The 288,358-nt window shown below is 34.1% G+C and overlaps 4 protein-coding genes across 11 annotated transcripts in view; 2 read left to right on the top strand and 2 right to left on the bottom strand.

Moving 5' to 3' along the window:
* Positions 1–44,424, top strand: part of LOC129940987 (carcinine transporter) — a 72,976-nt gene extending 28,552 nt beyond the window's left edge. The window contains exons 1-11 of one of the 2 annotated variants that reach the window (XM_056049522.1): positions 3,669–3,978; positions 14,920–15,354; positions 15,417–15,535; positions 24,768–24,930; positions 31,763–31,939; positions 32,357–32,506; positions 42,420–42,644; positions 43,216–43,343; positions 43,431–43,517; positions 43,590–43,924; positions 43,989–44,424. In XM_056049522.1, the coding sequence (XP_055905497.1) occupies positions 15,092–15,354; positions 15,417–15,535; positions 24,768–24,930; positions 31,763–31,939; positions 32,357–32,506; positions 42,420–42,644; positions 43,216–43,343; positions 43,431–43,517; positions 43,590–43,924; positions 43,989–44,078 (1,737 nt within the window). In that variant the 5' untranslated portion in view covers positions 3,669–3,978; positions 14,920–15,091 and the 3' untranslated portion in view covers positions 44,079–44,424. Of the gene's footprint in view, positions 1–3,668; positions 3,979–14,919; positions 15,355–15,416; positions 15,536–24,767; positions 24,931–31,762; positions 31,940–32,356; positions 32,507–42,419; positions 42,645–43,215; positions 43,344–43,430; positions 43,518–43,589; positions 43,925–43,988 lie in introns of those variants that run through there. The other variant, XM_056049523.1, reaches the window with a different exon arrangement.
* A 6,429-nt stretch (positions 44,425–50,853) lies between these two features.
* Positions 50,854–70,080, top strand: LOC129942574 (carcinine transporter-like). Of its 7 annotated transcripts, none has more exons than XM_056051575.1 (11): positions 50,854–51,048; positions 57,000–57,373; positions 57,438–57,550; positions 57,635–57,797; positions 62,219–62,395; positions 62,474–62,623; positions 68,482–68,706; positions 68,990–69,117; positions 69,286–69,372; positions 69,432–69,766; positions 69,842–70,080. In XM_056051575.1, exons 2-11 carry the CDS (start codon positions 57,114–57,116, stop codon positions 69,920–69,922), a joined length of 1,719 nt encoding a protein of 572 aa, XP_055907550.1. In that variant the 5' UTR covers positions 50,854–51,048; positions 57,000–57,113; the 3' UTR covers positions 69,923–70,080. The 7 variants fall into 7 exon arrangements, with proteins under 7 accessions (XP_055907550.1, XP_055907547.1, XP_055907548.1 ...); XM_056051572.1 differs by lacking the exon at positions 50,854–51,048 and adding an exon at positions 56,420–56,534; XM_056051573.1 differs by lacking the exon at positions 50,854–51,048 and adding an exon at positions 56,485–56,632.
* A 38,651-nt stretch (positions 70,081–108,731) lies between these two features.
* Positions 108,732–183,086, bottom strand: LOC129939803 (uncharacterized). The gene is made up of 7 exons (XM_056047962.1): positions 182,712–183,086; positions 121,752–121,988; positions 121,421–121,598; positions 121,062–121,165; positions 109,123–109,194; positions 108,964–109,024; positions 108,732–108,891 (listed from the first exon to the last, which is right to left on the bottom strand). Exons 1-7 carry the CDS (start codon positions 183,084–183,086, stop codon positions 108,839–108,841), a joined length of 1,080 nt encoding a protein of 359 aa, XP_055903937.1. The 3' UTR covers positions 108,732–108,838.
* A 1,897-nt stretch (positions 183,087–184,983) lies between these two features.
* On the bottom strand, positions 184,984–240,889 carry LOC129939795 (uncharacterized). The gene is made up of 4 exons (XM_056047949.1): positions 240,031–240,889; positions 239,834–239,899; positions 239,372–239,686; positions 184,984–185,184 (listed from the first exon to the last, which is right to left on the bottom strand). Exons 1-4 carry the CDS (start codon positions 240,196–240,198, stop codon positions 184,984–184,986), a joined length of 750 nt encoding a protein of 249 aa, XP_055903924.1. The 5' UTR covers positions 240,199–240,889.
* Between the last annotated feature and the right edge of the window lie 47,469 nt (positions 240,890–288,358).

The following is a 288,358-nucleotide window of genomic DNA, read 5'->3' as shown; positions in this document are numbered from 1 at the left end:
TCATTCCATAAGAGGTTATCTGTAAAACACATACCGAGTACTAATAGTTGATTGGTTTCCTGGATGCAAGTGCCACTCATAGATAGTGGCATCGGTAGTGCGTTACGCTTTAACGACAGGAGACAATATTGAGTTTTCAAAGCATTAAATTCTACACGGTTTTTGATTCCCCATTGGCCAAGATCAGAATTTAATGAGCTAATCATACGCTGCCGTTTAAGTTCCACATCCGGAATACACAGATGTGAATCTAGAAAGGAATATGAAAAGCTGAGGATACTGTCGTCGGCGAAACAGTTTAATGGATTAGAAGTGACAGACAAAATATCGTTTATGAATATTAGGAAGAGAGTCGGAGACAAAACGGAGCCCTGGGGAACACCAGCATTTATTTTATGAATTTAAGACTTGAAACGATCTAATAAAACGTGTATTAAGGTAATTTCTAATCCAACGAAAAAGAGATTCATCAATACCAAAAGCACGTATTTTCGATAAGAGAGCTTGGTGCCAAACACTATCAAATGCTTTTGAAATATCAAGTGCAATAATCTTATTTACTCCAAAACGATGTAAAGATTTGTTCCATTGTTCGGTGGAACGAAAAATGAGATCGCCCGGGGACCTATTGCTACGAAAGCCATACTGTCGGTTATTAAGAAGCTTTCGTTCTTCAAGATATTTCTTAAGCTGAAAATTAAGCGAAAAACGGCCGTACGTCCGTACGTTCGTGACGTTTTTTTCGTCCTCCATAGCTCAAGAACCAGAAGAGATATCAACTTCAAATAAATTTTGTTATACAGATAATAAGACAGAGAGATGGAGAAAGTACTCTCAAGTAAAATGTGTTTTTTTTACCATAGCAGTTTGAAAAAAAGGTGAAAATTTTGGCTTACTCTAAATATCTTACGAAACAAAAACGCTAGAGTCTTGAATTAAATTTACCAAACAGGTATGTTTTTTGAAAAAAATTAATATAACTGTTTTTTTTTATAAATCAATAAAACTGAAAAAAAAATTTGTCACCTCCAAAATTTTACGACTGAAATATGATTTCATCTCTAAAACAAGTTTGTGCAACGAAAAATAATGTTTTTGACATCTGATAAAAATTTTAAGAAAAATCTAATTGACAGTTTTTTTTTATAAAAAATAAAAATAAAAAAAAACCATTACTCAAAGTTCGTCAAAATTGAATATCGATTCAAATATCTTTTCAAAAACTTGAAATTTATACTTCAAGCTTATTTTATCTCATAAGAAATATTGTTTTCTAAATTTTAAAGAATGTTGAGCAAAATCGAATTGACAGTTTTTTTACAAAAAATAAAAACCTAAAAAAAAATTAACAAAAGTTGGTAAAAATTGATTTTCGACTCAAATATCTTTTTAAAACTTTGGAATATTGGCTTTAATTTTTATCTTTCAAAAAATCTTGTTGTCAACATTCAGTTAAAGTTTAAAAAAAATCGAATTGACAGTTTTTTTTACAAAAAATTAAAAACCGAAAAAAAAATTAACAAAAGTTGGTAAAAAATGATTTTCGACTCAAATATCTTTTAAAAACTTTAAGATTTTAGCTTTTTACTAACTTTTTCTTAAAAGAAATATTGTTTTTAACATTAGGACAAATTTTGAGAAAAATCGAATTGACAGTTTTTTTACAAAAAAAAAAACCTAAAAGAAAACGTATAAAAGTTGGTAAAAATTGATTTTCGACTCAAATATCTCTTCAAAAGTTAGAAATATTGGCTTTAAGCTAATTTTTTTTTATAAGAAATATTGTTTTCAACATTTGGTAAAATTTTTAAAAAATTCGAATAAACAGTTTTTTTACAAAAAATAAAACTCTAAAAAAAAAAACAATACTAAAACTTGGTAAAAATTTACTTTCGGCTCTAATAGCATTTCAAAAATTAAAAATATTGGCTTCAAACTTATTTTATTTCACAGAAATTATTGTTTTCTATATTCAATAATTTTTTTATAAAAATCCAACAGTCCGTTTTTTCATAAAAAAATAAAATCTACAAAAAATAGTACGCAAATTTGGTAAAAATTGATACTAGTACATATAGACAAATTTTTAAGCAAGACAAATCGACAGACGGGATGGGAAGTTATCAGTGTGGGTCGCATCCCAGGCTCTTTTTAATTTATTTATTAATATTTTATCATACGCAAACACAAATAAGTGCCATTTTAAGTTTTGAAAAGAACATTCAACATTTGACGTCCATCTTGTTCGTAGCACGAAGAAAGTTGGTACAATAAATTTGAGTGAATGCGTTGAAGCTAGTATTCGTCTATTTACGATAGTTCTGTTTTTATTTCATTAAGTTCGTCTCCTGTACGTGGTTTTCAGTTGAAAATACTTGACTTCAGATAACCCAAAGGAAAAAATCGTACACCGTCAAGTTAGGTGGTCTAGGAGACCAACACATATCTCCAAAACGTGAAATGAGGCGGCTGGGAAACATCTCGATTACGACGTTCATTGTGGCGATCGCAGTATGAGGAGGTGCTTCATCTTGTTGAAACCAGCAATTTGAAGGTTTAGTAATGCGCCTTCTTCTACACAACTCTGATTTAAAAAAGTTATTAAGCATATCAATGCAACTATTAAATGTCACCGTGTTTCCTTGTTCCCCCAAAAAAGCAAGGACTGCTCACACAAGCAATCACTCTAGGGCTGTGCAGCGGTGATTTGTGGAGGCTTTGAGGGTTTTCTTTACCATAATAAAGAAATGTTGCTTATTTACAAAACTGCATTGTCGTGGACTTTGCGAAACAGTGGCTCTTACCCTTTCCGTATTTTCGGATATTGTTACAGTACCGTGACAGCCAATGTTAGCATTAATTCTGAATGCATGCCTTACATTCACTAAAGATTCGTTTTTGTTTAGGCAAATGGGTCTTACGCAAACACACGGTGAAGTACACTCGACTGCTTCATTGTGGAAAGTAAATGAAATTATCTAACGAATCTAATGAGACCTTTCCGACTTACTCACATTCAGCCTACCTTAAAAAAAGCAATTTATTTTTACCCCTATTAACGTGACCAAACCTGTCTATCAGAAAAATTAAGTTTCTCAATTCATATCAAATATTTGTTTTTTCTTTTATCACATAACAATTAATATTTCATCATTAAATAGAAGTCAGGATTATTTAAGACATGGGAACTTGATCACTCAATTACTACAATATTATTTAAAGAACTAAAACTAAACTATCAATCGATATTGAAATATATTCGCGTTTGATCAATTTCGTAAAAACATGACATTATTGCAAATATTTGTCTTAATTCTATAATCACAAATTTCGAATAACTCTATATGTACTTATGTCTACGTACCTTCCTATAAGAATTTTGAATTTTATTTCCCTAAAATATGATTTAATCTCACCCAATTATATTATTTTAATTTGATGAGGTTATTAACGTTATTGTTATCAATAACAATTAATAACATTTAAACAGAAAAAGAAGAAACAAAAAAAAAACAAAAATATAACCATAATAACTCTCTTGATATAATTTTTCCACCACGATTAAGAAATACGTACCCACATTTTTTGTTTTATCTATAAATTCATAAATTTACTCCAAGTGGTCTAAAAATCATTAATTCAATTTCAAACGATTAGTTAATTTGTGTTAACCGTTCTAGACGCTATACTTTCGTTAATAATTAGGAATGAAGGAAACCATTGAGAAAGGTCGTACTAAATTCTTTTGGAAACCAAAACTAAGATATCCTTAATATACCCAAAAACCGGTGAATGAATTTTAAAATACTGAATTAAATTAATCAACATTATTAGAGGCATTAAGTGTGGAAAAAAGTTATGTGTTATGCGTAAAGTGTTATAGTTATTGATAATTTAATACAAAACAAGAGTTTATCGATTTGATCTTAACGAAATTAAGCTTTGCACTCGAAAGAGCTTTTATCTGGAACGTGGTTGGTAAGTGTTTTCATATTAATTTTCAAAACGATTTAGAATGAAAGATATAATTCAGGCCAAATAACCGTAAACAATAAACAATTGTATGATTTCATTGATTAAATTAGATTTGTTTTATAGAAATACCCAATTTGAAAGTAGATATTATTAAGCTGAGTCGGGTCTGAACTTTTGGTCAATGTGTGTGCATTTTTTAAAGCGATTTCAAACTAATTAAAACTCTCCGGAATATGACAGTGTTCAAACATCGAAGTTAAATTTTGTAAAAATATCTCATACAAATATAAAAAAGTGCGTATACGCCCGAGTGCACCTTCATTTACTTTTAGTATAAAGTTTTTGGGTTATTAAATATGAATTAATTTGAAGTGATTAATTCATTTTTAATTTATTTAAGTGATGAGTTTGTAAGAAATTTGTTCTTTGTTATATGACTAGGTTTGCAAAAGCTTCAGAACTTCAAGTTATAATATAAGACACAAATAACCTAACATAATCCTAAGAAAAAGTAATCGAGTGGTGTGGACTGTGGGCCATTCAACACTTCTGCAAATTTAGCTGTAACACATTCGTTTTGAAAAAATTGGTAGCTAAGCGGTCTTTATGACAAGTTTTGAAGGTGTGTCGCTTTGAAACCAAATGTCACGACGTTTTACTGATAAAGTTTTCCAAAAATAAGTAAGCACAACTGTATAGCGCTTGTCCTCGACGGGAGAGGCAGTTTCTTACTCATTATAAAATAACTTCCCATTCTTGCGCGTCTACCAATATTTTTAGAAGTCTTGCAAAAGTATTACTTAATTTGGTATCACGTCATAATGTAATATACGATTTAATTAAAGTTTTTCTGGTTCGAGAGATGTCTGCGGTTAACCAAATTGTTCACTTTTGTTTAACATATTTGTATGTTGTTATTTGTAAAGCTTTATATATTTAAAGGTCGAAAAATCCGGCCAATGGAGGTTGAGTTAAACAAATTGTCTCTGTCTCCTATCAATCAATAAGTTCGAAATATTCAGCGCCTTCAAAATTGAAATTTTGGACTTAAGACTGCCTTGGATTTCTAAAATTATCGGTTTTTGCGCTTGTTTCAAAAATGCACCGAGCAGCAAGTTTGCAAACGGTTTTGTTCGTCTAGCAGCATGGCAACTAAAATATTTTTGCAATGCCTGAAGTATCCGTCGCGAGCAAAAACCAGGTCTACTACTGTTTTCAGGTATTCTGAAAAATATCTTGAAAGTTGAATAGTTTTATGAAAATGTTTTGCATAGTTAACAAATGAAGATTTATTTTGAAACCACATCACAGCAAAAACTAGACAAATAGAATCAAATAGATGTTCCAATAGCTCTTCTGAGTCTTGTGTAGAAACATAAAGTCTTAAAACGCGGTTAGCTGTCATCAACTATCTTGAATAGACCACTGATATGGGATTCCTCGAAAAAATTGATCCTTCTTTGACACTATTACTTTTGGTCTGAACTCAGGTCTTGTAAAGGTGTATCCTGCAAGCTTACTTTGATGAAATTGTAATCAGCCACCTGTAAGTTTTGAAAGTTCTTAAGATCCTTGCCAATATCACCATATGCGTTTGGAATAGATGTTTTTGCATACAATTTTTCAAAAAGGTAATAGTAGATCGTTGGCATGGAGTGATTACATTTCTTTTTCCAGTGTTAAAGTTAGTCTCATCACAGCAAATAACCTTTGATTTATTTGTTGGAACTGCAGATTCTTAAAGAAAATTAAATATTGAATAAGCCTATTATCATTCGCTCTTAAGACCTTGGAAAGATTGATTTATATCCATTTAAGGGCAAGTATTGATATAAGACTTCTGTCTTCGTCTCAACATGCCTACTGTAAAGGTAAATTAGTGGAAACAGCGTTACACACCTTAGTACGAACCTTCTAATATTCCCTCCATCATAAAGAGTTCACTATGGTTGCTTTTCTCGACATTGAAGGTGCCTTTAACAACGTGGTTACATCTGCAATCACATCGGCACTAACATTTATAAATGTAGAGAGTTCGCTTCGGGAGTTAATTCATTTAATGCTGACTAGCACAATAATTAACTCAAAAACTGGGCAAATCTTCTGGCAGACGATTTGTTAGTAGAGAAACACCGCAAGGTGGTGTTCCATCCCCTTTCCTGTGGAACCTAGTGGTAAATGCTCTCCTATTCGTCTCAAAGCTTCGTAGCAGTGGACTAACAACAACATTGGCTTTTCCGTTATTCTAAGGTATTTAGAATCAATTCCAAAGCATACAGACTACACCATCACCCAACTGCAATTCGACAGAAATTTCAAGATTTCTATGCCTCCCAGATCTTTCCTTTAAGATGTTTCGATCCATTTTTATACAGATGGTAAAAAAAAAAGAAGGTTGGTTGGTGGAGGTGTGTACTTTGAAAAACTGAAATTAAGTTTCTCATTCCACCTTCCCAATCATTGTAGCGTGTTCCAGTCGGAACTTTTGACGATAAGAAATGTCTTGTCCTGGCCTAAAGAAAACGTGATATCTGATATCTGTATTCTCTCAGGCCGCTATAAAATCTCTGGACTCTGTCTCTACAAACTCTATAACATTCCATAACTGGCGATCATTTCTAATGGAGATGGGACAACAATTAATATTCATATTTATTCCAGGTTACTGTAAGGCAGATGAACGTTTTTCAGACACTGGCACGGTGCTTGCTATCTCTAAACAGATCGCATATAAGCTCGATAATTGGTGGCATAACCGGTCACTATAATAGGAAAGCTAGCCACACGACTATGCGTATTCTCAAATAACTTTTGCAGAAGCTGTATAGACGAGGAAGAAACAATTCTTCATCTACTCTGTACATGCCCTGCTCTGGCTCAGTAACGAAAGAATTAGCTATTAGAATTCTTTTTAACGATCTAAATCATATCAGCATAATCAGCCTCTTAAGTTTCGTAAGGGACTCAAACTGGTTACATTAAGCTTAGGAGGAAGCCTCAAGATTCATGTGGTTCACAATGGGCCATTAAACTGGCCTGGTGTGTCCGTTTCCATCTTGGACAGCCACTTTAAACCTAACCTAACCTATTGATCATATTTTCTGATTTCCTATTTGGTGGTGTTACATGGCTTATGTATCGTGAGTCAGGTTTTGCTATCAAGACAATAATTTCTCCGGTAGAAAAGTTTCCAGCATTTTGCGTAACTTCCTAACAGCCTTCAATAAAAAGACCGAAAAATCTAAGTTCATACGCACCTGTTTGCTGAGATCTTGATTTTGTCCTTTCTCCTCGAGTCTTACTTCTATCGATAACGTTTGACTGATCTGTATCATTTATCAGAATCTAAACTTGCAAAACCACTTTTACAAGTGTTGCATTAACTCTGTCTGATATTTTTAATCTTTCTGCCACCTTTGCAACATTAAAAAGAGATTTTGAAGTCATGCCAAGTAATTTTTGGTAATCTTGTTAAAACTTCAGTTTTCAGTTCTGTTTCATTGTCATCTGTTTGTGCGTCAGCGGGTATTTCAAATGTGCTTGAAGTTAGGAGGCATGGGTTTTTCGATTAACTTTTTTATTTCCCAGAAAAGTTAGATGAAGAGCAATTTTTTTGTAATTCCTCCAGAAACGCGTCAGCATCGTTAATCCTACTCTAAAAACTTGACATTCTTTTTTTTGGGAACGCATTTCCATTTTCACTTTGGCTTATTAATAAAAAAATACAAATAAAATTAATCAATGAAGTTTATTTGACTGTCTCTTATTTTTCATTCTTTTCAAACAACGTCAGATTTCCAAATTTATTTTCCATCTTCTTTAAGTAACTTATTTTATTAGAAACAAAATAGGAACGACTGCAATAAAACACTAGACAAAAACGTTAAAGAGCAAAATACAGACAATACAATTATTTGACAGTTATCTTGGGTTCAAAAATCAACTCAAAAGTCAAGGCGTGCTAAGAAACTAACCTTTATATCTAAATTCATTAACGGTCAATTTCAAAGTTTTGCATTTAATATAGATAAATATGAGAAGGCACGAGAAGAAACCGCTTTTTTTATTCTGTGTTACACGACCTCTAGTAGTGGAAACAAAAAATTTAAATACTCTTTAAACTAATTTTGAGAAAATATGCAATTTTTGCGGAGGGTATAATTTTGATTTACCAAAATTTTGAAAATCGTTCCGGTCTAAGCCTACGATAAAAGGTATCCCAAGTTTACTTAAACTTTCTATCTGAAGTTTAAAAAATGTAAGATGTTCCTTTCAAACTTAAGCGGTTGGAGATATGTAGATGGAATTGTGAGACCTTATTTTGTGTTTTTGTTTTTAAGAATAATATTAAAAATGTTCATGACCTTATAAGCATTTATGTTGTCAATGTCAATATTTAAAATCAAATGCCTTATAATGTTTTACAATAAATTTTGACCACTTTCATCATTTTTTAAAAATTGTTATTCTTCATTAGTCACAAAACAAGGTTTTTGTTTAGATAATCTTTAATCAATAATTTGTGGTTATTACTCGTTTGCTTATTAAATGTTTAAGTTTTTTATTACACTTTTTTACTGATAAAAATAATTAAATGTTAAACATTTGGTCTGACTTATTAAAGACTGTAGGTTAAACAAATTAATTTAAAACGTGGACCACCCGAATTATGATTTATTATTTTGCTTTAGATGTGTGCAAAAGATTATGGATAAGTTATTAGGAACTTTATTGAAAGACTCATGTGGACAAACGTATTTCAAATTTTTGAGATAGAACACATGCAAAAAATTTATATTAATCTTATTTGAATTTACAGTTTTTTTTAAATTTGACTTCTACAATTTTTGTTCATTAATGTTAGTATAAGAAACTAATTTCATAAATAACATCGTAGATTTTGATTATTCGGTGATGTTTTCATCTTAATAACTAAAATGTTAAGCATAGCAGATTAATTAAATTATTATTTTTAACTGACATCAAAATTTAAATATGATTTCTGGCATATGACCGCTAAGGTTAGATCTTCTATCGTTTAATAATATACAATTATTTGAAGTCAATATCATTAATTTTCTTGAATTTAACATAAGAGCAATAACCTAGGTCATGAATATCTTGTTGATTTTAGGGAACATACTAGGGTCACTCGAATTAACTGACCGGATATTGCGGTCCCAGTACTTGTTAATTGATAGCTTGTAGTTCTCTTTAATCAAAAGATTGACAATTTTTTTGACGACTTCAGTGTCCTAACCTCCAAGTCATGTGGGTCTGTAAGTCGTCTGTACAAGTTTTTGAGTCTTGTCAATAAGCCACTCTTGTGCCTTCGCATTGCGTAAATAGTCGCGTTTCGTAAGCGTCCATTTTGTCCCGTTCTTTGCACTTTGGTATTGTCCGTTCCATCGGTCGTTTTATTGTTTCGTCTATCTGTTGTAAATGTTGGTCCATTTCTGTATTTGTCAGGTTTCTGTTGTTTGGTGGGTTGAACGAAGTTCTCTCGCTAGGGCGTTGGTAAAACGATGCAAACGCATCTTACTGTAATTGTAAGAGTGCGTTGCAACGTATTCTTCCAATTCCACGCGTTCGTTCGGAATCTGCATTACAGCAGCCAGTCCGCAGTGATCACTGTCGTACTCGACTGTCTGTAAGCAGTTCGAGCTTAATTACCCACTTTGTCTGTTACTGTCAGTCTGGTGTCGTACAGCAAAAGATCCAGAAAGGAGCCGCTTCTTGGATACGATGGCTTTTCAATAGCCAGAAAGTCGGCGCCATATTCAGCACTGTAAAGATTCATCAAATTAAAAAGATGATTACCTCTGGGACTACTATGTTGATTTGCCCAATCTTCATGTTTTGCGTTCAAATCACCAGCCAAGATGAAATAGTTTTCTTCCAAGCTCAGTTTAAGTTCTCTAAAAACAATCTCAAGTTCTGATGCAAAGTAATTGACCTGAGCTCTAGCCGCATAAGCCGCAATCATATACATCCGCTTCCCTTGAGAGAGAAAGAGATGCATACAACGCAAACGCGTTGCGTCTTGAGCTTTCGCAATTTATTGTTGTATATGACTAGACTAGGTATACAATTTATGCCTTTTCGTATCAAGAGATCGACACAACCCCTTTGAGTGGAGTCGGGCCGGTCTCTTCTTACAATATTGTAATTTTTATGATTCAATTTGTGTTTGTGGTTAAGCTTAGTTTCGCTAGCCATAAACACATCGGGCCTGGAGTCTGTCAACAATTGGAACATATTGGCTCTTCGTTCAATCCTAATCAGTGAATTTACATTCACAGCTAGGACTTTAAGGCGCGTCTTAGGCAGCGCGCCCATTATGGTCTAATAGTGCCAGGCCAGGCAACAAAGAGTAGAGATGATCTAACCTTTTGCCTTGCTCCTTTATCTGACTTTGCATCCCTGTTAGTTGACCTTGAATGCTCAACAACACGGCTACAATCAATGTCAGGCTGCACCTTTGGTGCCTTAGGCACAGGAGCCTTTGGGGCAACCGTTGGTGGAGCCCGTCTCGTGTTCCCATTCCCTGACACCATTTTGGTCGTAAGAGAATTTAGGATCCAGGAATTTTTGTGTTGGAGCCTGTCGAACTGTTCTACTTCCTTCGGCTTTTTGACTGGCCTGTTTTTGTTTTATTTGTTGGACCTTAGGGCAACCCCTGTCAACAATTGGAACCCCCGTACACGGGGGTCTCCGAATCGTCTGCACCCTCAGAGACTTCACTCTCTGACGTAATCCCTATATTATTTAGTGGCAACGGCAGCGGCACCTTTCCTTTCAAGGCTGCTCGCTTAGCTGCATTGGGTAGCTTTATTAGGTTAGGCGTCTGTCTTTTCCTTTTAACAGATGGTTGCGAATCCGATGTGTAACCTGATATTACAGTCATTTGCGATACCGCTGCTTTAACTGTTCTAGCATCATCCGATGTGTCAGCAAAGGTATCTTTCGATACCCCTGCTCTATTCTCCTTCACCATTTGTTTCTCTTCCTTATAAAATCCACAACTTCTCGGTTGTGAAAAAACGCTATTAATTTTTTGGTAGACTCCGACTGGAACTCGAACACACAACCCTTCGATCTGCCTTCGGACGCCACCTCCACTGGGCTATCGATTGGTAATTTGTATGGTGGCAAACTGCCAACTTTACTTTTTAATAAAACTTGCACTAATTTAACTTTGAAATAAAAATAAAATACACTTCTTCACACTTTGGAAGTCAAAGAACGACGCACAGTCCATCGCACTAACCATCATGCCACGGGTACTATTTAATTATATTAATCTTAAATAACACTAATCATTGATCTATATTTGTTCACTCCAATCAGACAATCAGTGAAATATCAAAATCTCAAATGCCCCTGATTAGAAGTGGCAAATACAAATGGATGCTATTTCTTATTTTGGAGAAAAATGATTTATCGTCGTTCGTACTTTGTTGTGGTCATTCTCTGATATTAGTGGGAAGGGCTCTTGTCCATCGGCTGTTCAATTCTTTGATTTCGTGCAGAATTTATACACATTTTACACAGCCAGTACAGAGTGTCACCGAATTCTGATTAAGAAATTATCGGAGAAGAAAAGCGGCCAGTTTAAAAGTTTTGAAAAAGTTCAGTGACACTCGTTCGTGTTGTAGAGCTGAAGCTACGAAAATCTTAGTCAACGGCTATTTGGAAATCAAAGAAGCTCTAACCAGCATATCTTCCAATAAAGAGCAAACGGAAATCGTGAGGGATGAAGCAACGCACCTCCTACAGAAAATTAGTGGTTCGAAACCGGACAATAAGAACTCTTAATGATTCATCTGTGCAGGAAATGTTGTCAAGGATGGAGAGGGTATATTGTTTTAGGTCGAATTTCAAAACGCAATTTGACAAGAATTACTTCCCCGTGAAAAAGACTTTAGATGGCCTAAGCAGGGATCGCATCAAATACATCTGGCATAGCAGTCCTACGCACTAACCATCACGCCACGGGTACTTCCGAAGCGGACAATATGAACCATTTAAATTGTGATAAAAATGTATAGAAACTATGAACCAGACCCGATCAGACCAGCTCCTATTTTATTTTCCAATTAGATAATTTTTAATCAAAATAAATATCCATACACTTTTTGATACCTACAATTATAATATTTAATTTATAATTTTTCAAATTATGACAATATTATAAAATTGTTTAAAAGAAAATTACTTAATGATTGTTTTATTGGTGCAACTTTAACTTTATTATGGCGTTAAGGTCGTGAACATCAAAAATGTTTATTTAACATAAATTATAATAATCTTAAAATAGAAATCAATTCCATAAAGGGATTGAATTATATTTCTAAAAATGTTTATATTTTATTAGTTTAATTCAACATCACTTCAACAACAATAAAAACAAATTATGTACCCATATAGGAAGAATCAAACCTTATCAAATTATATACTCATAACAATAAAACATTTGTTTAACCTGGCTCATGATAACAAGCATGATTAATGACCTACTTGATCTTTGAATTACTAGAAACTTCTGTCGAAATTTTTCTTTGCTTATTTCGGAGCACTAAACGTGATTGAAACAATATAATGATTATTGAAAAACTCGATGTCTCGTCCCCCTATAAAAGTTGGTTTGATTGTACACCAAAAAAAGTTTAGAACTGTGCCCCTTAACTTTGCCAACTATGCCCTAGGCGAAATCCAACTACGAACAATATTCTTCAGCTCAAAAGCATTAGTTTTGTATTTTAAGCCACCTTAAACATCTTATTGCAATATAAAATGATTGTGCAACTTACTATTTTAATATTTTCTAAAGCATCAGATTTCTACTTTGTTTATATACATTTTCGTACATGTAATAACAACAAGCTTATCAGTGAAAAGCGAAAATTCTTGTTTATCTTTTTCGAGTGCAATCAATCAGTGTTCGCAAACTTAATTAAATACAAATTTGTCAGTCCAACCAAATGTGTTATAATCTGCGTTATCAAAGATTATTATTGTAGTAAAATATTGTTATCTCCATCAGCGCTTTTGCTGCCAATCACCGCAACCTCACAACAGTGAATGTAACTATTGTTTTATTTTATATGCACACACCATGCAATTATTACAACTGATATTCTTATACAATTAATTTTATAAGACGAAATTTGTTTGATTTTAAAAGAGTGTTCCTGAAAAACTTATTGAACAGTTAACTTAAACTTAAACTTAAACTTAAACTTAAACTTAAACTTAAACTTAAACTTAAACTTAAACTTAAACTTAAACTTAAACTTAAACTTAAACTTAAACTTAAACTTAAACTTAAACTTAAACTTAAACTTAAACTTAAACTTAAACTTAAACTTAAACTTAAACTTAAACTTAAACTTAAACTTAAACTTAAACTTAAACTTAAACTTAAACTTAAACTTAAACTTAAACTTAAACTTAAACTTAAACTTAAACTTAAACTTAAACTTAAACTTAAACTTAAACTTAAACTTAAACTTAAACTTAAACTTAAACTTAAACTTAAACTTAAACTTAAACTTAAACTTAAACTTAAACTTAAACTTAAACTTAAACTTAAACTTAAACTTAAACTTAAACTTAAACTTAAACTTAAACTTAAACTTAAACTTAAACTTAAACTTAAACTTAAACTTAAACTTAAACTTAAACTTAAACTTAAACTTAAACTTATACTTATACTTATACTTATACTTATACTTATACTTATACTTATACTTATACTTATACTTATACTTATACTTATACTTATACTTATACTTATACTTATACTTATACTTATACTTATACTTATACTTATACTTATACTTATACTTATACTTATACTTATACTTATACTTATACTTATACTTATACTTATACTTATACTTATACTTATACTTATACTTATACTTATACTTATACTTATACTTATACTTATACTTATACTTATACTTATACTTATACTTATACTTATACTTATACTTATACTTATACTTATACTTATACTTATACTTATACTTATACTTATACTTATACTTATACTTATACTTATACTTATCTAGCAATTTTTTTGCGAAGGTCATATAAATAAATAAATTGGGTGTCGCAACAGTTCGTTGAGAACTATGGCCTAGTGACTTGCAACTCTCAACCATTCCTGCGTGCGAGTAATTGCAGGGATGGAGGGGACCTACAGTTTTAAACAGAATCCGATCGGCTTATTTGAGAAAGTACTTTTCATGACAAGAATTCCTCGCAAGAGGCAGTAGCCGTGAAAAAAAACTTTAGATGGCGCAGGCATAAGACCTCTAGCATGACAGTCCAACGTACTAACCACCATGCCACGGGTATTACACGAAAGTAATATTAAAAGGTCTTTATTAGATGAAAATTTTTACTTTTGATTTCACCTCAAAAATAACCGAAATATAAAATACACAGGTACTCGCACGTTTAGGGTAAGGCCCGACTTATTTTGTATTCAAATACCCACAGGGGATATGCGTTATCGGGTGCTTAAAACACGTCATAATGTACCCCATATCGTATCTGGTACCCTGGTTTTAATACAATTATTGGCTTATAGGGTATAATGAGCTCGTGTTAAAAATGAATAACTACAGGGGTATGATTTACTCAAACAACTTTTTTACATACCCACTAAGGTGACGAGTTTTAAAGCAAGTAAATGTTACCCGGGTATTAAGAGCTATAATTTTGCTAATACCAAAAATTTGATAGATTCTCTTCACATTAGGAATACCCTTTTTAGTTTAAACAATAACGATGGATGCTCAAGCTTATTGCCATTTAAATTACAAACAAAAACTTATTTTATATTTGTTGATATTTAATAATGATTACATATTATAAGATATAAAATACCAACAAAATTGTTTACAATCGTAATCTTTTTACCTTCATCAGAAGACGCAAAAGTCAAACTGTTTCGAGCTTGTTCCGCAGCCGCTGATGTTCATATCCCCACACCACAGAGTGTGCAAGTGCAACCCTAAGGGAAAAAAAGGAATTCAAGAAATCGACGACGACGACGTGCTGATCAAGTGACATTGTCATCAGTCCTAGTGACAGCTTAAGGATGAAAAATGAAAACTCTACCAGTGACAATGACCACAGCGTTCACGAGGACCCATTTTGTAAGATTATGGAAAAGGCCGGATCCAGTGGGCATTTTCAAAATATGTACAATGGCATATTCATAGTGGGATTATCGTGTTTCGGTGCCATGATTTATATGAACATTATATTGGCTTTGAATGTGCCAGAGCATTGGTGTAATGTGCCAGGACGAGAAAGGACCAATTTGACATTGAACGAATGGAGGGATCTCACATTGCCAAGGTTAAATTATTTAATCATTAAATAATTATAAAAAAACACATAATTTTTGTTTAAATTTTTAGAGAAAGGAATAACAGAAAAGTGGAAACTTTTAGCAAGTGTAAAATGTACGATAGAAATTACTCAGATATTTCATGGGCGGTCAACAGCGAGCTTGATGCTTCTCCATTGAATATAAAAGGTGAGTAAATATTTTGACGATTATCATTGAACTCAAGATTGGTTTTATCTATTAAGGTTAATAATTGTATAATGATCGGTTGAGATAAAAATATGGATATTCTATATACACTCAATAAATAATTTTAGTTAAAGTTTGAAATGCGTTTCATCAATCAAATTTCGTTGGCTAAAGGAATATAATATATACCTACGTCAAAGGCTTCATCTCTTTATGAAAACGCTCCATAGAAGATTCGACTTTTTTAGTTGACTTTTAATAGTTGGTAAAACTATTTTATTTAAGAGTTTCATCACTTAATGCAAACAAAACTTGGTAAATTCATGAAAACAAGTTTATTCAACGTAAAATATTTATAAAATTCCTTTCAATAGTTTAAATTTCCTTCATTTGACTAAATCCCTTTTTATTGTTATTATTTTTGAAAATAAAGAAACGTCTCATAAAAATCTGTTTTACTGATTTTTTGTTTGTAGAGATTAAATACTTAACTACTTATATTTCTGTAAATCTCTCTAGAGGGTCTTAGAAGTCTACGCTCTAGACCCTTAAGTTGAGTGGCTAAACTCATAATTAAAATGAGTAAAATGAATTTTCGGCCTTTAAAATAAAGCACGGATTTCCAGTACAAAGTTTCATGTAAAATGAAACAGAGTCAAGAGTTCAGGGTTCATGTTGTCAAATGGAAAAAAAATAAGTGTAACGCACTCTGTCAATTAAAATTAAATATTAACTATAATTAAATTATTCTTTAACTATTAACACTATTTATAGCAAAATAAAAAAACAAACAAAATAAATGTGGAAATTTTTGTAAGGTTTTTTCTAAATAATAATTTCAAAGAGCATGTTTGCATTTTTTGGGCGAATTAATTTGCCATATCATTAACCATCTTCAGTTTATATCATGAAGGTACTTAAGGTACTTTTTTTCGAATTTTAAATAAGTCTTAGAAACCTATGTGATCATATTCGTGTGTATCGGTCACTTTGACAAACCCTTTATTTTGGGCGACGGCCATATTTTACTAAATATAAAGAAAATTAAATGAAAACAATGATTAATTATTACAATATTAAAGCGCCTTTATATATACCGGGTTTGGTATTTTTAAAATAACGTCTCTAATAAATAAAACACAAAACAAAACATTCTAGATTTCGAATAAGGAATTTCCAAGAATTTTTAGGAATGTTGAATCACTTGATTTTGTCGAGGCCCTAAAACCTTAGAAGGAGCGGGACAGAAAACATTCGACACAATATACTTCGCTGTTAAATTCGTCACTTGCATTCACACTAATTCATGATGAAATTCTTCAGAAATATTGCCAATCACTAATTAAACATCATTGTAAGTTGTTTTCTAAAATAAACTCGTTTGTTTCACATAATAAATATGCATCAAAATATGGTATAAATTGTTTATAAACGAGGTTTCGATTGAAACCAGATATTAGTTTATTATTTATATTTTTGGTATTATGTTCTAGTAACCAGAGTAAATTGTACACCAATAGCACAATTTATGTGCCGAAGATATTGTATATTGGAACTTTCAAGAGGAGTTAATAATTTCTTTATTCATAATATCAATTTCATTTTTCTGTAAAAACTTTAAAAAGCTGTTTGTATATAAAAAAACTTCACCGAATAAATAAAGTTCCAGATTTAAAAAGAAAACAGCATGATTTTCAAGAAAAAAACGTTTTTAAAAAGGGGGGCAAAATTGAGTTAACAAAAAACTGTAAGCATGATTCTTAGGATTTTGTTCTTTTAAATTGTTGATTCCTACATTAAATTTAAGATTTATAATGACAAAACACATGATCTCTTTCTTTTTATGTAAAAAAGTTAACATTGAAATTCGTGATTATTTTCTATAATGTCATGCATTTGTTTATTCAATGCTACTTTTGTATGAACTTCTGACATAAATCTAATGTAATGAAGTAAAAAATCATAAAAAATCAAAGGTTTATCCTTTTGGGGTCCCTGGGCATTTTTTGAAAACGGAACCCCTGCGTTACATGCAAATGTTAAAATGTTAAGATATAAAAATTATAAATTTTTAATTGATACTTATTCTTTTCATTTTTTAACAAATGATATTTTTTAATTCATTAAAAGGATACACAATTATTGCAGCATTTAAAACATAAACATAATAATTATGATAAATGTAACTTTCTTAATGTCTAAAATTTTTGGAATAGGGTTGATTGGTTCTCTATGTTTGAAAATGTTGACGTGGAGGAATCGTTTACTCTTTTAATGTGAGACAATCGATTTATATACTCCTTAATATTTGAAGAAATCTCAAACTAAGCCCTGCTGGGTCAATAAAAAGATTATTAATTTGAATAATCCAAAAAATAAAGCTTTCAATCTTTATCGTGATTCTAGGGATGATAATAGTCTATACATCAACTATCTTCGGTGTAATCGTGAATTCAATTTTCTCAATAAATTATTATACAACCAATATATTTTAAGTATTGAATCTAAAGTAAAAAGAAATAGTAAATGTTTTTTAAGTTTATAAATGACAAAAATAGTTCCACCGGAATTCCGAATTCTATACGTTATAATGGTCAAACATCTAGTGATCCGGCCACAATCTGTAATTTTTTTGCTGATTTTTTTCAATCCATCTTTAATCCTTCTTTTAATCAAACGAGGCCTTGATTGATGTCTTCATCTCAATTGGTTAATATAAACCAATTATCAGTTGATAAAGAAGATATTATCTGTGAACTTTTAAAGTTACATGAAGATAAACACTATGGGTAAGATGGAATTGCTCCTATTGTTTTAAAAAAATGCTCTATTTCCCTAGCAATCCCCCTTGAAATCTTTTTCAACCAATCTCTCCGTGAAGGTTGCTTTTTAAACCAATGGAAGAGTTGCTTTATTTATCCCGTTTTCAAATCAGGATCTAAAAATGATGTAACCAACTATCGTTGCAAAATATCTGTGATCCCTAAGCTATTCGAAAAAATTATTTATAAAAAAATACTTTTTTCTGTGAAAGAAATAATATCGCCTTTGCAGCATGGTTTTATCAGTGGAAGATCAACTACAACTAATCTTATAATTTTTAGTAATTATATTCTCAAAGCTCTAGAACAAGGAAACCAATGTGACGTGGTGTATACTGATTTCGCGACAGAGTTGATCACTCAATATTAATTTCCAAATTGCATATCATCGGTTTTCATTCCAATTTATTGACATGGTTTAAATCTTACCTTACTAGCAGAATTTAATATGTTCGTATTAATAATGTTACTTTCGACCCTGTTTTTGTTACTTCCGGTGTCCCACAAGGAAGTCATTTGGGTCCTCTCCTCTTTCTCTTGTTTATCAATGATATTCCCAGTTGTCTTAAAAATTGTTCTTGTTTGATGTATGCTGACGACCTTAAATTATTCCTGCGCATTAATTCTATTTCCGATTGTATAAAGCTGCGGAATGATCTTAATAATATTTCCGTTTGGTGTTCTAACAACGATCTTCATTTAAATGTTTCTAAATGTCATAGTATATTATTCTATCGCGGCACCTCTCCAATTATGTTTTCATACAGTTTACTTGGGTCAACCTTAACACTAGTCACTGAGAAAAAAGATTTGGGTGTAATCTTTGATTTAAAATTCGAATTCGCTAATCACATTGACTATATTATTTCTAAGGCCAGTTCTATACTTGGATTTATTTCCAGGAACGCTTAAGACTTTTCTGATAAATATACTTTTAGAGCATTATATTTTTCATATGTTCTCTCAATTTTATAATACTGCTCATCTACCTGGAATCCTATGTATAAAACTTATTCGGCGAGAATTGAACGAATTCCGAAACGCTTTACTAGAATTGCAATTCGGATATTGCGTTGGAACACGGATATGCCTTCATATAACACCAGGTGTTTGTTGTTGGGTATTCTATCCCTAGAATCACGACGTATTTATTTCGATGTAATGCTTGCAACAGATTTAATAAATTATAATATCAATTGCCTCGCTTGCTTTCATGTTCCTTGTCGTGAATTATGTAATAATCGTTTATTTTGTGTACCCTTTTATAGGGTCAATTATGGAATCAATGAACCCTTAACTCGCTGTTTAAGACAAGCTAATTCTGTTTGTAATGCTATCGATTTTAATTTATATTTAAGTAGGGACTGTTTTAAAAAAAATTGTTAAATAAAATTCGGTATTTAATGTTAATTGTACATTCTTTTATTGTTTGTTTTATTTATTATTATTTATATAAACTTACTATTGTTCTAAGTAGTCTTTAAGAGCTGTGTCTCTGCTTGATGAATAAATAAATAAATAAATAAATAAATAAATAAATAAATAAATATATAAATAAATAAATAAATAAATAAATAAATAAATAATAAATATTATTACAATATCAATTCATTCTGTCTCTAAATAGTTATTATATTATTATAAGAACTTTACTGAACAACCTTTTTCATTGAAAACGGGCAAAGAAGAGTTTTTGAATCCTTAATTTAGTTAATGATTGGTAGTCACAACACATATTTCGTTTGAAGTAAAAAAATTACCGTCAAGATTCTTGAATATGTGCTTTTATTTACTCATAATATTTTGTATTTATCTTATGAACTTCTGAAACAAGTTCAAAAACACACTCATCAAATGCAAATCATAAAAATCATGTAAATAAATGCAAAAATTAATGGAACCGATGATATTTGTCTTTCAAGTTATTAAATCGTCCTTAACTTTTGGGGGCACTGGACACTTATCCAAAATGTAACGCAGTATAATTATTTTAAAATTAGTGGTGTTATGGCCTTTTCAGTATTAAAGATCAATCTTAAGAAATATTAGTTATTTTTATTTGATCTCTCAGTTTTCGAATTAATCTTAAAATTAAAATTATACATGACAAACTTAGCTTATAAAGGGTGTCCCAAAATTAACGCAAGATTGGAATTAAATAGAAAACGCTGTTTTTAGTCTTTTGATAGTTATATTTTTATTGACTCGTAAAGTACATAGGATAGGGTTATGTATGGAATAGCACATCGGACAAATGGCCTCCATTGCTTTGCATGCACATGCGCACTCTTTTGTTGAAATTTTCCATGACCATTCTGCATAAATGTGGCTAAATTTCGTTGATGTAGCGTTGAATCTCCTCCTTTAAGGCACGGGTGGTTGTGGGCTTGTTGACATAGACTTGTGATTTCAATTTTGATCACCAAAACGAGAGAGTACACGACTTGGAAATGTCTCATGCAGTAATTGAATTGTTTCACGGGCTGTATGACATGTGGCACCGTCTTGTTTTCCAATTTTGGCAGAAAGAACTGTGTAATCATGTCGCGATATCGAGCACCAGTAACAGTCACTGCTTGACCAGCATCATTTTCAAAAAAATATGGCCCAATTATGCCTCCAGCCCAAAATCCACACCATACAGTCACGCGTTGTGGATGCATTTGTTTTTCGACAATCACATGTGGGTTCTCCGAACCCCAAATGCGGCAATTTTGGCGATTGACAAAGCCATCAAGATGAAAATGTGCTTCATCGCTTAGGATGATTTTGCTCGAAAAATCAGGGTCCATTTGTTGATGTTCAATAATCCATTCAACGAACTCTTCTCTTCTCTGTCCATGGTCATTAAGCTTCAATTGTTGTGTTAATTGAATTTTGTAAGCATTTAGACACAGATCTTTGGTGAGTATACGCTGTAGAGAGGTTCTTGAAATTTGCAATTCTTGTCCACGACGTCGAATTGAGGTTCCTGGATTGTCAGCAACACTCTCATGCACTGCTTCGACATTCACATTTGAACGGCTTGTTGTGTTTTACGTCTCCAACGGATCCAGTCTCCATGAATTTTTCAATTAATCTCTTCACAGTTGACGAAGTTAAAACACTATTCCGACCATATTTTGTATGAAATTTTCGAACTGCAGCTGCCAAGCTTTCACTATTTTTGAAATATTCTTTAATAATGAAGACACGTTGTTCTATCGTGTAACGCTCCATTTTTAATAACCCTATACTGTTAGCTGTGAAATTGCTTTTTTTCAGGGTTGCCAACACTTCACTCACAAATGGCGGCAAATTCAAATCTTGCGTTAATGTTGGGACACCCTTTATATAACAAATAAAAAGTATTATTGAATTAAAGTAAATTTAAAACAGATTCTCTTACAGTTGTATAATAATTGTATACAGAAAAAATGACATGACTATGATTTATTATTGATTTAATTCTTTTAATTTTGTTAATGCATTAAAAAGATAAATCATTATTGCAACATTTCAAACATAAACATAAACAATGTTAAAATAGAAACAAAACAAACATTCAAAAATAAACAAATGTAAATAACAAAATTTTAAAAAAAGTTGTTCAGAATGTAATTTAAAACACAATATATTGATAAGAAAAAAGTGACACAGGCTACATTTATGTGAGGTTAAATAGAGAAATGTTTATTAAAGGAGTCTTTTTCTTGATTTGAGATAAGAAAAATCATTGATCACATTTTAAAAATCAATTTTAGATCTTTAAATCTTCGCTTTTGATTGAAATCAGTTACAAACATGTCAAACTTTTTTGAATCATCTAAAGAAAATTATTAGTGTCATTTAAAAAGTTTCTTTTTAAAATAATTATTAAGTTCTACAATGTTGTCAGTTTTGTCACTTTCGTGTCGACAAATTTTCAAGTGTTTTTTTAAAATTCCAGTATTCAACATGTAATGTTTCTCCGTTAACATCGTTAGGGTATAATTTGACAAAAGGTTATCAGTTTTCTGATTTCAGATTTTTTTATCGAAAAAAAGTCAAAACGTTAGCCAATCTTCGTATACGAACCTAGTTGATGATTTAAATTAATACTTAGAGTATGGACAGTTTGAAAAAAGGTTTCAAGGTCAGAATTACTGAGGGTCCAAAGCCGCCAAAAAAAAATCTGTCGTGATCTTCTACACTTTGCCCTTTCAGAAAAGTCCTAATATTCGCAATACGTTTTTATTGTCTGGCTGATGAATAAAAGTTATCAAAATTGTCAATGACCACAATTATAAAATAATCGATTGCAGTCAGAAATCCACGGTTATACTTTATGTTTGAAGTAAAGTATTTGTTTTATTAATTCTTTGCAATACAGATTTCTAAGGACACTATTTTGCAAAGTCCTTAGTTATTGGCGATAGACATCAATGCGTCTTCAAATTCTTAATGCTCTTTATTATAAAAGCTTAGTGAGTAAATTTACAGTTGCAGTCCATAGATTCCATCGATAAAAAGATACCGAAAAAAGTTCTACAATTTTTTAATAATGTCAAGAAATTTGGTGACTTCTAAGACTTTCACAGATAACTATAAATCTTTTTACTAAGTATATGCAAGAAATTATAAAGGGTGATTAAATTATTTAGAAAATTATTGTCATGTTTTAAAACTTTCATAATATTAGTATGGTTCAATTCTGTTTGAAACAAAAAATCGTCGGCACATTTCAATCCGATGGTCTTGAATTGTGGCTGGCTTATCAACATACACATTTTCTTTTAAATAGTTTCAAAGAAAGAATTCCCACGGTGTCAAATCACATGATCTTGGTGCCCAATTCGGACCATAAAAAGTTCGTTGTCATCTTTGATGGTGAACACCATTAACAGTTACTGCCTGACCAGCCTCATTTTGGGAAAAATACGTCCTGATAAAAACTTCTAACGCGAATCGCCTTATTCTCAAATTTGCAATCAATCGACCTAATCGTTTGAATTGTAGGGGCGAGTACAGACAGACCACAGACAGACGGAATTGGGGACCCACTTTTTTCGACTTCTCTGTTATCGTAATATCATGTTCTCGTGCTTGAAATTTTGTACGGATGAAAATTTGCCATATATTTCCCATTTGTCGCAAGTAAATGTATATGAAATTGTTTCTATTATCCTTTATCCTGTTTTTAATTTTGACCACTCCTATTCCATTTTCAAGCTAAGTTCTTTCGACCATATTATTTCCACACCACACTTAAGAAAGATATAAGTCCAACGTCCAGCCCAGAATAGTACCATCTATGGCTTATACCATAAACGACCCTATTACACTATAGGCAGGATTCCATATCAAATGATGCGTATGTCCTTATTAAAAACAATTTTCTCCGGTAAACCGTAACCGAGTCCATGTAAAATTAAAATTACTACCCATTTAATAATAAAACTCTCCCATTGTCATTAACTTTTTTCAATCCACTGCTCACTTAACCGACCGCTAACCTTTTCCGCTCGTATAAAAAAGTACTAATACCTAACCATGATTCGTATATTGTTGTTAATAAAAACAATTTCTTTCCATTTCTGATGGGCAACGAGGACGCAACGCGTGGCCTGATCATAAAAACCTGCCCACATTTTAAGATAAAATCAAACTTTTATCCAGTTTTCCGATAATATACCTACGAAAAAAAAAATAAAAATAAAGAACGCGCATTAAGTCCTAAAATATCCGCTCCATTGAATTGTGTAAAATCCTGCATAAATTGGCATTTTTCTAAAACTTCTTTATCCTTCTATAGCCTTAGGTTGGTATGAAAATATGTGAGCTAGTCGCGCCTTCAGATGGCTGGAAAAGTAGGTAACCCGTAGCCGTAATTATTACAACCGATTGCCATAAAATCTTACGACATTAATAATTTAATCGATTCAATTGTGTAACTCTGGCAACAGTTCAACCAAGTAGGACTTAACCTGTTGTATATAGAAAATAAGTCCTTAAAGTAAATACAGAAAGCAACTGTGGCATAAAAGCACAGATAAAAAAGAGAGAAAAAAGCAAATAAAGAAAACCTGAGAGGAAACTTATGGCCAGGCTTATCATTAAAAATCCGAGTAAAATGGGAGAAATCAAAAAGGGAAATCCCTGAAGTTGATCGTCGTCATTCGAGTTGTTCTCCTGTGTGATGTGGGCCATTGTGAATTGGTGGTGGTTCTGGTGGTGTACTATTCCCAAGCCCTAGCCATCGCATCGCATCGGGACATCGGGGTGGCATTTATCGTCAGTCGGTGTATCCGGCAATCGGATTCTTTTTTTTTTCCTTTTCAATCTTCTTGTTCTTCTTTTATTTTATGTTTATTTCTGATTTCTTCTATGTTTTCTATTTTATTTTTCTTATTTTCATTTATTTTGGTTTTTTTCTTTGTATATCCTTGCAGAGTGTCCTTATGGCTACAGTTACGATAAGACATGGTACGAGCGGACGATTCCGACCCAAGAGCATTGGGTCTGTGACAAGGATATGTACGTTACCAATACGTTTGTGGTTAGCCGAGTGACCGAAGTGATTGGTTCATTTGTCCTTGGCCAAATGGGTGACACGTAAGTGTAGTGCGGTTTTGGTATTCTTTTTTCTTTATAGATACAGTATCTAATATCAAATTAGATACATTTTTCGTTCCTATGATTTTTATTTTATATTATTTTATTTTTTTGTTATTTCTTACTCGCATTCACATGCAATCAAATAAATTCAATTGGGCTAACATCCTTTGGGGAATATATATTCAGGACATATTCTTTCTTTTCTATTGTGAATGTTTAGTTTGCGAGTGGAATCGGGTTTGAGTGTTTTCAAAACATTCTACATAATAACACTTTAGATAGTTTTGGGTTTCTCGAAGGAAGTTGCTTCAGATATAAATGAGATTTCTTGTAAATTTAAATTTGTGTTCAGTTTTCAAAACAAATTTTCAATTGCATTCGGTTGGAAATGACAAAATTTTAGATAAAATGAAAGTTATCCTAAATTGAATTTATTATTTTTATGAATTATAAATTATTTCGTTGTCTTTAATTTATTGACCCGTGTTTTTTTCTGAAATCATGAAAGTTCCAAAATGTTATACATCTGTTTTCATTTATCACCATTTAAATAAATTTTACCTAGAGTTGGAATCGAAATGACGTGGAGGTAATAATAGTAAAATTACATATTTCACAATTGTATGTGGACAAAATTATGAAAATAGGTTAAAAGGGAAAATCTGAATTATATTTCTTTTAAACTTATTAACAGCATACTCGAGTATATATTTTATATAACAGAATTTTTTTGAAGATGAAGCATCGTTACAATTTTTCATTGATCGTACAATCTTAATTTTTGGAGAATTTGAAAAATTATGATACATGCAAATCAATTAAAGGGAAAAGTATAATTTTGTTTTTCAATTATATTTTAATTTTTCTATATACTCGTATTTTGTATATTTCTTTTACGATGTGATTGCTGCATAACTGAGACAAAAATTTTCAATAAAAATGTTGAATTTTTGTTTTTTTTTCCCTGCCACTCTTGTTTTAAAGAAAACTACGCAAAAGTTTTTTTTACAGATTTTTCAAGTTAATGTAATGATTTTTAAGGAATTTATTCAAGTTTTTGAAAGAAACCTATTTTCTATGCAATTAGTTTTCGCTTTTCATATAAATACCAATATTTCACGAATAGATCAAGATCAATTTTTTGAGCTCAAATCCAAATCTAGAAACTTGGAGTTCTTGAAGTTACAACCAGTTCCTCAATTTTTCCATTTTATTGAAAAAAAAAAATGATTTTGTAACAAACTTTAAGCAAATTGGTTATTAGTATAGTCTTTAAATCAAATTGCGCAAATGCACTTGTGTACTTGAGCGTATATGTGTTTTATTTTTAATAAATATTAATTTGTTTTCTAAGTTTTAAGGTCCCTAGAATATTTAAATAAAAGATCTTAAAAGAGATGTCTGTGTGTGCGTGCTCAAATTCGTATGTCCGTACGTTTCGTAAAGACAAAATATTTTGGTTGATCTCAAATATCTCACAAACCAATACTCGAAGCGACTTTAATTACATTTAATATTATAAATGTAATGTGACGTAATACTAATTAAATATAGTTTTGAAAAATGTCATTCAACGATTATTAAAAAAATTGAAAATTTTGACATTTCTCGACGTTTCAAAGTCCCTAGAGTCAAAATAAAAGATTTTAAGAAAGATGTCTGTCCGTGCGTGTATTCGTACCGTACGTCCGTATGTCCGTACGTCTGTATGTCCCTACCTCCTTACGTTCGCGACGTTTTTTTCGTCGTCCATAACTCAAGAACCAGAAGAGATATCGATTTTTTTTTATACAGATAATAAGGCAGAAAGATGCAGAAAGGGCTCTCAAGAAGATTGCGTGGGTGGTTTTTTTACCATAGCATTTTGAAAAAAAAATTGAAAATTTTGGTTAACCCTAAATATCTTACGAACCAAAAACGCCAGACTTCAATTAAATTGTACAAAATATTTTGTAGCGTGATATCAAAGAAGTACATTTTTTGAAAAAACAAAATCCATTTAACGGGTTTTTTATTAATCAAAAAAACTGAAAAAAAAATTAGTTACCTCCAAAATTTACGACTAAAATATGATTTGATCTCCAAATCAATTTTGTGCAACGAAGAATAATGTTTTTGACATCTGATAAAATTTTAGAGAAAAATCGAATTGACAGTTTTTTTATAGGAAATAAAAATCTAAAAAAACATAACATAAAAATTGAATATCAATTCAAATATCTTTTCTAAAGCTTGAAATTTAGGCTTTAAACTTATTTTATCTTATTAGAAATATTGTTTACAATATTAGGACAAATTTTGAATTGACAGTTTTTTTTACAAAAAATTAAACCTAAAAAAAATGTATAAAAGTGGTATAAATTGATTTCGACTCAATTATCTTTTCAAAAATTGTACTTTTATCTTTCAAAAACTATTGTTGTTAACACTCAGTACAATTTTGAAAAATATTAAATTCACAGTTTTTGTAAAAAAATTAAAAATATAAAAAAAAATTAACAAAAGTTGGTAAAAATTGATTTTCGACTCTAATATCTTTTCAAAAATTTTAAATATTGGCTTCAAACTAACTTTTTCTTATAAGAAATATTGTTTTCAACATTCGGTAAGATTTTGAAAAAAATCGAATTTGACAGTTTTTTCACAAAAAAAGAAAATCTAAAAAAAAAACAATACTAAAACTTGGTAAAAATTTACTTTCGACTTAAAAAGCTTTTCAAAAATTAAAAATATTGGCTTCAAACTTATTTTATTTCGCAAAAAATATTGTTTTCGATATTCAGTAATTTTTATATAAAAATCCAACAGTCCGTTTTTTCATAAAAAATAAAATCTACAAAAAATTATACGCAAATTTGGTAAAAATTGATACGAGTACTTATAGACAAACTTTTATGCAAGACAAATCGACAGACGGAATGGAAAGTTATCAGTGTGGGTCGCATCCCAGCCTCTTTTTAATAATGGAATAAGACAAGCTGTGTGTGAGGTACTAATAAAATAATTGTTTTATTGGAAAGGCTCTTGTATGCCATTAAGTGTGGAATTTAAAATCATTATAATGCCCACCTCGTCTTTTTACGGTCGCTGTCGGTGCCACGAATCTGAGTGGTCCAATTTTAAAAGACTCTTCTACATAGATCCGGCTGAATTTGAGCGATGGCCTACTTTATGTTCACTCTTGGGACATCGGTCGATTGTAGTGTATTTGCATAGATCTAGAACTTCAAGAAACCCCCACAGGAAAAAGTCTAACGGAATGAATTCACATCACCACTGCGAGAGATAACCTTATCCTCAAATCGTTCATAAAAAATTTCAATCGTGGCGTTTGCTGTGTGGCACGTAGCGCCACAACGTCGTTTTCAAAAAAGTACGGGCCAACTACGCCACTGAATCAAAATCCACACCAAACCGTTACTTTTTATGGTTGCATTGGTGATCACCTGGTGATCCCAATTTTGCTCGTGAACACAGCCATTCACCATATGCGCCTCGTCAATAAAAATTATTTTTCGTCCAAAATTGGGGTCCACTTCCAAACGATTCGAAACCTAGTCAGCGAACAAACGGTGTTGTCTATGGTCATGAACTTTGAGGTCCCGGGTCAGCTGGATCTTGTACGGGTGTAGGCTCAAGTCCCGACTCAATGTCGAGTTTTAGTGCACGGCGAGAAATAGACTGCCTCGGGTTCTGCTGTACACTGTCACTGATCTTGCATTCCTTGAACGTACTGGTGTTAGCTAATTGTTTACTGAACCGAACGTCTCAAATTTGGCCACCAAGAGTTGACTGTGAAGGCCACCACATCTACCGCAATATGGGCGCAATGCGGGCAACGTTTGCGTTAACGAACTGTCATTTTCATAATAAAGTTTTATCATTGGAACGTGTTATTCAATCCTGTAACTTGCCATGATGATTAGGCATAAGCAACTGTATAATGTAATTGCATCGTTCTGCCTTATTATCTGTATACATACGCACGCACATACATTTTTCTTAAAATCTTTTATTTTGACTCTAGGGACCTTGAAACGTCGAGAAATGTCAAACTTTTCAATTTGACAAATCGGACCCATTACAAATTACAAATAATGTCTTGTTCGTATTCTAAACCAAAATATTGTTTTTACTTTTTGATAAATTAAAATTAATCTATCATTCATGTTTTTTTAATGTCAAAAAAGTTGCCTAATTCTGTACCTTAAAGCTTATATTAACCAAGTTATTCAAAATAAGAAATTACCTTCGAAGCCACCACTTCTTTACTCTTACCATCAAACTATATCGAGGTTATGATTTTGTCCACAACATTGACAAATTGACAGCTCAAAGCATACGAGTAGCTTTATATAGATTCAAAAAAAAGTGTAGCTTAAGATTGAAACGCTTCATTTGGTGTCTTTATTTAAGTGCTTTCTTGCAATATGCATACAACTTTGTGACATCCATTTCCTCTAGCAGTCTGTTTATTTCAGTATTCGAAAAAAATTCACTACCTTGAATAAGTAATAATATTTCTCTCAATAACGCACATCGTCCAATAAAATAAAAAACATCCTCGGGCTCTTTCAAGTTGCACGGACTGCATAAAATCAGTAAATCCTCGCGGTGAGGAATGTAGTTCAAATTATGGGGTTCTCCTCTTAGCCGGAACATGCACGAAAATTGTTCGATAGTATATTTGTCGTGGAAGTAGTTTTTTTCCGCAGATTGTAGTACAGTCTTCTGTTAATCATACGGTGCAGTGCATTTTCATTTTGCTTTGTTTGCTGTTATCTTAAGACTTCATCCAGACGAGCTATTAAGCGATATAAAGTTTGTTTCCATGAGATAAGGTTACTATAGTTCAGATCAACATCCACCTGCTCGGCTAGTTGTATCCAGTCTTAAAACCATCTACTTCAAGATTTGATTGTTTGAAGAACTACTTTCTTTGGAAGGCGATATACAGAGGATATGCTGAGTAATCGTATTGAGTGAGTATTGAGGATCTAATCGACCTGCTTGAATGATTTTATGAATAAAGGTGATAAACCCCTTTCCAACATGATCATGAAGTTTGGCGTACTCGAAGGAAGATGAAAATCTGACCAGTTTTTTAACTTGTTCATATTTCCGAGCTCCGAAGTTTTCTTATTATTAAAGCATTGCTTCCATGAAATGTTTAAAGCAATTTTTGCCTTAAGTGAGATGTTTTTACATGCTCATGCTCAAATTATTTGTAAAGAAGACTCCAAGTTATATGTATTCTCTAACCAACTTTACTCTTTCACCATTATAGTGAAACTGCTCACTTGCACACGATCTTCCTCCGCCATTCTTAAAATCCATAACTTTGGATTTATTTAAACTAACCACACTTTTTACAATATTCAGCAAGCTTATTTATCATTAGCTGTCATGTCGTCAGCGAAAAAAAGAACTTCATGCTTCGACTATATTATCTTCAATGAATAGTGCAACCAAACTTAGACTGAGTGCACAGCCCTGTCTAAATCCCGATTTCGTTTGGAACCACTCTGATAAGCATTGTTCAATTCACATTGATGATTTGGTAGTCTTTTACAAATAGTTCCTTATTTCTCTATAGTAACGAGTCATCAAATCGAGGGAAGTACCAAAATGTGATCGACGGTGGAGTATCCCGATCTGAAGCCAGCTTGGAACTCACTGAGCAGATCATTAGAACTTATACATTCATTTAAAAATTGTTATATATATTGATAACTTTATATTCATACCCGTCTGTCAATATTTGTATAAGTCTTAAAAATATTACTAACAGCATTTTTTGTAAGATAAAATAGGGTTTGATATCAAAACCGCTCATTGTTCCAAAAAACAATACAAGTTGCAAATCAAGTTTTGCCAACATTTAGTAGTATCTTCACTGGGTTTGTTTATTTTTTGTAAGCAAATTGTCATTTAAATTTTTCTACAAATTTCAGCAGATTTGATATATAAAATTATTTTGAAAGGAAAAAACTGTTTAGTACTCAAAACATTCGAGGTGATAAATAATTATATTAAGGGGTAGAATCGGCTAAGGTGATTGTTGATAAATGACAATCAAAATGATCGAATTTGATCTACATAAGGTGATGGTCAAATTGATACCTACAAAGCTATCACAAAAAAATGTGATAGTCGTTTTCAAACAAATTTGTTTATTCCGAATAGAGCTACCAGACGCTTACACAAACGACTGGAAAATTTTTTTAGTTCACTTTGTTTCTTTTAAAAAAACACATTCCTGTGACCGACAAAGCTTACGACATTTGAAAAAAGCAAGAAAAGTAAGAATTTTATTCAAAATCAGCCAATTTGAAACTTTTATTTAGATATTTTATAAAAATCAATTTAAAATTTCACCAAGGCAACAACGAATTTTGACAATTTGAATCTGAAATTGTTCAATCGAACTGAATTGAGTTGAATCATCTTAGACAGACGGAATTAAAATGGTAGTCAATTTGACTATCTTTCTGCATCTTTTGATGTTATTCTCCGTTAAAAAGTGCATTCGAAGTCGTGGTTCTCGAAATATGGCTGACAAAGAAAAAGAAAGGTTTCCGGAAAGCTCGATCAAGTGGACATAACAAGTTACATGAAAGTTTGTTAAAAAATTACATAAGTAATAAGCATTTTCGTAAATCCGAAATATTAATTAAAAAAAAAAGAATACTTTTTAATCTTTTAATTCTTTTTTCTTTATTTGTTTGCATTAAACAAATTAAAAGATATATTTAATATATTTGCTAGAAATCATTTATGTTATTGCAATTTTTGAAATGGTCTTTGATGACTTACATTTTGTTTACAGGTTCGGTCGTCGAGTGGTCTACTACATCAGTGTTGTATTGGCAACAATTGGACGATCTTTTTCAATATTTTCTACCTCATCATTCACAATGTTCCTGATTACGTCTAGTTTGGTAGCACTTACTGTCAATAGTCTCTTCCAGTCACCTCTCATTGTCGGAATGGAAATCTCAGGCGAGTAAGTGTAACATACGTCTCCTTTGAAACAGAACAAAACTAACACACACAGAAATAATCACATTCATTTTCTTTCACTGACCATAAAATAAAATAAACAAATATTTATATCTGTACCTCCCTATTTGAATCGTAAAAGGCCCACCCAAGGGAGTCAAATAAATAGATATATGTTTGTAACAGTACCCATTGTATATTCTTTTCCTGACATTAAACCGCATAGCCATTTATCACCGAAAAATAACATTAAAGCGGAAACCATTCCATTCATAGCCCAAAATGCACCAACAAACGAGTTTAATCCTTCCATATTTTACTTCTATTTCCTTTCCTTCCGTTTTTCTTTTTCTTTTCATTTTCCTTTTTATTTTGTATCTATTTTTTTTCTACTGCACAAACCACAAACAAAACAAAACAGAGACGATAGAACCAACATTGCAATGTATCAGAGCTTTGGATGGTCCATTGGGACCACATTGATGCCGTTGCTCTTCTGGGGGCTGCGAGACTGGGTTCCCTTCATGTGGCTAACAACTTTACCAACTGCATTGGTCCTCGTTTTTTACAAGTACGTATCCTTTATCTATATCTATTTGTACATTATACCAGCTTTTCGTGAATCCTTCTTCTTTTTACGGATATTCCTTGCGGTCCTTACCTCAATTTACAGGTGAATTTTTCCAGTTGAAGGATGTTAATGGAAGGACATTTTTTAAAGTCAAAATTGGGTGTAGATGATTATACATATTTTACATCTTTAATCTCAAAGTTTAAAGCTAGAATAGACAATACAAATCTACCCAGAAAACTGATTCGAACAAACTGACCAAATTTTGAATTTAACTTTTAGAATAAAACAAAACTGTGATTTTTTAAAGTTTTACATAATTGTTTTGCCTTGTCTTGTTTGTGATATCTTTAATTGTAAGGCGTTATTCATGAAGGTAAATCATATCTTAAGGGTTTTTTAATAAAGACGGGTAGATGGGCAAAATGTTGTTTGTGTGTAATTTGGGCCATAAGAAATTAGTTATCATTTTTATGTTGTGCTCGCTGTTGATGATGACAGCCCACTAACGTCGTTTTAAAAAAATAACAGACCAACCCAAATCCACACCAAACGGTATCTTTTCGAGGATGCATTATCACCCGGTAAACCTCGTTTGGGTCGGTGTAGTTTCATATCCGAAAATTTTGCTTGTTAGCACAGCCATTCATCCAAAAAAAGTGCCTCCTCATTAAGGATGATTTTTCGGCAAGAACTGGGGTCCTCTTCCAAAAGATTCGAAGCCCAGTTAGCTAACTAACGGCGTTTTCGATGGTCATTCCATGAGCTTTGAGCTCACTGCACTTTGATCTTAAAGTTTTATCATTTGTACGGGCTGTTTAATCATGTAACTTAAAATGATAATTTTCCATAAACAACTTAATAATAAACAAAAGATTTGACTAATGTCACCAAAACAAAATGGCCGCTATGGCGGGCGTCAAAATCAACACGCGCCAATTAAAAAAAATGTGTATTATAATTTCACAACTATTAAGAAGATAGTACATTCGTTTTTATTGATTGTGTGCCATTTTGATAAAACTTTTTTAATTTATTAAATTCTACGTACAGTTACTTTTGATAAATTATGTTAAATCCGAAAAACTTATTAAAATCAGAAACTGTGCAATAAGGAAATATCTTTTAAAGAGTGGTTAAGTTTTATGGACCGATGTCGAATGTGAATTTCTTCTAAATGTCAAGCTTTTTTCTGCATTTTATTACACGTTTCTTAATTTCAAATTTATTCAATTTGAGTCATGGAAAATATATAATCGAGCAATGTGTCAAAATTATTTAACCTAGTTATGAAAATGGGCGTTCTAATCAAAATTCATATCGTATATTTCGTGATTTTTTCGGTAAATCTAACCGTCCAAATGTGCGTAAAATCAGAAAAATCGTGCACAAATTTTAACAAACGGGGATGTAAAAGTTGTGAAAACTGTAGTGCAAGCTCGTACAGCTCGAACTGTGAAAAATATTACTGATGTTAGCGATAATTTGGGTGAAGAGACATTCATATCAATTCGGTTGTGCCCAACAATTGCATCTCACACGTTCGTTGTTGATCAATATTTTGCATAAGGACTTTACACGCTTAATAGGTTCAATTCAATGCTCTCAACCCTCTCGATTATTTTAAGCGTTGCGTCAGTGATCAGAATGGTTGCAAGAAAAATGGCAACAATTGATGATCAACTTTCGAAGAAAATCATCTTTAAGGATGAGGTACATTTTCACCTCAGTGGACTCGACAATAAGCAGAACTGCAACATTTGGGGAATGATCCACAACGAGTGACTGTTTGGCGCGGTTTAAGGGCTGGCGGCATCATCGTTCCGTATCTTTTCCAAAATGAGGCCAATCAGGAAAATACTGTGAATGGTGTTCGCTACCGTGAAATGATAAGGAACTTTTTATGGCCCGAAATAGAAGATATGGATGTGGACAATATGTGGTTTTAACCCGACGCGACTCGGTCCCACTTATTACAATGCTAACGAAACAATGGTTCTTTTGAGCGACAAATTTAATGGCCGTGTTATCTCACGTGGTGGTGATATCAATTGGGCACCAAGACCATACACGGTAAGGCTGCTTTCATTGAGGTTATTCTTAAGAAGTACGGCGATAATCCAGCAACAATTGAAAAGCTAGGGGATGAGATAATTCGGGAAGCATTAACGGCAAAGAACCTAAATTATGCTTCAGCGTCTTTTAAAATTTGAACCCTTTTATGGAGGTGTACCGCCGGGGTTGTGGCCCCCATTGCGTCCATATTTTGTTCTATCCAAAATCGATACCAATTTTATAACAATAAAACGAAATTACAGAGATTTCTTAATCAATATGTTTTTTTTTTCAAAATTAACATCGACATTTAAAATTAAACCACCCTATAGAAGAGTTTTAAGTAAATTAAAAACAGATCTCAGTAGATAAATTTTTTAATCAGGTATTTTGATCCTTTGGTTTACATTTATCAGAATTGTATTTTTAAAATTTTAAGGGTTATTTACGATTTTGTTCTGCTTCTTAAAGAGTATATAAAGAAAGAATACTCGTATAAAAACATATGTTCGTCACACAAGTAACAATTCCAAACTGATTTTTTTTCTTAAAAATTTAAAATTTCATTTTTAACCTTTTATTTCTAATTAGAAATGTTTAAAAATGTGACAATGTTCTTAAAAAGATAAATTAGTATCAAACGTAACAATTTCTTGTCAAATTGTTAACAAGTGAACCTTTAACTGGTTTTATTTCATTTTAAATTGATCAAAAAGTCAAAGTTACAGATGTGGTTATGCTTCGATTTTGTTCACTTCAGTAACAATTCAACTTCAAATAAAAATTGTTGTGTGGTTTTTTTTATAAAGTTTTAACATTTTATAATTTACTGGTGGTTCCTAAGTTACACACCAGCGAATACTTTATCAATTAAAAGCTTTAATATGTTTGCTTTAAATTTGTAGCAGGTAACAATGTTAGCAGTATTGTTATGCTTATGAAATTATTTTCTTAGTAATATTCGTAACATTATCTGTTATGGTATCAACTTAATATTCAAAATTTGAACAATTTCTTTGTATGTTCCTATTTTATAGAAGTTAATTTGAAGAAAAAAACAGAAAACATAACTCGTGAATCTGTGAGTCTGAGTAGACATTTAATTTGTGGCACAGCCGCTAAAATTTAATATTTAAGGTTTAAGCTTAATAGTGTACAATCAAATATTAAAGATTGATTTTTCTCACTTGTAACAACTTTAAACATCCCTAACTTTTACAAACCCTTGTGACTTTTTTTGTAGCAATTAAAATATTTTCTTTTTCCTATTGGAAATGGAGTGATAAAATGGATATACTCGTACTTACTCAAAAAACACACATCGTAAAAATACTTTGTCACACTATTGGAACAACAATAATAAATTAAAATCTTGGACACTTTATATATAAATTTTAAAAATTAATACATAATGACGTTTAAAACTATACTTAAAAAATGTCCTGTCAAATTCGTAACATATTTCAATTTCGTTTTGTTTAATTCGGCAAATTAACTGATTTTTAAATTGAACTGCAATTGTGTATCAATAATAAAGATAAATTTGCTTTAAGTTTAAAATATTAACTCATGTGACTAGTAAGCTCGTAAATTTGTCTGTTTATTTATCTCTTTACATAGTTTTGGCGAAAGTAAGATTATTGCACTTGATATTTCAAAAGCATTTGATAGTGTTTGGCATCAGGCTCTCTTATCGAAAATGCGTGCTTTTGGTTTTCATGAATCCCTCCTTCATTGGATTTGTAATTACCTTTCGAATCGTTCAATACAAGTTGTATTGGATGGATGGATCCAACACTCTTTCTTATTTTTATTATTGATCTCTTGTCTGCAACATCTAATCCATTACATTGTTCCGCTGACGATAGTACCTACTCTTAGCTTTTCATATTCGTTTTCAGATTCACACCCCTCTTCTTCGGATGTGGAACTGCAACGACAAAATATGATAAGCTCATTAAATTCCGACCTAAACAGCATTGTACAATGGGGAATAAGAAACCGCTTCTAATTTCATGCTTCGAAAACGCAATGCTGCCTAGTATCGTTAAAGCTAAATATACCCCCCTGCCATTATCCATAAACTAAACATCTCGATATTCTCGGTATGTGTATCACCAACCACCTTTTGTGGAACGATCACATACGCGATAACTGTCTTTCCCAGATGTTCCAATATTCAGGAATTCAAAACCAATGTGCACCGACATCTCCTTTCAAACCCTCTCTCTCTTTCCTAGTGCTCACACTGTGTCTACATAATAAGGATAATATTAAATCTATGTTATGGCATATAAGACAATTGTCTTGATCTAATATATCTTTGAGGAACATACAATTTTATAGATTAAGTCAATCGGAGCATTTTCTGTGGTAAAACAATATATCATAAACAATTAACAATTCGCCAATTTTCTTAAGAGTTTAGACCAATAAAAGCACATCTTGTAGAATAATAAGGCATTGAATCTAAATTCCATTTAAGTTGTAGAACTACAAATTTTGTAAAAGACTTTTGAACTTTCTCAATACGATTTTTTGAAACTGTAGAATAAGGATCCCATACAACTGAAGCTTATTCCAAATGAGGACGTACAAGAGACGTATACACGGATTTTATTGCGTATGGATTCGAAAATTCGGCAAAATTTCTTTTAAGAAAGCCCAACATTGAATTCGCTTTAGCAATAACATAATCCATAAGCCCAGAGAAATTTAATTTGTCATTAAATACTACACCGAGGTCCTTAATCTCCGAAACATTTAACATTAGAAAGATTAACATTAGAAACATTTTATTCATTCATTTTTTCATTTCCAACTTAAAACTAGTACAATAGCAAGTGTAAAAAAAAGGAATAAATAATAGCTATCATTCTTTAACTTGAAAGTTAGTATTGAATGATTGTGATTTAATTTTAATTTTACAATAACTAGAAACTGTTGTGGGGTGACAATCAGCAATACAAATAATAAAACAATGGTTCAATGAGTTAAGTAAATCAATAAATATTTTAAAGATAATATAACTGAATGTAAAAAGAGTAGGTATATACATACATTCATACTAGGTCAGGCAAAAATAACAACAACATGGTACATTTTTTATGATTATAAAACTATGATACAAAATTCAATAATAGTTATCAATAGAATTTAAATCAATTGTAAAAAGCCAGTCTTTTACTTTTTTTAAGAAATAGTTTAAGTTTTGAATTGTTCTGATAGACAAATTTATTAAATGACTGCGGCAGTATAAAATTTAGAGAAATGAGTCTTATGGGTTCATTGACAAGGTGCATGTTGTTTATTCTTAGATTATATAACTGCGAGTTTCTACTAGGAATATTACCGCTTTGCTTGAACAATTCTTTAAGTACTTTGAAAATATACAGATGTCTTAAGGGTAGAATCCGCAATTCCTTGTATAAAGGCCAACTTTCAGTATAACGATTTTTGTTGCAAATAATTCTAATAAGATGTTTTTGGCCAATCAATGACGGCCTAAATGTATTTGCATAGGAACCACCCCAGCTAGATAACCCATATTGTAATTTAAAGCGCGCAAGAACATAATATATTGAAGTTAGAACCTTTTTAGAGCAGAATGGTTTTAAAAGATAGATTTTTCGCGTTATGAGCATCAAATCATTCTTGATGTTGTAACTATGATCTTTCCAATTAAGGTTTGAATCAATTGTTACACCTAAATATTTAAATTATTCACAGAATCAATTTTGAAACAAGAATTGGAACAGGAATATCTATGTTGAAAATTAGGTTTACCACAGTTGTGAATTGGAAAGCTAAATTGCCTACAACTCGAAGCACGAAGCAGATGTTTTAAAAGTCATGAATTTAGTTTTTTCACTAATTATTAACTTATGATTAGAAAACCAAGTTCTTAGAACTTCGAGATCTTCTTCAATTAGTAAAACACAATTAAAATCCGAATTAGACTGGTAGGTAAATGATATATCATCAGCAAATACCGTCGAAAGGCCATTTAATCGAAGCTTAAAAATAGAGTTAATATATATTAGGAAAAATAAAGGGCCGAGTACAGATCCATGTGGTACTCCATTTTTTAAAAAACTTTGTGTACCGTTGATAATAACTTTTTGAACGCTTCCCTTTAAGTATGATTTTAACCACTGAAAAATTACTCCCCTAAATCCTGCATTATACAACTTACCTAAAAGTAAACCGCGGTCAACCATATCAAAAGCTTTTGTCATATCAATAAAGAGAGCCATTGTAGATTTATTGTTATTCAAACTGCCATAAAGCTGACTGCATAGCCTAAGAATTGCATCTTCGGTTGATTTTCCTGAATGAAAACCAAATTGATTTTCACTAAAAAACTTATTTTGATTCATGAAAGAAGTAATTATATTAATCATAAGTTTTTCAAAAATTTTAGAAAAAGTAGGAAGGATAGAAATAGGTCTGTAGTTAACCATATTTTTCTTAGCTCCCTTTTTAAAGAGGGGTATAACCTCAGCGCATTTAAATTGTTCAGGAAAACAGCCCTATTCAACTCTTAAGTTAAATATGTAACTCAAAACATCTGAAACATAGAATGCAATTTTTTTAAGTACATTACTAGATATTCCATCTGAAGTGCAAGAATTTTTATTTTTTAAAGTTAGAATTGTTTTGTAGATTTCAAAAGAGGTTATAGAATTAAACGCAAAGCTATTTGATTGTATGAATTCAGCATCTGGACAATGTTGATTATAACAATCACAATCATCACCGGTATTACTAGATGGCTTCAATATTTCAGATATTTCAGTAAAACATTCATTAAATTTATTTGATATACAGTTAACATCAGTTAGAGGAACATTATTAACTACAATAGTTTATATTACGTTTGGATTTTTTGTTTTACCTAAAATGCTGTCAACAGCCTTCCATTCATCTTTTCTATTGCCTTTTTATTTTTCAAATAAGTTACAATAATACTTTTCGCGAGCCAATTCAACATTTGTACTAACAGCTTTACAAAGTGTGAGGTGATACTTTTTTAGCTTTACATTCTTTGGATGTTTTTTTTTAGCTTAATACTAATTGTGTTCTTTTTTTTAATCTGCCTAAGGGGACTCTTATTCATCCAAGGCTTTAGAAATTTTTTTTTATAAGAATTTTGTATCGACACAGAAGTACATGACTCTATATGTTTTTGCAAGATTGTGATAAAAATAGCAAACGAAGTTGATGGGTCCGTTTCCGAATAAACCTGATCCCAAAATTCATGTTTCAAAATATTCCGCAATAATATGTAATCGGTGGTATAATGCTCTGTTCTTTGTGTTACTGAAGTAGAATTCAGATTATTTTGTAACTCATTAAATAAAATGATCGATTTATGATCAGTAATATTTAGCTCAAGAACATTTCCAAAAAATTTGGATTTATTGCTGACTTTAAAACGAGTAAAAATGTGGTCAATGCAAGTACTTGAAGATTTAGTTACGCGAGTTGGTTCATTAATAATTCCCTTTAGACCATAAGAAGCCATTAGGAACAAATAATTATCACTGTCTTTGTCGGATACGTTTAAGATATCAATGTTAATATCCCCAATCAAAATTAAATTACAAGTCTTATTTATGCAAAGAATTTGACTGAGTTCCTCTATAAACAAACTTTTACTAAACGCGTGCAATCTGTAGAAACATAACATTGTATAGTTTTCGTTTTGATAACAAAACGACAACTTTACAACATCCGCGCTGCAAATGTTGATTTTTGAGAATTGGTGAACAAAATTTTCATCAATGTAAACTGCAACACCACCTGACGAATAAGATTAATTGCAACAACTAAAAATCGCATAACCCGGTATATTATAAAGGCTTATTTCACTCTCATAAACCCAAAAATCTCGGTAAGAACTATTATAGCTGGCAAATTTTTAAATGACTCAATGTGAGCTAGGAAATTAGAAATTTTTTTTTGAGACTACGGATGTTTTGTTGTATACAAAAGCAATCATCAAAAAACTACTAAAAACTGGCACTTCACAAATACTTTGAACTGAATAAGGAATAAGGAATAGGATTAACAATGCTCATATTTTATCAAAATCAGAAATATAATTAATTCTTACAGAATTGTCACCCTCACTCCTCCTCATAAAAATATTTCCATTCCTAGTCCAAACGTATTTGACTCCTTTCGTAGTTTTTAGGGCTAGCGCAGTATTTAGAAGTAGACGCCTTACTTTTACACCATTACATCGCTTATAGTATCAATATCAATCTGTATTAATATACAATACTTTTATCCGCAAATAATAGACCTTTTGTAAAATTCAAGTGTAATGGTAATTCATTTATGAAAATCAAAAACAACAATGGGCCAAGATGGCTCAATTGTGGAACACCAGATGGTACATATATTGTTTTTGTTGACAGTGAGTTCAAAATTTTCACAACTTGTTTTTCATTAACCAAATAGCTTGAAATCCACTTGAGAAAAGTTGAATGAAAACTGAATCTATTGAGATTTTGAACAAGAAGTGGTATACAAATACTAAACGCTTTTCGAAAATCAGTATAAATTACATTAACCTGAACACCAGATTCCGAGGCATTTGACAAATGTTGAGTAAAAAGTGACAAATCAGTTGTAGTAGATCTACGAGTACCACTCACAAATCCATGTTGACATTGAGAAATAAATTCTTTAACACGAAAATAAGTTTTATTTTTTACAATTAACCGAAAAAATTTAACTCAAACGGAAATTGTTACGAATGTGTCAAGATTATGTGATGTGTAAAGTCAAGCCTCATAATTCTATTAGAAACACATTTTACTGATAACTTCCCATCCCGTCTGTTGATTTGTCTTGCTTAAAAGTTTGTCTATATGTACTCGTATCAATTTTTAAGAAATTTGCTACCATTTTTTTGTAGATTTTATTTTTTATGAAAAAACGGATTTGGATTTTTATATAAACATTACTGAATATCAAAAACAATATTTTCTGTGAAATAAAATAAGTTTGAAGCCAATATTTTAAATTTTTGAAAAGATATTTGAGTCGAAAATCAATTTTTACCAACTTTTATAAATTTTTTTTACGTTTTTATTTTTTGTAAAAAAAACTGTCAATTCAATTTTTCTCAACATTTTATCGCATGTTAATAACATTATTCTTCGTTGCACAAAATTGTTTTGGAGATGAAATCATATTTTAGTCTTGAAATTTTAAAGGTGACAATTTTTTTTTTCAGATTTTTGGTTTTTAAAAAGAACCGTTTAATAGATTTTTTTTTTCAAAAAATATACTTCTTTGATATCACGTCCCAATATATTATACAAAATTTAATTCAAGTCTCTAGCGTTTTTGGTTCGTAAGATATTTAGGGTTAACCAAAATGTTCACCTTTTTTCAAACTGCTATGGTAAAAAAACACCCACGCAATTTTCTTGAGAGCCCTTTCTGCATCTTTCTGCCTTATTATCTGTATAAAAAAATTTATTTGAAGTCGATATCTCTTCTGGTTCTTGAGCTATGGACGACGAAAAAAACGTCGCAAACGTACGGATGTACGAACACACACAGGCACAGACATCTTTCTAAAAATCTTTTATTTCGACTCTAGGGACCTTGAAACGTCGAGAAATGTCAAAATTTTCAATTTGACAAATTGGATCCATTACAATAACTTCCTATTGGAAGTTAACAATGGGCAGGGTAGGTTAAGGAATTTTAAAAATTCTATTAAACATCGCATCGTGTTAAACTTTCAACTGGATAAATTCACCTTGATCGCGCACCGTACCATTATTTGATTTCTATTTCTATTTCTTTTTTGTCGTTACGTGTATGTGTACATTAGATATGTCATCGAATCACCGAGATGGTTGATTAGTAAGAGACGCTACGCCGAAGCCCTAGTGCAGTTCAAAACAATCGCAAACTTCAATGGCAGGACCTTTACAATTACCGAAAAGGAGTTAGCTGAGCTGTATGGCAATTTAGAAGAGGAGAAGGTGTTTGGTGTGGCGTCCTTGTTCAATGGCTGGCGGATAGCAAAGAACACAATGATCATGGGCTTCAGTTGGTAAGTATAAACCTATACGAGTATATATATATGTATAAACCGTACCTACAGCCAAAAGTCGATTGTAACATGGCAAATTGTTCAACGGAATGGAAAAGGCTTAACTAAAGTTTTATGTTTATGTTTTTTCTGTTTTTATTTTTACGTTACGTTTCTGTGCGGCCTTAATGTTTGTAGGCGTACATTTTCTTCTTTTTTTTTTAAATTTTTTGTTGGACCGGATTTTTGCCTCGAATTTCGTTTGTTCTAGGAACACAAACCTTCCATTGCGGCATACGCTTTGTCCTTGAAACAATTTTCCATGTCAGAGGGTTTAAGTTCTTCAAGTGCAATGAATTTTAACACTTATTCGTTTCTTTTTTTTTGAAAACATATATTTTCTGTAGATACTCTCTCGTAGAATTATATTTATTTTTCTCCTTGTAAATATTTTCATTGTTTCGGGTTTTATTATTTTGTTGAGAACGAGAAAAAAAAGGAATGGTCCTTTGGTCCTTTTTCGTGTATTTATTTTTTTCATTTTTTCTTTTCATGCTAAATTTGTGCTGTTGTTCAATTTTTGGATGAGAAGGTGTGTGGTAGCTGTATCGTATTTTACCCTGGTCCTTTTTAGCTCGCGAATGGGTGGAAATCCCTTCTTGAACTTTTTGCTACAAAGTGTTGTTGAAATTCCAGCTTATCTTGTTGGAAAATATTTGGGTATGTGAATTGGTCTTGAATGTGACGATGAACCATTTTTTTTGTTTTCAATTGAAATATTTAATCCTTGTTTTTATTTTGCATCAGGTGACAAATACGGCCGACGACTTACCAATAGCGTATCATTTTTAATTTGCTTCATGTCGTGTATTCCAGTTGTAATGTTTTCCCAAAGTAAGTTTAAAGTCTTTGGAAAATTGTTTAGAAAAAATTTAAAATTTCTCTGGGTGTTCTTTTTTTTAACAGATCCGCGTTATGAACATTTGACAACTTTCATCGCAGCCTTTATCAAGTTCCTCAACGCAGTTACATTTTTCCTAGTCAGTCTGCAAGCCATGGAAATATATCCAACTTGCTTGCGACAAACTGGAATCGCATTGGGCACAATTCTGTGCAATGCCATCGGAGTATTAGCGCCATATTTGGTGCATTTAGGAACGAAATATGACATCCGGTACCCGTATTTCATATTGGGGATCATATTTCTAATCGGTGGTTGCAGCGGATTGTTCCTTCCGGAGACATTACACAACAAGCTTCCAGATTCCCTCGAAGAAGCTAAATCTTTTGGAAAAAATCAGGTAAGCTTTTATTATAGTTAAAATCTTGGGATTTTTGTATCTAATTTTTGTATTTTTTTTTTAGAAATTCTTTAGCTTACCTAAGCCGCACCATCAAAGCGCCGAGGAACTATCTGCCAAGGAAAAACTCAATCAACCGAAATTTGTCCCATAACACCTCATTTCAAATAATGTAGTTTTCAAATTAGGACTATTTCTTTTGTTTTTATTTTCTTTTTATTTTGCATTAGAATCTAGAAGTTGGATAAGTTAAAAACAATAACTGAGAGAGAGTGTGATACAATTTTAAATGTAGGTAGAAGTGCTGCATGTTTGATAAATGTAAATTTAGATTAAGTTATAGTTTATATAGATTAATTGAATTTTGTATAAAAAATAAAACTCAAACATATTTTTGTATTTCGTTCAGAGCGCAACAACTATAAAACTGGCGGAAATTTAAAGCTTTTATAAAGCAATTTTTTATATGAAAAATAAAATATATAAATTGTTTTCATTAAAAAACATGTTCATAGTTTTTAATTAATGACTAATCTTATCTTTAGCATTGGATTTTCTATAATAAAACAAAGTGCACAAGTTGAATGGTTCTTAAAAGGTTTCTTTGACTAAAGAAATAAATTTATAGAAATGTTCATACCTAGAGCATTTATTTTAACATATTTATAATGTGCGAATTTTATTAGGATTTTAAAAATATGACTTGGTATTATTTAATTTAAAAGCAGTCAGCTAATTTGAAATATTAAATTTTCCAGGAAAAATAATCTTTTTTTTTTAAACAAGACCAATACTTTGCTGTTATTTTTGATTCCAAGATTTAATTAAAGCAAATTTTTTATTGGATATTGGAGGTTTAAAAATTTAAAAACAAATATTTTATTCAAATCAAACTTATTATATTCAAATCAAACTTATGTTATTAACTTCAAACAAATTTGTTCTTCAAAAAATTTAGTGGGTGTTTTTTTTCCAATAGCAATTTAAAAGGAAAATGAACAATGTGGTTGACTTCAAATATCTCACGAACCAATAACGTCTGCGACTTCAATTTAATTTTCAATAACATATCTAACGTTACGTGATATGAAAAAAGTATAAATTAAAAAAAAATAACCTTTTTTTAAATCAAAACACTATTATAAAAAACAGGTTGTCACCTCGAGCATTTTACTAAAAAAAATGACATTGCCTCCAAAATAATTTTTCCAACGAAAAACTAAGTTTTTGACATCTGGTAAAATTTTCTGAAAACTTGAACAGTTATTTTGCAAAAAATAAAAACCTACAAAAATACATCGAAAAGTTGAGAAAGTTACTTACAATTTTTGACGATGGAAAACTATGGATGGGGTCACATCTCAGCCTGTTTTTTTTTAATCCAATTAACAACTGGTAACTTCAATATGTAAATTATTAACACAATATACAATTTTAAAATGTGCTTCGGTATTGAAGAACATTTTGTTCGTATAATCGCCGTCCATCGCCTGTAGATCAAGCACCCATTCGTCGTATCTACGACGTCGTGAATGGTAAGGTGGCTTCAGTTATTGTGTGAGCTGGTGGATTCAAATATGGAAACAAATGCGAAATACGCCATAATTCCGACGTTAGTTTCTAAAACCGACGAGGAATCACACATTCATTCCTTTAGCACCACTTTCAGCAGCGATATTTTCAGTGGTACGAGCGAAACGATGATGCACGGAACTTGCGATATCTGTAACCAATCCAGTCTCTTAAAATTTTTTCACAATTGTTTCAATTGATTGCGAAGTTGGACGGTTATGTATGGGTGTGGCAGAATCACCATTTTAACAGTAGGTTTTAACAATTTGTTTGGGTTGTGCTATAGTTAAGCTATCTTTTTTCGTAAATGTAAGAGCTTCAACTGAAAATAAAAGGTTAAACAACTTAGTTTGACAAATGTCGAGTTATAGCCCTATACTTTGGAAACCGCAAAATGTGTAACGGAGTGTGCTGAAAATGTAGTTTAAATTTATCGAAATATTGACGTGATTTGAAATATTTAATCAATTAGGAAGCAGAATAAGACTGTTTGTTTAAAAAGTGTTTGGTACGAAACAAAAATCTGGGAACAAATTTTGGAAATTATGCTGTTAAATGCTTTTATATTTTGTGAAAGAAATTGTCACGCATTTTGTCCAGTTGATTGGACAATGATATATACAAATTCGCGCATGTCAGTAGTGTAACGTCTTCGCTTTGCAAAACCTTACTGACTTTTTGAAAACTTTTAAAAATTCTAGTTTATTGATTTTGTTTAGTAGACCACCGCTTCCCTTCTAGCATCTCATTTTAATGTATTATCTTCAGAAATGCCGTTTAAAGTATCTAATTATTAGTTATATAAATTAATGATGGCAAAAGTTGCTGCAGAATAAGCTTCCCACCGTGTATCTGAGAGTTGTTTTTTCACATTATCATTTTGAAAAGCAGATTTTAAAGTTTGACATCTACTAGTTGATGAGACAGCGACCAACAAGATTTAAAGAGTGTGATGCACATGGTAAGATATGTTATGTCCATTTAGATGTTTTAATACTTGATCAGCAATACCGGATCCAGTATGAGAATGCATCTCCAAAAATGTTAAGAAGCGTGACAAATCTGGCGTGGAATCTACAGACAAGCTAAAATACCCAGGAATTTTTATTTGTTTAATGATTTCCACGCGAATTCTTTGATCCATTATTTCAATCAATTATTCATTTATAGTTTTTGATAGATATGAAGTAGATAACAAATTTTATCCAGTTGCACATTTTTCACAATGTACAACTGCTTCTGAGTCTCGATTTCACTGTTTTAAATTGGAAACCCTAGCAATAATGTATTCGTCACGAAAGTTTCGTGTGTATTTAGAGGGTATTCTATTTAAGATTATAACGGACTGTAACTCTCTTACGATGATATTAAACCGTAAAAGTGTTAATGCTCGAATAGCTCGTTGGGCACTTGAACTTGAGAACTATGATTACAGTATTCAACACAAAAGTGGACTTTTAATGGGTCATGTTTATGCTTTGAGTCGCTATCCTTCAGCTTGTGTTCAAACTTCCAAAAAACTCAAACAAGTTATTTCGGTAATTAATCCGGAAAATATAGACGTGCAACTGCAATTAACTGAAAACAGAGACGATGATAATGTTCGAATACGCGATCGGTTACGAAAGAAAGCTTGCGATAGTATAGAGTTGCATCAACAAAAAATGTCTGAATACTATGAAAATGTACATAAACAGACATAACATTTTCAGATATAGATTTTGTAATGATTTAAAACATTAATACAACAGCTGGTAGTTATAAGAAACTTATCCCTAAATTCTGCGTCCCATACAAAGTGCATAAAGCCCTCCCAAATGATCGATACGTAATCAGAGATATTGAAAATTGTCAGTTAACTCAAATTACTTATGACGGTGTAATTGAAGTCTTACGTATACGTTCCTGGGTTGATTGGAGGGATTCACATGGTTTGAATTCTAGTTCAGAAAGGTAATACATTTAGATTAGGTATATAACATTCTTTTAAAATAATTTTATTTTTTTTTAATAATTTTCAAATTTGATTGTAAAATTCTAACATTTACAACTTTATCGAGTCGATCAAAATGGTCAGAATGGCCGAGTTGTAAGAGAACCTGTTTTAAATGTACATTAATTCAGTTAAACTTGTCATATATAATTTTAATTTTAAGATGTATTCGAAAACTGAGAGATCAAATAAAAACAACTAATAATTCTAAAGATTGATTTTTAATTCTGAAAAGGCCATAACAAATTTTAGTTAACCCGAAATATATCACGAACCAAAAGCGCTAGAGACTTGAATTAAATTTTATATTACATATTGTAACGCAATACCAAAAAAACAATATTTTTCGAAAAAAAAATCCAATTTTTATAAATAAAAAAAAATGTAAGAAAAATGTTTGTCACCTCGAAAATTTTACGAACGATACAATGATTTTTATCTCTAAAATATTTTCGTGTAACGAAAGATAACGTTTGAAAAAAATTTAAAAGCTAAAAAAAATTACTCAATGTTGGTTAAAATTGATTTTCGACTCAAATATCTTTTCAAAACTTTGAGATATTGGCTTTAAACTACTTTTATCTTTAATAAAAATATTTGTTTTCAACATTCTGTACACTTTTGAGAAAAATCGAATTGACAGTTTTTTTTACAAAAAAATAAAAGCCAAAAAAATACAATACTTAAACTTGGCAATCATTAATTTTTGACTCAAACATCTTTTAAAAAATCAAAAAAAAAAATTTGTAAGAATCCAACAGTCCGTTTTTTCATACAAAATAAAATCTAAAAAAAAAGTACTCAAATTTGGTAAAAAATGATGTTCGGTTCTCGATATATAATTCAATTTTATTTATCTAATTTTTATTTGTTTATGTAAGAAATAAAAGGTTTTGTAGGGACGATCGGTACGTCCCTAAAAATTGTGTCATATGCGGCCTTGAAATCGATAAAATGATAGTGGGTGGCAATATGGTGCTTTTGGGTTTTTTCCAGGAGCTGATTTAAAATTGAATTGATAAGCTTAATTTTTCTGCTGACATTTCTTCTTCATACGAAAAGGTTAAATTTATACTTAGTAATATAATTATATTATGTTGGCAACAGTTAAGCCATTTCATAACATGTATCTTTTAATAACATTTCTATTATTATGTTGTGATGCATAATTTAATAAATTGGGTGGCGCAACAGAGAACTAGGGCCTAGTGACTGACAACGCTCAACCAATCCCGTGTGCGAATACTGTTGTCAGCAATGGAAAAGAGCTACAGTTTTAAGCCGAATCCGAACGGCAAATTTGAGAAAGCACTTTTCAAGAAAAGAATTACTCTTGGAGAATTTGTAAATTCCTCGCAAGAGGCAGAATTCGTGAATAAAACTTGAAGTGGCATAGTTAGGAATCGAACCCAAGACCTCTCGCATGACAGTCCAACGCACTTTTTTTTTAATTCATTTTTATTAATTCATTCTTAAAGCTAGACAAAAATTCATAAAACTAGCCTGATTATCCATAACTTACAACTTACTTAATGGTCCCAAACGGACACTATAAGTTAAACTATACCACTAACTACTTATGCCTTTCGGCCCTAAGATCTATTTTAACTTCAATTCAATTTTATTTATTTTTGTATTAATTAGAAAATTTAAAAATCTAATATCAATATCCTTTTTATTTTTGCCTCAAACTACTTAAAATAAGGTCCCTAATATAAAACTTAAAACTAACTTAAACTACCTATATCCTACCTATAAACTACTTAAAACTAGAACAACCACAGCAGCAAATCTAACGTTTTTTGTTTTTATATTTAATTGTCTTTTTTTGTTTGTTTGTTTTTATTTTTTTTGTGTACCACCATGTCTATTCTACTTAAAACTAAACCCTAAAACTATAAAACAAGTATGTAAGCCGGCCAAGGCTTAAAAGCCCATCCCGACTACCCACTATCAAGTGCAGATTGAAGCCACCAAAACTGGTTCTCCTGCTTCACCCTATCAGTTCGGTCCCGTTCGGACACAGCCCTACTGAACCGAAGGAGCTCTGCTCCGCCTTGTGCCATGACGTCCCGATTGTACAGGAGTCGCATATCCACGGTTCTTCGTCTGACGTGGTAGATTAAAGGAACTGCCAATCTATCCTGTATCAGACCGCATTTGTCTAAAAAGAGGAATGCCTCTGGTGGATTGAAGCCGCTCAAGCGTGCACTATCAAAGTACCCGTCGTTCGGAAAGAACGCCTCTAAAATTAAATTGTTGGTCGAAGACATAGCTCTTGCAATGTGACCTTGAACGAGTTTTATCACGAAATTGTCAATTCTGTTGATTCGAGCCCCGTTGTATAGGACCTCGTTGGAAAAGTAGTGCACATAAGAAGATTCGGCTGTTCAATATAAGCCGGTACAGCGTCGTAAATACTGCCACTCGAACACCCGAAACTTCTCCATCTAGGAAGGGGCAACGTTGAACCACAAAGGACAACCATAAGCGATCATTGGCCGTATGAGGGCCATGTAGCAAATCACTTTAACTCTGCGGTCAAGCCGACTGCTAAAAAACAGCCGTTCCGTCAGAGCGAAGGCTCCTCTGGCCCTTGTCAGAGCAGAATTTATATGTCTGTCGAAATATAAATACTGATCTAACCAGATGCCGAGGTACTTCACTACACTTTTGCTTGGTAATGGCTGCCCGTGAAGATCAACGATGACCATCTTGCGCTAATTCTTGGACGTATCCTTCGTGGCCCCAGCCAACGGAGTTCGGAACAGTCCAACGCACTAACCATCATGCCACGGGTACTACTACTGTGAAGTTTGCATAGAAAAAAAATATGTTCCCTTTCAATTTTGAAACTTTTCTTATATCTGGTGAAATGAAAACTGTTGTAATCGAATATTATAATTTTGCAACTTTTTATTAATATTTTACTTATTTCTCTCTTCCCCTTTCCTTACTCTGAAGCCTGGCGGTTAATAATTAAAACATTGTTTTAATCAATTCCCCCTGAACTGAACATAGTTTTAATTCCAAGACAAAATTACTTGCCTAGTACATTTTGTATGTCTAGTATTCTATCAGCTGGCCCTGATGCAATCTGAGCAGAAATCTATTAAATATTTTTTGTTTTAATTTTTGTTGGACCCCTAAAACTTAGACTAGGGGGTTTCCCACTATCAATTTGTAAAATACGTAAAAAGGTAGACATTAATACAGTATTTATATATTTATGTACTGAACTTTTTTTGATTAAGAACTATCTTTCAATATCTTTCCATATCGACAACAAAACAATGAAAATAATTTTTAGCGGTATAGAAGCCGTTTAATAAATTCGAACTGATTAGTTTACCTGTAGATATAGTCTTGAGTATATGGCTAACGTATAATCGCGTTAAAAATGATAGTGAACAGTTCTTAGACAAAAATATGTTGTAAAAAATCAAAAAGAACAATTTATTTGATATTATACATTCTTATATTAAAAACCGTCAATCAGTGAAATTTGGATAACAATAATTTCAACTCACAAAATCAAACAAGGGTTGTTCTTTTGTTGGTAAGACTTTAATAATAACAACTAGCTACACAATATTCCAACTATGGGTTACATTATAATTCTCTTCAAATTGACAGCAAACACATACATTTTTCCTATTTTATTAAAATTATATTTCAAAAAACATCTTCTAGTACCAACAAATGACATTCGTAGACATGTTAATCAAGCATTAAGAACTTTTTGCAAACTAAAAAATCAGGTACAAAACATAAGGAAAGTATTTCTTATAGCAAATAAAAACACTACTGTTCTTATAATTTAATCTCCAAGGTTTAACTACATGTGTATGTACATTGATAAAATATTTTTTGATTAGTTAATATTTGTTCGAAAATAAATATCGTCGAATATCCAAACAAATAGAAACGAAAGATTGTTGTTAATTTTGACATTCTAAATAAAAGAGTTCAACAAACTCTTATTACAAATTATATCAGCTCATAAGCATATGTAATTAATGAAATTTCTATTCAAAATAAAATCTTAGAAAAACAAAGTTAATATTAATTTTTTAATGAAAATTAAACAAAATTGTCCTTTTCAAGGTTTAACACTTCTTTAAATTCAATTTTTTGTTTGATTTTTTTTTTAAAGATTTTTAATAGTCTTTTTTTCTTTAAGAAAGTCCATGCTAATCCTTTTGTCAAATTAAATTATGAACTAAAATCAATAACTTAATATCTGCAGCAAAGTTTGTCTGTTAGGAATTTAGCTTTGTTTTAGCAAAAAGTGCTTTAGAGATCAAGTACGTACGACCTAATTATTCATTTAATTCTCTTATAGCTAAAAATATTGCATTTGATTTATTGATAAATAAAATTTAAAATCTATAAATCAGCAATACAATCAAATGAAATATTTATTTATTTTAACTATGCCTATGGACGATTAGGCCCAGAAACAGTTATCTTTGTGATTTGAACCACCTAATAATCATCAATATGGACAAATAATCAAGCAATTTTAGCACTCAAGATTTAAAGTATGTTACAATTAGTAAAATTAAGCATGTTTTAAGATTAAAAACTGAATCTCACACCACAGTCCAAAAGTCAAAAAAGTTTTCCACTCCAAATAAAATAAATCTCATTGTTATCTTGCTATCAGAGCACACTATCATCTATATAACACATTATTATGTAGCACGTTTTATCACTAATTTTTGTATTGCCTCATTGCAATAAACAAAGTATAAACATAAAACTAATAAGTATCATACAATTGAGGAATCATTCTACCGGCTGGTTAGCTGAAATAAAACAATAAAATATGATCGTTCTATGACAGAGCAAACATAGATATGTTGAGCATTAAGATGGTACACTAAATGATTTATTATTTATAAGCTATAATATGCATAGTTTATTTGTTTATTATTACGACGATGTGCTCGCTTATGCTGTCAACCTTTGTTGATAAAACTTTTGCTATGAGAACTTTATATTCAATGAATGGAATCGACTGAAGTGAAGTTCAAATTATTTGTGAAATAAGAGCGCAAGAATATGCACAAGTGGGTTTCGTGAATTTGCTTTTAAAGTTAAATGTAAAACTTTTAGCATCTGGTTTTATATAAAACGAAATCCAGCATCAAAAAATTCTGAATCCGGAAATTCCCACATTTAATAACTTAATCAACAGTAACAATCTATACCATAGTAATACTGCTACCAAATGATGAGAATCACGGAGAGCAAAGTTTCCTACTACTATTACTTAAATATTCAATGTAAAGAAGACCGCGATGATTCCTTTAATTTTTAAAAGGATCTGTTTGTATAAAGGCTAAGTTAAATTTCACCGAACACAAAATGTTTATTTTAAAATGATTTCATGCTTTTAAGAACTAAGTATAAAATATAAAGCTCTTGAAACAAAAAAAATTCAAATACTTTTTAGTTAAAAAATGTTCTCTTCGAAAAAACAATTTCTGTTTCATACCCTTAACAAATTAAAATATATGACCATATAAAATCGAACCCTAGCTAGATGTCTCTAGTTGCGGAGAGACCTAGCCAAGCCATCTTAGTCGTTAGGCTTTTATCCTTATTGCTAAAAATACGTTAGTGTACAGCTCGTCATCCCCTCTTTTAATCTACTCAACTTCTATGCATACCGGACCGTAGATCATGCGAAGGACTGTTTTCTCGAAACGACCCAAGGTTCTTTCATCCTCTTCTGTCATAGTCCATGCTTCTGCAACGTATAGAAGGACGGGATGATGAAGGTTTTATATAGCGACGCTTTGGCTGCTCAAGAGAGGGCTTAAATACCCTATTGCAAACTTAGCCGAAAGAAACAGAGGTTTGCAGGAGTTTTTCTTTGTTTGATCTCAGCGCTGGTGTTGTTAGTAGCGGAAAGTCGTAGGTAGACAAAGTCCTTAACTAAATCAAAGTTACGTACTGTTCTCTCAAGTGCGATGTTAAAAAAATCGCATGATAGCGCGATGTCAAAATCTTTTTTGACATTGAAAGTTTCTGTTGAATTCTGCATGGTCATTCTGCACAAACGGACAAGAGCAGGGATGCCAAAACTAAACATGGTTGTATACAGCTCGCCACCGTAGATGCTGTTATATGTGGATTTGAAATCGATGAAAAGATGGAGGGTGTCGATTTAATGTTCTTGGGTTTAATCGACTATGGACTTTTCTGGTTTTAAACCAAACTTATAATGACCAATCAAGTTGTTGACTATTGGCTTAAGACGTTCACATAATACGGCAGAGAAGATTTTGTAAGCAATGTTTTATTTGAAGCAGTTTAGAGGTTCTCATTTTTTCAGAATTGGGCAAACAATACTGAAGTTATATCCATTGGGCATGCTTTATTACGACCATATCTTATACAGATAAGTTGGTGCATGCTCCTAACCAAATTATCCCCAGCTGCTTTGAAGAGCTCAGTGCCATCGGCTCCAGAGGCTTTGTTAGACTTTATCTTAGATTTGACAATCTTTACTTTGTCTAAGTCGGAAGGACGAGATTATTGGTATTCGTCGTCAAGTTAAATGGATCATTCTGCCTGACAGTGAAATGATATTCAATTCATCGTCACCGTTACACAGTTTGCAGAAGAGGTCCTTCGATATCCTTAGCATTGACTGCGGTTTCACTATGGTGTTTCAACTTTCTAATTTGCAACTTTCAGTTCTAAGTGTATGTTCTTGTTCCTGTTTCCTTATGGGAAGTCGGTGTTTCTCTCGTCTCTTCTGCGCATAGAGCTCGTGAGCAGTTCTCGTCCTTCTATGCAGCGTTGCTTTGCATGCCTGGTGTTTGGGTGCATTTGCCTTCCGACATTCCTAATCAAACCAAAGGTTCCTTATTGGTAGTTGCTTGAAACCCAGAAAGTCAGAGGCAACTTCTCTAATTGCATCTTGGCAATGTCCCCACTTGTAAATCGGTTGGAGAAGGATTTTTCGATCTCTTCCAATTGTAGCCTTTCGACGTTGTATCTTCTCTTAGCTTCTCCCTGTTTTGCCTTGGGTCTGGAAACCCGAAGTGATGCCCTGGTACAACAAGGTAATGGTCGGATTCGATGTAAGCTCCTTGGAAAGTTTAGACATAAGACAGGCTGGAAGCGTGTCTAGCATCGATCGCAATATGGTCAATCTGGTTGACGGAAGATTGATCTAGAGAACTCCAAGTTACTTTGTGAAGGTTGGTTCGTTGTCGTGCAGACTGTTTTTCCTGATTATTCCACCAAATATGTCTTCCCTTCCTAGCTTGGCATTAAAATCGCCCGGGACAATTTTCAGTTTGTAGCTAGGACACTTCTAATATGTTTTGTCAAAGAGCCTGAAGAACATATCCTTAGTGTTGTCATCCTTCTCTTTTGTAGGGCCGAGTGCGGATATTATGCTAACATTGCCGAATTTGGCATTGATGCGGATGGTCATGAGACGCTCGTTGATGCACCTATAGCTCAAGACTTGTTGTATAGGTCTGGCTCCAATGACAAAGCTGGATCCGAATAAGCGCTGTTGGTTTTCTCCGTAGCAGTCACTATACTAAATACTGCAGTTTTTCATCCTCTTTTTGCCCGGCCCATCAAATCGTATATCCTGGATGGCGGTGATGGCTGATGCTTTGTAGCAGTCTATCGCCTCCGCGAATTATTAGGTTGCACGTGGTTTGTTACGGGACCTAACATTCCATGTGCATATCTGAAGTTCGTTGCCCTTTATTCATTTGGGTGGGTTGTCAAGAGTAAATTCGTCCGTTTCCAAGGCTTGATGGTGCTTCGCAACTGGGTTTTCTTTATGCGGTCAGGAAATCACCCTGACTCACGACCATCAACCTGAAGGACCAGGTCCTTGATTTAACTCCAAGTGCGAGAGCTGGCATAACCTCCAGTCATAGGCTGCAAATATGTCGTAGTAGCCCTATAAGGTGTTCTTGAAGTACGTCAACCTAATCGGAACTGTATAGAAACAACCGTTGATTTCATCTTGGGAGTTCCTCTTGGCATTCAAGTCAAAAGTGCAGACGAAAATGTGGATATTTTAATATTGGTTGCTTATATCAAACATTTTTTTGTTCTTAAACTACATACATTTCTTAAAAAGATTTAATTTGTTTCACTGTATTTTAATTTCGATTCGTATTTAGAGACATTAAGTTTCTTTCGCCAAAAGATGGCTCCGTTTTGCTATAAGACCACAATCTTTAACGATTCTGCAAAGTTCTTGAAGAAATATTTTGTCTGCGGACTAAAACTCAAAAAGTATTTTAAAAACAGCCTTTACTGTGAATTAACAGTTCTGAAAGGCTATGGCCTTGTTTATGACTATATACATTTTACCATAATTTACGGTACACCCTGTGTGCGAACACTTTTCATACTGAATTTCTAAACAATAGTGTCTATAAATTTTTATAAATTCACTTCAGCAGTTGGTAAGGTTGTAAAAAGACAGGCAGGAGCTTCATAACTCACCATTTAATATCTAAATATTTCGCAAATCTGATTTAAATATTTAATGGCATTATTTCTTCTTAAAAGATAAACACACGTGTCTATGAAGTAGCTAGATAATTTTATATTATTTGGGCAATTAAAGGGATTACGGCACTTATATGGGTCCTTAGTTTGTTGCTGTTTTTAAAGTTTTGTTTACATGTACATCTTAAGCCTCAAGTATTCAAACCCTTTTGTTAGTGTTTTTTTTTTAATATCTCACCGGCTTTAATTCTAGTACTTTGCATTCTAGAAAATTTAACAATGAACTTGCACTTCAAATCAAATCATTCAACTCATTCCCGCGTATATCAATTAATTAAAATTTAAAATCACTTAAATGCATTATCAGTAACTTATCAGCTGGACCCTGCAGTTACACCAACAAAAACAACAACTTATCATTTTCTATACAATAAATTATTTTCTGTTCCAACACCAGAAATAATTTTGTAAAATCAAATGATAGGAAACAGTAAAGATTGTGCAGCGTTACAGGCTTGAATTGCAATCAATGGAAAATGTGTGAGTAAATAAAAAAAAGAAAAACAATTCGCACGAACCTTTGATTGTGGCCATGATCGTCGAAACATGCGTCTGAACTCTGAGTTATATTATTGCAAGTGCTTTATTTTGATACTTAAATTCAAAATTAGTATTGTTACAAATAAAAACACGAACTAAAATAGCAACAACATAAAAGTTATAAACAATCAGTGAAAAGGCGAAGCATTTATAAACAAAGAAAGAATTTTGTGGTTAGAACTGATTACAAAATTGAATACTGAGAGATGGGAACGAAATGAATATAAAACAAATTCTCAACAAAAACATTAAACAATAAAAAAATTAATATTATTAAATTTTGGTAGGTACATCAAGAGAAACTGTGCAAACGAAAGAAACATGAAACATTTTTATTTATTGTTCGTTAGAAATAAAACATAGGTAACTTGATTTTTATTACAATTATAAATTTTCTTTTTTCAGAAGATTCACAGTGAATTGTTGAATATCGTGCAGCATTTCAAAGAATTGCCGGAATCTCAAAACTCACTTACAGACTCCAAGGTGATCACATATAAACCTTAAAACAGCTGCACAATGAAAACAGAAAAATCCAACAACCATGAAACACAAATCATTAAAGATCCATTTCTCAAAATCATGGAACAAGCTGGATGTGATGGAAAGTTTTACACAGTCTACAAATGGGTTTTCATATTGGGCTTGTCCGCCTTTGGAGCAATGATTTATATGAATATATTTCTGGCCTTGGATGAACCCGACCATTGGTGTAATGTTCCAGGAAGGGATCAAACCAATTTGACATTGGACCAATGGAGAGATCTAACATTGCCAAAGTAAACCAGTAAGAAATTCTATAGAAATGGTGGAATTAAAAGAAACTATAATTTGTCTTTATAGAGAACTAGATAATAGAAATGTGATGACATTCAGCAAATGTCAGATGTACGATAAAAATTTCACGACATTGGAGAATTATAGTGGATTCAATGATACTAATCTGGCAACCAAGGGTTTGTACTGAAAATTTTGATTGATTTTGCACAAAGTAAGAAAATTTAAATATTGATTCAAAATGTTTCTTTCTTTTTCTGCAGATTGTTCTAATGGTTATATTTACGATAAAACATGGTACGAGACTACGATAACAACCCAGGAAGACTGGGTCTGCGAAAAGGAGCTGTATGTTACAAATACGTTTGTATTCAATCGCATTTCCGAGGTTGTTGGTGCATTGTTCCTGGGCCAGTTGGGTGACGCGTAAGTATGGTGAATGAAAAAGTTACTTTATGATTGATAATTAAACACTTCACCTTAGAATACTTAGGTTTCAACTGACTTTTTAAAAACTATTACACTCGTCGACAAAATTACGTTTTTTTGTCTGTTACACAAAAGATTGTGTTGTCGAAAATCTGAAACACGACCTAAGCATTTTTCTATCGCATCAGAACCTTTTCAGCTTAAATTGTTCTTTGTTTCCTTAATTTTTATGTAAGACAGGTGAAATCTTATAGGTTATGAAGATTTGAGTATTTCAACTGAATTATTAAGACATGGATTATAAGTTTTAAAAACAATCCTTCAAGACTTTTGACAGCCTAAAAATTCATATTTTTTTATTTTAAAAAACCACATTTTAAAAATCTGAGGTGATAGAGTAATCGGATTTGAATTAAGAGCTATCAAAACCTATCGGAATAGCTTAATTTTATAACCATTAACAAAACTTTATCAACCAGTGTTATTTATTATTTATCAGAGTTTACTTGCGTTTAATAGTAAATTTTCAATAACATGGTTTAAGTATTTAAATTGCTCCAGGAAATGGTGAATAATTAAAAGTTTTAAGTTTTACCAAATATCAAATGATAGTTGACACTCACAATTAAATGCAATATTTTCGAATGTAATCTCTTATAACTTAGTTACTAACTTAAGGTGGAGCTACATTTCAGGGTGGACCTGGGCCTCAACCAACATGCTTCTCCAGCCAGCTCGGTTCCTAGCTAGCTGTCTCCAGTTTCAAACGCCAAGTTGGTTGATGTCTTCACCCACATGCGTGAGCCACCTGAGTAGCGGTCTTTCTCTACTGTGCCGTCCCTGGGGATTGCATTCGAAGACCTTCCGAGCTGGAGCGTTGATGTCCATTCACTCTACATGACCAAGCCATCTAAGCCGTTGGATTTTAATTCTGTTAACTAGGTTAGTGGTAGTGTAGTGTATGATGGTTAGTGCGTTGGACTATCATGCGAAAGGTCTTCTGTTCGATTCCTGCCTATGCCATCTAAAGTTTTTTTCACTGTAGGTCCCTTCCATCCCTGACATTAGTACTCTCACACAGGAATGGTTGTAAGTTGTCAGTCACTAGGCCCTAGTTCTCAACGGACTGTTGCGCCATCCAATTTATTTATTTGACAGTTCGTCGTTATATCTTCTCCTTCATTCTCCACCTATGCATACAGGACGAAAAATCATCATTCTATTGAAGCATCCCAAGACGCTCTCATCTTTCTTTGATAGGGTCCAGGTCTCAACGCCATAAATGAAAACGGAGATGATGAGTGTCTTAAAGATGCTGATTGTGAATGCCCGAGAGAGGATTTTACTACTCATTTGCTTTCTAAGTCCAAAAAAGCAGCGATTTGCAAGAGTTTGAATTTAGCGCTAGTGTCGTTTTCTAAATTAAAAGCGGTAGACAAAGTCCTTACCTACTTTAAAGTTCTAACTGTCCATGTTGATATTTTGTCAGTCGTAAATGTCCTTTTTTGATGACAGCATTTACTTGGTTTTGCTCCTTTATGGACAATGCAATGCTCAAAAATGCTCCACTGAAATCACGCTTTTATCTAGAAGATTGTACCTCTTGTGTTGACGGTTGAGTTTTGCCAAACTCTTTCCAGAAGCATTACAGTGCATAGTCTTGTCTAAAACCTTTTTTGACATCAAATGCATCGGTGAGATCTTCTCCGACCTTGATAGAGCAGCATGCATTCTCCATCGTCATTCTGAACAAACGGATAAGTTTGACAGGGATGAAAAAACTAGACATTGCCCTGTAGAGTTCTTCCTTATGGATGCTGTCATACGCGGCTTTAAAATCGATAAACAGATGATGGGTATCGATTTGAAGCTCCTGGGTTTTTTCCAAGATCTGCCGTAGTTTGAATATTTGGTCGATAGTGGGCTTTCCTGGTCTGAAGCCACTCTGATAAGGACCTATCAGGTTTTTGACAAACGGCTTCAGACAATACGGCAGAGAGGATCTTATATGCAATGTCAAGGAGACTGATGCCTCTGTAGTTGGCGCAATTTAGAGGGTCTCCTTTTTTATGTATCTGCTTTATTACGACCAGTTTTTGCAGATGAGTTGATGCATGCTCCGTACCATGTCATCCCCTGCTGCTTCAAAAAGTTCGGCAGCAATGCCGTCAGCTCCAGCATAGCTTTGTTAGATATAGCCATCTTCACTTCGTCGAGGTCGGGTAAGCGGAATTGTTGATCTGCGTTGCCTAGGCTGAGTGGTTTTATCTCCCTTACAGCGGAATTCGGTTAGTCAACGCCGTTAAATAATTCGGAGAAGTGGTCTTTCCATATTCTCAACGTAGACTGCGGCGTTCTCCTGATCGTCCTTACAGGCTTTGGTTCGTAGCTGGTACCCTTGGGAGGTCAATATTTTGCTGTTCATTAAAACGGTGGTCAGCTGCTTTTTTGTTCAATTCAAACAAATTCCAAATAAATACAATTTAATTCTCAAGTAAAAACCTAAGAAATAAAGTAAACTATGTCCAATGCGACTCGGTTAAAAACCCTAATTTCCAAACATGAAGTCAATCGACCCAATGGCTTGGGCTGTGGGGGCGAGAACAAATAGACATGGCACTGTATTCGTCTTCTCTACCAACATAATGTTATGTACGATCTCAAGTTCGAATTTGTTTACGAATATAAAACTTGGCTTTATGTATGTCACCAATAAAAATGTATAAGTCTTTTTAAGCTTAAGTGATTCGTGATTGAAAATTGTTAAGTCACAATCTTAAAGTGAATTCAGTGAATGTAATCATTAAATTAAACTAAATTAATTAAATATAATGATTGTGTTCCCAATAGATTAGATTCTTTTATAAGCCTGCAACTAGATCGTTTATCTAATAAGTTTATTCACAAATAAGTTTAATATAATTTTAAATTCACAAGTTCTTAACCCAGAAATTTAAAGAAAGTAGTTCTATCAGCGTTTTTTGCTCTTTGACGTTTGTCTATCGGAATCAAAAGAAATGTCAATGTTTTTGCTATTTTTAGCTGTTACTTATTATGTTTTCTTGCTTTATTTTTTAATGTATGACAAATGTTCAATGGAACACTATTTTTTTCCAATTACACATTACATTTAAAAATTTTGACTTTATTGAATTAATTTATATTAACAGCTTGAAGTTTATTGAAAAATTGCGTTCACAAACTAAATTAAAATTTCCTAAGTCAATATTCAAAAAACGATATTTCAATTTAAGCTCGTAATCCAAAAATAATAAAATCTATGATTTAAATTTGTTTCATTCTTAATGTACATTTTCAATTTTCCATGACCATTTATTTTCATTGTGACTTTCATTTGGAAGTCTTCGTTTATATTTCTAAAATTGTTCGTTGATCCTCAACTATTAAAAAAAAATGAATTGACTTTTCTTTTTCAATTTAGTTTAAGCCTAATGCCCAGTGCACATTGCACAAAGGTAATAATAAATTAAAATCCATTAAATCAATTCTATTTTTCCAAGAATTTAACAACAGTAAAAATAAAATTAACTTTTCAAACTAAATTATAGTTTTATATCATTAGAATTCTGAAAAGTAAAGGTTCCATAGCCCATTATTTTTTACTTGCGACATATAGGAACTATATGGCAAGCTTTGCATTCGTGCAAAATTTCGAACTCGAGATTTTAATCAAACATGATATTACGATGGTAGAGAAGCCGAAAAAAGTGGGTCCCGCGATTCCGTCCGGTCGGTTTTGTCTGTCTGTCCACGCTCCTACAGCCTAAACCATTGGGTCGATTGACTTCAAACTTGGAAGTTAAGGTTTTCAGCAGATTCGCGTTAGGCGTTTTTTTTAGTTTCGATTCGATACGAGATACGTCCCGCGATTCCGTCCGGTCGGTTTTGTCTGTCTGTCCACGCTCCTACAGCCTAAACCATTGGGTCGATTGACTTCAAACTTGGAAGTTAAGGTTTTCAGCAGATTCGCGTTAGGCGTTTTTTTTAGTTTCGATTCGATACGAGATACGTTTGAGAATTAAAAAAACAACAAGTCGTTGATGGAAATTAATTCTTTATAATATTGACTCAAAATTCATATTATTTTTAAAGAGATTTAAAATGGCAAGCAACATAATAAATAGCAAGCTTCGATATCTTGTTAAAAATGAAAACTGACGAACTTATTTGGTGCTGTATTTTTTCTTTCTTGCATTCTCTACTTTTAAATTATTAAACATAAAAATTGTTCAATTCAAGGAATCTAAAATGTTTTCTATAAGTCTGAGAAATCTAGTAATTTAGTACTTTATTTATTATATCTGATTTTGACCAAAACACAAAATAAATGTGTTTATAAATTAATACCTTTTTTATCATGATGTTTTAATATGATTTATACATGTTTTGTTTTTTAGATATGGTCGTCGTTTTGTTTACTACATTGGCGTTGTGTTATCAACAGTTGGAAGATTCGTGTGCATATTTACTCCTTCTTCATTTACGATGTTTGTGCTAACATCCAGTTTGGCAGCACTCACTGTAAATAGTTTATTTCAGTCTCCTGCAGTGATTGCAATGGAAATTTCAGGCGAGTAAGTATAACATTTATGATTGAAACATTCCACTAAATATTCATAAAACTAAAAATATTTATTTTTTTAACACAAAAGAGATGAAAGATCAAATATTGCAATGTATCAAAGTGTTGGATGGTTCCTGGGGACAACATTCATGCCCTTTTTCTACTGGTGGCTTAGAGATTGGATTCCATTCCTTTGTATAACAACTCTACCAACTGCATTAGTGCTATTTTTTTACAAGTACGTATATTGAGCAAATTAACTCTTAATTCATATTTTTTTTTTAAATCCCTAAACTTAAGACTCAAAACCCATTATCCTAGATATTTTTATAAAATCTTATAACAAATATAATGAGATAGAACATTATTAGTTTACTTTTTTCGTTAAAATGTGTGGCCACAAAAAATAATTTAAAAAAAATGAAGAACCTGCATCGGCTCTGTAAATGTCCGAATTTCAGTATCGGTAGAAAATTTTTCAATTAACATGAAAGAACCAAATACTAAGTACCACAAATATAGGAATGTAATTATCGATTAGCACCCGTAAAACATATGTAATTTCCAGCTCGTTGTTGTTCTAGTATTAAAACCCTAGAAATAGCCACAGTTTTAAATTTTTAAATTTGAATCAAATATTTCTTCAAAAGAGTTTATTATTTTTCAATTCCCATATGAGAAGGTCCATTAAATCTAAGATTTAAATGAGATGTCTGTATGTGTGAAGTGTGAGTGTACCTTTTTCGTCGGTCATATCGAAATAATCGACAGAAATATTGACTTCATTGTTACTATAATAATAAATAAATTCAAAATTTGGTTGACTTCAAATATCTCTGCTATAACGCTAGCGACTTCAATTAAACTTAACATTTTGCAAACTGATACAAATTGGTCTTAGGTTAAAATATCTTGGGAATATATTGAAATTAATCTTATATTCTTCCTAAAATTTAGGTTTAGGTAGCATCGCAGCCACTTTTTACTTCACACGTATAGGGACTATAAATTTTAATTAAACGTGGCATTATGATGGTGAGGAAGTCGAAAGCAGTGTGCCCCACGATTCTCCGACTGTCTGTCTGTCTAGCTCTTCTCGCCCCTAAAACCCAAACCATGGCTTCACATTTATTTATTTATTTGTTCATCTATCGAGTTTCCTCTCACAGATTGTAAACGGTGATTTTTTAAGAGCTTGAGAACTTCCTAAAAAAACAAAAACGCATAAAATTTGCAAAATCTCATCGATTCTTTATTTGAAACGTTAGATTGGTCCATGACATTTACTTTTTGAAGATAATTTCATTTAAATGTTGACCGCGGCTGCGTTTTAGGTGGTCCATTCGGAAAGTCCAATTTTGGCTAACTTTTTCGAACATTTCGGCCGGAATAGCCCGAATTTCTTTGAAAATGTTGTCTTCCAAAGCTGGAATAGTTGCTGGCTTATTTGTGTAGACTTAAGACCTGACGTAGCCCCACAAAAAATAGTCTAAAGGCGTCAAATCGCATGATCTTGGTGGCCAACTTACCGGTCCATTCCTTGAGATTAATTGTTCTCCGAAGTTTTCCCTCAAAATGGCCATAGAATCGCGAGCTGTGTGGCATGTAGCGCCATCTTGTTGAAACCACATGTCAACCAAGTTCAGTTCTTCCATTTTTGGCAACAAAAAGTTTTTAGCATTGAACGATAGCGATTGCAATTCACCGTAACGTTGCGTCCAACAGCATCTTTGAAAAAATACGGTCCAATGATTCCACCAGCGTACAAACCACACCAAACAGTGCATTTTTCGAGATGCATGGGCAGTTCTTGAACGGCTTCTGGTTGCTCTTCACTCTAAATGCGGCAATTTTGCTTATTTACGTAGCCATTCAACCAGAAATGAGCCTCATCGCTGAACAAAATTTGTCGATAAAAAAACGGATTTTCTGCCAACTTTTCTAGGGCCCAGTCACTGAAATTTGCAAGCGTTGCTCGTTAGTAAGTCTATTCATGATGAAATGTCAAAGCATACTGAGCATCTTTCTCTTTGACACCATGTCTGAAATCCCGCGTGATCTGTCAAATACTAATGCATGAAAATCCTAACCTCAAAAAAATCACCCTTTATTATATGAACCAATATTTAAATTTTAAATTAATTGTAGTTTACATACATTTATTTCAAGACTTATATCTAAATTAAATTTTAATATTAAATAATTTCCAACATCTTGAAAATATTTAATTTGAACCATAATTATTTCTGTGCAAAGGAATATGAAACAATTGTCTGCGTCGAATATTTCGTAAATTCCAATTTTATTGTCTAACTCAAAATCTGGTAAAAGCTTTTTGATCTTTTTCTATTCGATTTTTTGAAACTCTACAATACAATAGTCTATTTATGGTTTTATTTAAAATACATTATTTATGTAGAATAAAGCTTAAGATCGATGAACATACTACTTCAATAGAACACTTAGCAAAACCGATGTCAAAAATATAAACAAAATTGTCGCAGCAGCCTCAACAGAAAGTTAAAGAAAGCTGAATTCAGAGGCTTTATGCTTAATTAATTTTGTTCTTATCTTAAAAATAGAAAACAGATTGTCAAAATAGGTGGCAACGTATTAACATTTTTTCTTAATTTAAAAAGTAAAATAGTTGGCTTTGCTGATGATATAGCGTATTTAATCTAGCCCCACTTTGCTTGATTTTGTTTTCAGACATTAATCATGTCTTAGAGTTATTAAGACATTGATTTGGCATACATAAACTAGTTATTAGTGAGAACACAAGAATTATGTTTTTCAAATCAGTTGCTGTAAATTTGAGTCTTTCTCTTCTTGTTTCTTTTTTTTTTTTAAATTCATTTTTATTAATTCAATCTTAAACCTATCTTAAAGCTAGACAAAAATTCATAAAACTAGCCTAGTTATCCATAACTTACAACTAACTTAATGGTCCCATACGGACACTCTAAATTAAACTATAACACTTAAAACTAATGCCTTTCGGCCCTAAGATCTTTTTAACTTCATTTAAATTTTATTTATTTTGTATTTATTAGAAATGTTGAAAAAAAACTAATATCAATATCCTTTTTTATTTTTACTTACAAACTACTTAAAATAAAGTCCTTAAATAAAACTGAAAACTAACTTAAACTGCCTATTCTACCTATAAACTACTTAAAACTAGAACAACCACAGCAGCAAATCTAACTATCTAACATTTTTGTGTTTTCATATTTTGTTGTCTTTTTTTTTTGTTTTTTTTTTTTTTTTTTCGTGTCACCATGCCTATTCAACATAAAACTAAACCCTAATACTATTAAACAGTATGTAAGCCGGCCAAAGCTTAAAACCCCACCCCAACTACCCACTATCAAGTGCCGATTGAAGCCACCAAAACTGGTTCTCCTGCTTCACCCTATCGATTCGGCTGTTCGATATAATCCGGTACAGCGTCGTAAACACTGCAGCTCGAACACCCAAAACTTCTCCATCTGGGAAGGGGCAACGTTGAACCACACAGGACAACCATACACGATCATTGGCCGTATGAGGGCCATGTAGCAAATTACCTTCACTCTGGGGTCAAGCCGACTGCTAAAAAACAGTCGTTTCGTCAGAGCGAAGGCTCCTCTGGCCCTGGTCAGAGCAGCATTTATATGTCTATCGAAATATTAATACTGATCTAACCAGATACCGAGGTACTTCACTACACTTTTGCTCGCTAATGGCTGCCCGTGAAGATCAACGATGACCATCTTGCGCCAATTCTTACACGTATCCCTCGTGGCCCTAGCCAACGGAGTCCGGAACAGAATTGTCTCTGACTTCTGGTCGAAATCACGCTGCAAGAGAATTCTAATAACCTCAACCTTTCGGGCCGTTCTGTACGCAATTAGATCGTCGGCGTACGCAATTGCTTTTGTAAGACTACCTATCAGATCGCTAGTGTAAATGCTGAAGAGAATCGGCGAATTCACCGCTCCCTATTGAAGACCATTTTTAATTGAGAATGTTGTGGTAGAAGTTACATTGCCACTTTTGACAACAAACTTTCTACCGTTAAGCATATCATAAAGTATATACAACAGTGGCTTGCTTATGCCAAGCCTGCTCAGTCTTAGGTAAAGACCCTCTAACCATACGGTGTCAAAGGCCTTTTCCAAATCAACCAGAACAGCACCTGTGCATTGTTGTTTTGATTTATTCCATTGGATATCAGAAACGAGTTTCGACGCAGCATGAATTGTGTTATGATCATGACCCGCCTTGAACCCGAACTGTTTATCCGGAATTATTTTGTTGTCCGCAGCCCACTTACTCAGAGCCCTATTAATGATCTTTTAGAAAACTTTGCTGATGCTCGGAAGAAGACTTATCGAACGAAGATTTGACACTTTGGAGTTGTTCTTTCCCTTTTTCGGGAGAGGATGAACCACAGCGGTCTTCCAATGCACTGGAAAATATGCATTATTCAGTGCATTATTGAAGAGCGTGGTGTAAATGTCAATTGCTTCCATCGGTAAATGTCTTAGTACCACGTTGGATATACCATCGACACCTGCTGACTTTTTATTTTTTTTTGAATTGAAGATGAGTTGAAGCTCAACCTTCGTCAATAACAAGGGATTACCTTCTGACGCCACCTCCACTGGGCTATCGATTGTTAATTCCTATGGTGGCAAACTGCGAACTTTGATTTTTACTTATCACTTGCACTTGCACTATTTTAACTTTGAGATAAATCTGTAAACACTTCTGCACACTTTGGAAGTCAAAGAACGACTCCTCTTCTTGTTCAGAATAGTTATGACTGCAAAAAGATCCCACTAAGTAGTATCTCTTGTCTTACCTCCGCAGATATAGAAGCTAATGCGTTGCTAAATATTTGCTCTCCAAACTGTTTTCTTATTGATTTATTTACTGACCATAAATACTATCAAAAGGATTTTGAAAGTCTGTATACTCGTAAATGACATCCATTCTAAAGCATCAGACACATGTTTTCTAAAAAAGGACACATTTGAAATAAATAGAAATAAATGTTCTCTTTAATAATAAGCTCTTAATGTTTTGATATGGCAGAAAGTTTTTTAATGTAGTTTAACATTTTTTCCCTTGGACTTGCTTTAAAAATTGGAGTTTTTACGATAATTTCTAATAGTTAAAAAAATGTCCTTATACATATAATATTATTTGAAAAGGTTCAACTTACGAAAAGCATTTTTCAATCAAAAAAGACATAATATCATCTGGGCCAGCCATTTAACTTGAATTAAATATTCCGGATCCGAGTGGTCCAATGGCCTGTGCTTTGTACACCTTAAAGGCATCGGTTGATTGTGGTTTATTTGCTTAGAATTGCGACTTCCAGAAAGCTCACATTAAGAAGTGTAGCTAAAAGTCAATCGTGGCGTTTGTTGTGTGGCACATAACGCCACCGTCCTGCTGGAACCACATGAAGTGTAAGTCCATATGGTTCAATTTGGGACACAAGAAATTAGTTACCATTGTTATGTAGCACTCGTTTTTGACGGTGATCATTTCACTAACGTCGTTTTCAAAAAAGTACTAATTACGACCCCACCCCAAAATCCACACCAAACGGCAACTTTTTGAGGATGCATTATCACCTGGTGAACTCGTGTGTTAGACTTGTCCCATATACTGCAATTTTACTTGTCAACACAGCCATTCATCCAAAAATGCACCCCGTCACTAGAGATGATTATTCGGCCAAAATTAGGGTTCACTTCCAAACGATTCGAAGCCCAGTCAGCGAACAAACAGAGCGACCGGCGTTGTCTATGGTCATGAACTTTGAGCACCTGGGTGATTCCGATCGTTTACGGGCCCATTTTTTCTTCAAATTCCATATCTCGAAAATGGGTCACCATTTTTTTACAAAATTCAAATGTTAAACGTATATTAAAAACTCTAAGAGAATTTCGTAAGCTTTACCAAAAAGTAAATTTGAATGGATGTAACAATGATTCGATTGATGGCTTTAATATGCATTGAACTAAAATCTTAAACCCACTTTTGGTTTAAAAAGTGGCAAAAAACATTAATTTAATTAATTTCTAACTTATCCTATAGGTACGCTATAGAATCACCTAGATGGCTGATTAGCAAACGACGCTTCGCAGACGCTTTGGTACAGCTCAAAAGAATTGCATATTTGAATAGAAGAAGCATCACAATCACCGAAAAAGAATTAGTTGAGCTATATGGAAATTTAGAGGAGGAGAAGGTCATTGGTGTGGCATCCCTATTCAGTGGGTGGCGTATAGCCAAAAATACAATCATCATGGGATTCAGTTGGTAAGTTCTACAATTCCAGAAATATATTTTATTATCAGCTAAAAGCTAAATTTTGTTTGAAAAATATTGAATCAAATAATTTTATTTGCTTAAACACGCATATTCAATGTTTATAAATACATAATTGTGTGTTTGTATTTAAAATCATATGCATTTTCAATATTTTGCATTCTAAAACATTGCAAATAGTTTACCTTTAAATAAAATCAATATTACTGTTTATTTTATTTTGTTGTTTCAAATACCACTAACCTATTTATTTATTTTTTATTTCTATTAAAAGGTGCGTGCTAGCAATTTCGTACTTTACGTTGGTATTATTTAGCTCACGTATGGGAGGAAATCCGTTTTTGAATTTTTCACTACAAAATTTTGTGGAACTTCCTGCGTGTATTGTTGGCAAATATTTGGGTGAGTTGATTTAGATTTTTTCGAAAAAAAGCAAAAAGTTAAGAAAATAACGAAATCTCATTTACAGCGTTTATACAACTTTTAAAACTTTTATAATATTTTTAGATTAATTTAGTAAAAATTTGTATTGAAAATCTAGCCTAACCCTTCTTCTTTTTTGTTCTTCAGGTGACAGATATGGTCGTCGACTCACTAACAGCATTTCATATTTGATATGTTTCTTTGCCTGTTTTCCAGTCATAGTCTTGTTTCAAGGTAAATTAAAAAACAAATCTATGCTTTATTTTGTTGATGACCTCTAATATTTGTTACAGATTCAGAATACAAATACTTGATGACGCTAATAGCTGCCTTCATAAAATTCCTCACTGCTGTTGTATATTTTCTGCTAAGTTTACAATCTGTAGAAATCTATCCAACATGTTTGCGTCAAACAGGCATTGCTTTAGGTACAATTTTGTACAATTCCGTGGGAGTATTAGCTCCATATTTAGTGCATTTAGGTACAAAATATGATATACGATACCCGTATTTGATATTGGGCTTAATGTTTTTGGTTGCTGGAGTAAGTGGGTTCTTTTTACCTGAGACGTTACACAATAGGCTTCCAGATACGCTGGAAGAAGCAAAAGCATTTGGAAAGAATCAGGTACGCACCGATTTTTTTGACTCTTTTGAAAATGTAAAACTAATTTTCTTTTTCTTTTTTTTTTCTAATTTTTAGAAATTCTTTAGCTTACCAAAGCCGCGTTGCCATCATAGCTCTGAGGACGAAAAACTTAATCAAACCAAATACGCGCCATAAAATACTTTGTTTGTAAATAAACAAAAATGCATTGGTTTCTGAGTTAAGAATTTATTTTTTGTAACAAAAAAAAACAGGATTTTGAAATTGAAATTTTTCTTTAAGAAAAAATTAAATTAATGTAAATAAAATGCATGACTAGGTCAAAAACGTTCAAACTAAGACTTTTCTTTAAAATTTTTAAAGTTTTTTTTTTCAAGAGAAGGAATGACGAAGAAATAATGATTTAGAAATAGAATAAATAAAATCTTCTTTAATTCATTAGAATCGAATTAAGTTCAAATGCGGTAAAAAGAATCCTATTATTTAAAAAATATAAAGGAAATTCAAAACCAAACATCATTTTACAATAGTTCATTAGTTACTGAGACTTTATATTGAAGTAAAATTTTAAATGAACAAACTTTCGTTACCAGAAACCGATTGAAAATACGATAAATAACTCTTATTTCTCTGAACATTTATAAAGCCTTTTTAAACTTGAAAGTATCAAGAGACCATTATTTTGATGACTACAGGAACATTCCATTTAAAAAAAGGAGGCTGGGATGCGAGCCACACTGATAACTTCCAATCCCGTCTGTCGATTTGTCTTGCTTAAAAGTTTGAAGGTTTTCATGTTGGGTTAAAAAAGTTGTAAATTGAATTATTCTTAAAAATTTTAAAATTACCAACATTTATTTTCATATAAAAAAAATGTTGGTTTGAAAATCTTGTTTTGTTAAATAGATTTTAAGTCGAAAACAAATTTTTACCAATTTAAGTAGCGTTTGTTAATTTATTATTAATTATATTAATAATCGAACATGAACTTTTGCGTTCCATTTTTTGTAGATTTTATTTTTTTTATGAAAAAACGTTGTTGGATTTTTATAAATTAAATTTTTAAAAGTTATTTGGGTCAAATGTAAATTTTTACCAATTTTTATTAATTTTTTTGTTTATGATTTTATTTTTTGTAAACAAAACTGTCAATTCAATTTTTCTCAAAATTTTTCAGAATGTTGAAAAAAATATTTCTTATAAGATAAAATTATTAAAAGCCAATATCTCAAGGTTTTGAAAAGATATTTGAGTCGAAATTCAATTTTTGACTTTGAGTAATGTTTTTTTGAGGATTTTATTTAAAAAAAAACTATCTGTTCGATTTTTCTCAAAATCTTACCAGATGTTAAAAACGTTATTTTTCGTTGCACAAAATTGTTTTGGAGATAAAATCATTTTAAGTTCGTAAAATTTCCGAAGTGACAACATTTTTTTCAGTTTTGTTTTGATTTATAAAAAAAGCATTAGTTGAATTTTTTTCAAAAAATGTACTTGTTTGGTATCACGTTAAAATATTATTAACTGCCCATAGGAAGTTATTGTAATGGGTCCGATTTGTAAAATTGAAAATTTTGACATTTAGAGTCGAAATAAAATATTTTTAGAAAGATGTCTGTGCGTGCGTGTGTGCGTACGTTCGTACGTCCGTACGTTATGTTGAAAAAAATCGAATTGACAGTTTTTTTTACAAAAAAATTAAAACTGAAAAAAAATTAACAAAAATTGGTAAAAAATGATTTTCGACTCAAATGTCTTTTGAGATAATAGCTTCTTACTAATTTTTACTTATAAGAAATATTGTTTTCAACATTCGGTAAAATTTTGAAAAAAAAAATCGAATTGACAGTTTTTTAAAAAAAAATAAAACTCTAAAAAAAAAATACTAAAACTTGGTAAAAATTTACATTCGACTCAAATAGCTTTTTAAAAATTAAAAATATTGGCTTCAAACTCATTTTATTTCACAGAAAATATTGTTTTTGATATTCAGTAATTTTTATATAAAAAGCCAACAGTCCAGTACAAAAAAAATACTTAAATTTGGTAAAAATTGATACGAGTACATATAGACAAATTTTTAAGCAAGACAAATCGACAGACGGGATAGGAAGTTATCAGTGTGGGTCGCATCCCAGCCTTTTTTTTTTAAATTTAATTCAAATCTCTATCGTTTTTGGGTCATGAGATATTAAGATTTAATTAAATGTTCACCTTTTTTTCAACTGCAGTGGTAAAAAAAAAACACCACCGCAATTTTCTTGAGAACCCTTTCTGCATCTTTCTTTCTTATTATTTGTATAACAAAATTTAATTAAAATCGATATCTTTTCTGGTTCTTGAGCTGTGGACGACGAAAAAAACGTCACGAACGAACGAATGTACGTAGACACGCACTCGCAGATATCTTTCTAAAAATCTTTTATTTTGGCTCTAGGGACCTTGAAACGTCGAGAAATGTCAAAATTTTCATTTCGACCAATCGGACCCATTACAATAACTTCCTATAGGAATTAATAATAGACGAACCTTCAAGCCATTAATCCTTTTATAACCTGCAAAAAACGTCAGACTTTCCAAAACTAACAATTAGGGTTAATCACACCTGAACTATATTGTAAGCCCTCAAGTATTGAGGATCCTTACATAGTCATTTGCTTCATATTGGCCCTCAACAAATCTCTTTAAAATTCTTGTCTTTCCATATACATGAGACATTAAAAGCGCACTCGTGATACTCAGATCTAGATCGATTTAGAAAAGATTGCAGGGAACTCTTTAAGTGAGCAAAATAATAAATAATAACAGAGGAGAACCACACGGATTTCTACGACACACAAGGTTACGTAAAATCCTTTCCAAAAATCCATGTATACCAAGTTGCTTAGAAAAACTCTGACAGGTTCTGTACAAGTTTAAACAAAGACTCACTCAACCTACTCATTGATGTATTTGTACACTTTTCACATAGCTCTCGTTCTGACCCAAACAGGTTTGTCGTCAACTTAACTCCCCAGCAAGATTTGATTTCAAAGAAAACACTTAAATGGACAATTAGCAGCTTTGATCCATAAATCCAATTTTCGCCAAAATCGTCGGATTATTGTTCAAAACTTATCATTGCGATGAATCTGACCCCCTCTTATATTTTTAAATATTGATTTGTTATATTAAAAAATTTAAATTTGTATCTTACTGCTTTAAACTGAGCCATAAAGCTTATACAATTAAGTTGTAAATTTTCAGTGAATGGGCCCTAGAAAAGTTGGCAGAAAATCCGCTTTTTTATGACAAATTTTGTTCAGCGATGAGGCTCATTTCTGATTGAATGGCTACGTAAATAAGCAAAATTGCCGCATTTGGAGTGAAGAGCAACCAGAAGCCGTTCAAGAACTGCCCATGCATCCCGAAAAATGCACTGTTTGGTGTGGTTTGTACGCTGGTGGAATCATTGGACCGTATTTTTTCAAAGATGCTGTTGGACGCAACGTTACGGTGAATGGCGATCGTTATCGTTCAATGCTAACAAACTTTTTGTTGCCAAAAATGGAAGAACTGAACTTGGTTGACATGTGGTTTCAACAAGATGGCGCTACATGCCACACAGCTCGCGATTCTATGGCCATTTTGAGGGAAAACTTCGGAGAACAACTCATCTCAAGGAATGGACCGGTAAGTTGGCCACGAAGATCATGCGATTTGACGCCTTTAGACTATTTTTTGTGGGGCTACGTCAAGTCTAAAGTCTACACAAATAAGCCAGCAACTATTCCAGCTTTGGAAGACAACATTTCCGAAGAAATTCGGGCTATTCCGGCCGAAATGCTCGAAAAAGTTACCCAAAATTGGACTTTCCGAATGGACCACCTAAGACGCAGCCGCGGTCAACATTTAAATGAAATTATCTTCAAAAAGTAAATGTCATGGACCAATCTAACGTTTCAAATAAAGAATCGATGAGATTTTGCAAATTGTATGCGTTTTTTTTTAAAAGTTCTCAGGCTCTTAAAAAATCACCGTTTACTTTCTCTATCATATCTCGAGGTCGAAATATCTTACGGATGCATTGCTTACCATGTTGTATGAACGAATATGAAACTAAACTGTCTTCGAATCTCAGATATAAAAATATCAAAATTTGACTGCTTTTAGGTTTAAAATTAAATAAAAACATTAAATATTGGAACAAAGTAATAAAAAAAGGATTATTTTAAATTAACTCATTGTATTTTCAATTTTAAATCGCAACATATTTTGGGTAAATCGGTAAAGAAAATACCGATTTCCGGAATTTTTTAATCAATTTTATTAATTTGTTATCATCCTTCAATGGTTTAATGTATTTAAATTTTTAAAACTGTAATAAATTTAAAACATCAGAACGTGACACTTAGTCCTGCATTTTATTTATTTTTGTCGTGCATTTTAGATTTATTTAAGTTAAATCCCAACTCAAAGACAACAAAAATCAACATATCTAATTTTTCTTGCTGATGATAAAAAAGGTTTCACTGTTTTTTAATGTATTTACCCGAATAAAACGATGTTTTCAATAAACATAAAAGTGCATAATTTGAATATCCTTCGTGACAGAATTATTTTAACCCTTTTGTTTGAACAGATTCAAACAAACCGTTGTAACATCAATATGTTTAGGTCGTAACCTATTCGAATGTCTGTTAATTTGTATAAAGTTTATTGTAGATTTTATTTAAATTTCTTTTCACGTTCATGAAATTTTTATGTTTTATGAGGATTGTCATTTGTAATGCGATAGAAATTATTCAAATGGCATTTATGGTTGTTAAACGTAAGTTACCAAAATAACATGTCAGAAATGAATTATAATCCTCGTCATGTGATTTATTTAATAAAAATAAGTTATGGACTATTAAATATACCTTAGTTATCCGCATTGCATTCATTTACGTGCATTTATTTGAGTTAACGTGTGAACCTTCATGAAAAGTATTTTTTAGTGCTTTTTGTGACCTCATAAATAGTTTTCTAGAACTAGACAAGACGAGTTTCAAGGAATAATAAAAAACAACCCATTACTGAAATCTTTTGTTTTTACAAATTAAGACTTTCGTCTTTACGTCCATGTAAATGGTCCAAACCCGATTCGAAACATTAAAAAAGGGATAACAGCCGCAAAAGTGCAAATTGTTCATTATTGGAGGACATTTAACTGATATACGAGTACATATATAGTTTTTAAAGTCTTAGCTTGAATGCATGCGACTATTCATTCCTTTTACTCACGAGACAAGGCTGAAAAACTTTTTTTTTGTCCTTTAGGTACATAAAATAAAATAAATACATTAGGTGGTGCAACAGTCCGTAAGGAACCAGGACCTAGTGACTTACAACTCTTAACCGTTACTGTGTGCGAGTAATGGAGGCTGGAGGGGACTACAGTTTATATGCCATATCCGAACCCCTAATTTGAGAAAGCACTTTTTCATGACAAGAATTACTCTTGGAGAATTTGTCAATTCCTCGCAAGAGGCAAAACCCGTGAATAAAACTTTTGGTGGCACAGGCAGGCATCGAACTCAAGACCTCTCGCATGACAGTTCAACGCACTAACAATCATTCCACGGGTACTTTTAGGTAGATACTCGTTTATAAAGTAAACTGCCCAATTGTTGGCATCTTTAAAATTAAAATATTGTTAGGAAATTCACTTTGAAAGTGCCTACCATATTCTATGTGATACTTGTGAAAATCATAAGGAATGTGATTAGTACAGTTATCCCTACTTCATACTAATATTATAAATGCGAATGTAAGTTTGTTTGTTACGCTTTCACGCAAAAACTACTTAACCGATCATCATGAAACTTTGCACATACACTCTTGAAGGTATTAGAAGTAACAAAGGATACTTTTAATTAAAAAAAATAACGAAAAATAAGAAAATTGTTTGTCAAAATATCGTCAAATTTACCTACTTTAACGCCATCTAGCATCATCTAGCATCATAGTAATGAAGTTTCAACCCTGAATGCTGTAATACCAACCCACTGTATTACCGACGGTGACGACAATATCTAATTCAATATCTAACTCAATTGAATGTAGTTTCAACTGTTTCTAATTTTTCTATAGTTATTGTTATTTTCTTCTGTCTTTACATGCAGTATAATACTATTCACATTTTTGAGGTTATCCATGATTTTTGTGGTTAGCTGTTACTTTATTATTTTAGATCTTACTCGCTGATTTTAATTCTTACTGTGCTTTTATTTGAAGAAATGCCTGGGAAGCGGAAATCTGGTCTATCCAAAAATTCATTGCGGGCCCGTGCCGCAAAAATGTTCCACGAAATCAAGAAACTTCGGCTTACGCAGAGCTGAGGCGACAAGAACAAGCTGAGCGACAAAGAGTTTTGAGAGCAGCTCAAATGCCTCTTCAGGCACGAGTTCGTTTAGAAAAACAAGCTGCATTGCAGACAACTAGAAGAGCGATAGAAAAACCAGAACAATCGCAGGCGATAAGAATTCATGATGCAGACATGCAGACCACGCGCCGCCGAAATTTCATGTGTAATGATTGGGCTGTGTTTAATGGTATTGGATTTCAATATGATCCTTCAATTGAATATCATAATAATCCATTGATTGTTATTGGCTCAATGAATAAAAAATGTCAGTACTGCGATGCTTTTAAGTGGAAAGATGAAATTGCTGGAATGTGCTGTTCCCCTGGTAAAGTTTCACTTCCATTACTTGGTGAACCAGAAGAGCCTTTAAAAACTTTATTATTTAATGTGACAAATGAGTCAAAGCAATTTCGAAGCAAAATAAGAAAGGATAACTCTTGCTTTCAATTGACATCCTTTGGAGTTGATAAAGTGATAAGAATGCCCTGGTTTTCACCAACTTTTACTGTACAAGGAAAGATATATCATCAAATTGGATCACTATTTCCAGAAGATGATGATCAGCATAAATTTCTGCAGCTCTACTTTATAGGTGATGAACAAAATGGAGTAAATCGTCGTTGCTATTATATTGAAGAAGTAGAAAGAGAAACGGAGAAAGAGAATAATGGGAGGCATGGTAGTTTTATTGGCTGGTGATTTCCGTCAAACCCTCAAAGGGGTTCAAAGGGAGACACCAGCAGATGAAATTCAAGCGTGCATTAAATCATCAAGCTTATGGCCGACAGTTGAAAAACTCCGCCTGAAAACGAATATGAGAGTACATCTTCATAATGACGTGGATTCAGGACTTTACGCAGAAATGTTGTTGAAAATTGGTGATGGTTGTTTAGACGTTGACGTTGAAGGCTACATATCACTGTCAAGAGAATTTTGTAATTTAGTAGAAAGTGATGTGGATCTCATTGCTAATGTTTTTCCGGAATTGCAACAAAATTTGTGTAGTGATCAGTGGTTGTGTGCAAGAGCAATATTAGCAACAAGAAATGAAATTGTAAATAGGATCAACATTGACATTTTAAACGAGGTTCAAGGAGAAATGAAGGAATATTTGTCAATGGATACAATTATGGATACGGAACTAAGTACTTCATATCCCGTGGAGTTTTTAAAATCACTTGAAGTATCGGGTGTACCGTCACATAAACTTCAATTGAAACTAAATGTACCAGTAATGCTTATGCGAAATCTAGATGCTCCTCGGCTATGTAATGGAACAAAGATTTGGATAACAAAATTGGGACAGAACATACTTGGTGCTACTATTTTAACAGGTGTCGGTAAGGGAAATAGTGTTATAATACCTCGGATACCAATTATTCCCGCTGACCTCCCATTCCAATTTAAAAGAGTTAAGTTCCCGTCAAGCTTAGCTTTACATTACAGGTAGCAGAAGTGCATTTAGAAAACCCATGCTTCTCTCATGGTCAACTTTATGTAGCCTGTTCACGTGTATCTAATGCCCGGAATTTACACATATTTCCACCCGACGGGAAAACTTATAACATTGTCTATAAAAATATCGTTAATGCTTTGTATTTAATTTTTTTAAATTGTTAGAATTCAGAATTATTTATTTTTGTTACGGTGAAATATATTTTAACATTTGTTGTTGCATTTCAATAAGCATATATTAAGGTGTTGAAACTTCATTGTCTGTAGTAATTTTTAAAAATTGTTGATCTCAGCCAAGCAATAAAATTTAGTTATAATATTGACTCATTTCTATTATTATACCCTTACCCGCGAAGCTGCGGGTATAAAGCTAGTATACTATTTGTTATTGGTTTGTAGATATATCTGGTAAACCAACATTTTTCTGTGTTACTATCTGCACAGCAAAATTAATTTGAAGTCGATATCTATACTTGTTCTTCAGATATAGACGACGAGAAAAGGTTATCGGACGTACAATCTGATACGTCTTCAAAAATCTTTGATTTAGATGCTAGTTACCTTGAAGCGTCGATAAATGTCAACATTTTCTATTCAATGGACTTAAACGAGATTAGGTTTAAATCGTTGTCCGGAATGCTGTAGAAAACACTTAAGCTTAATTGGTAGCCCATTATGATACCATATAAATTTTGAGAACTCAATAAAATCAATTGAAATTTCCTACGAAACGTAAAAGGATAATGCAGCAAGTACGTCTGATATTATTTAGATCTTCATAGAGGAATTTTCCTACATCATACGTCTTACAGTTTTTAACTAGAGCAGCTCAGGTACATAAGAGTTAAAGACCTGTTTCGTCCTCTTTATCGTCAATTGAAAAAGTCATTTGAGAATGTGTATTCTCAAATGACTTTTTCAATATCAGTGTTGTTTCTAGATTCCAAACCGCAAATAAAAGATTTTTTCAACATAAATATAACTTGGAACTCAAGTCAGTATTTAAAAATTTTTAACCTAAAAGAAAAGGCCAAGATTATTTGCAAACAATTTACCTGGTAAAAAATGATTTAATTATATTGAAAGTTGAAATGTTTCTGAAAAGAATATCAGATCCTAGTTTTTGAAAATGGCAAGAGTTCTTAATGAAGATGGATATTTTGAAATTTTACATCGAGATTTCAGAGCGTAAAGAGGATTATAAAATCTCTTGTGTGCTGGTGTCACGGTAAAAATATACCGTCTTTTTTTCATTTATCCCGATCCTTGTTCCTTCTTTGCCATTTCTTCTTTTCTCTTCAGATGTTTCTGTCAATGTACTGAGAAAGAATGGCAGCCATGGTCCATCAGCCATTGGACCACTCTCTCAGTATTTTGATGAGACAATAATCATCGATATCAATCTTGATATCGAACGTGGATAAATGATTGTGACGGACAGACGGAGGGTCTGATCCAGCAGAGTGAGAGAGTGGGTGACAGTTGGTCCCCGGCAGCTAGATGTAACTCATTTTGAGAATGGCCGAGAGCTCAGCATACATATTCATTAGCTAACACTTTCCAAACCTATAATTTTTACTTCTCACCATTGAACAAAATGGAACGCAATTTGCTTATCCCTCACCTCCCCCCCCCCAAGACCTAACCCACCACGTACTTTTATTTTATAACTGCCAACTTTTCCATGGAAATTCTATACATATTCCTTAATCAAGGTTTCTTCTATCATTTTCGATATCTTCTCGATTCTTTTTGTTACATTATTGTATCCTAGATTCGGAGTAATGTACGAGTATTCATTTATTCCAATTAGAATTCTTGAATCCTTGTATTTAACTTTCTGCTTAGCTTTCTCAAAAGAAATAGTGGGAAAATGTCTGAACACGTTCATTGGGTTCGCAGTCCCTGGAAGTGACACCAGCCAGCAGTCGGCGCATTCAAAGATGACTGTGCATAAGCCGGGGAGTGATGTGTGAGTAGGTAGGATCCCTGGATCTCAAGAGTGTCGACTCACATCAGTAAAAAAGCTGTATGATGCTGAATTATGAAGTGACCGAAGCCCGTGCGTTTTGATTGGCCTAAAGCATTGGAGGATGAGTAAAGAAGAGGTTTGGGCAGACATCGAAAACCCTTTAAAGTTCACTTCTTTACTGACAACAAGAAGATCGACATCATTTTAAAGAAAGAAAACAAATCAGAGAGAAAAGTGCCAAAGTTTAAGAATTTTATTTCGAGTCATAAAAGAGAAAAAAGGGAAAAAATGCGGATGAAGGGAGGAAAGTTGGAAAAAAAAGGAAAAACAAAAAGAGGAAGTTAAGTATTGTAGATTTTATTATTTTACATTCAAATCGTTTTGGTATTACTGTGGAAAATTTTTTGAAAAGATCAGGGAATTGGTTGACTTGTGTACCGTTAAAATTTTCTCGAAATTGCAAGACGCGTGTCCCGTTAATTTTTTCTTTTGTCCGTTCGGGACAAAGCAATAGTGGTCCATTTTACGTTTATTTCTATTTCTAGTTCTATTTTTTCAGTAAAAGATCTTGGGTTTTAATCCTATTTAAAAGGTTTCCCAAGCAAAACGAATACAAAGATTTAAAATCCCATTTCGGGAATATAAATATATTCTTCTTATTTAAAAGTGTTTCACAGTCGTCGGTTGCGCTCCTAAGGTTTGCAAAAAACCATACAAAATAAATTGCTGGCGCCCTTTTACTTTTCAGATCTAACACCCCTGTGGCAATCAAAAATCATATCGAACAATTTAATTGAGTGAAAATAATTAAATCGACCCATAAAATTAATTGGTGGAACCCACCTCTTTTGATCTAGCCGTGCTGGTAGCATTGAAAGTGCTACCTTTTGCACTTCGAATTCGAACACACCTTATCGTTGTTGTTTAAAAGTAATATATAATTATGTCGCGTAAAAGTGCAATACTGGAAGTTTAGGGAATAGCCTTCAAAAATCATTTTTCCTATATTACCATTATTGTTTTTATTTAATTTTTCAAGTGATCAGTATTTTCAATTCTCAAAATAGTCAAACGTACGGTTTGCGACAATTTTTGTCTCAAACATTCAGTTATTTGCTCAACCAATTCAGAAACTTTTGTACATGAAATTTTTTTAGAATAAATTGGTAGTTGAAAACATCAGTGTGTTTTGTGTTTGTTTGAAAGATGTACATCTTATAGTTCTTAAATTTTGTAAGAACTCCACATAGCAATTGTGTCAATATTTCAGACAAATACATTAAAGATGTCCTCAAAGGTAACCAATTTCAATAGCTTATAGATTAATTTGAACATCTTTTAGACTTTTATTATAATTAGTTAATAATAATTATTTTTGAATTTCTTGCGATGAACATCAATTAAATCAAATAAAAGTCTACCATAAACTGTTTTCCTGTCATATAACTATATCCTCTCAATTTTATTCATCAATCAGATTCTGTTTTTTTTTCGTCTTGTATTTTAACGACACGAACGCCACCAAAAATGTCGAAGAATAATAAATTATGCAGGAAACTATATTCCTTAAATTCCATCCCTCATCATGGTGTATCGTTTCGCGGAGTACTTTCTCTTTTATGCATCACACAAAAGTAAATAATTTATGACTTAGGAAAAGAAATATACATTTTTATAGCATTTCCACTTGTTGTCCTTTTTATTTTATCTCTGTTAAAGTGCCCCCCAAAAATCCCCCACCACATGGTCGAAAAGTGTACAAAGAGAGTTGCAACTTGTCGAGAGAGGGGTTAAGGACGATATGAAGAAAGTATTCTTCTTATTATATTGCTGTACAGTTATACGAAAAAAAAAAGACTCGAAGGGATTCCGAACCGAAATGAGTTAGTATCTGTTTCTTTGTTGGGCACAAGGCGCAACGAGATCAAAAGGCTGCAATGCTATAGACGCCCCCAACGTACATAGATTATATTCTCAAGACATTCCAAGGGTTGTTGTTTGCATCATCCTGCTATCGTAGACATTTTCGTTGGTGCGTTTCTATTGCATTAATGATGGAAACATTTTAACTTTTTTTCTGTTCGTTTGTTTGTTTGTACCACGATAATTTAATTTAAATAAGAAACGAGGAAATGACTTTTAGCTACGGGAATTCATTAAAGACGTCTAGACGAGATGCCGAAACTTTACCTTAACCTGAACCTCATCTAAGATGATGATGATAAAAAATGAGTGTCAGGGTTGGTTTGGTTTTTTGGTTGATATCTCAAAGGATCTTAGTTGTTTCCTGTTTATCTTTGAAAAGGGTTTAACAATAAATTGCTAAGAAAAGTGCAATGAGAGATAAAAACACATTAAAGGTAATTTTTCTTTGCAAGTATAATGTTTGTACCTTTTTCAAGGTTTGTATAAGGATTTAATATCAACTAGATTTTTGGAAATATTCGTTAACACGGCTTTTTGCGTAACCGCTATAGAAAACGGCGTTAAATTAAATGAACCTTAATGTGCGAATGACGTTGCAAAACAGTGAAATTAAGTGCCCAGAAAACTTTTCACACAATAAATACATACTTCAAGGCGTTATGAAGTTTTTTTTGGCTCACACTACCCATGTCATAATTGTTAGCTACCGCGGCACCTTAAATTTCTGCTAAAACCGGGAAATAATTTAGGATTAATCTAATTCATATTGGGTTTGGTTTATGGTCGTATACCATTGTATTAAAAATTTCCGTCTAAAAGATGTTTTTTTTTAAAGGTTTACAACATTGAAACGGAATAAAATAAAAATGATTTTTTAAACCAATATGTTATTTACATGTATTATCTGTTATGAACATCTACTCAGTCGTAGTCTTCTTTGGAGATCCAATTAATAAGCGCACACTTTAGGGGATATTACTATCCATTATTATGTAAAGACACACTGTGAACACTAGGAAAGGGAGAGAAGGTTTGAAAGAAGGGGTCGGTGAACATTTGTTTTGAATTCCTGAAGGTTACAATGACTAGGAAAGACAGAGTGTGGTAAGGCATTCCACATTCCCGTAGTACGGCAAAAGAATGAATCTGTGTTGGGATCGAGGATATATTAATGAGCATTCCTAGAAATGCGAGTATTACGGTTAAACTTTTTAAATAGAAGAATGCAGCTGGCTAAGAGTACTATCGTGAGTGAAACAATGTATTGGATTAGATGTTGTAGACAGAAGATCATTAATAAAAATAAGCAAGAGTATTGGAGATAGAACAGAGCCCTCGGGCAAACCAGCATTTATTTACTAATCCAATCTTTTTGCCTTTAAATAATCCTGAAAATTACTATGGAATATCTTTCAATAACACGATAGCAAACATCTTCTATTGATTCAAAAGCGGTGGTTTTGAATTTATCAGGTTACTCGAAATGGTTTTACACCGACTCTGGAGTAAAACAAGGTTCTTTTCTAAGTGCAGTGCTATTATTTTCATTATTCATAAGTACCACAGCTTCTTGGCTAGCTAATGGCGTTCAAAGTGCTGAAACAAGTGTTAATCATCTTTTGTATGCGGACGAAATAGTATTTCTAGCTGAATCACCTTAAAGTCTGCAACTAATGATAGACCTACTTTCGGATTATTGTGAAACATTTAGACCTTCTTTTAATGTTAACAAATTGAAAATTATGATTTTACATAACAGTTTACGAAATGCAGCGGCAGGTGATTGGGTTTTTTAACGAAGCACAATTAACATGACGAGGCGCAAGATTTAAAGCAGGTAAACCTAATTCAAGATGATTTGGAGAAGAAATTATGGCTGTGTTTGATAAAATGGCATAACTTCGCTATAATATAAGGGCTAAATTTTTAATGCAATTTTCAAAACGATGAACAACTTAAACAACATCTTAACACCATAATACATTCGCAAACAGATGCAGATAGAAATAATCTAGTTGTTGAAACCCGTTAATCTGAAAGCAGTATCTACTCGCAGCTATAATAAAAACGTTTTATAAACTTTCCATAGGAAGTTTTTGTAATGGGTCCGATTTGTCAAATTGAAAATTTTGACATTTCTCAACGTTTCAAGGTCCCTAGAGTCGAAATAAAAGATTTTTAGAAAGATGTCTGTGCGTGCGTGTGTACGTACGTTTGTACGTTCGCGACGTTTTTTTCGTCCTCCATAGCTCAAAAACCAGAAGAGATATCGACTTCAAATAAATTTTGTTATACCGATAATAAGGCAGAAAGATGCAGAAAGGGCTCTCAAGAAAATTGCGTGGGTGGTTTTTTTTACATAGCAGTTTAAAAAAAAGGTGAAAATTTTGGTTAACCTTAAATATCTTACGAACCAAAAACGCTATAGACTTGAATTAAATCTTATATAATATATTGTATCAAAGAAGTATATTTTTTTAAAAAAATCCATATAAGGTTTTTTTTTTTATAAATCAAAAAAAAAACTGAAAAAAAAAAATTTTCACCTCCAAAATTGTACGACTAAAATATGATCTCTCCAAACAATTTTGTGCAACGAAGAATAATGTTTTTGATATCTCATAAAATTTTGAGAAAAATCGAATTGCCAATTTTTTTTATACGAAAATAAAAATCTAAAAAAAACATTACTCAAAGTTAGTAAAAATTGAATATCGACTCAAATATCTTTCCAAAAACTTGAAATTTATTTTTCAAACTTATTTTAACTTATAAGAAATATTGTTGTTAACATTTTGAAAAATTTTGAGAAAAATCGAAATGACAGTTTTTTTTACAAAAAATAAAAACCTAAAAAAAAATTAATAAAAGTTGGTAAAAATTGATTTTCGACTGAAATATCTTTTTAAAACTTTGAGATATTGGCTTTAATTTACTTTTATCTTTCAAAAAATATTGTTGTCAACATTCAGTTACATTTTGAAAAAAAATGAATTGACAAAAAATTGAAAACCGAAAAAAATGATTTTCGACTCAAATATCTTTTCAAAAATTTGAGATATTGGCTTTAAGCTTATTTTTTTTCACAGAAAATATTGTTTTCGATATTCAGTAATTTTTATATAAAAATCCAACAGTCCGTTTTTTCATAAATAATTAAATCTACATAAAATAGTACGCTTAGTTGGTAAAAATTGATAGGAGTTCATATACACAAACTTTTAAGCAAGACAAATCGACAGAAGGGATGGGAAGTTATCAGTGTGGGTCGCATCCCAGCCTCTTTTTTAAACTGCTATGGTATGGGCTCTTGAGAGCCCTTCCTGCATCTTGTGCATTATAATGTCGTTTATGTACGCCAGAGAAGTCCAGTTTTAAAACACCAGAGACTTTTACCTCTCGGGAAAAACACAAAGAATGAGCAAAATCATCGATTTGTTGAATGAAAGAAAAAAAAAAGAAATTGGAAAAAATAATTTAAAAATTTAGAAATCTTATTGTAACTGATTATTATTAAATTTATTTGTATACAAAATAATTTATTGATAAGACATTAAAATTAAGAATACGTAACTCATAAATTTCAATGAAAATTATATCTCAATAAATAATTTACTTACTTAATTATTCTTCTTAAAAACTATAACCACATGTCATTTACAATATTTTCCATGATATAAATTTTAAGTTTGACTAGTGACTTCACTCACATATCTTACTTACTTACTAGAGGGGCGCTATAGACTTGTGTGACCGCACGTTTCTCATGTTCTCTCTTTTTCCTTCTGAAAAGTCGGAGTTCCTTACGCCTCTTCTGCTCATAGAGCTCATGAGATGCTCTTGCCCTTCATATCCTTGGTTTTGTCATCCTTCTCTTCTGTGGGGGTGTGCGGATATCAGGCTGATGTTGCCGAATTTACCTTTGATGCAAGTGGTCATGAGGCGCTCTTCGATGCTCAAGGCTTGTTGCCTAAGTCTGGCTCCAAAAGCCGCATCCAAATAAGCGCTGTTGTTTTCTTCAGTAGCAATAACCATAGTTAATATCGTAGTTTTATATCATCTTTTTGCCCTGCACATTCCATCGTATTTGAAATTAAAGAATCATTTTTTAACCATTATAATTAAATAGAAAAACAATAAAAATAATGTCTGGATGCGGGTGATATCTGCTTTATAGCAGCCTAGGCCCCCGCTAATTCTTCGGCTGCAAGTGGGCTGTTAAGTCTTCAAACATTCCATGTGCATATCCGAAGTTCGTTGTCCTTAATTCGTTTGCGTGGGTTGTCAACAGTAAATCCGTCCGTATCCAAGGCTTGTTGGTGCTTGTCAATTGGGTATTCTTTATGTGGTCACCCTGACACACGACCTTTAATATGAAAGACCAGGTACTTCATTAAATTAAAGGATTCAAAACGGCTCCTTATAGGCCTGGATTTCGAATAGGTGTGTCGCAGTAGTCCTATAAGGTGGCATTCACTTAGTAGTTCAACCTAACTAGAACTGTAGACGAACCATTTATTCCATCTTGGGAATTCCTCCGGTGCCCTCTGGATGAAAGGAGAGGTGCCTTAGGGGAAAAACCTCTTTCCCTCTTTCATTTGCTACCCCATACAAATTTCCAATGGGGTTGGAACCCAATCTCCAGCTAAGGTACTGAAAACACCCGATGTCTACCACGGAAAGTTGAGAATAGGAGTTGAAAGACAGTGTTAGGTTTTAAGAAAAACCTGTGGACGGTTGTGTCCTTATGAATGCACATGTAATGTCATTTGACTTCACATATTACAACTGTCAAAATTCAGAGCGCTGCTAGATTGCACGATCTTAGAGACCAATTCGCGGATCTGTAACAATTGTGAAAACCACAACTATTGCATATCATGCTTCTTTAATTCAACAACAAAAAAGTAAGTAATTGTTGTGAATTGGTGATGTAAAATCTTATAAAAAGGTTATAATACTCCAACTGTAACGTTTTGGACATTTGTCTGATATTATTTCTATACTTTAAGAGAATGCTCATGCCTTTGAATGAAAGATACATTGGTTTCTCTCACAAACACCATTTTATTCATATAAAAATTAAACATCTTATACATACAATCACTTTTGATTGCTCTTATTTTATAAACCTTACAAAATAAATGAATCAGTTTTTTTTGTCAGTTAATTCTGTATTCCTGAACAACAAAATTTAATAACACTTTATGTTCCTTAAAAGCTTTAAATACATCTTCTTACAGATCTAAAAGCATTTCGCAGTAAAGTTAAAATATAAATTACATACAAATCAAATTTTTGAATCTAAAATGAATGTTCCAAAAGAACTTCCATTTACCTAATGCATGGAAATCAGCTGCTGAATAATAAATTTCATTTATTCATTTTATTATTTTCTTAATATTGAAATGCTTTCAAACTTTAAGCATTCCCCTGCAACTCGTAAACTTAACCTACCAACCAATCAATATAATTTTATCGGCAAGAAGCTTCCTCGAAGGACATTCTAATAAATATTTGTTTTATTTTATTGTCGTTTTTTTCTTGTTTTTCTTTATTATGGAAAATCAAATCCCATGGCAGTTTGGTTATCGACCCACAACAAAACCAAACCAAAAACAAAAACGGAACCGATATCCTGGCAAGCATATCCACTTCATTAAACATATATCAAGCCATCTGTTAAGCAAATGAACCAAAATTCATTTTTTATTGAAATTCAAATTCGTCGGTCTACCGAACGCCATATATTCATCTCTGTCTCTATGTCCTTCTTCTTCTTCTTCCAATCACCAACATCATCATCTATAGCTAGATGGGCCACATCCGAGACACAAAACAGGAGTGAGAGAGATGCCAACGTGATGATGAGATGTGGTCTTGTGTCGTTTTGTTCCATTATGGTGTCCTGAAATATGTATAGGATGATAGTTGATGGGTTTGAATTGGGAGTTGGGTTGGTATACCACGGGATCTGAAGTGGGATGATGTCGAGTCAATGTGATGGGTACTTCTACAGAAGAGGAGTCAGATCCGGCACCTTCACTTTCCAGCACCGTCACCATTGCATGATGGCACCATCACTTCGTCTATTATCGCCATTAGTAAATTGTTTGTTCTTCTTGTTCCGATTTGTTGCCCAAGACTGAACTATAGCTACATCTACATCAGTAGTAGGTTTATGGTAGGTATACTTTATAGTAAGTATCCTAGTATCCTTGTAGGGTATAGAGCCAGAGCCTGTGCTGTAAAAGAATACCCTAGAAAATTTTAACCCTATGCTGTTGAAGCCGATGAAAAATTCATCTCGAACCCCAATGAACTATCACAGAGTGTGTGTATTTTGTGTGAAATATGTTAAGTTTCCCACCATAATTCCAAGCCTCCTGTTGCCATTAATATCATCGATATGAAAGTGAATCACGGCAAAATATTCCTAACTACGTATTTGCTTTAAAGAGAGATTTCACCAAGAGGTGTCCATTGGCCATTGATATCTTAGTATAATTTCTCTTGTTAAAAAAAACATCATATATACTAGGCCTTCATTTTTCCTTAAAATTAAATAATTCGTAAGCTGATTTAAATCCAAGCTGCAAGAGGGTCAATTTTCAGTGGCGCCAAACCCCAGTAAATTGTCTTTAAGTGAAAGTTGGGGATTGTTTGTGAGCCGGTGTAGAGTCCTGCTAAAAATAAGGTTTTACTAAACTCGGTGCCGTGACATAAGGGCAAGTGACATTTGACCAAATTTCAACGGTTGGCCTAATGTCACTTCGCAAGTGTACAAATTTCCAAAGGCTAAAGATTTAAAGAGGACACTAATAGTTTTAAATATTTTTATTTTGAGTTGTAATTTTTTTAATAAAAGCAACAAATTTGTTTCTTAAAAATGGAATGTCAAAGCTATAATGGAGGGTTTAGGAAAAATAGTAAAATAACATTTAACATATAAAAATAATATAATAATAAATAATAAAAATGGCTACAATATATTGGAAACATTTGGCAAACAAATAAAAAACTCTTATTCCACTTGAACTAAATTAGAAGCTTACTTGAAGAGGGTTCTCACAATCCCATGAACATAATTCATTGAAGACTTCGTGTATGCAGCTTCTTTTTACTGAAACATTTCCATTGTTTCTTTTTTTTCATTTATAGTTTTCATTTTATTTTGTAAACTTTCATTATGTGTATGATTATGAGCGGCACTTGATTTCGGGATCCGAACTAAGTTTTCATTGTGTAGGTCGATTACCGCTCTTGCGCTACGAGCTTAATTATAGCACACGTCTTTTGGATAGTTTACAATTTTTTCTAAATTTATATAATTGTTTAATATGAGGTATTATAACAGTTGGCTGTTTACTCTTAAGCCTTCAAAAAACTCATAATTATAAATCAAATCACTTCGAACAACCATTTTACGACTTTTTCGTACAAGAGAAGAAGAACACAAACGAGTAGCTTGGAACTTTCCTGATTACATTTAATTAATATCTGCTGTTACTCTTATCATAATTCTAAAGGTAAAGACCGCTTAAAGTTATTGAAAAAATATGAGAATAAGGTTGTTCTTAAGTCGCACAAAAAATTTGGCCTTATGACACTTTCTGAAAGCGACATAAGGCCGGACGTTGAAATTTGTCCTTATGACACGACGAGTGTCATACGACACTCCCCACCAAACCATCACTGAAGCTGGATGATGGCCTTTTTGGACTTTTCAACCTTTTTAGCAGCTTCCTGGATTTTCTGCTCCACTGTGAAAAGAATATTTTTGTTCCTTTTAGCTTGTATAACTATTTCTGAGGAAATATGAAGGCAACAATAAAAACGTATCAAAAATAATATATTTTGACATTTCTATTGATGGGAAAACGCTTCAAAAATTTAGATGCAAAAAACCAGAAAATAAGAAAGTTTGATCCACATTTTTGTATGTTTTCTCTAAATAAATAAAACAGAATTTAATATGAATAATGTTATGGCTTCTTTAAGGCGCATTCTCCTGACACAATTTTTGAAAACATGTTACCACTGAGCTGATGCAAGAAAACTTATTCTGAAAAACAGTTTTGGCTGAACTTTTAAAAAATATTTCGATCAAAGAAGGAGTCAGCAAACTAAAAAATTGAGGGAAATCAATTTATATTATCAATTTTGCATGCGTCAAAAAAATACGACCCAAGGCTAAAGAAGAAGATGCTGGGGAGAAGATACAATGTAGAACGGCTACAATCGCAAAAGATCCAAATCCCACTCCGATCAAGTCACAAGTAACCTATCTCGAAGTTCTCTGAAACCAACCAAGGGCGTCTTTAGCCTTTTGAGAGCACTGGGCCCAATAGAATTTGGGGGCCAAAAAAGTAGGTATAATATATTTTTTGTGTTTCCTTAGGTAAAACAATCATTTTATTTGTGTTTTTTTTTTACATATTTTTACTATAAAGAACTTAAAAAAAAAAACATTTTATAATTTTTTTTTAATTCACCTTCAATAGTTGGAATGTTTTAACAATTTCATCCACTGTAATTAGACTATAAAATTTTAGTAATGTAGTAAGATCTTTATTTACATCTTTATTGAATTCTTTTAAATTCTTTTCTAGGTGCAAGCAAGTTTTTTGAAAACTGTTCGCAAGAATTTTGCAACTCCACTGAAGTCAAATATTGCAATCGACAAAAAAATGCATTTATTTCTTGATAGCAATTGGATCGTATTTTTCGTGTCAACAATTGAAAAAAAAAGACTATTTTACACTTTTTTCCCAATACGCTGGACGGATGGTAGAGGATCATTAAAAAGAGGCTGGGATGCGACCCACACTGATAACTTCCCATCCCGTCTGTCGATTTGTCTTGCTTAAAAGTTTGTCTTTATGTACTCGTATCAATTTTTACCAAATTTGGGTACTCTTTTTGTAGATTTTATTTTTTATATGAAAAAACGGACTGTTGGATTTTTAAATAAAAATTACTGAATATCGAAAACAATATTTTCTGTGAAATAAAATAAATTTCAAGCCAATATTTTTAAGTTTGGAAAGCTATTTGAGTCGAAAGTAAATTTTTACGAAGTTTTAGTATTGTTTTTTTTTTTTTTTTGAGTTTTATTTTTTGTAACAAAAACTGTCAATTCGATTTTTTTTCAATTTTACCAACAATATTTCTTATGAGATAAAATTAGTTTAAAGCCAATACTTAAAAGTTTTAAAGAGATATTTGAATCAAAAATCAATTTTTACCAACTTTTATACATTTTTTTTAGGTTTTTATTTTTTGTAAAAAAAACGTCAATTCGATTTTTTTCAAACTTTAATTGAATGTTGACAGCAAGATTTTTGTGAAAGATAAAAGTAAATTAAAGCCAATATTTCAAAGTTTTGAAAAGATATTCGAGTCGAAAATCAATTTTTACCAACTTTAAAAATTTTTTTTTAGGTTTTTATTTTTTTGTAAAAAAAACTATCAATTCGATTTTTTTCAAACTTTGATTGTATGTTGACAACAAGATTTTTTGAAAGATAAAAGTAAATTAAAGCCAATATTTCAAAGTTTTGAAAAGATATTCGAGTCGAAAATCAATTTTTACCAACTTTTAAAATTTTTTTTTAGGTTTTTATTTTTTGTAAAAAAAAACTGTCAATTCGATTTTTCTCAAAATTTTTCAAAATGTTGAAAACAATATTTCTTATAAGATAAAATAAGTTTGAAGCCTAAATTTAATGTTTATGAAAAGATATTTGAATCGATATTCAATTTTTACCAACTTTGAGTAATGTTTTTTTTAGATTTTTATTTTTTATAAAAAAAACTGTCAATTCGATTTTTCTCAAAATTTTACCAGATGTCAAAAACATTATTCTTCGTTGCACAAAATTGTTTTAGAGATAAAATCATATTTCAGTCGTAAAATTTTGGAGGTGACAAATTTTTTTTTCAGTTTTATTGATTTAAAAAAAAACCGTTATATTGATTTTTTTCAAAAAATATACCTACCTGTTTGGTATCACGTTACAATCTATTATATAAAATTTAATTCAAGTCTCTACCGTTTTTGGTTCGTACGATATTTAGGGTTAACCAAAATTTTCACCTTTTTTTCAAACTGCTATGGTAAAAAAACCACCCACGCAATTTTCTAGAGCCCTTTCTGCATCTTTCTGCCTTTTTATCTGTATAACAAAATTTATTTGAAGTCGATAAATCTTCTGGTTCTTGAGCTATGGACGACGAAAAAAACGTCGCGAACGTATGGACGTATACAAACGTACGTACACACGCGCGCACAGACATCTTTCTAAAAATCTTTTATTTCGACTCTAGGGACCTTGAAACTTCGAGAAAGTTTTCAATTTGACAAATCGGACCCATTACAATAACTTCCTATGGGAAGTTAATAAGTCTTTATAATTAGCATCCGGATTATGAATTTTGGCACACGCTTCAAATTTATCAATCATCAATCAATGCTGAAAATATGAAAGGATAGCTTCTGCAGACTATATAGTGGTGACGAGGAACCGAATTCTGTTGGCAGGCAGAATGTTTAATTCAACATAGACTACGAAAGCCAACAATCCTGTCTTTTCAACTTATACAAGGTAAAGAATGCCATATATAAGCTGAATTCTAACAAAGCCGCTATAGCAGATGGCTTGAATGCCATAAGCTCTTCAAAGCAGCTCGAGATAAGTTGGTTAGGAGCATGCACCAACTTATCTGTTAAATATGGTCGGAAGAAAGCATGCCCGATGAATGGAACCTTAGTATTGTTTGCCCGATTCTGAAAAAGGAGACCCTCTTAACTGTACCAACTATAGAGCCATCAGTCTACTTAAAATCGCAACAAAAACTTCTCTTCTGTGAAAGTCTAAATAAAATCGTCAGCAGCCTGATAGGTCTTTATCAGTGTGGTTTTAGAATAGACGGCAGATCCTATAAAAAACCAAGAACATCAAATCCAAACTCACCATCTTTTCATCAATTTGAAGGCCACATATGACAGCATTTAGTGACGAGCTGTATAGAACGCTGTCTAGTTAGGGTATCCCTGCCAAACTCGTCCCTTTGTGCAGGATGCCCCTTGAGAATTCACGCTGCTCCATAAATGTTGGAAACAACTTAACAGAAGAAAGGTGATGCCCTGTCATTCGATTTTTTTACCATCGCAATTGAAGGAATAGAGCAGAGCTCCCACGCCAAAGTCTGTCCAATTACTAACATATGCTGATGAAATTGACATAATGGCTAGAAGTCAGCGTGATGTCAATAGGGTTTTTTGAGTATTGAGGTAGAGGTGGCAAAAATGGGTTTTAAGGTTAATGAGGCCAAAACAAAGCACATGCTGTCGTCAAGAAAGGACCTACAACACCGACGTCTTGGTCAAAACGTCAACATCGACAGGCGTAACTTTGAGGTAGTCAAGGACTTCGTCTACCTAGGTTCCGCTGTAAACGCAGAAAACAACACCAGCGCTGAGATCAAACGAAGAATAACTCTTGCTAACCGCAGTTTCTTTGGGCTAAGCAAGCAATTAAGTGGAAAAGTGCTGTCTCGAAGGACCAAAGTGTCACTATATAAAACTCTTATCATCCCCGTCCTGATATACGGCGCAGAATCTATGGAACAGCGCAGTAGAGGAAGAACGCAGATCAGGTGGAGCTGAGAGTGACCTCACCCAACTAAGATCTCGAAACTTAAGACATTTAGCTAGAAACCGAGCTAGATGGAGAAGTTTGTTGGGTGAGGCTCTAGTTTAGAAGAAACATTGCCTATATGACTAGTGACTAGTAACTTACAAAGCTGAACTACTTCTGTATAATTAGTAATGGTGGAAAGCTTCGAAGCAAATCAGTAGGCCAACTCCGGAAGCACAGTAGTGCTCGTAATATTTAATATGAACTGGTGAAATCAACCTTATTTGCATATGCGGACAACTACTTCTTGGATGGTCTGGTCTGGTCACCCTTGTTTCTGCAAAACATTGTTCATCATCATGAATTGTTATAATAAGAACGAAAAGCAAAGAAATGCATCAAACAACGGATCCCACTGACTATAGTCGTATACGAACAAAACAGAATAGAGGACGAGATGGGACTAAGAATGGGACTTATACGATAAAACGGAACTTCGATGACCATATGGGGAAAGTTAAGTTTCAGGAGAAAGGGCAACCCGACCAAAAATATGAACAGATATATCTCATATTTGTTGAGTTGTAATTCCCAAACCTTACCGGCTTTCCATGAGTAAACCATCCAGAGACCAGAGAGTGCCGACGACGATGACGATGAGGATCCAACATTCTGTTCTGCCAGCTCCGGAGAAATCCGAAAAAGGTACAAGAACTGCAAGGCATCATCGTATAGCAATACCGTTTACCATCAGTAGTATATCGGGGAAAAACGAGGCAAAGTGCATAACTAAAAGCAAGCTTCAGGATTTCAGGACTATATATACGATACCTACGATAAATATAAGCATTCAAAAAAAAAAAAAAAACAAAAACACAAAACGGTAAAAACAAGGATTCCTGACAGCTCACACTAGCTTCGTTTTGTACTCGTATTATGACGTGAGACTCACACGAGCTTCGATCTTATGAATAACCCATTTGAGTTCAATATTGATAGCTCCTCTTGGGGATATGATAGCCCCATAATAAATTCACCAGCCAGCCAGCGTATGGACTGACTAATAGGATTTGAAGAGCGTAAAATTGGTTCGATGTGAAACATGAAATATTTAGTTAATCCTTTCGAAAAACCATATCCGATCGATGATGGCGATAGTGCGATGGTTTGGTTATGGTTATGGGAAAGGGGATGGTTCTGTTTCAGGATATTTTTGCTGTTTTCATCTTTTTATTTTTGACTTTTTGTTGTTGTTTTGGGATTGAATGATGAGGAGGGGGGTAGGGATAATATTTGATAGATATTATTCGAGGTTGGTTATGGTTGATGTTCTTCCTTAAGCACTCTATAAACATACATATACATACTATACGTTTTTGTGATGCCAGACTCGCAAAAGGTTCCAATGGTTTCATACTTTTATAATGAAGCCAAACAAAGGAATCTCCATCAGGCAAACGGAATTGGTAAACATGAGTATTAATATGGTCGATTGATTTATGAAAGTTAATACAAATATGGGAAGGGTTCATTATCATCAAAGGATGTATGTGGTATGGATTGTATAGTACATTAAAGAAGTCAACACCTGGGACTTGTTATGTGAAAGACGGATTGAAGACAGCTATGGAGAAGTCAGCTAGAATTAATAATGAGAGGATCAGAGTTATGTGGTATGGGAAGACTTGAATTAATTTGGATTTATTTGATATTTAACATAATAATGCATACAGACATTGATATTTTCTCATACAAAATAAATTATTTTAAATGGGTGCTAAAAAAGGAAAATTTACTTAGTAAATTTTTATTTTGGATTGCATTATTACTCTATTAGATATGCTTGAGCTTTTAGACAGCTGTTAGACAAATGCTAAATAGCAATTCTAAGTTTTCTATTACTGTTTTCAGTAAGTTTTTTAGATATTATTTTTTAATCATCCATTTCGGTGTGCATCTTCCAGTGCGTCAACACCATAAGCGGAAGATATTAAAAAATTTAAACATTATATTAGCATTATATGCGTCAGAATACCGTTATCATTACTGAAGGTAAAACCCTCGTGGACCTCGTGGTTTGACCTTCACAGAAAATTCTTTGGTTGGAGTGTCGCAGCCAAAGCCAACCTCTTCCAAAACTCCATCAACTTTAGGTATTTTTCTATCAAGTTCTAATTTTATTTACATAATTCCAGATATCAGCAACATCCCCTGTACAACTGTACCAAGCAATTTTGACCACGAGCAACATTTGGTACTTCCTCCTGCCAACAGAAATCGCCAGAATGATAAAATTGATGGTGCCTTCGAGTTTCTGTAAATGACAATCTGCAACACACTTGACGTCTAAAAGCTACCGATGACAGCTAAAGATAGATACCAACACCTCCCGGAGTATTTGCAGAACTTGTATTCGCATCGACAAAGGTTAGGGTAAAGGCTACAGAGAATTCACCAGAAGGAACTCAACACAGTGAGTCAGGAATACCAGTCACTAAAATGCAAACTTGAATGTGTTAACATCATGTTCCGAAACTCCATCCGACACCACAATGACAAAGCTCAAAAGAAGATATTACGAGAAATCAAACCTGGGCCAGACGCTTTCAAGGAAATAAACCGCTTTATAGGAAGAAATAAACCACTACTCGAGGTCATGATAAGCAACAACACTGACATTACATCAATGATTGACAAGAATCTTTTGCCAACCACTTCGAAGGGAACTTTACCCTCAACCCACTTTTCATTGCCGACGTGAAAGATTCCATCCAACTAATGCTGGCTTCCGCTCCGGAGAGAAGGATATTCAACGAGAACAACTTGGCAAATGAAATAAATGTCAACCCATATTTGAGCACTACAGACTAAATATATGAAACAATAAACAACTCCAAGCATATGAAGTCGACAGGGCCGGATGGGGTATCTAATTTCATCCGAAAGAGGCTTCCGCAAGCAGTGTTTGTATTCCTGACAAATGTATTCAACAACTGCCTCAACAATGACTATTTTCACAAAAATGAAAAGCTGCAAAGATCGTGGTAGTTCTCTATAAAGAAGCTCGGAATAACATCTCTAACTATAGGCCCGTATCTCCCCTAAGCCATATCAGCAAACTCTTGTTGGAAACTAAAAAAATTTCTGGCATGCAATTTGCTGAAATTTAAGCACGACCGTTGGATGCCGTCTGTATATTGTGAAAGTATTTCATAGCTTATATGGATTGAAGGCCTTATCCTTATCCATAAACACATGCTTTCCAATTGCACTAATAAGAATTATTTTTTTTTCTTCCAGAAAACTCTATGTACGATTGCTCGGCCCTTTTCTATTCAGCATCCTAACATCTGACGAATCTAACCCCGTCAACTGCGAGAACCTTCTATGTGCCGATGATTCCTTAACCTACTTTTCCTAAATGTCACAATCAATGCTGCAAAATAAGAACTCATTAGCTTTATAAGGCCGTCAACTATCGCCCAGAAAGCGACAATAAACAGAAACATGAGATTGAAACTCCCAGATGGATCGTCACTTTCAGCCAAGAGTACTGTCCCGTACCTGAGAATTTATTTCCACGAGGTACTTAAGTTGAACCCGGACTCAGGAAACTCAGGAAAGCCAGCTGGGCCTTTCATCGTGTCCATTCCTTAATAAAGAATACCAATGGATTAAATTTACAGACCAAGGTACTGATGTACAAACAACTGCTGAGACCAGTCATTTGTTACAGCTTTCCCGTTTGGTATAAAATCTCCAAAACGGCCATGAAACAGCTGAAAACTTTGAAAAGAAAGACACCAAAATTTGCACTGGGCTCGTCTTGGACTGGGAATGTCAAAAGTACTTCAAAAACGGTCGCATTCTGAAGCTAGAGTAACAACACTGGATACAATTCTATTCTGACCCCGTGTCCGCCTACCGACTTGGCTAAGCAAGCCAAGAAACCTTAAACTAATCTACCAACCCAACGATCAAATTGTTTATATAAAAGTTCAATAAACATATCTTGAATATCGAAATTTTTAAACCATTCAAAATCTGCAGATATTCTTGATTTCAGATTCAACTCTACAACACTCACATCTCAAAAGAAGCATCTACATGAGTCATTTCAAGACCTTAAGCTAATGATAATGGAATTGGAATACTACCAAATGATTACCATAAAATGTTTCTGCTAGGAAATTGGCTTCTTTATGCGCTTTCTACGATCGGGGGTCGAAATTGAGACGAACGTCTTTGTAAATTATTTCAGATACGTTCCGAAATTGTTTAAAATAATATGAAACACAATTCCTTATCAGAACCATCAAAGAAAGTACATAAATTAAAATTAAAATTGATTTGAATGCCTTAAAAATTAAAAATTGTTTTAAATATGAACTTTAATGATTCATAAAGTAACTTATATAGATAATCTCATTTATTTGTAAATACTTTAAAATAACTACATATTTTATTTACTTAAATTACATTATTTCTAAATTATTGCTTATATAAAATTTATATTTAAAATTAACAATATATTGCTTTTTTTGTTGGTATATTGAACGAATACTTCAATGTACTGTTTTAAAACATAAAACATTCAAATTTTCATTGTGAAAAAAAATTAATTTTAAGTCTTTTAACAATTTTTTTATAAAATAAAGTAATATCTTAAAACATTAGATTATTTAATTTTTTAAGTTTCTTAACAAATTTTAATTAATTTCAAGTCTTATACGAACACAATTTTAAATTGCTTGCAGAATCTGAAAACATTTTCAAGAAATTAGCAAAAAATGTCACGAAACATTCAACATTTAAATCTTACCTTTCATATTAGTTTTTTTCTGTTTTAAGAATTTAAATTCGTACAAATGTTATAATTTCAAAATTGAATATTGTATTAATTTTATAATTAATATATTTTTAATAAGTTGTTATTATCTGTTTTATTGGTTTTGATTTTAATTTTCAAAAACACTACAGGTAACAAATTGGCAGTGAAACTATTTCAACTTTTTCTTGTATAACTATAACTATTTATTTAAAATTAACTTTTAAGCCTATAATGAATATATAGTTTATATGTAAATAAATAAATATATGAATAAGAGTTTTTATATAATATAAATTTTGGATGTATACATAGATTTTTTGTTTAATAATAAATTCGTTTTGGTTACAATTCTTATATAGTAAATATGTTATATTTTTAATATAGTAATAATAACTTAATGTGTAAAAATTTAATGCTACTTTTATGTATAATTTCTTATAGTAAACTAGTTTATTTCGTTTTATTTTTTGGTTGATGTTACGCATTTATTTCATATAAATATTATCTTTTCGGCAGTAGTTTGAAAATAAAAATTTTAGTTAAAATTAAGTTTATTTTAAAACTCACCAAAAAGTGTGAAAAGATTTTAGTCTGGCACATAATGGGCATTCTTTGAAGGGTCTAAAGTCCGCCAGTTTCGGTACTACTAGAAAATGACTTCTATATTTTAAAGCTCGTATTAGTATCAAAATTGAATGCTTGTAAATTTAATCATTTCTGAAGATATTAAGACACATCAGTGGGGCCTTTCATTGGTTGGATGACAATAGTTTGATTATATTACCCTTTTCGAGTTCAGTTCTTGGTATTTAGAAACTCTACATTTTTTTTGGCACTAGAAAGCAACATGTCATTTAAACACTATATAAAAATTGATGTTACTATCAATAAAAGCTGCATTTGACTCGTGATAGTGGTCCAATACCAACCGAAGTGATTTTGTAGAAAAAAATGGGAAAAATCAGTTCATGTTGTTGTTGATGTTGATCAGCAACATAAAACCAATATTTTGTGTCTGTCGCGTCTCAATTTGACATCACGTGAAATTTATAGAAGACTGAATATTTCTCTACAAACTTTGGCATGGAATTTAAAAAAATATAGCGAGTCCGGGACTACCAGTAAGAAAAAAGGCTCAGGGAGGCCAAAAAAAACGACCACAGTGTAAGATCGTTTGTTGGTGTTGTAGAGTCACCGGCATCGATTCAGGACTTCAGTGGACCTACAGGCAAACTAATTTTAAAGAAAAACGATTGCTATGGGCTCAGGAGCACCTAAATTGGACTGGAGACATGTGGAACAATGTCATCTTATCAGACGAATCAAAATTCGAATTCCATGTTGGGGATGGGAGGATCCTTGCGCGAAAAGAATCGAAGGGAAAACTAAGCTCTTATTGCATTTTGCGGATGCCCCCCTAAACTAAAGGTTTGATGGTGTGGGGAGCGTCTCAGGAGATAAAAAAGGTAGAATAAATATTATAGAATCCAAAGTCATTGTAAAAGTTTATCTTTGAGTTCTTGAAAACTACTGGAGCCCAGGGTTCTAGTGCTTTTTGGGACCCTTGCAGTATCATTTTTCAACAAGGCGGAGTTCCTTGTCATACAGCCAAAATTGTAAGTATAAACTTGTTTTTATTTTCACCATGATTGACTAATCTAATACATAAAATTCTTCTGTCACAGTGTTAGTGGCCATACACCTCCGAAACGGCTTAACCAATTTCAATGAAGTTTTGCTTATGCATTCGGTAGGTCTGAGAATAGGTTTTTATTTTTTTTTATATTCCTAAGTGCAATTATTTTATTGCATCAACATCGGATATGGTGCAACGATCTTACGATAGTATTCAGTGACGCTGTGTACAATTAAGCATTGATTGCTTTTGAGGATCTTTGCATTATCACTACCAACTTACCACTCAGTATTTTCACCAAATCGAAATGCATCTTATTTAATACCACTGAATTGAATCATGAACTATAATACAATGCTGTAGGAATGGCAGTGATTGTTATTCGCAATGTCCCATTAATAAATGAAGAACAAAGAACCATTTATGACAACATCATGCTCTCAGTTCAGCAAGGTGTATTCTTTTTTCGGATGTACCAGGTGGAACTTGAAAACATTCCTTATTTCAATAGTTTTTGCTAAAATACGATCAAATCATGGTATTGAATTGGCTGTTGCATCTTGTGAGATTGCGGCAACTTTATTGGATGGAAGCAGAACAGTTCATTCAGCATTTAAACTGCCACTAAATATTCAAAATAACCCAGACGTGGTGTGCAATAAAAAAAAACAATCATTCATGACCACAATGCTGAAACAGTGTAAAATTATCATCTGGAGTTGAAAACACGCTTGAGGCGTTGAACAGGACATTGAAAGATATAAAAAAACAACGTCTGACTATTTGGCGGCACTCTTTTCAGGTAATTTCAGACAAACAATTCCCGCAATTCCGCGTTCAACGTACGATGATGAGATCAATGATTTTTAATTAAAATCATCGCCAATACAACTGCAAGTAAATATAAGTGTTTCTGTGCTTCAAGATTCATCCGCTGAAACATTCTCAAAATAACTGTTAGATAAAGGCTACGGAAAAGTTACCACAGATGAAACTGCATGCATGAAATTACCGGTCGATTTCTGCACGATTATTGATTTACAAGATGCTCTCATTGACTAGATATGTCTTGATGTACACAGACAATGTGCAATATCATGAGTGGCCGGCAGAAAGAACAATTTTAGCAACTAAAAATGTGGATGTCAACGAATTAAATCTCAAGGTCAACATTTGTTACCAGGGGACTTGGTGTCATAGAAACTTTTTGAACTCATTGAATTAAACAGGCATACCACCGCACAATTTACAACTGACGGTTGGATCTACAGTAATTTTGTTTCGCTATTTGAGCCCACCACGGTTGGGCACGCGATAAAATTAGTAATACTAAATGGCAAATTCCAAGGTGAAAATATATTATAACCGCGAATCCCTATTATTCCCACAGATGTGCCGATTCAATTCAAAAGCCTTCAATTTCCAATTTGCAATGGCTATCAATAAGTCTCAAGGCAAAACGATGTCTGTCTGTTCGGTTATTTGTTATTTTAATAATTTGACACCGCTTACAGTGCTCTATACCTCTCCCACTTATATACCACATCCTTACACACTTACAATAAGTTATAAGTTATGAAGTTATTTATTTCTTGCAAAATATTCTCTTGAAATTATTTATATGACAAAACAACGTTTGTCGGGTCAGCTAGTATTAAGGTATAAAAAAATCAAACGTTTATGATTAAAAACAATATTTGGATTTTTTTTTCTAAGGTTAAAAAGTACTTCGGAGAAAATAAAATCGATGTACTAAGTTGGCCTCCCTACAGTCCAGATCTCAATGCAATTGATAATTTTTGGTCCATAATGAAGCTTATGGTTGCGAATTAGCGCCCAGAGTAAGTTGACGAATTAAAAAAAAACTAATAACTCCGACCTGGAGCACGATACCTGTATCCACATGGAAAAACCTATTTGACTTAATATCTCGCCGATGTGCAGCCGTAATAAAACAAGAGGAGGTCCAACAAAGTACTAATTAGATACTATATGATTCTGAGAAGCAATACAAAAAAAAAAAAAAACTGCACAAATAAAGTATTTTTCTTTAATCTTTAAAAATGAGACAGGTATCTAAAAAACTCAATTTTCGGTATAAACAATTTTTGCTCCTGATCTCAAAATTCTTATTGTATCATAAAACGAAACAAATAATAAAACAAAACCTCATTAAAAATATGTAGCTTTTTAAACACATTTGGCAAAATTCGAAATAAAATCGAAAAAAATGTTTGTCCAACATTTTTCGAACGGCACTGTATAGCAACAATATTAGATTTACAAAAACATATGGTTTTATTTTGCGAAATAATAATATGCACCCTTTTGGAAATTAAAACAAAGCAAGTTCCAAAACTGCACCCCAAAAATTTAATCGAATTTATTTTTGGATGATTATATTTCTAAGGATCCATTCACACTGGAATTTGAGATGTCCCAAAAAAGCGTTTCGAAGGATTCTCATTGGATTTTACTAGATAACAGAACTAATCATATAACAAGGTACCTAAATAACACTCTCCATGAAACTTTCTATTCGAATAAATAAACCAAATAAGTGTTCTATTGATTGTATCTAATTTCAGTATTGGTGTCCCTTTTTTATTGCATCAACGTAATATCCTTTTTGCGAATGCCAACAAACAAAAATCCTTGCCTAAGTTTTGTGTCGATGACATGCGTTCCCAATTTATCTTCTTATCTTAAAAGGATATCCAAAATCGAAAAATACGTTTTTTTGTTTGTCTTTTTTCAGGAAAATCCTTTCATTTATCCTTTCCCTCAAAAAATATTTAGATACGTAATGTTTTTGGCCAATATTCCCTTTGTCATATACAACTTGAAAGTATGTACAAGTATTTATCTTGAATCCATTAGATTTTCACACACAATTTTAATTACAAAACCCAAAGGATATTTTCATGACTATAAACTCTAACTAAAAGGTAAAGGATGTTCCTATTTATGTTTTCACATAATGTATATGGAAATAATGAATATAACGCTGTTGTCGCTACAGTTACACCCACCGCTACCGAATCGCCGGATATAGGCATAGAGATAATTCATAAGGTTGTTGTGTTGTTTCAGAACCAAATTACATGCTTAGTGTTCTACATATATAAAATATGTCAGGAAGGTTAGAAATTTTATAAAATTATGTTGCCCTACATTATTTTCGGGGTGTGAATTACTATCACCGGAGCAATAGAATAACTATATACGAGCCTTATTCACTTTTAATGTATGTCTAATAAAAGATTGCCAACATTTAAGGGTGTTTTTGCCTTATTTTATGTGTACACCTACAATTTACATTATGTACGATAGATTCAAAAGATTCTAAAAGTCAAAAAACGACCAAGTTAAGGGAAGGGGACAAACCGACGTAGAAGGTAATATTTTGGGAAAGCACTATAAAAGATATAAGTCGGAAGAGGAAATAAATGATCTCATGAAACAATTTTAATTGCTTTCATTAAAATAGGAATTTGAATAAATTGGTATAAGTATTTTTATGTTTAAAGTTTATGTTCGAAATACCACTTTCAAGCTGGGAATATAGTAAATGTTCAAGAGTTATAGTGGCGTGAAATAGGGAATATTCTTGAAGTCAAATGTTTCTTTTATGAAAATTCCAGGTTAAAGCTTGAGATAGATACGAACTCACCCAGAAAGTAGGAGGTGTTTATTTTAACACAAAAGAATAAAAGAGTGATAGGTCGATCTGATGTCTAGCAGAAACTGACCGTTCAATGTGTTTGCGTTCTAGAAATAATTAAAAATTCGATAGATTTTGAAAAGAAATTAAGAAAACTTTCCGTTTCTGGAGCAACCTTTCATGTCAATATGAATTAAATTCTGTACCTCGAGGGAGCCACCTTGGTCCATTGCTGTTTTTTTTTTTTTAAGATTTAACATCTCTTTTGAATATTCTGTATCGATAATGTAACAGGTGATTTAAAAAAATGTTCGAATTATTAACTTCGAAAAGAAGCTACAGGAAGATTTTAATCAAGTAATTAATTATTCGTCATGTTCGAATAGCGATTCATTGGTGTACTGTACTCAAAATTTACTGATCACTAAAATTATATTATAAAATAAGCTAACAAAATACTTGGTTCCCGACCGTTTCTTTGGAAAAATGTCCATCTACAGGGGTTAAACCTCCAAAAGATCCATGGAATACCTGGAATATAGATTTTGAGAAACTCCTCGAAAGCAGTACTTTTTTGGTCATCGTAAACTTTATGAACCATTTCTGATAATAGAACAGCTTTTATATCGGCAGAAATGCAGACATTTTTATAATTTAAACGGTTGTAAAAACAATTCAACGACTCCATATTACCTATCCAGCAATGTTCAAGTGCAACTTGTGGCTAATATCTAAAGACCACTCCAAATTGCAACGTGTTTTGTTTGAGAAGTAAAAAAACCCTTAGGTGACAGCTGGTAAAACACCAGCAGAGCTTTTAATGAGACAAAAGCTTTGTACTCCTCAAATTGGATTGTCAAATCCAGCGAGTTCCATATCAAACGATCAGCCAAGATAATTTCAAATCTAGAATTCCATATATTTCCGAAACAATGGTAATAGTAGTGGTAGTAGGGATACGCTATTATTGTAAGGGTCCTGTGTCCTATGTACGCGTCACATTGATCAAATTAAACACCGTCTATCTCAAAGCAAACATTCGAGATTTCCTTCAAAAGTAATGAAATTGAGAAATGGCAGTAAAGAGATCTTTTTCCATCTAAAAGAAGAGCTTCGGGACAACGAGCATGCTTTTAAAATGCATGATGCTATCTTAACCCAAGAAATTGTTCCTGCAAGGTGCTGAAAAATACGTCGAAAAGAGTTTTATCCAATTTGTCAAAGAAAATTATTAGAAATCATCTTATTCCCTGTATCATGAATATCGGACTTAATTCTTTAAAACTACTGAACCGCTAATAAGTATGAGGAGAGTGGAGATATTTGAAACTTGACGATACTTTTATACTTGATATTCACAACATAAATCTCATTTTAAAGGTTATTTAAGAGCTTACAAAAATATTATACGTACATAAACAAACCAAAAGATTTTAATACATCACATAAAAAGTCCAAGCCACCTTTTTGAAGCACTATCGTAAGGATTAATGTGAAGACCCTGTTAATATATAATTTAAAAAAAGACCGGATTTTTAATTTGCTTATTTTCAAATTTAAGCTAAGTTTAAACAAGTGTTTAGGTGGAATAAATGGAGCTCAAAGTTTGTCGGATTTTTCTTATATTAAGTTTCAGGATAATGGAAGTTATTTCAAGTCAAAAGACTGAAAAAAAAGAAAATCTTTAATTGAATGGAAACAAATGAAATGAATAAATTCTCAAATGATTTCAACCAATTGATTGCAATCAAATGATTGGATACAAAATGATTGCAGTCCTTTAAAGGACGAATTTTTGTTGATTGCATAATCTGAAGTCCCAATTTCCAGATGAACTCAATTAGAATGTCATATATAAGTTGAATTGTATCTTGAAAATTCTATTAATTAAAAAAAATAAATAAAAATGATTAGATTTACGAAAGAAGAGTGGACTCAAATAATGGGTGAGAGTAGGAGTTATGCGTTCATTAAGGAAATGATCTTCAAACATTTTTTTACAGTCAGCGTTAGATGAGGTATGGACATATTTTGTAACTATTTGAATATGGTTTCAGAAACAAATTAAAAGAATAGGACATAAATGGCTGCCTTGGGGACCACCTTAAAAGTAGATCTGAATAGCTTGTCCGAAGTCACTCAGAAATCGGAATTTGTATGTTACTTTTTTTACGTATAATGAAATTAAAATTGATGCTACAGAAAAATGTCCAAAAATGACGGTTTTAGAAAGATAGTAACAATTACTTATGTTGATAACAAAACATAAGTTGCAGGGTGGCTCGATTGGGAAAAAATGTATAGACGATCTCGTGTTCGGGCGGTGTAGGAAAATTGTCAAACAGGTCTGTCATAAGAATCAACAAAATATTGAAAAAAATCCAAATGTAAATACTGTCCCAAGGACCCGAAAGATTTGCAAAAGAAACAAATCCAGACCTAGCTTTTATAGTATATATAAAAAACAATGTTTAAATAAGAAAGACAAATGTATTTAAAATGTGAGGACTTTAATTTGTCAAAGTGAAAAACAATTCAAAGTACCAGTTGATGGACCAACGAACCAAACAAAAATTATCATAAGCTATATCGACAAAGTGACAAAGCAGATTACAGAAAGCCTTCGGAAAAAAAGAAGATACGAGGCTCCGAAATTAATACCTTTTCAGCATTGCAACATAGGCCTTTAACTACTAGAAAGGAATCAACATTTGGAGTTCAAGATGTTGAAATGCTACCGCTTCCAGATCAAACAACAAATCTTACTTTGACACCAAGATCAGAATCGAAAATTGCAATCTGTCCAGAAAATTTAAACACACAGAAAGTTGAAAACTTTTTAGCAGTTGCAAAAACTCTTGACTTGCAACTCTTCAAGATGTTGGAATGATTTCAAGAGACAATTTTACTTATGAAGATAGGCACAATCAAAAGTGCTCGTGAAAAAAGAGCTCATTTCTTTTTTCCTTGTCGATGTCTTTCCAAAAGCTGCAGTTTGGAATTTATTTCGACGCATGAAGAGATAAAACTTTCAACCCCAGTGTTATTATGGTGTTCTGCCTGAAAGTTTAAAATAAGTAGTTGATCCTGTTATTCACAGAAACAGCTACTTTGGACACTCGGCGAAAAAGATGCAATACGAGCTTTAGCTTTGAGAAGAGTTAAAAAGCACGAGAGCAGCAGAGTGGAGTTTCCCCAAATTTGGTGCGTTCTTTCGTTTTTCCAAAATTCAATTTTAACGCTAAGGGTTACATCGACCTAATCAAGGAAAAAAATTACTTTCGAAGTCATTAATGATTGTATCCTAAATTGGTTGAAACTCTTATTCTTTCTTAAATAAAGGGTTATCCTTGCCACACTCAAGCGACAGAACGGTACGTTGAGATTGTAACTGAAGCTTCTGATGGTGTTTGTAACGAGACGTAACGGATTTATATAACACGGGATTTGAATCTCATAAAAGAATGCCTTTTTTTTTAATTCTAAAAAGACTTCAAAATATTGTAACATTTAGTTTAACTTGTAGTTTTTGATGTTCTGAACTTTATTTAAGCTTTTGTTTGTCTTAATATTTGTCGATTAATTTTCGTTCCTTATTGTTCTTTATAGCCTAACTAAACTACTCTTGTAATAGGATCTTCAGTAGAAACTAGGGACCGAATCTAAAAATTATATTGTGGACGTACAAATATACTCATCTGCATTGCAGAGCTAACATTTCCTGGTTCACAGCATATTAATAGACTCTGTTGGGTACCTGGTCTCAGGTATGAGCCTGGGAACGAGAGGGCTGATGAGCTGTCGAGGATAAGTACAACACTAAACCAATCCTTTATAGACTGAATTAGAAACACCACATCCTGTGAAATTAAACATGTCTTAGGTAACAAAATATTACAAAAAACCAATGAGAGATGAAAATGCCTCAAAAATATTGTCACGGCCAGGAAATCATGCCCCAAATTTGACTAAACTATGGATCCCCTACAATTATCCATCTAGACAAAAAATCTCTTCGATTGCTTGTGGGTGTAATAACCTGCTAGGTTAACATAACAAAAATCGACTTACTACCGATTATATGTGCAAGGGCTGTAGTGATAAGGTAGAGCAAGAAAACACTGCCCATTTCTTATGTCACTGCCCAGCACTATGTCACATTAGAAACAAACACTTAAGCAAACACCCTTTCAATAATCTTGAAGAACTCTCAGACATCCGAGGATACGCCTTATTAGGCTTTATCGAAGCCTCTTAAAGACATTAGCAAGACAATTCATAGATACATAGGTTCTAAATATTTCTATTTATTTGAAGAATTTCAATGTTTCAGTCTATCCCGATGGATCATAATAGATTGATCTTAGTGTTTAGCAAATAAATAATTGCTAAATTGATTCTTTGAAATGTAAACATTATAAATTTATTCTTTACAAAAACAGAATTTCAAAATACAAAAAACTGTAGATTTCTATAAGCTTTCAACACTCTTGACAGTAGTACTATAAATGAGCTATACAAAATCAAACTTTTTGAATGTCTTTTAACTGCCAAATTTATCCATATGTTCGTTTTTCAATTTTGCACGCGTAGCTGAATTTAAAATAAAATCCTAGAGTCTTTCCCGACTCAATTTAAATTAAACCCCATTTCGAAAGCCTCAATTGCTTCACACAGATTTCTATAGCCCGATTTTACTAAATGTGTGCCACATGCAACCATCGAAAATATAGCCCCAAATCATTGTTATCCAAATATTTGCTTCAGGAAATCAAAAACCAATCGTAAAAAGGACGAGAAAAACAAAAACTGATGAACAAAAAAAATAAAATCCTTTCACACTATGATTACAAAATAACAGTTAAATATCCTTTTGTTAGCCTGCGTGGCATGGTGTGGCGTGGAGTATTATAAAAGCCTCTTCGAAAATGCAAATAAGTTTTTGTTCGTTGTTTGCGAAAGTGAAAAACTTTTGGCCACGCGGCGCTGCGGATGCGGATCTGGACGCGGATGCATCCATTTTAAGTTCATTGTCTGAGTATATTGATTTCGTTTCAACATTGTTTCTAAAAGTGGTCTTTATTCTATATATAAGAATTTATGTACGCTGTGTTTTTCTGTTCTGAATGTTTATTCCCAAAGCCTATTACAACTATCGCCGCCTCACTAGAACTTTGTATTTCGATCCTGAATGGATGATTGTTGGTGACGATGTTTCTGGGAATCTAGATAATAATAGTGCTTCGGTGGGCTTGGTGTTGCTGGCCACTCAAATATACAGAAATACGTACTTTGTAGTTAATCTAGGTTTTTGGTTTTCGTTTAAATCACATTCTGCTTACAATTGTTACCCCTATTGTGGCTTTCTAAAAAAGAGAGAAACAAACCAAAATTAGAATTGAGCTTAATCTTTTGGCGCTATAGCTGTTAAGGATTATTTGAAAGTAGATTTTGAAAATACTCACATTTTGAAAATTTGATTTTAAATTCAATATTGTCATTTTATATGTAAATGATCGTATTTATTGAATAGAAGATCCGATGACACGCAGGATAGCTGTGCGTCGTCTTTAATACCTTTATGGATGTTTTGTGTAGTTATTTAGAGGCATTTCTGTGACAATTGTCACTTCTTTAGGTCGCTGCTCATGATGTTGAATACCAACACTACTACCGCATCCTCCACCTCCTACTACACCACCACCGCCACCACCAGTATTGCCGCCCTTTTCGCCTTTCTTACGTGCAGCTTTCTGCGTTTTTAGCTAAATTAATATTTTAGAAAAAAAGAAAGACACATTTTTACAATTTCAATACCAATATTAGTTTTCATATCAATTGTCAAGATTTGAACTATATTTACACGGTGTATTGTCTCTTCGAAATTCTGATGCGGTTCCCGTTTGATTGTCCCACATTTCATTTTTTCCGTTGACTGAAAAAAAAAATTTTAATTTGTAAACTATTTATTTATTTATTTGAAGATTGTATTTGAAAGTGAAGAAAATCAATAAAACTTAAAAATGTCTTATCGAAAACTTAAAACCAGCCTTGCGTGATTAAATGTATTGTACTTATAAAAACCATTTCAATAAGATCATTTCTGGTACTTTATATAAGAAATAAAATAGCGACCTTATTTTTTATTTAACTAGTTACTGTTTTTTTTTATAAAGCAAACTATTTAAAGTAATAGAAATTTCAACTCATTCTCAAGTTCTTTTTTATTTAAAAAGCATGAATAATTTTTGGAATAAAATAACCAATTATTAAACTTTTAAAATTGTATAAGTATTTCGATTTCTGTAATTAAAAAAATATTACGTAGGACTAAAAATCTTTTCAAAACTTTTTAAAAAGGTAGTAAATCAGTTTGAAAATGATTTTAAAACAAGGTTGGTTATTTTTAATAAAACGTTAAATAATTGTATTTTACGAGTTCAAGAAAAAAATGTCTGATTTGTTGGACAATAAATTATAAAAGTACATTTGTTGAATTACAGATAGAATCCCAAAAATCGCAACGAAGAAAACCCAAAAGTCTTAAAATAATTAGTGGAATAGAAATTAAGATTTGACCCACACTGAAAACCCATCGGAGCTCAACTGTAGATATTTCTTACTTTAGTCGAAAACAATTGATTGAACAAATTTTAGTTGACTTCGTATTATTATATTTTGTACAAAATAACTGTTACAGAAAAAAAATTTCAAAGGGACAAATATTTGTTTTATTTTTTTATAAAAAAAAAGTGTGTGAAGTTTCTTAAAAGTCATACCAAATTTATTTTACGTCACAACATATTAACTACATTTAGGTTGGAGTTCTTGACTATATTGATTTTTGAGATGATATTTGCGGTCAACAAAATGTTTCCTTTTTTTCTTCTAAAGTGGTATGGGTGGCTTTGTTTATTTTTGGGATTCCATAATTTAAATAGTACAGTGGAATTCCAAAAAAACGATCAGCAGACTTCCCACAACGGATTCAGGCTCATAGACTTAGCTGCAGGGCGAAACGTCATGGATGTCTGAACTTTCGGAGGAGCCAACATCGACTCGGACCACTACCTCGTTGTAGCCAAGCTAGCATTTCGGGTTTCTAGACCCAAGGCAAAACAGGAAGATGCTGAGAGAAGGTACAATGTCGAACGGCTACAATCGCAAGAGATCGCCAAATCCTTTTCTGACCGAGTTACAAGTAACTTCTCTCGAAGTTCTCTTCTGCCAACACAGTGTATCGAATACCAAAGAAGCAGGCTATGATGTTCTGGGTTTGATGAGGAATGTCGGCAGGTAAATGCAGCCAAACAACAGGCACGCAAAATGGAACTGCATTGATGGAAGAGAGCTGCTCATGAGCTCTACGAGCAGAAGAGGCGAGAGGAACACCGACTTCTCAGAAGGTAAAAGAGGGGGCATGAGAAGCGTACGGTCAAAGATGTTGAGAGGTTTAAAAGCAGGAATAAAGTTTGAAAGTTTTATGAGCATGTGAAACGGAATTCACAAGACGAAAGTAGAAACATCATACCGCAGTCAATGCTGAAGATATGGAAGAACCACTTCTGCAGACTGCAGAATCCAAAATCCGCTGTCAGACAGGATGATCCATTCAATATATATGAAGAAAGCCACCAATCCCGTGCTTTGGACTTAGACGAAGTAAAGATTGCCATCTCTAAGCTGAAGTCTAACAAAGCCGCTGGAGCGGATGGCTTGAATGCCGAGCTCTTTAAAGAAGCTGGAGATAAGTGGGTTAGAAGCATTCACCAACTTATCTGTAAGATATGGTCGGAAGGAAGCATACCCGATGAATGGATCCTTAGTATTGTTTGCCCGATTCTGAAAAAAAAGTCCCTCTAAACTGAACCAACTATAGAGGCATCACTCTACTTAACATCGTTTACAAAATCTTCTCTGCCGTAATATATGAACGTCTGATGCCCATCATCAACAACCTAATAGGTCCTTATTAGTGTAGTTTTAGATCAGGAAAGTCCACTTTCTATCAAATATTCACATTATGGCAGATCCTGGAAAAAGCCAAGAACAGCAAATCGACACACACCATCTTTTCATTGATTTCAAGGCCGCATATGACAGCATCTACAGAGACGAGCTGTAAACATCCATGTCTAGTTTTGGCATCCGTGCCATACTCGTCGGTTTCTGCAGAAAAATTCATGCTGCCCCCGTTAAGGATGGGAACAACTTAACAGAACATTACGATGTCAAAAAAGGTTTTAGACAAGGTGATGCGCCGTCATGTGATTTTTTTAACATTGTGCATTGTGAAAGAATAGTGCAGAGCTCAAATGTCAACACTAGAGGCACTATCTTTCAAAAGTCTGTCCAATTACTAGCATATGCTGAGATGACATTAACATAATCGGAAGAACTTTTGTGAGTATTGAGGCAGAGGCGGCAAAAATGGGTTTAGCGGATAATGACTGCAAAACAAAGTACATGCTGTCATTAAGAAAGGACATACAACACCGAAGTCTTGGTCATAACGTCACCATCGAAAGACGTAACTTTGAGCTAGTGAAGGACTTCGTCTACCTAGGCTCCCCTGTAAACGCAGAAAACAGCACCCTCGCTGAGATCAAACGAAGAATAACTCATGCTTACCGCTTTGTCCTCTCTCGAGGGACCAAAGTGTCGCTATATAAGACCCTTTCATTATCATCCCCGTCCTGCTATACAGTACAGAAGCATGGACTATGACAAAAGCGGATGAAAGCACCTTGGGTCAGTTCGAGAGAAAAGTTCTTATTGTGATCTACAGTCCCGTATGCATCGAAGGGGTGTGGAGGAAAAGATGGAACTACGAGCTGAACGGGCTGTATAGCGACGTAGACCAAGCCAGAAGAGTAAAAGTCCAACGACTTAGATAGCTGGGTCACGTAGAGCGCATGGAAACCAATGCTCCGACCCGGAAAGTCTTCGAATCTACACCCATAGGACAGCCGCAGATCAGATGGCGCGAACAAGTGGAAAGTAACCTCACCCAACTTGAAGCGCGAAACTGGAGACATCCAGCTAGGGACCGAGCTAGATGGAGAAGTTTATTGGGTGATGCCCTAGTTGACTAAGGACTATAGAGCCACCTTAAGTAAGTAAGTAATTAAAATCAGGTATAAATTAAATAAAATCCAACGTTCAGCTAGCCTATGTATAAGCGGATCGCTTCGAACGACCCCATCGTCGGCACTGAACACCATACTCTACCTGACACCTCTTGAAATTTTTAGCAAACAAATAGCTGCAAGCTTTGCTATTCACCTGAAAGCTTCTTTGCAGTGGACTAACAACAACATTAGCCACTCCGTAATTCTTAGGTATATAGGAATCAATTCCAAAGCACACACACACCATTCCCCAACTGAAATTCGACAGAAACTTCCAGATTTCTATTACCTTCTAGATCTTTCTGGAAGGATAGAACATTCTTGGAGGATGAGTCAATCCATTTTTACACAGATGTATTTAAAAACAAAAGAAGTGGTTGGTGGAGGTGTGTAGTCTGAACGACTGAAATTAAGTCTCTCATCCCGCCTTCCCAACCATTGTAGCGTGTTCCGGGCGGAACTATTGGCGATAAAAGAAGCCTTGTCTTGGATTAAATAAAACGTGATATCAACATCTGATATCCGTATTTTCTCAGATAGTCAGGTCGCTATAAAATCCCTGGACGCTGTCCCTACAAACTCTATAACAGTCCATAGCTGGAAACTACTCTTCACCTTCTCTGTACATGCCCTGCTCTGGCTCGAAAACGCAAGAATTACCTAGAAGAATTCTACTATTAAGAATTCTACGATCTTAACGATCTAAATCATATCAGCATTATCAGCCTCTCACGTTTCGTAAGGTACTCAAACTGGTTCCATTGAGCTTAGGAAGAAGCCTCAATATTCATGTGGTATCACAATGGGCCAATAAACTAGCCTAAGTGTGTCCGTTTCCATCATGGACAGCCACTTAAGCCTAACCTAAACTATAGCCTTGTGACCATTTCAAGCATCGTCAATGGTCAGAATAGTGACAAGTAATGGTTATACTGGATGATCAATTTTCATCGATGGGGTACATTTTCACCTGAGTGGATTCGTCAATAAGCAGAATTTCCGGATGAGGGCGAATGATAATCCAAGAGTGATTGTTAAAAAAACAATGCATCCACAATGAGAGACTGTTTGGTGAGGTTTAGGTGCTGTTGGCATCATCAAGCCGTATTTTTTCCAAAATGAGTTTGGTCAGGCAGTAACTTTGAATAGTGTTCGGTATCGTGAGATGATAACAAACTTAACTTAACAACTAACGAAACAATAGCTCTTTTTTGCAATAAGGCCATGTGATTTGACATTGTTGGACTCCTTTCTTTTTGGTTATTTGAAAGAAAAGGTGTACGTCAATAAGCCAGCAACAATTCAAGAGCTAAATGATGAGATAATTTAGTACATTAACGGCATAAAATCTCAATTTTGCCTTAGAGTCATCCTAAATTTGGATCATGAATGTAGGTTGCCACCGAAGTCTCGACTGGCGATGTTATCATAATGACAATAAATTCTTCAGACTTTAAATTTTATTTTATTTTCTTATTCTCTATAACCCAACAAATTTCAAAACTCATATATTTCTAATATTTACTACCTTATGTGAAATAAATATTCATCTAATATGAACTGATCCACAAACTCTTGTAACCAAAATAAATTTTAATATTCTTTTCTTCTAAGATAATTGTTATAAAAAATAAATCAATAAATTACTGATTTTTTTTGTTAGGAAAGAAATCACAAAGAGCAACAATTATTTCACAAAAAAGATTTGTTGTTCTATTTTACAAAAAGAACAAACATTCCTTTTTTCATTTAATAATTGATTTTTAATCATAAAATCAAACCATTCGCGTCCTTTCTTTAGCCAGATTTGTTTTGACTTTTTTTTACATCCACAGTGAACAAGGATATTAGTAGTGAAAATAAGAGAAATTGGAAATTTCGTGCCTCATTAAAATTTAAACGAATCTTTTATTGCAATATTCTCTCCAAAAAAGACCACTGTACTATACATATAGAACCAAATCATTAAAAAAAAGGACATAAAAATGAATATCCGTACTCATATTCACCTTTTTTAGATAAAATTCCACTCTTCTCATATTCTCCTTCATATAAAGGACTCTTGAGCAAGATTGTGGTCTAGTCTAAGCTAAAGTGCACAACATTTCCGCATTGGACCGTGTATTATGTACAAATTGCAATTTTCACCCAAAGGACATGTTTTCATTTTTGTGTTTTTGTTTTTTGTGTTATTTGGTGTAACCAAAAATATAAAGGACTCAACAAATTGACCAGAGTCCTTTGGTGACATTCTATAAGGACAACCAAAACAAAAAACTCATTTCAACCAAGTGGACTTAAAATGTTGTCGCGTCGCGCTAAAGTAATAAGCAGTTAGCACTTCAAAACAAAAAACCTTAAAGGACATTACCCACACTGGTAAAAGAAGAAAAAATTCAAAAAGAAAAAAACATCCCCCAAACGTCAATAATGTAACAGAGTATGGCAGAGCACCAGCACTAGTAACGTCGTCGTCTTCAAAAAGGACTTAAATCGAGAGGAAACAAATTTAATCTTTTTTTTCGTCCTTTTAGATGTTTTTTTTTATTTTTATTTGGTGAAGGAATTTTAAAGAAAATTCACCTGAGTGATTTCGAATATTTACGTAACGAGTACTTAAGAAGAATTTTTGATCTACTAAAGGAACAAGTTGAATTTCTTGTTTCAAATTGTTCGTTAATTTCAAAAGTTTTGAGTTTTCATGGTAAATATAAAATTAATTAAGTATGAAAATAATTCCAAAAATACTTAAAAATTGAAATATACATTAACATTTTTAGAAACATAAAGTTAACGACACTTTTTAGTAAAATTTCAAATATAAATGAATAATTTAAAAAATGATGTTCAAATGGCGGGCATGTGCATTCAAGAGGACATAAGCGTCCACAGGTTTTTCTCAAAACCCACCTCTGTCTATCAACTCCTACTCTCACCTCCCCGTGGTGGACATCGGGTCCTAGTACCTCAACTCTAGATTTGGTTCCAACCCTAGTGGAAAGTTGTTGTTGGCAGCAAACAAGAGAGGATGGAGAGTTGTTTCTACTAAGGCACCTCTCCTTATCCAGGCGGCAGGTTAGGGGTTGTGCCATATCGGGGTGACTTCCTGGCCAGGTACAAAATATATTTAGTTGCGAAGCACCAACAAGCCTCAAAAACGGACGAATTCACTGTTGACAACCCACGCAAACGAAATAAGGACAATGAACTTCAAATCTGAACGTGGAATGTAAGGTCCCTTAACAGACCACGTGCAGCCGAATAATTAGCGGAAGCCCTAAACTGCGATATATACAACGGCGACTGCTACCGAGAACAAAGACAGCGTCTATTTGGGTGTGGAGAAAGATGAAGACACCAAAGACATATTCTTCGAGTTCTTAGACAAGACAAATGAGCAGTGCCCTGGCTATGACATTAAAATTGTCTTATGAGATTTTAATGCCATGCTAGGAAGAGAAGACATCTTTGGTGCCATAATCGGGTGGAACAGCCTGCATGACACTACCTCCGACAACGGATTCAGGCTGATCGATTTCACTGCGGGGTGAGACAATCTGGTAGGTAGTACGTAGTTCACACAGTTCACACATCTCAATGTCCACAAGGGGACATGGAAATCTGCTGATCAATCAACCGTTAACCAGATTGACCACATTGCGATCGACACACGACGTTTCTCCAGTATCCAGGATATCGGAACATTTCGAGAGGCCAACATTGACTCGGACCACTACCTCGCTGTAGCCAAGGTACGGCTACGGATATCCCGATCCAAGCCAAAACAAGGAAGTGAGAAGATTCGACGTTAGACGGCTACAATCGCAAGAGACTTTCATGTCCTTTTCCGATCGAGTCTCTAATAACCTCTTAAGGAGTCCTATGCTTCCTGCATTATGCATTGAAAACCAGAAGCAAAATTGCCTTGCAGCCATCAGAGATGCCGCCTCTGAAGTGCTAGGTTTCACACGGGAACACAGCGAAACCCCTGGTTTGACGACGAATGCCGGCAAGCGCACGCAGCGAAACAAGAGGCATACAAAACGGCGCTGCACAAAAGGACTACAGCTGCTCACGACCTCTACGAGAGAGGAACACCGGCTTCTTAGATAGAAAAAAGAGAGCATGAGAAGCGCGCGATCGAAGAGATAGAGGGATGTCACAACGGGAATGAGGAACGTAAATTTTACCAAAAGGTAAAAAAAACCTCCCATGGGTACCAGCCACATAGTGTTCCCGATACATAAAAAAGGAGACCCTATAAATTGTGCCAACTGCAGAGGCATCAGTCTCCTTAACATTGCGTATAAGATCCTCTCTGCCGTATTATGTGAACGTCTGAAGCCATTCGTCAACAACCTGATTGCTCCTCATCAGTGTGGTTTAGACCAGGAAAGTCCACTATCGACCATATATTCACACTACGGCAGATCTTGGAAAAAACCCAGGAGCTTCAAATCGATACCCACCATCTCTTTATCGATTTTAAAGCCGCGTATGACAGCATCTATAGGGAAGAGCTCTACCGAGCAATGTCTAGTTTTGGCATCCCTGTCAAACTTATCCGTTTGTGCAGAATGACGATATAGAATGTACACTTGTCTATCAAGGTCGAAAAAGATCTTACCGATGCATTTGATGTCAAAAAAAATTTTAGACAAGGCGATGCACTGTCATGCGACTCCTTCAACATCGTTCTGGAAAGAATTATGCAAAACTCAACCGTTAAGACTAGAGGCACTATCTTCCAAAGGTCAATCCAATTACTCGGATACGCAGATGATATTGACATAATTGGAAGATTAAGGCGTGATGTCAGTGGATCGTTTTTGAGCATTGCTACGGAAGCGAAGAAGATGGGTTTAGTGGTCAATGAGGGCAAGACCAAGTATATGCTGTCATCAAAAAAGGAACGAAGACTTCTTGGACAAAACGTCACCATGGACAGCTACAACTTTGAGGTAGTTAAGGACTTTGTCTAGCTAGGCACCGCTATTAATACAGACAAAGACACCAGCGCTGAAACGAAACGAAGAATAACTCTTGCAAATCGCTGCTTCTTTGGACTTAGAAGGCAATTGAGAAGTAAAGTCCTCTCTCGAGCATGTAAAATCACCATCTATAAGACACTCATCATCCCGGTTCTCATTTATGGCGCTGAGGCCTGGACCTGGATGAGAACGTCTTAGGATGCTTCGAGAGAAAAATTCTTCGGGTGATTTTTGGTCCCGTACGCATAGATGGAGAATGGAGGAGAAGATATAAGGACGAACTGTACGGGCTGTACAGCGACACTGACCTAGTTAGCAGAATTAAAGTCCAACGGCTTAGATGGCTAGGTCATGTAGAGCGGATGGACATCAATGCTCCAGCCCGGAAGGTCTTCGAATCCAATCCCGAGGGACGGCGCAGTAGAGGAAGGCCGCGACTCAGGTGGCGCACGCAGGTGGGAGAGGACCTCAACCAACTTGGCGTGCGAGACTGGAGACAGCTAGCTAGGGACCTAGCTGGCTGAAGACGCATGTTGGTTGAGGCCCAGGTCCACCCGGACTGTAGCGCCACCTTAAGTAAGTAAGTAAGTAAGTAAAAATTAAAGATTTTTTTTTAAATTTTGAAAATATAAACTGCAATATTGTTTCATGCAAACAAAGGATATTTTTAAACATTTTGGAATAGAGTTCATCTAAGTATTAAGGGAAGCTGCTACCTTAAAAATGTTTATATATTTACTTTTAACCATTTTTTAGAAGAAAATGTCTGTTTTTGGAAAGTTTTAAATCTCAATCTTACTCGTTTTTGAGTTGATCAGCTTTTCATCTTAAACAAATATATGGTACTCGGTATACTCTCAGAATAGGAAAACTCCCGAAACGTGTCTTCTACACAAATTCTATATTTTAAAAGTTTGAAAATTTAGTTGCTAAACTGATAAAATTCGAAAAATATAGGGTTATCCATTTTGCAGTTTCAATTTATATTTTTTATTTTTAAAACCAGCTTCATTTGGAATTTCACCTACATCCACATAAAGGCCAACTCATACAACAACTGAAGCCAGCTGACCACTCACAATGTCGTAGATAAGTTGAATGGGTGCTTGAACACCCATTAAATCCCCAAAAAGTCACTATTTGGTGGCCTCTTTGGTCCGGAGGTGTGATTGGACCTTTTTTTTTCGAAACAACTGTCACCATCAATTCGGAGCGTTATGGCCATAGGATAACCGATTTTTTTTGCCTGCTATTGAAGAATACGACTTTGAGTTTAGTGTGCACAAGATGGTGCCATATGCCACATGGCTTTATTGCAAAAGACATTTCCTGGCCGCGTAATTTATCGTCGTAGTAATATCAACTGGCCACCAAGATCATGTGGTTTGACACCGCTGGAATTTTTTTGTGGGGCTACACGAAAGACCGTGTTTATGCTGATAAACCTTCAACTCTTGAGCATTTAAAAACCAACATTCGTCAATTTATGGCTAATAAGCCACCCAATATGCATCGAAAAGTCGAAAATTACTTTAAAATAATCGATGCTTCCAACAAATCGCATGGTGGTCATTTAAATAATGTAGTGTTACACACATAATGTCAATCTCAAACTTTATAATATAAAAGAAATATCCTTAAAAAAATATTGTATAAAGGGTGGTTTTTTCGAGGTTAGGATTTTCATGCATTAGTATTTGACAGATCACGCGGGATTTCAGACATGGTGTCAAAGAGAAAGATGCTCAGTATGCTTTGACATTTCATCATGAATAGACTAACTAACGAGCAACGCTTGCAAATCATTGAATTTTATTACCAAAATCAGTGTTCGGTTCGAAATGTGTTTCGCGCTTTACGTCCGATTTATGGTCTACATAATCGACCAAGTGAGCAAACAATTTATGCGATTGTGACCAAGTTTCGCACTCAGTTTACTTTATTGGACATTAAACCAACCACACGAATGCGTACAGTGCGTACAGAAGAGAATATTGCGTCTGTTTCTGAGAGTGTTGCTGAAGACCGTGAAATGTCGATTCGTCGCCGTTCGCAGCAATTGGGTTTGTGTTATTCGACCACATGGAAGATTTTACGCAAAGATCTTGGTGTAAAACCGTATAAAATACAGCTCGTGCAAGAACTGAAGCCGAACGATCTGCCACAACGTCGAATTTTCAGTGAATGAGCCCTAGAAAAGTTGGCAGAAAATCCACTTTTTTATCGACAAATTTTGTTCAGCGATGAGGCTCATTGCTGGTTGAATGGCTACGTAAATAAGCAAAATTGCCGCATTTGGAGTGAAGAGCAACCAGAAGCCGTTCAAGAACTGCCCATGCATCCCGAAAAATGCACTGTTTAAAAATAAATTGGTGTGGTTTGTACGCTGGTGGAATCATTGGACCGTATTTTTTCAAAGATGCTGTTGGACGCAACGTTGCCAAAAATGGAAGAACTGAACTTGGTTGACATGTGGTTTCAACAAGATGGCGCTACATGCCACACAGCTCGCGATTCTATGGCCATTTTGAGGGAAAACTTGGGAGAACAATTCATATCAAGGAATGGACCGGTAAGTTGGCCACCAAGATCATGCGATTTGACGCCTTTAGACTATTTTTTGTGGGGCTACGTCAAGTCTAAAGTTTACACAAATAAGCCAGCAACTATTCCAGCTTTGGAAGACAACATTTCCGAAGAAATTCGGGCTATTCCGGCCGAAATGCTCGAAAAAGTTACCCAAAATTGGACTTTCCGAATGGACCACCTAAGACGCAGCCGCGGTCAACATTTAAATGAAATTATCTTCAAAAAGTAAATGTCATGGACCAATCTAACGTTTCAAATAAAGAATCGATGAGATTTTGCAAATTTTATGCGTTTTTTTTTTTTAAGTTTTCAAGCTCTTAAAAAATCACCGTTTATGTGTTTTAGTTACGTTTAATTTTAAACCTGCAAAATAGATAACCCTTTTTTAAATACTAATTTGTATTTTAATTTTCGTATTATGTTTAAAAACTAACTAACTAAGCCAACTTTGAAAATATGCTACTGATTTTTTAACTATTTTTCTTTTGGTGAAATTCACCTCATTAACCAATTTTGACCAAGTAGTCGTCGTCATCGTCTATAGTATTGAAAAAACAACTTTAAAAAAAAGAACTTAATTTCTATTTAATACGGAACGACAGCTGTGAACAAATGGAATCCCGTGCAACCTATACCTAGACCAACACACCCCCCTCCACCCCTTCTGATAAACTGCCCACACCACCCCACGCTAGGGCAACCTTTCATTTCGATTGCGATTGCGGTGCTAAGAAGCCAAATATATGTAAAAAAATGTCCTGATGACTTGGCAGGAAAAAAGAAATCGGAAAACAAGAAGGTCCTGCAGTCGGTAAAAAGGGACATCATTATAATGATTCTGTTTGAAATTTTTATTGAATGGAAAATCACAAAAAAATAAATAAAATAAAAATCACAAAATAAAAGACTCGGGGACAGTCGTTCTCGTCGTTGTCGTCATCGTCAAGTTGAGGGTGAGAGACAACAAAAACTGAAAAACTGAAAAAAAAAAAAAGAAAACGTCTTTTGCCCCAAGGACAGATTCAGATCCTGTCGTCTTTATTAATACGAAAATATCTGAGCAGGAGGATAGCTCTCTCAATGTTACTTACTTTTAATTGCATTCCTTCCGTCTGATTGAGCTCATCGCCGCTCTGTCGTAGCCCATTGAGGAAACGAGCAAAAACTGTCCGTCTTTTGGCCTTGTTGCGTCCCTCTGGCAATGGCAATGTGATGCGATGCAATGCAATGGGATGATGATGATGGGGGTCGTTACGGTTCGTGATGAAGGTACATTTATATAGAGATAAAGTCCAGATGGTATGATGGTAGAATATTATCAAGACCGGCAGCGGGCACAGACAGGAAGACAAACATTAAAGTGAACCTCTGTTTGGCAAGGCGGTTCTTTTATTTTCATATACTTCAGCCCGCGGTGGCCGCCACCCCACAGCCAAGCGATTCTACTCACCTGTTGCTGAGAAGTCGTAGAAAAAGTTCGTCCTGTTGGTTGAGTAACTATGTTGCATGCCATTCAAATTGGCAGCGGATTTCGAGTCAATTGCACTGCGAGCCATTCGGGCGGCTAGATCGCTCTGGGCAAAGCTGTAGATTTCGTTCTCTTCACGATTCGAGAGACAACTGGAAGGCTGTGTGATTGCAACGAAAAAAGGATAAAACAAGGAAGATTAAAAAAGTTTTGTCACCGTCATCACACAGAATGCTGCAAACACTCTTTTTAAAGTAGCATCATCAGCTGTGCGGGATGATGGTTGCATGGTTGTTGCTCATTATCATCTTACCAAATATTTTCCGGGAACATAAAGTGGTTGACTGTGACTGTTGGGCAGGTTTGCTTGATTACCAATGCCTCCACGATGTGGGCGGGTTGTTGTGAGGCCAGCTGCTATTCGGACGTGTCGTTCTTTCCACTTGGATAAGCGGACTTTTTCGATCGCATCCAAAATGTCTTCGTATGGCAGTGATATGTGTTTTGTATAATGAGACGCTAATCCTTCGAGATATCCTCGTTTACCTTCCTGGAAAAAAAATTACAAAGTCATTGCAGCAAAGGTGTTTCTTATATCATTATGTTTTTTTTTTTGTAAGTTGTATTTTAATTATGGATAAAAAATAATTACGGTATAATGAAGTCAACTCCAAAAAAAGCATACAAAATTCAGAATTCGTGAGCCGTGTTTGTTTGTGTTTAATAATAATGAACTCTAGAAAATGTTTGGATGATAACTTTTTACAACTTTAATTTTCAAAATATACAAACAAAGTCCTTTAAAATAAGCTAGGCTGGAAAATTTGGAATATATTTAAATTTCTTGATTAAAAGCATTCCATTTTTTAATGGTTGTTTGGAATCAAATTTTAAGTTACACAGTTTTGAATGGGAAAGGAAAAAAAGGATAATTTTTGATCGGTTTAGCTATTAGTGAGACTTAAGGCATTGCAAAAAATTAACTTAGATATTTGTTTCTTTTTTACAGTTTTTAACCCATCAAGTGTTAAAAAAACCAAGACATTCTTAAAATAAACCAATTTGAACAACAAACTAAACAAAAAGGCTGACAGGAGATCAAAGATATGTTCGGTTTTAAATAAGTGAGATCTTATGTACAGTGGTCGTGAAAATAGAAGTGAAAGCAATTTTAAATAAGGTAGATTCGTACTTAAAAAAAAACTTGAAAAAGGCTAAGAATTTCAGATATTCCTCCGTATTTGTCAAGGATTGACTTCGATATCACGCTTTGCGCTAAGTCTACACAGCGCCAAAAAGCTATGACCTAAATGTCATTGAGCGCGGATGTAAGAATTTGAAATAGAAGATTTCAAAAAATGTCATATGTACTGATATAATCATAAAAATCTTTAAGAGAAATAGCAGAACATCTGATGCATCTGCTGAAGTCGAAAATTAAGTTTCTTTAATGCCGAAATGATTTTAACATTTTTAGATTCTCGTCGTGGATCAACGAAATATTGATGTTTAACTATTGTAGTTAGACATTGAGTTCTAACGAAAACGCACATTTTGGTTGTAGACTTTTGTATATCTTCTTTTGAGTTTTTGCTCAATACAGGTTGAAGTTCTTAAGAAATGATGTTTTTTTTCCTGTAACGTTAAAAAAATAGACAGTGTAAACTTACCTGAACCATCAATCTTATTTACATTTGTTTCAAAGTAATAGTGGTATATATTTTTAGTGGAATCTAAGGATTGAAAAAGGATTGATTTAAAAGGAAACGTCGTTAAGACTTTCTTTGTGAATACGCCTGTACTTCTCCAGTGGAGGTAAATATTTCCGATGTAAACATTTACTATTAAAAATTTCTTGAACAGGTAGATAGATAGATAAACGGTGATTTTTTAAGAGCTTGAGAACTTTTTTTTTAAAAAAAAACGCATAAAATTTGCAAAATCTCATCGATTCTTTATTTGAAACGTTAGATTGGTCCATGACATTTACTTTTTGAAGATAATTTCATTTAAATGTTGACCGCGGCTGCGTCGTAGGTGGTCCATTCGGAAAGTCCAATTTTGGGTAACTTTTTCGAGCATTTCGGCCGGAATAGCCCGAATTTCTTCGGAAATGTTGTCTTCCAAAGCTGGAATAGTTGCTGGCTTATTTGTGTAGACTTAAGACTTGACGTAGCCCCACAAAAAATAGTCTAAAGGCGTCAAATCGCATGATCTTGGTGGCCAACTTACCGGTCCATTCCTTGAGATGAATTGTTCTCCGAAGTTTTCCCTCAAAATGGCCATAGAATCGCGAGCTGTGTGGCATTAGCGCCATCTTGTTAAGAAATACGAAAAAATACGGTCCAATGATTCCACCAGCGTACAAACCACACCAAACAGTGCATTTTTCGGGATGCATGGGCAGTTCTTGAACGGCTTCTGGTTGCTCTTCACTCCAAATGCGGCAATTTTGCTTATTTACGTAGCCATTCAACCAGAAATGAGCCTCATCACTGAACAAAATTTGTCGATAAAAAAGCGGATTTTTTGCCAACTTTTCTAGGGCCCATTCACTGACAATTCGACGTTGTGGCAGATCGTCCGGCTTCAGTTCTTGCACGAGCTGTATTTTATACGGTTTTACACCAAGATCTTTGCGTAAAATCTTCCATGTGGTCGAATAACACAAACCCAATTGCTGCGAACGGCGACGAATCGACATTTCACGGTCTTCAGCAACACTCTCAGAAACAGACGCAATATTCTCTTCTGTACGCACTGTACGCATTCGTGTGGTTGGTTCAATGTCCAATAAAGTAAACTGAGTGCGAAACTTGGTCACAATCGCATTAATTGTTTGCTCATTTGGTCGATTATGTAGACCATAAATCGGACGTAAAGCGCGAAACACATTTCGAACCGAACACTGATTTTGGTAATAAAATTCAATGATTTGCAGGCGTTGCTCGTTAGTAAGTCTATTCATGATGAAATGTCAAAGCATACTGAGCATCTTTCTCTTTGACACCATGTCTGAAATCCCGCGTGATCTGTCAAATACTAATGCATGAAAATCCTAACCTCAAAAAAATCACCCTTTATGTAATTTTATTTTAAATAATATTTTACAAAAAATAAGTATAGCTGATTTAAAATTAATTTTGACAATAACTTTAAGTTGCCTGTCAGGATAAAGAGGAAATTTAACAATATATAAGCTTTGTAAGTCGATTAAGGTAGGTAGGTTAGGTAGGTTGAAATGGCGATCTCAAGGCAACCTAGCCTGAGATCCAATTAGCGCTGTAGTGCGCCGTTTTGATACCAAAAACTCGTTTGACCTTTGATTGAAAGGGATAGATTGATAGAGAAGCTTCATATAGCGATTATGTTAGAGCCATTTTGTCGCATTGAGAAAAATGATTAGGTCTCTAATCTTTGTCTCAGATAGCTCATCGAGTTTTTGAAAGAATGCTTTTCCAAAGTATTTCATTCTAGTGTTTGTCAAAGCAGGACATTTGCAGAGGAAATGGATTATCGTTTCACTTTCTCTTTGGTCACTACAGCTACGGCAAAAGGTGTTGTAGGAGATACCCAACTTCTCTGCATGAACACCTATAGGCCACTGTCCGGTACAAACCGCAACAATCCTGGCAATGTCTTGCCTTGGCCTGCATAGAAGATCGTTTGTACGGGTTTTGTTATAGGTGGGCCATATCTTCCTAGATATAATGCAGTTGGGTAAATTGCTCCACCTTCGGTTTGATTCAGTTTTGACAGCTGCCTGACTGTCTGTAAAGATAGCCGCATTTCGGTTTTTGTTTGATTTTTGTTTAAGTATCTTACGAGTACATGCCTCCCTTATTGCCAGCAGTTCAGCCTGAAAAACGCTAGCAAAGTCAGGAAGCCTAAAGGATATGGCTAAATTTAGGGACTCAGAAATGATCCCAGAACCAACTCCGCACTCCATCTTTGAGCCGTCAGTAAAAATGGTTGTGTAGAAACCTATCGACACGATGTCATCCTCCCAATCTTCTCTCGATGGGAAAATAACCCTAAAACCCTTACTAAGGTTCAAAGTAGAAGTGCAGTAGTCAGTGTCTACCGAGGGAATCAATTTCGTAGAGTTTCTGTGACCATAAGGTTTTGACAAAAAGCTGTTTGATTCGTTCAGCCTAATAGCGCTGCAGGAAACTATGTATTTAATAAAAAGGTCGATTGGTAGAAGATCCAAAATAACGTTTAAGGCGCCCGTTGGGCAAGTACGCATGGCCCCTGTGGTGCCCACGCAAGCTGTTCTCTGAACCTTCTTTAGCTTATTAATGTTAAAGGCTTTGCTAAGAGCAGGCCACCACACAATCGAACCATATGTTAAGATAGGGCGTACTACGGCTGTGTACGTCCATAAAATCATCTGCTACTGAAGTCCCCACTTTTTGCCGAAAGTTTTGCTGCAGGCGTAGAAGGCAACACAGGCCTTCTTAACCCGTACTTCAATATTTAGTTTCCAGTTTAGTTTAGGGTCGAGTATAACTCCCAAATATTTTGCACTGGAAGACAATGATAGGATTTGACCGTTGAGCTGAGGTAGCGTGAAGGGCGGTACCTTAGTTTTGGTGGTAAAGAGCAACAGTTCAGTTTTACTTTGGTTAGCTCCTAGTCCACAACTAGTGGCCCAGTTGCTAACTTTCTTCAAAGCTAAATTCGTGATTTCACTAATCACAGAGGTGTACTTTCCTAAAACCAATAGCACCAAATCATCCGCGTAGGCTACCGCCTTCACTCCACATCTCTCTTATTTAACGAGAATTGTATTCATGACCCAGAAGCCATAGAAGAGGCGAAAAAACACCACCCTGGGGTGTTTCCCTACTCACGTGTTTTGTTGCGATTGTATTGCCTAGAGAGGCTCGAATCTTCCTAACACTGAGCATGGAAATAATCCATTCTTGAATGAAGTCTTCTACACCGAACTTTACGAACGATTCTTCTATGGATTCTGTAAGGACGTTGTTAAAAGCACCATCTATGTCTAGGAAGGTGGCAAGAGTAAATTCTTTATAATGGATTCTTTGTTCTACAGTACGAACTACCTCATGGAGGGCAGTCGCCGTAGATTTGCCCTTAAGATAAGCATGCTGAAAGCTTTCGAGAGGTCGTCCATTTAGGATTTCTCTGATATGGTAATCCAGAATGCGCTCCAAGGTTTTAAGCACAAAACATGTTAAGCTTATTGGTCTGAAATCCTTCGCGGATTCGTGACCTCGCCTACTCACTTTCGGGATAAAAACTACTTTGACCTGTCTCCACGAAATGGGCACATGTTTGAGAAGGAGACATCCTTTGAGCTGCCACATCATGCAACTTTTGAAGCATAACTGGCAGTTTGCCCTCCATGCCTGGGGATTTATATGGAGAAAAAGTATTGATGGCCCACAAAATATTTTCTCTGGTTATAACGGAATTGAATTGCTCCACATGAGCTACGTTTAGCTCTGTGGTTTCAAGCTATTCGGGGTAATCACTCTCGCAACCCGGAAAGTGTTTGTGGCAGATATTGAAAATTGTCCTCGTCATTTTCCTAAGACTCGATAGTTCTTCATTCCACCAAGAAGGAAGGGTTTTACGGCTATATTTAACTGGGCAAGAGACTCTAAAAGCTTTACTTATAGAAGTTTCAAAGGTTTTTACCTTTGATTCAAGGTCTCCTATCAATTCAGTGAGATTCGGTAAGTTGTAATAAGATTGCGTTATTTTATTGACGCTTTTAAGAAGTAATATATGTTTGAGTAGCAGTAGATATTAAGAACGTTGAGAAGTTGAGAATGAGAAAGCATGTCGCTGCCAAGAAATTTTGTTCTTCTTTTCTTGAATTGGAGTCATCAAAGTAGTTCGGTATGCCAGAATACATCATGTTTCAATATTCATCGTGAGGTTGAGACTGTGTCGCACTAACTGTTCAGTTCAGTCCAGTGTTTTTCTTTCATTTTCAGAAAGAATGTATGCTGGGCCATTTAAGAAGATGTATGTCAAAAAAAAAATCCACCGATCATCAATGAAAAAGATAGAACCATTCCATAGCCCATACGATTTTCTTGTTTATAATGGCTTTCGGTAAAATAGTGTGTAATCTTTTGTTAGGAAGATTTAGATTTCGTGTTATTAAAAAAGTTTGCTGGAGGGACGTTAAAAAATCCTACGGTAAAACTATTTCAATGTGGGGAGCATAGTAATTCGTATTATTTGGCAGTAAAAGCATCTTTTCATGAAGAAACGCTGCAACTTTTTGACTTGGTTGTATTCGCGGTATACCCAAACTTGAACACAGTACAACATAGTAGCTTTTAAAGTAGCATTGTATATTGTAAAATTTGTTGGGTGTTGACGGTATTGTCTCGCAGCAGTCTCGACCAAGTTGCATTGATGAAATTTTTAGATACTCCCAATCCGTTTGTTAGATGCTCATTCCAAGACGTGTTGTAATTTAACACTACGCCAAGATATTTGTATAGATAGACACCTTTTTTTCAGAATTATTGTAAAGCCATTTTCGCACGCTACTCCTCTTCCACCAATGCGAAATATTACTATTTCCGAATTATCAAGATTCCATTGAATGCAGTAAGTCTTAAGACCTTCAATTAGCTGTTGAGAATTAGAAGGATTATCTGACAACAGAACAATATCGTCATATAAGAGGGCTTTAAATTGAAGATCATCTAAAACCATACCGATTGGAAGTTCCGCATGAAGATCATTTAAAAACAGAACGAAAAGAAGAGAGCTTATCACTCATCCTTGACGAACACCTTTCTTAGTGGGGAAGAAGTCTGACAAACACGAACCATCCCAAACTGCTGCAGTAGTATCCTTCTAAAAAGACTTTATAGTAGCCAGTATATTCGAAGATATTCCCAGAGTCGATATATTATAAATAAGGGCATTCCTGTCAATGCTATCAAAAGCAGTCTTAAGATCGATGAAAAAAACGTAGAGTTTCTTCTTTTGGCAGAGTTGAAGTTGAATTACGCATAAAAGATTATAAACTTGGTTTTACAGGCAGCATGAAATTCATGGATGATGTTGTTTTTTTTTCTAACTAAGCTGACAGTCTGTATAAGAGAACTGTAGTAAACTGCTTATAGAGCGTATCGAGAAATGAATGTCCTCTATAGTTTGAGACAACATTTGTATCTCCTTTCTTGAACAGTGCGTGTATAAATGATTTTCTCAAAGATGACGATAGCTTTGCAGTTTTAAGAATCTCAGTGAATAACCTCTGTTTTTCTTCAATAAGAGATGGACATGCATTTTAATAAAATTCATGTGGTATTCCATCCAAACCAGTTATATTCAGATCTTTTGATGAACATATAGCAGAATATATATCGTGCACCTCAATGGGGTAATCTAACTCTCGAACGTAGAGCTTATGAGATAATGGCTGAACCTTTTGAATTAGCTTTTTAAATGCATTTTAAATTCAATTACTTTTACCATTGTGGTTTTAATGGACTGTCCGCGTATTTAGCAACCTTCCACTACTCTCTGGCTGAAGAAACAGATTCAAGAAAAACTAATGAAATAAGCTTGTTTTTAGTTTTACATAAAATCCTACATTTTTTGTTGGCATCATAGCAGTTTTAGTTAGTTTTAGTTTTTTTTTTTTTAGTTTTAGTTTTCTGAAGGATTTAAAGTGTTTCAGAGCATTTTTCCTGGCTATAAAACAATCTAAATCAAACCAAGTTTTTTTAGCTCAAACTTAACATTTCTTGACCATATTATTACAAAATCAAGTTCCTATAAATAGTTACCCTTAAATATTGTATGAAAATTAATTCTGGCTGAAATTAAAGACAAAGCTCAACTAAGCATTCAGCTTAATGATAATAGAACAATTGCATTCAAGTTGAAAACATGTATCATACTATTGTAAAAAACTATGTCAATTTGCAGGTACATATAAACAAAAACGAATTCCACATTTCAAATGCCAATTAGTTGGAGAGTAAATGGTACTATACTTCCCAAGCCATGATTTTTATTTTTTTGGAAAGCCATGCTAGAAGTCTTAGGTTCGGCAGGTACTGCCTTTTGCTTGACTGACACGGACTCAAAGAGTAATTCTTATCATGAAAAGTGCTCAAATTAGCCGTTCGGATTAGACTTAAAACTGTAGGCCCCTTTATTTCTGACAATATTACTAGGACACAGGATTGGTTGAGAGTTGGAAGTCGCTAGGCCCTACTTCTCAATGAACAGTTGCATTGTCTTATATATTTATTTTGAATCCATTTACTAAAATAAATAATAACATATTGGTTACATTTTGTCGATATTTCAGTATCATTTCAGAATTCATAAAAACAAATACCACCCTAATTAAAACATAATTACTATTTACAGAAATAAAGGTAAATAAACTAAACTAAAATAAAATAAACAACTGAAAGTAAAGGGTGATTTTTTTGAGGTTAGGATTTTCATGCATTAGTATTTGACAGTTCACGCGGGATTTCAGACATGGTGTCAAAGAGAAAGATACTCAGTATGCTTTGACATTTCATCATGAATAGACTTACTAACGAGCAACGCTTGCAAATCATTGAATTTTATTACCACCAAGATCATGCGATTTGACGCCTTTAGACTATTTTTTGTGGGGCTACGTCAAGTCTAAAGTCTACACAAATAAGCCAGCAACTATTCCAGCTTTGGAAGACAACATTTCCGAAGAAATTCGGGCTATTCCGGACGAAGTGCTCGAAAAAGTTACCCAAAATTGGACTTTCCGAATGGACTACCTAAGACGCAGCCGCGGTCAACATTTAAATGAAATTATCTTCAAAAAGTAAATGTCATGGACCAATCTAACGTTTCAAATAAAGAATCGATGAGATTTTGCAAATTTTATGCGTTTTTTTTTAAAGAAAGTTCTCAAGTTCTTAAAAAATCACCGTTTACAACAAAGGCGTAGAAGCTCTTTTATTTCTTTTATATTTTACTAAAAATACCATCAAATTGATTTTTATTTTGATGCATTTAGAAGATTGAAATACAATCTACATTTTTTCTCATTACTGCTTGAAAACGGTATTTCTGCTTTCTCCAAGAACGTTCACTATTGAATATATCGTTGATATTTTTAAGGCTTACCACAGGGCTTCCACAAATAAACGGTGATTTTTTAAGAGCTTGAGAACTTTTAAAAAAAAAACGCATAAAATTTGCAAAATCTCATCGATTCTTTATTTGAAACGTTAGATTGGTCCATGACATTTACTTTTTAAAGATAATTTCATTTAAATGTTGACCGCGGCTGCGTCTTAGGTGGTCCATTCGGAAAGTCCAATTTTGGGTAACTTTTCCGAGCATTTCGGCCGGAATAGCCCGAATTTCTTCGGAAATGTTGTCTTCCAAAGCTGGAATAGTTGCTGGCTTATTTGTGTAGACTTTAGACTTGACGTAGCCCCACAAAAAATAGTCTAAAGGCGTCAAATCGCATGATCTTGGTGGCCAACTTACCGGTCCATTCCTTGAGATGAATTGTTCTCCGAAGTTTTCCCTCAAAATGGCCATAGAATCGCGAGCTGTGTGGCATGTAGCGCCATCTTGTTGAAACCACATGTCAACCAAGTTCAGTTCTTCCATTTTTGGCAACAAAAAGTTTGTTAGCATTGAACGATAGCGATCGCCATTCACCGTTGCGTCCAACAGCATCTTTGAAAAAATACGGTCCACTGATTCCACCAGCGTACAAACCACACCAAACAGTTCATTTTTCGGGATGCATGGGCAGTTCTTAAACGGCTTCTGGTTGCTCTTCACTCCAAATGCGGCAATTTTGCTTATTTACGTAGCCATTCAACCAGAAATGAGCCTCACCGCTGAACAAAATTTGTCGATAAAAAAGCGGATTTTCTGCCAACTTTTCTAGGGCCCATTCACTGAAAATTCGACGTTGTAGCAGATCGTTCGGCTTCAGTTCTTGCACGAACTGTATTTTATACGGTTTTACATCAAGATCTTTGCGTAAAATCTTCCATGTGGTCGAATAACACAAACCCAATTGCTGCGAACGGCTACGAATCGACATTTCACGGTCTTCAGCAACACTCTCTGAAACAGACGCAATATTCTCTTCTGTACGCACTGTACGCATTCGTGTGGTTGGTTTAATGTCCAATAAAGTAAAATGAGTGCGAAACTTGGTCACAATCGCATTAATTGTTTGCTCACTTGGTCGATTATGTAGACCATAAATCGGACGTAAAGCGCGAAACACATTTCGAACCGAACACTGATTTTGGTAATAAAATTCAATAGTTTGCAAGCGTTGCTCGTTAGTAAGTCTATTCATGATGAGCATCTTTCTCTTTGACACCATGTCTGAAATCCCGCGTGATCTGTCAAATACTAACCTCAAAAAAATCACCCTCTATAAAGAAACCCTTTCGGTAGATGCATTTATCTGAAAATCTTAAAGGATTGGTGGTAGAAATATGGCAATAATCGATAGCTCCAGGAAACTTGGATTTTTCTTCTAATTTTGTATTTTCTGCTTTGGTTTCCCTATTGTTTGACAAAAATCTTCTATGAACCCTTTTCCATAATTTTCAAAAATCGGAGTTTTCTGGTTTTCTAAATCAATCTCATAAATATAGGTATGTGGATACATTTCGTTTAAAACAAAGATTGGACGTTTTTGTTTCAATATTGTCAACGAGTTGCACACCAATTAATACACAGAATCCATTTTTGGCTTTAACAAAGTTAAATCTTGATATATAAATCTAGTATATACTTCAATTCTTGAAAATTTGGGCGCATTTTACTGAACAACCTTTAAATTTCTACAGCCAAATTAATAAACGTGGAATAGGAAAGGTTAGATCGTATTGAATGGACTAAGGTACAAATATTATGAATAAAACAAAAGTCCTACTAAGTGACGTTTACTTAGTTAAACCATCGTAAGTAAAGAAATAAGATCAAAATATGTCAAATTTATTCTGACATAAAAAAATTTTGAATATTGTTTATTTTTTAGCGTTCTAACTAGTTTTAATTATTGCACAATCAGCCATCTAATAACAGAAAAAGAAAAAATATACAAAACCACGTATGATTCAGCGCAATTGCCAAGCGAGTGGGATTTCAGGAAGAGCTATAGTACCTCCAAGGAAAATATTATGAGGAAACTTATAGCGATTATGGAAGATGACCTAAATGCTGATACAAGAGGTGGAAATATTCCTGTCGGTTTGCAAGCTATGTCTTCCATCAGATACTGGGGTCGTACTGAGGTACAATTAATGATAAAGAAGGTTCGTAACGATTGTGCTGTAAAGGCTTTAATCAGTCTGTCATTAATAACTTCTGCTATTAAAGCCAAAGCGTTTGCTTCGAAAACAAGGCAGTTTATAAGAATTCCCCAATCAATTTCTGAACAGTTATCAACTATCCAATAATTTAAAAATATACGTAGATTTCTTAGCGTCATTGATGCAACAGACTGCACCCACATCTGAATACAAATAAATTATCCATTTAAACAAATAAAAACAAATTAGAAAACTGACACAACAAAAACAATTGAAAAATGATAATAGTTTTAACAGAAACATACAAACAAGAGAATTCCTAGATGTTTTTTTAAAAATTACCACAATTTGCTGTCAATTATGACAGCTGCGGAGCTTGGTGGAAGTTTCAAGTTACCAAACCGGAATAGTAAATGTCACTTTACTATTCCACGAATATTTTGGTTTTATTCGCAGTTTTCTACACAAAAGGGGATTAAGCTTTAATAATTATTGATTACCATTTGGTATTTAACAAAAATATCATTTTCTTATTCTTAAGGGCAATATAGTTTGCGGCATAATACTTTTCACATACCAATCCAGTAAATTGAATAAGATTTTAATAAAACAACTCAAGTAGTTATAATATTACATTGAAAAGTCTTAATGTATCTTTTATTATGTGTTAAATGTATGGACTCATATTTATTTCCACAATGGTCACACTTTGTTTATTATATTCTCACTGGAATTAGTCTTGTGTTGAAAATTCTATAGACTTTGGTGTATTAGGTAGGTAGGTAAAGTTACATGGATAAACGCACGTGCTTATCAGTCAGTTTCATTCAAACATGCTTAAGAATTCATCACACATGAGACACGATCTTTATATTTTGTACCTATAGTGTACATACCTCACTTATGTATAGAGGACTACAATTCATAAGGTTTATATCAGTATAAGTACATAAAATAAAACTTATGGTATCCACAACCTAAGCTATACAAGATATACGTAGCAACCTCCCTACTTAAGAAACAAAAGAAGACGATTGAAAGCCTACTAAACTGTCGTTTACTCTTACTGAAAACGTTTCAAAATAAAACTTAATATAAAAGATACAATAAAAATATTATTTTAAAAAATTGGACCTAACTTCATAAGCTTTCATAACTTACCTTTGAAAAATAAATCTTAGAATAACAAGGCTATTTTTTAGGTTAATAACAAGTTTCAATGGTTATTATCTTTGATTTGACAGTTAAAAATGCAAAACTGTTTTAAATGGCTTCATCAATGAGCTGAATTTGTGTTTAATTAGCAAAGAAATTCCTCAAGCCAGTAACGAATGTCTAACATAAATTCAATCAATCAATTCTTAATTAATATTTATATGTATATAGAAATCAGGAAGTGTCTAACGGTACTGCTATTGCCGATTGCCATGCTGATCGATTTATTGTTTCCAAGAATTTAGTTAGAATTAATTAAAAAATGACGACATTTAGTCTTAAGAAGACAGCCACAACATAACTTCTGATATTTTTAAGTTGAAATATTTGACTGTTAACAGTTGAATTGTTTGTTCCTGAACACCAATTATTTTTAATAAATATGATTTAAAATCATGCAAATAAAATTTTTATTTTTAAAATCAATAAAAATAAAAAAAAACCAGTTCAGGAACAAACAATTCGACTGTTAACAGTCAAATATTTCAACTTAAAAAGTCCCTAAGCAAGGAAAAAAAAACTCAATTGCCTTCTTGATCCAAAGAAGCAACGATTTTCAAGAGTCATTCTCCGTTTTATTTCAGTGCTGGTGACGTTTTCTGAATTCATAATAACTGCCCAGGACGTCAATGTCCTGTTTTGAAGACAGCATTTACTTGGCCTTGCCCTCATCGACCACTAAACCCATCTTCTTCGCTTCCGTCGCAATGCTCAAAAACGCTTCATTGACATTGAGATTGTTCTGTAAAGCTCTTCCCTATAAATGGGTAGTTTTTAAGTTTTTTTTTCCAAGATCTGTCGTAATGTGAAAAGACCTTTGGAAGATTGTGACCCTTGTGTTGAGGGTTGAGTTTTGCTCAATTCTTTCCAGAACGATGTTGAAGAAGTCGTATGACAGTCTAAGACCTTCTTTGACATCAAAGACCTTTTTTGACATCAAATGCATCGGTAAGATTTCTCTTCCGACCAAACGGATAAGTTTGACAGGGTTGCCAAAACTAGACATTGCTCGGTAGAGCTCTTCCCTATAGATGCTGTCATACGCGGCTTTAAAATCGATAAAGAGATGGTGGGTATCGATTTGAAGCTCCTGGGTTTTTTCCAAGATCTGCCGTAGTGTGAATATTTGGTCGATAGTGGACTTTCCTGGTCTGACGCCACACTGATAAGGACCAATCAGGTTGTTGACGAATGGCTTCAGACGTTCACATAATACGGCAGAGAGGATCTTATACGCAATGTTAAGGAGACTGATGCCTCTGCAGTTGGTACAATTTAGAGGGTCTCCTTTCTTATGTATCGGGCACACTATGTTGAGATTCCACTCATCGGAGTGTTCGGATATCCTGTATACTGGAGAAGTGTCGTGCGTCGATCGCAATGTGGTCAATCTGGTTGACGGTTGATTGATCAGGAGATTTCCATGTCCCCTTGTGGATATTAAGATGCATGAACTGCGTACTAGCTACCCGCAGCGAAATTGACCAGCCTGAATCCGTTGTCGGAGGTGGTGCCGTGCATTCTGTTTCTCCCGATTTTGCCACCAAAGATGTCTTCTCTTCCTAGCTTGGGGTTAAATTTCCTAAGACAATTTTAATGTCATAGCCAGGGCACTGCTCATATGTCTTGCCAAAGAGCTCGAACAATATATCTTTGGTTTCTTCATCTTTCTCATCTGTTATGGCTTGTCCGCATATTATCAATCAACATGCGTATATTGCGTATGCATTTAAGAGTGAACTTAAAATTTTTGTCAATGGTTAAAAGATCAATTTATGGCATTTTGCAGATTTAGCCTTATGAGAATTTGGCTCTTTAGGCTTAGCTTATTCAAGTACTCCTATATCCTTGACGCTTTTTGACTTCTAACATCGGTTTAAGTCGAACTTAGGAAGACCTTCAGTAACCATTTTTAATAAGGATACGATTTTTCGCGTCTCCAATAAGGTATGCCTTAAAATTATGTTTACGAAAATAAAGAGTAACATGAGAACATTGATGATGATGAAATTTTCTTGATGAATGAAAGACATGCCTCTATCAAATCCTTCATCAAATATACACACATTCTGTGATAAGAATGAGGAATAATGGGCGTAGAGGTGGTGGCGGCGGACGGTGATAGGCAGTGGTGGCGGTTGAGGCTCTGGCCGAGGCAGAGGCGGAGTTGGTGTCGAGGATAATGTGTGTTGTGTCTTGATGTGCGTTATTCCATATACATGTGCATGAAAAGTATCGCTTTTCACACTTCCTACTGAATGAACGACTCCTTGAATAATGTGTTTCATAAAGTACACATTGCTGGGTAAACCATTTTGTTCTTTTTTCTTCTTCCCTTTTTTATTTTTAGCGTTGATGCAAACCTATCAACGCACCTCCGGATATTGCAAAGCTTTGCATTTATTCCTTTTGGGTTTTATTTCTTAAACTTTATCCTGTGGGTTGTGTTCTTGTATGTGTTGTCGAATTTTAGCTTTTGCTTCTTTTATATAATCGTATATGCAAAGGAAATGATGTTCATCACTCATTTGCATTGTAATTGAGATTTTTGTTCATGTTGTAAGCTCTGGGATATTACTTGAGGGATAAAAGAAAACTGAAGATAGGTACTGACTACTGGAACTGTAAGGCTTGAGTTCCCATGTGGGTAAGTCATCATTTTTGTAGGAATTGCTTTTTCGCCTACGTTATGTGAAGTATTTTTCTAAGGAAGGAGGAATGAAGCTATTTCATCAGAAAATGGAACATTTATGCTTTTCTAGAAGAGTAAGAAGATTGGACAAAAATTTGAGTTTTGTGTAACTGACAAATTTGAGGAAAAACATGTGCCCTGAGGCAATTCGAGATCTTATACCATTTTAGAAGGAAATCTGAGGATTCTATATTCTTAGTGAAAAAAGGTATGACAATATTCTACAATCAGGAATTGACTGTTGTAATACGGTAACATTTTTAGCACAGAGGTCGAAAGTCGATGGAATACGAATTCAAAAGGTTATACAGGGCGGATACGTATTTTTGTTTCAATAATTAAAAGTTAATAAATTCACATTTCCTTAAAATTTATAACACTTGTTTTACAATACTAGATTGTATATTTGAGGGATAATTTCTCCAAGAATTTATGGTTATGAGAATCTTTTGTTTGTCATAAATCAAGGTTTTGCTGTTTAAAAGAGTCAAGCCATATGCAAAAGTAGAAAAAGACAATAGTTCAGGGTTGAAATATTTAAAAACTTAAAACTTTAAACAAAATTAAGTTTGAGTCCTCTTAACGAAATTGTCTGTTAAGTTCTGGAATTTGAAAACAAAAAAATTTAAATACAGTCAAGTATTAAGAAAATTAAATCCACTTCTCTTATACCTACTTGATGAAAGCTTCAGCTCAAAAAAATAGGCTTACATATAAATTTGTGTTGATGCATATTCACGCGTCTATTATTTTTATTTTCATATTTGTATAAGTGTCTGTTTATGTTGTGAATTTACGTACACACATGATATATGAAGAGCCTTTTCGTTTTGTACTCGGATCTTCTAAAGTCTCTTGATGAGTGTCTGCGACATGTCTAAGTAGGCAGTAACTTTGCCCAGTTACCGGAAGGTATTACAACACTTAAAAAGTGATGTGATTTTTTTTTCTGGCACAATGTAGTGCTTAAAAAACAGTCTCTTTCAGTCTGATGATTTTATGTTATATTTACCTATATACAGGGGGGTACGAAACACTTATTCACCTAATGTTTTCATCCACTCGTTTGTTGTTGTTGTACTAGTAGATTTTATGCAACTTAAAGTTACTTTAAAAAATGGTTAAAATTAAAAAAAACAAGACCTGAAAATATGCCCTTAAACTATGGAGAGTATAGTGTTTTAGGGTAAAATGGGGTAAAACAAAATACATAGACATTTTCATTTTCTTTTTGTAATCAAGAGTTTGATATTTGAAGTAAGGGTCTTAGAGAGCAGTTAAAATCATAGTAATGTTTCAAAAATTTCAAAACTGATCTAATATCTACAATACCTAAGGCAAGAACTTTCACTAAGGTTTTGATAAAATAATGTATGACAGATTTGGAACCCTGTAATTATTTTTAAAAAATGTGCTGAAACATATGTTTATCTTTTGAGGTTGGCTCAGTATAACTTTTTGAACATGCTAACTAAATTTGACTATAATAAAGCTTGTGAGAACTTCGTGCTGGGAGTAGCTTGTTTATAGAGTAAAGTCGGTCAAAACGAGGAAGTAAGTACAGATTGTATTTTAAGAACATTGTAAGGTTAATCATGCCATACTGGGTACAAGTATGCCTGTTTCATGGACACTACCTTTAGATATTTGAAAGTATACCTCGGGTTGAACTTATCACCCATGAAAAACTTTTATTACAAAATATGGCATAAATATTGGAAAAATGGTATTTTTATTACTCAAAGTTTAGAAATGAAATGCAAAAAATTATTATAAAATAGTGGTCACTTATAGAAACTCTTTTTCTAATTCCATTTTTGGAAAAAAATTGGCTCGTTCCTACTTGTAAACTAGTGTTAGCTAAAAAATAAATAAGGTGGCGCAACAGTCGATGAAGAACCAGGGCCTAGTGACTTACAACTCTCAAGCATTTCTGTGTGCGAGTTATATATTCTCAGAGATGGTTAGCTAAAATATACATTAAGAAAAAAATTGCATCGAAATCCTTCAAGAAATATATAGAGCGTTTTTTTTAATTCATTTTTTATACATACAATTTTACAATTTTTGTTTAAAGATATTTTTGGTATGCAGCTATTTAAAACATATTAATAAAAAATTGGCTCAACAATCACGTAGATTTAAAAAAGAACATTAAATATGTTTTTAAAACACAAGTAAAATGGGACTTTAGTCGACAGCCAAAACATAGATTTACGCAATGTCACAACTGCCAAATGTTTGGCCATGGTGAGAAGAATTACTTTTTGCGCGATTTGTTCTGAAAATCACGAAACTGGTAAGTGCAAGTCAATTAACATAAAATGTGCAAATCGACCGACCCGTCTTGCATGAGCCGCAAGAGCTTTCTGGATATGAAAGAAAAATTATCTTTGAGAAGCAAACGTCTAATGCATACAGTTGAGAAAGTGCATCAATCGTTTTTACCAAACGAAATGGACTTCCCTCCACTCCCGACAAATAGGAGAGTTCCAGCAACATCAAAGCCTATTTCTGTACACGTCTCTCGTACGTGGGCAAACAGCAAAGACTGATGGCAACAGCTCGAGTGATCTGGTTTCCTTAGAAGAGATTGCACAATTATCAATTAAATATCTATATAAACAAACACCATGAATCATACATCCATGAATATAATATGTTGGAATGCTCAAAGCATTCGATATAAAACAATAGAATTGTTTGCCTTTCTCAGAAGGCATAATGTAGATGTAGGCCTAGTTTCCGAAACTTGGCTCTCTCCTAATGAGAGATTAGGTTTAGGTAATCAAGAATATATTTGTTATCGTTTAGATAGAGAAGAGCGTGTGGGAGGCGGTGTTACCGTGTTTGTTAAAAAAAAAACAAATCTTCACGAACTTATTCCTATTTTCAACACTAAAATTATTTAAAATATTGGGATAAAAATACCTTTTTCAAGTGGTTCAGCTTTAAACATAATTTCTGTTTATTTTCCGGGTGGTGCAACTTCAAACGAAAATCGTTTCAACTTTAACAATGATCTGAGGAAGGTTATTAGTTCAAATGAGTTATTTTTAGTTGGTGGAGATTTCAATTGCAGAAATCAGACATGGGGCCAAGAGCCAATGCGTGGGACAATATCCTTGAAAATATAAACTCAAGATAATCGGTTAATGTACTTTATTCTCCCGAGCAAACATATTATCCTAGTAATAGCAGGGCAAACCCGTCTGCTTTGGATATTTTCCTAACTAACATTCCAAATCTGTTGACTCAACCCGTTGTTATGAAAGAATTAGGCTCAAACCATTTACCAGTTCTAATCCGTACTCGGGTTGCACTTTTACAACAAAGAAATTATTATTTAGATCTGAAAAATGCAAATTGGTCTATATATAAAAGAGAAATGGGATCAACGTTAAGAATAATGAATAACATTCATTTGGATGAACTTAATATTCAACAGATAGGTATGGATGTTTCAAATTTTACAACTGCTATCCTCGAAAGCGCTAATAAAGCAATTCCAAAAAAACAAGTACGATGTGATTCAGGTAATAACCTACCTTCAAACATTGTTCAAATTATCAAGATTCGTAACATCAATCGCAGATGGTGGATAAGAACTAGAGATCCGTATTATATCTCGCAGATTAAGTTTCTCAACGCGTTGATTAAAGATCAAATTCTCGCTTTCAGGAACAGAACTTGGAATCAAAAACTTCAAAGTTTAAAAACTGGAAGTAAGGTATTTTGGAACAATATAAAAATAATTAAAAAAGAAAAATTAATCTGTTCCTGCTTTAAAAATAGGAAATGCAATTGCTCTGTCTAATTTTGAAAAAGGAAACGCACTTGCACAAAGTTTTTCTAAAAATCATTCAGACAATAGAACCACAAATAAAAATAATGAGACTTTATTACATAATTCCATTAATTCTTTAGATCTTTCAGATGTTGATTCTCCAGATGATGTGGTCTCTTTAGATGATATTAAAACTACCTACTATCTCGTCTCTTAGAAACAGAAAAACAGCAGGTTTTGACAAGCTTAAGAATTTGTATGTTTAGAATCTTCCAACAGCACGATAAAAAATAATTCAGTACTTGTTTAATTCCTGTTTTAAGTTAAATTATTTTCCGGTTAGTTGGAAATTAGCTACAATTATTCCGCTCTTAAAACCAGGCAAATCTGCAGATATATCTTGCAATTACTTAGCTCATTAAGTAAATGTTTTGAACAAGTAATTAAAAAAATAACAACACATGTTGAGAGATACGATATACTTCCACTAGAGCCAAGTACATAGAATAACCAAACATATTAATAAAAATTTCAATGAAGGAAAAAGCACAGGAACGGTGTTCCTTGACATTGAAACGGCTTTTGACACCGTTTGGCACGACGCTTTGCCACATAAGCTTTTGATTCTAAACTTTCCAAAGTATCTCATAAAGATTGTACAATAATTTTTAAGAAATAGGACATTTACAGTTACTGTAAACAATAACTTTTCTGATGCTTTTGATGTAAGTGCAGGTGTACCTCAAGGCTCTGTGATTTTCCCTCCTCCCCAAACTGTGAAAAAGCAATTTTTGCCGATGATACCTGTATCTTTTTTTCAAATTCAGTTGGCTTCTTTATAGAAGCTAACTTGCAATCTGCATTAAATGAAATAAAAAGCTATTGCAATGCTTGGAAAATAAAAATAAATGCTTCAAAAACACAGGCTGTCTTTTTCACTCGAAAAAGAAAATCCTATTTTTTGCCAAGTAATAACCTAGTTACTTGCGGAATGAGTACAGGTTGGCAAACAAGTGCAAAATATCTTGTGGTATACCTCGATTAAACCCTTACTGTTGGCTTACATGTACAAGAAATAGTGAAACAAGTTAGTATCACAATAAAAGTTTTATACCCTTTTATCAACCGTAAATCTAAATTGAGCATGAAAAATAAGTTGTTGATATACAAAGTTGTATTTTAAGCAATAATATTTTACGGTTCTCCAGCATGGGGCAGATGTGCTATAAGTCACGTTCGTAGGTTACAAATCATTCAAAATAAGGTCTTGAAATTGATGTTGAATCTTCCGAGACATTTTTCGACAGAAGAACTGAACCAAATTTGTAATATTGAACTTATATCGTTAAGACTTTCAAGACTTATGAGAGATATAACATAGCATGTAATTCTTCCGACAACGGATTGATAGCAAACCTGGCTAGTTTATAAATATTTATAAAAAAAATAATGTACATATACATATATATACATTACATATTAATACTTGTTTGTAATTATTAGATTATTATTTGTATATTTATTTATTAAAAAAATGTAAACTATATAAACTCTTCCAGTATTTGTTAATTTGTCAAATTATTATTTATTCTTGTTTATTATTTATTTATTTAATTAATTTGTTTTAATTTGTTTTTAAAGTTATTTATTTATTTTGCTTTTCGTTTAGTTAATGTTCAATGTTTGAAAACTTATTATTTATGTATTTATTTATGACTTATAGTTATTTATTTATTTGTTAATTTATTTGTTTAATCATCTATTTACTTAACATTTATTTATGTATTTATCTATTTACTTATTCATTATTTATTTCCCGAGTATATTGTAAAGCTTTTAATGAAGGTTTTTAGAAGCTTTTCCTTCACTATATTTTTGTTCTACATTTTCATTTGCTTAAAATACTGTTTATTCTTATTGTCAATAGCAAGGTAGTTATATACCGTAACTCTGTAAATTGTGCAATACAGTTTTAGATATCAATGTAATATATTTTCTGCTTAAATAAATATATCCAATTTCTTATAAAATAAAATTAATTTTAAAGAAAATAACTCAAATTTTTTAAAATATATTTAAGTTGAAAATCACTTTTTAATAACTTTGACTAATGTTTTGTTTAGGTTATTATATTTAAAAAAAAAAACTGAGTATTCGTTTTTTTTTCAAAACTTTTCCAGATTTTATAATCTTATTCTTCGTTGCGAAAAATTATTTTATATTCAAAATAATTTTTGTTCGAAAAATATTCGAGGTGACAAATATTTGTTTCAGTTTTTTTATTTAAAAAAAGCCGTTACCTGGATTTTTTTCTAGAAGTATATTTGTTTGGCTCAGAAAAATTTTGAACAAGGATTAAATCACTCTAGGATCTCTCAAAAAACCTACAGGCAGCTGGACTGAATCCGGTGGCGAAACGATTGAGTTCCTTGTGATTGATCATTTTCATGGCTGCGTAGCTGATATCCAGAAACCCTAGTACCATCGGATATTATAACGGAAGAAAGGATAAAATGGGCCATTCACTCCTTTTCCCCGTACAAATTCCTTGGTCTAGACGGAATCTTCCCTATGATGCTTCAGAAGAGCATAAACCTTATCATCCCACATCTAGCTAGCATTTTCAATAATAGCCATAAATGGGGGTATGTTGCCTTATCGTGGCGTGAGGTAAAGGTAGTTATCATCCCTAAGGCTGGTTAACCTAGCCATACAAAGGCCTAAGGCTATAGACCCATTAGTCTAACATCGTTTATTTTGAAAACTTTTGAAAGGCTAATTGATATGCACATCCGAAGCATCCTGAAACCTGACTCTATATCGGAATTTCAACATGCCTATATTAAAGGAAAAAGCGTTGAAACAGCATTGCACAGTGTTGTTAGCGTCATAGAAAAATCACTGAATGACAAGGAATACACCCTTGAAACGTTCTTGGATATTGAGGGAGGATCAAACCGTAAAATTATAAGATTGATTTATTCAACAATAATTAGACCAATACTAACCTATGGTAATTTGGTATGGTGGAAACTTTAGAAAAGAGCACGAAACTTTCACAAAAATTCAAAGACTTGTGTGCACTGCCATTACGGGAACATTGAGATCCACTCCAACTACGGGACTGGAAGTTATGTTCAATCTAATTCCCCTAGACCTACTTGTTCAAGAATCTCCCGCCAAAAGTGCCCTGAGACTTCGTCAAACTAAAGTCTGGATAAACAGTTCCATATTACTAATATGTTCTTAATAAAAAAAACAATTCGTGTTTCGTTATAATTTCTGTTTAAGTTTTATTAGTAATCTTAATGTTTGCAGTACCTTGATCTAAACCTCACTGACTCACATCATTCAAACTTAAAACTCAGGTACCTACACCCGACGCTCATAGTATAACCTTAATGTAAAGGAGAGTCAGAGAGTAAAAGATCTATACATAAAATTATAAATTCAAATAAATACATAATTTACAATTACATATCAACTCCTTCCTTAATTAAATTAACCAAATTCAAATCTTAAAATATATATTATATTTATGTAATTCAAATTTCATTTTTTTTTTTTGTAATTCATTTGTATGAGGTATATAGTTAAATAAATATATATGTAGATAAAATACACATAGGTACATACATATATGTATATAATTCAATCAATCTCTAAATTTACCTTTGAACGTAATCTAGTAGATATTGGATAAGGATTGCTTGTAACACATTGCTTTTGATTTACATTCTGTTTTTTTTATGATTTATATTAAGATTCTCGCTCGGCTGGTTATAATAATTTTTGAAACTTGAAAATCTTACTCTTTTAGCATTTGACTTCCTAATTTGATTTACATGAGCTTGAATTTGTCTTCCTTCATTTTCTATTAGATATCTTACCAAACTTAATTTTTTTATAATTCTTACAGGTTTCCATTTTAAATAATTTTTATACTCACACTTATACAATACAATTTCATTTACTTTATATTCGTTCGTTTTTTGTTTAATGTTTGGTTTTATAGAATTTTGGTTTAAGTTTACATTTTCCTTTTTTTCTTTTTGTTTATTTTCGTTACATTCTTTATGGCTATTTTCACATTTCGGTTTAATTAAGTCTAAAAGTGTTCTTGGTTTATACGTAAATAATAAATCTGAAGGCGTTTTACGTGTTGTTGTTGTCGGTGTGTTTCTATAATTAAATAATGCTGAGCTAAGGACTCTCTGAAATTCACCTTTCGTACGTGGTTTTTCTACACAAAATTTTTTTAAAACAGTTTTAATCGTTTGTACACCTCTTTCCGCGAGCCCATTAGATTCCGGGTGGTAAGGTGGGCTTTTTAAAGCTCTTATGCCATTTGCTTCGCAAAAGTTTAAGAACAACCCTGAGCCAAATGGTATGGACCATTATCTGAAACCAACTGTTGTGGCAATCCATAAATTGCAAACCAGCAAGATAATTGCTCTATAACTGATTGAGCATTAGTGTTTTTCATTATTGCAGCATCTATCCATTTCGAGTAATGGTCAACCAGAATAAGAAAATCTATCCCTTCTAGTTTAAAAAAATCTATATGCACCCGCTCATATGGATAAAATGTTTTTGGCCAATCAATTTTACTTTTATCAGTTAAATTTCTTTGAGTTAAATTACATACTGAACAGGTCCTAATATAGTCTTCTATATCCTTATTTATGCTTGGCCACCACAGATGACCACGGGCAAGAATTTTAGATCGGACTATACCAGGATGTCCCGCATGCAATAGCTCAAGAATCTTTTGTCTCATTGTACAAGGTATAACTACTCGCGAGCCGTAAAATAATGTTCCATCTTCGCATGACAATGAAATTCGCTGTTTAAAATATAAACCTATTTCATCACTGTACTTTTTATTGGGCCAACCCTCCATTACATATTTCATTACTTGTACCAAATTTGTATCGTTTTTCGTTTCAGTTATAACATCAGAAAATTGTATGGGTAAATCGGACAGACAACCATGGACGTTCAAATTGCAAATCATATCAGATTCTTCACCTGTAGTCTCTACAGATGGTAATCGAGAGAGGGCATCGGCATGTCCAAGCTCTGTTCCCTTTTTGTACTTAATTTCATAAGAATATTGCCCTAGAAAAATAGCCCATCTCTGTAAGCGCGCAGCTGCTACTGCAGGCGTTTGTTTATTGTGTCCGAAAATTTCCCGTAGAGGCTTATGATCGCTTAGCAAAATGAATTTATTGCCATACAAATATCGGTGAAATTTTCGAACTGCATAAACAATTGCCAATGCTTCACGGTGAAGCTGGGAATATTTCTTTTCAGCGTCGCTAAGAGTAGACGATGCAAACAGTATTGGGCGTTCCTCGCCATCAATCATATGTGAGAGCACGGCCCCTACCCCGTATGGACTTGCGTCACATGAAACAATAATTGGTTTCTTTGCATCAAAGTGCACTAACAGCTGATTATTCATAAGTAAATCCTTACTTTTTTGAAACGCTAATTGACAATCATTTATCCAAACAAATTTTGAATTCTTACGCAGAAGATCATAAAGCGGTTTCAATTCAGACGAAAGCAGCGGCATAAATTTTCCATAGAAATTTAATAACCCTAAATAAGACTTCAAACTAGTAACATCGTGGGGTGGAGGTGCACATTTTATGGCATCCATTTTATCTTTTGTTGGTCTTATTCCTTCCTTGCATATTTCGTGTCCTAAATATTTAACTTTTTCTTGGAAGAACTTACACTTCCCTTCATTAACTTTAACCTGATACGCGTCAAGTCTATTTAAAACTTCTTCAAGTTTCTTCTCACAATCGTCTAAAGTCTCACCTCCAACGAGTATATCATCTAAGTACCCAAATACCTTCGGTATTCCTTGTAAAATTTGATCTATAATAGATTGAAAAAGAGCGGGAGCTGAGCTCAAACCAAATGGGAGTCTTGTATAGCGATACAGACCCTTATGCGTATTAATAGTGAGATATTCTTGAGATTTTTCAGATACTTTGACCTGTTGGTATGCACCTGATAAGTCAAGTACACAAAAATAAGCACAATTACTGAGGCCTGCAAATATTTCATCAATTTTAGGTAATGGGTAATGTTCGGTTTGAACAAATTTATTAACAGAAACTTTACAATCTATACATATTCGCAAATTATTGTCCATTTTCGGTACAACTACGATGGGTGATGCCCACCTACTATGGCGAACTGCCACCAAAATGCCTTCCGAAACAAGACGGTCTAGCTCTTTTTCTACAGCTTCTCGCAAACTAAACGGCATAGTGTACGGCTTAAAAAATATGGGTGTTGCATTGTCCTTTAAAATGACATCCACTTCCAAATCTTTTATAGCACAATTCAGACTTTTCGAAAATACCGAACTATATTTATTTTTGAAATAACTCAAATCTTTAACACTGTTCAATCTATTAATATTCATAAACCGTTCCCGCCAATTGGGCACAAGAATATCCAACCACGATCTTCCGAGTAATGGTGTGAAATTGGTATTTGATTTCACCACAACCAACTCTAACGAAAAATATTTATTTTCATGCAAATCTCTAACTCGAACATCACATACACCTTCAACACAAACATTGTCACCTGTAATCAAACATAATTTTTTTTCAACCGATCTCAACCCGCAATGTGAAAATAACTTATAAAAATCACAACTGCTCATGACTGAAGCAGATGCTCCAGTGTCAACTTCCATATATACTAAACTACTGTTAATTTCTATATTTAAATTGCATGCATTATTAATATTAGAAATATGATTTAAATGGCCTAACTGTAAATTTTGTATACTTATACAATTTGCTTGGTAATTTTGCATATTACTTTTTGCTCTCCCTGAGCGTGCAGTTGATGATGATCTGGGTGAACGGCAATTTCTGGCATAATGACCGTTGCGTCCACAATTAAAACATTGGAAGTTCGAATCGCTGTTGTTACTCTGCTTTGCTCTATTTACAGCTGATGGAGAACTCTTCTTTTCATCTCTCGGCTGGTAACTGTGTTTTTTTTTTCCTTTGCGGTGTACGACTTCGATGAAACTTGTTGGTGTTTTGGTAATCCATATGACATATGGAACCGGGATGGAGTAGCTGCATGTTATTTTTCGTGAGCTCCAAAGACTTTGCTACTTGACATGCTTTATCAAAATCCATCGACGATTCATTTAATAATTTTTTGTTGTATTGATTCGTCTTTAATACCAACAACAAATTGGTCTCGCAGTGATTCATCCAAGAATGTTTTAAAGTCACATTTTTCGGCCAAGTTTTTTAACTCAACAATGTAGTCCCCTATAGATTCATGGGTTTGTTGGAATCTTTTGTGAAATTGGAATCTCTCGGCAATTATGTTTGCTTTTGGCTTAAAGTGTGCCTTTAAAACTTTAATTAATTCTTTGTATCCTTTTGAGTGAGGTTCAGCAGGAGCCACTAATGACTTTACAATTTTATACGTATCGGGCCCCATAAGTGTGATTAAAAATGACCCTTGCAGAGAATCATCTACTATTTTGTTAATAGCTAGCAATTGGTCCAACCGTTCGGCATAGCTATCAAAATCATCACCCGGAGAAAAAAATTCAATTGACCCAAAGAACTGCGTCATGATGCAAGCATCCACGTGTTTCACTTGTTCTGAATCGAAATTTTCGTGAGTATCGTCGAATTGATCAGAACTACTGTCACTGTCTAGATCAATTTTTATTTTAATGTCTAATTTATCCACTTTTAATTCGTTTTACTCCTCGTCGCCAAATAATATGTTCTTAATAAAAAAAACAATTCGTGTTTCGTTATAATTTCTGTTTAAGTTTTATTAGTAATCTTAATGTTTGCAGTACCTTGATCTAAACCTCACTGACTCACATCATTCAAACTTAAAACTCAGGTACCTACACCCGACGCTCATAGTATAACCTTAATGTAAAGGAGAGTCAGAGAGTAAAAGATCTATACATAAAATTATAAATTCAAATAAATACATAATTTACAATTACATATCAATTACATGTCCAGATTCTTCATAAAGTTATGGGTCATAGTACTACAACAGACTATAAAATACACCAACTTGATTTTCATAAACCATTCCAGGCTGCCATCCTAAGCAGAGAGGAATGGATAGATATTATACCATACCCCAGTGAGTCTTCAATAGCTATATATACCGATGGCTCTAAAATGAACACTGGTGTAGGGGCAGGCTTCTATTCTGAAGCTCTCAAGTTAACCGCATCGCTTAGGCTTCAAACTACAGTAGCGTCTTCCAAGCGGAAATCCTGGCAGTGACAACAGCTGCTAAAAAGGTATCTTAATGGCGATACCACGAGCTGATATCACCTTTTACATTGATAGCCAAGCGGCAATAAAAGCGATTACTGTAACTGAGGTAAAATCAAAGCTTGTTTCATGCTGCGGCGAAGTGCTTAAGGTCCTTGGCGCACAGCACAACATTAGATTCTGCTGGGTCCCAGGCCACAGCGATATACTAGGCAACGAGAAAGCTGATGAATTAGCAAGATAAGGGTCAATGCTTGACGTAAGCCAAGCTCAGCTTGTTAGCACCGCTACCTGTTATTTAAAACAGGAAATCTCAAAAAGAATAACTATCAAGGCCGATGAAAGGTTGAACCTTCTTGACACCTGCGGAACTACAAGTTAGATCTGGCCCTGTTTTAACAAACAAAGAACGGAAAGAATTATGCAGCTGCACAAGGGATCACTTCGATCTTTTGTTTGCATAATCACCGGACATAATCTGTGGATGCGGTGACGAGGAGGTGCATGAAGACACTCCGCACTTTCTGTGTCACTTTCCCGCACTCTCCCATCAAAGGAAGAAACTGCTTATCAACTATTTTTCGTGGATTTAGAAGAACTCTCTAGTACGCCAGGTACGAACATTCTGAACTCCGTCAAAGCCTCTTAATGGCTTGACTAATTGAACACATAGGTTTTTCTTATTAGCTTGAGAAGCAATAGTCACGGGTATATCAATGGATCTGTATTGATCTAAGTGTGACGGTAAAGACATCAAATGTCAGCTCCTCAACCTAACCTTACCTTGGTATCACGTTACAATATATAAAAAATCAAATTTAAAGTAATACTTAAAGTTTAAAAACAAAAAAAATATTACTGATTTAATAATAAAAAAATGTCTTTAATATTTGTATCGTATTTTTCCTCGAATTTTAAAAAATATTGTGTCTTTATGATTACTTTTCGAAAACAAAACTTATTTATAAAAGTGCTACAAGTGACACAACAGATACCTTGGAACAACAAATCGTATTTATAAAAGTTGTAGATAGTGAAAAAATCTACAATTGCGTTTGGCCACAAACTTTTTCGATAAATAGTAACAATGTAAACATTTTTAACACCCACAAATATTTCAGCAATTTTAGAATGTCTTAAGCAAAAACTTCTGACACATTCAAATATAGTCTGACAGTGGCTGACAATAACATTTCTGTTAAAATTGTAGTTTGACCTTTCGCAAAATTCTCTTTGTAATAATAGTAGTAAACCTATGTTCTGTTGCCAAATAAAATACAAAATTAATAAAATTAATTCAATATTTTATAAACATTTTTGCATACAAATTTTACATGTTTCAGGCAATCAATCGCTATTCAAAGTATCTAATACCATTAACAAAAATAGTCTTATTCTACTTTCTGATTAAAAAAAAAACTATAAAACAGGATGAAAACCTTCAAAAAAATCAATTTAAAACAACGATTTAACTTAAAGAGCTTTTAAATTCCAAAGCAACGATTACGATTACAGACATTATTTACAATTTAAAAACGCACTTCTTGCTATGAACTGAATACAAAAACACAAACCTATTTACATAGCAAACGTTAATCCTTCAACAATTAAAAAAAAAAAAACGTAGCTCCATAAGTGTTAAAGCAAAAAGGTGCAGGAAAATCCTCATAACCACATTCACATGTTCCATCTACAATGTACATAAATGCATAAAACATTTTTAAGTCCTTTTTCTAAAGAACGCGTTAACAATTGAGTGTGTCTATGTTGACGCATCGCGCTTTTCTCGTGTCCTTTTGTGAGTTTCCATTTTTATTTATGCAAAAACTAAGCCTGTAATAATCTGTCTACATAGAATGTTTATTTATGAAATTTTGTTCAAGGTGAAAGTTGGAAAATATTAGCATACCATTCACGTGCGTTTTGTTTTAACAAAGGATAAGCTACAAACACACTTTCATTGATATGAGTATACAGGACGAGGATAGTATAGGGAGGGTTCAAAGACGTGACCTTTGTTCTAATGATTGTTTGAAATACAGATAGATAGGTAAGGTATGAATTGTCCATAGGCTTTCGGATTTATTAAAACAAGTCCTAAATTCAAATATTCAAAAAATCAATAAAAAAGATACAGATTTATAGAGTATTCTGTCTTGAACTTTTATCTTAGATTCGAAGTTACATTTTGATGAAATGTTTCGTCAAAAGTTTGGTATCTTGAAGCACTTACCTATCATATAAGTTTGTGGCTACTAACGTTTCTAGTTTATCCCATTCATTTTATGGTAACTCCATTATGGTTCTTCATAGTTACACTTAGGGGAAGCTAGGGTACTGTAACAAAGCGTGACATTTTTTTTCTATCATCCTAAACCTGATGCTTTGCATGAACGTATAAAGATGCCAATTAAATTTATATGGTATAGCTTTTTCCATTCACATGATTTCAAATCACAGATAATTATCACAGAATATTTCATACAGGGAGGTGAAATTACAACACAATATTCTTAATCTTAATTTGGGACTTTGGTATTTGGCTACGAATCCTGTGTACATTAAAAGGAAAGAATTATAGAGAACAGTTAGTTCTTTATAGCAGAACCTCCCGATTTAGGCCCTAAAATACCTTTTTCTTTCCCCAGTTTATTACGCCATCCACTTTTTCTAAGTGTATGATGGACTACTAAACTACAGTATTTCAGCAGATCACTGTTCGACACATATTGATATGAACCTTTCGGGAAATAACGTACGTTTACTACCTCTATATCTGAACTGCAATCACTGGGAAAATAATGTCACGTAAAAACACGTCAACAAGGAGAAACTTGCTCTTAATAGGTGATTTTAACGCAAGACTTGGTGAAGACAATAATCAAGTTTGAATTGTGAAGAAATTGAAAAGCATATAGAAACAAAAAAATGATTTCAACCTTTTTGAGTCGAGTGACTCATTTGGATAAACAGAATTGTATCCCATTTCCCGCACAGTGAGATGGTTGTTACGGGCGATCTCAATGTACACAATTCTTCGTGGCTGCGCTGTTCTGGTCAGACAACATCCGAAGGAAGGTATGTCAGAGTTTTTGCTGAGTAAAACCATCAGTTCAGCTCAGATTGTTGACAAGCCAACTCGGATTCCTGACGTTGCAGGTCAGCCCGCCAACACTATAGACTTGTTTCCTACCTCTGATCCTAATAAATATTCGGTTATTGTGTTATCACCTCTAGGCACATCATATTCGACGCATTAAATGTTTGCATGACCAGAAATTAAGGCCAAAAATACTACAAAGTCCCAAAGGTAGTACAAATTTCTGGTCAAATGTGCGCAACACTATTGATAAAGCAAATTTGCTTGCAGACAATGAGTGATATGACTTCTGCTGCACTTGAAAACGTAAACTATTCCACGGGACGAATCTTCTTTCGCACTCGTACAATTGCTGTAGTACTACAAAATGTTGACATTCACAAATCCACTGGACCGGATAGTATCCCCGATATTGTTCTGAAAATCTTGTTAAGATTTTCCATCTGTAATATTCTGCTGGTCTCTTTCCGAAAAGATGAAAAACTGCATTTGTCCAGCATGTCCCTAAAAAAGGCGAATCCTCCTCCCCCTCTTACTATCGTCCAATTGCACTTACATCCCTTCATTCCAAGATCATAGAAACACTGATGTGTTCCCCAGGGCTCCGTATTGTCTCCGACTCTCTTCCTCACATTCATAAATGATCTTTTGTCTGAAACTTCTAACACACTACATTATTTCGCTGATGACAGTACGCTCTGCTTTTCATATTCGTTGTGGACTTCCAAGGGCAGCGTATGATAAGCTCTTTAGATTCTGATCTTGACAGCATTGTCCAATGGGAAATCAAAAATTGTGTACAATTTAATGCTTCGAAAACTCAATGCTGTCTACTGTCACATAAACGTAACCTTCCCCCAATGCCACTTTCCATGGGTGGTACTTTCATCGAGGAGATTGAACAATTATCAGTCCTAGGTATGTGCATCACAAACAACTTGTTGTGGAGTGATAACATGTTTGACATCACTAAAAATGCTGCTATGGTTTAAGTTTTCTCCGACGATGCAAGAAGTTTCTTACCCCTTCTGATCTGGCTATAATTTACAAAAGCTTTTATTCGTCCTAAACTCGATTATAACTTTCATATTTGGGCTGAAGCCCCAATAACGTACTTGAGTCTTCAAGAAAGAATTGAAAAAAGAGCTCTTAAAATAATAACAGATCGTTCTCTCACCGAAACATTTGCTTCTATTAAGCAGCACCGCAAGGTCTCATGCCTGTCATTGTTTTATCGTTATTTTTATAAACAATGCTTTAGAGAAATATCCAGTTGCGTTTCTCCCCTTAAAAAATTCAACCGTAATACCCGTACTGCTGGGAATACTCATAAATTTACCCTTAAGGCCGATTTCAGTTAAGAGATTCTTTCTTTAGCCCACTTCACGAATGTGGAATGCTTTACCTGACTCAATATTTCTCACTCATTACAATGTGCAGACATTCAAAACCAAAGTACATCAGTTTCTAATTTCTAATCTAATTGCCCGCACTGTGTTTAATCATTATAAGGGTATTTATTGACCCTTGTTAATGTGTGTGCGCATAATATATACAAAAAAATGATAAATTACCCAAACTCCGAACATATGCCTATCGTGGTGCACTTTACAAGAATAAGGGTGGTCAACTACCAACTTGGATCTTCTACTTAAAATATTATTGAATAAAAGTAACAAACAAGACTATAAGCAGCGCTTAGATACGTTTTTACTAAATCATGAATCAACGGATTGTTAGAAGACACAATTAAACAAGCATATCCGCATAAAATAAAAAAAAAACAAGCTACAGCCTATAAAGGGTGCTGATTAAAATCAAGTTGCAAGAAAACAAGAGATGCGTCTTATGCATGCCTTAAACTTTTTCGCAAAATCAGAAGTAAAACTTATATTTGGAAGCGAATTGAAGGTTCAAGGTAATATGTGCAGAAAGTAAGAAATTATACTTTGACTCTGAAGCAAGAAAGTTTAGTCTAGCGATGAGGTCTTCATTTTGAAATCTAGAAGAGATTTTAATTGGTATTAAGTCCTGACACTTTGCGTAACCATTTTCAACAACACTTGAACCCTTCCCAAAGGAATCTTTTGAAGTTTCAATATGCTCTTTCTGGCTTTTACGAACCTGTCCTGGACCTACCTAAAGCTGAACTCAAAAATGGCAATACAATAGGTGCTGACCAAATACCATTTGAATTTTATTAGTACGGGTTAAATAACCTTATCCAAAAGCTGACTGTGTTTATGAACCAAATTTGTATAGATGGAAAAGTTCTATATCAGTTTAAGGAAGCGCTTATCAATGCTGATATACAATTTTTATTGCTGCACTCCAGAATTGTCTAAAGTCTGGATTGCTTTGAAAAATCTCTTAAGAGTGTTCCAAGCTGGTAATAGATCTCAATTTTTCACCATTGATTATGTAGTCTTTGTGTAAAGTATTGCTGAGTCATTTCTAGTAAGAAATACAAAATTGTATGTTCTTTCTGTAGACTTCAGGGCTGCTTTTGATACCGGGGATTGCGATTTACAAGCTATACAGACTTTATGTGACTTTAAAAATTGAAAAACTAATTCAAAACAAATACAAAGACACGAATGCAGCAGTTTGGAATGGAAAACATAAATCGGAGTAGTTTGCAATTCAATCAGGAGTCCTACAAAGATGATGTAGTGATGATCGCATAATCTCTGGAAGCTCCACAACTTATGATTAACAAATTAAAAAAATATAGGGATCTATGGAACTTTGTGGTCAATCTGGACAAATCCAATACTTTTAAGATACTTCATCAAATAAACTTTTCGCTTTCCGCAAACAATATGATAATTTTGGACACTGAGAAGTCTCCACTGATCTTGAACTTAATTAAACTTCAAATTCATTATACATATTCTTCGTATTATGCACATGCCGGATCACCGTCTTCCGAAAAGGATCGCGACGCATATGCTACGCAATGGAATACGATGCTTTGAGGAATGACATGAACTAGCGATATGGATCTGAATTTAAAAGCAGAGGAACCAAGTATTTGGAAGCCAGTACTGTATGAGTTGATTAGAAAAGCAGACCTCAGATATATGTAAATATGAAGAAAAAGCTAGAAACTCAACATATTTTCGTCTTGATTATACTCTTAAGAAAAATAAGTATTTTCGAGATGAGAACGGCAGACCTAAGATCTGACTTATGTTCCGACTGCGGGGGGAATTATTTTATTTAAAGAAATCCTAAATAGGGCTGTTATGCTCCCGGCTTGCCCTAACTCTAGACCTTATACACACCATCAATGATTCCCATAGAAATGTACAGAACATTGGCGGTACCTACCTACTTCCCTTGTAGATTGCTTCAAATTCGGATAAACTAATTACAATCCTTAATGCAGCCGGTATACACCTAGAGTAAGGGCTGATATACTCGCATGTATACCTAGTATACCTTTTAGCACAGCATTAACCACTAAAAATGGCAACATATCTATTCTGAGTGTCTCGAATGCTTCTACATATTTTATAGCCCAAACCACACACACTTCCTATATTTTAAGGGTAGGTAAGTATTCCATGCATTACAAAACGCATACCTTAACACACAGACGACGACGCCACACAACTTGCAATAAGAGTCTAACGCTCTTTATAGTGGTACTTTCTCACATATATCTACCCCAACCACCTCCCTAAACTACATGGCTCAATGTAGGTACTCTAACTACTATCTGACGGACGCGACGGGAAGGTATATAGGAGATCCTTGTATGCCAAAGCGCTATTACTATTGCTGCCTCCTAAATGAACTTATTTATGCCTATGCCCCAGAATCGTGGAAAATATTTACGTTGATAATACCTCTGCTGCTCTCGCCACCACACTGCACCGCACCGTGCCGACCACTCTCCTTTCAGATAGGTATGTGCAGTACTTGATGGCAGTAGCAGGAACAAAGCCCGATTTCCTGTAGCTCCAGCTACATCAGACACTGCAATTGCAATGTGCGGTATCAACTACTGCCACTACTAGGCTAGGTACTGATGGTGCCTCATAAACAAGACTCCTGTCCCGATGCAAAAGTCAGCAGACATTAGAGTCAACTATGCCATCACTATAGGTTAGGAAAGTGGTTTAGACCGGGAACGTAAACTCCTTCCTTAAAATATACAACAAAAACTAGAACCCAACCATGGAGTAAACCTCCGCGTGCCTCGTGCCTTGTGTTCATTGTGAGCGATGGCCTAGAGGTTGCCAGTAGGATTTCGTTCCATTTTTTGTTTTTTTTTTTGGAACTAGGAACGTTTGTTTGTGGAACCATCTACTCTGAGTGTGTAAATAAAGAGGAAGTATAAAATGTTTGTGCAACATACGACGACTTCGACGAGGACGACGGCGATGCTATAGCTGGACGGAAGTTAAAGCAAACTACATCTCCAACTAGGATGGTACGCTAATACCTACCACAGTGTATTTAGAATTTACAAAACAAAAAGAAAGCTCCCGTCCTCCATCAGGCTCTAAATAAGAAGAGAAGAGTAGAGATTGGGCCAAAGAAAATAAGGACATAGAAATATGTTCGTTCTTTCTGGTTCTCATTTTATGTGTTTATGTTTTTTTTTCATTTTTGTGTTTCATTTTGTTGCTTCTTTTAATTGAAATTAAACTGTGTCAGTGGCGCATCCTGCTGGCCCGGGCTATAATGAGTAAGCCGTTAGCATTAGAATAGTACAAATGTTGCACACCACCGTTTTTGTGTGGTAAAATACATTTCAGTAGTGCAATATGCTTCGGGCTACGGAACAACTTTATTTTTAAGTATCTTTTTATTTTCTTTAATTTTTCTTTTTAAATTCGAAATTCACATTAAATAAAACTGAAAAGAGGGTATTTTTATATTTGAGGTGGTTGTTGTCTTTTTATTTTGCAAAGAATAATTCGAAAACGTTTAAATTAACTGACAATAATGCAACAACTTTATCAAGTTGAATGTACAAGTCTAACTACTCGAAAAATTAAATAATTAAACTTAAATAAGATCTTATTCAATTGTAAATAAAAAAAAATAATTGTATTTTTTTAAATATATACAGTGCTGTTCGAAAAATGTTGATCAAACATTTTATTACCCTTTTCGAGATCAATTCTTGTAATTTAGGAACGCTACGGGTTTTTTTGTACTAGGTAGCAACATGTCATTTAATCACTGTATAAAAGTTGATGTTATTATCAATAAGATCTGCATTTGGCTAGTGATAACAGTCCAAAACCAACCGAAGTGATTTTGTGGGGAAAAAATTGGAAAAATTCATTTGGAACATAAAGAAAATATTTTGTGTCTATAACGTCTCAAGAGACTGAATATTCTTCAAAAAACTGTGGCATGGAATTTGAAAAAAAAATATCGTGCGACCAGGACCACTAGCAGTAAAAAAGTTTGGAGAAGGGAGGATCCTTGCGCGAAGAGAACCGAAAGGAAGACTAAGCTATGATTGCATTTTACGGATGCGCCATAAAACTGAAGATGCGATGGTGTGGAGATGCTACTGTGGATATGAAATGGGTAGAATGAGCTTTCTTAAATACAAAGGTTATGGAAGAATTTACCTTCGAGCCTTGGAAAACTTGTTGGAGCCCACGGTGCTAAAGCTTTTTGGGGACACTTGGAGTTTCATTTTTCAATAGAACAATGCTTCTTATCATACAGCCAAAATTGTAAGCATGAACTTGTTTTTATTTTCACCGTGATTTACCTATATAGAGTTTTCAAAAAAGCTTAAACGTGTATGACTAAAAACAATATTTGGATTTTTTTTATTTGTAAGGTTAAAAAGTACTTCAAAGAAAATAAAATCGATGTACCTACTTAGTTGGCCTCCTTACATTCCAGATCTAAATCCAATTGAAAATAATTCGTCTATAATGAAACTTGAGGTTGCGAAGAAGTGCCCTGAGTCAGCAGACGAATTAAAAAAAAAAACTTACCCGGTCCTGTAACACGATAGCTGCATCCCAATGAGAAAACCTATCTCACTTAATGTCTCACCGATGTGTAGCCGTTATACAAGCAAGAAGAAGTGCAACAAAATTCTGAGAAGCAATACAAAATAAAAAAAACTGTACCTACGAATAAAGCATTTTTTTTTAATCCTTAAAAATGAGGCAGGCTTTTTGTCTCCGTGACCATTTTAGAAAAATCTTAAAATTCTTATTATAATGTCAAACGATAATAAAACAAAACCTTATTAAAAAAATATGTTTTTAATTCAAGGCATTTAACAAAATTTGGAAAAAAAAGTTTAACCAACATTTTTCAAACAACACTGTTTTATAAAAACACATTTTTTGTCAAAACTTTAAAAATCATATACCTACAAAGCAATCATTTTCAATTCTGTTTTATTTGAACTACTTTTGAGCTTTAAAAATCAAGGAGGAGTAAAGAATTCCACATTCTTGATGTGCGTCTGAGAAAAGAATATCTTTACTTGACAATTTCAGCGAAACTCAGCTCAAGGGTACACTGGTTGGCACTGTCGGAAGATCCAGTGTTATGATGCAATTGCTTAAGGCGGAAAGGGAACTCAAATGACCATTGCGATAGAACATTTTATGATATGTTATAAAAACATCGATACAACAACAAAAGACACGAATTATAGCGGAGATGTTGAGCTATGGTATATTTTTGATTAAAGATTTAGCGTTTAATTTTTTCAAAATCTTTGTGTGGGTTGTATATTATAGGGTTTTTTAGATTGAATTAGAACTTTAAATTTATTTTGCAGAATACATAGAAAATAAATTGCAAGACTGATTCATAAGAACTTGACCCTCTATGCAAAGATTTTGTGTTAAAAACTAAATCCTATATTTTAAGATTCAAAAATATCCCTGCAAAGTAAGTTTAACTCCAAAACTTCAATGCAATTAAGTTTTCCAAAAAAAACTTTTATTTATTGATTGTTTTTTGTTGAAAATCCTAAGAACATTTTTCTTTAAACGATATTGTATAAAGACTATAGCAAAGGTAATTATCCATAGTAAATAAGCTGGAAGGCCAGGTCATGACCTGAAAGAACATTTTAACTTGTCTGTACCGCATCCCAACGGTTTTATAATATTAATAATACTTTTAAGGTGTTAGCGTTTAAACTCAATGCGAGTATTAGGAAAATAGGGAAGGATTTAAAAGGAGATTGTCTTAAACTTTTGAATATCAAAATGATAGTTAAAACAGAGTTCGGTAAAGCATACCACATTCTCGATGTGAGGTTAAAAAAAAATATCTATAGTTACCAGTACCTTCGTCTAAAATTGAGCTCGAGGGTAAACTGATGAGCATTCCTGGAAGTGTGAGTATTACGGCTGAGTTGTTTGAGAGGGGAATGCAACTGGCTAATGCTACAAAAAATAGTTTATAAAAATATCTGCAAAACAACGAAAGGCTGAAACGTTGCGGCAGTCTTCGAGTGACGGAAATTCTTCGGTTACAGTTCTATCGCCTATTATTGTCAAAGCTCTTCTTTAGATCCGATCTAATAGACATAAACTTGTTTTGTGCACACCCTGCATAAATATGTAAGTTATATTCAAGTTTTGAACAAATGAAGGCTTTGTAACAGCCAGATCAGAAGGGGCTAAAAAATGTCTTGCAACGTCGGAGAAAGCCTTAGCATATAGGTTGCTACTATACCATTGGACAATGCTATCTATAGATTGGAGTTTAATATGCTTATCATACACCGCCGTTGAGATTCCACATCCGAAGGACAAGGATGTGAATCTTGAATCGAATATGATATTGTTAGGCTACTGTTATCTTCAAACCGTTTAATGAATTTCAAGTAGTAAAGAACACATCGTTCATGATCATTAGAAATGGAGTCGGAGGCAAAACAGAAACGTGGGGGACTTATTTTATGATTTTCAAATTTGAAACCGACCAATATAATTTGTAATGAACGGTTCGAAAGGTAGTTTCTAATCGGAAGCAGAAGAGATTCATCAGTATCAAAAGCACGCACTTTCGATAAGAGAGATTGTTGCCAAACTCTATCAAATGCCTTCTTTTAATTGTTTTTTTTTTTTAACTTCCCATAGGAAGTTATTGTAATGGGTCCGATTTGTCAAATTGAAAATTTTGACATTTCTCGACGTTTCAAGGTCCCTAGAGTCGAAATAAAAGATTTTTAGAAAGATGTCTGTGCGTGCGTGTGTACGTACGTTTGTACGTCCGTATGTCCGTACGTTCGCGACGTTTTTTTCGTCGTCCATAGCTCAAGAACCAGAAGAGATATCGACTTCAAATAAATTTTGTTATACAGATAATAAGGCAGAAAGATGCAAAATGGGCTCTCAAAAATATTGCGTGGGTGGTTTTTTTACTATAGCAGTTTGAAAAAAAGGTGAACATTTTGGTTAACCCTAAATATCTTACGAACCAAAAACGCTAGAGACTTGAATTAAATATTATATAATATATTGTAACATGATACCAAACAGGTATATTTTTTGAAAAAAATCAATATAACGCGTTTTTTTTAAATCAATAAAACTGAAAAAAAAAAATTTGTCACCTCCAAAATTTTACGACTGAAATATAATTTCATCTCTAAAACAATTTTGTGCAACGAAGAATAATGTTTTTGACATCTGACAAAATTTTGAGAAAAATCTAATGGACAGTTTTTTTATAAAAAATAAAAATCTAAAAAAAAACATTACTCAAAGTTGGTAAAAATTGAATATCGATTCAAATATCTTTTCAAAAACTTGAAATTTAGGCTTCAAACTTATTTTATCTTATAAGAAATATTGTTTTCAACATTTTGAAGAATATTGAGAAAAATCGAATTGACAGTTTTTTTACAAAAAATAAAAACCTAACAAAATTTATAAAAGTTGGTAAAAATTGATTTTCGACTCAAATATCTTTTCAAAACTTTGAGATATTGACTTTAATTTACTTTTATCTTTCAAAACATCTTTTTGTCAACATTCAGTTAAAGTTTGAAAAAAATCGAATTGACAGTTTTTTTACAAAAAATAAAAACCTAAAAAAAAATGTATAAAAGTTGGTAAAAATTGATTTTCGACTCAAATATCTTTTAAAAAAATTTAAATATTGGCTTCAAAGTAATTTTATCTCATAAGAAATATTGTTTTCAACATTTGGTAAAATTTAAAAAAAATCGAATTGACAGTTTTTTTTACAAAAAATAAAACTCTAAAAAAAAACAATACTAAAACTTGGTAAAAATTTACTTTCGACTCAAATAGCTTTTCAAAACTTAAAAATATTGGCTTGAAACTTATTTTATTTCACAGAAAATATTGTTTTCCATATTGAGTAATTTTTATATAAAAATCCAACAGTCCGTTTTTTTCATAAAAAATAAAATCTACCAAAAATAGTACTCAAATTTGGTAAAAATTGATACGAGTACATATAGACAAACTTTTAAGCAAGACAAATCGACAGACGGGATGGGAAGTTATCAGTGTGGGTCGCATCCCAGCCTCTTTTTTTAATAACAGTATGTGAGTATTCCCATCAATCATCTCCTAGGTGTGTACTCATGCATGCTCGTTTATGAAAACTATTTAAGAAATCGACAAGAAATTAATAACGCACGTCATCGATCTTATAATGCGACATTATATGTATAACATGTTTCCAGTGGCGAGGCGTGACTTATTTATAAAGTTAAGTCGGAGAAAAATGAGGGACTAGAAAAATTATCAGAAATGTACTTGCTGAAAAAGATCTCCCTACTGAAGTAACACTATTCGGAAGTGTTGATAACAATCTACTCAAATTAAGAATTTGAGGAAATGTGTCGCGTAACATGTCTAACATGGGTTCTTAATCTTCAAGGTGACGAAGGGATGGAGTTGTATGCAAAAACTTTAAGTTCATTTTTTAAAGCCTTAAAATCGAATATTCCATTGAAAATATTTATTAAAAAAGATATTTTTTTATACGGCATTGTTGCTTCAAAAGAATCCTATTTCGATTTATTAAGAATGTTAATCTAAGAATACTAAATTAGTAAAAAATTTATATCTTGCATTAAGTTGACCTATAATATTCTCTTTAATTTGTGTACTAAAAAGCGTTTATAGCGCGCTTTTGAATCCGTTTCAAGCAATATCCTTTTTAATGGCGGTTCTCCGCAACCGTTAGCGTTTAGACTTTCGAAAATTGATTCAAATTTCTCTATGAAATCAGAGCCAAGTCAAGCCAAGGCTTAAAACATTCTATTGCTCTCCTTGCGACTTCAACGTTTGTTTATTTGGAATCAAATTGAAAAGAACACCAGAAATATTTGCTTTCTAATTTAATGGATAAGCTCAAAGGAGGGGTAGAGTGTCCTATTTCTACCACTTGTTTTTTCTTTAAGAAATTAAGTTTCTCAAAGTCATTATTTTCATCTAACAGAAAATCTCTCAAACAGCAATCTATTCCTATAAGAGCCATGGTGACTTTTAAGTTACTTAATTTTTTTAATTTAAACAAAATGCAACCACATTTCACAAATCACTTCCAATTCAAATTTTGTTCACACTTTTATTTATACACCTTGCACTGCAATCTGCCTCATTAATTTTGGCTACTTGTGCCACTCAATTAAAATTACAGTAACTTTCTGCCAAAAATAATTCCACTACGCAATTTTGCTTAAGTGGCAACTCCTACTTCTTAAACTTTATCCGCCGAGAATGAAGGAAAATATCGAATAAGTCCATAGAAGACGGGTTACGTTTGGCTTTTTTTCTATACAGAATGAATGAATTTTTGTTTGCTCTATGAATAACAAGTGTAGTGCGTCAACGTACTGCTTTGCTTAGGCTCAACCTGACATGCGCAATGCGTATTTCTCCATTTCCAACAACCTTGTTTGTTTTTGCACAAGCAAGTGAATTTTCAGATACATAAAAATTCATCGAAAGAAAGGCGGTGAACATCGGGTTATTTCTATGCTTAAGAAAGCGTTGGTTGAATAAAGAAGCACGCGCCTAGCGAGAAGTAAAAGAGGAAACGGGAGAGAAAACAAATTTTGCTCTATTCAGCGATAAATTAATAACCCGGCATACCTTTAAAGAAGAAAATACATGTTGATTAAATAATTGTAAAGTAATGTCGATGCCACAAGGGTTGCTGTTGTATGATTTGTTTATATACATGTTGCATGAAGTTTTTCTTGTTGATATTGAGATTTACAAAAGGTAAGTCGATAGGAATCGACTTATATGGTGCCTTCGCCACTGCATGTTTCTTAATCTTATGTATTTAGCTTCTAAGAAACCAACTGTCTAATTTTAAGTTCAATTCCAGTAAACCATCGGTCGACAAACGAACTATCTTGAGTTTTCTTCTATTTATCAATTTCCCATAGAAAGTTAGGTTTAGGTTAGGTTAAAGTGGTTGCGGATTCATAATCCACACACCTAGGCAAAAAGAAAAGGCTCATTGTAATACCACATGAATCTAGATAATTACTTCCCACTAGTTGAACCATTTTGAGCTTTTTATAAGCGAAGAAGATATTTGATACCCTTTTTAGCTAGTTCACTGAGATTATCAAAAGAGTATTCTCCCAGATGAAGTTTGCGTCTTAGTGAAAGAGCAGGGCAAGTGCAGAGGAAGTGAGAGATTTTTTCCTCCTCTTCCTCGTCCATACAGCTCCAGCAGAAGTCATTTGAGGCTACACCAAGTCGTATAATCGTGTCTGCCTATAAGACAGTGGACACCTATTAGGGAGCTAATATGAAGTCTGCTTTGAGATAACAATTTCTTACAACGCTTTAGGTTCAGTGAAGGCTATATGAGTTTTGTGGCTGCGCATGTTGGTAAATTGTGCCACCTAGAATTTGCTATCGCAAAAGCTGTTTCTTTTAGCATACGTTTACATGTAGCTATCGGTATACCTATCTCCTCCCTTTCAGGTGAACGAGGCATGACGGTTCCATTTTTAGAGAGTTCATCGGCTCTACAATTTCCCGTACTGTCTCTGTGGTCCGGCACCCTACATAGGTGAATGTTAAATTGCTGCGCCATCTCCATAAGAGACCGTCGACAATCCCAGTGGGGTCATGACCAATACGACCCCCCTCTGGATCCGCCATTGACTCAAGAATCGCTATAAATTCAGACAACCATACCAGCGCTGAAATCAAACGAAGAATAACTCTTGCAAATCGCTGCTTCTTTTTAAAATCACCATCTATAAGATACTCATCATTCCTGTTCTCATATATGGCTGTGAGACTTTGAACCCTGTCAAAGAAAGATAAGAGCATCTTAGGATGCTTCGAGAGACTTTAAGTCCCGTCTGCAAGGATAGAAACTGAAGGAGAAGATACAACGACGAAAAGTGGAGGCTGTGTAGCAACACTGATCTGCTCATGTAAAGCGAGTTGACATCAACCGTCAAGCCCGGAATGTCTTCAAATCGAAGTTCTAAAGACGGCGCAGAAGTGGAAGATGGTGATTTAGATGGCGCACCCAGGTGGGAGAGAACCACAACCAATTTGGAGTGCGAATCTGGAGACAGCTATTTGGGGACTGAGCTGACCGAATACGCAGTTTTTTTGAGGTCCAGATTCGTCCCGGACTGTAGCACCACCTTAAGTAAGTAAGTTAATTTTAAATAAAAAAAGTGACACATTATTACATTTTATATTATAAATATTCCCAATTTAAAACATATTTACGTGAATTCAAAAAGCATTCATTAATATTTGGTAAGGCTTTCAGAAATGCCGACCAACGGGCACGAATGAGATTGCCTTCAAGCCTCTTTTTAAGTTTTTATTTCGAAAAACTTGCTAATAGATAATGTTAGTTAATTTAATCAATAAAATATTTAAGTTTTCCGTAATTCTGATGATTATTATCGTCATTTAAAATATTTAGGACTTCTAAGAAGCTACGTGAAAATTGTAGATTCTCTTGTATCGAGAGTACATGCATCGAATAGTATTGTAAATTATACGAGATGAGAATTTCCATTTAATATGTCAAACTGATTAATTCAAATGCATATCTTAGCCAATAAATTACGTTGACCTATTTCTGTTCTGAACATACAACATAAATGAAGCTATATTAATTCAGCAGTATCCACTAAGGTATATATCCTTTATTGCCGCAATTGCAAATAATTAAATTTCCATTTGTTTGTGGCAACAAACAAACAAGCACTTTGGTGTCGACAATATTGCTTCCGATAGCGTTCATCCCATAATTGTATTGTAATTATTAAAAAAGAACATACAACAACAAAAACAACAACTGATAATTTCGAATGAGATCTCCCTTAGGGATTTTACCCAAGAATATAAGTGACTACTACTAGTATAACCGCGACCTACCAACCAAACGGCCGACCGATGCGACGCGACGGACGCACGGCAACACGACACGGACGTTCGTCGTCGTCGTCGGGCGGTGAGACAGAGACCGACAAGTACCAAGGGACATCCGCAAACAAAACCCACCGAATCACCCAATTATTTTCAGTTTTATCACAAAATTTATTCTCTTGTTGTATTTTTCTGACAATTACCCAAGAGGGTTGATATAAATAAGTCCTGCCGGATGCAGTAGGAGGCCATTTTCGTTACCGAAATGTATATAACTGCTCCTACTGTATTCGTAAGCCTACCATGGTATTCATTGATTTCATTATTTGCTTTTGTTGTTGTTTATTTCTTTGAGTTTTTATTATGCTATTTCCTCGGTTTGGTCAAAAGAAAAAAAGAACAATACGAGCCACAAGCAACCAGAAGGGACCAAATACACGAAAAGGATAAAAGGAAGAAGGTCACAATTTATGGGCATTTCACTTAACTAGGACACCAAGTGTGGCGTGTTTCCCGCTATCCGCTCTGCTCACTGCCTGCTAGCTGTTGACCGATGGCGGTTAGCATTCAGGACATTTTCCAATTTAGTCCTGGAGGGCCAGTATATTAAGACGAGTGTATATTTGAGATGTTAAAAAAGAGGAGTGCTGCAATAAATGCCTTAACTACTCGAGCACTCTCATTTAAATGAATTTGTATCCTTTCTTGTTTTCACTACATCCTGAATCCGTTTTGTTATAGTTGCTCAGTCAGTTAGTGTTCCAAGGGATACGGAAAATGCCCAACGCGTTCAATTCACTGTATCCCGAATTCCATGTCTTGTCAAGTGACTTCGTTTTAGTTTCCTTCTTTGTCCCATTTTTGGTTGTTCCCGAGTGAATGCATTCAGCAATACATGGTTTTTTTTTAATTCCTTGATGGCCTAAGGTCTCCATCAGCTTTAGCATCATGATCTATGCGAGCAAACGGAAAGTTCAAAATTCAAATGAAAGAAGAACAATTTGTGAATTTTTAGTGCAATTTCGAGACCTATTGCGAGAGTTCGTGGAAACAAACACAGCACATACGACACAACACCTCACGCTCACATAACACCAGATCCGAAGCAGAGGACTCACGTCACATTCCGTCCTTAGGTTTGGTTCTATGTAGTCTTGCTTCGATGAGACGTGATAAACATCTCCGTTTTTCGTGAATCAAGTCAAGTGGGTACCTGATGGGAATCCCGAAGCTGTTAGTTCTTTAAGCGTTCTGTTCGTGTGTTCTAGTTCGTCAATTGGGAATGCAGCTATTATATGCTTTTTTAAGTCACAGAGGAGGGGCTTTTTTTTGAGTGTGTTTATTGAGCAATAAAATTGTTTTTTATTTTTGCAGGCCAACTCGTTTTTATTTCGTTTTAGAGAAGATTAAATTGATTTTGGGGCATGACATCAATTTGGAAACATTTTTAAAATATCCTTACCTGAAATTATTTTCTTTTTAGGATAACAGGTCCTTTATCCAAGGGGCATAAAGTACAAATTGTGTTGATATTTTATGTGACACATCTGATAGAGTTGCAAAACACTTGCACTTAGGTAAAAGTTCTACTAAAATTTACTCAAAATGGGATTTTGATATCATTTTTCCGATAATGTAAAAAAAAAGAGGCTTGGATGCGACCCACACTGATAACTTCCAATCCCGTCTGTCGATTTGTCTTCCTTAAAAGTTTGTCTATATGTACTCGTATCAATTTTTACCAAATTTATTTTCTGGGAAATAAAACAAGTTTGAAGCCAATATTTCAAATTTTTGGAAAGATATTTGAGTCGAAAATTAATTTTTACCAACTTTTGTAAATTTTTTTTTAGTTTTTTAATTTTTTGTACGAAAACTGTCAATTCGATTTTTCTCAAAATTTTATCAGATGTCAAAAACATTATTCTTCGTTGCACAAAACTGAGATGACAAATTTTTGTTTTCAGTTTTTTTGATTTATAAAAAAAACCGTTAAATGAATTTTAAAAAAAATATATACTTCCTTGATATCACGTTACAATATGTTATGTAAAATTTAATTCAAGTCTCTAGCAATTTCGGTTCGTAAGATATTTAGGGTTAACCAACATTTTTTACCTTTTTTTCAAACTGCTATGGTAAAAAAACCACTCACGCAATTTTTTCGAGAGCCCTTTCTGCCTTATTATCTTTATAACAAAATTTATTTGGAATCGATATCTCTTCTGGTTCTTGAGAAATAGACGACGAAAAAAACTTCGCGAACGTACGAGCTTACGTACAAACGCACGCACAGACATCTTTCTAAAAATCTTTTATTTCGACTCTAGGGACTTTGAAACGTCGAGATATGTAAAAGCAGCGCCTGCCTTCTCCATCGTCTTTCTGCACAAACTGATTAGTTTTCACAGGGATGCCAAAACTATACATTGCTCTGTAAAGCTCTTCCCTATTGAATTTTATATGTGATGTTCAGGAGACCGATTCCTTTGTAGTGGGCACAATTTAGAGGGTTTTCTTTCTTGTATATTGGGCAAACTATGCTGAGATTCCACTCATCGGGCATGCTTTCTTCCGACCATATTTTGCAGATGAGTTGGTGAATGCTCCCTACCAAGTCATCGCCTGCTGCTTTGAATAATTCGCAAACGATGCCGTCAGCATCAGCAGCTTTGTTTGACTTCGGTTTAGATATATGTATAGCTATCTTCACTTCGTTGATGTCCGGTAGGCGGAATTGTTGATCTGCGTCGCCGAGGTTGAGTGGTTCTATATCCCTTACAGTGGAATTCGGTTCATCATCGCTGTTATATAATTTGGAAAAGTGGTTTTCCATGTTCTCAACATAGACTGCGGTTCTACTACGATGTTCCTATGATCGTCCTTACAAGCTTCGGTTTGTGGCAGGTACCCCTTTGGAGGATTTTTTGTACATGTTGGCAAAATTTAAGAACATCATCCCTTTATCTATTCGATCGCGCGCTTCTGTTGCCCACTTTTTGTAAAGATGGTGTTCCTCTCTCCACTTCTGCACGAAGAGCTCGCGAGCAGCTATGATTCTTCTGTGCCGTTTTATATGCCTGTTGATTAGCTGCGTGTGTTTGATGGTACTTGTAGTCAAACCAGGGGTTTCGGTGTGGTGGTCGTGTGAAACCTAGCACTTCAGATGCTGCAAGACAACGTTATCACTTGTTTTTAATGCTAAATGCAGGCAACATAGGACTTCTTAAGATGTTATTAGAGATTCGATCGGAAAAATGCAGGGGAATCTCTTGCGACCGTAACCTCACAATATTTCCTTATTTTGGGGTGGATTGGGTCGACTGTAGCCGTACCTTGTCTAAAACAACGTAGTGGTCCGATACAATGTTGGCCCCGTGGGATGTGTCGTGTGTCGATCGCAATGTGGTCAATTAGGCTTAAAGCTGATTGTTCTTTAGATTTCCATGTCCCCATCATGTGGATATCAAGATGTTTGAACTGTTTACTACTGTGCAGATCGTCTCGCTTCGCAGCGAAATCTATTGCCTAGATCTGTTGTCAGAGGTTATGTTTTTTTTTTTAAATTGATGTGTTTTAAAAAACACCCACTTAAATAAATGTATTTTATTTGGAGGCAATATATCTCCGGTTTTTGAGATATGTCTGATGAAAAACGGTTTACTGGATGCACACACCAGGATGTACACACGCAAACACAGACATCTATCTAAAAACCAATAATTAAGATTATATAGACCTTGAAATGTCAAATGTAAGATCAACATTGTTTACGAGATTATCCAATTGGATTTTAAGCAAGGATATATTGACTGAGTTTTAAGCAGGGTTCAGAAAAAATCACTCAACAACCGATCAAATTTTTTCTGCTATAGCTGAAATCTACAAGAAGAATGGCAGAGCAGTGTATACAAAAAAATGTGCACGAGTGTGGGATAGAAAAAAAACTTGTCGATCAGCTGCAGACGCTAATGGGAGCTAAGCAAGGATGTGTTTTAATCGCGCTACTGTTCACTGTTCAGTCTTTACATAAACGATCTAACAAACTCAGTGAAAAGCGGTGCTTAGTGGAAATTCCATTCTTGGTCTCATGTACGCTGACGATATATCTTCCTGGGCGAATCTATAGACGGAATGGAGCTGATGATGAATAGACTTCAAAGCTATTGCAAAATCTGGAATCTATCTGTTAATTAATCAAAGGCCAAAATAATGTTATTTAGTAGTGGTGGAGGCAGGTACTCTAGAATGTCTTAGAAATAGTTAAGGAGTACAAGAATTTGGGCGTATTCATTACCTCAAACCTAAATCTCGCTAGAAACCGAGCAAAAGTAGCAGAAGCTAATGTGCAACGTTTGGAGAAGCTGTTATTTGAGAAATGACGTTTCACATACCGATTGCTAAATACAAAGTTTTTCGAACAACCGGAACTGCAACTATTTTTTATTTTTAAGGCTGTTAAGGCTTCCGGGTACGACACCCTACTATATGCTGCATTTAAAAACAGGAACAGGACCCATTTTCTTGGATACTCTAAAATTACACTTTAATTATGTGGCAATAATTATGGAGATATGAAAAAACAGTATTCCGAGACTTGTGCTAAGTCACATTATTAATTCTATTGGAGCATGCGTAGGTGCGTGGTATAAAATGGCTACAATGTTTTTAATATCAACTAAAGATAACCTTTCTTCGCTTAGTTCGAAATTTGATGATTTGTTGAAGAAAAGCGGAAACAGAATGTACTATCAGTTAACCGAGGAAGCGGAATCATCATTATATAGCCAGCTCGGTCCCTAGCTAGCTGTCTCCAGTTTCGCACGCCAAGTTGGTTGAGGTCCTCTCCCACCTGCGTGCGCCACCTGAGTCGCGGTCTTCCTCTACTGCGCCGCCCCCGGGATTGGATTCTCTACATGACGCTCTACATGACCTAGCCATCTAAGCCGTTGGACTTTAATTCTGCTAACCAGGTCAGTGTCGCTGTACTGCCCGTACAGTTCGTCGTTATGTCTTCTCCTCCATTCTCCATCTATACGTACGGGACCAAAATTCACCAGAAGAATTTTTCTCTCGAAGGGTCCAGGGTCCAGGCCTCAGCGCCATAAATGAGAACCGGGATGATGAGTGTCTTATAGATGGTGATTTTAGATGCTCGAGAGAGGACTTTACTTCTCAATTGCTTTCTAAGTCCAAAGAAGCAGTGATTTGCAAGAGTTATTCTTCATTTGATTTCAGCGCTGGTGTCGTTGTCTGCAATAATAGCGGTGCCTAGGTAGACAAAGTCCTTAACTACCACAAAGTTATAGCTGTCCATGGTGACGTTTTGTCCAAGACGTCGTCGTTCAGTGTCCTTTTTTTATGACAGCATATACTTGGTCTTGCCCTCATTGACCACTAAACCCATCTTCTTCGCTTCCGTCGCAATGCTCAAAAAAGCTCCACTGACATCACGCTTTGATCTTCCAATTATGTCAATATCATTTGCGTATCCGAGTAATTGGATGGACCTTTGGAAGATTGTGCCTCTAGTGTTGACGGTTGAGTTTTGCACAATTCTTTCCAGAACGATGTTGAAGAAGTCGCATGACAGTGCATCGCCTTGTCTAAAACATTTTTTGACATCAAATGCATCGGTGAGATCTTTTCCGACCTTGATAGAGCAGCGTGCATTCTCCATCGTCATTCTGCACAGACGGATAAGTTTGACAGGGATGCCACATCTAGACATTGCTCGGTAGAGCTCTTGCCTATAGATGCTGTCATACACGGCTCTAAATCGATGAGGAGTTGGTGGGTATCAATTTAAAATTCCTGGGTTTTTTCCAAGATCTGCCGTATTGTGAACTTTTCTGGTCTAAAGCCACACTGATAAGGACCAATCGAGTTGTTAACGAACGGCTTCAGACGTTCACATAATACGGCAGAGAGGATCTTATACGCAATGTTAAGGAGACTGATCCCTCTGTAGTTGTGGCAATTTAGAGGATCTCCTTTCTTATGCATCGGGCACACTATGCTGAGATTCCACTCATCGAGCATGCTTTCTTCCGACCCTTATTTTGCAGATGAGTTGGTACATGCTCCGTACCAAGGCATCCCCTGCTGCTTTGAATAGTTCGACAGCGATGCCGTCAGCCCCAGCAGCATTATTTGACTTCAGTTTAGATATAGCTATCTTCACTTTGTCAAGGTCGGGTAGGCGGAATTGTTGATCTGCTTCGCCTAGGTTGAGTGGTTCTATCTCCCTTACAGCGGAATACGGTTCGTCATCGCGTAATATAATTTGGAGAAGTGGTCTTTACATATTGTCAGCATCAACTGCGGTTCTACTACGATGTTCCCCTGATCGTCTTTACAGGCTTGGGTTCGAGGCTGGTACATTTGGGAGGTTTTTTTTACTCTTTGGTAAAATTTACGAACCTCATTCCTGTTGTGTCGTGCGTCGATCTCAATGTGGTCTGCCTATTATGCCCGTTAGTTTGCGTGTGCCCGGTCCATCCAATCGAACTTCTTGTATAACGCTAATTGTTCGGTGCACATGGTCTGTTAAGGAAGCTAAAATTCTACGTACAGATCCGAAGTTCGTTGTCCTTATTTCGTTTGAGTGGGGTGTCAACAGTGAATCCGTCCGTAACCGAGGCTTGTTCGTCCTTCGCAACTTAGGTATTTTTGTACGTGGCCAAGAAGTCACCCCGACGGCACAACCCCTAAACTGGAGGGCCAAATCCTTAGTATAACTCCAAGACTGGGAGCTGGATAAATCGCTCCTTACAGGCCTGGGCTCCGAATGTGTCTAAGAAGCCCTATAAGGTGTTCACTAAGTAGTACAACCTTACTGGAACAGTAGACGCCACCGCTGATTCCATCTTGAGAATTCATCAGCTGCCGTCTGGAGGAGAGGTGCCTTAGAGGAAACACTTCTCCCCCTCTCTAGTTTTCTGCCCTTAACAACTTTCCACTGGGGTTAGAACCCAATCTCCAGTTGGTGTAGTAGGCACCCGATGTTCACCGCGGGGAGGTGAAAGTAGGAGTTGATAGACAGAGGTGGGTTTTGAGAAAAACCTGTGGACGCTTGCGTCCTCTCGAATGCACATGTCTACCATTTGAACATCAGAACGTGAAGATGTGGTCCTTTTTTAAGTAGTTTGTCCAATTCTGAGATACTTTGGAGGAGACCATAATACAGAACTTACAATACAGAACATGCATAATAAATAAAAGTTTTTTATTGTTTTCATAGTTATTTGCATAATTATTAAATTTAATTTTAGAAAAAGTTATATTAGATTTTTGCTAGTATTACTATTGTAAAGAGTAAAATGTGAATGTCAGTCTGGAAGACGGCCATCGGCCGAACCATTTTAAGGCTTAAGATAAAGTTACAAGGAAAATTGTGAACAGAATTTGAATTTTGTTGTCAATAAAACTAAACTTTAACTTGCCTAGATTTCTTTAATTTGTTTTAAATTATGATTTTTTTCAAAATATTTTTTTAAATTTTCTATTTCATTTTCTTAATATAATTCTATTTTTAATTTATTTTTCGGAAACTTTAAATATCAATATCACAATTCAATGGTATGTAAATAAGTTAATAAGAATTCGTTGCTGTTTTTTTTTTAATACCAACTTTAATAAGTTTTGTTACTGTTTTAGTTTCATAAGACCACACAATGCAGCTCCAATAGAGTAAAAATAGATAAGTTATAATAACTTCTCTTAGTTATTTGAGTAATTTTCAGTGCGTTCTAAAAGATTCTTTAAATTGATATTGTTGTTATTAAAAAAGGGTAACATAAGACACATTTTACCAACCACCCTTTTTTCTCCTTTAACCACCATCGGGTTTATACACCAAAGCGCTATAAAATATATACATATACATATACCTATCGCCTGCACTACATTATATAAGATACTTAATCCGTCCATCTACTATAATTTATAGTGGCACTTCGCCCACATATCAAACCCTCTTCTATAATTCTTGAGAATTTCTAAACTAGAGAATTCAAATAAACTGTTGCTTTATTGAATTACTTTTCACAGGGTGTAGAATATTTTTGTACCACTGACTCGTTGTTGTTTTGCCAGCATTCACAAGATCATCATTCTCCTCCATACACTCAGAGGTTTACCCTCTTCTGAATTCGCTAGAAAGAATTCCACAAGTATTTCGGAAATTTTATGAAGCTCCCGCACTATACGAATTGTATAAGGCTGCCTCTTGTCAAAGAGATTTATTTATTACCATACCATATACCAGTATATTCCCATACGTAACCCTTTTAGTTTTTTCTGGATTCAATGCCATCTTGTGGACGACGACGACGGCGCCGAACGACGAGAACGATTGCAGCAAGCAACACTCCGGCATCTATTCCTAACCCCCTCCTGCAACGACAACGCAACAAACACTATACACAAACAACACACATCCTTTATTAAGCAACCAAAACTTTAAGTATCAATGTTTAACTTTTTCGACAACTACTATACAGTTATTCGCCGGATCCGGATCTTGATTCGGGGTTTCTTTTGATGATGCAAGGACTATTATGTATACACTGTATCATGTACACAATACACATATAATGTTTGTATATTATAATGGTGCCAGCTGCCAACAGGGAATCAACAACACAACAAAACACATCAGCAACTTTGTTCCTAAAACACAAAATTTTAATTGAAATACCGAACATACCAACTACATTCATAAACACGTATGTATGCATACAAATACACCGACACATTAAGGATAGAAATTATCAAGGAATATAAGTTCCTTGGGAAATGAAAGAAGATGATTTGAAGGTGAATTTCTTAGAGTTTTGAAAAAAGAGAGAAAGTTTAAATAAAGAGAGAAACTCTAGAAATTATTGAATGGGATTCTACTATTCGACCTATGCTAAAGAGAATTTGTGGAGCCACGACAACTGATATTTTTTCTAGAAAATGACTTGAACGATTTCGTTTCCGTCAAAGTTTAACAAAAAGAAAAATTGTTCTCAGATCATTTTCTACTGGAAACCATTCAAACAAAGTCGTTGATATATGCACAGCGATTTAACCTTTTCTTTCGAGGTCAACAAGACGAAGACGAAGACTTTTCATGATCGTAGAGTTAACGAAGGAGAAGATCAGCCATAGTGTGATAGAGAATGCCAAACGGCTTGTAAAGTATCGTTTGCGCGGCTGAGCAATTACCGGAACTCTTTTTTCTTTCCTCTCTTTTTTTTAGAAATACACCGAGTCTAATACAAAATATAAGGAACTATGCAGAAATAAAAAGATGAATTATAGGGAACGGTCAAAGAACTCACTTGCGAATTAACAGTACACATTTTTGTATCGAAAAAGTCTAAGCACAGGTTTTTTACACTTTTTAGGCTTTGTTGGGCTCTATGACATTTTAGGATTTGGGCGTTATGGTTTTGGGTAAAAAGGCGTAACTACATTTTTAAGAAAACATAGGGAAGGGATGTAGTACCCGTGACATGATGGCTAGTGCGTTGGACTTCAGCGATATTGATAAAACTCTTTCGAGGTCATATTGCAAGAGCTATGTCTTCCAATAACAATTCAATTTTCGGGGCGTTCTATCTGAACGACAAGTGTTTGGAAAGTGCAAGCTTGAGCGGCTTCATTCCAGCAGAGGCATTCCTATTTTTAGATAGATGCGGTTTGATACAGGATTGATTGGCAGTTCCGCTAATCTACCACGTCAGACGACGAACCGTGAATAGGCAACTCCTGTACAATCGGGACGTCATGGCACAAGGCGTAGCAGAGCTCCTTGGGTTCAGTAGGGCTGTATCCGAACGAGACCGGCTTCAATCAGCACTTTACAGTGGGTAGTATGGATGAGGTTTTAAGCCTTGGCCGGCTTATATACTTGTTTTAGTTTTAGGGTTTAATTTTAAGTAGAATAGGCATGGTGGCACCAAAAAAAAAATGAAAATATCGGAAAAAAAACATGGAATAAGATGGAATAGTTTTATGAATCTTTGTCTAGCTTTATGATAGTTTTAAGAATAAATTAATACAAATTTAAAAGTTGGACTGCCATGCCAGAGATCTTGGGTCCAATCCCTGCCTGTGCCATCTAAAGTTTTTTTTTCACGGGTACTGCCTTTCGCGAGGAATTGACCAATTCTCCAAGAGTAATTGTGATGAAAAGTGCTTTCTTAATTAGCCGTTCGTATTCGGCTTAAAACTGTAGGTCCCCTCTATTTCTGAAAATATTACTCATACACGGGAATGGTGGAGAGTTGTAATTCTCAACTGACTGATGGGCCACCTAATTTATTTATTTTATTGGGAGGGGAAATTGTAGTTAATGAATTCTAGGATGCAAACATATTCCCAAATCACAAAAAATGACCAGCGTTCGAAGTTTTGAACTGCCGGGGAATTTCATTTCTTAATGCAAGATACATACTCCCAAATCGGATTGCCGAAAATAACATTCTTAAATAGTTCCAAGCTGGCCTTATTTCAGATCAGGCTATACTACATTCGAGAATATTTTTATTCTCAGAAGCTTAGCAAAGAACTTTAGCATGCAGGATAGAAAATTGAATGCAAAGTTTTTTTCAATTGGTGTGGGAAGATTTTGGCGCCCTGTATTGGCCATTTGGTTTTGATGGCACCTGTCAAATCTTTTGTTTATTATTCAGTTGTTTATGCAAAACCATCATTGCCAAATCATACTCGATTGAACAGCACGTTCAAATAATAAATCTTTATTAACAAAATGAGTGTTTGCTAAGGCCAACGATGCGCGCATTGCTCACATTTTACGGTATAAGTGGTCAACTCTTCAACGTTTGATGACCATATTTGAGACGACCGGTTCAGTAAACAATCATCTAACACCCGACTCTTAAGTTCAAGGGACGCAAGATCGGCTGAGAACAACGACGAGCTCCGTGAATCTGTACAGCAGAGTCAAAAGCAGTCTATTCCTCGTCGCGCACAAGAACTCGGCCTTTCGCAGGCTTCACCTTGGCGAATTTTGCGTCGGAGCTCAAAGTTCATGACCATAGAAAACGCCCTTTGTTCACTGACTGGGCATCGAATCGTTTGGAATAGGCCCCAATTTTTGCCGAAAAATCATCTTTGGCTGAATGGCTGTTTTTACAAGCGAAATCAGATGTTTATGGTAATGAGTTTAGTGTGGGTGATATGGATGACAACTTATTTCAAATCATTCGGGTTTTACGTTCGCGGAAAAAAGGTTTACACATATGCCATCTCAATGCGCATCCAAAACTCGACGAATTTCGGTGGTTGTTCACTAACCCTCAGGTTGACGTCATATGGAAGATTCTTTTTTATGGCTCCAGACATAGTTGTGTGTGGAGATATTAATTGCAACTTGCTAAATACTCGTTCCTCAGCTTCCTAAATTGAAAAATTTTAAAGTTTGAACCTTTTGCCTGTAAATGCGTCGACGGCAACTCACTTTGCAAATAATGAAACCCCACTCTTCTTGACGTGTTCTGTGATGGCAATGTCTAGAAAAGTCTATTTTACTTTCCGCCTCAGGTTTCTCCAAACATGACTTTATATATTTAACCTACGATCTACAATTTGATTTAGCAGAAACTATTATAAGTTATAGGGATTTTCAGGCGATTGACTATAAGAATCTGCAATATGACTTTGAGAATATAACGTGGAAACAAATTTATCAAATGCAATCTATAAACCAACAGGTAGAGTTTCTGCAGGGTCATTTGTATGAGCTTTATGGTCATCATGTATCTCTTAAGATCAGAAGGATTGGTTGTGGCTCTCCCACTTTACTGAATAGATCTATAACGGATTTAATTCGAAAACGAAATATATCTATTGTCGTTGAAGCGCTTTAAACATGATGTGTTTCATAAAAGATTTCGAATCCTGAATCCTGATAACCAATCCGGAAAAATGTATGGCAACATCTTCGAAAACTAGGAAGATATAGTAGGGGCTATTTTATCTATTAAGTCGAACGCGGTGGGAATAGATGAAGTAAATCCTAAATTTTTGAAAATTGTTCTGCCTCAAATCCTATAATTTATAACTCATTTATTCAACTCTATATTAAGTACTTGTGAGTATCCAAGACTATGGAAGAATACCAAGATACTTCCAATTCCTAAGACAAAAGACTCTGCTAACCCTGAATACCGGCTTATTGCTATATTGCCATACCTGTCAAAAGCTTTCGAAAAGTCGATTTTAAAATAAAGCCAAGCATACCTAAATACAAATTGCTTTTAAAGCTCAAACCAATCAGGTTTTCGAGAAAGCAGAAGTTGCAAAACTGCTCTTCTACTTGTTGTAGATAATATTCAAAGTCGATGGACACTAATTGTGCTACTTTTTTAACATTGTTGGACTTTTCCCAAGCGTTTGACACCGTTGATTACTTTACACTTTGTAAAAAGCTAAGACATGATTTCAGTTGTTCTTCTTATGCAGTAATACTTTTGCACTCATACTTAACAATTAATCGTCAGCAATGTGTGGCTGTTGTAAGCCAGTTGTCGTCGTATCTTGCAGTCCCTGCAGGAGTGCCACAGGGTTCCATACTTCGGCCGCTATTATTTTCACTATATGTCAATGAAATTCCTCATCTAGTTAAGTCCTGCAACGTTCATATGCTCGCTGAAGACGTCCAATTATACCTATGCAGTCCGTTAGATGGCATAAGTAATGCTATCAGCCATATAAATGAAGACCTAGAAATTATTCTGAAGTGGGCTCTAAAGCATAACCTTTTTCTTAACCCGGGGAAGTCAAAGACACTATGCATTTACAAACGCATTTTAGATACGTTAAGTTTTCCACCAGTTTGACTCGGTAGATCGACCAATGACTATGTGAATGTGTGCCAGGAACCTGGGGATAATTTTCAACGAAACTTTAACTTGGACTGATCATGCAACTACTACAATTGGTAAACTATGTAGTGCTTTGCGCCTATTATGGTCAACCCAAAAGTATGTTCCTGTCAAAACCAATATGTTGCTTTTCAAAGCACTTCTGTTACCATTTTGTTGTACGGATGTGAAGTTTTCTGTTGTGTTGAGTCCTCAACAAGGCGAAAACTTAATGTCATATACAATCATCTTGAAAGAAGCAACTTCAATATAAGATATTTCGAGCATATTTCTAGTTACTCAAAACAAAAAATGGGTCTGACTTTCGATAATCTCTTAAAGTTTAGGTCACTTATCCATTTACATGTAACTATGCAGTCTCAACCTGAGTACCTGTTCAACCGATTAGTTTTAGGAAGTTCACTTAGAACAGCGGTCCTAATTCAACCCAGACACTTTACCGACAACGATTAGAAGCATCATTAATGGCAACACATTCAAAAACCGTCTTTTTAAACAATTGGCCAGTAATACTTAAGCAAAAAGAATAAAAATGAACATTTTTAATTTCTTTTAACATAAACTTAAAATTAAATAATTATTATGTATATCTTGCTTTGTTAAACATTCTTAAATATTGTAAAGCCTCACTTATGATAAGATTGTAATCTTAATGTGAAATTGCCATTAATAAATACGAAATTCGAAACAAATACTAAATTCAGCCGGATCTATGCGGAAGAGTCATTGAAAATTGGATCACTATAAATGCCACCGTAAGAAACTAAAGCGGGCATTTAAATGCTGTCATATTGTTAATGGCATACATGCGCCTTTCAAATAAAAAAATAATTTTGTTAATACCTCACACACAGCTTGTTTTAATCCATTTCAAAATCTACCCGCCCTTATTAAAAAACCCTTTATTTCGCATCGACTTCAAAGCAGCTTTCGACACTTATATAGAAGAGCTTTATTCTGTAGAAGACGCATAGAGGAACTTAGACAGCATTGTGGAGCGGTTCTACATTTTTGTTTTTTTATTCTTCAGTAACGATCTCATCATTCGGTTGTTATCCGTATCAAAGCATTGTTTTTTACGGAAGATATTGTCATGTTCATGTATTTTCCGGAAACATGGCAAGACTTGCTAAAGAGTATATTATTATTGTTGTTTATGGCACTTGTTAATCAACACACAAACGTCTTAGATAATAATATTATATATTTAAAAAAGGCCTCGAATGAGAAATTTTGAGCCCAAAGAATTTGTTAGCGAATAAAAGCACATATGTAAGTGTTATTCTTCTGAAGATATTGAGAAATATTTAATCGAAAAACTGCACAAAAAAACTGATAATGACATCTCATTAAAACGATACTTTATTAATAGGCGAGCATTACGCATAGCAGTAATAAAAAGATATTTGAACCAGTTGCTGAAAACAACCTTCATTATGGCTCTTAAGTATTTTGAAGCAAAAAGTTCGAATAGGTAAAAAAAGTCATCATGTTAAGAAAATATTTTGTTTACTATCGAACACACTGAAATACGTGATGTTAGTTATGTTGTTACCAGTTTTCGTAAAAACCTTGAAACTGCTAGCTGATTATCTTATTAATGTCTTGAAAGTATCTGAGTCTTGCGGTATGAACGAACATTTGTTACAAGTAGTGGTCATTTCTAGCGAAAGGATATAGCCTAAAACAAATCGAACTTTAAGGCTTGCTTCCCATTCCCTGTACAGAACAACTAACAGCAGGCTAAACTATAATCTGGCAGATAGAAACTACTTGCACGGCCGGCGCGGCGTGGCGCGGCGTCCGTCACCGTGATTGCTACAATGGTCAGAATTTGCAGCGAATTACTCATTCATCACTTGAGTGCAGCCCCTGCAGTTTAGAGTAAAGGGAAGACATAATAAATTTCGTCGAATAGTGTTTAACTCTAAGATAATCACGAAGAAGCGTTCTAAACAAGTGATTTATTGTCGGTTGATGAAGTTCTTACTAAATAAAATGAGATGGACGTTAAAAAAGTGTTATTTACTTAATTTTTCTTAATGTAATTAAACGTTGATAGCCAAGTACAGTTGTGTTTATTGTCAATCTGCAATACCATAATGATTTCATTTCTAAATAACCTAAGGAGACTACTGAAAAAAGACCTTGGATTACACGTTTACAAGGTTAAATTAGTCGCACGATATCCCTCAGAGAAGCTGCAATTAAACATCGATATTGGTTGAAAAATCATCTTTTCTGAAGGTGCTCATTTTTATTGCAGCCATGTAACAATAATTGACTTTTTAGCCACGAATTTCCTAAACATTGCTATCAGTTGTGTCATTTGGTCTTAAATCTGCAATTTTACCTTTTTAGACCTACTTTTTAAATGTCCTTGAAAATCAGAGTGACAGAATACGCTTCGAGTATAAATGACTTGTTCCATACTTAAATGTGAATTGTTGCTCTTTTACCCAAGCTAAATAAAGTTATGATGTACGACAAATTTTTAAAGCACATTTAATATTATTCCACTAAGTTAGTTTTAAAAATTAAGAACTACCACAACAATTAATATCCTTGTAAAATTCTTATTTTCCAATCCTCTTATTTCCCTTAACCAATCTTCCGGTATGGCGGAGGTGGGTGGTTCTGCGTGGCGTGGGACTGCAGCATGAAGATGAGGTGTATTTTAATGGCTTAAGTAAAAGTTCAACCCGAAATAGCTAACCAAACCTCCATTTTCTTAAATCATTTATTGGAGTAAGTGAGTGTTGAGGTGTGCAAGAAGCTAATGGCAGAAGTGAAAGTTTTTCTTATTTTTTGCTTTTCTTCTTCTTCTCCCTTGAAATTCCCAGCTTTAAAAGGAGAACTCTGTTCTGTCCGATGATTTTCTATATGTGTATGTGTACTTTCGTTCATCCTGTAAATTCTCAATCTTTCAAGTTATTTGCAATGAAAGTTACCAGTTCTTAGTGAAGGAATGTATGTACGTCCATCCTGATCACAGAAAATAGTTGTGGACAAGTGGGGTGGAGAGTGAAAGGGTGTTTGAAGACTGAAGGAGTCTCTGTTTCTCTCGTCACTCGATAAGGTGGTACCTATACAGAACTATATACAACTAAGATAAGACGTGTCCAACATTCCAAGTGGAACAAAATGTTTTATTGGGCAGTAAGTTGAAATGTTAATAGGATCTCCTCTAAGCTATAGGTAGGTTTGACATATATATAGATTTCCACATACATTGGTGTCCTGCACTCTCTTCACTTGCACTCGTTCCCAATCAGGACCCATCAACCACTGTATACGGTCCGTCCTAGGTACTCTAGGATGACGGGTACGGAAAGGGTACGAGTACACTACTGTTGGTCGTCCAAACCATTTTTAAAGTTAATTAAGTTTAAGTGGTTTTCAAAAGTTTATCATTAAAATGTTTTACTCATGCACAAAAGGTAGGTACACTATACAAATGTATGAACATATTATAAACTCTCAGTGCAGAGCAGAGCAGAGGGCTAGGGAACTACCACAAAGAGAAAGTATTCGACTTTTGACGGTAGCCCGTTGGTAGATGATGGCAGCCAGTCTTCGGGTCGGGTAAAGGTTTTGGGTCGGTCGTCGTCGTCGGTCGGTGAAACCAGAGGTTTTATATTTATATTGTTTTGAGAAGAATGTTTTGCGGATTGATGGGCATTTAAACTTGAAATTAAGTGCCGACTTTGTGTGTGGTTTTTAAGGTACCTTATACCCATACCCATAGTGAAGTTTTTAAAAAATAAATTAGTTTGTATAAGCCATTATCTGTTTTGGCACTTGACAGTTTGGCTTTGATTGTTCTAGGGTTGGAATTTAATTTAGTCTATAAAGTTATAGTATAGTTATGCTGGTTCTTCTTGATAATTTGTGTAAGGAAAAGAGGGGACCCACGATTTTTAACAGAATATTAGGGAGATAATAAAATAAAAATAGGCTGTGACGTAACCCACTTCCCAGAATGCCATATCTCTTTATTGGCCCTTGAAATATGGACGACGAAAAAAATAGTGCTAGAGCTCGTAGAGAACCAAGACTCAGTGACTGAGAAATCTCTAGCATTCCTCTGTGTGCAAGTATTATCAGGGATAGAGGGCTCTTACAGTTTTTATGCCAATTACGAAAGATTATTTTAAAGGACTTAGGGCAAAGGTTATTTTTTAAGGAATTGCCAATTTCTCGTAAATAGCAGGACCCATGAAAAAACAACCTTTTTAGTGTCACAGACAGGGTCGAATCCAGACTTCTGTCATGAGTTCTACTTATAACGCCAAAGACACTATCTAAGAGAGATATTCCTAGATGATTGGTAGTATTTTTGTTATTTTTAAGGTCACCGAAGCTTTGGTCTACTGCAGGATATACCACTTGATGGACTGTTATCCAGAAAGCAGATTCAAAAAATGTGATCCTAATGAAAATCGTTAAAATATCAGGAGGTTTATATTTCCATTTAACTAGTGTCATGTATATAAAATATAGAAGAAGATGTAGCTTGAAACTCTTATTTATTTATAATTGAGCTTCCACCTACCCTAATTTCCTTAAATATAGTTAAATCTTAAATTAAAAATTGTACTTACCGGTGTAGAATATGGATGCGCTGTCAATCGTATCCCATCGGCTTCTAAATGCCTTTTCATCACAGATTCAAGTTCCTTCGGTGTAGTTGGTGTATCACATTCTGACGCTAATATCTCATTGCTATTACTTAAAGCCTTCGGATCATTTATCATAACATAAACAATTGCTGCACCTTTCTCTCTCAAATTTCGAACACTCTTTAATAGTTTACTTCGATGTTGTCCATTCTCAACACCAATTGCATCCAAATCGATTTCACCAATTTGCTTGCATATCTCCAATTCATCATAACCATTTTCCATAAAACTTTCACCATATTGACCCAATCCGAGGGCACGTAACCATTCACAAACGATATTACTGCGATATGCCATTTCGAAGAAGTCTATTAATTGTTCTTTCATTTAATACTGATGTTTGATAATACTGTTTTGGGGGTGTTCTTTTCTGGAAGGTTCCTTCTTCATAGCATGGTTATGGTGATAATGATGATGATGATAATCTTAATGATATGGTTATTGGTTAAAATATGTATATGTGTGTATGAAGATGGAGAGATACATATTATGGGGTAAGCATGTTAGATTAAAGTAAACCATTAAACTTAGAGGGGAATTTCACCAATCTTTGTAAATGAAAAGTTCCTCGAGAAGAAATAAGCTAAAATTAATTTAGTACATGAAAATAAGACACAAAACTTAAATTGCTCCGACAAGGAAACACTTTCCATTTATATGTCCTAAAAACATCTAAAAAACCCTGAATTTGAACAATACAAATCTCGCTTTTAAATTTTGCTACTACATCAGGTTTTTAAAATGTCCCCCTTAAAAATGCTAAACACAATCAAAATAGATGGTTTAAAAGTTGAACAATACAAATCTCGCTTTTAAATTTTGCTACTACATCAGGTTATTAAAATGTCCCCCTTAAAAATGCTAAACACAATCAAAATAGATGGTTTAAAAGTTAAGTTAAAATTCATTATATCCTAATATCTTAAGGAAAAAATCTTTGTCTTCTAGATAAAATTTAAAAAAGAATATTTTCTGTGAGATAATATAAGTTTGAAGTCAATATTTTTACTTTTACATTAGATATTTAAGTCGAAACTAAATTTTTACCAAATTTAAGTATAGTTTCTTTATGCTTTTATTTTTTGTAAAAAACTGTCAATTCGATTTTTCTCAAAAGTTAGCCGAACGAAAATTTTGGAAAAGGTATTTGAGTTGAAAATTAATTTTTACCAACTTTGATTAATGTTTTTTTTAGGTTTTTATTTTTTATAAAAAAAAAAGTCAATTCAATTTTTTTTCCCAAAGTCAAAAGATGATATTTTTCGCTGCAAAAAATTGTTTTGGCGATAAAATCATTTTTTGTTCTTAAATTTTTCAAGGTTAAAAATATCTTTTCTTTCAGTTTTTTTTGATTTATAAACACAACCTTTATTTGAATTTTTTTCCAAAAATATTCGTATACTTGTTTGGTATCACGTTATTATATCTTATATATAAAAATTAATCGCAAAATGTGTTGTGCATAACTCAACAACGCCTGGACAAATTTGGCTAATTCTTTTTTTAAATTGTTTGTTGAAGTTCAAGGATGGTTTTTGACGGCGAGAGAAATTCCAATACTTGCCGGAAACACATAAAAACAGCCATTTTCTTTTTCCCATACAAATGTGTTTTGAAATATAAAATATAAAATTAAAAAAAAAAAGAGTTGATGTTGATTTGCTGTTCTTTTTCTCGGATCTTCTGTTACCTTATCTACAGAGTTTGCTTTTGTCAACTGATAAACGGCTAAAACAAATCCGTGGTGTTTTGTGCAGAGTGTAAGTATTAGATTCACAAGAGACGGTTTCGTCCGTACGGTTAAAATCCATACGATTTTTTTCCGTTCGGACTTTTTTTCACACATAATGTATTTTCCCGTGAATCGTCTACGTTTGGTTATATTCTAGATATTTTTTAATTTTAACTCAAGTACAAGTGACTACAAAAACGGACGGCAGACGAATAAAAATCGTCTTTTGTGAATGTGTTCGCGTATAGTCACGTACGCCACTGGTAAGACAGCGACGGCACGGTCGCCGTATATTTCGGTCGTTGAGACGTCCAGTGTGAAAGCTTTACTTAGTTTTATTAGTTCACTACTAATGGCTCAAGGATAAAAAACGTACCGATTTTAACCTTACGGACGAAACCGTCTTGTGTTTTGTTTGAATCGAGCTGTTTTCAGTAACGATGTGTTAATGAACTACAGTAATTACCAATATGTTGTTATTGGTTCAATGAACTCGGTTTGCTCACACTGTAAGGCATTAAAATACAAAAACGAAACTAATGGATTGTGTTGCGCATATGGTAAAGTGAAATTGATACCATCGGATCCACCACCAGAGCCATTGTACCCATTGGTTTGAGGATTAGGAACAGATTCCATACACTTTTTGACACATATCCAACACTATATGGGATATCCAAATATACAAATCAGTGAAGAAATTAATAATAAAGCATTGATTTCAGTTGAGGACATGGCTTGACAATGTCAATCAAACTATTAATTCAATTAGGCCTGGCCGCTCCCAATGCTTTTAACCAAGAGTTGCATCGAGAAATACTATATTATCTCAACACTTTGAAAGAAATAATTCAAACACATCTTCCACTGTTGAATGAACAACAAAAGTATGTATTTGATATTCTTATGAAAGTAACAAATGATGAAACTGGAGGGATTTATTTCTTAGATGCACCTGGTGCTACAGGAAAAACCATTAAATATTCAAAGCAATGAAACTACAACCTGCAACATTTCGAAGAACTCTACAATGGCAAGGGTTTTGCAGCAATTTAAATTAATTGTTTGGGATGAATGTACGATGGCACATACAAAATCTTCGGAGGCTTTAGACAGAACCTTAAAAGATCTACGAATCAATAATATCATATTTAGTGGTGCAATGATTTTATTCAAAATCAAATCAAATGGGGTGGCGCAACAGTCCGTTGTGAACCAGGGCCTAGTGACTTACAACTCTCAACCATTCCTGTGTGCGAGTACTGTTGTCAGGAATGGAAGGGACCTACAATTTAAGGCCGAATCCGAACATCTAGTTTGAGAAAGCACTTTTTCATGACAAGAATTACTCTTGAAGGATTCGTCAATTCCTCGCAAGAGGCAGTACCCGCGAAAATTAATTTTTTAAATTAAGCTGGCACAGGCAGGGATTGAACCCAAGACCCCTTCCATGACAGTCCAACGCACTAACCATCATGCCACGGGTACTACTAATGATTTTATTAGAAGGAAATTTTTTTCAAACATTGCCAGTGATTTCACGACCAACGTCAGCTGATGCATGTATAAAGTCCTCCAACATGTCAAAGTGGTTCATTTAAGCAAGAATATGCGTGTCGAGTTCCAAAGTGACCGATCTGGACAAATATTCTCTAAACAACTCATATACATTGATAATAGCAAATTTCCTATAGACATGTTGACTGGCTGCATTATCTTTCCTCAAAGTTTTTGTCAGTTAACGCAATGAAAAGACGAACTTATTCAGAATGTGTTTCCAGATGTTTCTCAAAATTACAGAAATCATGATTGGTTGAGCGAACGAGCTATATTGGCTGCAAAAGACATTGATGTAAATGAATTGAATTTCAAAATTCAAGAACAAATTACAGGAGAGCCGAGGATATAAGTTAACGACAACGATTTAAAAACGAAGATGAAAACTAACACCTCACATGAGTCGTCTGAAAATGCCAACACAAACAAACAAGTCGGAAAACCAACTCCGTTCGTGGGAACAACATTGCCGACATAGCCAAATTCCATCTCGATGCGATGTTACCTGTAAGAACCATCAGCAGGGAAAATAGTATTTAAGCTCTAGATTGAAGAACGAAATTGTCAATTGTATTTTAACCAGCGGAAGCGTAGTTCAAATGAAAAATAAAGTTTTTTTTTTTTAAATAATTAAATACATGGATGAATAGTAATAGTGTTGCGAAATATCAACCAGTCGCATTTTCGCAACGGTACACGGTCAGCGATAAAACAATTACTAAACAACTATATTCAAAGGAAAGTATAAAGGAGATGATGTTCTTATACCGCTCATCAAAATGATTCCGAGTGATGTGCCATTCGAGTTTAAACGACTAAAGTTTCCAGAGCGGCTTGGTTTTGCTATGACCATAAGCAAGTCCCAGGGACGATCATTAAGTGTTTGTGGTATTAATCTAGAAAACCCATGTTTCCACATGGTCAATTCTATTTTGCCTGTTCCTGTGTTGGAAAACCATCAGATTTGTTTGTCTATGCGCCAAGTATTCAAACAAAAAACATCGTAAATCATAAAGAACTATAATGATAATAAAACTGATTTCTGTTAATAATAATGATTCACAAGCGATTACTTACTTCAAAATCGTTATACGTATATATATTTCATTTAATTATATGTTATTAACACGGCCCTATCACCAGGGTGACGGTTCTGTTCAGGAGAATGTTAAGCCACGACTATAAAATACGTAGGAACAAAAACTGCCACTTTACCAATCATTATGACAGGACGAAGTCTATCGGGTCCGCTAGTATAATATAAAATTTAATTCAAGTTTAGCTTTATTGGTTCGTAAAATACGAGTATTTAGGGTTAACCAAAATGTTCACCTTTTTTTTAAATTGCTTTGGTAAAAAAAACACCCACGCAATTTTTTGAGAGTCCTTTCTGTATCTTTCTGCATTATTATCTATATACAAATGTTTTTGAAGTCGATAAATCTCATGGTTCTTGAGCTATGGACGACGAAAAAACCATCACGAGAGTACGTACACACGCACGCACAAACATCTTCTAAAAATCTTTTATTCTTACTCTAGGGACCTTGAAACGTCGAGAAATGTTCAATCCGACAAATCCGACCGATTACAATAACTTCCTATGGGAAGTAAATAATATAAATAGCTTCCTTAGTTTTTGGAATTATCCTAAGTTATGAGTCTGTATTTGGGTCCATATGAACTTTCGAGTAAACCTTGAATTTAATATTTTAATAGTTTTGAAAAATAATTTTTATTTTTAGTGTTGATTTCGAAACGAAACTTTAAATTTAACTATTTGCTAAAGTTTTAAAATTATCCTTTCCTTTTATAGTTCTTAATATAATTATTTCAAAAACTTGATATAATAGAATTGTTTTGGACAACAGATTCGTTGCAATAAAAAAACCTACTTTCAAACCGGTCAATTCTAACAATTTTCATAAATTTTTTTTAATATTAAGGAAATAATATAAATATTTAGACTGAGTATTTAAGAAAGGTACTATGGATTTGAAACACCATTACCTAACCATTTTATTTAAAATAAAAAAAACTTGCCTCATTGTTTTTTTGGATATTTTGATATAAGAAAACTTTGAAGTCGGATTTGAATTAAGGCCATTTTAAAAGTTCAATTTTATTGCCAGTAAAAAAAAACCTAATGACTTACAACTCTCAAAAATTTTTGTGTTCGAGTGATGCTGTCAGAAATGAAGGGGACCTACAGTTTTAAGGCGTTAAGGGTTCTATATGATTTTTTTTTAAATAACTACAGATAATTCAATTTTTTCACAAAATCATCTAAGAACAACTTGTAGACATACAAAGGTTAAGGTTAGGTTTAACGAAGTGAGACAACTGTGGGTCCATTGTTCTCTCCAAAAAATGGTAAAGATTTCATAAGTTATAAGAAAGTAAATGGGGATTTAAGTTGAGGTCGACTCCCTGAACCATACTGATTGCAAGGTTACAAGGTTTTCTCCTGGTATTGTTTTAGATAGGCTCGTTTCACACTTTTACGCATATACACTTTCATAATTTACGGTCACGGCAAAATGCTGGCGCCGCGCCGTGTAAGCTTAGTGGCATAGGTAACAAAAAGCATGTTCTCACATCAAAAGATTTTATTCGTGCGGCAGAGTTCGATCAGCCACTTCAAGACACGATTACTAGTATATTAAGCACAGGAACCCTGTATATATCGTATTTTACCGTATATATATACCGTTTAAAAACATATAACATGTAATTTGCCATTGATCCAGTTTATGCCGTCCGGTTTTTTGCCGTATGGTCAAAACCGTGTAGTGTGAAACGAGCCATAGGCTGGGGCATTCGCTGAGAAAATGAAAAGTGTCCTACTCCGTCTCCTTGTGTTCGCACCCTCTACATACATCAAACGAGCTTACACTCATTCTTCTAATGTGAGCACCCAATGAGTTTTGATCCGTTAGGATACCTATCAAAGGTATTTTGGTTTAAGACTCCTCACAACCTTGAGAGTCTCAAGAGTAGCACACTTATTGTCTGCGTTTTTGGATACGCTCATTTACTTGATCTATATGCTTATAGATCATAACAACTATTGATCAGATGAAGCATTGATCCGTTTTTGGCACAATTTATCTTTCGTTTCCTTCACTTTCACAATGCCCTGGGGCTCAACGAACTGTAGCCGTATTGACCTTTCAGAGGCAGAGTGCACACAACTCTCCTTGATACCATTTTTGACTTTATGACAGTGGAAGATATGGCCTTGATTCCTGATTGGCTATCAATAAAATGGTTCATGTTTTTTCCAAGCAAATTGTGGGAAGAAAGGTCTTTAGTTGTTTCAGAAACTGTGTACACTGCAGTAGTCCGTTAGCTTTATTGATCTTTTTTACGGAATATTGGATGAAAAGATATCAGACCCTACCTGGCCTCCAATTTCGGACTCATCCATAAAAAACGATACATTATTGTTATTATTATCCTATTTTTCATTAGTAAGGATTTCTGTAAGCAAGGGTTAAAATCTATGTAAGTTTTAAAAAGTCTGTTAGCGTTTCTTTTTTTATAATAAGCGAAAACTCAAACTGGTATTATTGCCCTTATCATGCACAGTTTGAGCATTAGGAGAGGTAGATAGTGGTTCAAATAAGATGTCGGTGCAGATAGGTTTTGAATTCCTGAATATTGCAAGAAAGAAAAGACAGAGTGCGATGAGGCATACCAAATTCGGGCTGTGCGACTAAAGAACGAATCTCTATACTTGACACTACGACCGAAGTTGGGCTTGAGAGTATACTAATAACCATTCCTAGAAGCCCTAGTATCACGGTTTGAACTTTTAAGGGGAGTTATGCATCTGGCTATTTCTTTAGAGCAGAGATGGGAGTTATAAATAAGCTTTGGACGTAAATAAGTCTTGTAGATAGGGAGAAAACTTCTTGCATCGCCTAAAAAAAAGCAAACATCTTGCGGGGTTCTTGGCGACTGCATACGCGATATCGAAATGTTCAGTCTCATTGATGTCGAAGCATTAACTTCAACGCGGTATTTATACCTCATTATACAATGTGAGTCTGAAAACGAATATGAAAATCTAAGAGTATTATCGTCAGCGAAAAAATGTATTGGATTAGTAGTTGCAGATAAGAGATCATAAATAAAAATGATAAAGAGTTTTGGAAATAGAACAGAGCCCTGTGGCACACCAGAATACTAATACTAAATGTATTGAACAATCCGAAAGGTAATTACTAATGCATGAAACCCAAAGCACGAATTTTTGATAAGAGCCTGATCCCAAAACTCTATCAATTGTTTTTGAAATATCATATTAGAATAATCTTACCTCTCCAAAACGATGTAAAGATTTGCTCCACTGTTCGGTGAGATGAAACATGAGATCACCAGTGAACTTATTACTGTGAAAGCCGTGCTATCGTCGGTCATTAAGAAGCTTTCGATCTTCTGATAATTAATCAGCGTTTCCATGAATTTGAATTGAAGCCACGTAAGTGCAATCGGTCGTTAATGAGAGGGTGAGGAAGATTCTATTTTTTTGGAAATAAGCTGGACAAATGCTGTTGTTCATCCGCTCGGAACGGTACTTAGGAAGGACTCTTGCCCCAGTACAAGTGCGAAAAGTGATTTGTCCCATAAAATCACTGACGTGATTTCGATAGTATTCTATGTTTTTTTGTATGTTTCTATGACTGAAAGCAGTCCTTTTTCAGTTATAACACTACGCAGTACGCGCCTAGTGCGATTTTGGTCGCCAGTTCTTTCACGAATATGTAAGAGAGGGGCTAGCGAAAGGAATGTTTCCAGGGCTGAAGTTGGTCTAGTATTCATGGCACTTAGTAGTGATTATCCAAGCTTTTTTCTAGATCTTTGTCATATAATATAGGTTGGTGGCCTATTCAAGGGCTAGCATGTATATCCACAGAATGGTTTTAATGTTCGACCCCATCTTCTTCCAAAAATTCTGCTGAGACCTTTTTTTGATGTTCTGTATTAAGTGGATTGACAGGAAGTCCACAGTTACTTGGCCAATTACTCATCGTAATAAGACCTTATTAAAGTTTACAAAGTGTATAGTTATAAATTTCCAAAAGCCATTACAACCATATCGTCAGGAAATGCACCGATTTTTAATCCTTTTATGCTTAGTTCGTTTTGGACTCGATAAACAACTAGTAACCTGTAAGCATCCTTTTACAAAGTTTAAACTTCAGTCCGTTCATTAGTTCTGGCAGTGTAAAGTTAATTTGTTCCTCAAAATGGGGGGAATATTTTCTTTTTTTCTTAAATTCTAAACTTCAGCTGTTCACGAGACGAAACAAAATCGAGACTGTAAATGTTGGATCAATAAATGCAGAGATTCTCACCTCAAAATATTTTTTCTAAATTTCGAAATTTTAAGTTTCACTGTGGAAGAGCTTATTTGAAAAAACTTGTCCAATGTCCACTTTAACGTCAAATTCGTTAAAATTTAAAACCAAAACATCTCATAGAACATTTCAGTATCAAAAAACTGATGAAACCCTTTACAAAAGTTGTCAGTTATCTGATCTCGGACAGTACCTTATAGGGTCAATGAAACACAACCCTTTTCATTTTTATAAATGCTCAAACAAATTGTGTTAATCTCTCCTCTAAAGGGCATTAACCTTGAATACGACTTTGAGGTATACCTACTTATTCAAATTGAGCGTATACTGTGTACATAACACTCTTCAAGTCCCAATGGTTAATCGGGTCCGTAAATCACCATCATTCATATAGCCCTAAGTCTTTTGTGAATTGCAGCAGTTTTCAAAGTTGACTGCATTTCACGTATAAAATACAACAAAAACAACAACAAAAAAGAATTATTCCCCCTTTTCTCCAGCATGACTATCATCAAGCCAATTTCGATTGCTTTGGTTCCAACTTTCAACAGAAAAAAGGAACAAAAAAAAAACATAGCTTCTTCGTCCTTTTTGATATTCAAAGATATTTATCTTCCCTCTTTTTTCATATTGCCCCAAAACAAAGAAAACTGTCTTCTTAGGTCGTGTGGCATGGCACGGCATGGTTCAGCAGAAGATATAGAAACTCCACAAAGCTGGTTCTGGTCCCATTATATATCCAAAAATCACCATCACCATCATATCCTTCTAGATGGAACGGGACAGGATAGGATGGTCTCCATGTTCCCCTTTTCATCTGTGCACTTTATTTCCTTGATGTATGACCCTAGCCAAGGGATGGTTTTATTACAAGTCGTGTGGTCGCCTCATGGGTTATTCATATTCACAAAAGGATATCAATTTGATTTACTGACACACAGTCGTCGTCATTGTCCTCGTCGCGTCGTCGTAGTCGTTCGTTGGCATAAAACCGCACTTTGTCTTTGGGCGACTTTAACCCGCGTATTTCTGTTGCTTAATGTATGCTACACATCTCATCCAGATTCTGATCCAGATATTGTTGGGTTTGCCACAATATCCTTGGGGTTAAGTAAATCAATAGCCAAAATGTGTTGTCGAGACGGTCCATCGTCTTGGGTCGTGCGGTACCTACTGTTACTGCTACTACGATATATTTAAATGCACAAGCAACATGTAGCACAAAGGCCACTTAAAAGCCGCATAATTATCCTGTTAATGATTGGAATATAAATTATGAGAGTAATGGCGAACGCCTTGCCTTTATGTCAACGCACAATGCTTAAAGGCTAAGGATTTTGGTTGAAGCCTTTTATTCTTTTGTTTTAAGCGGATATCGTTGTGAAGGGTGAATTTAGCCGTAATTTCTTCTGCATTTAAGTTTTCAACAATAAAGAACGAGTGAAGCAATTTATTTTAAGAGCTTTAATTTGCCTAAGAATTAAATCAAAATTGTAATAAGATATTTTGTGTTTAAGTATTTCTAGAAATTGTTGAGCCTTAAGTTTTGTTTACAATTTCCAATATTATGAAATATTTTTTTCAGCCACCAATTACAAAAAAGAAACTTAGACAAAATTCAACAGGCTTAGAATTAAACGGGATTGGAAATTCACGTAATATCGGAGATTAACTCCTTTCTTAAATTCAAAAAAAATGATCAGATCTTATCAGAACCTGTACAAAGCCCTTTTTTAAATGCTTTGATATGGTTGAATACTGTTTTGATTGTGTTCGTTTGAATAATGTCAGTTTATCAGGGCGGAATAGAAACACTTTTCATGGCAAGAATTACCCTTTAAGAATTAGTTAATTTCTTAAGTGACCGTTTTGATTACTTAAAAAAATACCTTTTCAAATTTTGTAAGGCCAACAGCGGGAAGTGTGGGTTGCATTTAAGCCTTTGTTTCTACTTTCTTTTCATTTTAAATGGTGGCTAAGGAGTTCGTAAATTTGTCATGTTGCAAAAAATAACATGTTCGTTAAAGCCATTATAAGTTTCATATTTATTGTGTTAAAATGTCCATAATGTTCGAAAAATTGAAACAAGGAAATGGTTAACCTTTCGAAATCATTGTGGATAAATGTTTTTACCAATTGAAAAACACTAATTAGACAAATAATCACCGCTATCTGTCATCTTTCGCCGTTGTTAATTAAAATATTTTGTTCGTACCACCGAGGATACATTTAAGTCCAACCAACATCCACTCGTTAACAAAACCTAAGATCGAAAAATCAAAATCAACACCACGGAGCTCATGAGAACCATGCATAAATTTGATAGCATCGTGATTTGAGGCCCACAAGATTCAACTCACTAAATCCTCTAAACTTACTCAATTTGTTGTCGTTCAGAAATTTTTATATAAATGTTACCTGTTATCACGTCACGAGACAAGACCCAACGATTTATTAAACTGGGTATCGTAAAAATCGTAAAAATCGTAAAAATCGAAAAATTTCAATATCAACTCGATTTCGGTCCTGTAATTTTTTGTGTAGATAATTAACTTTCCATAGAAAGTTATTGTAAGGGGGCCATTTGTCAAATTGAAAATTTTGACATCTGTCGACGTTTCAAGGCCCCTAGGGTAGAAATAAAAATTGTTTAGAAAAATGTCTATGTGTGCATATGTAGGTACGTACTTCGTAAGTTCACAACATCGTCTTTAGCTCAACCAGAAGAGATATCGACTTCAACTTAATTTTGTTATACAGATAATAAGGCAGAAAGATGCACAGAGGGCTTTCAAGAAAATTCCGTGGGTGTTTTTTTTACAACAGTAGTTTAAAAAAGGTGAAAGTTTTGGTTAATCCTAAATATCTCACAACCCAAAAATGCTAGAGACTTGAATTAAATTTTATATAATTAATGTTAACGTGATACCAAACCAGTATATTTATGGAAAATAATCCAACTAACGGTTTTTTTTATTAATCGAAAAAACTGAAAAAACAAATTGTCACCTCGAAAATTTTACGAATACAAACTGATGTTACTTCCAAAACATTTTTGTTGAACAAAAAATAACGTTTTTAATGTCTGGTAAAATTTTGAGAAAAGAAAAACAAATAGTTCACAGTTTTTTTTGTATAAAAAATAAAAACCTAAAACAAACATTACTCAAAGTTGGTTAAAATTTAATTTCGACTCAAATATCTTTTCAAAAACTTAATATTATGGCTTTCAACTAAGTTTATGTTATAAGAAATATTGTTTTTAACATTCGGTAAAGTTTTGAGTATAATCAAATTGATTTTTTTACAAAAAGAAAATTTAACAAAAGTTGGTAAAAATTAATTTTCGGCACAAATATCTTTTTAAACATTTGAGATTACTCAGCATTCTGAAAAAAATTTAAGAAAAAATAAATTGACAGTTTTTTACAAAAAATAAATATCTAAACAAGAAAATTAATAAAAATTGCTAAAAATTGATTTTCGACTCAAATATCTTTTCTAAACTTTGAGATATTGGCTTTAATTTACTTATATCTTTCAAAAAATATTGTTTTCAAGATTCGATAAAATTTTGAAAAAAATCAAATTGATTGTTTTTTTACAAAAAATAAAACTCTAAAAAAAAATACTAAAACTTGGTAAAAGTTCACTTTCGACGCAAACAGCTTTTCAAAAAATAAAAATATTGGCTTCAAACGTATTTTATTTTACAGAAAATATTGTTTTCGATATTCAGTAATTTTTATATAAAAATCCAACAATCCATTTTTCATAAAAAATGAAATCTACAAAAAATAGTACACAAATTTGATACGACTAAGAAAGACCTATCGACAGTCGGGATGGGAAATTTGGCTCGCATCCCAGCCTCTTTTTAATTTTATTTTTAATATTATCTCGTCTAATGTAGGCTTCATTTCGTAAAATATGTCTTATTAATTAAGGTTATAACATTACGAGAAAAAAGGATACAAATTAAGAGGAAGATAGATACATTGATATATCGTCCTTTTAAACTTCCCATCGGAAGTTATTGTAATCAGTCCAATTTGTCACATTGAGAATTTTGACATTTCTCGAGTCAAAATAAATGATTTTAAGAGAGATGTCTGTTCGTGTGTTTGTGCGTTCGTCGTCCATAGATCACCGACGATATCGACTTCATATACATTTTACTATACAGATAATAAGGCAGAAAGATGCAGAAAGGGCTCTAAAGACAATTGCCATAGCAGTTTAAAAAAAAGTGAACATTTTGGTTTAACCTTAAAACAAATTTTATATTATATATTATTATATATTATATTATTATATTATATAGGTATAGCAGTTTTTTATAAAAATCAAAAAAACTGAAAACAAAATATTTGTCACTTCAAAAATTTTAAGAACAAAAAATGATCTTATCTCAAAAATTATTTTGGGCAACGAAGAATAATATTCTTAACATCTGGTAAAATTTTGAGAAAAATCGGAATGATAGTATTTTTTTAACAAAAAATAAAAACCTTAAACAAATATTACTCAAAGTTAAAAATAGAATTTTGATTCAAATGTCTTTTCTAAAATTTGAGATTATGGCTTCCAACTAATTTTATCTAACAAGAAATATTGTTTTCGACATTTTTTTTCTACAAAAAATAAAACCCTAAAGAAAAAAATAATAAAAGTTGGTAAAATTTTTTTTCCAAAAAATTCATTTATTAACTTAAAAATAATTTTATCTTATACAAAATATTATTTTCAATGTTCAGTTAAATTTTAAGAAAAATGGAATCTATAGTTTTTCTTACACAAAATAAGAACCTAAGCAAAACGTTACTAAAAATTAGTAAAAATTGGGGATAAAGTAATTTTCGACTGAAATATGTTTTCAAAAACTTTAGATTATGGCTTCAAACTCTTATTATTTCTTCAAACTCTTATTATTTTATAAGAAATATTGTTTTCACCATTGGGTTAAATTTTGAGAAATATTTCATAGACAGTTTTTTACAAAAAATAACAAAACTAAAAAAACAATACTAACTCGTTAAATACTTACTTTCGACTGAAATATCTATAACGGAGTATAATGGTTGAACTGTTTAAGGTAAGGAATGCAGCTGGCTATTTCCCGAGAGCATAAACCGTTAAAATAACGCTAAAAGAGGGAGCGACAGGAAACTTTATGACGATGTTCGAGCGACGTAAATGATCCTACGATGGTATTACCACCAATCAATCTAAATGCTCTACTTTCAATATTGTCCAAGAGGTTTAAGTAAGTTGCAGAAGCACCAGGCCAGAAATGGGATTTATACTCAAGCTTTGGACCTATATAAGTCTTGTAAATAACAGCCGGATCAGAGGGGGAGGAAAACTTCTTGCATCAAACATTTTGCGGCGTTTTAAGCGACATCGCGTATGTGATCATTCCAAAAAAAAGGTAGTTGGTGATACACATACCGAGAATATCGAGATGTTCAGTCTCCTCGATGCAAGTGCCATCTATTGATAATGGAAAGGGGGGTATATCTCGCTTTAACGATAGAAGACATTATGGGCCTCATTTTGGAAAAAAATCGATGATGCTCAGGTTTTTTGACAAGGTGCCTCATCACTGAAAATGATTTTATTTAAAGATGGATTATCCACTGTTGACATTTCTCACCACCATTCTGACCATTGACAGTGCTTGAAATGGTCCAGAGGGTTTAATTATTTAGTAAATTGAACCTTGCAAGATCCGGTTTGCTCAAAATTTTAAACGTTTCTTCCTATTGTACTAAAATTTGGAATATTAAATTGACCGAAAAAAATCACGCAGTGCAAAGTGCACGATATGCATTTTGATTTGAAGGTTTATTTTCATAATAGACCTGATTAGCTTAAACGCTTTTTTTTATAATAAACACACACTCAAGGGGATATTACTACCCTTATCATGCAGAGGCACAGTGTGAGCACTAGACAGAGGAGAGAGGGTTTAAAAGGAGATGTCGGTGCACATTGGTTTTGAATTCCTGAATATTGCAATGACTAGAAAAGACAAAGTGTGGTAAGGCATTCCACATTCGCGTAGTACATCTAAAGAAAGAATTTCTGTATTTGACAGTACGACCGAAGTTGGGCGAGTATTACTGTTGAACTGTTTAAGGGGAGAAATGCAACTGGCTTTTTCACTAGAGCATTAGCCGTTAAAATAACGGTAAAAAAGGGTCAGACAAGAGACCTTACGGCGATGTTCAAGCGAAGTAAATAAACTTATGGTGATACTACCATCTATCAATTTAAATGCTCTACGTTCAATATTGTCCAAGAGGCTTAAGTAAGTTGCAGGAGCACCAGCCCAGAGATGGGAGTTATACTCAAGCTTTGGACGTATGTAAGTCTTGTAGATAACAGCCAGATCAGAAGGGTTGAAATATTTCTGGCATCGCCTAAGGAAACCCAAACACCTTGCGGCATTTTTGGCGACATCGCGTATGTGATCATTCCACAAGAGGTGGTTGGTGACACACATACCGTGAATATCGAGGTGTTCAGTCTCATTGATGCAAGTGAAATCCATGGATAATGGCAATGGGGGTATATCTCGCTTTAACGATACAAGACAGCATTGGGTTTTCAAAGCATTAAATTCCACGCGGTTTTTTAATCTCCATTAAACAATGCTGTTTAGATCAGAATTTAATGAGCTTACCATATTTTGTCGTTGCAGTTCTACATACGAAGAAGAGGGATGTGAGTCTGAAAATGAATATGAAAAGCTAAGAGTACTATCGTCAGCGAAGCAATGTATTGGATTAGATGTTGCAGACAGAAGATCATTTATAAAAGTGAAAAAGAGTATTGGAGATAAAACAGAGCCCTGGGGCACACCAGCATTTATTGTATGGTTTTCAGACTTGAATCCAACCAATACTACTTGTATTGAACGATCCGAAAGGTAATTACTAAGCCAATGAAGGAGGGATTCATGAAAACCGAAAGCACGCATTTTCGATAAGAGAGCCTGATGCCAAACCCTATCAAATGCTTTTGAAATATCAAGTGCAATAATCTTACTTTCCCCAAAACTATGTAAAGATTTGATCCATTGTTCGGTGAGATGAACCATGAGATCACCAGTGGTCCTATTGCTACGAAATCCGTATTGCCGGTCATTAAGAAGCTTTCGATCTTCAAGGTATTTCTTGACCTGATAATTAATCAGCGTTTCCATGACCTTGGAAAGAAGGAACGTAAGTGCAATCGGTCGGTAGTTAGAGGGTGATTAAGATTCGTCTTTTTTTGGAATAGGCTGGACAAATGCCGTTTTCCATCCGCTCGCAACGAGACCTGAGGAGTAGGACAGATGAAAAAGCTTTCGCAGTGGTTTTGCCAGCGTTGAAGAATACCTCTTCAGAACAATAGCGGGGATACCATCCGGACCAGCGGATTTATGTGTGTTTAGATCTCTTAGGACTCTTGCCACAGTACGAGTGCAAAAAAAGATTGGTCCCATAGAATCACTAACTCGCTCAATTACATGCGGAGTCATAACACTCACTGGCAGCGTAGAATTGACGGCAAACTGCCTATTAAAGAGATTAGCTTTCTCTAAAGAGCTAACAAAAGGAGTGTCATTGACAACGAGCGTAGGAACCGAAGAAGAGGAAGAATTCCTCTTGTTTTTTACAAATGACCAAACATTTTTACTGCCTTTGGGACATTGCAGTATTTTTTGCCGTAAATTTTGGTCATGTAAAAATTTGGTCCGTCGAATATGGGCGTTGCAGGCCTTCCTGGCTTGTTTGAACTTTTTCCGGTTTTCCTCAGTACGGTTGGCTTAATAGCAACGGAAACTAACCTCTTTGCCCCTAATAATCTCTTTACAGATCGCATCAAACCAAGCGTTTTCCTTGGTTCTGATACTTTTAACCCTGTTTGGTATAAAAGTTCTCATTCCCTGGAGAATTAAACTTGTGATCATATCAGCGCTGGCGTCAACGTCACTATCGAGGAAGCATAGTGACCAGTTAAAGATCCTGAAGTAATTATTGATTAATTATTAATTATTTAACTGGACATTTTTGAAACGAGAAATTTGTTGATATAACAAAATGGTCAGATGTGACTAGAGGAGATAGAACACTAACAGTGTACTTATCAGGGTCAGAGGTAAGAAACAAGTCAGGAGTGTTTTCTGCTCGACCTTCAACGTCCGATATTCGGGTCGGCTCGTTGACAAGCTGAGTTAGGTGGTTCAACTCAGCGAAGATTTCTCCACACACTCCATCGGATGTTGTCTGGCGTGAATGTTAAAGCCATGAAGAATTGTGTACATTGAAATCACCCGTAATAACGATTTCAGTTGATACTGTGTCTAAATTTGGGCTTCGATAAAGGAAGCAGTAGTAAATGATTTGCCTATTCACGGAGAATTTAAACCACATATAATTAATTTGCTTTGCTCGATTATCTATCTTTCCATGGTTCAAATTGAGTAAGTAAATAAAATGCAGAGAAAAACATAGACCCTTAAAATGTCCACACTACACACCCTTTAAAAGTACTATATTTTTGTGTAATGGTAGTACCCGTGGCGGATTTGGCTTTAAATTGTAGGTCCCCTCCTTACTTGACAACATTACTAATACACAGGGATGGTTGAGATTCGTAAGTCACTAGGTCCTAGTTATCACCTCACTGTTCCGCCACCTGATTTTTATTTTATTTTAAGTATTTTTGTGGAATATAATATCCCTGATCCTGAAGTAGGTACTTACAGTTCATCCACAAATTTTAAGTAATTGTTAAGTTCAAATTATACGAAGATAGTTACCAAATTCGATATAAAATCTACAAAAGATAAAAGTTTTGTATACTTCCTCACTCAATTATTGCGTAACTTTGCCAATTTCCTTTTGTGCCAAAACAACCGAGAATACCGAAATCCACATCCCCCTTACACTCTCTACGGTATTCTTGATGTAAAAGCAATTACATCCTCTCTGCGTTTTATATGCAAGAAAACATAATGAAATCCTGCAAAGAAAATTGTACACATCCTATCTGCTGATGGGTGATGGTAAACCTACCTCCTACTCGTATATTGAACCGAACTTTCAAACGAGTGTGCTTTAGGTTCTGCTGATGCACAGCACAACAGAGGCACACTGAACTCCAGATTAGCTCAATCCTCTATTCCACTTTATATAAAATGCAATAGAGGCAAGACTGATGGCAAAACTATATGGTTCAATTTTTAATTTCCGGTCGGTCAGGAAGGATTACACACAGTAAGTTCAACCCCTTCTATATCATACTCACATTTACCACCCTGCGTTATACTAATAGAAAGCCCACCGTTACACCATCACCCATATCGACGACGAACGACCAGAAACCAATTCATTTGTTCCTCCTGCTGTTTCCAATAATCAACTGAACCGTGGAACATACTCGCATGCACTTGGCTTATTTATGTTTGTGCAATGTTTTGTAAACATCTCTTGGGTAATCCTTTCACAAGCCGCTCACCCCTCCAGCCACCGCCGCCGTGCTTCGCGTCGACCTCGTCATTCACCGTCAGCCGGCCTTATGCGACCCCACTCCTCCAGACTGCAACTCTACCGCTCTTTAATGAAACATGGTATTAATCCGCAAGCCTCAGGTTACATGGCTTGCAATTGTCTCTATTTCCATTTCCATCAGCAACTCGCCGTCCTTCGTCTCCGTCCCCAAATCATCATCCCTTATAAGAAAGTAGTGCAATGTGCAGTAAGTGCAGAAAGTGCAACAACAACGCCTCGCCTGTGTCGTATCGCAGTATCACCGTTAGCGTTACCATATCGGATATCTGTGCTGCCACTTCGCCGCTATCGCTGCGCTGTGCCTTCTCGTGGTTGAATGGATCAGCAGAAATTTCGCCCGCAGGTCCTTCGGCTAAATCCTTCGTCAACTTGACCATCAAGGGTTGATTACAATCGCATGTAAGGGAAGGAAGCACACAATTGCCATTGTCAAGCCTTCCTGCTGTGTCGTTTTTTGTCGTTTTCTATCGTCTCTTTCTCGTCTCGTCTCGTCAACTCGTCAAAGCCCAGGCAGGATTGGAAACCAAGGCAGCCAAGGCAGTCAGAAAGAAGGATTACAAAAAAAAATTGCTGAGGCTTCTTTTCTCCTCGAGAAAGTTAGTGGTTGCAACCTTGGCCCCCACGACCAACCCCTTTCGTATTTGAATCTCTTCAGGGTTCACATTGCACGTTGTGCGTCGTTCTCAACTCCGTCTCGTCCTCGTAGTCGGTCGGTCGTAGACGTAGCATACTTTCGTTCATTCACTTTTTAGGATGCTTGCAATATTTGCAATCTGATGGATATGTGTTCACAGTGTTCGACTTCGACTTCGGCTCCGTTTTATGCTATGTGCATTGCACGCACCTTGCCCGCGTTTATGCTCGGATGCGTTGCGTGACATAAGGGTTGATACGTTGCTCGGTCGGTGTTGAGAAGCAGTCTTTTAGGTATGTAGGGTAGGTATATACGTAGGAAGACCGAAGCGAAGGGATGTTATAATTGAAATCGTATTGGGGCATTGGAAGTCTAGACGTTGTTGTGACAGTGAATAATGAACACACACACAACAAAAAAAAAAAACAAAATGAAGAATATAAAACAGCAACTCTTGATGGTTCTCTGAATGAACGCAAGCAAACTGGAGGCTCGTTCCAATGAACATTAATTGATTTTGACTGATGCACCCACCACCAGCCTCAGGTAGGCAGGTAGGTAGGAGATAAAGTTAATTTAAATGTACCTTTAGAAGCAGGTTGTCATTTTATACTGACAGAAGTTTTGTGTCACGGTAAGGGCAGGTTTCAGTTGCTGCTCTGCGAGTTTATGATGGAATGTGCTGATAAGACAATGTACTTGCCTGCCTAACAATAATAATAGCTTTTCTGATGGAGCACAGACTTTTATAATTTTCATTCTTTAAAAAGACGATATTATCGTCTTTGAAGTTTTTCTTTTTAATATTCCTCCGATAGAAAAGCAAACAATACCAATATCTACTTTAGCTTGAGGTAAGTAATTAGCCTTTGAGATAAGGACGGATAAAAGAATTATCAAACTAAACGGAAAATCCTGTATATAAAAAGGAGCGGGGGGGTTAGTTTAAATAAAGATTTGTAAAAAGAAAATAATGTATGCATCTAAAAGGATCGTGGGTTGCGGTTAAATGCTTCACGTTGTGGAGTTTTTAACTACCATATGGATTTTGAAATATTTAATTTTAAAACAAGAATTTGAACGTTTCAAACAAATAAATACCTACCCGCAAAATTTTGGTTCGATTTGGATTATCGATTCCATACCCAAAAACTGAAGAATGAAACGGACTTCCCTTTAAGTATAACCAGTCTCCTTACGCCTATATTTTTGAGTTTCTTCAAAACTTATTAGAAAAAAGACTTACAGCATTTGCAAGTTTTTGAATATTTTGATCACAGTTTTATTGATAATTAAATCAAGTTTGCAAAAAACTTATAACCAAAAACATTTTTAAAAAAAGACTGGGAAAAGGGCGGCTTCATACTTTAAATCAGGGAAATCATACAATTAGCATAAGGACGAATTTTTAAAATCCGCTTAAAAATGATCTTTTATTTTCTATAGAGGAGACTTACAAAATTTAAATAACACAATGTGAATCTTAAATTTACATTGAAAATTTACAAAAGCTAAAGTGACAACTTTAGTTATTTGATTTTTTTTAGAAAACACCTTTTTACAGCAAGGCATATCCAAAATCTAACTATTAAATTTATACGATTCGTTGCATATGAAAGCAATCAACGATTCCAACAGTTTTCCAAATATGCCCTATTTAAGAGCCTAAATACAGTATTTTTAAGGGTTTTCTGTGCATTTAATGCAATAATGTTAAAACATATTTTTTTGAAAAGTAATATATTCTCCTCTTGTTGTCATTTCTATAATTGTGAATGATGCTTCAAAATTATTATGTAGACGCCTTAAGCCAGAAAATGAGAAAGCCAGAAAATGGGAAAGTAGAACACAATCTGAAATGAAAAATTTGTTGGCTTATTTTGATTAATATTTTTTCGGACTCAATTTTCGGGAATCTATTTATTATTAACTTCCCATAGAAAGATGCCTGTGCGTGTGTGAGTACGCACGTTCGCGACGTTTTTTCGTCGTCCATAGCTCAGGAACCAGAAGAGATATTGATTTCAAATAAATTTTGTTATACAGATAATAAGGCAGAAAGATGCAGAAAGGGCTCTCAAGAAAATTGCAAGGGTGGTTTTTTTACCATAGCAGTTTGAAAAAAAGATGAAAATTTTGGTTAACCCTAAATATCTTACGAACCAAAAACGCTAGAGACTTAAATTAAGTTTTATATGATATATTGTAACGTGATATCAAAGAAATATATTTTTTGAAAAAAATCAATTTAACGGTTTTTTTTATAAATCAAAAAAAAACTGGACAAAAAAATTTGTCACCTTTAAAATTTTACGAATAAAATATGATTTCATCTCCAAAACAATTTTGTGCAACGAAGAATAATGTTTTTGACATCTGATAAAATTTTGAGAAAAATAGAATTAACAGTTTTTTTTTCATAAAAAATAAAAATCTAAAAAAAACATTACTCAAAGTTGGTAAAAATTGAATATCGATTCAAATATCTTTTCAAAAACTTGAAATTTAGGCTTTAAATTTAATTTACCTTATAAGAAATATTGTTTTCAACATTCAGAACAATTTTAAAAAGAATCGAATTGACAGTTTTTTTTTTTTTTTAAATAAAAACCTCAACAAAAAAAATTAATAAAAGTTGGTAAAAATCGATTTACGACTCAAATATCTTTTCAAAAATTTGAGATATTGACTGTAAGCCAATTTTATCTTTTAAAAAATATTGTTTTCAACATTCATTAAAATTTTGAAAAAAAAACCGAATTGTCAGTTTTTTTCAAAAAATAAAAACTTACAAAAAAATTTCACAAAAGTTAGTAAAAATTGATTTTCGATTCAAATATCTTTTCAAAAATTTGAGATTATGGCTTCGAACTAATTTAAACTTATAAAAAATATTGTTTTCAATATTTAAAACAATTTTGAGAAAAATCGAAGTGACAGTTATTTTTTACAAAAAATAAGAAACTATACAAAATAATTAATAAAAATTGGTAAAAACTGATATTCGACTCAAATATGTTTTTTAAAAATTTGAGATATTGGCTTTAAACTAAATTTATCTTTTAAAAAAATATTAGTAAGTAGTAAGTAACTTTATTGAGTCATTAATAAATCAGTAATTTTTTTTATAAACTAGATTTAACAATTCGGTCGACTTAAAGATATGTCAGACTTAATGGACTATGTTATAGTAAATGTTTTCAACATTAAGATAATTAAATTCATTGATTAAATTAAACTAAATTATAATTCAAGTGTGCACTTGCTCCCGGCGCACAATCTCAGCTTTGCCTTTTCAGCTTTTTAACTTATATCTAAGACTTAAAACTAAAACTTAAACCTAAATAAAAACTAAAAGGAATATTCTTACCTATTTACAAATGAAATATATAATTCATATACTTAGTTAACAAAAGCTTCAAATACTCTTAAAGAAAATATAAGCTTTTATACTATCCAAAGAGTAAATAAAACTTGTACGTTGGAAACAAAGGTTTATGTGATTGTATATTTTTGAACAGTATCTTCCCCTAAAATTAAGTGGAGATTTTCAGGAGGATATCTATTTGATAGACCATCAGAGGTGTTATTTTTGTTGTTTCATATATGTCTTTATTAGAATAGTTTGTTTTGTTAGGCTTTCTAAATTTTTCACAAAAAAATCGCAACAGTTTTCTCTCGAAAGTTTCCATTTCCTTGACTAAAGAAGGTGAAATTGTGAACCAAATAGGAAAACCGTACAACAGTATTGGTCTTATTAATGTTTTATATATGAGTGTTTTTGTGGTACTCGACACTTGCTTGGAGTTAAGTAGTGGTTTTAACATAACTGAGACCATTTTGGCTCTATTTAAAACTGTTGTTGCATGTTTATTGAATAAAAACCTATTATGAAAATGTAAATCTAAATACTTTGTTTCAGCTCGTAGAGCTATTGGTTATTTTCAAAGAGAGTGCTTTACTTTCTTTGACAGCAAGATAATGTCCTTTACCACTGGAGTTCCTAAAGCACGTTAACCCGCATTTATCTGTATTGATTTTAAGTTTCCATTTTTTGAAATAGTTTTCTACATGTGGAAGTTTCTGTTTTATTTTCTCCAACGCAATACTGGGCCGTGAGTCGCTTCCCAATATAGTAGTATCATCAGCATAGTGGATTGAACCTGGTTCCTCTGTAATAGGATCTGATAGAGGGAAATTCTGAAGATAAATATTAAATTAGGAAGGGCCAAGGATAGATCCTTGTGGAACCCCCGATAGTATGAGGAAAGGTGCAGCTTTGATTGCAATCGACGTAGTTCGAGATGTGAGAAAACTGTAAATCATTTTTATAAGCCAGTATGGAAATCTTAAATATTAAAAAAAATATTTTTGTCAACATTCAGTAAAATTTTGAGAAAATCGAGTTGGCAGTTTTTTTTACAAAAAATAAAAACCTACCAAAAATCTTGATAAACTTTTACTTGTAACTCAAATAGCTTTTCAAAAATTAAAAAATATTGTTTTCATACTTTTTTTTGCCAATAGGGGCCATGACTCCTACGAAACCCATCCTCCCCCTGGATCCTATATCAATATTTCTAAAAGTCTAACAAAACATTTATGACAACATTTTGTTTGAGAAAAGAAAAATTTGAAGTCAATATTTTCCTTTGTTTTCAAGATATACCTGAGTCGAAAACAGTTTTTATATCAGTTTTTGTAGTTCTTTATTTCTTATTAAAAAAATTGTTTTTTTTTTTATTAGGGAAATTTAAAAAGTTAACTACAGTATTTTGCGTAAATCAATTAAGTTTTTTTTCTGAGATATTTTAGTAAAACTCAATTGTATAAGATTTTTATTTCTTATAAAAAATATTGCTTATTAGATTTTTCTAAAAGATAAAGTTATGTTAACAACAATATTTTCTATTCGATAATGTACTTATGAAGTCAATAGCTTTATATATTCTTGAGATATTTTACCCGAAAATAAATTTTTAGCAGTTTTTTTTGTGCACATACATTTTTCAAAAAATATATTACGAAATTTCAAAGACGTTAATCTTAAGTTCTCATTCACAAATGAACCAAAAGTTTTGATTATATTTTGCACTGGTGTTTCGGTCCTAAGGTCCTATAGCCAAACGGTTCTCTAAGAAACTTCAGCTGGTACAACAAAATCGTCAGAGAAGAGTTTAGGAGATAGAACAGAATCATAGGTAAGGAACAAGCCAAGGGTGTTTTCGACTCGACAAAAGTGGTTAATAAATCTGCCACAATAATGATCACATAGAGAGGATAGAAAAAACAATTCTTTGAATTTTATTAGACACATCATCAAATGTATGAGAAGTTAATGATAGAATAAAATTTTAATCTTCCATTTGCAATATACACATTTTAATTCTATGAACAAAAATTATTCGAATATGAATTTAATATATGGTTAAATTTTCTTGCGTTTCTATTAATAGCTCGTTAATACCAAGACCTAAAGCAAAAAAAAAGACTTAGATGCGAGCCTCTCTGATGACTTTTCAACACATCTGTTGATTTGTCTTGTTTAACATTTTAACAAAATATTCATAAAAATATAATGTGTGAGATAAATAACTTGAAGACAATACTTTTCTTTGGTCTCATACTACTTGAGTCGAAAAAACTTTTCTTATCAGTTTTGTGCTATTTTTATAAGTATTCTAGTTTTTTTTTATGTAAGTCTCCCTAATGCTGTAATGACTTCGAAGCACACAGATGTTGGTAAATATTTCGTTAAATTTCGATCTTCAATATTAAGAAGGTCAATCATACATTTGACAGTTTTTTTCGAATCAATACCTTTCAAATACAAATCGTCGTCGTCTTTTTCATATGAGTGGAATCGGGTTGAATAGAGCTTTTGTTTTCTGTTTGTTGGTAGTATTCCAACATTAAGCAACGTATCGAAATATTGATATATGTGCATTATGTTATTATGTATGTTTAAGTCTTTTGACATTTTGAATTTCGGTTTTAAATTTTCAAATAAAATGCCCGGAAATGTAATTTTATCAATCGTTTTATAGGTTTAAAAACAGCTTAAACATATGTAGATTCCGTCGTGTTTTTTTTAGACTCCAGGCTATATTTTTAAATGGGTTTAAATTGTCTATGAATAACATAAACTGAAGTTTAGTTTAGCAAACACAAAATCAGAGCTTATCAAAGAACTATGAATATGGCCCAATATATTCAAAGCCCATGTTTATTTTATAATGAAAATTTTAGATGGATTGGGAGAATGCTAAATACCTACATTAATCTCGGCTTAGTTGCACCTAGCTTAATTGAATATTCCGCTAAAATGATCGAAAAAATTGGCTTAGGAAATTCCTAAAATAGTAGCAAAGCTCTTAAGATTGTTAATTGAATCCCGCTTAGTATATACCTATATACTCATTTTTCGGATGATTGGACGTCAAAAAATGATTATGATTGGAAAAACCAAAACGCCAATATGTTTTCAAAATAAGGTTGTATCTTTGCAATATTTCCCCAACAAAAAGGAATAGATGATCCAACATTTATGGCCCAAATTTTATATAAATAAAAAAGAAGAAGAAATGATAAAGCAGAAAAATAAATAATTCTTTCTGTCGACAATTCTGCCTGTCATAAGAAATTGGACGATTTAAAAAATGTAAACGTGCAGTTTTACCCACAAATACAACTTGTATCATTCAAAATTGAACCACCCTGATAATTGAATGACAAATCTGACAAAATGGTCAGTGCAATTAAGAGGGTAATACTGAATTAATTTCAAGGGAATCATTTTGTTGCCATTTCTGCATAGGAAAAAAGTCTTAAAAAAGGTCTTTGATTTTTCTGTTCACCAACTATCAAGGAAGTTTTTTATCCTTATTATAAAAACAATTAACTTTTTCAAAAGCGTTCTTTAAAAAAATGCAATGTAAATGTAGTTCTTCTTTCTTGCAGAATTTGATTGGCATTAATACTAATTGTGTTGAATAAAAAAATACAAAAACAGTATCAAAATATTAAAAATAATGTCCATTCCATTCGTTTATATTATAAATCTTACAAATTTTAACAATTTTTATGAATGCAAAGGGTTAAGGCTTTTTGAAAAAGAGACAAAGTAATAAAATCTCTCGTCTACAATAAGCTTCAAAGTAACTGTTTCCAACAATTTCATGCACATAACTCACAAAGGTAAAAATAAATCACCTGATAAGAGACAAAAAAGTTACTTTTTCTATTTTTGTTTTTACAAAAATCTAAAAAATTTTGAAATTGGAAGGCAAGAAATTTGGAAATACCAATAATTTTCGACGTTACTAACGTAACTTACTTTTTTAATATATGAAATGTGATAATCTCAAAAAAACTGACAGCAAGCTTTAAACAAATTAGTTTTTCTAAATGTTCCTTTCCTTTTTACATGTAAGCTTTCAAAACTATCAGCTCCATCAAAATGCCAACAAAAATCCTAACCGTCGGAAATATAGATTTCCTTAAAACAAATTATTCAGAAACTCATTTAAATCAATACAAAACATGACAGTTATTTGATTTATTCACGTAACCCAAAAAAATAACAATACTCGCCGTTCCAGGTCAACCTCCACTTCATATACATTCAATTCCACAAAAATAGGAACTAAACATTATATACACCAACTTTATGTACCCTAAATTCAAATGACATCGAAATCTATGCCAACAGGTCATGTATACCTAACTAGAGCTAGATAGGTACATATAGGTTGTTTAGGTACCTAAAATTTTTCGCGTATAACATAAATTAAACCGCTCTTCGCCATTAATCAAAGAAACATCAAAATAAATACTTTAATCCAACATGCTTTGGTCCTTGCCGCCGTGCCGAGCCAGACCCCCCTGGTCATGGCCAAGCTGCCTAAAAACGTCCACATAATGCCACTTAATACCATGATTTACATCGATTTAGTTTTGCTTTACCATTTGTTCACCAAAAACAACAACAACGACGAAGAACAGCCAACAGCGCAATAACAACTAGGTACCGTTTACAGCAAAACAATTATTTAAATATTATTCCCTTTGATTTATGATAATGTGTTTGCCGGAACCGGAAGTAGGTACATATATGTAATGTAGTTATGTCGGTGGTATTTTGAATGCGGGATTACACTCTTTATTATGTATACATATATCTTCCGCATCAATTTAAAACTGATGATTAACTAGACTGTCTCTGATGACCACAATCCTATATGCATGGCCGCAAGGCGGGATGTTTTCACTTTTATTTTTTTTTCTATTTTTGATTTTTTGAAAATTATTCAAATGACATTTTCGAATAGCACTTTCACTTCCGGTTTGTATGCTGCACAAACCTCCTTCTGAGACACAACAACATTAATGACATCAAACATAAATCGAAAACCGGCACAAAAGTTCAACACGAATTTTCGAACTAAAAACCTCACCGAAAATGAAAACAAAAATAAATAATAAATATTTAATAGCTAGTTGTTTTTGTATTTCTTGTAACACCGATGCTAACGGTTAGGTCCGCGCGCACACACTAGGTATTGGACTTTCCCATCAAATCCTTGCGGTAGGACTGACTGGCGCTGGCACTGGCATATAAATCAAAACTTGGAGACAACTTGATTGCACCAGGTTGTGCAGTGTGCTCACATTAAAAAGCCTCCAACGAAAATGCTTAAAAAAGCACGTCAGTTATATTTATTTTGCCCGACACGACGAGCTACGAGAGTCATACACAAAACATATACGGCTTACGGTATATACGGTATATACGGTATACGGCCACAAGAATACGTTGACGACGACGATGTCACACAAACACAACATGCATTTACACACAAACAAAACCTAAGAACAGCAACACAAAATAAAAATAAAAATGTGCAAAATTATTTTGCAAAAAGAAAAAATGTTGAAGCTAAAAAAAAATTAAGAAATCAGCCGGCTAGGCGACTGACGACATGCAAAACCGACACGGATACACAAACAAGCAGACAAACACCCCCGTAAACCAGTGGCGGCGTTAGGGTAGGACACGGTTGTGTGATTGCCCAGGGCGCTGGATATGAATATAAAATTGTGAAGGAAAAATACAGTTGGAAAAAGCATTTCACATTCTTGAAGTGTGGCTTGAAAACTATTCTCTATACTTGATCTTGTAGTTGATGGGCATTTCATATTGCAGGTATTACAGCTGAATTGTTTGAGGGAGGACATGCAACTAGCTACTTCGAAAATCATTATTTGTAAAAATATCGGTAAGGCAACTAAGGGCGTGAAATATTGCTGCGATGTTCGAGCAATTTGAACGTTTCTGTTATTTTTCTACCAGTTTCAAAGCCCTGTTTTGAATGGACGAACGATAGCTTTATAAATTACAGTCAGATCGGAAGGATTAAACAATTTCCAGTAATGTCGAATATTTGATCATTCTACTTTACTATTACTTACCTACTAAAAGTGGCGTTACAGTCCTGTGTGAACCACCCAACAAACTTCTTCAACTAGCTCGGTCCCTAGCACTAAGTTAAATGATGTCTCTTTCTACTTGTGCGAGTCACTTGATACGCTGTCCTGTGCGTGTGGATTCGAAGAATTTCCGAAATGGAGTATTAGTTTCCAGCCATCTCAGTCGTTGGACACTTTTTTCCTTTTGGCTAAGGCAACGTTGCTGTAGAGCCCGTAATGCTCGTCGTTTCATAATCTCCTCAATTTACCTTCTATCACGCGAAGATCACGTGAAGATCACGCGAAGAACTTTTCTCTCGAAATGACCCAAGGTGCTTTTCTCCGTTTTTATCATAGTCCATGCTTTTGTACCGTATAGCTGGACGGAGATGACAACGGTAAGCAAGAGTTATTCATAGTTTCATCTTAGCGCCGGTATTGTTTTCGGTGTTTATAGCGGATCCTAGGTAGACGAAGTCCTTAATTATTTTAAAGTTACGTCTGTCAATGTTGACGTTTTGACCAAGACGTAGGTGTTGTTAGTTCTTTCTTGATGATAGCGTGTACACTTTGTTTTGCCCTCATTAACTACGTGACCCATTTTTGCCACCTCTGTCTCAATACTTACCCATTGACATCACGTTGGGTTCTTTCGATTATGTCGATTGCATAAGCATATTCCTGTCTTTTGAAAGAAAGTGGTTCTGGTGTTGACTTTGAAGCTCTGCAATATTCTTTAAGTGTGATTTAAAGAAATCGTATGACAACCCCTTTTTTGACATCGAAAGTTTGTGTTAACTTGTTTCCAACATTTATGGAGCAGCGCGAATTCTCCATGGTCATCCTTCATAAACAGATGAGTTTTGCAGGGATGCCAAAACTAGACATATATCTTTATAGCTTGTCCATGTTGATTGTGTCATATGCGGCCTTGAAATCGATGAAAAGTTGGTGGTTGTCGATTTGATGCTCTTGGGTTTTTTACCAGAATCTACCGTAATGTGAATATTTGATCGATTGTAGGCTTACCTGGTCTTAAATCAAATTATTCCCAGCTGCTTTAAAAGGCTTCACTTTACTCACTGATAGCAAAAATAGAATAAGAGTCTTACGCCTTAAAGATATGAGAGAGCCAAAGTTTTGAGATTCCAAAGCATTAAAATTTCGGCGGCTAATAGTTCCCAATTGAACTTTTGTAGAATTCTACATCCAAAGAACAAGGGTGTTAATCTATATTAAATATATGAAACAACTTAGGGCATTTTTATCATCAAAACAAATCAATGGACTAGAAGCTGCAGCCAAGAGAAAATTTATAAATATTAGAAACAGGCTAGGAGATAAAACAGAGCTTTTGGGAACACTAGCATTTATTTTGTTAATTTCAAATTTGAAACTATCCACTCCGACATGTATTGAAAGGTTTCGGAAGGTAATTTCTAATAGAGCGAAGAAAGCATTTGTCAATACTAAAAGCTGGCATTTTTGATGATGGTGCTATACTTTGTCAATGCTTTAGTAGTGCAATAAACGTACTTTCTCCAAGGCAATGTAAGAAGTCTTCCTCTGGCTTGTGAGATAAACCATAAGAATTATGGTTTAGTAGGGAAACTAAGCCATTAATTAATTATTACCGTTTTAATGACTTTTTAAAGAAGTTATACCATAATCTTTGTTGGGGATTGGTTAAACAAGTACTATTTTCCAATTACTTAGATTAAATCAAGAAGATAAATATCGGATATACCATCCGAACCAGCGGATTTATATTTTTTGATATCTTTAAGAACTCTTTCGAAAATACTAGTAGGAAAATGGTTTTGGTCACATAGAATCATTCACGCACTGATGAATTGGAGAAGTTATCATACTTTCAGTCAATATTGCGATTGACGGTAAAAAGCCTTACAATAAAGCTTAATAAATGATCGTCATTTACAACAACCGCAGGTACTGAGAACTAGAAATCAAACTTGGCAACTGATTTTACAATCAAAAGTTCGTTGATAGAAAGGTTACAAAGGTAAATAAAAATGTCTATTAAAAGTTCATATATTTTAATGAAATAATATCCCTTACCGTTTTTTTCGTATATGGGTTTAAATAACAGGAAAAGGGCGCTGCTGGGCAGAAATTAGAAATCTCACCTAGGTTCCTGGTAGTTCTAATACCGGACCTGCCATAAGCAATGAGCCACCAGACCAGCCCAAGCCATCAACAACCACCCCAACCCTTTTATTGTCACATGCACTCGCACTCGCATACACCCATAGACTGCACTTCACCAGCACCAGCACTTCCCCCCACCACAATGGATTATCCTGCTGTGTGTTGAGTTGCTTGCTGCTATATTTTTATTTTTTATTTTTATATTTTTCCTTTCCTTATGTGCATTCGGCAGCTATTCGTATCTATGACAGTCTGTCTTGTCTGTCTTAAGCATCCGGCAAACTGTCTGATGTGGTGTAGTTACAGTCGTCGTCGTAGTCGTATCGTTGGCTTAGCTCTCAGCAGTATCATCCTCATCAGGACTTCTCGTCGTCATCGGTTGTGGCGTTGTAGATCCTTGGGATTCTTTTGCTCATTGAGAAAAAGCAGAGTCTGTTTAGTTGGCATTGCATCCGGCCACATTACATCTACAGCAAGCAGCAACATCAACCATCAACCATCAGTTCAACGTTCAACCAACAAACATCGATAGCATCATCATCTAATCGTCATCATCATCATCATCAACAAGAACATCAACATAAACCATCGTTGTCAACATTATCATCATCATACTCGTATTCATCATCATCATCATCGTCATCATCTTCGTCATCATAAGTCTTTTTTAGCACCACAAGAAGGAGAAGCCCAAGCCATTCCTCTCATTAACACCATGGGGGTTGATATTTTGCACTTGTGTCTGTTCGTATACAGAGGTGTAGGCTGGTGCATGTCTGAGAAAAAAATAATAAACAAAAAGTCACCAAAACACACGTTTATGCAAACAAAAATAAGGATTCCCAGTTAGAGTTGCCATTGCATGAGTTACACAGGCATTTGAGTAGAGCATCAGTAGATGTGCATACAGAACAGGCTGGGATAAAAAAGAATGTACCATTTCTTGTAAAGAATAATTTTTAGATGCTAACGGCTCAGTTATTGGAAAACTATTCTAACGGGTTATACATTTTGCGGTTTGAAATTTATAGGGCGGGAATTCGACATCTGTCAAACTAAGTTGTTAAACCAGCCTTGTTTTGTTTCAGCTGAAAGTCTGAAATTTACGAAAATGGATCACTTAACTATAGCACAACACATACTCATTGTTAACCTACTACACAAATGCTGATTCTGTAACAAATCGTGCTTTAAGATGTTGAGATATTGTAAGGACTGTAAATCATTGTTTCGCTCGCACCACTGAGAATATCGCTGCTTTAAGTGAAAGTGTTGTCGAAGACCCGAATGGACATTTTTTTGTAGGGCATTACGAAAGACCGTGTTCATGCAGAAATAAAATAGCTTTCTAAACTACCTCTCAAGAAAACACCTGTTATTGAAAATAAAACTCCTCAAAGCGTTTTATTTCAAAATTTAGCGATTTTGAGTTAAATATACACAAAAAATCACTAACAAATAAACCATTTTCTTTGAATTTTCCAAGTGTCATTAGGATTCCTCTTAAATTGAAGACATAAGAGAATAAGTGCCGTTTTCTATTTTAGATAGGTACCATCCCTGACTATGCAAGACGTTATTGTGTATTGTTTCTTGCAGAACAAGTCTAAATCTTAAAATATCAGACTATAACATTCAACAAGGAGATAAGTTTTCTTTTTCATTTTCGACACTTTCGAAAATATTCAAAAAATATTATCAACAAATATTATATTATATAGACCATAATGTTTAATGTAGATTCCAACTAGATTGGATTCGAAGACTTTCAGGGCCTTAGCATTGGTTGGTCGTTGAGCTTTTAGCCTTCTGGCTAAGTTTACGTCGCTGTACAGCCCGTACAGCTCTCCTTCACTCTCCTTCGATGCATACGGGACCGTAGATCACACGAAGAACTTTTCTCTCGAAACGAAAACGACCCAAGGTGCTTTCATCCGCTTTTGTCATAGTCCATGCTTCTGCCCCGTATAGCAGGACGGGGATGATAAGGGTCTTATATAGCAACACTTTGGTCCCTCGAGAGAGAACTTTACCACTCAGTTGCTTTCTTAGTCCAAAGAAACAGCGGTTAGCAAGAGTTATTCTGCGTTTGAACTAAGCGCTGATGTTGTTTTCTGCGTTTACAGCGGAGCCTATGTAGACGGAGTCCTTGACTACCACAAAGCTACGTGTGACATTTTCACCAAGACGTCGGTGTTGTATCTCCTTTCTTCACGACAGCATGTACTTTGTTTTGCCCTCGTTAACCGTTAAACCTATTTTTGCCGACTCTGCCTCAATACTAACAAAAGTCCCATTGACATCACGCTAAGTTCTTCCGATTATGTCAATACAATCAGCATATGCTAGTAATTGGGCAGACTTTCGAAAAATTGTGCCTGTAGTGTTGCCTGCACTATGTTAAAAAAATCACATAACAGCGCATCACATTGTCTAAAACCTTTTTTGACATCGGAAGGTTCTGTTAAGTTGTTTCCAACCTTTATGGAGCAGCGTGAATTCTCCATGTTCATTTTGCACAAACGGACTAGTTTGGCAGGGATGCCAAAACAAGACATGGCTCTATACAGCTCGTCCCTGTAGATGGTGTCATCTGTGGCCTTGAAATCGATGAAAAGATGGTGGGTTTCAATTTGGTGTTCTTAAGTTTTTTCCAGGATCTGCCGTAATGTGACTACGGTTCCACTATGATGTTTCCCATTTCGTCTTTGCAGCCTTCGGTTCTAGGTTTATGTACCTGTGAATTTCGTTTCACCTGTTCATAAAAGTTTCGAACTTCATTCCTGCTTTTAAACCTCTCAACATCTTCGTTGGTGGCAGAGAACTTCGAGAGAGGTTACTTGTAACTCGGTTGGAAAAGGATTTGGCGATCTCTTGCGATTGAAGCCTTTCGACGTTGTATCTTCTCCTAGAATCTCCTTCTTTTGCTTTGCGTCTGAAGGTCCGAAGTGTTACCTTGCCTACGAGGTAGTGGTCCGAGTTGATGTTAGCTCCTCGGAAAGTTCGGACATCTATGATGCTGGAAGCGTGTCTGGTTTCGATCGCAATATGGTCAATCTGGTTCACGGTAGATTGATCTAGAGAAGTCCAAGTTCCTTTGTGGATGTTGAGGTGTGGAAAACGCGTACTGGCTACCATGACCATAGTAAATATCGCAGTTTCTTATCCTCTTTTTGCCCATCTCATCCCATCGCATTTCCTGGATGGCAGTGATGTCTGCTTTAAAGCAGTCTAGGGCCTAAGCTAATTCTTCGGCCCCACGTGGTCTGTTAAGGGACCTAACATTCCACGTGCATATCCGAAGTTCGTTGTCCTTAGTTCGTTTGCGTTGGTTGTCAACAGTAAATCCGTCCGTATCAAAGGCTTGTTGGTGCTTTGCAACTATGAAAGCTTTTACGTGGCCAGGAAGTAGTCACCCCGACGGCACAACCCCCAACCTGGAGGGCTAGATCCTAAGTATAACTCCAAGGATGGGGAGCCGGATAAAACCGCTCCTTATAGGCCTGGGCTCCGAATAAGTCGAAGAAGCCCTATACGGTGTTCACTAAGTAGTTCAACCTCACTAGAACTGTAGACGCCACCGTTGATTCCATCTTGGAAATTCCTCTGCTGCCGTCTGGATAAGGAGTGGTGCCTTAGTGGAAACACCTCTCCCCCCCACTCTCGTTTTCTGCCCCCAACAACTTTCCAATGGGGTTGGAACCCAATCTCAAGTTGAGGTACTAGGCACCCGATGTTCACCACGGGGAGGTTAGAGTATGAGTTGATAGACAGAGGTGGGTTTTGCGAAAAAACCTGTGGACGCTTGTGTCCTCTTGAATGCACATGTCTACCATTTGAACATTGTCTTACCAGATTGGAGGTTTAAAATAATATCTAAAACAGAGCGATTCGATAACGAGGATTTATATGATTATCCCAATGATACAAAAATATGTTAATCCAAATTACCTCCAAGAATGCATGCCTCGAAGATTTAAATAAAAATTAAATGTTAGTAGGGTGTTTTTAAAAAATCCAGACTTCGCTAATTTATTAATAAAATTTGTTGGTCTATTTCAGTTCAGATAATCTGTTTATATATTTCTTGGCCTCAAATTGTCATTCACTGCAATATCCGAAATAATATTCACGGCCTGACTGTACATTTTTGTTATAATTATAAATGTTTATACATTTTAAACTCACAACATAAACGTCATATTTTTGGTGAAACTTAAGGCCAAGAACAGTCTTCCTCAGTTCTTTAAAATGACATTCTTGCATGAGGTGTTTATAATTGTTTTAAAACACATACAATTCTGTAAATTTAGTCTGAATGTATAGGAATTTGTTTTAAGGGCAAAATATCAGTGAAGATACGATTAAATTGTTAAATAAAGTTTCTTTATAGAAGAAATACACATATCAACCAAAATCCATAGACAGCTATCTGACTTCGTAATACTTTTACCAGTAGTTTTTTATAAGCGCATGAAGTCGAACTCATGAAACCCATAAGTTCTTGGGTATAAACATTGAATCGAGTTGATTTTGGTTAAATTAAATTTCAAATTAGAAGCATCTATCTAATTTCCAGACCATCAATGTACGAGAAAAATATAGCTCAAAAATGTGAAAATGTTCACGCACACAATTTCTGAATCTTCAAAATCTTCTTTCCATACTAATTTTTTTCATGCATACTGTTGTCAAAAGTCTGCCGTATGTCGTATATCGTGGAACAAATGACGAAGATATGAGGTTAAGATTAAACTTTTTGAAAACATGAGAACAAACTATATCAAGGGAAATATTATTTGAGACTTTTTCGTAAAATTAAATGTCTGCTTGAAAGTTTAAAAAAAAAATATTGCAAAGAACTTAAAAATTACATCGACTTCTCCAATGCCAAATTCAGCTAAAATTCTTTTTCCATTTTTTTTACTTTAAGTATTGAAACCAAGTATTCTGTTAATGTTAATTTGATACTTGTTTCTTTTTTACTTTAAGTTTCGGGTCAACTTTGTTTTTGTGCAAAGCTCAGTTTTTATGTTTTTTTCATTTTTTTAGTCTGAAAAATAAACTCAAAGATAATTGTTCAATTTTATTAAAGTAAATTTTTTTTATTCGGAAATTTGATTAGTTTGATATTGATTTCAGATAATTCGAAAGGTTATCGGCCCAGTCCCCAATATAAATTAGTTGGTTTCTGAATTGAATTTAGTTCATTTAAAATTGAACATTTTATTTAGTCTGAGAACATGGATTTTTCGAAACATATAAAACCTTTGGCTGGTGAAGCAGATTGGCCAATATGGAAACGGAAGATAAGGAGCAATAGACGTTATTGACGAAAGCCGAAGCCTTTAAAGCAGGCGCTTCAGAAGCAGCTGTTAAGAAGCACAGCGAAATGAACAATTTCTTTCGGAAGGCAAATAGCTATGCAAAGTCCATGATCACAAGCTCAGTAACTGATGAGGTCTATCAGAAGATTATGGTTCAACAAACAGCTCGTGATACTTGGGAAGCGTTGCGCTTGCATTTTGAAGCAACTTCCAAGGATCTACTGTTCAAAATATGTACCGACCTTTTTGCATTTAACTGTAATACAAGCAATGATGTTTCCACGCATATTGCATAATTGAAGAGTTTATGGAATAAACTTAATAATAGACTCGATGAGTTAACAATACAGCTGTGCATGTACGAAAGAAATTTCAAAAAGAAGGATAAAGATGACAACTCAGCTCAAGAGGCGCTAGTTGTTAAATATGATTCAAGAAAACAAGAAAACTTACCAAGACCAAGAACATCAAGAATTAAAAGAAAAGATATTTGTAATTTTTGCAAGAAGCCATCTTTTCGAGAAGTTATCAACAGTAAAGAAAAATTTGAATGGAAGAAAGCTATGGAAAGAGAAATCCAGTCATTGAAAGAAAACCAAACATGGCAATTGACTTCGTTACGAAGAGGTGCTAAAGCAATACATTGCAAGTGGGTTTATTGTTTGAAGAAGCATGCAGATGGCACCATTGATCGATAAAAGGCCAGGCTTGTAGCAAAAGGATTTACTCAGCGAGAAGGTGTTGATTACAGTCAAACTTTTAGCCTCGTAGCAAAGTTGGGAACCATAAGATCAGTTCTTAGCATTTCTGCAAGGGAACAGATGCATCTCATGCAGTTTGATGTATCAACAGCCTTCTTGTATGGTGACTTAGAAGACACCATATATATGAAAGAACCTGAGGGATTCGAAGATGGTACAGATCAAATATATGAACTTAAGTAGAGTTTATACGGCCTTAAGCAATCATTAAGATGCTGGAACATACGTTTTGGAAGTTTCATACCCAAACTATGATTTTAGGCGAGTGATGCTGATCCTTGTTTGTATATTGAGGGGAGAGAAATGAAAAGAAAATAGTAATTGTTCTCTTGGTAGATGATGGACTTATTGCATCGACTGATCAACAAGAGTTGAAGATTTTCATTGAGGAACTGAAAACCGAGTTCAAAATTACTTCAAAGAATGCATCGTACTTTCTTGGACTCGAAATAAAGCAAACAGAAAATAGATTAAAAATAGACCAAAAAGCGCACACAAGAAAACTTTTGGAACGTTTATAGTTCAGTCAGTTTAGAGAAATTTCAACTCCAATGGTGAGGAATTTAGAAACTTCGCAATCAGAGAAAGAAGAACCCATACAGGCAAGCAGTTGGTGCTCTGATGTATCTTATGGTAGGCACAAGACCTTATTTGGCTTACAGCGTTGGATTCCTTTAAAGATGCTTAGAAAATCCCATAAGAGAGGATATAACAAGAGTTAAAAGAGTTTTTCGTTACATATCTGAAACTTTGGACTTAGGTATTGAATATCGAAAAGATTTTAAGAATAGAATTCTAGAATTATTTAGTGATGCAGATTTTGGTGGATGCAAAAGTACTGGAACATCAACTTCTGGAGTTTTAATCAATTATGCACGTAGAGCTTTTTTCTGGCTTAGTCAAAGACAAGCAATGGTTGCAACATCCACAACAAAAGCCGAAATCGTAGCAGCGAACGAAGCAACAAAGGAAATAATTTGGCTGTGCAGATTATTAAATCGAATAATAGACTTGAGAGAAATTTCAATTCTTCAGGTAGATAACTCTGCGGCAGTAAGACTTGCTCAAAACCCATAGTTTCATCGTAGATGAAAACATATTGGAACGAAAAATGTCTTCATCCGAGAAAAATCGAAATCAAGCAAATATCTACCGAGGATCAAGTAGCAGATATAATGACTAAACCAATTCCTTTGCCAAGACTAATACTATAATGTAATCAAATGGGACTTTTTAGAGAATGTTAAGTATCAATTAACAAGGGAAAGTATTGAAACCAAGTTTTCTGTTAATGTTAATTTGATACGTGTTTCTTTTTGCACTTGTTACTTTAAGTTTCGAATCAAGTTTGTTTTTGAGCAGAGCTCAGTTTTTATGTTTTTTTTTTTCATTTTTTTAGTCTGAAACATAAACTCAAAGATAATTGTTCAATTTTATAAACGTAAAATCTTTTTATTCGGAAATTTGATTAGTTTGATATTGATTTCAGATAATTCAAAATGAAGATCATAAACAAGTCTGAGGTTCTGATGGACCATATGTCTTACAAAAAATAAATGACCTCGGTAAAATTTGTAACTTTAAGCAGGTAAGAAAGTAGGTGGCCCATTTAAAGCCCAGAGCGTACACCTCTGAAAATAGTACCGAATGATAACTTCAATTGTTTATTGTACTGTTCAAAAGTATAGCCCTTAGGATTATAATGGAGGTGCCATAATGAAACATCATGAAATAACTTTCATTTCATTTCTTCAAAATACCTTATATTTCGAAAAGAACAACCTAACACTTGTTTGAAAAAACGACATTTTCGATTGATCATACACAGCCAATATCTCGAAAAAATCACTGATGGCCTATATTTGCACCCATCTGCTTTCCTTAATTAATAATCTTTGATTTATATAAAATAACATACAAAACACATACATTTACTATTTTGAAACAAGTTTGTCCGTAAAACTTATTTCAAAGAAACTTATATGGGCGTTTTAAGCATTTTATAATTTGAATGATGCTTTTGATAACTTTTTCAATAAACAAAATTTTGTCTAAATAGATTGTCTTTTTTATTGAACATTGTTTATAAAATGAAATATTCTATTTGCCTTTAAAATTTAGTGACTCAAAAAGATTTCAATCTAAATGTATTCGGGAAAAAACTAGCATAGTTTGGGTTTTACTAAATACTTTAAAGTAAACTTTTTTAATTTCATCTCAAGGTAATGTAGGGCATTACTTTTTCAGTAGCTCTTTTTAAATTCGGGTACGTAAAAAATTACTACCAAACACATATTTGAATTGGGCTCGTGTTTTAAAGGTACCTCTATTAAAGTTTGTTGGGTTTTGAAGATTTCAAAAATGTTATCCTATTTCTCAGTGTCTGTCTTAATATATTATTCCAAAACAAGAAGTATCTGTAAGGTCATTATTAAAAAAAAAGGATTGTTCACTTAACCCTACGAGACTTCTTCTAAATTAAACACACAACAACAGTTGGTACAAATACAACCATAATAATAAACAACATGTTTCAAAAAACAACAAAAAAAAAGGAAAATAACAAATTACGTATAAAATTGGGGTGGTACAAATTTTGTGCATTTCCATTTCATATGATGATGATGATGATGCATCACTTACAAACATTAACAGGAAGGACCAAATAGGTTGTCGGTAAAGGACGTTCCTTTTCAAGGTGGGGAGGGGGTTGAGGAATGTAAAAGAGGCATCACGTTAACAAAAAAAAAAATAAGAAAGAAAATAAAAAGAAAAGAAACAGCGACAAGTTCTCAAGAGTGTCTCGGGTTTTCGGTTTTAGAAAAAATGCATGTGTATACGACAGACAGGAATAACGATAAACCTACAACAAAACAAAAAAAAAAGGATAATACAAATTTCCAACCCTTTTATTTCTTATTCTCGTAGTTCTTTACTTTATTCCTTTTTCCAAACATATCCTATACGATGGCAGTATTATTATTTTGTGTTCATTGCACAGGCATTTGCATGTATGTAGGTGAAATTAGAGTTGTTTTTTATTTTGTCTTAAATTCTTTTCAACAGTGTTGCCATAACAGATTGCAGATGGGTATTTAAGATTGATATTTCAATATAGTGACACATCAATAGAAGTCTTTTGGTTACCTTTTTACTGAAATTACGATTGATTTTCTATTTATGCATGTAATTCATGATAGTTCAAAACTTAAAATTTGGAAATTAGTGAAGGTGTTTCTGAGATGCAGGACTTCAAAAATAGAATCATTTTGTCTTTGAGTCCAGAAATCCGTTTTTACATAACTACCCCAATTACTGGGGCTTTAAATCATGTCCTAACCATTTTTTGTATTTGATAAGTAACTTTTTAGATAGGATATCTAACAAAAAGTCTAACCATGAATTTTCTAGCTTTTAATTTTATCTCAAAAAATTGCAGTTTATTGTATTCATAAATATTTGTCTCTTAAATGTTTGAAAATTGTATGCTCGATCTTTTTTAAAAAAGTTTAACTAAGAAAAGCCTTTGGCTGTTCATATCTAATAAAGCAGACACAAGGTCATCTTTACTCAATGTTTAAAACACAAAAGGAAGATATAAACAACTTTCCAGCTTACTCATTCCGTGTTGATACCTTTATTTTAAAATCATAACTTATTTTTGAACTAACAGGTGATTTATACTCCAAATTTTAAAAGAAAGTCAGTACCTTAACCCTGGTAAAAAATAATTGGGCGCTGTTAGCTTAAATATCATTGAAACATTTCAAAAACTTATTTCTATAGTGAGTGCTGTGTAGCTTTATCAGCGTGTTTTTGAAGCTTATACAAAATGTTATTAGGGCTGGTATTGGGAACAGCATTGGGCGTTGTCCAGCAATGTTAACCAACTTTTTTTTTTGCTGAAATTGAAGTCAACATTTGGTTTATGCAGGATGGTAGCATGCCATGCCACACAGCATTAACCAGAAGCGATCTTTTGTAATTTTTCAATTTGTTTTGTGGAGAACCGTGAAGAGCTGATGTTAAGGCTTTTATGTAAAAGCTATTGAAGTAAATAAGGCCATTATCATCCAAATAATCAATAAGTTATAGCCCGAAAATATCTTGTAGGACTACTGCGTGTCCCGCAAACAAACTTTTAAAAGATGCTGTGTTCATAATAATTAATTGTAACATTTTTTCTTAAATTCCAAGGCCAAAAACATGGACAAAATTATGTTGGTTTTTCGAAAATTATTTTAACAACTTGCACAGGGTCATCCATTTTGCGGTTTCAAAAGTAAGCGTTAATGAAACACATTTTTTTTCATGATAGTTCTTTTTATTTGAAGTTTGAGCGTTGACATTTATGTGTGAAACACTTATTTAAATGACCACTCATTTAAATGACCACCATCGATTCTTTTGAGGTAATTTTCGACCGTTTTTGACACATATTGGGTGGTATCAGAACCAAAACTGACGAATGTTGGTTTTTAAGTGCTTAATAGTTAAAAGTTTATGGGGCGACTTTCCATTACCGCAGCACAAATTTCCTTCTGATTTTTTTTGTACAGTTAGGTAGGGGTCCCAATAGAACATGTTTTAAATATTAGGGCGAGGAAACAACTTTAAGTCATAAAAAAAAATATTTTCTTTTTCGGACTTAACCCTACTTTTTTGTATTGCATTTTTTGAGCCTAAAACAAGTTTTTTTTTTTATTGATAGCACGGCGTACTAACAGCTAGGTATATGAGGGGGTATGATGTCCCCCTGCAACCCCCCTGCTTGGGGTCACTATAGGATTTGGGGTGGGTGCGAGTTTGGGTATATGCAAAGTACTTTTCCATTTGAGCACTAAAATAAAAGAAATTACCAAGAAAAAAAAACAAGTATGGCAACACTGAACAAAAAACAGGGAAGAAATGTCAAAATCAACCATTTTTGAGCGTTTTGTATGGACAAAAATGAACTTTAAAAATTAATTAAAAATAGAAATAAATGTTTCCTCGCTCTAAAATTGCTATAGTTATTATTTATTTGCACATATCTATCGAATAAAAAAAACCGCGAGTCGAAATTCGTGCTGCGGTAATGGAAAGTTGAGCCAAGTTTATTTGCATAAGTACAGTCTTTCGCGTACCCTCACAAAAAAAAAGTCCAGGGGTGTAAAATCGCATGATCTCGGTAGCCAGTTGATACCGCCACGACGAGAAATTACACGGCCAGGAAATGTCTCTTGTAATAAAGCTATATTCGCTCGAGTTGTGTCATTGTGTGGCATGTAGCACCATCATGTTGAATCCACATATTCATATGAGTATAACGGTCCGAATTGACAGTGACAGTGGTTACATGTTCTTTTTCGAAGAAGTAAGGTCCAATTACACCTCTGGTCCAAAGAGCGAACCAAATAGTGGCTTTTTGTGGATGTTATGGCCTCTCTTCAATTACTTACCCTAAATGGGACAATTTGATTTACTATCAGTAAGAATTGTGCTTCGTCGCTGTTGTTCGACGTATCTAGGACGTTGTGAATATTCAGATGGATGGCTTAAGTTGTTGTGTGAGCTGGGCTTTGTATTGATGTAGGTACAGATTCAAAGCAAAGTACTCTATTTAGTGCCGTAAGACAGTCTTAATTCTTGAGAACGATGAGGAATCAACATATTCAGCAGCACTTTCACTTACAACAGCGATATTTTCAGCGAAACGATGATGCACAGGCCTTACAATATCAATAATCATTCTATTCTCTTCAAATTGCTTCACAATCTTGCCAATTTCCTGAGTATTTGGACGATTTTGTAAACCATAATCTCCTGTATTAAGTTTTAAAAATGTGTATGCGTTGTGTGATGATCAAGCGATCCATTTTCGTCCAAGAAAGTATAATACACGACTTTTAAATAAGTATACTTTGTCAAATCATCATTAAAAGACTTTCACCAAAACAATGTTTACAAATCGTGAAATATTAATTAACTATTTTGCTCATTTCTAGCTTAAATAAAATTTTAGTGTATACGGAGCTGAAAAGTACCATTACAAGTACAGGGTACTGTTATTGGTGCTTGAAAATCACCAGTACTAATACTTTTTCAATTGCATTCAAGTACTTTTAATGCATACTGTACTTTTTCTATCAACTCCTACTCTCACCTCCCCGCGGTGAACATCGGGTGCCTAGTACCTCAACTGGAGATTGGGTTCCAACCCCAGTGGAAAGTTGTTGGGGGCAGCAAACGAGAGAGAGGCGAGAGGTGTTTCCACAAAGTCACCTATCCTTATCCAGAAGGCAGCGGAGGAATTCCCGAGATGCAATCAACGGTGGCGTCTACAGTTCCAGTAAGGTTGAACTACTTAGTGAACACATATTCGGAGCCCAGGCCTGTAAGGAGCGGTTTATCCGGCTTCCCTGCCTTGGAGTTATACTAAGGATCTGGCCCTCCAGGTTGGGGGTTGTGCCGTCGGGGTGACTTCCTGGCCACGTAAAAATACCTTAAGTTTCGAAGCACCAACAAGCCTCGGGTACGGACGGATTCACTGTTGACAACCCACGCAAACGAAATAAGGACAACGAACTTCGGATATGTACGTGGAATGTTAGGTCCCTTAACAGACCACGTGCAGCCGAACAATTAGCGGAAGCCCTTAACTGCTGCAAAGCAGATATTACAGCCATTCAAGAAGTGCGATGGGATGGACCGGGCAAACGCAAACTAAAAGACTGCGATATATACTACGGCGACGGCTACCCAGAACAAAGACAGCTTCTATTTGGGTGTGGATTTGTTGTTGGAACTAGACTCAGGCAAAAAGTCTTGAGTTTCAACAGTGTGAGCGAGCGCATCACGACAATCCGCATCAAGGCTAAATTCGCCAACATAAGCCTAATATGCGCGCATGCCCCAACAGAGGAGAAAGATGAAGACACCAAAGACATATTCTTCGAGCTCTTGGACAAGACATATGAGCAGTGCCCTGGCTATGACATTCAAATTGTCTTAGGAGATTTTAATGTCAAGCTAGGAAGAGAAGTCATCTTTGGTGGGATAATCGGGAGATACAGCCTGCACGACACTACCTCCGACAACGGATTCAGGCTGGTCGATTTCGCTGCGGGGCGAGACGTTCTGGTAGCTAGTACGCAGTTCACGCATCTCAATATCCACAAGGGGACATGGAAATATCCTGATCAATCAACCGTCAACCAGATTGACCACATTGCGATCGGTGCACGACAAATGCCGGTAAGCGCACTCAGCGAAACAACAGGCGTACAAAACGGAATGCACAGGAGGACCTTATTTGCTCGCAAGCTCTACGAGAAGAAGAGGAGAGAGGAATACCGGCTTTATAGATGGAAAAAAACAGATCATGAGAACCGTGCGATCGATGAGATAGAGGGATGTCACAACAGGAATGAGGCCCGTAAATTTTACCAAAAAGTAAAAACATCTCCGTAGGGTACCAGCCACGAACCGAAGCCTGTAAAGACGATCAGGGGAATATCGTAGCTGCAGCTGACGGCATCGCTGCCAAACTATTCAAAGCAGCAGGCGATGACTTGGTACGGAGCATGCACCAACTCATCTGCAAAATATGGTCGGAAGAAAGCATGCCCGATGAGTGGAATCTCAGCATAGTGTGCCCGATACATAAGAAAGGAGACCCTCTAAACTACGCCAACTACAGAGGCATCAGTCTCCTTAACATTGCGTATAAGATCCTCTCTGCCGTATTATGTGAACGTCTGAAGCCATTCGTCATTGGTCCTTATCAGTGTGGCTTCAGACCAGGAAAGTCCACTATCGACGCTTCAAATCGATACCCACCATCTCTTTATCGATTTTAAGGCCGCGTATGACATATGGAAGAGCTCTACCGAGCAATGTCTAGTTTTGGCATCCCTGTTAAACTTATCCGTTTGTGCAGAATGACGATGGAGAATGCACGCTGCTCTATCAAGGTCGGAAAAGATCTTACCGATGCATTTGATGTCAAAAAAGGTTTTAGACAAGGCGATGCACTGTCATGCGACTTCTTCAACATCGTTCTGGAAAGAATTGTGCAAAACTCAACCGTCAACACTAGAGGCACAATCTTCCAAAAATCCATCCAATTACTCGGATACGCAGATGATATTGACATAATTGGAAGATCAAAGCGTGATGTCAGTGAAGCGTTTTTGAGCATTGCGACAGAAGCGAAGAAGATGGGTTTAGTGGTCAATGAGGGCAAGACCAAGTATATGCTGTCATCAAAAAAGGACACTGAACGACGACGTCTTGGACAAAAAGTCACCATGGACAGCTAAAACTTTGAGGTAGTTAAGGACTTTGTCTACCTAGGCACCGCTATTAATGCAGACAACGACACCAGCGGTGAAATCAAACGAAGAATAACTCTTGCAAATCGCTGCTTCTTTGGACTTAGAAGGCAATTGAGAAGTAAAGTCCTCTCTCGAGCATGTAAAATCAACATCTATAAGACACTCATCATTCCGGTTCTCATTTATGGCGCTGAGGCCTGGACCCTGTCAAAGAAAGATGAAAGAGTCTTAGGATGCTTGGAGAGAAAAATTCTTCGGGTGATTTTTGGTCCCGTACGCATAGATGGAGAATGGAGGAGAAGATATAACGACGAACTGTACGGGCTCTACAGCGATACTGACCTAGTTAGCAGAATTAAAGTCCAATGGCTTAGATGGCTGGGTCATGTAGAGCGGATGAACATCAACGCTCCAGCCCGGAAGGTCTTCGAATCCAATCCCGAGGGACGGCGCAGTAGAGGAAGACCGCGACTCTGGTGGCGCACGCAGGTGGGAGAGGACCTCAACCAACTTGGCGTGCGAAACTGGAGACAGCTAGCTAGGGACCGAGCTGGCTGGAGACGCTTGTTGGTTGAGGCCCAGGTCCGCCCCGGACTGTAGCGCCACCTTAAGTAAGTACTTTTTCTAGTGTTTTACTTGGTGCTGTGATATTGCCAAGTAATTTTTTTCAAGTGCTTTAAATATTGATAGAAGTATAACAGTACCCAGTAAAAGTACTTGAAGTAATTACTTGAAAAAGTTCTAGTACTAGTGATTTTAAGCATCAAGTATCAGGAAATCGATTTGTCAAGTACCAGTACCAGTAGACATTACTGAAAAATACTGCAATCAAAGTATACTTGAGTTCTTTACTTTGGGTGTATGGAGTAAACTTAATATTCAAACGACTATTTCCGAAAACAGAAAAAAATCGATGTCGGTGTTGTTTTGAAATTTGAAACCTGTGACAACATTATGAAGACCGCTAAAGCCACATGATTCTTGATACTTGAATTTATCATGTTAAAGCAAATATAATTTAAGGGGGTTAGCTTCCAACAAGATCGGCCAACATTCCATACCGCTCGTAGAGATTTAAAGCTGATGAACTTTTCTTTTAATTCATTTTTAATTTCTCGTTGATGAAATCATTTTCAATGAATAAATGACTGAATGACAAAATCATTCCACTTTAATCTTTCCACTTACTTTGTATTCCCTGCTGTCAATTTTACTTTCAATGATCAACTCTAACCTCAAATGCTTGATTTTCATCCGGAAGTGCTTAATTCCAGTCAGGTAATATTTATCCAATAACTGAAATTTTCAATGAACGCTATAACCAACCTGTCAAAAAACTTCCAATGATTGGTTCAGTGAAGAATCTTCAATGATAGCTATAACTAGCTTCTAAAGCCAAAATGTTGGTAATTTCAATTTATCTGCTGTGTTGTATCTTGAAAAAAGTTACAAATACAAAACGTTACCTTCATATTGGAACACCCTTTATAATATTTTCCGAAACAAATTTGAACAAATTACATATCTGGCTCACGTCTTAGACTATTGACAATAAAATCATGGACAGTTATCAACTGATAACTGAAAACATTGCCGCTTTTAAAAAACTTACTGATATTTTATTAAACCAGGAAATGTGGATTTCTTCACACTGAAATCCTGAACCTTAAATCCTTAATTGGTAAATTTTGTATGTATTTTTATCGCTGTATTTATGATTAAGCAATTTTTGACTTATTATGGTTATTTATAGCTTTTGTTTTATTTGTTTATTGGAAACATTTTATAAAGGCAAAGTGCCTAAGTAAATTCTAACAACATTCTTTTCAATTATTTTATTTGTGCAGGAACACACAAATTTACGCCTACTACATACATAAATGTATCTATAAAAAAGAAACCAAATTGATATTATATTTCAGAGTTCATGTTTTAATGTCACATAGGTATTCCGTCATGCGCCCGACTCGGTCTGTCTTAACATCAAGTCCTCTTAAGGATAATGGTTTATTTTTATTTTTATTTTTTCTTCTTTTGTGCCTCCACTGTAGAATTTTGTTGTTTACTGCTTGTTTCATCTTCAAGTGTCGAAATAATAAAAAAGAAGAATAATTCGGCACATAAATGCAAATGTGTGAAATAAATCACACAATGGTTAGAGAGAAGAGGTACCCACCTCGTATCAACCCCTACCAAGTTGGTTGTATTTTCAAGACTTTATGATTGTGACTGTGAGGTGTTTTTAACAAGAGTTTTGATGCATATAGGAAAATCCTTCCAAAACAAAAATAATAATACATGTGTGTCTGTGTATATTTATAATGTCTCAATCCTTTTCTTTATAGCTTTTTGGTCTTAGTGAGAAAAAAAATCAGTGTGGAGTTCACACATCCATCCCTTAGATTAAGGTTACGAAGATATTCAACAAACGAAGTCTTTTGGAAACATTCACATAAGGAAATCGTAAAAATTGCTTAATTAATATGAATTATATGATGGGAAGGTGTTGGATCATGTTACACACCAAAAAACACCCTAAATATTACAAAAGCTGGTGAGTTGATAACTTCTCTCGATGAACGAAAAATGGGGTTGATGACATTTTGTTTGCCTTTAATTCGATTGTGACAAAATATTGAAAAAAAAACTTTCAGGGTAGATGAACTTCCCAGTTTAGAATTTTCGCAGTCGTACCCCAAAATGTGTCAATTTAGTATAGTTGGTACTTAAGTGCTACTCTGTGAAACACATAAATGTATTATGTATTATGTATTCCAAAATAATTGTTGCTGGCAGTGTATAAAAACAGGCACCTTATTGCCAAATTGGCACTTTCATGAGCTGTAGCACTTTTTTGTTACTCAGACATTTTTAATTTTCAATCTTTAGCTTTTGCCATCAAATTTTGTGTTCAAAATCAATTTGAAATTGGAAAAAATATTCCAATTCGAATATGAAACATCACTTTGATTACTTATTTTCTCTGTAGCATCTAGACCCTGACGTATATTCAAAGATTCATATAGAGCAAAATTCGAATTTTCTCAAATACGGACCGACAGATTTTTATAAAATTTTATCTCCAATATCATAAATGGAAAATTCAGTTTTTTTGTACATATCTTTGTTCTGACCTTCAGGTCACAACGGAGTTATATTATGACATGATTATTTATGTGAGAGTAGTTAAGAAGATGAAAAGTGTTTTAAAATACTTTTACCGTGATAAACTATTTCATTCACAGCCCATTCGAGCAAATCCGACGGTAACACTTATGATTAGATATTGAATAAATTCCTTTTTTAGAACACTATTTAGTATAATATCATTAGGTGCTGCCTGCTTTTGGACTATCATTAGGCGTTTCGAATAATGATCTCGTATTAACTCAAGTAACTATTAATACAGGAGATGGGCTGTTAAGAACCGATGCCGATGGCTATGTCACATTAACGGATCAATTTATTAGTCAAAGGATTTCAACACCAAGAAACGATGTTGTTTTGAAAATAAATGTGAACATATTTGACGAAGTACCCGTGGTGTGATAGATGGTGCTTAGGACTGTCATGTCACAGGTCATAGTATCAAACCCTGTCTGTTAAAAAAAATATGATTTTCACAGTTGAGGAATTGAGAAAACCCAAGAGTAGTTCTTGTCAATAAAATGCTTTCTGAAATAAGGCGTTAGAATTCGCCGTAAAACTGTAGGGATGTGAGGGTTCATTTGTCAATAAACACTGTCTGTCATGTGCTCAGAACAGAGCACTTCACAACCAGTAGACTTTCTTAACTCACAAGGGCTACCGGGTGTGAAATAAGACGTGCCAGTAATGCCTATACGAAATTATGATGCCCCTCGATTAAGTCACCGCGCAAGCCTTCGTGTGACACTAAATTTCGGCAAAACATTTTAGTGCAAATATCTCACTATTTGACAATAAAGGGATATCAGGTGCTGATATCACATTTTCCTTAAGCCAGAACACGACTTCCCTTATCACCAAAAGTTCCACTTGAAACTCGCTACAATGATTTAGAAGGCGGAATGAGAGACATAATTTCGGTCGTTAATTTTTTGATAGGCTTTGATCCATTTGTGTAAAAGTGGACTGACTCGTCCTTTAGGAAAGCCCTATCCTCGCAAAAAGATCTGGAAGGTATAGCAATCTGGAAGTTTCTGTCAAATTGCAGTTGGGGGATGGTTTAGTCTGTGTGTTTTGGAATTGATTCTAAGTACTTTAGAACTACGGATAGGCCAATGTTGTTGTTAACTCACTGCGACGAAGCAGTGGGGCGAATAGCAGAGCTTGTAGCTATTTGCTTGCTTATTTTTCCAAGAGGTGGGAAGCGATTCACTTATACATAGGCAAGCTAAACGTTGGACTTTTTATTTTGTCGCGGTTTATAGCTTTTTCTAAAGCAGTCAACCATACTGCTACACCGTAAATTAAAACTGGTCTTATCACTGATCTGTATTGCCAATGGCTGATTCGGGGTTGTAAACCCCATTTATCAATAGCTTTTTTGCAAGAAAAGATCTCAATTTAGTTTTTTGTCCAAAATAAGATCCAGGTACTTAGCCTAGTCTGAGAACTTTAGTATAGGGAGGGTTAGTAAATGCAATTTTGTATTTCCTCAAAAATAGGACTGTCTAAGGCATTTTGTAAGTTATTTAAGGGGTAAAGATGCTTTCCTGAAACCGCTATAGCAACGTCATTCACATAGGCGATCACCCTGAAACCCCTTCGAATCCAGACCAAGATTTCATTTATCACTACGATCAGAGGAATGAGAATAGAACACAACTTTGCGGTGTCCCTCTACTAACGAATCTTCTGGCGGAAGAGTTTCCCAAGCGAACTTTTTACGCTTTAGAGATATTTGTGCAGATGTGTCCACGTTGTTAAAAGCACTTTCAATGTTAAGGAAAGCTACCATAGTGAACTCTCTATGGTGGAGGGAGTGTTCGATGGTGCGTACTAATGTGTGTAACGCCGTTGTTTCCATTTACAGCGTGTTGAGACGTAGACAGAAATCTTGGATCAATAATTGCCATAAAAAGGATATAAATCAATCTTTCTAAGTTTTAAAAAGGAATGATGATAGACTTATAGGTCAAATCTAAGACTAAGACTCTGTTTACAAAGAGTACTCACATTTTAAAATTTACTGGCAGGCCGTTGCCAGTCAGTCAGTTCCCATCGATCCGAAATCAAGCATCAGTGAGCGTGGTTAGTAGACAAGTGGAGGACCGTCTCGAAACCTACCGCGTGCTGTTGTCACCTTTTATAGTTTTAGCCGCTCAAGGTGTTGTGTTTCTACTCTGTACATTTATGTGCTGAGTACTATGTTATGAAATGTAATGTTAAAATTTTCTTTTACGATAAATTGTTCCTCAAAATCGTTTGATCGGGTTTTTTCTTCATACATTCAGTTATTGAGAACTTATTAATACATACATTTCATATTTGATCTTCTAAAAGAATGATAACTCATTACGTTTTTGAAATGTAATTATTGAAATCGGTGTTTGATTTGTTTAATAACAAAATAACGGTTCTATAGAAGGTATCTTTTTGAAGAAATAAAAAACTATATTTTTTTTGTATGGAAAGAAGCCAACCTTAGAACACAAATATCAGAGAAAATTTAATAAAAATCTATCGGTTCGTTTTTAAGAAAATTCTAATTTTCGATTTTTACCATTGTACCATTGTAGGGGATTGGCTGCTATTATTAGCATAACAAAAATAAAAACGACAAACGTGATTTGCTTTAAACCTTAATTTCGAAATTTGAAGTAAATCGACCCAATGCTTAGCCTGTAGGGGTGAGGACAGAAAGACAGACGGATAGAATCGGAGGACCCACTTATTTCTACTTCTCTTCTATCACAATTTCATGTTTGATTAATGTGTCGAGTTCGAATGCAATACCTATTTTCCATGTATGTAGCTCCTATATGTAGCAAGTAAAAATTTAATAATAAATCAAAGTTTTTGAGGAACGAAATGAAATTTAAACACAAGTTTAGAATTTAAACTTGTTTGCAGTTACATTTTAAAATCCTTGAAAATTTACTATTTTAAAACATACTTCTTATACACAGGACCAAGTTTTGCATTTAATTCTAGACTTATTTAAATTGCCGTTTACAATTTCACTTGTTTTTTTAACCTCCTGAAGAATGAGTAAACACACTCAATTGTTTTGGTTCTGCTAAAAAACTTTTTAAATGTGATAATTAAACCGATTTTATTAAACTGCCAAAGCAATTTAAAATAATTTCGTTTGGTAATACCATACATATATTTTCTATAAAATATATTAATATAATAAATCAAAGACGACCTTCAATCTTTTTAAAATAAAATTTGAATGTTTGTTATTAATTTAATTTATTCATATGCAGTAAGCAAAACACCTTCTCAAAGCTCATTAAGAACTTCTTATGTCGAATGAGTTATTGCCATATAATTGACTGCTTATTAATCGTTTATAGCTTCTGATAGATTTATTATGTCTTTTTTATATGATTTCTATGTTTCTTGATATATTCGTTTTGAGGCATCGGAATCACCCTCAGAAGCCAAATAATATCATCATCTTTTGAATGGGTTGCGATTTTGTAAAAATTTTAAATTTTTCATTCATATTTTTCAGTATAATTAATAGAATTTATAATGAAATTCTAAATAATCCTATTCATATGCTAAATTTCAAACAATTACCTTCAGTAACTCTTGGTTTTATAGTTGAACAAAATAATATTTACAGCTTTAAATAATATATTAATAAAACAAATAAAACATAGAAATCTAAAAATCGTTAGAAACATTTTATTATTATTTTTTAAACGATGAAGAAATTTGGATTACCAAAAACTAAGACTGGTTAGTATTTTTTCGATTGAATACAGAAACGAGGCTCGTATTTGATTAATTGGTGACTTTTGAAGTGATTATTTGCAATAAGCAACAATTATTTGGAGAGGGTTCAGAGCTCGTGTTCAGAGCTCAAAACAATACCGGGTGGAACATATACACAGATGGAAGAAAGTTTTGGCGCAGCTATAATTTTTAAAACTAAATTACCTATAAAAGAAAACTAACAGATGTTTATTTTAAATTCATTTGAAATAACTTGAATTTGTTATTTTTAAAATAAATATATATAAAAATCAATGCCACTTTTCGTTGTAATGTTATAGCTCTACAATGCCTTTACCGATTTGGCTAATTTTGGTTTTGAATTATTCGTGAAAGTCCAGAGAAGGTTTGTCCGTAGAGAAAATTAAAAAAAAATGTTGAAAAGGTGTAAAATCAACATCTTTCTATACTCCCATATACAAACAATTTGTATTTATACTTAAAGAAATCCCAAATTGTTTATTACTTTGGAAATGTAGCTTTTAATTGAAGAAATGTGTCTAACGATTGTAAATAAAGCATTAGAACAGTTGGGTATTACCGCACCAAATCGTCAGATACGTGATTTTTTTCATTGTGAATTGCAACGTCAGCTGAACTATTTCTATTTCTATCGTCTATTTGTACAATCAAATATAAACAAATTGAATATTGAACAAAAACATGTGTAGGACACAATCATGCAAGCCGTTTTGAAATGATACAGGTGGATTATATTTCTTGGATGCATCTGGTGGTACAGCAAACGTTTTGTTGTATCATCGATTTTAGCGACTATTCGATCGGAACAGAAAATTGCATTGGCACTTGCATCTTCTTGAATTGCTGCTACATTATTAGAAGGTGGTCTAATACACACTTTGCATTAAATTTGCCATTGAATGTACTGCTGATTGAAACTCCAACTTGCTATATTTCGTGAAATTCTGCAACGGCAAAAGGTCTGCGATTAACGTCAATTATTTTATGGGATGAGTGCACAATGGCGAATAAAATATCAATAGAAGTATTTAATTGAACAATGCAAGATTTACGCGGTAATCAGCAGCTGTTTTGGTAGGGCTCTGATATTGTTGTCAGGTGACTTTCGTCAAACATTGTCTGTCATTCCTCGATCAACTCCTACTGATGAAATAAACATATGTTTGAAGTCATCAGTTATTTGGAGATTTGTACGAAAATTGCCACTGAACATTACATAACAAATGCAACTGCAGATGAGTTATCAAAACAATTGTTAGAAATTGGTGATGGCAAAATACCAATCGACAATACCAAGGGATTGATCATTTACCGAACAATTTTTGTACAATTAATCTACAGATGAGTTGAGTTGAGAGATCGCTCCATTTAAACAGCGAAAAGCAATCACATTAATGCCATTAATTTTCAAATGCAATCAATTGACAATGTTATGAATCAAGATGAGGCAATGAATTATCCAATTGATTTTTTAAATTCATTGGATACCACCGCATTGCTTGAATCTAAAAATTGGTTCTTAGATTATATTATTGCGAAACATTAATCCACCAAAACTGTGTAATGGCACCAGATTGGCAGTAAAAAAGTTGTTGCCAAATTAGATTGAAGCTACAATCTCTCCTGGTAAATCAAAAGGAGAAGTGTGTTTGATACCGAGTATCACTATGATTCCAACTGATATGCCATTTGAATTTAAAAGTTTACAATATCCTGTGCGTTTATCATTTGCAATGTTCATAAATAAGGCCCAAGGGCAAACACTTCACGTTTGTACTGTCAATTAGGAGGAAACATGTTTTTCACATGGCCAACTTTATATTGCCTGTTCCAGAGTCGGTACCCCAAATTTATTCATGCTCAAAATGGAAAAATAAAAAATATTGTTTATCCAACTGTTTTAGACTTACCCATATAGACCCACCATAGTAAGAGTCCCCAATTCTTTTTATTTTTTTAGTTTTTACTCTTTGCTGATAAATATAATATAAACAATATATCACTCGGACTTTTAAATAGCTAGCAATTTAAAATATTTTTTTGTTTGAATTAATGAACTTAAAATCATTTTTTTTATCAGCATGCCTTATACGTAGCGAAGCACGTACCGAGACGCTAGTTTTTACAATAAATTTTATATAAAATTACAACTTTTCATCATTTTCAGTACAGACAAATTTTAATGTTTTAAAAAGAGGACAGTTTCTCATGGAAAAAAGTATTGGGGCACCTTTGAATTGCTCACTAAAATTTTCCCGTTTTTAACACTTTATATTATTTTTTACTATCGTAGCTGCTCATTTAATAAAAGTCGTTGACAAGTAAAGTTTAGTATTCTTAAAAAAATTCAAATCGACAAGCTTAAGTGCTTTTGGTAGTCATTTTCTTTTAATTTTTATAAACGATTGTTGACAAAATACCAAGGAAGGGTAAGAAAACTACCAATAGTGACAAAATAAAATATTTTCGATCTTCACTCGAAAGGAAATCATTTTTTGAGATCGGGGGTGTTGTCAATAGAAGCTGTTATACGGTTCGCTGCATTGTAAAACGGTTCAAAGAATCAAAGAAGCAGACAGCTTAGAAAATAACAAAGAAGTGGCTGACCTAGAAAGTTAACAAGGAAAGAAGAAACAAGAACCGAAAGTCAAGTCCACTGAACTAGCGATAGATATTTCCGAACAATTTGGGAAAACGATTTCGATGAAAACCATTAATAAAATAGTTTAATGGTAAAGTGAACAAGATAAAGCGTATGGAATTCGCAAAAGCTTACATGAATAAGGAGTCAGACTTTTGGGACAAAGTTATATTTTCCGACGAAAGCAAATTTAATATCTTTCAGAATGATGGCAACTGGTGTTGCGAAAACCAAATACTGCCCTAATCAAAGAAAATTTGCTTCCAACAGTCAAGTATGGATGTGGCGGAGTCATGGTAGTTTTCTTAGATGGCATTTTGGATAACATGCGATTTCTAAATATATCTTACATAAGTATGATCTCAAGAAAAGTGTGGAGAACTTTCGTCTTGCTGAGAATTTCTATTTTCAGCAAGACAATGATCCCAAATATTATACTGCTCATGTGTCAAAGGAATGTATCCCCTACAATACTCCTCATACTCTCAAGACACCACCACAGTCTCCAGATATGAATCCCATTGAAAATCTTAAAGATGTGTTAGGTACAAGAATCATAAAACCCGCTATTACCATTCCCATTCAAAAGCAGTGCCTGCTGAATACAAAACTCGTTTATTCAATGTATCTTCTCAAACTCATCTTCTGAGTTGACCAATGAAACAAATTCCCGAATATGCACCACACCCTCAGTAAAGAACAGAATATGTACCTCGTACTCGTAAAAAGAAGTAGAATGTGTATCTAAATGCTTCTACGAAGAGTGGAAAAGGGAATGATTGTCAAGCTATTAAAAATGTAACGAAGGAGAAGTATCCAGGATAAGCTGATCTCTATTATCAAGGAGACTTCTGATGGATCTAAATGTCACATATTACACGTAAGTAGGTTGTCAAAGAAGTTTGAAGTCCAAAGTGGAGTTGGATAGACTGAATACTGTCAGTGTCATTAATTCTTTTCTTATTGGTGATCAGCGATATGATGCGCTTGGCCTTGAAAGAGGACGAAGGAATAAGGCAGACGCTGTCAAAATGCCTTAAACATCTAGATTACAAAGACGATGTATGTTTGCAACATTAAAATAAATAGAAACAATAGTGAAGAAAGAACAGCAATCGTGGGGCTTAAAATCAACACAGGAAAAACGAAGATGTTTAGCGTTTCCAACAACCAGTAGAAAAGGAGAGATTTTTTTATACCTTGGAAGTATGGTCTCTACTAAAGGTGGAACTGGACAAGATCCATGTGGGAAAATTTAAGGCTACGTTCCCAATGTTGACCAATAATTTTAGTAACAACTCTTTCCTAAATTGAAGTCTAAGCTATGATTGTTCCGGTAAAACGTCAAGTAAGTACTGCTGTACGATTGCAGCCCCTGCAAAATAACAAAAACTGTTAACTGGAAAATGTAGAACTTAATTTAAAAGTGTCTTCGAAACATTTTACATGTTTTCTGGCCCAATCTTATATAAAATAAAAAACTGTATAGGATAAAGGGTCAACACCCACTGACACTAACAAACGAAGGTGCAAGTGGAAATGCATTAGACAAACGCTTCGAAAAGGTAATGAATATATTCAGAGAAAAAAATAGTTATGCCAAAAGTTTTATACTTTGTCTCAAGAAAATATGTAGGTTAAAATCTGCCCAACAACTTTTTATTTTAACTTAAGAGAGTAAAGTGTTATTTAAGTCTTGAAAACTTTTATTTTAAAACCAAAAATAAAGTTCTCAAAACTTAATAACTTTTATATTTAAAACAAGAACATTATTTTCAAAACACGAAGAATAAACATTGTTGTGCCAAAAATTAATGTTATCGGTATCGTTACGTTTAAAAACGTACATTGTTGTCGTAAGAACCATTTCTCTCAGAATAGTCAAGAACTTCAATTCTTGCCCCAAGGACCTATAAAATTGTCTCAAAACCTCAAAATATTAAATACTTACCTAAAACCAAAATCATTTAGTCTAAAAACAAGCCCATAAGTAAGAAGAAATCCTATCCTTAAGCAGTTGCTGCAATTGGCCTTGGAGGAATAACGTTAAACACAAATTTACGGTTAATGTAAAAGGTATATTATTTATTTTGTGAGTATTCTAGGTTAAAAAAAAGCAGGTTTTTATAACCAAATCAATGGCGCAAAGAAGAGTTGGAACCTTATAACGAATTTCTTCAACGCAAACATAAAACTCTAATAAATTATCGGTTGATTCACCTACCACAAATATTTTGGGTTGTATCTTTAAAGATTGGGATATTGCAGTATTCTTGATTTCGTCTTCGATTTGTTTGAAATTGTTCAAACTCACCAAATGAATAAACATGTCCTTTTGGGCATCGGTAATTGATGGCTTGAATTTTCTGTTGATTCTGGGTGGTAAAATAATTGTATGAAGCAAATTGAAAAAATGAAAGTATCTTGAATCTGAAACGAACACAAACTTTTAAGTTTCTATCTATTGAAAAAGATGTTAAATAAGTTTACCTATTCCAAGTTTGCTAGATTGCATTATTTATGCAAGATAGTTTCTAAGCCATACTCTGAACTTGAAATGGCATTGATGCTATCTGGTTTAGAAAGGCTCGACAATAGAAATCCAACTCGAAACCATGGACAAAGTACGGTCGTTTGCACAACATGCCACTAATTCACACTAAAATGACAATTTTGTATACAAGATAATTTGCTTAAAATGCTTCTTAGGCGAGAAATTTTCCAAAAACTGTTTTTTTCTTTTTTTATTCTACGATTATATACAATAGTCACTTGATTTGCTATACTTACATCGTTTTGTTCTAGCCATTTATTAAGATTATATCTAAACTTTATTTTCTCCGATAATAATTGCCTTTTGTTGAAAATTTCGTCGATTTCATGAGAATTCAACATTTTCAACAAATTCTCTGTAGAAATTTGAAATTCGGCTAAAGCGTTTATACCCTCCGGGGACATATTCCATTCTTGAAACAGCTCATACACTATAGTGTCCTTTATTTTAATAATAAGTTATTTTAAAACCACAACTAATTCACGAGTCACTCCTGCACTTTATAAAAATCACATAGAAATGAAGTGGCGACCAGAATAAAATAACAGTTAGATTTTGCAATTCTTAGGATATCAAGAACTAAATTGTTGTGGCGAAACAAGACTCATTTGATTTAAAAACTTCGTTCTTAGCCTGGTGATGGCTTTGGGTTGTGTGTGTGGTATTTGCTTTTACACAAATAAAATTAAGAGTTAGATTTTGCAGTTCAAGAATTACGTTTTTGTTGAGAAACACAAAACATTTGAATCGAAAATTTCGTTCTTAATGGGATGGTATCGTTTTGTTCATTTGTGTGTAAGTAAAGTTACACATGCAACTTAATTTTTGTTTTGGAAATCTAGATGGGGTTCAATATAAGAAAGAAAATATTGTGTGTTAGTGCACGACACTCTAAAACTAGGTAGGCATAGTAAAAAGCATTAAACACCTTAAAAGATGGCGTTGTTATTTTAAGAATTTAATATTTGCTTCCAATTTTCATTCCCGAAAGTAAATTTTTTATTTTTATTCCAAAAAAGATTCCCTGTTGACGAATGTTAAATGTTCCAATATGTTGATTCAACTACTATATTTTTGAAAAAGTTCTTTTTTTAAGAAAACGTTCTTGAGTTAAAAATTAAAATGTTAAAATTTTTCAAATGCGAGTTGTTAAGTTGCCAACAATGTTTTTTTCTCTGAGTGATACATTGCAGGACAGGCCAGTTGAGTAGCTAGACGGATAAGAAGGGGAGGATAGCATTCGCGGATGAATCGAGGTTGAGAAAGAGCTCAACCTGAGGTGGCGCTACAGTCCTGTTTGAACAAACTTCTCCATATAGCTTAACCCCTAGCTAGATTTCTCCAGTTTCGCGCTCCAAGTTTGGGTGAGAATTAGAAGACTTTCCGGGCTGGAGCATTAGTTTCCATGCGTTCTACCTGACCCATCCATCTCAGTCGTTGGACTTTTACTCTTGTGGCTAACTCTACATCGCTGTACAGTCCGTACAGCTCGTTGTTCCATTTTCTCTGCCACACGAAGAACGCAACCAACGCTTTCTTCCTCTTTTTTTCATACTGCCTGCTTCTGCACCGTATAGTAGGACGGGGATTATTAGGGTCTTATATAGCGACACTTTGGTCCCTCGATAGAGGGCTTCGGTACAAGATGTTAGGTTAGGTGTCAATTTGACGTTCTTATTTTTTTTTCAGGATCTGCCGTAATGTGAACATTTGATAGAATATGACTTTCCTGATCTAAAACCACACTGATAAGGGCCTACCAGGTTATTGACTATGGATTTTAGACGTTCCCATGTTACGGCAGAGAACATTTTGTAAGCGATGTTAAGTAGACTGCAGTCTGTATAGTTGGTTGGAAAGAACTCAAGTACATCGCCGAAACTCGCACACGATGGGGCGTAGGAGGACCCCAGTTGATCACCAAAGAACCAAAATCTTAAGATTTTCTTAAAAAATTTATGTATAAATTATTGTTTTTTTGAGAAATTAAGTTTTGATGTTTTGAAGATAGACCGGTATACAGATATTTATTTAGATCTTAAAATAGTTAGGTATCCAGTATTTGGATACAGTCATGCATTTCATTCTCAAAAGCCTTTAGCTGATGTTTTAATTGTTAAAAAAAAATATATTTGAAAACAATATCTAAGCTAGTTCTGCTCACTTTAAGACAGCTCAACATTTTTGTTCGTAGAAGGATTAGTTCTAATTTAAATATCTACGCTTTTTATTTGATTTGCTCATTAAAAAGGACTTTAATAGGGACACACACTATTCTACCACCACTTACCTTGATTTAAAAAGCTTTCAAAAATTCTCTCAAAAGTAAAATTTTAATTAAGAAGCTTGTTTACCTATTTCCTTTATAAAGAATATTATGGATGCTTAGTTTAGGTTGCCTAATCTAAATCTGACTTAAATTTTTATTCAGATATATCACTCAAAAAAACAAGACCTATATTTTAAATTTGCAAGCTGTTTTATTAATGCTTACAAAAACCTTTATTCAACCTAATTTAAAACTCATTAAAACCCTCACTAACTCGTCCTCCGACCTACATAGTCGATTTTTTATATTGTGTCTTCTTTTATCTTACTTGTGAAAGATATTGCACTAGTACGTGCCATAGTGCATTATTTTCCAAATTAAATGTGTAAACTCTAAGACCTGCAGTACCTTGTACTTTGTATACCTTTTGCATATAAGCCTAAGTTTTAGTTTCAGCACATTTAGTGAACGTGTGAAAATGTTGCTCCAAACCACACTTTAAGAAAACTTACAACTTATATGTACCTACCTTACCTCTACCTATGTTCATTGTTCATACATATTTTTCATAAGAAAAAATTAAATAAAGAAAAATCCCTGTAAAGGATAAAACCATCTTAATTTTGTCTAGGTACTCCTTATATTTTATGCATATGTGCTCGTGTCTAACTTTAAAAATAAAAAATATTTTTTAAGATTTTTGTTCTGCTTCTCTTTATTAAGCCATATAGTAGGACATTGTTGTTCCACCTCTTGCATCAGGCATACAAAAGCAACGAGTAGACTATAGTTACTGTGGGTTGGTTTAAGCCCTACAGGAAGTTCTGCACTATATTCTTCTATGTCTACAGAACAAAAAATCCTTCAAGAATAAGTTCAGCAGCAGCAACAACAAAATTCTAGAATGCATTCGACTTAATGTGTATCCATTACTTGCAAGGATTTAAAAACAAATCCTCTAGGCAATTGTTAATGAGCTTTGGTACTTTTTTTTTCATTCCTAAGCTTAGCCAACAATAGTCGTGAATATGTAGAAGCATATCTCGTTTTCTTAAAGTTTGAATTTTTTGTAAATCTCAACGAAATAAAAAGGACCTAAAGATAGAACTTTTTGTTAGCATATCAAAGTAAAGTCTTGAACAACACTTGTCGGCGAGTTGCCATTAAAAAGTCAAGTTGCCAAAACAGATACTCAACCAAAAATAAAGAGAAGCATAAAATGCATCGCATAGCCAAAATCACTGAAGTAATTAAGCTTCCCGCTGATACTCGTGTGGTAATTTCACGTCATCCTTGTCGTTGCTGTTCTTGTTGGCGTTGTCGTTGTCGTCGTTCGTCGTAGTTGTCAGCCGAACAGAGCTGCAAGTGAATGCAAAAGCAAAAACAAAAAAGATACAAAAAGAGGCTCATATGCAGGGTTGCCATGTCCTTAACTAAATCAACAAACATTGAAGCCCAATTTCAGTATAAATAAATCTGGTAGCTTTAATCAGAATGTATTAATTTTCCATGGGAATGTTTTGTAAACGGTACGAAAATGTTCCCATTTGGCGTTCGTAAGTTCGTATGTTCTTACGACTTCTTTTTTCGACTGTACATCCGTGCTTTCAAGATGTTTTTTGTCGGCTATATCCGATTCACTTTGAATGTCTGCACATATTAATGAGTGGGAGTCTGGTAAAGTATTCCACATTCGTGTAGTGCGACTAAAAAAAGAATCTCTAAACTACGTCCGAAATTGGGCTCAACTTAAGGGTGCCACGTTTAGGGCGACTGCAACTGGCTATTTCTCTAGAGCATTGGTTATGAAAGTAGCAATGAAATAATGACCGACAGTTAGACAACGGTTATCTTTCATTTTTAGAGCTCTCTTTTAAATTATTTCCAAAAGACTCAAGTGGGTTATTGGATCACCTGCCTAGACATGGGAATTGTACTTGAGAAGATATGAGATTCGAAGTGTAAGGTTAGATTACTTGGACATTAACAAACCTTACAAAAATACATGTAATGAAAAAAAAAAAGAAGTATGAAGAGAATTAAACAGTTTCCCTAAGCCATCAACTTTGATTGAGAAACCCGATACGAGTATAAATGAAGTGAGTGGCTTTCTACAAAGTCTTGGATCAAATCGCTGGATCAAATGGAATACCAGCTAAGTTCTTTAAAAACTGCGAATTTTGTTTAAGATCAAATTAACAGAAGTGCTTAAAATTGTGCTCAAATTTAAAACGTTCCCCGATCACTTCTTTGAAGCCCTAATAAAGCCAATCACAAGAAGGGTGATGTAGAAGACAATACAAATTAAAGAGGAATATCGTTTATGAATGTAGCCTTAAAAATATTCACAACCGTTCTTTATGAAAGACTGAACAGTTGGGTGCAAGATGAAAACAAGCTAAAGGATATTCCTATTCCACCGTGCTTGGTTCACTTGCTCAGTCTAAACTCGACCAAAAAAAAAACTGTACCATTTTTTCGTTGATTTCAAAGCAGCTTTTAATTCTATCAATTGAAACGCTTTACTATACAAGCTATTTAACCTAGGAGTTTCAACTAACTTTGTCGGCATTATTGAAAAACTGTAGCAAAACACCATAGCATACATTTATAATGGAAAAGAAAAACCAGAGAGGATTGAAGTGAACCAAGGAGTGAGACAAGGCTGTAATCTAAGCCCCTTGTTATTTGCACTTTTTCTAGATGATTGGGTTGAGTATCTCAATTGTGGAGTGGATCGAACGGATCAAAGTGATCATTTATGCTGATTACTGATGACATTGTCATTTTTGAGGAGTCACCGACAGCTCTACAGTTGATGATCAATAAACTGGAAGAATATTGCAAAGTAGTTAATCTCGAAATATCAAAAGTCCTGTTTTTTTAAGAATGGATCTGGCATAACGACGAGAGACGAGAAATGGAAATCTGGCGAAAAAGCTTTAGAGGTAGGCCTTATATTTATTAAGGAACGGAGTTAACTTTCAATTTAAAATTAGAAAAACATCTTAAAATAAACTAAATAAGGCTAAATCGCAACTTAATTAGTAAATTGGAAAAGAATCTATAATAACAATCTAATAGCGACTAACTTAAAATATAGAGTGCTTAATGCTACTGCCCAAGCTATCCTGTTTTATGGTGCGCAGGTATGGGCAGTACAGAAGTGTGAGCTAGATGAAAGCCTATTACGCTTTTTCTTAAGAAAAATATTCTTTTTGCCGATAAACGAGCCAAAATATATGTATTTTTTTGAAACCGGTATTCTGTCACTGTTTCTATCAACCCTTACGCTGAATGTTGACTACATTGTGATAGTACTAAATATGGAGGAGCGTAGGCTACGGAAAGCGGGTTTTAAAACATTGGAACTTGTTAGCTGCGGCCGGTGGCTTGACAAAGTAATATCCGTCACTGATGAGAATAAAGGGTATGCGTATATTGAAAAAGCTCGCTCATCAACGGAGAGGCAGTATTATTCAAAGTACGTTTTTTTTTTAATAAGCGAACACTACAAGGGTTTCGTATACTTTTAATATGCCAAAGGCACAGTGTGAGCATAAGAAAAAAAAAAAAGGAAGAGTTGTATAGGAGGCGTCGGTGTCCATTGATTTTAAATTTCTGAACATTGCAATGACAGGGAAAGATAGAGCGTGGCAAGGCGTTCCACATTCGCGTAGTACGGCTAAAAAATTAATCCCTGTACTTCTTAGTACGGCCAAAGTTGGGCTCAAGGGTTAACTGATGGACATTCCTAGAAGCGTGGGTATTACGGTTTTATTGTTTAAGTGGACGAATTCAACTGGCTATTTCACTAGAGCATAGCCCGTTAAAATAACGGTAAAAAAGTGTGAGGCAAGAAACCTTGCGTCGCTGTCGAGTGACGTCAACAGTGGCAAAGAGGGTTTATTTCGCTTTATCGATGCAAGACAACATGCGTTTTAGAAGCATTAAATTCAACACGATTTTTTATTCCCCATTGTACAATGCTGTGTATATCGGAATTTAATGAGCTAATCATATTTTGTGAAGAGGAGGGTTGTGAGTCTGGAAACGAATATGAAAAGCTAAGAGTGATATCGTCAGCGAAACAGTGTATTGGATTAGAAGTATCAGATAGGAGATCATTTATAAAAATGAGGAAGAGGGTCGGAGACAAAACGGAGCCCTGGGTTTCGGACTTGAATACGTCCAAAACAACTTGTATTGAACGGTTCGAAAGAAAATTTCTAATCCAACGAAGAAGAGATTCGTTGATACCGAAAGCACGCATTTCCGATAAGAGAGCAAGATGCCACACTTTATCAAATGCCTTTGAAATATCAAGTGCAATAATCATACTTTCTCTAAAACGATGTAAAGATTTGTTCCACTGTTCCGGTGAGATGAAAAATTAGGTCACCAGTGGACCTATTGCTACGAAAGCCGCATTGGTGGTCATTAAGAAGCTTCCGTTCCTAAAAATATTTCTTAAGCTGATAATTAATCAGAGTTTCCATGACCTTAGAAAGAAGGGACGTTAGTGCTATCGGTCGGTAATTTGTGGGAGAAGAAGATTTGCCTTTTTTGGGATTGGCTGAACAAATGCAACTACTCGGAACGAGCCCAGAAGAATAGGATAGATGGAAAAGCTTGCGCAGTGGGTTTGTTAGAGTGGAAGAACACCTCTTCAGAATAATAGCGGGGATACCATCTGGGCCAGCGGATTTATAATTGTTGAGATCTTTAAGAACTCTCGCCACAGTTCCAGTACGAAAAAATATTGGTCTAATGGAATTCTTAACGTGTTCAAGAACTTTGGGAGTCATTACACTATCTGGTAAGGTGGAATTTTCGGCGAACTGCCTTGCAAATAAGTTGGGTTTATCAGTAGAGCTAAATAAAGGACTGCATTGAAAACAAGCGTAGGAACCGAGGAAGAGGAAGAATTTCTCATCTTTTTCACGAATGACCAAACATTCTTACTGCCTTTGGGACATTGCATTATTTTCCGGCGTAATTTTTGGCCTTGTAAAAATGTTTTCCTTCGAATATAGGCGACCTTTCCGGTTTTCCTCAGTTGGGTTGCTTTAAAACACCGGAAGCTCACTTCTTTGTTTTTGAACCATGATTTAACCTTGGGGTTAATACTTTTAACCCTATTCGGGATAAAGGTTTCCATTCCCAGATGAATCATAATAGAAATCATATCAGAACTGGAGTCTAAGATCCTGAAGAAATTATTGAGACCGTCCCAGTTGGCTTCCCTTACTGCCAAACGGTTCTCTTTGGAGCTCTTTCTTTAACTGGATTTGTTTGACACGAGACATTAGCAGATATGACACTGTGGTCCGATGTGCCTAGAGGCGTCACTGACTATGTATTTATTAGGATCAGAAGTGAGAAACAATTCAAGTGTATGTCTGGTATACAAGTAGGCTCATTGACAAGCTGAGTAAGATGGTTAAATTTAGCAAAAATCTCAGCACACAATTCTCGGACGTTGTCTGGCCCGAATGGCAAAGCCACAAAGAATTGTGAACATTGAAATCAATCGTAATAACGATGTCAGTGTGAGGATACAGGGAGACAATTTTTTGTAAGGAGTTAGACAGAGCATCATATTCTTGAGAAGTTGAAATTGTGTCCAGATTTGGGCTCCGATAAACAAAACAATAGTGAATGATGTGCTTATTCACGGAAAGTTTTAACCCCATGAAATTAAAGAGGGTGTTGGTACAATGACCGTATTGTGGTAAAAGTTGACATGAAATATCATTCCTAATGATATGTGAGAAGAATAATGGCACCAAGCAATACCCATAAATAAAAAAATCAGCGGGATCGGAATCTTCGCCTACCCAATGCCTCAACAGCTGGTCTGTTAGAATTAGTGTCAAAAACAGACGAACTTCTAGGTATATCACTGTATAAGATTATTTAATAGGTCCTTACAATAGAACAACACCACTAGTGTTATGCCTTTAGTAATGTAGTTAAATTGGTCCGGACCCTAACAATCAAAACAGTAATATACAATATATGCGTTGAAGAACACCTCTTCAGAACAATGGTGGTGATACTATCCGAGACTTTTAGAACTTTAGCAACTGTACGAGTGCGAATCATTTACGCTTTCAAGCATAGGAAGAGTCAAGTCAACAACAAACTATGCCGCAAACAAATTGGTTTTATCAATTGAACTTACAAAACGAGTATCGTTAAAAACGAGCTTAGGAACCTATGATCACGTAGTGTTGCGCACGTTTGTACAAATTATTGAACTTACCTCTCAAAAACATAGCCTGATTTGCTCTAAATAGTCCAATCTGGCAAGCCTGCTCATATATGTGTAGACATGTCACCCCCATATAACTTTCTCCAGCCCCATACTCTTTTATTGACAGGAGTTGAATGACATTTGTTCCTTCCCACACATATACACACTCCTCCTTTGCACACAAAAATTGTTAGCTCATATAGAAATTTACAAAAATAAAAATAAAAGAAAAATTGACAGTTGCCCCAAAAAACAAAAAAAAAAATACACAAAAAAAGACGCTTAAAGCGAAAAGCTCTTCATCGAGGAAGCCATTTAAAGAATCCTTTTGTTTTCTACCCCCGTTCCTATTATATTATTTTTTTACAATAATTAATGACACCACAGTTGGAGGAGTTTTACTCTCTTAGTTACTTTTTCAGTTAAACAATATGGAGGGAAACTATATGAGTGTGTAAATGCATGCAAGTAAATTCTCAATGTCATTTTGCAGTTTTTGGATTAACGGTATGTATAGCATAACTATGATAGGCTTATCGTAGGGTAAAATGTGATACTTGTACTTAAAGTAATGGGAACAATGTGGTTGAACATTTTTTGGAAAAAAAGTTAGAAAGCTTAAAAAGTAACAAAAATAAAAGAACTCTTTAAGAATTGACAGAAAAAAAATATAAGTGGGTATTTTTCCTTAGCTAAGCCGGATGGACATGAATATGGGTAATGGATAGGAAATAAGCTCATCTATGGGGGAAAGTATAATGCGAGTATTATGGAATTGGAAAGAAGTTGGAAGTGATTTATTTTAGGGTAAAAAATGGTGAACTCGTGTGATTCTTTAAAAATTGTTTGTGGTGAGCTTAGCATAACAAATTCATAAGAAGTAGTTTAGGGAAATCAATCCCTTTCTTCATTAAAATAAAAAATAAAATGCAAGATTTTGGGACTGAAATTTGGTATGACTTCAATACTTCATATTTTATATATTTATTGCATTCATTTTGCATCAATCTTGAAATCACTAATCATTTGACCTCGGAAAGATTATGTCGCTAGTCATTTGAATGCAATCAATTGATTGCAATCAATTAAGATAACGCATTCTTTTGAAGTCCTTACTTTCACTTGATTTTTTGCATTCTCAAGTGAAATTTCACTACACACTATTGAAATTGTTATTTTAATTACTTGGTTTCTGACAAAGAGGCTGGGATGTGACCCACACTGATTACTTCACATCCCGTCTGTCGATTTGTCTCACTTAAAAGGTTTGTACGTTTGCGTGTTTTGGTAAAATAGCTGACAGTTGAAACGTTTTGAACAGTTTAGAAATTACCGACAATATTTTGCATATAGTGAAATAGTTTGATTTCAAAATTTTTTTTGTAATCGAAATTTTTAGTCGAAAACCAATGATTACGAAATGTAGTAGCATTAGAAATGTTGATTTTTTTCAAACTTTAACTGAATTTTGACAACAAGATTTTTTGAAAGATAAAAGTAAATTAAAGCCAATATCTCAAAGTTTTGAAAAGATATTTGAGTCGAAAATAAATTTTTACCAACTTTTATACATTTTTTTTTAGGTTTTTATTTTTTGTACAAAAACTGTCAATTCGATTTTTCTCAACATTTTTCAAAATGTAGAAATCAATAATTTTTATAAGACAAAATAAGCTTGAAGAATAAATTTCAAGTGTTTGAAAATATATTTGAATAGATATTCAATTTTTACGAACTTTGAGTAATGTTTTTTTTATTTTTTATAAAAAAAACTGTCAATTAGATTTTTCTCAAAATTTTATCAGATGTCAAAAACATTATTCTTCGTTGCACAAAATTGTTTTTGAGATTAAATCATGTTTCATTTTTTTTTTCAGTTTTTTTGATTTATAAAAAAAACCGTTATATTGATTTTTTTCAAAAAATATACCTGTTTGGTATCACGTTACAATATATTATATAAAATTTAATTCAAGTCTTTAGCGTTTTTGGGTCGTAAGATATTTAGGGTTAACCAAAATTCAAGAACCAGTAAAGATATCGACTTCAAATAAATTTTGTTATACAGATAATAAGGCAGAAAGATGCAGAAAAGACTCTCAAGAATATTGTGTGGGTTGTTTATTTACTATAGCAGTTGAAAAAAGGTGACAATTTTAATTATATATCATAAAATGTAACGTGATACCAAATAAGTATATCTTTCGAAAAAAATTCAATGAATGGTTTTTTATTTAAATCAAAAAAGCTGAAAAAAAAATTTTCCAATACAAAATGATTTTATCTCCTTACCAATTTTGTGCAACAAAAAATAAACTTTTTTAACATCTGTTAAAACTTTGACAAAAATCAAGTTGACAGTTGTTTCTTATAAAAAATAAAAAACTATAGAAAACTGAAACCTAAAAAAAAGGAGAGCCTCTAAACTGCATCAACTATATATAAAATCTTTTCTGCCGTTATATGTGAACGTCTAAAGCCCATCGTCAACAACCTGATAGGTCCTTATCAGTGTGGTTTTAGACCAGGAAAGTCCACAGTTGATCAAATATTCATATTACGGCAGATCCTGGAAAAAACCCAAGAACACCAAATCGACCAAATTGTTGCAACATATATCATCCCCGTCCTGCTATACGGTGCAGAAGCGTGGACTATGACAAAAGCGGATGAAAGCACTTGGGTCGTTTCGAGGGAAAAGTTCTTGGTGTGATCTACGGTCCCGTATTCTTTGAGGAGAAGATGGAACGACGAGATATACGGCCTGGTCAGCTACGTAGACTTTGTAAGAAGGGTAAAAGTCCAACGACTAAGATGGCTGGGTCAAGTAGAGCGCATGGAAACCAGTGCTCCGGCCCGGAAAGTCTTCGAATCCACACCCTCAGGGCCCCGGATCAGGTGGCGCGCACAAGTGGAAGGTGACCTCACCCAACTTGGAGCGTGAAACTGGACACATCTAGCTAGGGACCGAGTTAGATGGAGAAGTTTGTTGGGTGAGGCCCTAGTTCACACACGACTGTAGCGCCACCTTAAGTAAGTAAGTAAGTAAAGAAAACTTTACTCAAAGTTGGTAAAAATTGATTTTCGACTCAAATAATTTTTCAAAACTTTCAGACATTGGCTTTAAACAAAATTTAACTTTTCAATATTCGGATAAATTTTGAGAAAAATCGAATTGACAGTTTTCTTACAAAAAACAGACAAAACAAACAAAAAAGTTAATAAAAGTTTTTTAAAAATTGATTTGATTTGATTTTTTCAAATCTTTAAGATATTGACTTTTCTACTTTTGACTTATTTTTTGTTTTTGACTAAAAATCTATTTAACAAAACTAGATTTAATTCAATATTGTTCGTAATTTAAATTTTTAAGAATAATTCAACTAACAGCTTTTTTAACCCAACACGAAAACCTACAAACTTTTAAGCAAGACAAATCGACATACGGGATGGGAAGTTATCAGTGTGGGTCGCATCCCAGCCTCTCTTTTTGTATTTATAAACAAAACCGTTATATGAATTTTTGACAAATGTTTACTGGTTTGATATCACGTCACAATATATGATATTTTATTTTAAGTCTCTGGCGTTAGAAAAGAAAAAATATCAATTTTTCAAAGAGCTTCATCTTGTATAAACCTAAACAAATATTGAAAAAAGTCGTAATGCGAAATGTGCGTTTTCATTAAAATTACATTTTTAACACCAGTGGGTGAAGATCAGGTAATTACCCTTGTGGTGTAGGTAAGTGCGTAGGAGGAAACAGCCTTTCCAGCAAGTGTTCAAGTTAAATTAGCCTCAGCCACGACCTGGAAAACTTGCTTACTTTCGAAATGAATTGGCACAGTGGCGATCTGAGAACCACAGTTTCATGCGGTTCAATGAAGATTTCTTGGAAAACGCCATAAACAGGACCAAGTCTTTTGTTAATAACAAATATTGAGCTCCAGCTCATATTCAAGCCAATGAAAAACAAAAAATCAGCAGGTATCGGTGATATATCTAAAGTTGTATTAAGACATTTACAGAGGGAGGCAATTGTGTCAATGTAACTTCTACCACAACATTACAAATTAAAAATGGTCTTCAACATGGTGCAGTGAATTCGCGAGTTCTTTTTAGCATTTACATCACCAGCATTTCTTCTGCATTCGTACGCCGATGATCTTTCTGCGTACAGAGGGGCCCAAAGTTTATTATTTTATTATGCTCTTGCAGCGTGATTTCGACAAGATACAGCGATATTTCAAAGACTAGAAAATGGAAATAAATGTCCAGAAGTCGGAGACAATTCTGTTATGGACTCGGGTCATGAGGGATACGTGCAAAAATAGGCGCAAAAACCTCATCGTTGATCTTCTCGGTATCTGGTTAGATCAGTATTTATATTTCGACAGACATATAAATGATGCTCTGAAAAGCGCCTGAGGAGCCTGAGGATCCTTCGGTCTGACAAAATTCATGTTTTACAGCAGTCAGCTTGATAATGGGGCTCGAATAAACAGAATTAACAAATTCATGATAAAAACCTGTTCGAGGTCAGATTGAAGAGCTATGTGTTCGACCAGAAATTAAATTTTCGGGCGTTCTATTCGAACGAAGAGTATTTTGAAAGTGCACGCTTGAGCGGCTTCATTAAACCAAAAGCATTCCTCTTCTTAGATAGATGCGGTTTGATAAAGGATAAATTAGCAGTTCCGCTAATCTGCCACGTCAGACGAAGAGCTGTGGATAACCGAATACTGTAAAGTTGGGACGTCATGGTACAAGACGGGGCAGAGTTCTTTCTGTTTAGAAAGGCTATGTCCAAACGGGACCGAACTGATAGTGTGAAGAAGGAGAACCAGTTTTTGTGGCTTCAATTTGGAACTTGATAGAGGGTAGTCAGACTGTAGCTTAGAGAAGATTTTATCGCTTACGGGTGATTTTTATGAACTGGCATTTAACATTTCTAAAAAAATGTTTGTCGCACCATGTCTGAAATAAGTCAAGATCATATTGGAGTAAGAGAGAATCAGATGGAGCAGAAAAAACCTTTGTTGTTTTCATGTCATCAGCGTAAATAAAGAGACTTAAGACAAATAACAAAGGAGGAAGGTGGATCCCTTGAGAAACTCCTGAGTTTGCATAAATGGAATCGAAGATTAAGAACCTGAAAACAATTCTGTATCGGCAATTCTCAAGATATATAAAAGGTGGGAAATTGAGGGCTTTAAGTTTAAGTCAAATAATATGGTGATTTCTTCAATCAAAGGCTTTACTAAAGTCTGTAGTGATAACGTTTCTCTAATTCGTTTTGAGTTTTGGACACAAATTTATTAAAATTGGTTGTAGAGGATCTGCCTGCGAAGTCATTTTGTTGGAAAGAAAAAAATAGGTTTACTATGAAAATAGGAAGAGTCGTAGAAATTCCTTTCGAAATGCTTTAGAATTGAATAAAGCTTGAATCTCTATACGTATAATTCATAAAACATTTGATTCTTTATTGTGATCAGAAAAATAAAGGAATCTTTCAAAGCTTTTTGAAGGAAACTTCAGAAGTGGAAAAACGAAAAAGTACTGAAAGTGGCTTACATTGGGAGGTTGCATACTACTTTACTTCCGGACCAAAAGATAAATCATCTTAAAGTAGATTTAATTGAGGTGCATGAGGTATTAAATAAATAAATAAATTGGGTGGCGCAACAGTCCATGAAGAACCAGGGCCTAGTGACTTACAACTCTCAACCATTCCTTTGTGCGAGTAATGTTGTCAGAAATGGAGGGGACCTACAGTTTATATGCCGATTCCGAACGGCTAATATGAGAAAGCACTTTTTCATGACAAGAGTTACTCTCGGAGAATTTGTCAATTCCTCGCAAGAGGCAGTACCCGTGAAAAGACTTTAGATGGCATAGGCAGGGATCGAACCCAAGACCTCTGGCATGGCAGTCCAACGCACTAACCATCATGCCACGGGTACGAGGTATTAAGTAATCAAAAAAATGTAATCAGGTTTTTTAATATGATTGCTGTAAGATCTGCTGAAGAATAAAGCAAATAGTTTTAGGATTAGTAAAGGTCACATAGTGTAATTTAAATATTTTAAAAAAGCATGCGGCATGGAAGATCGAGTAATTGGTGATTGCCTAAAACTTGGTGTAGGCCAGCAATGCAACTTTCTTGTCATATCGAAGTTTTTGCTTTACCTCCTCGTTGTGGTCCCGGTGTAATGATTTGTGTATCGCTGTATATAACTCCATCCCGCTTTGGAAACCGAAACTACGCTTCGGATAATTAATAATAACTAGTTGACGACTTTTGGCTATTGTACCCGGATAAAGATTGGTTTCTTGAATGTGAGGACGCTTCCTCCAATTAGAGAGAGAATTTATGCAGATGGATAGCTTAGGGTGGAGCGAAGTTGGGATCGGTCCTACTGTCCTACTCTACTCTGGTCACGCTCCTGGACGAGCTCGAGAAGCTGGAGTTGGGTTACTCCTTACAAAAAAGGCCTTATTCCGTAGGAAACTTTTAGGAAAAGCTTACCAAAGCTAGGTTTCAGAGTAGAGTACAGCCCGTCACCATTATACAGTGTTACACCCCGACGGAGGTCGCATCTGATGAAGAAAAAGAATGCTTTTACAGTCAACTAGGATCCGCCTAGAACACAAACAGTTAAGGGATCGATATCTGCTGCACAAGGGGGAGAAAGAAATGAGCTGCAATCCATGTTCCACATGAAAAAGAGAGAGGTTCACCGCAGTGCCCGCCGTGACAAACGTAACAGTACTTTGCTAAGTTTGGCGGCTGAAGAAGTCAGATTGTAAAAAGAACACTTTTCCTTGTTTTTTTTTTAAAGCAGCTGATGCCTTCTGTAGCGCCCGAACACACTAATCCGAGAATACCCGCACCGCACCTCACAATAAAGATGAGATCGTTGCCGCAACTAAAGCACTTTAGAACAAAAAAACGGTAGTTCTTGATGGAACTCCGGGAGAGCCTCTACAAGAAGTTCCAATATCATCAAGCGAACTGCTTTACCCGCTCATTTAAGGAGCCTGGACTGGACAACCGAAAGCTTCCCCGATGAGTGGAAGAAGTGAATGGTCATCAAGCTTCCAAAAAAAGGAGATCTTACGAACGCATCAAAGAACACCTTGAGGCCACATTCGACGTCAAACAAGCGGGATTCTTCTGTATTGAGTGCAGCAGTGGAATCGCTCACACAAGGAGGAAGAAGAGCTGGACGAACGACAAGCACATGACGCAGGACAGTCGAGGAGGAATCGGCGTCACAAGGCAAGAGTTAGAGGGAGCAGAAACATATCTCCGGAAATCGTACAAGATGGAGCGTAGGCGTAGTAGAGGCTCTATGCCCCGGGGTTCACAACGTACTTAACAGGTCTGAGGACCTAAGTAAGTAAGTAAGTATCGGATTTGTATAAATTGGTAGAAGCGTCTGGGATCTATAATCAGGCAATCCTGCGTTTTTTCAATGTATTTTAAAAATAGGAATTCACAAAGAGAGATTGAAAAGTCGAGTCATTGAACAAAAATTTCAATTCGAAAAACTGAAAGTAATTTCCCATTTTACAATCTGTATTCCCAGATTCTCAAATTTTATTTTTATTATTTCAATTTCTTGTTTTACGGTATTTCTATTGATTTAATCAAACAAAGCCCCCTTCAACGCATTATTCATCCATCATTTCTATTCTTCCGAACAAAGAACAGAAAAAAAGAAGAAATTTCCAACACTTTAACGACTGTCAAATGAATGAGTCGTAGAAAGTATTTCACCAATGAATAGACTCTAAAGTTTATCCTAAACAAAATTAAAGTTGCCTTTCCAAATGCAAACAAAAACACGTCCACTTCTTCTCGCTGGAAGGTGACAGATTCATTCGGTGCATTCATCAGCAACAGTACAATACCACCGACATCAAAACCTACCTGAAAAAATGGAAGACAACTTCAGCCTCCAAGAACGGAGAACAGATAACAAACATCAGGACTGTTTCACGTCTTCATCTTTTTGAATAGACACGATGCGATGTGATGTGCCCAAATCTGAGTCCTGTGCTAGGTTCTATACAGTATGCAAACCTATTATGTATGTAGGTTGCAGGTAAGCTATATAAGGACCTACGCTCCCTTTCTTTTATCTTCTCTAGGAGCAGGCTTTCAATGGGACGTATCTAGCTACATACATAATAAGAATAATAATATCTCCAGGTTTGAGCTGGTTTCTTTCTTTTAAACCGCCCCAGGAAGTCCGTGTCTGAATGGTTGGACTGTTTCAACAAGGTGTCTGTTACCAACCGCCTTCATAAGTAATTGCCATGCACATCATATGTACCTATAGGGACGATCGACGGAATAAAGTTTGCATACATTCTAAAGCTTTAAAGGGGATATCTAGGACCGAAAACAATGTTGCCAGTTGAATCCTTCTTAAAGACAAACAGCATAAGAGGAAGAAAAAAAACATCTGGCAACATTCTATTCGCAGTCGTGGCCCTAAAGGTAGCCACTTACCAGACGCAACTCTGACAACGACAACGACGTCACAACGACAGTTCAGATGATGACAAGACAACAAAACACGACTAGCGGCAAACAAACCAAATGCGTTCTAAATGCTTTTCATTAGAATCCTGCCTTATCGCACATACGATACACTATACTCGCAGATATCTGTCAAGAAAAGGACGAACAATGAGATGTGAAGAGAGGTCCTTCTTCTGCAGTAGACTAAATAAACAAAGCTTTTGAAACGCTAGACAGTTAGGGAGTTGGAATGCGTTCACGCATTTTTTTGTTTCTTCTTTGCTTTGAAAATTATTCTTACCGACATAAGTACATGCGTTAGATGTTGGAATCCTTTAAGAGCGTTGCATTCCAGGCAATTCAGGGTTAAGGCTAGACAATGCTAAATGTTATATGCACGGTGAAACGTGAAAGTATAAGGTAAGGTAATGTCTGCAGGCGTGCCATATCTTCGCATCAGTGGGGTTTAGTGGATGGAATAGTTATCTTTGAGCTTGATGTGACTACGGAAGATAGCAGCGAGGAGGGTGCCTGGTACATTAATCATGCTTCATCTACGTAGAGTACTTTGCGGTGGCTTTTTTGCAATTATAAACGGATGTAGGCTGAAAGTGTTATTAGTTGATGCATGTTCATTGAGTGAAGAAATATGAATGCAGATACATAAATTTAAACTTTAAAACTTTTTGCATCTCTTCTACGTCCTTATGCTATCAAAATTAAAGCTTTGATGTTTATGGAAAATAGTAACTTTAAAGAGAAATTTTATAAATATATAACTTTAAAATAAAATACGTACTACTCGTGCGTTCATACGTCCGTTCGTTTGAAAAGTTGTTTTCGTCGTCCATAGCTCAAGAACCAATAGAGATATCGACTTCAAATAAATTTTGTTATACAGATAATAAAGAGAAATGTCAAAATTTACAATTTGACAAATCGGACAAACAAAAATTGCACCAAATATTGTTAAGGTAATTGTTAGGAGCCAAGTCTCCCCGGTGGAATGATTTGGAGTACTAGAAGACGCTACAGCATGCTTATGGTTGCACGGCTTAGCTCGTCACGTGGGGTTGTTCTTGCCACTTCCCATCAGTACACCTCCTGCTCGACTTAACATTTCTTTGTACTCGTGCCTAGGGTAAATTAAAGATGAAATGACACAAACCTGAACACTTTGACGATATCCAAGAATAACTAGAAACGGTGCTTCGAATTAAGTTTAAAAAAAAAATCAAGGAAAAAATAATATCACTAAATTACGAAAAAAATCAACAAAAAAAACCATCACCAAAAAAAAATAATCAAAAAAAATTTAAGAAACCTAAACCCTAACTAATAATTTAAAAAAAATCTGAAAATGTAAACTTATTCTTTCCAAGGCACCTCTTTCTTATCCCCTTAAATATCGTCACACCGAAACCCAAACGTTCGTCTTATGTTATTGACGAAAGTCTGGCCGACCCGCCCAAGTATCGTGAAGATACTTCCTTCGCTATTTGCATGGCCGAAAGTACCGGAAATAGCCCATGAAATGCCTCTACCAGTCACAAATTAGGCCGTTGAGAAAGTTATTCTGTCATGTCCAAATAAAATTAAAAATCACACGTGGTCGGGCTTACCAAGCCTTCGCACACTAAAATTTATTAAATCAGTACACCTTTTTTTTTTTATTCCAATACCAGTTCAAATTACAATTTTATTTTTCAATTTCAAATTAATTAAACAAAATTTCATCGAGTTTTAACTATTAATGATTAATATTAATAAAACAATAAGTTGCTAAGAAAATTAAAAACAAAATAACGGTTCTGTTAGCGGTACCTTTCCGGAGCAAAACAAAAAAAAGTGTTTTTCTTACTAAAAGAAGCCAAGTTAAAAAATAAAATTTAAGAGAAAATTAAACAAAAATCTATCGGTTTATTTTTGAGAAAATTCGAATTTTCGTTTTTTTTACCAAAAAAATTGTATGGGGGCTGCTAGTTTTAATCTTGAAAAAAAGGAAAAAACCCCTAACGCGAATCTGTTGAAAACCTTAACTTAAAAAATTGAACTCAATCGACGCAATGGTTTGGCTGTAGGACAGAACAGACGGACGGAATGGCGGGACCCTCTTTTTTCGACTTTTCTACCATCGTAATATCATGTTTGATTAAAATCTTTACTTTACTTTATGCCTTCTCCCAACGATCAAGTAGAATTTTTTCAAACTTGCATTGAGTATCTATTTAACACGTATGTTCCCCTTAAACAATCATTTTTAACACATCGGTCTCAACCATGGTTTACTCCAGAAATTTCCTCTCTCATGTACCGTAGAAATCAAGCATACCTTCGTTGGAAAAGATATAGGTTAGAAGATCTTTACAGATCATACCGGTTACTTCGAAACCAAGTCGTTTGTAAGATACGCACTGAAAAATCAAAAGTTTTCAAAAATCGTCTTAATTTATCCATTAATGGTGGAAAACTATGGAACAATCTACGTGATATCGGTATTGGTAAGCAAAAAAGTTCTAAGTGTCATGACATTGACATCAATGAGTTGAATAAACAATTTTTAACGTTGCCCTCTACATCTTCACTGGATCTGTATGAAACATTTAACGAAGGTTATTCTTTAGCCTAACAATCTGCTTTTGAGTTCTCTAGGATTGATAGTACTGAAGTGGTTGAAAGCTTTATGCTAATTAAATCCAATACAGTTGGAATTGATGGTATACACCCTGTTTTTAATAGAGCTTTACTACCACTTCTTTTGACTTATATTGCACATTTGTTTAATACATTACTAACAACCGGTATTTTTCCAACGATTTGGAAGCAAGCAAAGATAGTCCCCGTACAAAAATCATCTAATGGCAAGGATTTTCGTCCAATCTCTATAATTCCATTTCTTTCTAAGGTGAAGGTAATGTAAGTTTTTTGGTTCTTTTGGATTTTTCAAAAGCTTTTGACACAATCGAACACTCGATTCTCATACGTAAGCTTATTCATCAATTTAATTTTTCAACTTCTGCTGCTAATTTGCTTCATTCTTATCTAAGTGATAGAAAACAGGCTGTAAGTCTCTCCAAAAGGTTGTCTTCTTGTTTGCCGGTCTTGAAAGGTGTTCCTCAAGGATTGATATTGGGCCCGATTTCTTCTCGCTTTATATAAATGAGTTGAAATCGATATTGAAATTTTCGCTTAGACAAATGTATGCTGATGACGTGCAACTTTACTTGAGTAGTCCACTCGGTCTTATTGAAAATTGCGTTCATAACATAAATCAGGACCTTTTAAGTATCCATATTTGGTCCCAAAAAAATTGCCTGTTCTTAAATCCGTCGAAATCTAAATGTTTAGTTATCTCTAAAAGTCTCTTGATCTTTCTTATTTCCCTCGCTTAATGCTCAATGATATAGTTATTGACTATGTGGAAAAAGCTAAAAATCTTGGTGTCATTTTCAACAGATCTTTAACTTGGGAAAACCACATAAATTCAACTGTTGGTAAAGTGTACGGTGCTCTTAGGGTTCTTCAAGATTCCCAATACTTAACTCCCATTTAAACTCGAAAAATGTTAGACTTTGATTATTCCACTCCTAACATATGGTTGTGAAATCTATTGTAACTGTGATGCTGAGAGTAGACGAAAGCGTACGGTTGCCTTCAACAACACAGCAAGATACATCTGCGGTCTTAATAGATATGACCATATCTCCGAGTTTGCTTCTTCTCTATGCAGTTTAAGTATTTTCTACAATATCGAACACTTCTTTTTTTCTTCAGTATTAAACAGACGCATCAACCACATAACCTTTATTACAGATTACAATTTCCTACTTCAAATAGATCAAACAAGCTTAACATCCCACGACATACATGCCTAACATCTGAGCGGCAAAAAAAAAAAACTACTGAATATCGAAAACAATATTTTCTGTGAAAGAAAAAAAGTTTGAAGACAATATTTTTAATTCTTGAAAAGCTATTTGTCAAAAATTGTCAATTATATTTTTCTCAAAATTTTACTGAATGTTGACAACAAAATTTTTTAAAAGATAAAAGTAGTTTAAAACCAATATCTCAAAGTTTCGAAAATATATTTGAGTTAAAAATAAATTTTTGTCAACTTTTATTAATATTTTTGTTTAGGTTTTTATTTTTGTAAAATAAATAAATTGGGTGGCGCAACACTCCGTTTTGAACAAGGTCCTAGTGACTTACAACTCTTAACCATTCCTGTGTGCGAGTACTGTTGTCAGGGATGAAGGGGACCTACAATTTTAGGCCGAATCCAAACGGCCAATTTTAGAAAACACATTTTCATGCCAAGAATTAGTCTTGGAGAATTTGTCAATTCCTCGCAAGAGGCAGTACCCATGAAAAACTTTAGATGGCATGGGCGGGGATCGAACCCAAGACCTCTGGCATGACAGTCCAGCGCACTTAGAAACCATGCCACGTAAAAAAACTGTCAATTCGATTTTTCTCAAAATTTTACCTGATATCAAAAACGTTATTTTTTCTTGCACAAAATTGTTTTAGAGATAATTTTTTATTTATTTTATTTTTTTATTTTTTATTTTTTATTCATTTTATTCAGTTTTTTGATTTATAAAAAAACATTAATTTGATTTTTTTCCAAAAATATACTTATTTGGCATCAAGTTGCAATATATAATGTACAATTTAATTCAAGTCTCTTACGTCATTGGTTCGTTTAAGAAAATGTATTTTTAAGTCGATATCTCTTCTGGTTCTTGAACTATGGACGATCTTGCTAAAAATCTTTTATTTCGACTCTAGGGACGTTGAAACTTATACCTCATTCATTCCACATTTGGGTTATCTTAAAAAAATCTAAGTGTTTAAGAAATGTCGGCAAATAAATTATTTAACTTAAGGTGGAGCTACAGTCCTGTGTGAACTAGGGCCTTACCCAACAAACTTCACCATCTTGCTCGGTCCCTAGCTAGATGTCTCCAGTTTCGCGCTCCAAGTTGGGTGAGGTCACCATCCACTTGTGCGCGCCACCTGATCCGCGGTCTTCCTCTACTGCGCTGCCCTGTGGGTGTGGATTTGAAGACTTTCCGGGTCGGAGCATCAGTTTCCATGCTCTCTACGTGACCCAGCCATCTTAGTCAATTTACTTTTACCCTTCTGGCTAAGTCTACGTCGCTGTACAGCCCGTAGAGTTTGGCGTTCCATCTTCTCCTCCACTCCCCTTCGATGCATACGGGACCGTAGATCACACGAAAAACTTTTCTCTCGAAGCGACCCAAGGTGCTTTCATCCGCTTTTGTCAAAGTCCATGCTTCTGTCCCGTATAGCAGGACGGGCATGATAAGGGTCTTATATAGCAACACTTTGGTCCCTCAAGAGAGGACTTTACCACTCAATTGCTTTCTTAGTCCAAAGAAACAGCGGTTAGCAAGAGTTATTCTGCGTTTGATTTCAGCACTGGTGTTGTTTTCAGCGTTTACAGCGGAGCCTAGGTAGACGAAGTCCTTGACTACCTCAAAGTTACGTCTGTCGATGGTGACGTTTTGACCAAGACGTCGGTATTGTATGTCTTTTCTTCACGACTGCATGTACTTTGTTTTTCCCTCATTAACCGTTAAACTTATTTCTGCCGCCGCTACCTCAATACTCACAAAAGCCCCATTGACATCACGCTAAGTTGTTCCGATTATGTCAATGTCATCAACATATGCATCAACATTGGACAGACTTTTGAGAGATAGTGCCTCTAGTGTTGACGTGTGAGCTCTGCACTATTCTTTTAAGCACGATGTTAAAAAAAAACACATGACGGCGCATCACCTTGTCTAAAACCTTTTTTGACATCGAAAGGTTCTGTAAAGTTGTTTCCAACCTTTATGGAGCAGCGTGAATTCTCCATGGTCATCCTGCACAAAGGGATGAGTTGGGCAGGGATGCCAAAACTAGACATGGCTCTGTACAGCTCGTCCCTGTAGATGCTGTCGTATGCGGCCTTGAAATCGATGAAAAGATGGTGGGTGTCGATTTGATTCCTCTATAGTTGGTGCCGTTTAGAGGGTCTCCTTTTTTCAGGATCGGGCAAATAATACTTATGTTCCATTCATCGGGCATGCTTTTTTCCGACCATATCTTACACATAAGTTGGTGCATGCTCCTAACCAACTTATCTCCAGCTGCTTTAAAGAGCTCGGCATTCAAGCCATCCGCTCCAGCGGCTTTATTAGACTTCAGCTTAGATATGGCAATCTTTACTTCGTCTAAGTCGGGAGGAGGGGATTGTTGGCTTACGTCGTTTATGTTGAATGGATCATCCTGCCTGACAGCGGAATTCAGTTCGTCGTCGCCGTTATACAGTCTGCAGAAGTGGTCCTTCCATATCCTCAGCATTGACTGCGGTTCCACTATGATGTTTTCACTTTCGTCTTTGCAGCCTTCGGTTCTAGGTTTATGTATCAGTGAATTTCGTTTCACCTGTTCATAAAACTTTCGAACTTCATTCCTGCTTTTAAACCTCTCAACATCTTCAACCGCACGCTTCTCATGCCCTCTCTTTTTCCTTCTAAGAAGTCGGTGTTCCTCTCGTCTCTTCTGCTCATAAAGCTCATGAGCAGCTCTCGTCCTTTTATGAAGCGCCGCTTTGCGTGCCTTTTGTTTAGCTGCATTTGCCTGCCGACCATTCCTCATCAAACCAGGGGTTCCTTGTTGGTGGCTGCTTGAAACCCAGCACATCAGAGGCGGCAATGTTGCCACTGGTTTTCGATACATTGTGTTGGTGGCTTAGAACTTCGAGAGAGGTTACTTGTACGAGTAACTCGGTCGGAAAAGGATTTGGCGATCGCTGATGATTGTAGCCGTTCGACGTTGTACCTTCTCCCAGCACCTCCTTGTTTTGCCTTGGGTCTGGAAATCAGAAGTGCTACCTTGGCTACAACGAGGTAGTGGTCCGAGTCGATGTTAGCTCCTCGGAAGTTCGGACATCCATGATGCTGAAAGCGTGTCTGGTTGACGGTAGATTGATCTGGAGAAGTCCAAGTTCCTTTGTGGATGTTGAGGTGTGGAAAATGTCGGCAAATAAAAAAGCTCGTCCCTATCCATGTGATACGAAGTGTATGTATAAATGAAGCTCTCTACTAATTTGTGTTGTGACTTTCTGGTTCTATGTCCATTTTTATTTGCCACAATTTCATAAATTGTTGGGTTATCTTCCAAAAATAAATCTGGATCTCGAAAAATGTACTACGATTTCCTAAAAAAAAAATACTGCGTTAGCTCGAAATTCGAAAATTTCTCAAATGAAAAAAATATTTCATTTCAATGCACATTTATGCTTTTGGTCAGGCATCATGATTGTCACAAAACGTTCAAATTGGCACATATTTCAAATGAAAAATGTCAATATCCTCAACTTGAATAACGAAAAAAAAGTTTGTTAATAAATTGAATTTCACTCTTGCATAAAAAAATCAATTTATTTTGCCGTAACATCAAACTTTCGAATGTGATAGAATATGTCAATCATGGAATATTGTTGTTTAATTTTCACGTCTTTACAAATGTCAATTACTGTCTGAACAAATGTCAATCTGCTCGTTGCAGAAAATTGCATAAGTCTGTTTTCGCTTTTGTACGTGATTTTTTCACATGTCCTTTTTGTTGACATGACGATTGTTCTCAGTGAGACAATATAAAAAGGCTATACAAAGAAACCCTAAATAAGTTATGGTGTTTTCCTTAACACCTTCATTTTATTTCATGAAATATTAATAATAATAAAAAAACGATGTAAACACCTCGAAGGTAACTTCAAGTGGCTGCCATTATACACTAGAGCAATATTTTAATTGATATGAATTAAATGTAATTAATGCATTGGCTAAATGTATAGTTGAAAAATGCCAATACCCTTCGGAAAATATTCAAATTAATGCGCCTACTTCGATCAACATATGGTCGTTTTAATTTGTAAGTCGAAATATTTACACACGTTTACCTGATAATTATTTTACGCACAACAATTTTAAGGTGCGTTATAAAACAAACATAGACAAAAAAAATTACATCTGATAATCTGTGATATCAGACCAAAAATTAAAGCAATTTTCATTCCTTCTGAACGCGTATAAGTCCATAATGGGTTATAATGTTGCAGGAAGCAAATTCGCACAAAATGTTCAATTGGCGAAAGAGGATTTGTATTACCAATATAAATGCCAACTATATCCTTCTGCCCTTAACCAATTTCAGATGAGCTCTCTGATGATTATGATGATGATGATCATGGGGGTGAACAACAACAACAAAAAAACACTTATTTTCCATTAAATTAATAATTTACATCTCGATAAGCTGGGATTGTTGTCTGTATTTTTATTAATTCTAGGAATCACTGCATTATCTACCGCTTGCCATATGCGTTACGTATAGTTTGTGGCGTATCACAATCATCGACCGACATGGTGCGTCGTCATTGTCCTCATCGTCAGAGCACCACCATCCTCTACTAGGACGAGTATAGTACCATTAAAAGCCGCTTAATTGCAATGGCCTCCTTCAATCCAAAAATTAATTAATTAGACCTGCTTTATCGGGGTTTGGTGCGTGTTATAGACCCACTCGATTGTGTATAATAACTTCGTATAGTTGAATGCTTGCATTCGGGAATAAAGGACGACTAGGACACAAAAACAAAAAAACCTTTGTCCATGTGAATGTCTTTGCAGAGACACTATAATGCGATTGCAGATGAACTGATGGAGTGAGGACTTTTTATCTGACCAATTGTGTACCAATTTGACCTGAAAATGTAGATTTTGCCAGGACATGTTGAAAAGAAACACATTTCTGCTGTCTCATTTAAAAAAATTGTTTTTAAAGTTTTGTATTGCAACCAAGCTTTATTTTGTTATTTAAAATATGTAAAATAGGTTTGTCTTCAGAGATATAAATGCCATTTGATTTGTAAAAAAAACCTCCATTTCTTTATTTTTTTGTTTGAAAAGCGTTGGACCGGTTTTATTTAAATCCATTTTTTCATATGTATTTCCCAATTCTCCATTTTTTCTTTAAAATATTTTTGTTATGCAGTTGTTGAGTGATTGAATAGAAATTAAGTCTGGTCATCTTATATAGTATTTCGTTAGCATGTCTCCCTTTTTCGGCTCTCATACGGAACTAATTTTAACAAATAAGGTGTCAAAACAAAGATAATTTTCCGTAGATTATGCAAAATTCATTTAATTTAATACTTATTTATAATTTGTTGAAAAAGCTTAATTTTTTATTATAATAAAAATATGAAATACTCGGAAAATATTATGTTAAGGGAAATGGTTTGTGTATTTGAATGAACTTATCGAATACACACCATTTTTTGTCGGTAAGCTAGTTTCATCCCAAGACACAACTCATCCTAAGACAACTCATCCCGGAAATGAAAAATACTTGTTAGCATACTAGTTCTTTAAAAGCTTTTTCCTTTAGATAGCTTTATTTTAATTTAATATTAGAAGAACCAGTATGAAAAACAAATTATCTGAAGATGAAGAGGCAGAACATGTTTGTTTAATTTGTAAAGCAATCGCCTATTGGTTGTGTAGTTCGGTAGGTGTCTAGAACGAATAACGAATAGTTCATTAGCGTGCTCAGCTTAATGCAGATAGATAGATAATGACATGTTTATGATGATAATGGAGGAATTTTATTGGTAGGAAGAAGGTACTTACTTCACAGGAATTTCCAAAAAAAAAAACAATATTTTTTTGAGAACCCACGAAAAAAAAATTGCGCTTTTGATAATCAAATATTGTTAAGGCAATATACGAACTCTTACTTACTCACTTAAGGTAGCGCTAATGTCCGGAGCGGACCTGGGCATAAACCAACATACATCTCCAGCAAGCTCGGTCCCTAGCTAGCCTCCATCTATGCGTACGGGACCAAAAATTACCCGAAGAATATGAGAACCATAAATAAGAACCGGGATGATGAGTGTCTTATAGATGGTAATTTTAGATGCTCGGGAGGGACTTTACTTCTCAATTGCCTTCTAAGTCCAAAGAAACAGCGATTTGCAAGAGTTATTCTTAGTTGGATTTCAGCGCTGGTGTCGTTTTCTGTGTTAATAGCGGTGTCTAGGTAGACCAAGTCCCTTAACTACCTCAAAGTTATAGCTGTGCATGGTCACGTTTTGCCCAAGACGTCGTTGTTCAGTGTAATTTTTTGATGACAGTATATACTTGGTCTTGCTCATTGACAACTGAACCCATCTTTTTCGATTCCGACGCAATGCTCAAAAACGCTCCACTGACATCACCCTTTGAATTTCCAATTATGGTAATATCATTTGCGCATCTGAGTAGTTGGATGGACCTTTGGAAGATTGTGCCTATAGTGTTGACGGTTGAGTTTTGCACAATTCTTTCCAGAACGATGTTGAAGAAGTCGCATGACAGTGCATCGCCTTGTCTAAAACCTTTTTTGACATCAAATGCATCGGTAAGATCTTTTACAACCTTGATAGAGCAGCGTTCATTCTCCATCGTCATTCTGCACAAACGGATAAGTTTGACAGGGATGCCAATTCTAGACATTGCTCTGTAGAGCACTTCCCTATTTTATTCGAGGATTTAAAATCGATAAAAAGGTGGTGGGTATCGATTCGAAGTTCCTGGGTTTTTTCCAAGATCTGCAGTAGTGTGAATATTTGGTCGAATTTACGAACCTCATTCCTGCTGTGACATCCCTCTATCTCCTCGATTGCGGGCTTCTCATGCTCTCTTTTTTTCCATCTAAGAAGCCGGTGTTCCTCTCTCCTCTTCTGCTCGTAGAGCTCGCGAGCAGCTCTGGTCGCTGCGTGCGCTTGCCGGCATTCGTCGTCAAACCAGGGATTTCGCTGTGGTGGCCGTGTGAAAATTAACACTTCTGTCGTGGCATCTCTGATGGCTGCAAAGCAATGTTGCCACTGGTTTTCAATGGTTAATGCAGGCAGCATAGGACTCCTTAAGAGGTTATGAGAGACTCGATCGGAAAAAGACATGGCAGTTTTTGCAATTGTAGCCTTCTAACGTCTAAACTTCTAACAGTACTTTTTGTTTGCTTGGATCGGCATATCCGAAGCCGTACCTTGGCTACAACGAGGTAGTGGTCCTAGTCAATGTTGGCCCCTCGGAATGTTCGGATATCCTGTATACTGGAGAAGTGTCGCGCGTCGATCGCATTGTGGTCAATCTGGTTGACAGTTGATTGCTCAAGAGATTTCCATGTCCCCTTGTGGATATTGAGATGTGTGAACAGCGTACTAGCTACCAGAACGTCTCGCCCCGCAGCGAAATTGACCAGCCTGAATCCGTTGTCAGAAGTAGTGTCGTGCAGGCTGTACCTCCCGATTATGCCACCAAAGATGTCTTCTCTTCCTAGCTTGGCATTAAAATCTCCTAAGACAATTTTAATGTCATAGCCAGGGCACTGCTCATATATCTTGTCCAAGAACTCGAAGAATATGTCTTTGGTGTCTTCATCTTTCTTCTCTGTTGGGGCATGCGCGCATTAGACTTTTTTGTTTGAGTCTAGTTCCAACAATAAATCCACACCCAAATAGACGCTGTCTTTATTAGCAGTCTTTTATTTTGCATTTGCCCGGTCCATCCCATCGCACTTCTTGGATGGCTGTAATTTCTGCCTTGCAGCAGTTTAGGGCTTCCGCTAATTGTTCGGCTGCACGTGGTCTGTTAAGCGAGCTAACATTCCACGTGCAGATCCGAAGTTCGTTGTCCTCCGAATATGTCGAAGAAGCCCTATAAGGTGTACACTAAGTAGTGCAACCTTACAGGAACTGTAGACGCCACCGTTGATTCCATCTTGAGTATTCATCCGCTGCCGTATGGATACGGAGAGGTGCCTTAGTGGAAATCGGGAATATCTCAGGAACCAAAAACGCTAGATACTTGAATTAAAATTTATATAATATATTTTAACGTGATACCAAACAAGTACATTTAAAAAAAAAATCCAATTAACTGTTTTTAAAAAAGCTCGTAAAAATTGATAGATTTTTTTTATCTTTTAAAAATATTGTTGTCAACATTCTGCAAAATTTTGAGAAACATCGAATTGACAGTGTTTTTACAGAAAAATAAAAACCTATACAAAATTAACAAAAGTTCATATAAATTGATTTTCGACTTAAATATCTTTTCAAAACTTTCACTTCCAGAAATTGGCTTTGAACTAATTTTATCATTTAAAAAATATTTGTTTTAACATTCAGTGCAATTTTGAGAAAAATTGAGTTGACATTTTTTTTACAAAAATAAAAACCTAAAAAAGCATTACTAAAAGTTTATAAACATTCATTTTCGATTCAAATATTGTTTCAAAAATTAAAAATATTGGCTTGAAACTTATTTTATCTCACAAAAAATATATCCAAGAGTCAAATTTTTCACGAAAAAACTCTACAAAAAATAGTACGCAAATGCTACTAAAATTGGTTAACGACTAAAAATCTAGTTAACAAAAATAGATTTCGAAATCAAATCATTTAATCATATGCAAAATCCTGTTTGTAATTTTAAGAATAATTCAATTGAAAACTTTTTTAACAAAGGAAACCTACAAAATTTTAAGCAAGACAAGTCGACAGACTGGATTGGAAGCTATCAGTGTGGGTCGCATCCCAGCCTCTTTTTTTTGTTTTGGAATTCACGTATCATTGTCAAAATGCTTAAAATAAAATGTAATTAAAGTGGCTAGTCTTATAATTACTTACCTAAGGTGGCACCTCAGTTCAGCTGTCTCCAGTTTTGGGCTCCAAGTTGGTTGAGGTTCTCTCCCACCTGCATCCGTCACCTTAGTCACTGCCATGCTCTTCTACGCCGCGCCGCACAGTGGTGCGAGAGCGGAAAAAAGTCTTTTTAAGAAGTTATATTTATCCTTTTAAATTTTATGTTTAAGTACTCTTATATAACCCGAGCGTATGATTTAAAAGTATTTTTCAACATATATATTGTATGTTCTGATTTACAAGCCCTCAAAGTTGAAAAATAATTTTACTCAAATCGCGAACCGTATTTTCAACAAATTTTGAGATGTTTTTTTCCGAAGTTCCTTTAAATAAATTCTCTAGCTTCTTAAATAATTTAATTGGTCTATTTTCGATTATCTAAAATAAAAAAAAAATGATTATTTATAAAAGATACCTTCTATAAGTAGTCTGAAGCTTAAGTACTAGGAAAAAATGTGTTTTTTTTAAACTTTTTGATTTCAAAAAAAAGCTCCAAAAGACTCCAAGAAAGTAAGTATGCCGGCATATGCTCCATGCATTTATGTAAAAGCACAGAAAAAATCAGCTGCAGATACGTGCAGATGTGGAAGTTATGATCAAAAATGTTTCACTGAATCGGATTTCAAAAAACTGCGTTTTGACGGTGGTGTTTACCAAAAAGTTTGATTTCTTCGTTATTAATTGTCAGAATGAACTGGTTAAGCCCATTATTTTAAGAAAAAATGTCAAACTTTATTTTAAAAATAAAACAAAATTAATACATTGACACAGGTCTGAGAATTTCGATTTTTGCGAAACCATTTATTTCTGCCCGGAAATTTTTTTCAACTTTGAACTCAATTTTCTTGGAAAGAACACACGAAAAGCAATATACATAGTTTTATGATATTTTAAATTATATGATAGAGCTTAAAAAAAATAAAGAAAAGGATTAGGGATAATCCTTTATTTTTTTAGTTTTTTGCTAAAAGTAGGGCAGGTAGAAATAAAAAAGGTGTTATTTTTAAAGTTTTATTGCTTTGTTTTTGTTGTGTATTGCGTAATTTTGTATTACCTGTCTTATTAGAATAAAATCTCTTACTTAAATCTATATATATAAAGGATTAAATTAAAAAAAAGTCAGTATTGATCATCATTGTCGATCTTGTAAAACAAGGTACGGGGACAAGTAATGACGGCAACACCTCCAGAAGATTGTTTTGCAAATCCAACCATGACTTCAGAAATCACTGGAGTTAGTGAATCCCTAATTCGGCGGTTTGCTGTTGTCCTTGAAGTAATAACGTCGAATGAAAAATTAGATTTAAAAAAAAGTGCAGCTTACATGTGGGAAACTGCTGAATTGTTTGTTGAGAAATATAAATGGTACAATATGCCAGCAACCGTACATAAGATTTTGATCCATGGAGAAGAAATAATTAAAAGCTGTGCATTTCCTGTTGGATCGCTCTCCGAGGAAGCCCAAGAATGCCGAAATAAGGATTATAAAGCCTACCGCAGGTTTCATTCGAGAAAATGCAGCCGAATTGCGACGAATGAAGATGTGATGCATCACATACTCATATCCTCAGATCCAATAATAACAGGTTTAAGGCCACCGGCAAAAAAGAAAATACTTCCAATCAGCGCAGACGCTAAAAATCTCATTTTAGCGTCATAAAATTACTACTTCATAATTGTTTTTTATTTATTTTTTGTATGTATTTATCTATTTATTTATTTAATTTTTATAATATACATAGTTAGTAATAATATTTTGCTCAAAATAAAAAAGTTAAGATTTTACTTAAAAAAAACTTTTATTTAAATATAACATCAAAAGCCTCAAATTTTAGAAAAATGTCAATAACTTTTTTTCTAATAATTTTTTCTTGACCAAATTTTGACCAAGCATGTATAAGACTAATCTTAACATGTGTTTAAAATTTCATTAAAATTCGTTTAGAAGTTCAGATTTTACAGACTTTTTTCCGCTCTCCCATACAAAAATCAAAAACCCTCAAATTTTAGAAAAATTCCAATAACGCGCGCCGTTCCACGGAATTTGATTGGAAGAGCTTGCGGGCTGGAGCGTTGATGTCCATTTCTTCTTCCACTTCTAATAACAAGTTAAAAAAACCATAGGTTATAAAAGTTAATTTGGTGGCACTTTAGAGCTAATAACTCTTCTTCTCATATTTTTTTTAGCTTCTGTTTTCACTTCTCATATTTAGTTTGAGTTATATGCAATATAAAGGCACGTATCTTTTTTAAGCACATTGCAGAGATGTTGTATGCGTATGCACATAAGTATAAGCTGACTATGAATGTCTACTACTGTTTATAAAATTGATTTATTTGTCAGTAAATTTTATGATTAAAAATTAACTTGTTTATTGCAATAAATCATAATAAATGTTAACTTTTATAATAATCACTTTAAGAAATTTATGAGGGATCACATTGAAACAGTAATTTATTGTAGTTGTCTTTTATATAGTCGGAGCATGCATTGAATATCACTCAAGTGGGTTTAATAAATTAACATTACTAAAAATGTGTAACAAAATTCACTTCGTAAAAAACCTTATTAATTTCACTGATTCTTATCTTATAAATCTATTAACTGCTTGGTTTTCTTAATTCAATTCTAACTACCCTCCAAGGTTTTATTCTTTTGAAATTCTCCAAGAATATAGAACTGTGCTGTCTTTGAATTAATCTTTCCACCAAACTTCTGTTTTTGGTTGGATACTGTAATGTATGGTCTGTAAAATATAGTCTCCAATTAACCTTCTTCCAAAACAAGAATAACTCTTGAAGGATTTGTCAAGAGGCAGTACCCGCGAAAATTGATTTTTTCTTAAATTAAGGTGGCACAGGCAGGAATTGAACCTAAGACAGTCCAACGCACTAACCATCATGCCACGGGTACTACATCTTAGAGTTTAGTTTCAGAATATAACCTTTACAAAAAGTCAAATAAAAAACAATTTTAGTTCAAATATAAATATAAAATCTGAACCAAAGAATTAACTACTTTATATTATTTTTGAAGGATTTTTGGATATACTAGATGAGTCACATGTACCTAATGTCAGAATTATATAACATTTTTATTAAAAAAAAACTGTTTATGAACAAACAAAATTGTACATAGAAATAAATTACTTTACAAAAATTATTTTTTTTTAATTATTTGAACAAATTTATCATTACAATTCTTACCAAAATTATAAGAATAAAAGAAGGCTGGGATGCGAACGACACTGATAACTTCCCATCCCGTCTGTCGATTTGTCTTACTTAAAAGTTTGTAGGCTTTCGTAATGGTTTTAAAAAAGTTTTTAGTTGAATTATTCTTAAAAATTTTAAAATTACCAACAATATTTTTCAAATAAAGAAATAGTTTAGTTTGAAAATCTAGTTTTGTTAAATAGATTTGTAGTCAAAAACAAATTTTTACCAATTTTAGTAGCATTTCTTACATTTTTACAAATTGGATGAATGAAATTAATTTGTGAGATGTCAACAACCGAACATCAATTTTCACCAAATTTGCGTACTATTTTTTGTAGATTTTATTTTTTTATGAAAAAAATTACTGTTGTATTTTTATAAAAAAAAAACTACTGAATATCGAAACAATATTTTATGTGAAATAAAAAAGTTTTGAAGAGAATATTTTTAATTTTGGAAAAGATATTTGAGTCAAAAGTAAATTTTTACCAAGTTTTAGTGTAGTTTTTATTTTTTGTAAAAGAAATGTCAATTAGATTTTTCTCAAAAATTAACTGAATGTTGACAATAATATTTTTTAAAAGATAAAAGTAGTTTAAGGCTAATATCTCAAAGTATTGAAAAGATATTTGAGTTGGGAATCAATTTTTACAACTTTTTTTAATTTTGTAAGAAAACTGTCAATTTGATTTTTCTCAAAATATTTCTAAATGTTGAAAATAATATTTGTTATAAGATAAAATAAGTTTGAAGCCATAATCTCCAGTTTTTGAAAAGATATTTGAGTAAAACGTTTGAGGTGACAATTTCAAAAATATATTTTTATAAAAAGCTAAGAGTACTATCGTCAGCGAAACAATGTATTGGATTAGAAGTAGCAGAAAGGAGATCATTTATAAAAATGAGGAAGAGGGTCGGAGACAAAACGGAGCCCTGGGGTACACCAGCGTTTATTTTATGAGTTTCAGACTTGAATCTGTCCAAAACAACTTGTATTGAACGGATCGAAAATTTCTAATCCAACGAAGAAGAGATTCGTCGATACCGAAAGCACGCATTTTCGATAAGAGATCAAGATGCCAGAGTTTATCAAATGCTTTTGAAATATCAAGTGCAATAATCTTACTTTCTCTAAAACGATGTAAAGATTTGTTCCCCTGTTCGGTGAGATGAACCATGAGATCACCAGTGGACCTATTGCTACGAAAGCCGTATTGCCGGTCATTAAGAATCTTCCGTTCCTCAATATTTTTCTTAAGCTGATAATTAATCAGCGTTTCCATGACTTTAGAAAGAAGGGACGTTAGTGCTATCGGTCGGTAATTTGTGGGAGAAGAAGATTCGCCTTTTTTTGGGATTGGCTGAACAAACGCAGTTTTCCAACCACTCGGAACGAGCCCAGAAGAATAGGATAGATGGAAAAGCTTACGCAGTGGTTTTGCTAGCGTGGAAGAACACTTCTTTAGAATAATAGCGGGGATACCATCTGGGCCAGCGGATTTATAATTGTTGAGATCTTTAAGAACACTCGCCACAGTTAGAGTACGAAAAAATATTGGTCCCATTAAATTATTTACGCATTCAAGAATTATGGGAGTCATGACACTGTCTGGTAAGGTGGAATTTTCAGCGAACTGCCTTGCAACTAAGTTGTTTTTATCAATAGATCTAACTAAAGGAGTGTCATTGACAACACGCGTAGGAATTGAGCCAGAGGAACAAAATTATTTATCTAGGCGATCTACGAATCGATCAAATTGGTTGACTTCTTATTAAGTATAAGTTATGTAGTGTTAGCCAGCCACGTAATCGGTTATTGATGTAATCAAACGATAATCATAGGGAGCAATGTGTGGAGTATTCTGCGGGGGGGTGGGTAAGATTTCCCACTGTTTCAACGTGGGCGTGCTTAAAATCATTTCATCAAACGCATTGATTGCCTTCGATAACGAGCACCTATGGCTGTTTCACTTAGTTTTAACAGCTCGGAGTACACGAAACCGAGTTGGTGTCAACAAATGCAGAGCACGGTCTTGAAACCATCAATATTCGATTTGACGGTGCTTTGACATGGAAGCCTTGTAGGTTTATTCCCTTTATTTCTTGCGGTTATCCTTATTTTGTACCGTACCCGTAGCGTGATGGTTAGTGCGTTGGACTGTCGTGCAAGGTGTCTTGGGGTCAATCCCTGCCTGTGCCACCTAACTTTTTTCACGGGTACTGCCTTTTGCGAGGAATTGACAAATTCTGCAAGAGTAATTCTTGTCATGAAAAGTGCTTTCTCAAATTTTCCTTTCGAATTCGGCTTAAAACTGCAGGTCCCTTCCATCTCTTAGAACATCACTCGCCCACAGAAATGGTTGAGAGTTGTAAGTCACTAGGCCATGGTTCTTCATGGACTGTATCGCCACCTAATTTATTTATTTATTTTATCCTAACTATACGTCGCCGGTTAACATGCGATGTAGAATCCCTTCCTTTTTTTTCACAAATTGTTCACATATACTTAAAGACCGTTCAATGTCTCTTGGTTTCAAATCGTTCTTCTTTCTGGAAGCCCAAGCCTTGACACGTTTTGAAATTGCTTTCTGTGTCACTTTCTATAAGCTTTTTAATTCTTCTTGAGTTTAACGCTAGTCTTAACTTAGTGTGGTCTTCAATTCTGCATCTTCTAAAATGGTTTTCCTTCCACTTCTATGCTGGACTTCCATGTTAATGTCTCCGTTCTTGTCAAGACCACTTTGATGACACTCAGGCTCAGACTTAGAACCCCCAGCAAATGGCAAGAATGAATGGCTCGTGAACTTATGTTTTCAAGCTAATAAAACGTAATTATATCGATAAATGTTTGGATGGGCTCGTGTTGACGAAGGTTTAACTATCTGCGATCTGTTTATTTTCACAGCTACTTTACATTGTAGCCACCTATTTGAAAACGGCAGAGCAAAGTTGTACACCTTGTAATAAATAATTGAGTACTAAGTCCAAAATTTAGTTTCAAACAATTAACTTTGATTTTTAAATTTACTAAATTAAATCAAATAAACTAAAATTTATCATCTATTTTGGTGAAATTCACCTATTACTTAAATGACCAAACAAACAGACTGACAACATCAACCCATCTTAAGTCGGGCCACACGATTATGCGTATGCAAATTGATAATTTATTCATTTGCGCCAAACTCTGTAATTAGTTTAAAATTTCAACCTTAAATATTAATACAATCATATAGCCTGAGGGGGTGGTGAGGGGGGGTGTTGAAGTTGTGAGTGTTTTGATGATTTTTTTTCTATATTTTGAGTTTTATTGCAATATCGTACATAATTATACTAAATGGGGGTTGCACTGGATGTGGGGTGGTTTTGTTGATTGTGTTAGTGGTATAATCATGATATTGGTCTTTATTTTGCGGTAATGCAATTTTAATTATAGTTTTTTTCTTTGTTGTTGTTGTGTTTTTGTTTGTTGGTTTGTTTTTGTTTTTGTATTTAAATCTGGATTATATTTCGATTGGTGATTGCTTCAATTGAAATCAGGTCTGATTTTAATATGCACATATAAATGCATAAGAACGTATAATTGTTTTGTAGAATATATAAATTTGAAAGTATATAAGGGTAATGAGAAATTTCGAATGTTACGATAGTGATAGGGTGATGCGGTTGAAAATGTTTTATGATTTATTTCATATCAGATATCAATATAGCTCTGTGGTTTATTATGACATCAAGCCACATATGTCTGATGCAGAAAAGTGCATATTTTTTAAAATCAATATTTTGGAGAGGTTCTTTTTTTGAGTGTGGTAGGTTAAGTAATGAAGAACAAAAAGAATAGAGGTAAAAAAATCTGATGCAATAATTTGATAGAAAATTAAATGTTTCAATTTCGTAAAATTACCATCCGTTTGGTCTATATTTTAAATAAATGTTTTGAACAAATAATTTAAAAAAAATGATGACACCTGTTGAAATATATGGTATACTTCCGCTAGAACAATTAGAATTTCTTGCCTTCCACATTTCAGTTCGCCTTCAATCGATAGAATCATGTGCCCCCCTATGATGAATTTTGAAATGAATGAGGAAGAGAAACGAAAGTCCAAATGCAATTTTTGGCAAAAATCACGAATTTCCGCTGTAATTGAGGTGGTACATGGAACTCATATTTAACATTAGTTTTACATTGACAAAAAAACTTCGCTCGGAAACATATTGATGTAGAGTGATTATTTTTGATTTTGCCTTGTTTTGAATTCTACTTTCGAGTTACTTAGTTCCTCGTTAATTCGAAAGTTTATAAGAATATAGTTGGCACTACCAGAACTATTCGTTTCTCGTTGGTTGGAAAATAGTCAAATAGATACATAGTACCAATTATTCGAATTCGAGCAATTTCATTGTAGAGTTACATAGTAGGTCCCCTGTTGTTTGCTAAGCAATAATCTACAGCCCTATTCTGCTATTCACGTGGATCGTATATTCGATTCACCCATTCGATTCCCTTTCACACTGCCTTTGCATTCTGCTATCCATCGGGTGAACTACATTATCCTAAACCAATTTTACATTCAAATGAACAGCTGTTCGTGTAAAAATCTTGGGAATGTTCGATAAATTGTTTTGACTCATACAAAAATTAAGTTTAATTAATCCGCCTAAACAGAATAATCTGTGTAATTTATGGAAATGGGCAGTATTTGAATTTGTATTCCAAATGTAAGCAGAGGAATAAGAGAATCCTCAAACAAAGCTTCGGAGAAATGTTTAAAAGTGTCTTCCTTGCCCTTAAAATGTTAATATTTTTTTATTTATAAAAAAAATATTCTAAATTTAGCAATAAATTAGTTGTCACTTACATTTGCTTATAAAAATTAAAAAACGAGACATCAAATGAAAAATCCGCTGCATTTTATATGCGGATCTGAGTTGTATGGAATGAATGCTTTCACGTGAATAGAAGAATACCGCGCAGTATTACAGACGTTACCAACATACACAGATTCACTTCGAATGAATAGTAGAATAATGATTAGTGAAAATTCTAGTAAAACTCCCCCCGATGAATAGCAGAATAGGCCTGCTAGTTATATGCGGAACAAGAACAGGTTGACAATCAAGTGCCAAATATCTTAGGGTACACCTCAATAAAAGTCTTACTTTTGACTTAGTATATGTATGTGCAAGAAACATTAAAAAAAAGGTATCACAATAAAAGTGTATACCCTTTAATAAATATAAATATCAATTAACCATGAAAATAAAATTATCTATTTCAAGTAAATCTATTTTTCGGTTCTCCAGCGTGGGCAGATGTGTTATAAGTACGGTGACCATCCGTTCATTATTATAATGAACAGTTCATTATTTAAAGAAATTGTTCATTATGCATTATTGTGTGTCGGAAAACATAAAAATGTTCATTATTTCAGAAATTGCTCATTATTTGTTCATTATTTTATGATTTTTTTCTTTGACGAAAGCCTAAGCATGAAAAACATTAAATGTTTAATGAAAACGTACCCTTATATCATAATTCGTTGGCTTTCTTTTTCGGAACACTTCCTAATCTCACAATTACAAAAATAAGATCATATTATACAGCCTAACATTCAGGGGAAGTTAAACTAATATGCTTACACTTGCGCACAGGGTGACTTTCACCACTCTAAATTAATTTTAACATCGAGTTTTACTGACAATGGTAAAAATAACTTTTAATGAATATGAATGAAACTCATCTTTTTTCCATTTGGACTAGTTATGGCATTTTCCAAAAGTAAGATTACACTGCTTCCAGGGACAAAGTGGAGTTGAGTTTAATGTACATTATGAAAAAAAAAGCAATATTCAATTAATGACACTGATGTTTTCGACGAGTTTTCATGTGTACAAACTTATGTTTCTTCAGAAAAAATGTTTGAATTTAAGGAGAGCTACATGAGTGCTGGAGGTAGGTGGGTTGAAATTTTCAAGTTTTTCAATGAAAAAATGATACACTATGAAAACATTTCAAAAATCGTAAAGTTTTGTTAATGCCTTCCTGGGTCTAATGCCCCTATAGAGAGGGTTTTCTCAATTTTAAACAATGTATGGACAAACGAAAAAAAAAAAACAATATGAAAATTAAACAATCAGGTGCATTTTAATTTGCAAATGCAATTATGAATTAAATTGCATCGAATATAAGAATTATTAAAAACTAAATATATTATAATTCAATGATTGTTTATTTTTTTGTTAATAGGTTAGGGACTGAAATAATCTGTGTTGTTTTTATGTTTTGTTTTGTTTATTATCGATGAAAGTTCCTTTTTTGTTTAGTTTATAAATTCGTATACCTAATTATACTATATTTATTAATTAATTTATATTATATTTATTTACTATTACTCAATGAAATACAAAAAAAAATCTTGAAAACTATTCAACATTTTTCATTTTTTGGGTACTGTTCATTATTTTGTCTCGGAAAATATGGTCACCGTAGTTATAAGTCACGTTCGTAAAGTACAAATTATTCAAAATAAATTTTTGAAATTGATATAAACATTTTTTCGACAGAAGAACTGCATCATATTCAATAATATCCTTAATATTTCTAAGGCTATATGAGAGAAACAATTCAACAGAGCATGCATTTCTTCCAACAACGAATTGATACCAAACCTGGCTTTTTTATTTATTATTAAATTCCCATAGGAAATTATTGTAATTGGTCCGATTAGTCAAATTGAAAATGTTGACATTTCTCGACGTTTCAAAGTCACTAGAATTAAAACAAGAGGTTTTTAAAAAGATGTCTGTGCTTGTACGTACGTTCCTTCGTCCGTACGTTCGCTGCGTTTTTTCGTCGTCCATAGCTCAAGAACCAGGAGAGATATCGACTTCAAATAAATGTTGTTATACAGATAATAAGGCAGAAATGCTCTCAAGAAAATTGCGTGGGTGGTTTTTTTACCATAGCAGTTTAAAAAAATTTGAATGTTTTGGTTAACCCTAAATACCTTACGAACCAATGATACTTGTGACTTGAATCAAATTTAATATTATATATTGTAACGTGATACCAAACCAGTATATTTTTGGAAAAAAATCCAATTCACGATTATATTTATAAATCGAAAAAACTAACAAAAAAAATTGTCACTTGAATAAAAAATGTTTTCATCTCCAAAATAATTTCGTGTAACGAAAAAAAAAACGTTTTTGTCACCTGGAAAAATGTTGAAAAATCGAATTGACAGTTTTTTGACAAAAATAATAAAAACCTAAATAAAAAATAGTAAAAATTGATTTTCGACTCAAAAATCTTTTCAAAACTTTCAAATATTGACTTTAAACTACTATTATCTTTTATAAAAAATATGGTTGTCAGCATTCAGTAAAATTTTGAGAAAAATTGAATCGACAGTTTTTTTTTATCAACAAATAAAAACAATACAAAAACTAAGTAATCATTTTCGACTCCAATCGCTTTTCAAAAATCGAATTGAAAGTTTTTTTTACAAAAAATAAAACTCTAAAAAAAAAAGTTTAAAAATTAAAAATATTGCCTTCAAACTTATTTTATTTCACAGAAATTATTGTTTTCGATATTCAGTAATTTTTATATAAAAATCCAAGAGTCCGTTTTTTCATAAAAAATAAAATTTACAAAAAATAGTACGCAAATTTTGTAAAAATTGATACGAGTACATATAGACAAACTTTTAAGCAAGACAAATCGACAGACGGGATGGGAAGTTATCAGTGTGGGTCGCATCCCACCCTGTTTTTTTGGTGGAGTATTATGCTGAAAGCTACTGATGAGAGGCTTAGACGATATCTACAGATGATTAAATATGTAGGAGTTAGCCGCCTTCCGAGACACCTTTTTTGAAAAATGCTCTCGATATCTCTTCAGCTCCTTATGACGTGCTTCCTGCACTTATACAAAGTAAAGTACTTCCTCGCAGTTTCTTGGGTAAAGTGTTCAAAGGAATCAAGGTTAATTTCATAGTTAGACGAAAGTACACGTAGAACAATATTGAAGCTTTCAATCAGATCTTTATTAACACCAGTAATGTCTGACATAACCTCTGAGTTATTAAAAAACCTTCTAGCGGTATTAACGTCATTGGTATTACCTCCACTTTGTTTTGGAGTGTCAATTAGAAGCCCTGTTTTCACTCGAAATTCGTCAATGATACGTTTTTTTCCTGTTCGCAACATTTTTTTTCCATCTATGGTTCTAGCTTGCCACTTTTCTATGCCTAAACTATAGAAAATATAGAGCAAGCATTACATGGACCTAACATGCCCGTGAAGAGTTGACAAACCCTAAGATAAACTTTCCGTATTGTATTCTCGACACAATACAGTATCAATTTCGTTATAATATTTTTGGGTGTTCCGGTTACCTGCTAATTCGTTACAAACCTTTCCATCTACCATAGTTTGAATTAATTTTGATTTGATGCTTATAGAACGACCCCAAAGATCACATCAACGTCCACTAATTTATTGATTTGGTCCTAAATATGTTTTGCTTCAGAAACGAGTTCCTCCGCAGTTTCTTTTACGTTGAAGAAGTTCGAGGATTTTGCCACAAAATGATCTCTTTGTTATCTGTACCCACAGACTTTAACTGCAGTGGAACAAAAGAAGACACCAAAATAGTGGAGTCCTCAACCGCTCCATCGCTACCGACCTGTTTGTAGCATTTGAGACTACCGCAACCGTCAATTCCCCATTTAAATAACATGACAGAACAAAACAACTCATTTTGATTGACTAATTGATTCATATTACTATTCAAAGATATTACAAGTCGTATAAGAGTCAAACCAACTATGGCTTGTAAATGTACCTCCGCCATAGTATCTGTTAAGGTCATATCTGTTGGTTGTGGATAACAACGTTCCTTAGCCTTCATAATTTTTGTATAGGAGGGGTAAATATCATTTCCTATTTCAAGAGCAACTATACGCATTTGACAATACTGCATTTTTGATAGTTTCAAAGATACCTTAGTGCTTTATCGGGAGTATATGAAGTGGTTTTCTGATTAAACGAGTTTCTTTTATAAATTTTTTGTACGGCCTCAGCTTTTTCTGCAGATTCAAGTATTTTTCCAATCAATTGAGCAACATCGCTTTTACCTACCTGCCTTAGTTTTTTTCTGTGCGGCAAATCATAGTTCTTCAGGTGACCTGTTTTCCATTACCGAAATAATTTTTCTTCTTTTAGCTTTTGATCTCGGCGCCCTTTGGCTACGAGATGGAGCATCCTTGTTGGCACAGACAATTTTCTATCGATTGCAATGTTTCCAATATCTGAAAGCTGCTACGAGAAATGTTGAAATATTTTTATCAATCTCAGTTTTTTGGGCTAACGATGGGTTTTGAATTGCGAACTTAAGCAAAACTATATCAATCAACAAAATTTTTGACGTTGAGATGTTTGCCAGTGGTAGTTTTTACATCTTAATTCATCCAGCAGCACCTTCCTCGTCACAAAAAAACACCCGCCTGTTGTATGGGAACAGCCCTAAATCACGAAAGAAAATTCGCCATGTTGTGCCCTGTGGCAGGCCAAGTTTTCATAAGTGATGCGGAATAGACTGCTTTGGATTCTGTTTCACACAACAGCGACGAAGTGTTTGGCAAATTTTGCGTTTTTTTGGGTCCAGGTGCTTGTTAATTGTTTACTGAGCCCGGTGGTCCCGAATTCGGCCATCAAACGTTGAATAGTCTTCTAAATTTCACTAAAACATCTCGCGAACAAAAACAGGTATTGAAATCAAACTTATCTTATCGTATAAAAAAAATTTCCTTAATTGTTAGTTAAATTTTTGTTTTTGTATTGAAAAAATCTTATAAAAAGTACAAAACCTCAAAAATAACTAAAAACTGATAAAAACCGGTTTTCGACATAAGTATCTTGAGACCAAAACTTCAAACTTTTTTATCTTACAGAAAAAGTTGTCATTAATGTTTTAAAAATGTTTAAAAATATCTACAGACGAGCACGTATGGAAAGTTTTCAATATGGATCAGTAAAGCGCTTGTTTAACATTTTGTTTGAATGTTGTATTACTTGTTTTTAATTTTTTTCTGATCAATTAATTTTTTTTTTTATTTAAAGTTAGTCTAAGCTTAATTGTCCAATTAATTTTCAATTCCTCATTTTCCTGCTTTGTAAACAACACTGATGAGTCAGAAAATAAATAGCTTTAAATTAAGAGATTCTTATCCTTTGTTTTGCATCTGTGAATAAGATTATAAATAAATTGATTAAAATCGATAAAATCAATTCAATTTATTGGTAATTTATAGAGAATTTCTTATTTTATTATTAAATTATACAATTTTGCATACATCCATTTTTTATTTGCAGCTTGATTTAAAAACTAATGCACCTTTATTATTTTTCAAAGACAAGAAAGAAACAAACTTAAATCGTAACTTTAAATTGATTTTGTCAAGTTCTATAGTTAAGGCGGGTGAACAAGTTTGATAAGTTAGAAAACTAATCAAAATTTTATAATCCTGAAACCTGCTCATACATATTTCCTTATTTCAAATAAATAATTAAATAAAATTATATGCAATCTAGTGTTGCATAAAACTTGATTAACAAGTCATTAGAAGCAACTTCAAAAGTTAATTTTAAAAGTGATTAATAGTAAAATCTACAAATTAAGCAGAAATTACCTAAAATTGACCTAATTCTCATTTGTGGGTTTTTTTAAGACATTAAAGTTGTATACAAATATAAAAAAAAGATTAAGTTAGTAAGATAAGTTTTAAATTAAGCCATTTATGCTCTCAAGACTTAATTTATAAAGATATTATTAAAGTTTTTGTGAGATTGTTTTGCTTTAAAAAAACTTTCATTTGAAAATATCAAATATTGAATATTCTAAAATTAAATCAAATCCAAGATATTGAAGTTTGAACAACGATTGTTTAGGTACCTCTCTAACCTTTATGAAGGGTTTTTTAATAAGGGCGGGTAAATGCTGAAATGGAATCAAACAAGCTGTGTGTGAGGTATTAATAATGGATTCCGTTTAGTGCTAAATATGACATCATTCTAATACCCACCTTGTCTTCTTACGTTGGCATGGATCCGAGAGGTCCATTTGTCAATGACTCATTCCGGCTGAATTTGAGCGATGGCCTACGTTATATTCCCTTTTTTTTATTTGCATAGACCTGCGACTTTAAGGAACCCCACAGAAACAAGTCTAGCGGGATCAAATCGCATAACCTTGTTGGCCTATTCAAATCACCCCTGCGAAAGATAATCTTACTCTCAAATCGTTCATGCTAAATGCTAACTGTGGCGTTTGCTGTGTGGCACGTAGCGCCATCCTGCTGGAACCACACGTCGCGTCGTCTGGGTCCAAATGTTTTAATTTGGACCATACGAAATTAATTATCATCGTTATGTAGTGCTCGCTGTTTACGGTGACCGCCTCACTAACGTCGTTTTCAAAAAAGTACGGACCAACTACGCCACCGGCCCAAAATACACACCAAATGGTTACTTTTTGAAGATGCATTATATCCAGGTGAACCTCATCCAAAAATGCGCCTCGTCATTAAAGACGATTTTTCGGCAAAAATTCGGGTCCTCCTCTAAACGATTCGAGACCCATTCAGCGAACTCGCTGCGTTCTCTATGGACGTGAAGTTTGAGCTCCTGGGTTAGTTGAGTCTTGTATGGGTGATGTATTGGTAAGTCCCGACGTAAAATAAATCTGCAAAAGCCCGAGTTCTTGCGCACTGCGAGGAATAGACTACCTCGGGTTTTGCTGTACGCTTTCACGGAACGCGGTGATGTTCTTGGCCGATCTTGCATTCCTTGAACGTACGGGTGTTGGCTAATTCTTTATTGCACCGGTGACCAAATTTGCCACCAAACGATGAAGAGCCGACTGTGAAGGGCCACCACGTCCACCGTAAAATGGGCGCAATGCGGGAAAAGTTGCGTCAACGAACACTCATTTTGATAATAAAGTTTTATCATTTGAACGTGCTGTTCAATCGTGAAACTTGTGATGATGATTTGGCTTAAGCTAATATATAATAAACAAAAGATTTGAAAAACCCTTAACAGATATTATAAACACATATAAACCTTCTGTTTAAACAATTAAAACACAATTTTTAGCTTATTAATTAATTCTTTGATTTATCACAATAATTCTACCAGAAGCCTAAAAACTAAAACTTGAATAGTTCAATCATAACTTAAAGCTAGTTTTTTTAAGATTCTTTGAAAATGTCAAACTTTCTGGTTTTTAATCAAGGCACAAGAAATTGTGTCCTAAAAATAATAAAGAACTTAAATTTGAAATAGAAGAATGCATATACCAAATTTAATTTGTTGTCTCAATTTAATATCAAGTTATGAATTAATCAAATCATACATACATTTTACTAAATTCAACATTAGGACAATCTTCCCCACAGGGGTTAAGTTCGAACATAAAATTTTCAAATAAAAAACATAAGTAGGTATTTAAAACTTTTATATCACCAAACGGATGTTAATTTTTCATTCCAAAAACTAAAGTGATGTCAACTTTATGTTGAATTTGTATTTTTGTTTAAAATAATTCTTTCATCTAATATTCAAAAATAAATTTACTACCCAAATATTTCAATAAAAGAAAAAGTATTTAAAACTAGTTTGAAAAAATTAAGCAAAACAAAACAAAGCAAAATTAAAAACAAAATTCAATTCATTGATCTTTTCAAATCAAATTTTTCCACAAAAATTCAAAGCAGAACTTTGGATATATGAGATTTTGATGATCTGCATAAAATCATAATTATGAATATTTAAGTGGTGAAGTTGGTTTGTTTTTTCTCAAAATTATCTGATAGGAATATTTAATTGATGGTATTAATAATAAATTAAAATTGATTTGTGTGACTTTCATTCAAAGAAGATTATTTTGATGTGAGCCAGAAATATTTTAATTGGTATAAAGAAATTATAGAACCAATTGTAGATAAAAGTTTTCTTAAACAACTTCGCTGGAGAGTTTTGAAAGTTTAGAAAATAGGTTGGATTAATTTAATTCGCATTTATTGAAACAAAGCCTGCATGATTCAGAAATAAAAAGTAAAAACTAATAACACTTTAATTGGAATAAAAACATAATGTTATGTTTTTTGAATTGCAAATTAAATCTAAAGTAAATAGTTCAATGAACTTACGGCTTTAAATAAAGGGTAGGTATGCCTACAAACGAATAGGCTTATTAACATTTGTGAACAATAATTTAAGCTTAATTTTATTTAAAGTGGGTTTTTTATAACACAAATTATCAACCAGTTTATTTTTCTACGCAGAAATAATTTGGTTCAATAAATCAATCAAATCAAATAAGGTGGTAAATTTGTATTTTGGATTAATTTTTAATGTAATTTGATATGTTTAAATTTTTAAGCTATAGTCAAATGGTTGGATAATAATCCTTAAAAACAGTTAAGAAGAAACAATATATTTTAGGGCAAAATAAAATACTTGTGCTAATATAGTTGCTGCAGCGCTTTGTATTGTATTTAACCTTTCTTTAAGCAATGGTGAGTTCTTAGATGAATGTAAATACTCCATTCTTACTCCCCCTCAATAAATCAGGTACAAAAAGATAGATTGGAAATTACAGACCAGTTGCAAAACTGCATTTAATTCCCAAGGTTTTCGAAGTAAAAACCGAATTATTTAATCTTATTCACAATAACATTTCAGTTTAGCAACTTGGTTTCAATACAAATTTATCAATATTTTCAAATTTGTGTCTTTCACAGATTGAAATGCGTTCTCAAGTTGACACTATTTAGAATGATTTTTTCAAAGGCTTTCGACTGCGTTCAGCTCAGCTCCTAATGTGGTAAAAATTGATAATGCCTTGTCTAAGGAAATTATACATTTTGCGGGTGTTCCTCAAGGTAGTCACCTTGGACCACTTCTTTTTTATCATTTTTATTAAAGACTTACCATTACTTACTTACTTACTTTTTCTAAATGTCTTCTATTTGCTGATTATTTGAAAATATTCAATTCCATAAATTCACTTAACGATGCAAAAAAAGTTCAAATTGATTTTAATAATTTATTTAAATGGTGTACCTTATATCAATCGGATATATTTTAACAATAAGAAATGTAGCGTTGCAACATTTTCTAGAAATCACAACCATTATATTATTATTATAAACTTGAAAACAACATTTTACAAAGACTTGATAGCCATAAGGATCTAGGAGTATTCTTCGATTCTAAAATGAATTTCTCAAATCTCAAAAACAATTCGATCTCAAAAGCAAACGCAAGAATTAAAGCATTTTGACCATTTCAGTTTCGTCAATGTCCAGAATGGTGGCAAGAAATGGCAACAGTGGATTACCAATTTTTGAAAAAAGTCATATTCGGTTATGAGACAAATTTTCATCGCTTCAATAAGCAGAATTGACGCATTTAGGCAAATGATCCAAGTTTGACTGTCAAAAACCAATGCACCCGCAAAGAGTGACTGTTTGGTGTAGTTTACTGTTTATGGGATGGTTTTTGGTATCATCGGGCCGTATTTTTTCCAAAATGTGGAAGTTTAGGCAGTTACTGTGAATGGTGTCCGCTGCTGTCAGATGATAATGAACTTTGTATGGCCCGAATGGGAATATATATAGTTTCAATGCGAATGATATATAATTTCAACAGGACGGTTCCACTTACCACACAACTGAAGAAACAATTGCTCGTTGACGCGACAAATTCACTGACCTTGTTATCTCACACGGTTGAGATGTCAATTATTTTGAACAGAGACCATGTGATTTGACTCTGTTGGATTTTTTTCTTCGGTGTTATTTGTATTCAATTATGCTCCAACGTGTTTGAAAATTTGGATCAAAGGACGGATAAAATCATCAAACAAAAATCAGGCTCAGGACAAATTGATCCTAATTTGTCATCAATTATGTTGTCTTTGAGAGTGGCGGTGGTTTGCGGCTCATTCGAATAAACCTGCGGATTAAGAATACCCCTAAAGAAAAAGTTTAAAGGGGTCAAATGATACGATCTTGGTGGCCAATCTACGTCTAAGCGAGATAACCGCTTTAAAAAAGCTCTTGTGATGTCGATTGCGTCTTGAGCAGTGGCGCACGTACGGAGTACCACCCTGAAGAAACTATATGTGTTCGGGGTCCATATCATCCAATTCAGGCCACAAGAAGTTGGTAATCAATAACATATAGCAATCGCAGATGACGGTGTGATGGCTTGGCCAGCATACTGTTTTAATGAAGTTCGGACCGATGATACCTTTACTCCAAAATTCACAGCAAATAGTAACTTTTATTGGAAACATTGTGACTCTCGTGTGGATCGGTACCATCCCGATTCCACCCATTTCGATTATTGACGTACCTATTTATTGAAAAATGGGCCTTATCGGTAAAGATGATTTATCGACTAGAATTGTGATCAACTGAAAAATCATTTTGAAA

The sequence above is a fragment of the Eupeodes corollae genome, chromosome 1 (genome assembly GCF_945859685.1).
Source record: "Eupeodes corollae chromosome 1, idEupCoro1.1, whole genome shotgun sequence".
Classification (NCBI taxonomy): Eukaryota; Metazoa; Arthropoda; class Insecta; order Diptera; family Syrphidae; genus Eupeodes; species Eupeodes corollae.
Note: the sequence above shows the minus strand (reverse complement) of the source record. Positions and strands in the feature narration are given on the sequence as shown.

Coding starts and splice junctions, on each gene's coding strand:
- LOC129942574 (XM_056051575.1), top strand. CDS start 57,114: ATGAAAACAGAAAAATCCAACAACCATGAAACACAAATCATTAAAGAT. Junction 62,396..62,473: donor GCAATGGAAATTTCAGGCGA/GTAAGTATAACA, acceptor TTAACACAAAAG/AGATGAAAGATCAAATATTG. Junction 69,118..69,285: donor TATTGTTGGCAAATATTTGG/GTGAGTTGATTT, acceptor TTTGTTCTTCAG/GTGACAGATATGGTCGTCGA.
- LOC129939803 (XM_056047962.1), bottom strand. CDS start 183,086: ATGGCATATCGCAGTAATATCGTTTGTGAATGGTTACGTGCCCTCGGA. Junction 109,025..109,122: donor TCGAAGAGACAATACACCGT/GTAAATATAGTT, acceptor ATATTAATTTAG/CTAAAAACGCAGAAAGCTGC. Junction 108,892..108,963: donor CGGCAATACTGGTGGTGGCG/GTGGTGGTGTAG, acceptor AGCGACCTAAAG/AAGTGACAATTGTCACAGAA.
- LOC129939795 (XM_056047949.1), bottom strand. CDS start 240,198: ATGTCCCCGGAGGGTATAAACGCTTTAGCCGAATTTCAAATTTCTACA. Junction 239,900..240,030: donor AATGGCTAGAACAAAACGAT/GTAAGTATAGCA, acceptor TTGTCATTTTAG/TGTGAATTAGTGGCATGTTG. Junction 185,185..239,371: donor TTCTTTGCGCCATTGATTTG/GTTATAAAAACC, acceptor TATCCCATATAG/TGTTGGATATGTGTCAAAAA.